Below are 260,625 nucleotides of genomic sequence, written 5' to 3'. Positions count from 1 at the left end.
AGTGTCGAGAAAACCCAGTGAATGTTGCGCCGGAATTATTTTGTGCATAATGGCTCTGTAATTAGTCGCGTAAATCCATGTTACTAAGAAATAAATTGTTGAGTTTAACCCATGTCGATTTTAAATACCCATTTATCGTAATAATATGTATATTAAGCCAATTAATTTAAGTTAATTCTCTGTTTTCGATTCTATTTCTTTTAGACCATTATTTGGATTTTTTGGTTCATAATTATCTGGATCAACTTATTTATACAGGATGCCGGATCCATGGTAGAAGGAGACATGGTATGGGCATCCGATGTACCAATTTAAAAATGGTCTGCGCATCCATTTGTGACGTTAGGTGGCATCAACGACCTTGTGATTCTTATGAGCTTCGCTAGGGAAGTCTAGGGAATTTCAGCTTGAGTTGTCATTGCTCTGTCCAATACGTCAATTAGTTGTCGGATAACGAATTGTATTTTAAATTTCGCGCTAATTTCACCCCACTTGACGTCACACCTGATGCGTATGCCTATACCATGTCTCCTTCTACCATGGCCGGATCCAAGTTGGGGCATGGGAATTATGGAATTAACGTGGCGAATTGGTTTTTATTTTATAATATCTTACCAGATCACTTTAAAGCTATTATTGGGTGATGCATTTATGGAGGTAAAGGAGGGCTAGTGGCCAGTATTTTTTTCAAATCGTTGCACCTCGTCCACTCTCTATAAAAAGGCTTTAAAAATCGTATTTTGAAATTGGCGCTCGGTCCGATTTGTCGCGAAACGTTCCGTCTTATTTCGACGATCGCGTCTTTGGATTAGCCATGGAAAATCGAAATATTAAAGTGAAATTAGAAATTATTCCTCGATTCTCACTCAGAAATCATGATAATTATTGTAGGACAAATTAAACCAGGCCGTATCCTCGAGGCCCGATATGAAGCCCTTCGAGCAGCTCGTCTTCCTCAACATCTCCATCAGCAGCATCATGATACGTCTAGTTAGGGATTTACTCACACTACCTCAGTCAATAATCACGTACTGAATAACTCAAATTGAATTATTTTATTGAGTGTAATGATTTTTGTAGAACAATTTAAACGCAATAAATGCACAAACTGCACAAAATATTTTATGCGGTTATTGACCCTTTTCCTGTAAGCAAAGTGAGTAGACATTATATAAATTCCAATGATACAGAGTGAGATAACATCGCGCAGGCGAAGTCAGATTTTTGGAGCGCCAAGTTAAAATTAACCAATGAGCGATAGATTACGCATGTGTAGCTGGTTGCATTCTGTCAAAGCGGTTTGTTGTCACAGGCCTTTGCTCTGCTGCCGGAGTGCCGGATACGTGGTTTTGAAGATGCGTGCGCATGGAAAGTCACTATGGAAGTTTTACGATCTTACAGGAAAAGGGTCAATTGACGGAACCTCTTCCTATCCCGAACGATTCAGTGATAATGACGCGGGACACAGTTGTATTGAAACCATAAATTTGTTCATTGTTCAAGTTTCTAAATCCACATTTTCTAGCAGTAGTGGTAAAGCATTTCTAAGAAAATGCAAAGGACCAACAATCTGATTAACACCACCGTTATCAGAAAACGTAGTCTCATTGGAGAAAAAGACATTATTATAAGAATAAGAATTCAATTCAAAATTTGTTTTTCTTAAAATAAATTACAAAATTCCAGTCTTTTGGGATAATCTGTTGCATCAAAGTCACAACAAGGCATGGATTGAATTTATTGTCTTTAATTATTCTACGTGCCGAAGATTGACTAATACCGGTTGCGAGCATATTTTATTCTGACTGACATGAGAATTATCGTCAGTCATTTCCACCACAGCAATTTCATATTTTGGGCTCGTAGTTTTCTTTTCAGGGGTGTCCAATTTTCTCTTAAAATACTTTCAAAATCGTATCCATAGGAGCTCGTCTATCAGGAACTTTGTCTGTATAGACGAGTAGTGGCTGAAACATTTTTTTCTGCATTCGCCCTAAATCACTATCCAATCCACTTTCCCGCCATTTCAGTACAATTTGACAAATTTAATTTTACCAAGTCAAATTGAAAGAAAAGGTATTGTGAATTCATAGTATAATCAAACTTCATCAACATCAACTTTAATCAAATAAAAAACTTTTTGAATAAATAGCCTATCATGAATACTGGAAACAACAAACATTATTGACCACATCCCACGCAACACGCAACACAATAAATGTTTTTTTTTTATCGAAGTTAAACAAATAATTTACAAACACTCAAGGCATCAAGGAAGTTCAACGGGTTCTGTATATATTGTTCGTGTCTGTTATAGAACCTCCCAGAGATATAATAGCGGTACATAAAGCGAAAATTGAGAATCAAAATAAAATAAAAAAACTGGTCTAAAGAGTTTAGACAGTACTTCCCTCGCTGTCGGAAATGTGACGACTGCATGCCTATTATGTTTTTTTTTCGCAGTAGATTTCAAAGCATTCGGTTTTGTAGTTCCTGAGTAAACCAATAAACCAAACTTACGCATTCATTTTTTTTTGAGTCACCCGGTATATGCAAATTGAAAAAATATGAATGGAATGATAAATTGCAAGTAGACTCATCATATTTTGTATATTCTAGATAGGATTTATTCGGCAAACTTTTGAGCTGACGTCATCAGTTTTTTGGAGAAGATAACCAAATATATTTTGACTAAAAATTTATTACGCTCTTTATAACCTTAAAACATCTGCAAGATTTCAAAACATTAGGGTCTGTAGTTCCTGATTAAATCAATAAAATACATTTACGCATTTCTTATTTTTTTGGGTTACCCTGTATATTCAAATCCAAAAAATATGAATGGAATGATAAATCACAAGAAGAGACTCATCATATTTTGTGCATTTTAGATACGATTTATTCAGCAAAATTTTGTGGTGACGTCATAAATTTTTTAGGGGGATGAGGAAATACATTTTGATCAAAAACTTACTATGCTTATGATAACTTTAAAACATCTTCAAGATTTCAAAGCATTCGGTTTTATAGTTTCTGAGTAAATCAATAAAATAAATTTAAGCATTCATTAATATTTTTGAGTCACCCTGTATATGCAAATCCCAAAAATATGAATGGAGTGATAAACCACAAGTCCAGACTCATCATTTTTTGTGCAGTTTAGATAGGATTTATTCGGCAAACTTTCGAGCTGACGTCATGAATTTTTTGGAGGGGATAAACAAATATATTTTGACTAAACATTTATTATGCTCTTTATAACCTTAAAATATCTGCAAGATTTCAAAGCATTCGGTTTTGTATTTCCTGATTAATTCAATAAAATAAATTCACGCATTCATTAATTTTTTTGAGTCACCCTGTATATGCAAATCGAAAAAATTTGAATGGAATGATAAATCACAAGAAGAGACTCACCATATTTTGTACATTTTAGATAGAATTTATCCAGCAAAATTTTGTGGTGACGTCATACATTTTTTAGGGGGGACTATTATGTGTAGGACTATGTTCTTTTATACAATTTAAAACCCATTTACATTTACTATGTACAATTTTGAAGTGACGTCATCGCATTAGTGGTGGGGATGACTAGACAAATTTTGGTTAGCGTTTTACCGTCTACATGATATTCCTAATATAAGTACAAAATTTCACAACAATCGGTCCAGTACTTTCGGAGATTATCTGTCTAATAAAAATCCGGGACGGCAGACAGACGGACAGACGGATAGACAGACGGAAATGACAGACCTATTTCTTTTTTTCGTCTTTTTTTTCGTCTTCTAGGGGTCATGAAAGATCGAGAAAACGTAAAAGTAGAGAGTTGGCCGATGGACTCGATTACAATACTTCTTTGCTTACGCTCGGGAAGTAAAAAGGGTTACTTTTTCCTTCAAAACCACGCATATCCAGGGGTAATCATACTACACATTACATATAAACCTCAAAAATCACTGCGTTACAAACACAGTTTTAAGGAGGAAAATATTACGAGAACAGTAATAAATTTTACCCCAAACCTCCCGCCAAAGTGAGATATGTGGAGAATTTTAAAACCCGCGGAAAATTTAAATCTACGTTATATGTTTTTTCTTTCTTTTTTTGACGGAATGTGTTCAGATGCAAAGTGGTGAACCCCAAGGTTGGAAAAATCAAAATGAAAAATTTGGAGGGCACATGTTTTACACTCTATTTGGGAGAAGAAAAAGCTGTAACTCAACGGATTTATTTCTCAGCTGCAAAAATGAAATCAAATGTCACGAATCGATATAAATATTTGAATATCACAAATTTAAACCCACAAATAAAAAGAAATCGTACGTAAAGTACGAGTAGCTGGATGGTGATATAGAAGTTATTTTGATGGTGTGGCGCCTGTGGCAGTAAATTTTAAATATGAATAAAACCCAAGACTGTATCGAGGTCCAAATTATAGTTCACGGTTAAGAGACTGATGGCTCGGATCAAGGCGATCGAGCTCTGCTCAGTTTTTAACGTTACACATACTCATCCTCGCGGGGCACGGGATGTTACATAATTGGCCCGATCATTCGCTTCATCGTAGGCTACCAAAACGAAAGGCTAGCTAAAGTCTCATTTCCAAACAGACTTCCAGTTTAAAGAGGATCTTACTAGGTATACACCACGTGTTTCTTTTATTTGATACAACCCCTGTAACTTTTTTATTTTTCAAATTTGTATCATTTTAAAAGATCACTTATGTGAATAAATGACATGAGTGTCAATTTTCCAAGCTACTAAATTGTGATCAATAAATATGAATTTTTCGTCTATTTTATTGAATAACTTTTTTAGTATTAATTTTAGAATATTGGATGCTTCTGATTTTTTAGAAAAAAATCAATCTTTCCATTTATGAAAAAATATACCGAGTGTTCCATAAAAAATTAAAGTTGACGTCATTTCCCGTTCTAACGGAAGTTATAATAAAAATGTGAGGTTGCCATCACATAGATCTTTTAATATGATACAAATATATTCAAAGAACTACAGGTTTATCTTTAAGAATAAAAAAATTACAAGGGTTGTATCAAATAGAAGAAACATCCTGTATGTATATGAAAAGAACAAGAAAAACGAGTACTTCACATCAGAAGATCTATTTGAGCATGCAAAAAATGAGTTAGAATACACTGCGAGCATGAGAACCCTGAACAGAATTTTTTCCTAAAAGTCCGAAAAAACATCTTACATCCAACAATTTTCCAAAATTTACACTAGAGAGTGGACAGATAGAAACAGCGTGGTTTAAGTTGAGCCTGAACAATTTAGTTTTCTGTCACGTGTTTTAAGGGAAAATTTCCACTATGCTATTATCTTATTTCAGTAAAAGCATTGCAAAAAATTATGTAGGTACATTACCCACGCCAAAGCCGAATAGCATAACGCATAACTCGTTATGCTATTTGGTATTCTTTTTATACATATTTTGTCCATTTTCATTAATTCGAAAGATACTAATTACATAAATTACGTCAATGTTTAGTTTAACTGTTAATGATGTCGGAGAAAAACAGTATACAAATCATCATTAGAGAATGTCATTTTTCCATTATTCAGCGAGAATTATTCATCACAATCCTAGAAAGCCGTAATCATTTCTTTCCCAAGAGACCGAACAGCACATGTTTTATTGCAGACCATTTTTACGATCCACCATTCTTTGGACTGACTTTTTGTTTCAGGATTGAAGTACGGAATTCACGTTTCACTGAATGTTGTTATTCGCTCCCAGAACATTCTCTATATTGATTTAACAGGTTTTTATCTTGATGGCAAATGTCAACTTTATTCACTTTTTGTTCTGATCACAACAACCAAAGCACTCACTCAACGAGTTGACATCTTACCCAGACTTTCATGTACTTATGGTAAACCAATGTCTACAGTTGTTATGTTATAAGTAAATATGTTACGAATTCACATATCTTGAGCTTCTAATTTGTAATTTATCTACAGCGTCGTTAACAGCTTAAATGTTTACTAGGTAGACTGGACTCAAACATTTAAGGCGTTTGTGGCTTCACACCAATTTGACTCCCATTATAATTCAATAGGCCATCAAAATTGGGGTTTATAGGATATAAATGTGGCTTTTAACTTTGTGGAAACCATCTTAAATAATATTGACAATGCTTGCTTCTTAACATTACGAAATTAGTAGAGGAAAAGTTGTGGCTTACTCAGTGACAAATTGTTGCTGACAAAAATCTCATTTTAAAGAAATTGAAATGTTTATTATTTATTCATTATTCATATTTATCAATGACATACAAATAAATGCTGAACCTCATGAAATCCTTTGTCGACAATACCATATAGTCATATAATTTCATTGAAAGAACAAAGTTCATTTATATATTTCATCCTATATATTTTACTGTAAGAATTCAACGACACGTAAATATTTCTTTACAAAATCTCATTTCTTATTTCGCATTTCCCATATCTCATTTCGCACATCTCATTTCTCATTTCGAATTTCTCGTATCTCATTTCTGCCATCTTAACTCTCATTTTGCACAACTCATTTCTAGTTTCTCATATTTCATTTCTCATTTCGCAATTCGCATTTCTTATTCCATACGTATCATTTGTAAATAATTAATTAATATTGCGTGGTACACATCGGTTTTATGGTATGTATTTAATCACCAAAAATTTAATGACATCATCTAAACATTTTTGAGATTAATCTTTTCAAAAATATGCTCTAACATGTGGTACAAACTTTTTTATTAGTGATAGTTTATACTTAAAAAAAATTGTATATGGCATGTACTATCAAAATGTTGAAATGACATTATCAAATTATTGGTGGGGATGATTAGACAAATTTTGGTTAACGTTTTACCATTCACACGATACTCCTCAAATACATGTAAAATTTGACGACAATCGGACTAGTAGTTTTGGAGATTGTCTGTCTAATAAAAATCGACACAGATGACAGAGAGACAGATGGAAACGGGAGACCTATGTTTTCGTGTTCTAAGGATCATGAAACATCGAAAAAACATGAAAGTAACCAGTTGCCCGATAGACTTGATTACAATACAGTTCGCTTACGCTCGGGTAGTAAGAATATATTCATTTTGCTAAAAAGCAGATAATTTAACAAACACAAAAATAACTCCATTAATAATGTACTTTTGTTGAAAAAGTAATTTAGTTTTTTTAACGAAAGCTATTTCAATAAAAAATAATCGCCGTAAAGATTTTTGTATTACTTATCAGTAAGTATGTATGTCGTGTAACTCTTCAGGTGCTATGGTAAAAATAAAATTTGAAATGGCGCCTTGCTTTATTTTGTCGTGTTTGAATAAGTATACCTAAGTTAAATTAAATTTAAACAAATTAAAGGAATTTTTTATAGCAGTAATTTCTATTTCTAAAAGAGAGTTATTTAATGATGTCTATACGTTTTTATAATTTTACCTACATACCTATATGTACATATGTACATATGTACATATGTGTAAGATATTTATTTTGGCGAGGTTAAACAAAGCCTGTACTTTTGTATGATTACTTAAAATAACGCCAAAGATAAAGCAGTCAAAATCTCATTTACATATTTTTTTTATTATATTTATGGCTTCTCTTCAACATAACTACCCTTATTTTTTCATATGCGAAAAAAAAATATTTTTGAACCTGCGTATACAACATTTTTGTATAATAGAGCACACACTACATATGTATATGTAAAAAATAATATTCATGAAATGAAAATCGCGCGATTTAACAAAATATGCGCAATATTAAAAATGTTAGGATATGGAGCAACCACAATAAAAAAACTATTATTCATTTCACGTGCAATAGTATCAATCACTAACTTTGTCATAATTGATTATATTTAGACAATATTCTATTTACCGTTAGGTATTCTGTATCTATGTATATATACTTATCACGTAAAGAGGTGATTAAGAGTACCTATCTTTATTTGTTAAGACAAGTAAAGAGGGGCAACGATATAAATAAAAGAAAATGAAGCGTTTGTTAAACAATGCAACAATGATTGGCTTCGCGATATTCCTAACCGTTGCTTACCAAATCTCATTGGGTACATCCTTCATTGTGCCCCCCCGGGCCTCAGGTACAAACCTCTTTTATTAATAACTACACGTCAGTTAAAATTCTAATTGTTCGCACAGACAATAACAAATAACGTGATTTTTTATTTCTAGGATGTGCCATCAATCTATCCAATCTGGACCCTGAACCCATAGTTGTCTCAACCAGTAACTACGAATTCTTGTATCCCGAGCTAGATACAAGCACGATAGCGATAGCAGCAGATGAAACTGTAGTTATATCGTGTCCTGGAGGTAAACTAACATTAGGGTCAACAGCTGCCGGTACCACGATTACAGCAACTTGTCAGTCCGGTACCACGTTTACAACGGATGGAGACACTTTTAACTTCAATCAAATCACGTGCTCAAGAAACCCATTCCACACAGCCAGATATACGGGAAATTCCTGCGAAGCCGGTGGTCGAGAAATTGAGATCGGATTTATATTGACCGACGACAGTTTTGCCCAACAAATATTGATTTGTTTCGACGAGAAAAACCTAAATCCGCTTTATTCCACATTCGATTTGACGAGGTCAATTGGGGCACACGAGAGCGGTGTTGACAGGCCGAGTTTCATTGAAGATGATTTCTACAACCTCGCGACTAGAGTAAATGACTTGTATGTACGTGGTGGGCAACAAGCAACGATTAATGGTCTTTTGGGGCTTCCTGCCGATTCGACCAAGTATATAGAAGACTCTAGCAATTATTTTCTTGCACGTGGTCATCTTACAGCTAAAGCTGACTTTGTTTATGCTCCTCAACAAACCGCTACTTTCCACTATGTGAACGCGGCTCCACAATGGCAAACTTTCAACGGTTTTAACTGGGAAAATGCTGAGTCTGATGTTAGAGATTATGCCGACAGTAGTGGATTAGATTTGAAGGTGTATACAGGAACTTACGGAGTATCGACGCTACCACATGAAGAAACGGGTGAGGATGTGCCTCTGTATTTGTATGTAGATGACGACGGAAACACCGCATTGCCGGTACCAGAACTCTATTGGAAAGTTGTGTATAATCCTGCAAATGGACAAGGGGTTGCTCTTTTGGGTATCAACAACCCGTATCAAAAAGACGTTGACAAAAGTATTATCTGCAAGGATATTTCTTCGTCTATTAAGTGGCTAAACTGGAAAGCGACGGATCTAGACGCCGGATATTCATATGCGTGTGCTGTTGATGATTTCAGAACGAAGGTTTCTTATCTGCCCGATTTTGAAGTCACAGGGTTGTTGATGTGATTGTCTTAAACAATCTTTTGATTTTATAACTGATAAAATTATGACAAAACAAGAACTCCAGTACAAATAATGATAACATTCAACACTATTGTTTCTACTATATCGAAACTTATAAATCTGATTAAAATACATGTATTGTTTCAACAAGATATTGTCTACTTATTTATATACAGAGGCCTGTTTAGGTGTAAACACTCAGTGTTCAGTTGTATCCACTCAACGCTGCTTTGAGAGTCCATTAAACAGTAAACAAAGGCAAAAATAGAAGAACGAAATCTCTTTTTTTTTCCAAATTTTAACAATGTATAAAATCAACAAAAAAATTTAGTAAACACGATTTTTTCTAACCAGAAAGAAAGCATAATATACAACATATTATCACTTTTTAATATTCTTCTTCAAATACGGTAGCTTTGTGTCCCGTCATTGTTTTAGTAATTACTACCCCGACTTTTTAGGTTCTGGCCACTGTATCTAAAAAAAATAATAGTAACAAAATCGTCTTCAACATAACTGCGCCCACAATTTACTTCGTTTATTATAACTTGTTAATTCAGAATTTTCTTTCTTAGTTGATGAAAATTTTCAAAACAACATCGTGAAGAGTTCGGTATTGTTCCTCGGAATCGCTCAATGTGAATTCTTTTTAAATACAATGTCTGGCAGCGTTTTTCTATGATTTCTTTGTGATAAAAGTGTAACATTTCTAAACGTATTATTGCTTTTTCTAATTTAATCTTAAAGATTGTTAAGGCAGCCCTAGATTCGTATTTTTTTAAACCAGGGAATCTCATAATCATTAATGATTCCATATTCTGACTTTTTGACAAAGCATTAATCTGAAATACAGCAGCATTATAAAAATGTAAAAGGAATGAACATTTTTAACAGTTGATGCAAAAATGATTTAAAGTTGTTAAATTCTGTTACAACCAATTTCTCATACATCTCAAAGTACACTAAGATTTATTTAATAGTTAAAAATGTAAATCGACCAAACTATTTTTTTATGGAATAAATGAATTAATTTTAATACGCAGTACAATTCAGTACATAATACAATTATAACGAACAATAAGATAAGCCATTTCTGAGATAATCGATTAAAAAATCTGTATATACAGTATCTCTAGACATCATGTGTAAGCACTTTTAAAATAATTGCAACTATTATTAATCAGAGTCACAATTTTCATTAATGGATTTTTTCTTGGATAATGTAACGGCGTTAGTGGAATTTTAAGAAAATTAAATGGACACCCAATTAAAAAAGTTAAAACCTAGTGTATTTTAAAAATTTCTAAGATGACACTAATTTTGTCGATGCTCTGCAATCATTAATTAATTCAATGTAAATTTATGCATTTCCAAAAAAAAAAAACTAAAAGAGTGTAGTATGCAATAATTTCTGACCTAAATTATTAAATAAGACAAACTTTATTTTAAGGTAGCTTTTATATGTTAATAAATACGAATGCATTTTTATACTTCTGATATAAAGAAAAAAGACAACGATATTCCCGCCAATATTTCTTCATTTTTCTCAAATTTCGTGATTTCATTGCAATTAATATTTTACTTTTATTAATTGGTTAAGATTCGTTGGGATGGTCCCAGCTTCGCAGAATTGGGCTATTTCCTACACCAACTATGTTATGACCTGATAATCTCGAAAGGGCAAAAAAATCGGTTCATCCGTTTGAGAGCTATAGTGCTACAGAAAGACACGCACAGAGACAAAGTGGTCAAAATTATTATAACACCTCCCTTCTTTGCGTCGGGGGTTAAAAAGAAAAGATTTATTAAAATCATATGTTTAGCTTTGTGATGGGGATAACTATTTTAATTTTATTTATTTCGCAAATCTCATTTCTCATATCTCACTTCGCACATCTCATTTCTTATTTCCCATTTCTCATATGTCATTTCCAATATCTGAATTCTTATTTTGCACAACTCATATCTAGTTTATCATATTTCACTTATCATTTCGCAATCCGCATTTCTTATTCGGCGCGTCTCATTTGTTAATAATTAATTCACACTGTGTGGTGTACATCGATTTTAATATATGTATTTAATTTATCATCACAAAGTTAATGACATCGTCTAAAAAATTTTGAGATTAATGAAAACTGATGAAGTTTGTACTGCATTTTAGAGTCATACTTAGAAAAAATATATGCGGCGTGTACTAAGCAAAATATTGAAATGACATCAACAAATAATTGGTGGGGATGATTAGACACGTTTTGATTAGCGCTTTACACTCTACACGATACTCCTAAAATAATTTTGGAAGCTTCTACGGTCGGAGTCAATATATGATCCTTTTCCAGGTTGGTATGGGGTCAATTCAGTTTTTGGGCACAACTTTTCGCACACTTTCTTCAGAAGCAGGCTTGAGAAATTAACAATAAGGCAAAAGAACACGGTAACTCAATGTGTCAACGATACCCAAGGGGAAACTCTTCTGACGGGAAGAATGTGATTGTAACCCTTTTATAGAGACGTGGTGGGAGAAATCGTCGTGGTCATAGAAATGTGGTGAATTTTCAAACAGAATGCTGTGACCGGTTTCATGTTGATGTTCAGCTACGGCAGAGCGAGACAGAAGACCTGTTTTAAGACAACGTTTGTGCTCTTGAATTCCAATTTTTATGGCCCGAATAGTTTCTCGTATATATTTTACACCACAGGAGCAGGGAATGCTGTAGCTTCCTCTACAGTCTACAGCTTGGCGAGAATCTTTGACGGAAGGGAGAATTTGTGAAACTTTAGTTGTAGGTTTGAAGACTGTTTTAAGAATAGGAGATACGAGATCAGTTGGGCGATTTGGAGTATTGTCAGAGTTGGAATTAAGCCGACGTTCAATGGCAGACTTGATAGTATGGTGCTCGTATCCACTTTGTTGAAGAGATGTTTGGAGATGTTCTAATTCTTTTTGGTGTTTGTCCGGTTGACAAATGGTAGTGGCTGGATGAATTAGGGAGTCAATGTCAGACCGTTTTTAGACGGGATGGTGATAAGACGTGTAGATATCTCAAGCTTAGATATTTCTCCGCGAGATCGCCAAGAAGTGGAGATTGTCCATCACTGGAAAGCAATTCACGGATTAATGTTAAGGACTCGGCTACAGAGACTTTTATGAATAAAGGTGTTACGTCGAAACTGACAATTTTATCTTCGGGGTCAAGAGAGATTTCGGAGATCAGTTGAACAAAATGTGAGGAGTTAAGAATATGTGAGGAGGTTTTCCCGGTATATCCTTTCAGAAGACGGACGAGATATTGGGCTGTATTGTAAGTGGTAGACTCTCAAGTACTGACGAGAGGTCAATTATTTTTGTGAATTTTAGGCAGACCGTATACACGTGGTGGTTTGTAGTTTTGGGGTATTAGACGTTTGAGTACATCGGTTGGGAAATCAAAAGAGTTGTGATCTCACGTTCAATACGGGAAGTTAGGTCGCGAGGAAGAATAGAATAAGAACTGTCTTGTAACAAGGAGTGTATTTTGTCCACGTATTGTGTTTTGTACAGAATGACTGTGGCATTGCCTTTGTCAGCGGGCAAGATGACTAGATCCGTATCAGTTTTAAGAGAAGTGGGAGCGGTCCTTTCTTCTTTGGATAGATTGGGTTTTGCCGTTGCTGAAAAGCAACATGAAACCAGTCACACCATTCTGTTTGAAAATTCTAAAGTTTTGCCCAAAGCACCACATTTTTATGATCGGAAAATCCGTGAAGCTATTGAAATCCACAAATGCCCTCATAATATCAACCGAGACAATGGTTATTATCTGTCAAATATTTGGAAGCCCACACTGGATGCAATTGCTCGTTTATCTAGCCCCACTCCGCCCGGAGTCGGCCAATCACCTTCGACCACGATGGTTTCCCCCACTACTCTCTATAAAAAAGGTCACAACCACATTCTTCCCGCGGGAAGAGTTTCGCATCTGGTATGGTTGACATACTGAGTTACCGTGCTCTTTTGCCTTATTTCTAATTTTTTAACCCTGCTCCTGAAGATGCCACCTACGAAAGTGTGCGAAACATTGAGCCCAAAAACCTAATTGACACCGTCCCAACCCGGAAAACAATCATATACTCCTAAAATACTGTAAAATTTGATAATAATCGGTCTGGTTTGTTCGTCTAATAAAAATCGATACAGATCACAAACAGAAGGACAGCCATACAGGTGCAAATGTGACACTAATGTTTTCGTACTTTAGGGGTCATGAAACGTCAAAAAAACGTTAAAGTAATTTCATCATTTTGCTAAAAAGTAGATAATTTAATAAAAAAATTAAAGTAATTCCATTAATACGTTGTACGTTTGTCGAAAAAGGAATTTAATTCTTTTTTAACGAAAGCTTCTACGAGTATATCAATAAAAAAATATTATCGATAAGTGCCTACGTATTTCGAATAACTCTTCAGGTGTTATGAAAGTTATTTAATGATGTTTATACGTTTTTGTCAAATTTTTGACGAGGTTAAACTAAGTATGTAATTTTGTATGATATTAGAATCCACCACTTACCCGGAAATGACCGACATTCAGGCAAGACTTCCATTATTACGGGTACAAAGTCGAATTAATGATATGCATTGATTAGATTAAGAAAAAACTTTTGATATCCTAAAATTACAGCATACAAATCCGTCTGCTATTATTCTCTAATCTCCATCCCCAACAACCTACTGTAACTACCGATCATTTATCCGCACATAGCTTGAAAGATGACCTACACAACTCTGACCTATTGGTGCTAACCTATTCTGACTGATATGATCAGACTGTTCGAGAAACTTACGAACAATAAGACATGTTCCTAACAAAACAGTTTTTTGCATTTTGACAATTACTGAATCATTTAAGTGTAAATACTACAAATTCTCAACTAAATTATTTGGTACTACTCCTATATGGAGATAAGTAAAGTTAGAATTGAAATTTTGGTGGTGGTATGTCTGTATTATATTATGCGTGTTAGGAAATGCAATGTTAATGAGAATGGCTTCTTTGGCGTATTTCTTTATAAGTCTGATATCTGGTCTGTGTACTGTAATGTTTCTGTCTGCATTCCAGTATGGCTTGTATTCGGTGTTTTCAAGGAATGTAAATATACAAAGGTGTCGTATCTTGGATTAAGTCTAGGTCTCTCAATCGTTTCTTATATTTGGATATTCGATTATATATTTTCTGTAATTAATAGTACTAGTTACTTGGTCTTGAATAGTAAATAAAATCACTTCTGCTTCGTCATATAAACTTAATTTTTTGAATCAAATCAATGACATCTTCTTGTTAACGTGTTTCGTCTAGCTCTTCGAAGAATTTTCCATGCAGTTGTTATTGCTATTATGTTGTTTAGATTGTGGGGTGTGGAGATTTCTTTGGTATTGTGTAGATTTAAGGGTGTGTGCTTCAAGTCCGGCCTTGCTATGGCACGAAATAGTTCGTTTCTTTTTGTGCGTCTCAGGAAATATTTCTTCCATTCCGAAATTTGTCTCTTGTATAAAATCTACAAATTCTGGAATCCCCTTCCTACGCTCTGTCTTGGTAATGAAAATCTCTCAATTGATGACTTCCGATGATGTCTTCTATATTGTGTGAATGATTTTCTTGTTGAGATGTTTAAATTTTCAAAATTAGTTTTTGAGCATTTAATTATTCTCAACGAATATGTTAGGACTAGGGATGAAAGACCGAATGTATTTAGTGCTTTCTTTAAATTCTTTCCGTTTAACTGTGTCTTCAAAATTAATTTTAATTATTATTAGGATCCACCACTAACCCGGAAATGACCGTGATTCAGGTAAGACTTCTATCATTACGGGTACTAAGAAACTAAGACCTAGTAACGACATGCGTTGATTAATTTATAAAAAAAAAACTTTTTAATATTATTATTATTGAAGATATATATTAAAAGGACGCAGTTAAAACCTTATTTACGGGTTTTGATTTTTATTGCTTCTACATATTTAACATAACTGGGCCACGAAAAATAGATGCCCTTATTTTTTGGCATTTTAAAAATTTCAGATCCTGTGCATACGACATTTTTGTATAATTGATACATAACATAAAGGTCAAATCATAAAGAACAAAAAAGCATACAATTATCATTCATGAAATGAAAATCACGCTATTTAGCAAAATATAATACGCAACAGTAAAAATGTTAGTATATGAAGCAATCAAAATAAAAAACCCATTACTCATTTCACATATTTTCAAATGAAAATCACGCGATTTAACAAAATATGTCCAACTTTAAAAATGTTACGATATGGAGCAACCTATTGTTCACCTGCAATAGTATCAATCAACTGCGTCATAATTGATTATATTTACACAATATTCCATTTACCTTTAGGTATTCTGTATCTATGTATATATACTTATCACGTAAACAGGTGATTAAGAGTACCTATCTTTACTTGTTACGACGAATAAAAAGAAGCAATGATATAAATAAAAGAAAACGAAGCTTTTGTTAAACAATGCTACAATGATTGGCTTCGCGACACTTCTAACCGTTGCTTACCAAATCTCATTGGGTACATCGTTCATTGTGCCCCGAAGGGCCTCAGGTACAAACCTCTCTTATTAATAACTACACGTCAGTTAAAAATCTAATTGTTCGCTCCCACAATAACAAATAACGTGATTTTCTATTTGTAGGATGTGCCATCAATCTATCCAGTCTGGACCCTGAACCCATCGTTGTCTCAACCAGTAGCTACGAATTCTTGTATCCCGAGCTAGATACAAGCACGATAGCGATAGCAGCAGATGAAACTGTAGTTATATCGTGTCCTGGAGGTAAACTAACCTTAGGGTCAACAGAGGCGGGTACCACGATTACGGCAACTTGTCAATCCGGTACCACATTCACAGCGGACGGAGACACTTTTAACTTCAATCAAATCACGTGCTCAAGAAACCCATCCCACACAGCCCGATACACGGGAAATTCCTGCGAAGCCGGTGGTCGAGAAATTGAGATCGGATTTATATTAACCGACGACAGTTTTGCCCGACAAATATTGATTTGTTTCGACGAGAAAAACCTAAATCCGCTTTATTCCACATACGATTTGACGAGGTCAATTGGGGCAAGCGAGAGTGACGTTAGCAGACCTAGTTTCATTGAAGATGATTTCTACAACCTTCCGGATAAAGTAAACGACTTGTATGTACGTGGTGGGCAAAAAGAAACCATTAATGGTCTTTTGGGTCTTCCTGCCGATTCGACCAAGTACATAGAAGACTCTAGCAATTATTATTTTGCACGTGGTCATCTTACAGCTAAGGCTGACTTTGTTTATGCTCCTCAACAAACTGCTACTTTCCACTATGTGAACGCGGCTCCACAATGGCAAACTTTCAACGGTGTTAACTGGGAAACTGTTGAGGATGATGTTAGAGATTATGCAGACACTAATGGATTAGATTTGAAGGTGTATACAGGCACCTATGGAGTATCGACTCTACCACATGAAGAAACGGGTGAAGATGTGCCTCTATATTTGTATGTAGATGACGACGGAAACACCGCATTGCCGGTACCGGAACTCTATTGGAAAGTTGTGTACAATCCTGCAAATGGACAAGGGGTTGCTCTTTTGGGTATCAACAACCCGTATCAAGAAGACGTGGACAAGAGTGTTATCTGCAAAGATATTTCTTCGTCTATTAAGTGGCTAACCTGGAAAGCCTCGGATCTAGACGCCGGATATTCATATGCGTGTGCTGTTGATGACTTCAGAACGAAGGTTTCTTATCTGCCTGAGTTCAAAGTCACAGGGTTGTTGGTGTGATTATCTTAAATATTTTGATTCTATAACAGATACAATTGTAACAAAACAAGAATTCCCGTACAAATAATGATAACATTCAACACTATTGTTTCTGCTATATCGAAACTTATAAATCTAATTAAAATACAAGTATTTTTTTCAACATGATTTCATCTATTTCGTTTAGGCCTAAACACTCGGTGTTCAGTTGTATCCACTCTACGCTGCCTTGAGAGACCATTAAACAATGTACAAAGGCAAAAATAGAAGAACGAAATATGTCACTTTTATTAAATATTTTAACACTGTATAAAATCAACAAAAAAAAAATAGTTTAACGAACACGATTTTCACTAACCAAAAAGAAAGTATAATGTACAAAATATTATCACTTTTTAATATTTTTCTTCAAACGCGGCAGCTTTGTATCCCGTCATTGTCTTGGTAATAACTACCCCCACTTTTTGGTTTCTGGGCCCAGTAGAATTATCAACATTAATTGCACAAGTAGTATCTAAAAACAATAGTAATAAGAAAAACGTCTTCAACACAACTACGCCCACAATTTACTTTGTTTATTATATGTTGTTAAGGCAGAATTTTCTTTCTTAAAGTTGATGGACGTTTCTAACACAACGTTACGAAGAGTTGGGTCCTGTTCTTCGGAATCATAACACAGCTCAATGTGAATTTTTTTTAAATACCCTGTTTGACAGCGTTTTTCTATTATTTCTTTGCGATAAAAGTGTGACAGTTCCAAAAGTATTATTGCTTTTTCCAGTTTATTCTTAGACATTGTTAAGGCAGCTCTAGCTTCGTATTTTTTCAAACCAGGGAATCTCATAATTAATGATTCCATGTTCTCACTTCTTCTGGTGTTTGACAAAGCATTAATCTGAAATACAGCAATGTTATTAAAATGTAAAAGGAATGAATACTTTTAACAGTTAATGCAAAACTGATTGTATATAAAAGATAAAAGTCCATGGTTAGTAGATGGTAGATTATCTCACTTTGGTTAAAATTAGTGATTTTTAGGCATATTCTAGATGATCAAATATGCAAAGTTAAATCCGCACGTACAATGTAGTAATATAATTATAACTAACAATAAGATAAGCCATTTCTATTTATAAATGACTCACAGTTAATCTTTTCAGTTTAAAAGTTTATTCGTTGCAAAAACTTGACGCAATTGTCAATCCGTTTCATCCAGTACATTGACATCTTCTCGATTGGCAAAAAAATTACACTGAAAGATTCAGATTTATACGTCCTGTTCTCACTCTCCCCACGATACAAACGAAAGAAAAATGGAGGATAAGACCAACATTCGCACTGAAAACTCTATCATCTTTAAATATTCACAGACCTCAAAAATGGCAAATTTTCTTAGTCATAGTTCCATATTTTCGTTTTTAATCATTTTCATCGAGTCTATAACGATTATTATCAAAACTACATTGTAAGAAAGTTCACTTCCGAGAGCCTAATTTAGAACAATCTATGTGCTCCTTGAACCGAGTGATAATTGATTCTCTTGTCTAATACATTCTTGATTACAATCTTTCGAGTTACTACGGAGGGTCGGTTGCGAAGTGTAAACGATTTCATGCCAAGTTTTCTGAAATTAGTGATTGCAAAAGTGAAGTCTGTTGACTAATAAATTGAGAGTTACCATTATCTGCTAAAAACAATGTTGGAAAGCAATATTGAAAAATGAATTGTAAAAATACTAGCAACTTTCTTGACTGTGTTGAATTTTATTCGTATTAATGTTTTTAATTATCACAAGTGTACTTTTTTTCTAATTTCTTTTTAAACTACATCAAGAGGTCTTCTATGAAAGAAAACAATGGGTTATCCATTGCTCTCGCATAAAGTGCAAATCTTTTAAGTAGCAAGCAAATTCATACATGTCCATTAAATTTTGATAATAATTTCTATAATAAATAGTTACATTATACATCAATATAATGATTTCATTGTTCATCTTAAACATATTTCCTTGCAGAAACCGCTTTACAAAAGGGAATTTTTATTTTTGTTTAATTTTTGTTAGTGACAAAAACCATTAATATTTTATACACGTTTTATAGAAATATTTAGTAAAATTAGTTCATTCTGAATGTTTAACTACATATTTAGGTAATTCGTTTAATATCAATGTTTTTTGTTGATATTTAAGCTGGCAACAATAATTACATTTCTGACACACTTCATAACCTTAAAAGATGACAATCCAAATTTTTTCAAGAAACTGTAGCTTATTATTATAAATGCTGATTACCAACCAAGTTACTAAATTTCCATGCCTTGCTGTGGTTTTAAAAGCTCCCGAATGAATCATAACGGGTGTACAATAAAAATATATTTGAAGCAGGCGATGAAAATCCTATTGTTTATGGCTTCTTACTTCCTGAGCGTAAGCAAAGGAAGTATTGTAATCGAATCCGTCGGCCGACTATCTACTTTTACTTTTTTCGACCTTTCATAACCCTAGAATACGAAGAAATAGGTCTCCCGTTTCCTTCTGTCTGTCCGTTTGTCCGTCTGTCTGCGGACCCCGATTTTTATTAAACAGATAATCTTCGAAAGTACTAGGCCGATGGTCCTACGTCACTTCAAAATTGTACATAGTAAATTGGTTTTAAATAGTATAAAATAATATAGTCCTACACGTGTAGTTTATGATTCCGAATTGACTTTTTACCCGTAACGTCCAGTTTTTTTGGAAAAAAAATCAAGATTATGACACAAAATTTCGCAACTTAATTTTGAATCTGCAAAACCGAATGCTTAGAAATCTTGCAGATGGTTTACAGTTATGATAACCATGATAAGTTTTTATTGAAAATATATTTACTTATCCCCTCCAAAAAATTGATGATGTCAGCTCAAAATTTTGCCCAATAAATCCTATCTAAAATGTACAAAATGTGATGAGTCTGTACTTGTGATTTATTATTCCATTCATATTTTTTGGATTTCCATATACAGGGTGACTCAAAAAAATTAATGAATGCGTCAATGCATTTTATTGATTAAATCAGAAACTACAAAACCCAATGCTTTGAAATCTTGGAGACGTTTTAAAGTTATCATAAGAATGGTAAATTTTTGATCAAAATGTATTTGCTCATCCCCCCTAAAAGGAGCGAGGAAAGTTCTCTCGAAACAACTTTCGACCAATTTTTTACAATGTAGAAAGAGTCACATCAAAACAACTTTCTGTAAAACAATACGAACATATTCTGCATAATTCAGTCGAACATTCTGTAGGATTTGATATCATCTGTTACATTTTGAATTATTGTTAAACAATTATAACATTAAATTTTAACAAATACTAGAAACCCCTTTTTGTACACACAAAATGAAGGGTTATTTTACTAATTTGGCACATTTTCTAAAACACCTTCATTGTTATTATTAATTTCATTAATTTTGTGTGCTATTTTATTCTATTCTATTCCGGATCATTTAAGGGTGTTGCATAAATTTGATTTATAAATGTAGATCTAGGTGACCAGTTTGATGTATTGCGTTGCGACTAATGATATATATATAGTGGTAACATTCTGCCAAAAAAATCTATTGTAGCTCCAGTTATGTGAGCAGTAGCACCATCCTGCTGAAAATAACCATAAACTAACTCATCACCAATTAGTTGATTTTAAAATGGGGTTAAAATTTCGTCTGGGTATCTTGCAACATTTATGTTTCCTGAAAATATCATTTATCTTATTGTTAAAATACTAAGAAACTCTTCACCATAAAAAAAACGGACCAATAATTCTGCGTTGGCTAATCGCAGACTAAACGCCGACTTTCTGGGAATATTGAGATGACTCAATGAAAAGTGTAGCCACTAAGAAGAAAGTATGATTCAGTGAAAAACGTTTTAGCTAGAGTATTTAGAAACCATTGACAGCATTGAACTCTTTGAGGAAAATCAGTTGACACTATTCATGTATGGATATGAGACAATAGAGAAATAGTGAAAATCTTTTTTTTATAATCGTATTACAGATACCAACAGACAAATCAAGTTGTTGTGATAAATAACAGATAAAAGTACTACAGAGAATTTTTCTCGAAACTCTTCCATACATTATCTAATTATTGTCAAGTTCCATCTACTTCTATACCGTTTCATTAGTTAGACATACTAATAAGAGATACTTTGTGTTGTACAGAAAAAGCCATTCTTGGTAAAAATATCGTTAAACAGTAATCACACACTAGTTCTGCAAATACCTGATTTTTATCAGACAAAGAAAACAAAAAAAAAAACACCTGTTATAAATAAACGGCAAATAATAATTCCAAGGGCTGCTCCAAATGTATTTATATTGTACACCCGTTAGTTCGACAAAACTTTGAAATATTAATGGAGATAACATATCAAAGTTTTCAAAAATTTTCTCATCACCAATATATACCAAGTAAAACATGGATACAATGAGTGAATGAAATGCTAACTACTTACAAAACAACCGAAACATAAAGGTGATAACTTCTGTGGTCAACTCCAAACATAAAATTTCTCCTACAAAGAGGAATGACAATATTAGATAAGTCCACACCAGTTGATTCTTATAACGTGTAATCAACCCAAATTCTCTTCTAAATGGCATTAGGTTTTAACTCTCTTTCTCAATCCTCGTTGTAAGTACATAGTAGATAGCGAGAAGTTTGCTTGAGAACCTTATTGGTTAAGACCACCCAACACTCCCAGTAGTAACTAGAGAATGACTTTCGTTGATTATACAAGTAGTGGTATCTAATTATGGCATTTTTTAAGTCCCTTGTAAAACCCATCAATCGCCGCCACTGGTACGAGCAATCGGAAACAAGCTATATTATGAAATTGTACACCCCCCAAATAAACAGCTGCTGATTTTACTTCGTTTTATTTTTTTTCGATGTACCTATATATAAATTTCCAAGTTTCGATTAACGTTAAAATTACCGGCGCGTTAAAACCGTTATCAAGGCGCCAAATTTAAACGCACTTATTACATCTGCGATCTTGGAAATAACCTAACTATTCACAGCAAATTAATATTCCAATCATACTTACCTTAATAATTTTTGGTTGAGTTTTCAACGTGTAGAAATTACCAGAATTTTCATACTTCATTTCTGTTTGTGTCCTCCATGGCACACACAACACTGGATTGAGAAATATTGGTTTTCTAGGATTCTTAATGCCTAACATTCTTGATAGTGTTACGAACGTACTTCACCAGTTATTTTTCTTTAAAATGATAGATCACTAACACAACAACGATCTCAATTTAACAGAATTTTTGCCACTACCGAAATCACTGGATAAACTCCAGATTCTTCCAGCACTGTTGCCTATATCAAACGGACTGTTGTGTGTAGGGTAGGGATAAGAAGAATTCAAATTGAAAATTGTTACAATTCACTAATATTATATTCTGTTATTATATAAAAATGTACAGAAGAATAGTTTGTATTTTTATTTAATGATACTCTGGACTGTTTTCCTTCAGTAACTAATACGTTTTCTATGCAAACATTGCAGACCAACACCCATTGACTCAAAAATACTTGAGACTCGAGTCTGCAGTTTTCGATATCGTGTTATGTAACAGATAACTAGTGATCAAATTCGCAAAGTGTTGATTCCAGTGCATATCGCTGCTACTGATACATATTAACAATAAGGCATGTCTCAGCCATGAAATTGCAATTAATCACTGTGGAACTAAGTACCTATAGAAGTTGGAAAGGACACAGATTTTAACAAAAAACTGTAATGTAATGATGTTAATAATTAATTAATAGAATAACATTTCATTTTAATTTTAGTATTTCCAAAAATGGGTTTAAAGACTTTAAACAGCAGTTCAGTTTCTTAGATAAAGTTAATTTTGCATTTTTTTTTCATGATAACGCCTATAAGTATGATCCAAAATAAAAAATAGCATTGTGTTCACAGCCACAGTTTAATACTTTTTTGCGATAACGTCATTAATTTTATAAAAGGGATGGGTGTATAATTTTTTTTTTTTATAACCGTTAAAATATTGTACTTACTCATTTTGCCAAAATAGGGAAATTAAAATTTGCACTAGAAACTTGAAGCAAGATTTATTTAACACAATTTTGGAAATTTAGAAATAGAGAGATGAATAACTGTCACTAGCGATTTACCTGCCATGTTCAAGATAGTTGTAAGGCATTATACAATTTTTAAAATTGCAAGTATATTTTAGACTTTTGAATGCTATTTACGAAGCAAAATTTTGACATAACGTCATCAGATTTTTGATGGGGATCTTTACAACAAATTTTGGTCTGATGTTTTACCATCTACGTGTATTTGTCGTTTAAACACGTCTAATCAGTTCAGCAGGTTCAAAAATTATTTCTTTAATATAACTTTATAAGTACCAACAAATTCCAACAATCGAGCGACTAGAGGCTGACAGACACGAGAACCCTATTTCAAAGTTTTAAAGAAGTTCATTCTGTTATTTCTAAACCAAATCATTCAATTTTTTCAATAATCACCACTTGTAACGTTATGGGTATTTTTCTAATAATTAATCCATCTCAGGTATGGAAACGCTATTATGTGGATTTAAAGTGAGAGAAGTCATGAAATTTTTGCAGATGGCCAAAAATTTTCTAATTACCGATAACTTTGAAGCGTGTGTAAAATTTTGGAGAAATTGTTTACAGCGTTTTTAAGATCAGTTGTAAAATTTTGTTGTACAATTTTGAGTTTTTTTTTTCTGAAGATCCACATGCGTAATTATAAAAATAAAGATGGGTTAATAGACCACTGATATAGAAACATATGTTAAATAAGATTTACTTAAGAAAACTATGAAATGGCGGCATACAATTTTTGGTGAGGATTAATGGAACCATTTTGATTAGCATTTTATTATCTACACATTAATATACTTAGATGTGTACCTAAAATTTCACAGTAATCTGTTTACTAGAATTCATCAACAAATGAGAGACACAAATGGAAGACCTACTTCTTCATGTTGACAGCTACAGAATGTCGAAAAATGTATTCACCTATTCTCTAGCTTACTCTCTGCCTGTGAAAATAACTCCAGCATCTCTATCTTTAATATTCATTATTGATGATAACGATGATCATGAAATTCTTAGATAGTATTATCAAGATAATTCTATTGAAATAATTGTAAGAATTTCAACAATAAACATATAAATTCGCAACCTAAATCTCCAGATAAGGTAGCAACTTTATGGCTTGAAGTCATCTCTAGATGTAGGTACGACCTACCTCAGATAAATATCAAAATTTTGTAGATGTACTGAAGAACTTATTTTGACCAACAGGAAAAATATATGGGGAATTTACTGTTCGAAAAGATTCCTCCTTTTATTTATTTACTTTTTTACTTCCCGAGCGTAAGCGAAGGAAGTATTGTAATCGAGTCCGTCGGCCGGCTTTCTACATTTACGTTTTCTCTACCTTTCATGACCCATACAGTACGAAGAAATAGGTCTCGCGTTTCCGTCTGTCTGTCCGCGTCTGTCTGTCTGTCCGTCTGCATGTCTGTCTGTACCTCTCTCTGTGTGCCGTCCCGGTTGCCATTAGACAGATAATATCCGAAAGTACTGGGCTGATACTGGGCTGATACTGGGCTGATTGTTGTCAAATTTTGTATGCGTGTTAGAAAGGTCATCTAGATAGTTAAACGCTAACCAAACTTTGTCTAATCATCCCCACCAATAATGTGATGACGTCACTTCAAAATTATACATAGTAAATGTGTTTTAAATTGTATAAAATAACATAGTCCTACACATGTAGTTTATGAATCGGCGTTGAGTTTTTACCTGAAACGTCTAGATTTTTGAAAAAAAAATCAAAATTATAAAACAACATTTTGCAGTTTAATTTTGAATCTGCCAAACCGAATGTTTTGAAATCTTGCAGATGTTTTAAAATTATGAAGAGCATAATAAATTTTTAGTCAAAATATATCTGCTTATTCCCTCCAAAAAATTGATGACGCCAACTTAAAATTTTGCCATATAAATCCTAACTAAAATGTGCAAAATATGATGAGTTTTTACTTATGATTTATGGTTCCATTAATATTTTTTGGATTTGCTTTTACAGAGTGACTCAAAAAAAATATTGAAGCGTCAATTTATTTTACTGATTTAATCAGAAACTGCCAAACCGAAATCTTGGAGATGTTTTAAAGTTATCATAAGCGTGGTAACTTTTTAATTAAAATGTATTTGTTTATCAACTCCAAAAAAATTGATGATGTTATCTCAAAATTTTGCCGGATAAATCCTATCTTAAATGTGCTATATATGATGAGTTTATACTGATTTGTGATTTATCACTGCATTACTATTTTTACTGCCCGAGCGTAAGCTAAGGAAGTAAAGTAATCGAGTCCATCGGCCGAATTGCCACTTTTCTTGACTTGTCATTACCTCTAGAATACGAAAAAAGTGATCTCCTGTTTCCGTCTGTCTGTCTGTCTGTCTATCTGTCTATATCTATCTATATTTTTATTAGACAAGTAATCTCCGAAACTACTGGACCCATTGTTGTCATATTTTGTATGTATATTAGGAATATCATGTAGATGGTTAAGTACTAACTAAAATTTTCTAATCATCCCCACCTCCAATGGAATGACGTCATTTCCAAAATTTATAATAAAAAGTTTTTTTTATATCTTAAAATAAGATATTAAAAATAAGAAACAGATCATGACGATGATCTAGATAATGAATTCGATTCCTCCAGTGAAATAATGGCGACGGAAAATAATGAACTAAGTTTGTCAAAGTTATGTTAGGTTTAAGGTTAGGTAAATACTTATTATGTTAACATTTAATAATGCTAATTTGTAAAGTGATTACACTGAAAGATTAAGCTCCGTCATAAATTTACTCTCCGTTGTATAACAAACATAACTAAAAAAGAATGTGTTAAAAAGAAGAACATAATTAGACGTTATACATCAAACAATCAAATTTGTAATAGATATTTTTAAGGCTCCAAAATTATGGTAAAATTATTAAATAAAATTGGAAGAAGCAAGTTTTCGAACTATAACTCTAAAAATTCTAATTATTTGTTTTGTAAATTGTATCTATGATCTTAAGTAATAATAACACATCAAATAAATTAGCATCTAAAATGATATAAAAATTTATTAACAGCGAAGTTTATCGTACCATCCGATAAAGGAAATCTAACTTTGCCAACGCAGCTTCTACGTTTGTCACATTCAATTATTGAATTAACAAATTCATTTCTAAGCTGTTTTTAAACTAAAACTGTCAAATATCCATAGTCGACCTTTATCCAGAACATCGAGAATAGCATACATATACCTAGAAGGCAAATTATCAATAAATAAAATGTACGATCTTTAAAAGCAACAAATTGAGTAGTCAAATAAAAAATACAGAAGATATTGTTACGAAATACACCCTTACACCGCCACGGTACGACGCCTATGGTCCTCGAGAACTCTCTGGTCTTCCCCTGATGATGATTCATCCTCAATGCGACTGATCGACGTAGCGCTAAAAAACGCCTGGAAACGGAAGTCGCGAATGGGGGTTCCGGAGGAGTCTAGAAGTGGTGACGTAGGGTTTCGAGAAGGACCGCGTGCTGTTTAAATAGAGTCCACCTTTGGGGAACGGATTATTCAGCTAGTTGAGTCAAGAGCGTCCAGTGAAATTCGCCGGAATAATTTCTGTACATAATCGTTGCAATACTTATTAGTCGTGTAAATTCGAGTAAGGAATAAATTGTTGAGTTTTACCCACGCCAATTTTTATTCGCCCGTACATCGTAACAATATTCAATGAGAAATTTAGCGTAGCATTTCATATACCCAAAAAAGATGTCTGTGGACGTTGTACAGAATATTTAATATGACTGGAAAGCCTGTCTGAATAGAATTATTGGAAAAGTATCCTGAACATGTCAAAAGCAACGAAGAAGCTAGACAGGAAAGATAACCAGATTGAGAAATAAAAGTAAATCTCAACGGCAGTAGTCGTTTCGTGTGATTTAGAAACTGTCTTCACCAAAAACTAATGTTAGCAACTTTTTTTATCGAACTAAATTAAAAGTACATATATAATTTGATCCTTTACTCCAACATTAATAAGAAGGCCTACAATAATTGTATTTGGCATGAATTTACTACTGGAAGAAGAATGCTTGGTCGTAGCTAAAACTTTGAAAAAAATATTTATAACCCTACAACATCGTGTCTTTATCTTTGAAATGTGCCTTTTACAAAAGACAAATATTTATTCTTCCAGAAAAATGCAAATAAAGAGTACTTATCTGAGTAGTGTGGTACATTTTCAAAAAAATTTAATAGTTTGTTGAAATTTATACCACACAGAGACCAAAATTTTCTTTGTAATATTTTTAGAAATTTGAAATTTACTTATTACTTGCATTAGTTATGATTGTTATGAACAACAAATAAATGTGGAACATTATTTCCTGCTTAAAACATAATATCTTAAATTGCTTCCAGCATAATTTAATTTGCGAATATTTCAAATTACATAGCTGATGACACAACAAAATATTAATTTGGAAAAGTGGGTTTTAACTGGTGTTTTTAAATGGTATTTTAAGACTGTTAACATTGTTCGACTTTATTTGTCTAAGAAGCTATGAATATAAATTGTTTATTGTTTTATTGAATAACAGTGTTCCGAATATATGCAGTTTGCAATTCGATTATGACAGCCAAATTCTTTATGGTGGGCACGAACTGAGGTAGTTAATGCGAATGACGTAAATTCTTTTATATATAGTCAGTTTTTGAAAAACACTTGCATTGCGTGGTCACATTTTATTTATTTATAAAACTAGTTTTTGATCAGTTATGTGAGTAAAGTACATATTTAGAAAACATTGTACATTCCTCACTTTTATTTTATGTATACTTTGAACAATTCGTGGATGTTCCAATATTTTAAGTCGTTTCTATTTTATAATATTTCTTTTTAAGTTTCTTCCAACATCGTGAATTCACAATTGTCTGCATTTAACACAATCATAAATCGCCACGCTACCTTTTATTATTAAGTATTTCTAGGTTTTCTAAGTTCTATAGCAATTTACAATCTCTTCAACTATTATTAACGTAACTAATAATATAAACTATCATTTTCACTACATTAAAAAATATTGTTTAGCTCATCCATCTATTGCCTGAGTATTTTCTATACGGTTTTAAATCATTATTCTTCTTAAATTAATTCATAAATTACATTAATTGTTTGTAATTATTTGAAAGAATAAATAAAGTAGTTATTGTTCTACTATTTACATAATTAGTCGATAAAATCTTGAGATGACGCAATCAACCCATAAATTTACCATCTACATTATATTCTTAAATCACCTACATGTTTTAGATTTCAAAGCTTTGTCCCCAACAGTTCTGTAATTATAGTGGAGGAAGGGGCTGACTTTAAAATGGCACTGTATATGATACTGTTGCACAAATAATGAAAGAAAACTATGCATGAGATTCATGATTAAATGTAATTTACTTTCTGGGTAACCCTGGTATATTAAGACGCACCTACGTCGTAACAATAGTCAACAAGTGGTTTTGATTTATTAGATCAAACAAGTATTTGTAAATAGTTATCTGATTGAGATAATTAAAAGTGTACGTTTTTTAAGTCAATAGAAGATGCTGGGAAATTGTATGAATAAAAAGTGAAAACTATTATCATCACGACAATGGTTCAATTAGCCCTTTTCTTGATTATTGCTTACCAAATTTCACTAATAGCACCATCTCCTAGACGTCCAGGTATGATTCCTCCATAATTCTTGTCTTAATATACTATAAACACTCATATTGCAGGTTGCAGTTTCGATTTATCCAATTTAGACCCTGAACCAATTATTATATCTGCCAGTGATCATCAATTTCTATACCCTGATCCAGACGCAAGTGAAGTGTTTTTGGCAAAAGGTCAATCTATCATCATATCATGTCCCGGTGGACAATTAACCCTAAACTCAACATCAATCGGAACAACAATTTCAGCGACATGCAAACAGGGTAATAAATTTATAGCAAATGGTACCACCTTTAAATTAAATAAAATCACGTGTTCGACAAATCCATATCACAGAGCGTCCTCACTCAAGCAATCCTGCGAATCTGGCGGACAAGAAATCGAAATTGGATTCATTGTAGGCAACGATAGTTTTGTTCGAGAGATAGCAATTTGCTTTGATTCGAAATATCGAAATCCCTTTTATTCCACATTTAATCTCACCCGATCTATAGCTCATCGTGAAAGCGACGTTATAAGACCTACTTTCGTGGAGGAACTAGTATATACTCAACTTCCCGTTAGGATGACGGACTTGTACCTTCTTAGTAACCAAAGATCAGTTATTAATTGTCTTTTGGGACTTCCTGCAAACTCTACAAGATACATTAAAGATTCGACCGATTATTTCCTCGTTCGTGGTCATCTCACTGCTAAGGACGATTTTGTCTACACTTATCAACAAATTGCTACATTTCACTACGTGAACACCGCACCACAGTGGCAATCTTTTAATAGCTTAAATTGGGATGCAGTTGAATCTGATGTAAGAAACTACGCCGCTAGTAATAAATTGGATTTGAAAGTGTATACAGGAATTTATGGAGTGACAACCTTGCCTCACGCGGAAACGGGAGAAGACGTGCCTCTTTTTTTGTTTTCAAGGTATCTAAACGCAATAGCAGTACCGGAATTGTTTTGGAAGGTTGTCTACGATCCTGTAAGTAAAAAAGGAATAGCTCTGTTGGGTATCAATAATCCATATCAAAAAGACGTTGTAAAAAGTATTATTTGTGAAGACATTTCTTCATTTATCACCTGGTTGCATTGGAAGCCCGCTGATGTACAAGCTGGATATTCATATGCGTGTACTGTTGATGAGTTCAGAAGAAAGGTCTCTTACTTACCGGAGTTTGAAGTTTCAGGTTTACTCTTGTGATTGTTCTGAGTATTGTTTGCACTCTGAATCTTTATGGAACGTTATTTTTTATTTCACCGAAATGTAACCTTGAAAAATTGTATATTCTTATTTACTATATAAACTTTAAAAAATAAAATTCAAACAATTAACGTATTTTGAGTTTTTTAAACATCAACATGTAGTATTATTTAAAATAAATAATAATACATTAATCAGAGAGAACTTCCTTTACCCTTGAAGCACAATTAATGAAACAAGTCTAGATGCTAAGGTAATTGTTACAATAGTAGAAGAGAAATATTAAACTTCAGACAAAACCACATGCTATGCTGTTTGGTGATGACGTCATCAACTTTTTAGGTTGGTACAGATGTAGCAGTACTGATACATACAATATATTAATAAATAATAACTATTTTGCTACATTTTGCAAATAGATAGGGAGTTTTTAACTTAATGAATCACACTTATTATTTCTTCCTCTAAGATAATATGGATACATTAGTAAAACACAAATAAAACTATCAAAGGGTAAATTTTAAGCAAGACTTACTTGACAAAATTACAAAAATCAAGCTTTTACAGGTGACGAACGAATGAATTCTGGTTAGCAACTTAATATGAAAATTATTCTAATCTTAGACACTCTTCAAGAAATGTAAGCTTATGCAATCATGTTGAAAAAGTGGATCTTATTCAGATAGAGACTCTACATATATGTTCTTCTTATAACATCAACTGTTCTTTGCCAAACCTTATTTATTTATCTCGAACAGATAAAAATTTCGATATCAGATTCGGATGAGAAGCGTCCTTGCTTTTGAAAAGTTCAAGGTTTATAACTCGTTAGTTCAAAAATGTAACGTCCTAATGCACATTGCAATACCTAAATTTTGCTTTAAGTTTTCAAGAAATGAATTCCACTGATTGTTCAACGAGAAGAAATTTCTCATTGAATTTTAAATTTTAGTACCACTATTTGTACAATTTCAAAAAAGCTGACCACCAATATTGGCTACCAAATATTGTATTGTGGTAACCCAAACTTCCCGCCAAAATCGAGGGGATTTTAAAACCCACGAAAATTCATATTTTGGCTTTGAACTGTGATCGTCAACAAAATGGAACCCTATAGGTACGTCCATTTTTTTTATTTGTCGGAATGGTCGTTAAAGTGGATCATATGATCATGGTTCTGATCAAAGTGGTCGAGCTCTCGCGTAGCATAGGTTGTTGCATAATTAACGTCATCATCCGCTTCCTCGCTCCTCGCAGATTGCGATGCCAAAGAACAAGCGCACTCCATGAGAAAGTAGGTACCCCAGGAATTTAGAAATAAAAAGCTTTACGACAAAGCTTGCGTTAAAATCTCCCCCGTTATTGTTGGAAAAAGTTCGACATGTGCTAATTTTTATAGTTTTATACAGTTGTATACAGGTGACCGCATTAGGTAAATGAATTTTGTACTCCAGAAATCCTGATGATGATTAATTACTGAAACTACAAAGCTAATAAATCTTTAATAAATAACAAAAAAATATACAAAATGTTAAATTATGCTACACTCTATCAAGAGTGATTAAATAATAAAAATAAAGAGGGCTTGGTGCGCACTCCACGTAGCAAGAATATCTCAACAATAAAATCTCCAAATTCAGGTTGTCGACCAATAACAGTATTAAAAAAATTAATCGAAAGTTATTTCGATAGAACTTCCCTCACCCTCGAAGTGTAGTGTCACAAATCCCGCTTCCTTGCAAAATTAAAGAATTTGATTTTGCGAATTTGTATTCTATAAAACAAATACAAGAGTATGCTAAATATTTTATAAAATTTATTATAAACATTTTTGAGATGTCATGACATTGCTAGGGAGATTGGGCTCCATAGTTTTGGAGATTATCTACCTAATGACAATCTTAACAGACTCTATGGGTCATGAACTGTCAAAACATAACCCGCCCCCAAAAAACTCGATTACAATACTTTGTTTGCTTACGTAATAATACAATTCGCAAAATTAAATTTTATGATTTTTCGAACACTTTTTATATTATACCGGGTGTCTGGAAAAGGCGGATTAACTCTTCAGTACGTTACTTATATACGGGTGTTTCGGGAGTCCCAAAAAAATGATAAAAAAATTCTTTATGATGTAGATTACGAAAAAAATGTAGTTTTATAAAAGTAAAATTGGCAACACTGCACACACCTAATGCGTGAATACCTCCGGATTACATAAAACGTTCATAAGCATAAGAATTACGTTCGTCCACTGTGAACAGGGGTACACGTTTTCCATCGTTTCAACTTTATGTATTTATGTAAGCTTTATGTACTTGTTATGCCTTATGTCCATTGTGAATGGGCAGTTAGTAACGATGGTGACCGAAATCCACCTTCGCGTTATATCAAGCAAACATTGTTCTTTATTACAGTGTAATAATAACAGTTATCTATACTACTATTGTATTCTCATATTATGAAATTGGGATGTGCTGTTTCTGATTTGAAGGGAAACACGAGTACGGGATAGCCTGCTTTCCACATGAACGGTTGCGGGAATACGGGAAGCAGACTTAACTGCAAACTTAGCAATTTGACGTTTCTGGGCTCTTTTAAGGTTACCATGGCAACGGAAAGCAAAAAACACGTGTGCGAGAACTTCGACCTCCCGCATCTTGATGAATGCGCGAAAGTCATCAGTGATCTCATGAGTGCAAAAAATATGTATATGTATTTACAGCACATTGTCAACGAGAATTAAGCTCTCTGAGCAATATGCGTAGCATTAAAAATATTAATGTCACCAAGACATTTGTTTGATTTGAATGAGTTTATCAGATGACTAAAATTATTCATAAGCCACAATTGAACAAAATATTCTGGATGTTATTATTATAATTCTTACCTTATCATTATTTTATTCTTATAAAGACAAGCGTATTCTCACATTTTCGAGAAAACGGGGTGGCTTGTTCGTAATTTGATCAACAATAAATTGATTGATTCATTTTTTTTTTGAGTCACCCTGTATAAAGCAAATATAAAAAATATGAATGCAATGATAAGTTAGAAGTATAATCCGATCATATTTTGCACATTTTCAAAAGAATTTATTCGGCAAAATTTTGAGATGACGTGATCAATTTTTTGGGGTTGATAAACAGATACATTTTGCTTAAAAAGTTACCATGCTTACAATAACTTCAAAACGTAAAGATTTCAAAGTATTCAGTTTTGCAATTCTTGATTTAAGCAATAAAATAAATTGAGTCAGTCATTTTTTTTCAGACACCCCGATCTAAAAAATATTAATGCAGTGATAAATCACAAGCATATATATAGACTCATCATATTTTACGCATTTAAGATTGGATGTTTTCAGCAAAATTTTGGGCTGGCGTCATCAATTTTTTAGGTGGGGATGAGTAAATATATTTTGATTAAAAATGTATCATGCTTATCATAACTTTAAAACATCTTGACGTCATCAGCGTTTTGCCATCTACATGATATTCCTAATGTAAATACAAAATTTGACAACAATCAGTTAAGTACTTTCGGAGATTATCTATCTAATAAAAATCCGGGACGAATAGACGGACAGACAGACAGATAGACGGAAACGGGAGACCTATTTCTACGTCCTCTAGGGGTCATGAAAGGTCGAGAAAACGTAAGAGTAGAGAGTCGACCGACGGACTCGATTACAATACTTCCTTTGTTTACGCTCAGGAAGTAAAAAACATAAATTAAACCCTACATTCCTGTCCACAATGTTATTAATTTGACTCATAAAAATTTCTAAGATTCATTCTCCCAAAATGGATAAACCTTTAAAATTAGTATAAATTCCATAAATTATAAACTATTATAAAATAAATCTCTATTGAGAAGTTTATGAAGTGTGAATAATGTACTAACTTAAGTAAAAGTATCCAGAACTTTTAGATAAATAATTAATTTAAAATAAGTTGAACCTGAACAAGTGAGTTTCTTCCACATGTTTTACAGGAAAATTTTCCATGAATGTTTTAGAATTGTTAAAGTTAAAAATCTTAACAAACAAGCAATTAAAATAAAAATGATTAATAAACTGATATTGCAATATTTACACTCACAAAATTCGAGATGTTGGAGAATCAGGTATCATTTAATTTTAAGAACGCCGACTTATTAGGCTTATACAGTGCAATTAATTCCTGGAATTGGACTGAGTTAATGGATAATCAAAATGTTGATGATGCATGTGCTTGTCTTAACAGTATAATTATGAAATTGTTTGAGCAATATGTACCTAAAAAACCAAAACCACGAGAGAACTACCCACCCTGGTTTGCAAGAGAGGTAGTTAAACTGATAAAAATTAAACAACATCACTGGAAGATGTTCAAAAAGCATACTCTTTTTTCACATAAAGAGAAGGCACGTGAATTAACTTTAAAATATCTGGTTGACCGAGTTTCACTCGGCTCGTTTGGTAGTATTAGATCAGATTAGGACAGATAAATATGCGTATAGTATGCATTTTGAAGTACACGCGCTACTTAAAAATACACATTAAAAAAGAAATTCCATAAGCAGTCTTTGTTTTAAACACTGATAAGTGACATGTAGAGATTAAAGAACAGAAAACTGGAATTATTGTTTGACATCTCATTTGTTACCCAAGTTTTCTCTCTGTCGTTTTTTTTTTCCTAGTTCTCTCTCTCGACTCTAGAAAAAGGTCACAACCACATTCTTACTGCCAGAAGAGTTTCGCCTCTGGTGTGGTTAACATACTGAGTTACCGTGCTCTTTTGTGTTATTCCTAATTTCTCAATCTCAACCCTGCTCCCGAAGATGCCATTTACGAAAGTGTGCGAAACGTTGAGCCCAAAAACTCAAATAACACGGTCCCATCCCCGAAAACGATCACATGTTGACACTCACCGTGGAACCTCTGAAATGAATGCTTGACAAAATAATCTCAATTCAACACACTTTCGTGTGCCTTTTATCCGCTCACTGTTTAGTTTTTGGTAAATTTTCTCACCTCAGGAGGTGAATTTCAACGTCCTCTATACAGTGGAGTATGTTTCGGTACGTACAATTGAAGATAAAAAGGTACGTCAAACGTACTGTCAGACTGTCACCCAAACTTCTCATATAAAACAATCTCGTGTTCGTGTAGTGTCATCTGATGTTGCCTAGCAACAAATATAATTCACTGCCTGAAAATTGCTGAAAATGCATGAAGCTGTAATTTTCAGAAGTTAAAACTATGATCAATCGATTTCTTGACCCAAAAAATCCCTAACCTGTAAATTTCATCAAAATCGTTAGAGCCGTTTTCGAGAAACCCATTACATATATATATACAAACTTTGCTCGTTTAATAGTATTAGATATCAAAAGGAAAATTAGGACTGGTTTTGATAATTTCGTGAAGTTGGCTGAAAATAAAATTAAATCAGATCCGTCACAGTTGTGGTCGTACATCAACACTAAAAAAGGAACATCTAGAATCCCGGGTACAATGGAAAACGGCAACAACGGGGAAAAATTAAAAGACCCACTTGCAATTGTCAATGGTTTTGCTTCACATTTTAGTAGTGTCTTCAGGAAGGACGATACAACCAACCCAAACTTTGGTACTGAGGAACCTGTCTGTGATAAGGTGGACCGTGATAATAAAATCTGTGATAACCTGCAATATCAAATCTGTGATTCTATCTGTGATACGACGACCAACGTACCTGTTCTACACAATTTTTCAATTGACGTCGATGATATTTTGAAGGCAGCACGCAAGATAAAAGCCAACTATACAATGGGCATTGATCACATACCCGGGTTTTTTGTGAGGGATTGTATTTCGTGTCTTAGCACTCCACTATGTTATTTGTTTAATTTAATAATGCAGACATTTACATTCCCCGAATGCTGGAAAATTGCAAGAGTTTGCGCGATACATAAGTCGGGATCTAAATCAGACATAAAAAATTACCGGCCGGTTGCGATTATCCCTAATTTTGCCAAGCTATTTCAAATTATATTGTCTAACAATGTTTATAGTCACATTATGCCTGTCATATCAAATTCTCAGCATGGCTTTATGAAAGGCAGACCCACCTGCACTAACTTAGCTGAATTTACACAGTTGGTCTCCAATGCATTGAATTTAAAGAAACAAATTGATGTGATATACACGGATCTTTCAAAAGCCTTTGACACTGTAAACCATAAACTTATGTTAGAAAAGTTACGATTAGCTGGTATGTGTGATAGTTTAGTCTCACTATTTAAATCAATTTTAATTGGTCAAAAACAGTTTGTTGAGTATTAGGGCTATAGATCTTATGCTTATGAATGTTCCTCTGGTGTTTGTCAAGGTTCAAATCTAGGGCCGCTTTTATTTCTAATTTTTATGAATAATGTTGTTGCGCATTTTAATAAGGATTGTTATCTATTTATGTATGCCGACGACCTGAAAATAGTGAGAATTATTAAAGATGTAAAGGACTGTGTAATGTTACAAAACGACATTCAAACATTAGAATTATGGTGTCTTAATAATAAGTTGCTCTTGAACGATACCAAATGTTGCGTTATGTCATTCTTTAGAACATTAAATCCTATTTTATACGATTATAAAACTCATAATCAGGTTCTAAAGAGATGTACAATCTTTAAAGATCTAGGAGTAGTAATGGATCCATCCTTAAATTGTATACCACATTATGCATATATATACTCAAAGGCATTAAGTATGTTAGGTTTTATAATAAGAAACACCAGGGAATTCAAAAATACTGAATGTTTGATGTTGTTATATAATACATATGTAAGATCAATACTTGAATACTGCACAATTGTCTGGTGTCCTTACTATAAGGTGCACATTAAGCTCTTAGAAAGCATTCAGCGTAAGTTTTGCAAATATCTGTATAACAAGCAACAAAGGCACTATCCAGAACGCAATTATCCACATCCTAGATTACTGGAAGATTGTAAAGTATTAGAATTAAGATCAAGACGTGAATATCTGTCACTTATGTTTCTTTATAAATTATGGAATGGTTTGATTGTTAGCAGTAATTTGTTAAGTGAATTTAATGTGCACGTACCTCGTACTAATGCCCGTCACCCTACATTTTTCCACAACTATTGCCAAAAGTAACCAGCATAATCATTCTCCTGTTTTCGATATGTCTCACGTGTACAATAAGTATAGGCAGGCTTTGGACTTATTTTCTGGTTCGTTGTCTCAATTCCGATATTCTTGCACCGACATAGTATTTAAGTAAATGATTGTGTTATAAGACTGTAATATATTGTTGTTCTACGGGTCCTTTAAAGAGCCTTGTGCTCGCTGGGCAAATATACTTTATTATTATTATTATTATTATTATTAATATGGCATCGACTGCGATTCATTTTTGTTTAAACCTTTTTTTTTCCTTAAAAGGACAAAATATTGTTTGTGAAAATTCAAGTAAATATTCGTTTCTAAAAAAAAAATGCGACATCTGGTGTAAATACATAAAAAATAATTTTAATATCATTATTTATTGGAAATGAACTTTTAAACCCCACGTCGATTATTGTTCGTTTCGAGCTAATATAAAATATAACAAAGGTTTTTATCAAAAGCAATCTGAGGAATTTGAGAATATGGACGCTGTGATCGGATCACCTTATTTTGGTATATGTATCAGATTGAAAAAGTAACAAAACATGTTCGTTAAATTAGTCTGTTTTCAGAGTAATATATGTATTTTAGAATAAAGATAGATAGAAATTTGAAGATACTTAAGTTTATCTATATTATCTGTTACAAGAGAAAGTTTCCATGTCTTTTACGTTTCGATTATATCTTACTAATTGTAATTCAATTTATATATATCTACGTTCTTTTTGGCTACATGTTTCCGACTCTTCTGTAACAAGTTCTGTACATTAGAGTTGTCTATTAGATAGATAAAATTGATTTTATGGGTGTCCCACGTGTCGCGTTCAGGCCGCAATGTAAACGGATCCTTAACATTCTAGACATTTGATTAAGTTCTTTGAGTTGTCAGTGATTGATCTGCAGATTAACATATACAGTACACAAAATTTAAAATATCCCTTTTTAAACCAAAATGCAATAAACAAAAAGTTTCTCTTAATTATTGAAGCAAATGTTTAAAATTTATGCTTCTGTTAAGTAAATAAATAAATTATGTTTTCCCAAAAGTGCAGATTAAAGACATGCAAAACAAAAAATTTCAAGCACAAACAGTTATCTAAAATGTTACAAGCTTTTCTTTGAAAATTTGAAAGTATTTATCGATAACAGGTGACACGTTGTTTTCGCCTGTCAATTTTGTCCTCTTCAGACTTCAGACGATATTTTTAGAGCCAGACGTCGATTTATCTTCGAGAATTAAATAAACCAAGAAACAATTAGTTTTCAGGAATTGCGTCTCAAGAGTGATCACCTCTGCATTTGGTGGATTGTCAGTCCCTTTATCAATCATCACCACGTCTGCGAATTCTGGATTGATTTGTGATATTTCTTTTAAGTTGCTTTTTAATTGTTAAAGATGTTTACTGCTTCGATAGACTAAAAAACTTAGTCTGAAGTTATTAGACAGACCTCCTTCGCCCCTGAAGTGCAGTGCAAAATTTAAAATTATTTTCAAATACACAGGTTGTTTCGCTTGAAAGCTACATACCACGGTAGCGTATCTATTTTATAAGCTTAACTTTTTATGTAAAAAAAGTTCTCAAATTAAACATTTCTCAACTGGGTCATATTTAAAGAAAGATCTAGGATTTTGTAATTTGACTTTGAAACTACAAAACCGAATACTCTGAAATCTTGGAAAAGTTTTAAGGTTAACGTAATGGTAAATCTCATCATTTCAAAATTTTGCCTAATACTTAAATCTTTTCTGAAATATGCAAAAGATTATGACTGTAGACTTGTGATTTATTAATTCACTCACAGTTTTTAGAATTACTTATACAGAGCGGTTGTGTTGATTAAATCAAAAACGACTAATTCAATTTTCCCTAAAATTTAAATTATTTAAATCTATCCAAATTGATATACGTGTCCTTGCAAAAATGTTAATGGCGTCATCACAATGACAATTAATGGAAAAACTCACCTAAAACATTTATCGATGGGGATGATCAGACAGACTTTAGTTGGCATCTTTCCCTCTACACAATGCCTGTAAAATACGTGATAGACGTTCATAACAAGCAGTCCAGTAGTTTTGGAGAACATCTGTCTAATAAAATCGCCAACAGAGTACAGACGGAAACAGCAAACCTATTTTTCGTACTCTAGGAGTAATGAAACGTAGAAAAAACAAACAAACCCTAGTTTACGCTCGGGAAATCAAACGGAATTTCACAGCGACGTAACACTACGATGGATTTTCATTATATTACTTCACGTACTTAGCAAAAACAAGAAAAAAATCTGGTAGTGCTAAGTATGGGGCGAATTTATATTCTCCGCACTTGAAGTTCAACCAGGAAACATGCTCTGAATTTCGTTCGTTCAAACGCGAGTCGTATTACAGATGTGTCCGTCGCGTCGTGCTAAAACCACAGCTCATTTTATTGTTATAATTGGTCCGCATGGTATATTAAATAAGTATTAAATTTGAAACATTTTTCAAAATCTCAAGTTTACAAAGCCTGCAATCTGATTCTGTCAGATGTTTGAGAGTTTTCAAAGACAGATTGCCGCAATTGTTCAACATTCTGTTGGGTGAACATCGAAATGATCCTTTCCTTTGGTTTGTTGTTACACATGAATCAATCCCACCCACACTTTGCAAACCTACTTACTACCGTTCGCTTTGGTCTTTGAATGAAAATACTAGACAAATCGCATTTACATTGTTAACACTAAGTAGTCTAACTATTGTTACGAAAAGTATAAAGGTTAATCTTATGCTTTATAATTATTGTGAAGTATTAAGGTCGTTTTTATGTATCACGCATCATAGACCAGACAGAGAATAAATAAATTCAAGCAACGAGTATGCTTTCAGCAACTGGAAGTTGCTTGTTTTTATCGCCAAAATTCAAAATACATATGGTAGGATAATTTTAAATTTGGTCAGTGGTAGCTGGCTTATTTGCAATGTTAACATCAGTGATTTTTTTTGCCAACATTGTACTCATAATAGTGTATCTGGACACACCCACTACAAAAAGTTTAACAGTCAAAGCTTAATAGAAAAAATTGGTCGAAGGTTATTTAAATTTTTTAGTTTTTCAGCAAATTTTTCAATTTTTTATTTTTGAGTTTGAGTTTCTCGAGTTTTCAATCTAATTTTTCAATTTTTCGATTTGCAAATTTTCGTTTCGGTTTTTATTTACTTTGTTTTTTCGATTATTCAATTTTTCAATGTGTCGATGTTATAATTGTTTGTTTTTCCAATTTCAATTTTTTTCAATTTTTCGTTTTTTCAATTTTTCCATTTAATTTTTTTGTTTCTTCAATTTTACACTAAGCACTTCTTCGAGGTTTCATTTATAAATTTTCCAATTTTCCAACTTTCGGATGTTTCAATTTTTAGATTTTGCAATTTTTTGATTCGCAGTTTCACGTGCTTTTAACTTTTCAGATTTTTTGATTTTTCATTTCTTCAATTTTTCGATTTGGAATTTTTCGTTTTTGTATTTTTACAATTTTTCTACGTTTCAATGTTCCGATTTTATAATTTATTGTTTTCCAAATTCATTTTTTCAATTTTTCGTTTCTTCACTTGTTCGATTTGCAATTTTTCAATTTTTTTTTGTTGCTTCAATTTTACAATATGCATCTTTAGGTAGTCATTTTTTAATTTTTCAGTTTTCCGATTTTCCAACTTTGGATGTTTCAATTTTTATATTATATAATATTGTACTGCCTTGTCAGTAAGAACCCTTCGTGCTTGATGTGACATTAAACATCCAATAAAAAAATGATTTTGCAATTTTTCGATTTGCAGATTTCAAAAGCTCACAATTTAATGTTTTGATTTTCTATTTTTTCTTATTTCCATGTGAACGTTTTTAATTTTTGGAAGTTGCGGTTTTTCGCTTTTTTACTTTTTCGTTTTTTTAATTTTAGCTTTTTCAGTTTCTTGATTTTCCAGTTTTTCGTTTCTTCAACCTTTTTAGTTTTCATTTTTTTTTCATGTGTCTAATAATAATTATTAAGAAAAAAACACTTTTTCAATTTTCCAACTTCTAAATTTTTCAGGGTTCAGACTTTGCAATTTTTGGATTTGAGTTTCTCGAGTCTTCAATTTTTAATTTTGCAATTTCCCGATTTGCAATTTTTCCTTTCTTTGTTGCTTCAATTTTCGTTTCTTCAATTTTTCGATTTGCAATTTTCCTATTTTATAACTTTTTGGTTTTCATTTAGAATTTTTTCAATTTTTTATTTCGTAATTTTTCAATGTTTCATTCTTATGTTCCACGTGCCTAATATAACTAACATCTTGTTTGTTTCTTCAATTTTATGATATGCAACTTTTCGAGTTTTTTTTTTTAATTTGTGCAGTTTTTCGATTTCCAACTTCTGGATGTTTCAGTTTTTAGGGTTCATAATTTTTCGATTTGCAGTTTCACAAGTGTTCAATTTTTCGACTCTTCAATTTTTCATGCCTTCAATTTTACGACTTGCAATTTTTCGTTTCGGTTTTTATTTACCTTATTTTTTCAATTTTTTAGTTTTTCAATGGTCTAATTATATGATTTTTCTTTTCTTCAATGTGAAATTTTTCAATTTTTTGATCTTTCAGTGTTACAGGTTTTCGATTTTACAATTTTTGGATTTTTCAATTTTCGATTCAGTTCGTTTTTTCTTTTTATCAATTTTTCGATTTTCCATTTCCTCGTCTTTTTAGTTTTTCGATTTTTCAATTTTTAAATTATACAGTATTGTACCGTTCTGTTACTAATAGCACTTCTTAGTTGATGTGACATTAAACATTCAACAAAAAAAAAATAGATTTTGCAATTTTTGGTTTCGGTTTTTTTATTTTCTTTTTTTTTTAATTTTTCGGTTTTTTTAATGTTGTTATTTCCCAATTTTTCTTATTTTTAATGTGAATTTTTTTAATTTTTGGATTTTGCAATGTTTCGGTTTTCAATTTTGCGATTTTTTAATTTTTCGTTTTTTTTTTATTGTAGATTTTTCAGTTTCTTGATGTTTCAGTTTTTCGTATCTTCAATTTTTTAATTACGATGTTTCTAGTGTTCTTTTTTTCCATGTATCCAATAATAATTATAAGCAAAAAAATCGCTTTTTCAATTTTCCAACTTCGGAATTTTTCAGGTTCTTGACTTTGCAATTTTTCGATTTGAGTGTCTCGAGTTTTCAATTTTTAATTTTTCAGTTTTTTGTTTTGCAATTTTTCGTTTCCATTTTTTTATTTTCTTTGTTGCTTCAAAAATCCTGTTTTTTAGTGCTTCGATTTTATAATTGTTTTGTTTCTCAATTTTCTGTTTCTTCAATTTTTCGATCTGCGATTTTTCAATTTTTCATTTTGCTGTTTCTTCAAAGTTTAGATTTTTCAATTTTCCGATTTTATAAATTTTTGTTTTTTTTTAGAATTTCTTCAATTTTTCGTTGTGTAATTTTTCAATTTTGCAGTTTCTCGATTTGCGGTTTCATGAGTTTATCGATTTTTCAATTTTTCATGTCTTCAATTTTAGGATTTGCAATTTTTCGTTTTGGTTTTTATTTACTTTATTTTTTCAATTTTTCAGTTTTTCAATGTTCTAATTTTATAATTTTTCTTTTTTTCAAAGTGAAATTTTTCAATGTTTTGATCTTTTATTGTTAAAGTTATTCGATTTTACAATTTTTGGATTTTTCAATTTTTCAATTCAATTCGCTTTTTCTTTTTTCCAATTTTTCGATTTTCCATTTCTTCGTTCCTTCAGTTTTTCACTTTTTTGAAAAAACCTAAAAATTGGAAATCAAGAACTTGAAAAATTGAAGAACGGAAAAATTGAAAAATCGAAAAACTGCAAAATCGAAAAAACGAAATATTGTAAAATCCAAACCTTGAAAATGAAAAAAATCGGAAAATCGGATAATTGAAAAATGCAAAAATTGGGAAATCGATAAATTGAAAATTCAAAGATTGGAAATTTGAAAGATTTAATAAAAAAAATCGAAATAACATAGAAAAAATAAAGGAAAAGGAAAAACGAAAAATTATGAAAGTGAAATCTTCAAAAATGGAATAGAATGGAAAAATTGAACAATTAAAGAAACTGAAAAAACGAAACATCGTGATAAACCGCCAAGTATAAAATCATAATATTTTGCACATTTCAGAGACGTTTTATTCGGCAAAATTTTTAAATTACGTAAAAAATTTTTTGGGAAGGGATAAACGAATAAATTTTGATTAGTGATTTACCATGATTACGATAACCTTAAAATGTTTTGATTTTCGAGCATTCGGTTTATGCAGTTTCAAAGTTAAATTACAAAATGTGAAATCTGAAAATGAAAAAATCTGAATGTGTAGTGTGAAACTCAACATGGATTTATAGACCACAAATGCAAGAGTATTTTATTTTATAAAATTAAAAAATAAATAAAATTTGAAGATGACGTCATCAATTTGTTGGTGGGGACGATTAGCTAAAATAAAGTTTGACAACAATCGGTCGGCTAATTCAATTCAGAATTACTAAACTGATGAAAATTAATAAACTCATTAACAAATTCTTGAAGAACAGCTAACGATGACCGATGGCAACAAAATTAATAGTTAAAAAAACATGAGACACCAGGTACTCTGCTGCAAAGAAAGAGACGATGTTTGAAACGATAACAAAATAAAAAAAACTACAGCAAACAGGCTTAATACTTTATAAAAACATAGACCTGAAAGTCCTGCAACATCAGTCGTAACAACAGCATACATCTTCATTCTTGTCGTCCTATTTTGGTTAAAAGTCGTCAATTCGCCAGGTGTTTAGAGTACACCTGTACGACAAAAATGAGTTCTGTACGTGTTAGAACAATGAAGTACAAGTTCCATGTATACAACAAATACTTTACTTATTTTTAAACTGATTAGAAGAAAAAGCACACAAGAAGATGTAAACAGAAAGATAATGATAACATTCATGTCGATTATTTTCATTATATTGTAATTAAAATCTGATATAGGTTTTAGAGAATTATCAAGTGTACACCAAATTTACTTTCTGTTGAATTATACTTGCCCAGAATTTAAAATTATAACTGACAGAATTGAAATTATAACAAGGACAAGTATAAATACCGAAATACATATAACTCTTAAATCTTTCTGTACTTAACAAAATTTTTAGTAAATATTGTTGTGCAGTTTTTTAATTTGTCCAAGAATCTACATACTACATAATAAATTTATTTAGCAAAATTTTGGGACGACGTCATCAAATTGTTAGTGGGGATGTCTACAATCCAACAAAAATCAATTCAGTAGTTTCAAGATTGTGTTTAATCAAAATGCCAACAAACCACAGACAAAAAGACATGGAAACGGTAGATCTGCTTTTTCATGTTATTATATTACAGTAATTAAGTGAAATAGGCGTAAAAGCGACGCTCAAAATAGTGGTCTTTTACACTGAAACAGCCATGCAAAATCTTTTATTATTGTTTTAATTGATAACAACCAAAATGTAAACCTTAAACCTTGAATCATCAAGCCTTGAAATATTTAATTTTAGTCCTCTGTTCCACCACGTATGTGGAAATTCTAAACATAATTAAAATCTCAGTAAACAATATAGCTAGGTACAGTTTTATGTGTATAAAATCTCCGTTTATTTTTTGTAAGAAACATAAAAATTCCGTCTTTCTTTATCTAGGTTTATGTGAAGTATATAGTGTCAAACTAATCAGATATTTTCGTTTAGTTTGTGGCCATCCAAAAATAAATAAAGACTTTATTGCCATTCGTTTATTTACCGTAAAATTGTTTTCATAATCTGTCTTGTCTACTCAGAAAGCTGTAAAAGTCGAAATACTAAGAATTCATTACCATGAAAGTGATGTTAAAAACAATATTTAAATTGTTTAATACAATACAATATTGTATACAGGATAAAATGATAGCTAATAATAGTTAGTTTCAAAATTTTAAAGTCCACTAGTTTCTAGTTCATCCCGTAGTGCTAGGTATAATCACGTATCAGAAGTGAGTGTCTGTCGAAACCAGATGTTGAGTTTTGATCAGTACGCTTATAAATTGAGATTTTACACTCCAGAGCGAGTTGTATTATTGCTAAAGCCAGACAGACGTTTGATAAAAGAGATTTTAAAAACTCTTTCTTATGAACAGCACGTATCTTTCCGGAATTACGGAACTTAAGAGGATTTGTATTAAATGAAGTTTGATGGAAGATTGTTGTCTCGTACAACTAAGTGAAAGCTAAGATCAATTCGACTGCCATTTACAAAAAAAATATTGATTACGATTAATGGAAGTCTATTTTGTGTTAGTCAACAGCGGCTCTTGTTGTCACCTTGCAACATCATAACAACACGCACTCAGAATAAGAAATTTTATAGACGTGCATTCAAGATTTAAGTTTATTCATTTAAGGATCAACATTAAAATCAGATTTTGATGCTATATACAGGGTGAGTCACACATTAGAAATATAAAAAAATCAAAGATTAAAGTTGTACGGTTCTTTGAGTAACATATTCGGTGAAATAAATTATTTTCGACTTTTGTTTTCAAGGCAGGTAACTTGTAAGAAGAAGTCAATCAAAATATGTAAAAATGTATAGGGTATTCTATTGGAAGAACTAAGTTGTGTGTTATGCCTTAAAAATAGAACCCTCTATATGTTCGCAAAGAACCAACCAACTCTGATCTTCGCCTTGATTTCTAATTCTAATGTATAATTAATGAGATATCAAGAACCGTGAACCTCGGCCTGTATATTTGAATCTAATTCGTAGAATATTTTATATAAATTCTACAAGTTCCAAGAAAAATTAATACACACTTCGTCACTCAAGCACCCAGATGTTTGTTTATTTCCCCGCTAACAATACCCAAGTTGTTAGTGCAATAAACATAAGAATTTCTGTTTGAAGCCAGTTACAACAACACTTAACGAACATGTCAAAAAAGATATCGTTAAGCTACATAATTAAATAAAATTAATAAACGAAAGTTGAGTACATGCAGTATAATTTATTTGGTAGTATTTAAAGTAAACCAAAAAATGTTACAAATTAAACACCAACATCAACATTAATATTGTGCTGAGCTAAATATCAAAATTTAGTCTTAAGTCGTGATTGTCAACAAAATGAAACTCTACACTGTGTTTTTTTAATGGCGGAATGGGTTCAAGTGCTAAGTAGTGAACCTCATCGTTGGAGAAATATCCAGCTTTTAAAACTCAAATCAAATGTTACAAGTCGTTACAAATATTTAAACATCCCAAATTTAAACACACAGAAAGAAAGAGAATTGCATATAAACATTCACATGAACAGTGATAATGAGAAAAAAGTATACAGTTCGGTGCGGACCCGTCAGTTCCTAGCGCCACGCGATCACATTTATTTATTTCAATTAATATTAAAATCTCCTGAATTTTGACAACAACGCAATGAGTACCTATTATAATTATAAAAATTATGCCACTTTCTATCAAGCACTTCGAACAATTTATTCAAAAAAAAAAATCAAAATGAGTTTATAAAAATAACATCGTGAACCGAAAAAAACTCCATTCAATACGGTCAAACAAAAAATTATTGTAAACAATTCGAGAATAAATGTTCAAAATCAAGCTGTAAGAAATTATTAAGCCTGCAAGAATTTTTTGAAGCTTGATCGATGTTTTAAGATTAGTTTGAAATGTGGATAGTGTAATAACTTAAGCAAAAAAATATCCAGAACTTTAATTTTATGGTTACGAAAATAAGTCGAGCCTGAATAAGTCAATTTCTTGCCACGTGCTTTACGGCAACTTTTTCGTTATTCAAGTTAAATTGTATGGGAACCATGAACAGTTAAAAATTTTAATAAAATGAACTGTGGGTTTACAAACAATAGAACAAAATTTGGTCGAAGTTTATTACGACAAAACTTCAATCGCTCCTCGGGTGCAAGTCCAACAAATCCCACTTCTTTGAAAAATTATAAAATTAGATTTTGCGATGTTTGTTTTGTAATAACCTCTATAAAGTAAAACCAAGCGGCATAATTAACACCCCCGCAGCCCCCGCGCTGTGGGGGGCGCAAATTATAACGGACTATGTAATTTGCACAAGTACGGACAATGTAAAATATATTTAAAGTAAGTATATAACCAACGAAAAAAAATCCCTCTCAGCAATAAAAACAAGTTTAATAAACTCCCAGTGTGTGTTTATACCTCGAAAGAATGTTACGTAGAAATTTGTTTGTTGTTGAACAGAATCTTCTGAATAATTTTTATTAAATAAAGACGTGCGTATTTTCAACTTTTCGAGAAAATGGGGTAACTCGTTCTTAATTTGATCATTAAAAATTTGTTATGGCTTAATAAGCATACGCAGCACGAGAGAAACAGAAAAAAAAGAAACGGCGAAGTTTGGCATCGAACGGGCGACCGCCGGTCCACGTGTCAAGGCAAACCCACTGATGTATCTTAAGTTAGTGGTAAAAATCTATAACACTATTTTTATAGTGTTATAGATTTTTTGTGGACATTTGTACATTTTGGAAAAACTCAAAAGCAGATTCGAGCACCACAAGCATAGGAGTATATTTTTGTATAACATTTAAATCATTTTAAAATAGAATTCTCTGAAATGACGTCATCAGATTGTTGCTGGGGATTAATAGCCGAATTTGAGTCACCGTTTAACCATCTACGTGATATTCCTAATCCACGTACAAAATTTGGCAACAATGGGTCCAGTAGTTTTGGACATTAGGTGTCTAATAAAAGTCGATACATAGAATTGTAACTCTACTTGAGCTATTTTGACGATAATAAGTACCGTCTTCAAGTTACGCCATATACAGCCTGTTATTGAAAGGTACGTACAAAATAAAATCGGAAATTGGTCTCGCAATATGAGTGCTAAAAGTAAAAAAAAGTTCAGGTAAAAGTGTTCTCCTTTTTGAGATAAAAATTATTAAAATTTATATGCAAATTCGTTGTACGCCTCTGTAAATAAAATAATTTCAAGCACCAGTTCATTGTTATTAATTAATTAAATATCACTTACTAGATTTGAAGTAAAGGTAAACAATATGGGAGAATAATTTCAAGTAAATTTCATGTGCAATGTACAATAAATATCCTATGATTTTTTCTATATTTTTTTAATTTTGTCAATATACCTAGTTCCTAAAAACACTTTTTATTAGTTTTTTTGACACTTATGTTAGATTTCTCTTTGTTTCATTTACCAATAGTTAATACACATATTATTTACTAATGTTTTATCTCACTATTGTATCTCTAAAGAAAGTATTCAAAAAACTAATCATATGGACAGGTTAATTAAAGGTGGACTTTAATATTATCGTTCTTTGATCTGCTCAACTTTAGGTAAACAGATCGAAGGATCTGTTTAGTTAAATAAAAATTTGTAAAGCACTCTTTGTGCATCTTTTCAAACTACATTAAAAGCAGCAACCACCACAAAAGCATTCATCAAATGAATTTTCAGTGAATATTTTGCAGTAGGTAATCTATTTTCAACAAAGTAAAATTACATTTATTCATTAAGCTTATTAGGGTGAATTCTATCTGTCGTAATTGTTCTTCGTTGCGGCGTTACACTGCCGGTATAAGAAGCGATGAAACGAATAAAGGGACTAGGTTTGAATAGTCAATAAAATAGAACTAATTCAGTTAAAAAAGTAACTAAATCAATTATTGCTTGTACCAGATGAATACACAAAGTGAATAAATTATAGTAAATCAAAAGTAAATAGTCTGTATTTGCCTTCATCAAGTTACTACTCCTACTCGTTGTATCCCTAATGTGAAAAAAGAAAAGTGGGTGTTACTAGTTTCAGATGGTTGACATTTAAGTCACAAATGAAAAATAATTCGCTCTATTACTTACGTTACTGCTTCAAAATTAATCTTTTTTTTTCATAAAATAAATGAAAATTATTGCAGTTACGAAATTTACAACAAAATCTAACTGTAAACTTCCAAAGAATTAAGCTTTCAGAAAAGAAAATTACAATTCTAAAGCCTTCCAGTTTACAAACACGTAGTAATTAAATTTCTGTCAATGATGAGCACGTTAAACATATTTGCATAGTAAGAGTAAATGCTGTTCAACTAGAGCTTAATAGTTTTAGACGCGTAGTTGTTTTCACAACGACTTGAATCATGTAAATTTAATAAAGAACCTTCCAGTTTATACGCTAACATACTCGTCCTTTATTGAATTTTTAAGATAAGCAACTTGTAAATAATCATTTACTGATTAAATCGATTACATTGAAATTCATAGAATGCAACTGCATGGAAATAACGTCACTGACAACGCCAGAATTGGGTCAGTTTAAATAAAGAAGTTGATTGAAGCTTCAATACTAAAAAAATTAATTCTATGTCAGTCAATAAAATTTAAACGAGAAATTTAAATCATACGTACTTTTAGTATTAACAGCTGTTCCACTACAGTGCGAAGACCGACCTTTCGATTCATGCATGATTAAAATTTAAAGACTTTTGAAACTAAAGATAAAGACCACAATAACAATGGCAGATAGGTAAAGCCTTAGATCATATAATAAATAGATACCAATACTCAAACTGAAAGCTGTGACTAGACATGAAGCTATCTGTTGTCGTTTTCTACGTCAAGGAGAGTAGTATAATGCTATCCTTGTGCGATCACCACATCTTCATCTTTGTTATATGCATTTCATCTGTATATGTCTATTTCACTTCCATCCTTGTACTGCACCAGCGCAACAAATCGCTTTTGACAGATGTTTCTTCTAACCTCTCTTTCGAGTTGTTGTACAAAAAACAATTTTAGAATTTAGAACAAAGATCCTATTTTAAGTGATGTAGTCATAAAGGATCACAATTGCTGCCCAACAATTTACTATTCCTTTCGTTATCTACTGTGAATTATTTATAAAATGAAGCTGTCAACATCTTTCTTCCGAAGTTAGTTCAGACATACTTCCTAAAATTTAGGCGCGCAAAATTCAAATAGTGATCAAGCAAGGATAGCTTCATTGTAATCCCTCCATGCACGAGAGAGATGTGTGACAGGAGGATGTCGTCACAGGCTGTCCTAGGGAAAGAACAAAGCATGGTGGTATCTATTTATTATATGATCTAAGGGTAAAGCAAGCTATCTTACCGATCAGGTGAAAAATGCTATTTTGATATACCTCCATCTAAGATAAAACACAATCTAACTTACACAGTAAAACATTAAACTTAACACAGTACACAAAAATAATCATTGTACAGTAGCCTGCATAGATATTGTAGCCGTCCATAGAGTCGAAATTTGCGAATAAAAATAAAATAAAACCGGTTCAAACGGAGCCGACGGTGGCTTGCAACTTCTGACGTCACTCTGGCACACGTTGCACAGAGACGTATTTAATATTAAATGTCATCTTTTCCGTTATGATATAATCTGTTTCATTTCTTAGCTCAATCTCCTCAATAAAAACGAAGCTCTGTTCACTGTACACAAGTTGTGGTATGGTATATTCATGGTTGCGGAGGTAGATGGAGCGAAAAACCTGGTCATCTTAGCAGCAAACACGGCTATAAACTAGTCCACGTGGACTGTTTGTTTCCTGTCATATTTGACTTTGCTTGAACCAATTGCGTTGCACCAAACGGTTATTACACTTGTTGAAATACATTTTCAAACTTCCATCTTTCTCTAGATCGTCCGTTTCGTAGCTGTGTGACAAATCGTTTGTCGTAGACAGAAAATAGTAAGATTACAGTGACCCTAAGATTTTGTGCAATCGGCTTTAAATACACCCCTGTGTGATGCGACGTGTGCCGTAGTGACAGAACTTGCAAGCCGTCGTCGGCTCCGTTTGAGCCGGTTTTATTTTATTTTTATTCGCAAATTTCGACTCTATGGACGGCTACAATATCTATGCAGGCTACTATACCTAGCGGAGTAGGTATTCACAATCATACATGCTTACCTATAACGTTGGCTTTAAGTATAGAATATACTTATATGATATTTTATTTTATTTTAACTTAACATAGGTACTGTAAACGAATAACCAATATGTTCAGTTATAATTAAGTATGTAGTACAATACAAGAGCTCAATGCTGTTTTGATGAATCTTAATACTTAAAAACTAATAAAGCTCTAGATTTACGATTAGTTAAGAGATTCTGTTATGTTTTAATAATAATAATATGTTTATTTATGCTATCAACATAAACGTTTTGCACAAATCAAGAAAAAACAGATTACAGTGGATAAATCAACACTTTTTACAAATAAAAATTACACAAATATTAAAAAATACCTACAGATAGCGACATTTTCAATATATGTTTATTCTAAATAAATTCACCGATAGAATAGTAAGGAATAGTTACAACATGTTTCCAAATATACAGGTCGCTAGAATGTATGGAAACGGTTAAATACTGTTACGAAATAAGTCCATACGATGAATCAAGGCAGTATTGAATCCAAGCCTGTTAGATTGATCTCCTACCAGAATGTGAAAGCTGAGGGAATGCAAAGACGATTGTTCCAGTTAGAGCAGAAATCAAACACGAATTTGCTCTCGCCATTATTCAACCACCGCACACCCCCAAGAAGAACCTCATGATTTAATTAATACTGATTGTGACATACCTGTACGCGTCGCAAATGTTTTCCCCAAAGCCATAAACATCAAGTGGGGAGGTTCTTGCCATCTGTGAACCAGTCACGAAGATAATCCATCACAACGAAGACCTTTCTGGTAACAGTCATGAAGGAATAAAAAGAAACTTAGAAATTCCTGCCCTAGAGCTTGGTCATCTAACCGAACATCAGCGGAAAGCAGCAGGAGAGTTTCTACAGAAACACAATGGAATATTTGTATCTCGCAGTCCTCTGGGCGCACAAACATAGTGCAACATCGGATAAACGCTGGAGACGCGCAACCGATCCGTCAAGCTCCGGGAAGAAGAAACCGAGGAACTGGTACGAAAAATGTTAGACGAAAGCATCATAGAGGAGTCAAATAGTCCATGGTCTTCGCCTGTAGTGCTAGTCACCAAAAAAGACGGATCGACGAGATTCTGCGTAGACTACAGAAAATTAAACGATGTAACCAAGAAGAACAGTTACCCGCTTCCACGAATTGACGACACGCTCACAACCCTATCAGGATCCGCCAGGTTTTCCACGTTAGACCTAAAAAGCGGCTACTGGCAAGTTGGTATTCATCCTGAAGATAAGGAAAAGACCGCTTTTTCTGCCGGCAGCGGCTTGTATCAATTTATGCTAATGCCTTTTGGACTGTGTAACGCTCCGGTTACTTTTGAAAGGCTGATGGAGATGGTATTACGAGGGTTAACATGGAAAACATATTTGGTTTATTTAGACGACATCATGGTAATGGGAAAGACATTTGAGGAGCAGTTGACCAACTTGGAAGAGGTCTTTAGCCGAATGAAGGAGGCAAATTTGAAGTTGAACCCGAAGAAGTGCCTCCTCTTCCAAAAAGAAGTAGAATTTCTGGGGCATACTGTTTCGGCAAATGGGATCAAGACTACGGGAACAAAGATCAATGCGATTCGCGATTGGCCAAGACCAAGAGATCCGTAGAAGTCCGTAGTTTCCTGGGATTGTGCACGTACTACAGAAGGTTTGTCAACGGGTTTGCTGATATTGCTGCTCCTCTGCACAGGCTGACGGATTTGAAGTCTCAGTTTAATTGGACTGCTGAATGTGAAGCAGTCTTTAAAAGATTGCAGAGCGCACTATGCTCTAGTCCTATTCTGTTCTATCCTCAATCATCGGGAATGTTCATCTTGAACACGAACGCTAGCAACATCGGAATAGGTGCTGTATTGTCACAGGTGCAGGACAAAGAAGAAAAAGTCATCGAGTACTTCAGCAGAGTACTTTCGAAACCCGAGAAGAACTACTGTGCTACGAGGAAGGAGTTGCTGGCGATTGTCAGGGCTGTTGAACACTTCCATAAGTATCTCTACGGACGCGAATTCCTGCTTAGAACTGATCAGGCAGCCCTCACATGGCTCCTTCAGATGAAGAATCCCGAAGGACAAGTGGCTAGATGGCTTGAACAACTCCAACAGTATCACTTCAAAATTCGACACAGGGCTGGTAAGCTCCACAATAACACGGACTCTTTGTCGAGAAGACCATGTAAGAACTGCAAACACTGCGACAAGATCGAGCAGCGTGAAACGTCAGTCAACTGTGGAAGGACAGCAGTCACCGAAGACGAAGAATGGACTACAGCCCAGCTTAAAAAAGACCATGAAGAGGACGTGGATATCGGGCCGTTGCTCAAATGGAAAGAAGATGGGGCAGAACGGCCAGCTTGGTCGGAAATATCAGACGAGTCACCCTCTTTCAAGGCGTTATGGCCTCAGTGGGACTCCCTGCGTATCGAGAATCGATTGCTTAAGCGAGCTTGGGAGAGTCTGAATGGGAAACATACCATCATGCAGTTGGTTGTTCCGGCGAGGGAGAGATTTTACTGGTTCCGTTGCCGAGAAGACGTTGAGAGCTGGTGCAAGAGATGTAGACCTGTGCGGCGGTCAAGGTACCGCGAACTAGAGCGAGACGGCCGATGCAATAATATAATATTGGTTCGCCTTTCGAAAGAATTGCAGTGGACATAGCAGATCCTTTCCCGGTGCCCGAGGACGGGAATAAGTACAAAATGGTCGTCAGCGATTACTTCAGCAAGTGGCTCGAAGCTTATGCCATACGAAACCAAGAAGCCACGACGGTTGCAACAACGCTGATCGACGACAACTGGATCAGCAGGTTTGGGGTTCCAATGGAACTCCATTTGGACCAAGGCAGAAACTTCGAGTCAAATCTATTGCAAAGTGTTACTGAAGTACTAGGGATACAGAAGACACGGACTACCCCGTTGCACCTGCAGTCGGATGGAATGGTAGAACGGTCCAGTCGTACCATGGAAGAACTTGCGCAGGTGGTGGCTGAAAATCAGAAAGATTGGGATCGACATCTTCCACTGTTCTGGCTTATCGATCAGCTGTCCATGACACGACGGGTCAGACACCGACGCGGATAGTTTTCGGAAGAAAACTTCGTCTGCCTTGTGACATCTTGTTCGGTTCACCGAGTGAAGAACCAAAGGAGGTCATAGATTACGTCGATGACTTGAAGGAGAAGCTGTTGAGCGTTCACGAAACGGTGCGCCACAAGATCCGGGTGTCGAGTGACAGAATGAAAACACGCTACGACCTTAAGGATAACTCAGTAGGATTCCAGGCATGGGATTTGGTATGGCTTTATAATCCCCGAAGAAAGAAAGGTCGTTGCCCGAAATTATCACCAGACTGGGAAGATCCATATACTGTCGTGACGAGAATCAACGGTGTCGTTTACAGAATTCGACGAGGGCCAAAGACGAAAATGAAGATCGTCCATTTAGACTGCCTCATGGGGTACAACAGGCACACCGTTGACGTTTTTGATCGGGTCGATCAGAACTAAGGAGGGGGCAATGTTACGAAATAAGCCCATACGCCGCCCCGGTACGACGCCTATGCGTCTTCTAGTATATACGTGTTGCTTCTCGCATGTAGTCTGACTCATCGGCCACGTGGATACAAGCGGATGTCGGGACGGGCCCAGAAGAAGTCTCGAAGCGGCGCTCGAAAAGCCTGGAAGCGGAAGTCGCGAATACCTAATTCGAGAAAGAGCTGGATCGCCGAAATATGGATTTAAATAGAGGCCACCGTCGGGGATGATTTATTCATTATTCAGTCAAGAGTGGAGTGCATTTAAGTTGCGAAGTTGTTTTGTACGTAATCGCAGTTAGTCGTGTAAATAACAGTTAAAAAAATAAATTGTTGAGTTTTTACCTACGCCCGACTAATTATTCGCCCGTCAAACGTAACAATACCTTGAGAACCCATTGTACAAATCAACTGAAATTAGGTATATAGGAGTATAGTAGCTTGCATAGATATTGTAGCCGTCCATAGAGTCGAGATTTGCGAATAAAAATAAAATAAAACCGGCTCAAACGGAGCCGACGGCGGCTTGCAAGTTCTGTCACTACGGCACGCGTCACATCACATAGGGGTGTATTTAAGGCTGTTTGCACAAAATTTTAGGGTCACTGTAATCTTACTATTTTCTATCTACGACAAACGATTTGTCACACAGCTACGAAACCGATGATCTAGAGAAAGATGGAAGTTTGAAAATTTATTTCAACAAGTGTAATAACCGTTTGGTGCAACACAATTGGTTCAAGCAAACTAAAATATGACAGGAAACAAACAGTCCACGTGGACTAGTTTATAGGCGGTTTGCTGCTAAGATGACTAGGTTTTTCGCTCCACCTGCCTCCGCAACGATGAATATACCATACCACAACTTGTGTACAGTGAACAGAGCTTCGATTTTATTGACGAGATTCAACTCATAACGGAAAAAATGACATTTAATATTAAATACGTCTCTGTGCAACGTGTGCCAGAGGGACATCAGACTTTGCAAGCCACCGTCGGCTCCGTTTGAACCGGTTTTATTTTATTTTTATTCGCAAATTTCGACTCTATGGACGGCTACAATATCTATGCAGGCTACTATACAAGAGATTGTGGTCTAATTATTCGTGACAAACAAATTTTTTGCTTCATTTGTTTTCAAGATGCAAGGCCAACTTGATTTTTTTTAATGGCACTACCATATAATTAATGCATTTTTTAATAGGGCTAGAGAGAACAGAGCACAACTTCTTGTACCTCTGTATCTAATTTCAGTTGATTTGTACAATTGGTTCTCAGGACATTTAACCGTTTCCATTCATTCTAGCCACCCTGTATAGGTAAAGCCAATGGATTAAGAACCATGGATAGCTTCAAAAATATCACTGGGTCAACGGATCGTCTACGGACATTTTGGTCGAAGCAGACTAATTGTGATGAATAATTGTGTGCTTCGTGGTTTAAAGAAACAATTTTCAAAATATTGTTTATGTACCGAATTTTAATTTTAAGGTATATATCGAGGTTTTTAATTTGCTCATACAGTTGTGTTTTTAGATGTTTCAAGTAACTGATTTGTTTGGAGTAAAGAGTCCGTAGGAATTCTCGAACGTGTACTGAAATAGAGTTAACCTGTCTTGATATAATAATTTTCCTGATATCGACATCGTTGGTGTCAAAATTGTTAACAACAGTGAGCAAAAACGGCTAATATTTGTCATATATGTACCGCCTCAAATACATATGTGCCCAGAACTTATTTGGAGCTTTTTTGACGAACTCAACTGTTGTATAGTTGATAAAAATTATGAATCACTCATTAAGGAAGATGTTTATCAGTTATCACGCTGCCCTTTATACGCACTTCGAAAGATTAGACAGAAAACTCCCTCGTTCAGTTGATTTTAGTACAGAGCATATTTCATCCTATAATTTTAGAAAAGCCAACTTTCCCCTCCTTTGTCAATCAATAGCTTCAATTGATTGAACTTTTTTGGCGTCTCTGAAAGATATTGGTCAAACTTGCTCAATGTTTTACGAATAGCTGAATGATATTTTTGATTTATCAGTTCCTAAATACTTAAGACAAACACTATCCACCTTGGTTTTTTCCAAAGGTCATTAACTGCTTACAAAAAAAAAGTCCATGCGTCGACAATTTAAGGAATATAAAACTCGTTCATAAATACCTGGATCTATTTAAGGTGTATCGTTCTTCCAGTAGAAGACTAATTGACGAAGCATGTAAGCAATATAAGACTAAAATGGAGCTTACATGTTCTAAAGACCCAAAAAAATGTTGGGACTTTGTGCAAAGCAAAACATGCACCCCACGTATTCCAGCTCTTATAACCTTTAATAATACTGAACTGTCTTTTCACCTCGAAATAGTTAATGTGTTTGGCGAAGCTTATTCATCAAAACATCTCCGTTTGACGAGGAAAATATATCACTTTCGCAAAACTTTTGCCACTCTATTTCCGTAACCAGTTTTAATGAAAATGACATCTTAAGACAATTACAATACGCTAAAGACTCTCTTACTGCAGGTGTTGATAACATCCCCTGTTTGATCTTAAAATATTGATCAGTTTGAAAGCAAGCACATATTTGTCCAATCTTAGAAAAGGAAATAAGAACGACATAAAGAACTATAGACCCATCTCGTTAATAAGTAACTTTCTTATAGTATTTGAAAGTCTTTTGTATAAGAAAATCTTTAACACAACAAAAGATTTAATCACGCGATTTCAACACGGGTTTGTGCCTAAACGCTCTATTATTACAAATCTGGCGGTCTTCTCTCAATTTGTAAGCGAGGCTATCGATGCTAAAGAACAAGTGGAGTAATTTTCACTGATTTTCAAAAGGCTTTTCCAAATATTTGTTGAATAGACAATTTTTTGTTAGATATCGAAACTTCGTTTCGATTAGTTTTACCCCCACATCTGGCGTTTTAAATCTTGGCTCTTTGCTATTCCTACTCTTTATCAACGACCTTGCGAGTGTCGTTACGTCACATAAATTAGTGTTTCCAGATAATTTGAATTTATATTGTAAAATTTGTTCCACGGAAGACTGCTTAATTCTTCAACATGATATTGAGTTCCTGATTGTTTGGTGGAAGCAAATGCTGTTTTATTGCACTATAATTTGTACTTTTGTATGTATGTTGTATTATTAATTAAGAGATCTGCTATGTATAATGAAATAATGTCCTGGGAATTTTATTTGACTTACGACTCATTGTCACGATATGGAATCTGAATCAAAGGAAATTTCTTAAATTTTAACTTTTATTCAAGATGGTATTTATCCCCCTCGAAGATATAGACACTCGATTTTGTTAGACAGATGTAGCTTTGTTTCTTTGAGTAAATATCGTTATATGTTATGCGATAAATTTGTTTACAACATTGTACACAAAAATCAAATTTTATAATTTTTTAAAGAGTTGGATTTGTCGGATTACACTTATAGCCTTCGGCCAATTTTTTATTGACCAAATTAAGAACCTCATTTTTTGATTTGCTCATTCAAAAAAATTAATGAATCAATCAATTTATTTTATTGAATAAATCAAGAATTGCAAAACTGAATATGTACCTTGAAATCTTGCAGACGTTTTAAAGTTATTGTAAGCATGGTAAATATTCCGCAAAAAATTGATGACATCATCTCAAAATTTTGCCGAATAAATTCTACCCAAAATGTGTAAAATATGATAAGTTTTACTTGGGATTTATCATTGCATTCATATTTTTTAGATTTGCTTAAACAGGTGGCTAAAAAAAATTAACGAATGAGCCAATTTATTTTATGAATTAAATTAGGGACTTTTTTCAATAGATAAGATAAATTTAATAAAATTAATCTTTTTCTAATTTTTTATTGATAAAATTCAGTCACCCGGTTTTCTGGAAAATGTGAGAATAGACACGTGTTTATTCACTAATAATAATTAAATAAGAATACTAATGATATTCGCGAAAATTTCGTTTGATTGTAGCTTAATTAATAATTTTAATCCTCTGTTTTGAGGCCATAAATTCATTTAAATCAAACTAATTTATACGTGAGATTCTTCCGATGTAGACGCATAAACACTTTAAGTTGTTATTATTGCCGAGGGGCCATTTTTACTATTGACCGTAAGCTAAGAAAATATAGTATCGAGTTCATCGGGCCACTTTGTACTTTCATATTTCTCGTCGTTTCATGATCCGTAAATAAAATGCAATGTTTTATTTAATAAACGGAAGTCGAACCAATAAAAAAGTCTGGACCATCGCATCCTTGTTGATATTATTAATCTCAGGATGCTGCTTTTCTCAATTCGTCTAATAGATCAAGATGTTCCCGCATACCACTTAACTCATAATTAAACCACTTGAAATTTTTTTGTAGAATTTTTATAATAAAATACCTAGTTATTTTTAATGAAAACTAAATCTATTTCATGCATATATTATATAATTATATATATTTAATAGACCTATTTGAGTTAATGGTCTAAATTACATAGAACAAGTATGGTTTCCTATTTGTCATTTAGATTATTATTATAGGCACTAATTTGTGATTCGAAAGATGAGTTTCAGTGACCTTTATCGTCAGTGATGCAAGATCAGGGCTTGTTAATATCTCATCTAGACAATTTTGATTACGAGTTAGTTTAGAAATAAGAATTTAGATCGAACGATGTTATAAAGTCTCTGGAGTACAAGCTCTGACTTCGTACGTTTTGTTTTCTATTTTTAGATAAGTAAAAAGTCTATTTAGGATTTCTAGAAGGATATTAAAGTCTTCGTTGTGGAGTGGAGGAGATATGCTGCTATTATGTAGAAATTGCTGCTAATTCACAATACATTTCTGTTGAATATTTTACCACAACAAAGAGATTAATAAATTCAAAATTAAACTCGAACTAATAATATAAGCACCTCCAGGTGTATTTATTGTACGAAAAAAACTAGTAGCTAGCTATTTTATAGTTACATATTCAGTTTTTGTAAAAGTAGTTATAAATAAGCTACTGAAAACAGCCATCACATGCTCTGTAAAAGACAATAATTCTTCCCTCACTATAGCTTGTTTGCACCAATTTATGACATTGCTCGTGCTTGTTTTACAGTATACTTAGTGCATGCTGTAGCAGAAACAAAACGGCGAACATCTGAAATTTATCCATCATGTTTACGACCACCTTCAATGAGTACTCAACGCTCAACATGAAAACTTCAATAGCTTTTTCACAGAACTGCAATCGCGAGTATAAAATATGTTTGACGTCTCCCTTGAGGCGGTACACGACAATATTTTCTCTATAATGGTTCTCTAGAATTAACAACATAATAATCCTCAAGAGAAAGCGTATCGAATCCATCTACAAGGTACATACCAACAGCACAGTTACAGTACACCCACGAAGGTAAACAGGGGCTAAACATTAAATTTGCATTCACCTTTGGTAATTCGATTACGAGCTATTATCTCACGTATTCGAATACTTCCTCCAGTTTAAGGTTTCGTCACGTATCTTCATAATAAAATTATCTCGATATTAAGAAAGTTCAGCGACAAACCGGAATTAAGTGTCAATTACAACGATTTTGTGCGTGGGTGCCCGAGACCGCAGCACGAGGGAATTTTTCCTCGATATCGTGTAACCGACGAATAAACAAGATAAAGCTGTCCCGTCTACTCCAAATAATTATTTCAATAAGGAGAGTAAGTGTAAAAGCACTTATAAATTTTGTTATAAATAGCGAAGAAACGCAAGCGCGTGCTTTTATTCGCTTTCAATTCCACTAACCCACATTTCGTATCAAACAGTTTGGCATCGCTATTTGATAAAGGAAGGCGTGCAGAGCTTTGAGAATCCGCGGCATCTGTTCGGACGAACTTTCGTAAACAATCAAATCCGAAGACATTCCATGGAACGAATTTGATTTTTATTGCGACGATGCGATCCGCTATTATTATCTCATAGACAAGTAAACTTCACAAACAGGTGCGTGTTTTCCCGCTTTTGGTGTTTCATTATTGTGATCTTGACACGTGTGATTGATGTAGCTTTGTTATGATTTCCCTCTTTATTTCTGAGTGTTGTTTGGTCTTCGAATGCACGTGGAAGGTGTAAACACTTTTCATTTTCTTAAGCGTAAGTCGATAAAATTTTATTCCGTCAACTTTATTACTTTTGTCCAGAGTTGGAACGGGTAAACAAAACGTTTCGAACAAGCCGTGATTCGACAAGTGGTTTTCGGATTTAATTAAATACGAGTTATTTGACGCAAATTGCATAGCAGATCATTTTTCGCAGGAATTTCAGAATTTAAAAAATCAGTTAACAACATTTTCATTTAGTCATTATACGCTTTAATCTGCTTTTTCAGAAAACGCGTAATGAAAAACCACTTCGAAATCTATGACTTTCTAAAATAACTTTGTAGAAACAAATTTTTCACTAAATACTGGTGATTTCAGTTCATATTGCTGTTAAATCTGAAGTATCCATAAACATCCCTTGCAATTTGACGTGGACACGTATAAAATACCAATGAAATATGGAACGTTTACAACTTCCTTTGACATTTCAAAATTATAAAAAGAGCATGGCATAAATCAAGCTGATTTACACTCATTTTATATCTTACATAATCAGACACAAATCAAACGACTGGCAATAAATGTTGAAATGAAAGAGAAATGGCAAATCCGTATTCATCAAAAATTTACCAGCGTATTAGATTTATTGTATGTTATAGCAAATCAGGTTCACGGTTTAAATATTATTTCTGCTTGTTTCGCTTTCCCGCAGTTTGTAATAATAACAGCACATATTTTTAATTATGTATATATATATATTTTATGCGAAATTTTAGCATTGTTTAAAGTATCGGTTTTTAAATATTTACGTGTTTACGATGAATTCGCCAAAATCAAAATGCCATTTTCTTATAACTGTGAGTTAAACATATAAATTTATAGGCAAACGAACAATTTATAATAACATTGCATATAAATATCAGTAATAATCTGCAAATTACAGCATAGTGCGCAAATAAAACTTTTTAATTTTATTAGCATATTTTTATATTTGTATACCTAAGTGGTGCCCCTAGTATTTTTTCTATTATCTAAATAATGTAATGCATGATTTCTATCAGATTTTTGTTATAACCACAACAACAAAAAATTTCTTTTTGGGTCTGGAATTCCTTTTTTTTTGTGCAGTCCTAATTTGAATCAAAACACTAACAAAATAGTATGTTACTTGTCAGGTGTTCAATGTCATGACCACTGCATGATTTCAAGGTTAAATTTAAATGATTGTGTCTAAAATAAATGGCTTTAAATATAATTTAATTTTAGTCCTGGTAAAGTCGGAAGTGTTGCATTAGCAATTTCTGTCCGAAAATCGTACTTAAAGACAAGGTGATTATGGATTAAAAAATTCACCATATCGAACCGCATACAACTGGTGGTAGATAAGACCCTTCGTGATGCTCTTGTTCTTAAAACTTTTAATTTTTTGTGACTTAAAAGTAATATTCTACACTTGTATTAGCAAATAAATGTAAAACTTATCTATTTATAAATAGTAGCTCTTACTTAAAAAATATTCATCTTCCTAAAGACTACTTTTATAAATATGCTTGATGTGGTTAAAGCATTTTTTTTCTTCAGTTCGTCGTCAAACAGAATAGAAAGACCGGATCTTTTACACCCAGGGCAAAATTGGTGTAAGTGACATTAAAGGATCAAACATTTCAGAGTAATATGGAGTCTATATTGCGTTCTACATTGAGTTGGTAAATTACAAAACTCATAAAGTCATAACTCATAACTAATCATAAGCAATCCGTTAACTAATGAAAGGATTCTTGGCGGTGTTATCAGTTCTTAAAAATTTACCGATTTTCTGAAGAAGTCGATACATGATTTTGCCTAAGCTAAGGAAGTATTTATTGTCATGCTTTCTCAACGTTTCATGACAACTAGAGTACGATAAGTAGGTCTCCCTGTTCCGTCTATTTCTCTATTGTCTGTCTGTGTCGATTTTTATTAGACAATTAATTACTTGACCAATTGTCAAATTTTAAAAATGTATGTTAGGAATATCGTGTAGATGATAAAACCAGCGATTCAACATTTTGCGTAGTAAATACCACTAAATTTTATAAAGTAACATACACCTGTACTTGTGGTTTATAAATCTGCTTTGATTTTTTACAGCTACTATAAAAAATGATTTTGCAATATTTGTCACATGTTTCGTAGCCGATAGCTGGCCTACGCAGGAAACAAATAGTCGTAGCCGAGTGTTTAAAGCATTGATATAATAAAGGAGTGGATGGAGCCTTGTATACGTTTCCATACGCAGGCGAGTGTAATCAACATAAGAGAGAAATAGCTAGACCGGTTATGCGTCAGTGGGGAAAGGACGGCTGACTGGGTGTCACGTGCTGAGTGGCAAGAAACGCTTCATTTGCACGGGAATTAATACGTTTTCTTCCGAATTTGTTCAAACAAATTATTATAACAAACGTTTATTAATGAAAACTATATTTTCACAGCTTACATTATAATTATATATAATCTAAAATAACAGAAATCGTGTTAAGCGATGGAAATCCTCTTTTAATAAAATGAAATGTGTGCAGAATCTACAATACATTACGAATTCAGTTAATACAACAATCTTCTACAAGTTACCGAAATCTAATAGTGTACAATAATTGTTTTTTCAAGCTAACATTTGGAAATCTGAATTTTTAGGATAAAAGTAATTAAACTTTCGGAATAACTAACAGTTTGACTAATTTAATTAAACATATTAAATTGTGTGAATTCTCTACCAAGATCAATTTTTTAAATTCACGTACAATTAACTAACACAATAACCAAAAATGAGTTAAAAAATAATAATATTGATTAATGAGTAAAGTGTGTTTAGGTACCTTGTTGGAAATGAACGCCTTCGCTTAAGTATTCTTCTGTTTTTTTTATTTTTGCATAAATGTTCAGGAAAATTAAAGACGCTGGGAATAACATCTTTCTTCAATTGTCTTTTACCAAAATGGATTATGAAATCTGATCCTAGAAAATGTTTTCCACAAATACGAGTATTTTCAGTAGGTATAAAATCCTCCCTTTTTGTAGCTATAATCCATTTTTTCGTAATTCGGGATGTTTAGGGAATCTAACAAAATTTTTATATTATGCGAAATCCTTCGTTTGTATACAACATGTAATTACTACCTGTGAAATGAAATAAAATTGCTTCCGTTTGCACGTTCCGTGCAGTTATATGCACAACACGATTTCACCATACTTAACAAATAGTTCGATAAAATGCAACCTAAGAACACTACTAATTTGAATAATCGTAACTTGAGTTCACTAAACGTAATTTTGCAAACAAAACACCTTCACACACCATGCGAGAGCACGAAAGAAACCTCCCAGAAACACATTGCCGGGCAATTTCGCGCCAATGTGTTGCCACCCAAAGAAACCCATCTCTGTCCGACTGTGTTGACAACGCGCATCTCTCTCTAAGTTACTTCCATATAATATTATTTCTATGGTTTAAAGCGTTGAAATTGAGCTCAGTTCTTGTGACCGCTGCCCACGAACAAGTCCAGTTCCTTTAAAAATTCATAAACTTTGATTTTGGAAAATTTTGCTTATTTTATGAAAACCTGTACAATTAAAAAATATAGATAATACCAGTCACAGTATAGAAAAAAAAAAGATTCGATAACCATAAGATATTTGACATATGAACAAAATATCGGCTACATGAAACATGCGGAAAATATTCCGTTTTGTACAATAATTGTGTTAAAAATCAAGGCGGATTTATAAACCACAAGTACAGGAGTATGTTATTTTATAAAATTTACTAAGCAAAATGATGAGGAGAGTCATCAAATTGTTGTACAATCTGTACAATAGAGTCGGATACTATCTATCTAATAAATATCAACACAAACAGATGAAAACGGAAGACCTATCTTTTCATACTCTGAGGATTATGAAACGAAGAGAAAATATGAAAGTAAAAAATTGTTCAAGATGAATGTGATAACAGTGACTATTTTTCACGGTTTTTGATTTATCTATCTAAATCGATATTTTGTTTTTGTAAGTGAACATAAATTTGATGTAAGGATTTTTTTTTTATCATTTTTCCCGAACTTAGACTTGTGAACTGCATAATGTACAGTTGCGCCATTTTTTGAGCGCCCTGCATATCTATATGTTGTTTTAGAATCGCGTCGATAATACAGGAAAATGTAATATGTATTCTAATATCAAAAATAGCAAAAAATGCTAAGCTAGCTAAGTTAGAACAAAACTTTAATATCGCGCAATCGCATTTATTCACAATCGTAAAATATCCGAAATATACAAATCATGTATCAAAAATTTGGAACTACCCTTCTTTTTACGAAATGCAAAAAAATATGGCATACAAATTTTTTTTCAAAAATAAAACATTACACTAGCAAAAAATGAAAAAAAAATCACCACATATATATTTATATAGGTGGGTCACTAACCACGCGGTGTTCAGGATCTCTTTTAATTACTAGAGATACAACAAAAAGTCAAAAATCAAAGTTGTATGGTTATTTAAGGGCTGTACTCTAAAGTTATTTTTAACTGTACAGGGTATTCTATTTTTAAGGTGTAACACAATTTTTTTAATGAAACACCCTATATATCTTTACTTATTTTCGTTAGCCTCTTCCCAGGCTACTACGGTTTATTTGACTTTGCCACATTATTTCAATTTGCTTGAAAATGTTTGACAACACAAGGGTTCACAAAAAAAATCGCAAGAGTTATTTTTTAAAGTATGTCCTACAATATGTTGTGGATGGAAAAAAAGTACACGCTTTGTTATAGTATACCTTAAATGAAATTGTGATATACAGTGTTTATATATATATATTTTTTTTATTATCACAGTTTTCAAATGTCGATATTTCAGTTTTTTCAAATAGAACACCCTATATTTTATTACTGCATTTTAATCTATTTTTTGTTCTCTTTCGTTTTGTTCTATTTTTATTTGTTCATATTAGAAGAATAAGAACAAAAAGTAGGGTGTTCTATTTGAAAAGCTGAAATGTCGATATTTCAAAATTGAAAAGTTTAAAAATTTTTTTATGTTGACAATATTTCAAAAATAAACTGTAGTTCTAAAAGCTGAAAAGAGGCCGATCAAAATATGTAAAAATATATAGTTCGGCGTTACGTCTTAAAAACAGAACATTTTCTATTAGTTAAAAATAATTTTAGAATATATTCCTCAAAAAATTTCTATATTTCTAATAATAATTAATGTGATGTGGAGGAACGCACGGTTAGTGACTCACCCTGTATAATAAAATGTAACGTACATTTCAGGTAAGATTTGTATGATAATGATGTGTTTAACGTGTAGGGCACATAGATAAACTGAGACATGTCATATCACGACCACCACATATTTTTTAAACCTATAGTGACTCTGAATGAATTAAGCATTTTGATCATGTAGGAATATTTTTTGACTCTTCTTAATAACAGTTTTTCTACAAAAAGCACTGAAATAATTTTATTTGTCCGTCTCGGCTTTATTTCTAAGTAAACTTAGGAGATGCGCCACATTCTGAACATGACTATAACAAAATAAATATTCCCAAAATAGCTAAATTCTAATGCTGGTTAAACATCAACAAATACCTCGTCAAAGACGTTAATGTATTAGAGAAGGATTTTAATGAAATATGTATTTTAAGAATGTTTTCAAATATGTGTTTAATATTTTTGAAGCTGTTCATAAATATTTTTTGCAAAAAATGATTTTCTTCCTATCCTCAAAATTACAAACGGTACAATTTACAAGTCTGATGTATTTTGCATATTTAAATTTAATTCTGATGGTACGGTACTAAATGATACCCGAGAGAATGAGAATGAATTTTTTTAACGAGACACACATTTTGTGATTTTTGTCCAATAACTTTTTAACAATAATATAACGTTATCGAGTGAATTTACATTGATTTATTAAGAACGATTATATTTCTTTGTCGTATTTTGTGGTTTTTCCTTTTTTAAATAAAGTATTATTAGTATCCTATTTTTTTTATATGTAAAAAAAACATTTTCAAAATGTTAGCGACACAAACTCCCGGGCTTTTAGATATTGACAGTTTCGATAAAGTAGCGACAATTGTATACAAGTATGTTTAATTACAACACTTCATCTACAAGTTGTGCCATTAAACTTTAGCATGACCAATAAATGTTAATTAATGGAAATATTGATTCTAGAAGTTGCTTGATTATTATTTTTCGGTCTCTGTTGATTACAAAAGTTAATGTAAAATATATTAAACTACATAAAAGCAATGATGTAACTAACAATTTAAATTTTAATTTCACATTTATACGTAGTTCTTGATCCTGTAACCTTTTATAAATATTCTAAATTTTTTAAAATCGATTAACTTTTCGAACAACAGTTCTGACATTCAAAAGTAAGACTGTGATGATTTTTTACATTTTGAAATCAGTTACTAGCTAGGTTATACATCATTTTTTTTTTTTTTAAGAATTTCTTGTAGGAAATGCATTATGCTCGAGGAACAAAATCTACACCTATGCGAGAAAAAAAACTCAGGAAAAATGGTAATTAATTTGGTCCAAAACACAAAAACTCGAAAAAAATTATTTCTTTCCCATTTTATAAAACTAGTATAGTAGATGATGTTGTTGGTTTCAATTTATATACGTTTTCTCTAATTGTTTCAGTTATAAAAAATTTCCGGGTATTTTTAGTCCACCCGAAGCACAATTTATGTTGTATCATGGCAGAAGCCACAAGCCAAGGAATTGTCAGTTTCTTACCAGCATATAACATCTTATAGCTAAGAAAGTAACATGTACTCGTATTATATTTTCCTTTTTCTTTGTGTTACTTTGTCGTGGTGAAATTGAATCGTTGTTTTACTTAAAATCGTCTTTGGTGGAGGCGCCGGGTAAATACTTATATTTACAATTAAATTTGTTTAAAGTTATTTTCTCTTTAATGCTACATGAATTGGCATACATTTATTTCAAAGTAGAGTTAATTAAGTACATCACCAAGTTTAATTATAACTAATATATACAACAACCAAGATGAAAGAAAACTAAATTACATGACGCCTATTTGACAGACTAATTCCATGTTTCTAGGAAAGAGAGTAAATTTTTGACCTTATAGTTATTTGATAGTCACTATACGGATTATTGCAACTTATTTTTTCATAACTTGCGTATTATTGTGCTTAACGTTCTGTATCTACTACGAGCAATCAATAGCCATTGTAGGCCATATCAAGGTCACAAATTTAATGATATTGGAGAAAAATAATTCTTTCGAGGGATTTAACTTACAGCGTACTTTTGCCTGAAAGTGAGTGAAATTTATTGGTGCCTAGATCTACAGGATTTTTTGTTCGAATATTTCAGTTAATTCTTTTTTTATTATACAGTAATTGCATACGAACAATAAATATTTGGGAAAATATAGTGCTTTTATTATTCATTATAAATCGAGGTTTTTGAAATTGTAAATATTTGATAGTGTGATTCATTCCAAACTAGTACATTATCCACTCCTTTTTTTTAATGTAGTTATTTACTGTTACTTTTTGTTTGTTATTTCCGTTGATTGTTTGATCAAGAATGAAAAAAATTTACATTTGTATTAAATTACAGTAAAATTAGGTCACCAAACAACAAAATAATAGCAACATACACTTATTAATGACAAAAAGTGGAACACTTTGATATAATATAGGCTATAAAAACTTTTGTGCGTCATGTCATTTACATATTTAATTAGAAAATGATACTAGTCTAAAAAAACTAACTTGTGACGTAGCGTGTTTTCAATTATTTACTTTTCGAGCTTTAGCTAAGGAAATATTATTGTAACATGGTTTATTCCGAGCTTGCCTACTTCCATGTTTTCTTGATGTTTAGTGACCCCTAGAGTACGAAAAAAAATCTTCCGTTTCCGTATGCCTGTCGTCTGTCTGTCGTATGTCGTTTATCTATCTGTGTCGATATTTAGTAGACAGATAATCGCCGAAACTACTGGACCGATTGTTGTCATTTTTATATGTTGTATCTCAGCATAGTCGAGAACGCCCCGAAATTTTCATGGGAGCCTGTACTGAAAAATTTTGCTTTTCAAAAATTCTCCAAAAAAGTCCTAAAAAATTCTGGGATATAGATTTCAAAAGTACAGCGTATTTTATGGTCCTGGGGTAAGATTTTAGAAATATTCGATTAGTAAATATTTTTTTATTAAAAATAAAAGCAATATTTTAATGCAGAAATACGGTGGGCAAGTTTTCATACATTTAGTGAAATATGTATGAGAAAATTAGTATCTTAAAAAACTCAACGAAATATCACTACATTGATTAACCCAAATAGACTCACAGGATTTTGAATATTTCATATGAATTTGGTAGGCAAATAACCTTAAATCGTTTGCAAGATTTTTTTGTTTTAAACTTACATTGTAATCTTTTTTTTCCAAAAATCTGGGCATGCAGGGCAAAAAATCAAGACGAATTCGCAAATACATATGTAGTAGGTATTATTTTATAAAATTTAAAAAACTACAACTATAGAAGTATGTTCATTTATAAAGTTTAAATAACATTTACTATGAAAATTTTGAGTTGGCCCCACCACATTGTTGGTGGGGACGATTAGACACGTTTTGATAGCATTTTACCATCTAGACGATATTCCTAAAATACATATAAAATTTGACAATCTATCTAGTAGTTTCGGACATTATTTGTCTATAAAATATCACACGATAAACAGAGTGTTGGACGACAGACGTATGACAGACAGACGACAGACGGAAGCGGGAGATCTATTTTTTTATATTCTAGTGATCAATCGGTCTGGTGGTTTCGGTGATTATCTGTCTAATAAAAATCGATACAGATAAACAACACAAGATACACAGACGGAAACGGAGGAAGTAAGCTGAAGTTCGATTGAAGGGGCGTTCTATAATAATAAAGAAGCGATGAAAGCATGGAAAAAATGAAAGAAAATTTTGAAAACTTTTAGTTGCTAAAAAATTTTAATGAACTCCTGAATAAATGTTTACAGCATGTCATTAAAGGGGTCAACAATTTTGTCTAGACAAACTTTTTTAAAAATTTTCAAAAAATGAGATACTGTTCTTAATTGACGGATCGAAATTTTATGAAATGAAAATGAAAATATTGTGCCAAAACTGCTTTTGTATAAATTAATTTAAGAATGAGAGTTCAGCAAGTTTCTATTTATTAATAAGGTAGAAAAACATGATAAAGGTTATTCACAGCACTTCGATGTTCTCCATTCTGACTTCAATTAGAGATGTGGAGTTATTTTGAAAATATATAGTTAAATTTTGGACCTTCTTTCAAGTACAAACGGAAAAATCTAAAATCGCAAGAAAAATTGGTGTAAAGAGTTTAGATAGTACTTCCCTCGCTGTCGGAAACGTGACGACTGCATGCCTATTATGTTTTTTTTTCGCAATAGATTTCAAAGCATTCGGTTTTGGAGCTCCTGAGTAAATCAGTAAAATAAATGTACACATTCATTAATTTTTTTGAGTCACCTTGTATATGCAAATCCAAAAAATATGAATGGAGTGATATATCACAAGTACAAACTCATCATATTTTGTACATTTTAGGATTTATTCGGCAAACTTTTAAGGTGACGTCATCAAGTTTATGGAGGGGATAACCAAATATATTTTGATTAAAGATTTATGATGCTCTTTATAGCCTTAAAACATCTGCAACATTTCAAAACATTCGGGTTAGCAGATTCAAAATTAAATTACAAAATGTTGTTTTATAATTTTGATTTTTTTCCCAAAAACCTGGACGTTTCGGGTAAACACTCAATTCGAAGTCGTAAACTACATGTATAGGACTATGTTATTTTATACAATTTAAAACCCATTTACTATCTACAATTTTGAAGTGACGTCAAATTTTGGTTAGCGTTTTTCATCTACACGATATTCCTAATATAAGTACAAAATTTCACAACAATCGGTTCAGTACTTTCGGAGATTATCTGTCTAATAAAAATCCGGGACTGCAGACAGACGGACAGACAGACGGAAATTTCTTCATCTTCTAGGGGTCATGAAAAATCGAGAAAACGTAAAAGTAGAGAGTCGGCCGAGGGACTCGATTACAATACTTCCTTTGCTTACGCTCGGGAAGTAAAAATTGAGAAAAGTAACAAAAAACTGAAGAATTTAAAGGCAGATAGTTATAATACAGAAAGTAATAAAAAACACGATGAAAGACAACCATGCATTTTTGAAGAATTGTCTCTGATAAAATTTTCAACTTGTCAGATTAAAGACAAATTTTCAGAAATTCATGGCTCTCTCTAATTGTGTTTTTAATGCTCTGTTGGTACTTTCATCAATATAAATTTAGTTGATTTAATGTTGTTAACAAAAAAAAAACTGGACATTCGTAGACTAGTATAAATGCACCAAATTCATCCTTTTCATTAGCATAATTTTGAAAATAATATATGTACTCGTCCAATAGAAAAATCTGTTCTTGTGGAGAATTCATTAGATAATTTTATAAAAGCATGCCCCAAGGTGTCTTGTTTATGCCAAAATCTTTCACGTCATTAATTTGAGGTAAGTAGAAATAAAGAAAATACGAAAATGTCCACTGCTCCTTTCTCCGTTGCTCATGAAGTCATGAAAAAGGTATAGATTTTCAGGAGAGTGGTGAATAATTTTCGTCCTAAAAAAGTGGCGGCGGACCAAAAAAGTTTGAGAATCTTTCAATCTTTTGAGACTGAGTTACACAATTTTACTAGTAACTGGATTTCACCTTGCTGTGGCACAAAATGGCTGTCTGACAAAAGTTTAGTGTAATTCAGTTCTTCACAAACAGAAGAAAGATATAAAAAAAATAGAGGAGAAAGTCAGTAACTAATTAAAAATGCGCGTTAAAATTACTCACACATCCAACAAAACAATATAACTTTTTTAATGCGCTTATTTTCCAGTACTGATTTACATTAACCATAATTTTAAAACCTCTAAACTTCGGCTTTAAACGTTGCCCCGATTAACTTAATGCACAGCGAACTTTCAAAATTCAAAGTAAATCTTTTTGAAACAGCGACGTGAAATAACAAGATAAATGAATTTCACGTCCTGAGACAAGCTAAACCATGCGAATAAATCGCGAAGGTAATCAAATAGGTCACCCGCGAAACAAAGTAGAGGCAAATCCGATAAAGAAACAGTTTCCTCTAACCGTTTTGAAATGTTCCATTTTGTAGGGATTATTTTATTTGAAAATAATCGTGAAGTGAATGGGTGTAAATTTCTTTTCATCTTCAAACGCAGATTCCAATAAATCTTGTTGGAGCTGATGTTAAAAATAGTCACTGAACGATGCACACTGCAGAGGTAAATATAGTTCTCGCTATACTATGGGCCACAAAGAGCGGTGGCTCATAATTTCGTTGATTTAATGAAGTACTTATCTTCTCGGTACTTCATCAAGATTACTCATAAAATAGTTCTCAGTTATTTACTTATTTTCCTTTTTTTCTATAAGTTATCCATTGAACTAAAGCAAGGATTTTTTTTTGAAATGTGGTAAAACTGTTCATTGTGTACTTCGCAATTATAGAATATTTTACTTTGCAATGGCGTTGGAAGTGCTAAAAAGATATATTTTATGTGTCCCTACATAAAACTGACTATAATAGAAAATGTTTACACTAGAAATAAACTTATATAAAAACTTTAATTTATATCAAAAAGCAACACGTGTGTATGTTATTTATGTCGCTGCATGACCTTACCACATACTAGACAAACAATAATTCATAATATCAAATTTAAGAAAAATGTCACCATTAAATCACGTCCTACGACCGTTTGACCACTATTGATCCAATTATTCCAATAATAAACTCCAGATTTTTTTCCTACCTAATAACAAGTCCATAAAATACAAAATTAGCATTAGATTCCACCAACATTCATTCTTTTCTCACATTATCGTAAATAAACATTCGGCCCTCTCTCGACTTATGATTCACGAATAATTCGCCGTTGTATACGTATTTATGTGCCAATTCAGTTTTATGGTATTTGTACGTCATGAATAAATGCTCGTAAAGTTCGTACTGCACAATTATTAGTGGCGCAGATTTTTATTTTATTATTACTTGAATTCTTCAGGTGACAGCTCCAAAGAGGGTTTCATCCACTTGGTATGTAGACTACTCGATGCCGCTGAAATGTGTACCCAGCAAAATAGGTCGACATGCTTGCTTCTGACACTCTCAAAGAGGTTTTTGCTGTGTTGTTTTAGAAAAAGACCTCTGCTTAGAACTTTGTTTAATTCGCGTTTTTTGTCTGCGGGCGAATGTGACGCAGTTGTCTGTAATAAGCAAAATTCTCTTTTTAATAAATAATTAATAACAAATATAATAAACAACAATATTACGAGTGAATTCCCTACAATCCGGTATATGAGAATATGTTAGTATAGTACATTACGATGAAAATGCATTCAAAAACAATGTGTAACGTTATAACTAAATCGGATCAAGTGATTACACCACTTCGTTAAGCGTATAATCGCCTATTAATTAATACCTGGTAACTAGGGACTTTTTTTGTCACTGTCATTATTTGATCTACTAATGAGTTGTATAATCAGTAATAAATACCACAACTGGATTCATTATTATTCAGTACTCTACTGGACCCGAAACTAATAATGTAAAAATATGTAATATGCTTTTGCGTAATACATGAAGAATGTTTCAATGCCATTCGCCAGGTTTTACTGAATTATATAATCGAATTTATACAAAAACGCTGCATTACTTCTTAAATAAGAACCAACTCTCCATTTTATCTTTCTTATTTTTAATTTACCATCAGTACACCTCGCCTATATAAATTTTTCGGTTCTGTATTTTTCAGTTTTTTAATATTTTAATTTTAGATTTTTCGATTTATCGATCTTTTGATGTTTCGATTTCTGGGCGTTTCAATTTTTCGATGTTTCGGTTTCTCAATTTCGCGATATTTTGATTTTTCGACTTTTCGGCCTTTCGATATAACAAATTTTCAATTTTCGAAATTTCGAATTTTCGATTTTTCCATTTATCGAGTTTTTGGTCCTTCGATATTCGAATTTTGTTAATTTCGACCTGACCTGACCTGCTTGTTGAATTTTCAATTTTTTAATATTCAAATTTTCAATTTATTTCCTTTTCCATTTTTCGACTTTCAGTTTTTCAAATTTTCGAATTTTCGCATTCTCGATTTTACAGTTTTTCCATTCTTCCCTTCTTAGACTTTTCAATTTCTTTACTTTTCGATTTTTATTTGTTCCGTTCTTTAATTTTTAAGTCAGAAAATTGAAAAATCGAGAAATCTAAAAACCGGAACATCGAAATTGAAGAGTCATAATAACTGAAAAATCTTAAAATTCGATCTCCAAGGATTGATCAATCCATAAATCGAAAAGTTGAAAAATCCCAAAACCGAAAAAGAAAAACTGAGATATAGAAAAATTGCAAAATCGGGAAATCGAAAAGTCGAAGAAGAATCGAAAATATTTATGAAAATGGAAAAATCGAGAAATCGCGAAACAGAAAAGCCGAAATATCGAAAAATTGAGCAAAAGAGAAATAAGAAAATCAAAATATCCAAGAATCGAAAAATCTAATAGTCAAAAGGTCGAAAAGTCATAAAATCGAAAAGCCGAAAAACTGAGCATCGAGAAATGAGAAGATCAAAATATCGAAAAATCTAAAAGTCGAGAAGTTGGAAAGTCAGAAATCGAAAGGTCGAAAAATCACAAAATCTGATTTTTCAAAAAAAAATCGAGAAATGAAAAATTGGAAATATCGAGAAATTTAATAATAAAAAAATTGAAAAATCCCAGAACACAAAAATTGAAAAATTGATCAATCGATGAATCAAAAAATTGGTTGAAAGTTGTACATATTGACTAAGAAGTTACCATGCGTACAGTAAATTCAAAACGTGTGCAAGATTTCAAAGTACATATTCAGCTTTGCAATTCTTCACTTAATCAATAAAATAAATTGATTCAGTCATTAATTTTTTTGAGTCACCTTGTATATGCAAATCCAAAAAATTTGAATGGAATGATAAATCACAAGTACAGACTCATGATATTTTGTACAGTTTAGATAGAATTTATTCGGCAAACTTTTGAGCTGACGTCATCAATTTTTTGGATTAAAAATTCATCATGCTTATCATAACTGTAAACGATCTACAAGATTTCAAAGCATTCGGTTTTGCAGATTCAAAATTAAATTGCAAAATATTGTTACATAATTTTGATTTTTTTTTCCAAAAATCTGGGCGTTTCGGGTAAAAATTCAATTCAGAGTCGTAAACTACATGTGTAGGACTATGTTATTTTATACATTTTAAAACCCATTTACTATGTACAATTTTGAAGTGACGTCATCACATTAGTGGTGGGGGTGATTAGATAAATTTTGGTTACCGTTTTAGCATCTACATGATATTCCTAATATAAATATAAAATTTGACAACAATCGGCCCGGTACTTTCGGAGATTATCTGTTTAATAAAAATCCGGGACGGCAGACAGACGGACAGACGGACACACAGACAGACGGAAACGGGAGCCCTATTTCTTCGTAGTGTAGGTCATGAAAGGTCGAGAAAACGTAAAAGTAGATAGTCGGCCGACGATTACAATACTTGCTTCGCTTACACTCGGAAAGTAAAAATAAAAACTGGAGAATGGAAAACTCTTGTATTTTCGGTTTTACAAAAAAAGACTGGTTTATTATTCGATTACATAGTTGTGTTTGTAAATCGGTTTGAGAAGGTGGAACAATAGTTAAGAAAAAAAAAGCAATAAATTAACTAAAGTTCATTTAGGAAGTGGGAGAAAACGGAAGATTTATGGAGTGTGGAAATAAGACAAGAAGTAAGACGCCTAATGGGCAAATTATGGTTGATTCCGTAAGAGCGAACAGAGCACACATATAAAAAAAATACGATACAAGAGATCTTTCTTTATTTTTCGGCTAATGAAGTGGTCAATTTACTTAATGCTACTTGATCATGTTACTTCGTCCAAAACAGTGTACAATCATATTCCTCAGAACTACTCTTTTAAATTTGAGGGACTGTACAGTTCTAAGAGATTCAAAACATGTTTTTTATATTATTTTTTTATCAGTATGGTAATTAGTATTATTAAAACGTTCAAGATTTTGAAACACTTCGAATCTTTAATTTTGAAAAATGAAAGATGTATAACATTATTACTGTGTAAAATTTCATACACTCTTTCATTACATTTTATTTTATTTGATCTTATTCTGTTGTGAGTATTACTTGACAGAATATTTTACTTGAAAATTTGGAGTTTGAAATTGGGCTTTGCACAAAATGGGTTTAATTTGTTTCAAATTTTAGACTTCTATATTTTTTTTCGGAAAATTATAAGGTATCAAATTTAGCAGATCTGGATTTTGTAGAAAGAAAGTAAACCTTGTCCTTCTATAACGTGAATACATTTTTGATATTTTTTTTGAATATTTCACATTTTTTATTAACTTTAGATTTGTTTATCCTTTAGCCCAACAACATCTCCTAATAAACCTATTTACGTCAAGTGCAAGTGAAGGAAGTATTGTAATAGCCTATTTCCGTCTGCCTGTCTGTCGCCTGTCGACTGTCTGTCTTTCAAACTACTAAACCGATTATTTTTTTAGTAAAAGGCATTTCAATTTTATGAAATGACATATTTCTATACTTCATCATCTCATTTTATACCAGTGTGGTGAACTCCGTAGCCTTGCCATAAAAATGTTCAATAACCAACGCGAAGGTCGCTGGTTCGATTGACTCGTAGATCACAATTTTGCTCGAAAATTTAACAATACAGTAATGTTGTAGCTGCTTATATTTAATTATAATAAAATAAGAATTATATAATCGTTACTACTCTAAATAATATTAAGAACGTTTTCCTCCATTGTGGCTTAAATAGTGACTTTCGTCCCTTCCTCTGTTTTGAGGAGGCAGCTTTCTACGTGCCTAATCGTTGCATTCTTTCAATGTATGAACATACACTATCGAAGTTAAGCATGTACTGATAATAATATCTTTTTGCCGTTGGTTATCTGTTTTAAATATATACACTACAAGAATTTTTTGCCTGAGAGTTTTTCATGTCTGTTGTTTGTTAATGTTACGACGAGAGGTTATTAACCATATAGATATTTATAGGTTTTACCTACAAATATGTTCTGACAAAATTTTGACCACACTGACGGGTACAGGGACAAATTTAAAAAATGAGTGCTTGCCCGACACGTATAGTTCGTTACTTTTTACCACCGAATTGGTTGGTTTTAAGATTTTATAAATAACCTTCATAAAATTGCTGAGACCAGGTGCCATAACTGAAACTACCAAAAATATCCGTGTTTTTTCTATACCTAATATTATATCTAGTTATTGAAACGGAAAGTTTGCTACTGGAAATAGTCCAATAAAAGCAGATTTCATTTCCACAAAGGTCCCAAGAAAATGAAGTCGAAATGTCAGAGGTGTAATGAAAGAGCGATACCTGAGTTTAATTCAGCCCAGGAAATAAGCTTTGCTCGGACCTCTCATGACTGTATTCATTCACTAAAAGCAGAATGAATTTAACAAGAATTCAAACAAGATGAAAGTAATAAAGTGTTCAATTTTCAAGACATCCTAACTAGTTTTGCGTCATAGTTTTACAGTGTCTTTATGTAGCATATGTAAGTATGACATGAATCAACGTCAACGGATACGATACTTTTCAAAACTACAAAATCTGATCTTAAAAAATTGTTAGTTTTTCCAGGATGTAAAATATAACAAAAGAATTTTATGCGGTGTTCTCATACCTAAACATAATTTAAGCTATTATAAGGCTGAATTCGTAAGTCATATACTAAGTACTTCTAACATTAGCAAGTGTAACATATAATGCAAATCATTCGTGAAGTAAAATTTCATGATCTTATTTAAAATAGTTAAGAACATCATATAATGAAAAATAAATCATTTTCAAAAAACAAAACAAAAACAAAAATTCATTGCATCTCAGAAAACGTAAGGCTAATTAAGACTTAGGACAAAAGTTCATTGATTAATTACAAATTTCGTTAAAATAAAAAAGAATTTGACGAACACGTGAATTGTGAAGCAAATTATGTACAATCGTGATGTAATCACAACTTCATTAAACTTCGCAGTTATTTTAAGTTTTGCGGTCTGCGTCATTTTTTTGACAAACGTAATTTCAATTCAACATCTTTGTTCAAGGTCGTTTAGCCACTTAAAATATGTCTATACTGTACACAAAAATAACAATTTTAGCAACAATACTTGTTATTTTGTCTGGGTGTTGTTTAAATCAGATGTGTCGTGTCCGCGTGATAAAAGCGTTTTCTGTATTATTATTAGAAATAAAAGCCTCTAATATTCCGGATAATGCGGATTTAATTCTCCTTAATGTGTTTATCTCTTGTCGTTTCCTCGGTATTATTTTATTTACTATCTCATTTTATGTGGAGATGATCGTCCGGCCTTTCTAACTGACATAAACATTAAACATCACGTCCGCTCCTTACGAGTTCAAACCAAAACCAGCTTTAATTTTAGAAAAGGGAATTTTGTTCATTTATATGACAGTTTATTAAAAACGAGCCGGAGCTTCATTGCAAATTTTCAAATTTGCTCTGAATGATATTTATTAATGTACTCTTTGTACACCATCAATCTTCTATAAAGAAATACTGCTACTGAATTGATGCAGAAATAATTAAAAATCTTAAATTAAAGCCTAGCGTAGCGTGGAACTGATACACAGTAACCAAATATAATATTAATAATTGAAAGTAAAATTAAAAACGACATTCGTGGATCCCAACAATTTTACGGACAATATGCCTACGGTCCATACGGTTCACAAGTTTTAGAATTTTTTCAATTCTGTAAGAAAAGTCAGTGATATGCATTCCTATTTAATTAAAACATCTATTGGACTAACAGGTCTCACTAATTTTTACTTCTGAGCGTAAGCGAAGGAAGTATTGAAATCGACTCCGTCGGCCGACCCTCTACTTTTATGTTTTCTCGACCTTTTATGACTTATAGAGTACGTCTGTCTGCCTGTCCGTCTGTCCGTCTGGCATTCCGATTTTCATTAGCCAGATAATCTCCGAAAGTACTGGGCCGATAGTTGTCAAATTTTGTATTTATGTTAGGAATGTCATGTAGATGGTAGAACGCTAACCAAAATTTGTGTAATCATCCCCACCAATAATGTGATGACGTCACTTCAAATTGTACATAGTAAATGGGTTTTAAATTATATGAAATAACATAGTCCTACACATGTAGTTTATGATTCCATATTGAGTTTTTACCCGAAACGTCCAATTTTTTGGAAAAAAATCAAAATTATGAAACAACATTTTGCAATTTAATTTAGAATCTGAAAAACCGAATGCTTTAAAATTTCGCAGATGTTTTAAAGTTAATAAGCATGATAAATGTTTAATCAAAATATATTTACCTATCCCCTCCAAAAAATTCATGACGTCAGTTCAAAATTTTGCCGCATATATCCTGCCTAAAATGAACAAACTATGATCAGTCTGTACTTGTAATTTATCATTGTATTGATATTTTTTAGATTTGCTTATGCAGAGTGACTGAAAAAAATTAAGAATTCAAACTGAATACTTTGAAATCTTACAGACTCTCAAAATTTTGCCGAATAAATTCTACCCAAATGTGCAAAATATGATGGGTTTTTACTTGTGGTTTATCATTGCAATTATATTTTTTAGATTTGGTTATACAGATGACTAAAAAAAATTAATGAACAAGTCAATTTATTTTATTGATTAAATTAGGAACACGGATTCATAAATTACATATGCAGGACTACGTTATTTTATAAAATTTAAGTGACATTTATTTAGCAAAATTGTAAGATGACGTCATCATTTGAGGGGAGGGGGTTATAAGAGATACATTTTTAACTATTTGCTATCACCTTAAAATGTTTGAAAGATTTCAAATACTCGGTTTTGCAATTTGAAAATTAAACAGTAGAATGTTGTTTTCAGTTTTTTTTTTTTTTTTTTTCTAAAAATCTGGGTGTCTAGGGTAAAAGCTCAACATAGATTCATAAACCACAAGTGCAGGAGTACAAAAATTAAATTATATTTACTATTGTATTTTGACATCATCCCATTGTTGGTGGGGGAGATTTGACAATTTTTGGTTGTAGCGTTTACCATTTCTAACATAAAAATGACGGACAGAAGACGAACAGAGGAAAACAAAAGACCTACTTTTTTCATACTCTAAGGGTTATGAAACGTCGAGAAAACGTAAAAATACCGATTCGTCGGACGGACTCTATTACAATATGTACTTCTTTAACTTACGCTCAAGAAGTAAAAATGTGTATACATATTATATCAATAAGAATTCAGCAGATTAAAAGGAAATTAGAAAATATATTAACAGCATTCGGTGATAAACTGATAAAGTCGAATGTACATAATACATTTCTAATATAACTTCTCCATTCATAAATCCATGCTTAAGTACTCAGAGATCATCTTTGGGTTGTAACGGAGATGAGAAATTCCCACATTCCGCACCATGGCAATGAATCAATAATTGATTATTAATACTCCTCTTGGCTAAATACCAGAATAAATGAACAGTGTTAGATTATACATGTATTATATACAGAGGTTTAATAAAAATAGAAACACACTCTGTGAAAAATGCTACTGACATTAATGGTCATTGTAAGCTTTAATAGTTTACTTTTCAATGTAGTAAGCAACTAAACATTAATTATATGTAGGATCGTTAATATTACTAAAAACTGAAGCAAAACTAATAACCATAACTTAACATATTTCTTTTTTTTAATTATACGCCACTCCTCACTCTTACAGCTTCCGAAAATTCAGTAAGATCAGAACAATCATACATAGTTACAGACTTTCCTTACCCTTGAAGTACAATTAACAAACCCCGCTTCTTTGAAAAATTGTAAAAACTATAGATATTCCATTGTTAGCACGTACCGATAACCAGCATCTGCTATAAAAGAAAATAAAACTTGATTGATTTTGTCTCGTCAAAACAGAGTATGTAGTGGCTTTATTTAAACAATTAAGCTACAATGGAGCAAAACGGACCGAATATTATTTTAGACGAGCTGTATTATGATCATTATTATTCTATTATAATTAAATATAAGCGAGTGTGGCATTACTGTATCTGTGAGGCCAGTGCGTTACCAATGAATCACCCTAGCTGTTATGCTACTTCGTACTATGTGCCCAAAGAACAAGACGAATTAAACAATAAAGAAAAACAAGGTAGATTCGTAAACCACAAGTACAGGAGTATATTATTTCATAAACTAAACAATATTAATTACACAATATAATGATCGGGTATCATCCAATTGTTGATGGGGATGATTAGCAACTTTTGGTTAGCGTTTTACAATCTCCATGATATTCCTAATATACTTACATACAAAATTTGACAACGATCGGTCTAGTAGTTTCGGAATTATTTGTCTATTAGAAAACGACACAGACGATCGACTGCTTTCTGTATCACGAATTAAAATTTATCTGTTTATCGTTGTCAAAAACTTCGTGACGTGTATAATGTGTATCTACTTTTGATTTTTGAATAAGCTTGATGTTTTATCTTAAACAATTTAGAAGATATCGAAAAACGTCGTAACGTTGACTCATCACGTTTATTTAAAGGAGTCTAAGTGATTTATAACTTCCCATTCTGCCAAACGATATGTTGTAGTAATTTTGCTCGTTTTATGTAATTTGCTTTTAACATTGGTACGTACGTCCTGCATATATTCATTTGAGTTTAATATGCTCTTCAAGACTAAAAATTAAATTATTTTTTATTCAGCTTCAAAATGCATAGTATTGGTTCATTGTAACTTTTTATTCACTACTACGTTATTTAAGTTTACATTTATCATCATTTACGTATCACGCAAACTTATAAAACAGCTAACGTAAAATATTAAAGGATAACTGGGAAAATATGAGCAGAGATTATTTTTCTTAATATACAGGGTGACTGGGGTATATTGTGCCAGATTTTAAAGGGTTACAATATGCATTATTTTGATTCTAAAAGTCTAATAACATTTTGGTCTAAAACGTATGGTTAAGTCAGAACTTTATGTGTCTCCACCGTTTGAGAACCACTGTACTATGTAATATTAAATTTTACTAAGTAGAAAAAATTAAATACTACTGTTAGTAATTTTATTTATTTTTAAACACCTTATTAAAGCAAATGCTCAAAATGAGCTCCATTCATTCTCACACAAGCATTGGCACGACGAATCTATTGCTCCTGCACTCGTTGGAGCATTTCCGGGTCCCCGCGAATAATATTGGTGGCTTCATGGATTCGTTGTCTGAGGTGATCTTCTGTTCTGATCTCTTCTGTATAAACCAACGACTTCATGTGGCCCCAAAAGAAAAAATCTAGCGGATTCAAATCGGGAGATCTGGCAGGCCAATGCTGAGCCCCGCCTCGCCCGATCCATTTTTCAGGGAATTGAACATTTAAAAACTGTCGTACCAGATGGCTAAAATGAGGTGGCGCCCCATCATGTAGAAACCACATACTTTCCCGGATATGTAGCGGCACTTCTTCCAACAATTCCTGTAAATTTCTTCTTAAAAATCGCCAATAAATGGCACCCGTTAACCGCGGGGGTAGTTCAAAAGGTCCTATAAGATAATTGTTTACAATACCGGCCCATAGATTAATTGAAAACTCCTGCTGAAAACGGGTTTGTCTTATGGCATGCGGATTTTCATCTGCCCAAACGTGAACGTTGTGATAATTAAAAATTCCCCGACGCGTAAATCCTGCCTCGTCTGATGCCAAAATAATACGAGGAAAGTCTGGATTTTCTTCTACCTTTCGTAGAAACCAACTACAAAATGCAAAACGGGGTTGATAATCAGCTGGAGATAAAGCTTGTACACGCTGAACATGGTATGGATATAACAACTGTTCTCGTAGTGTTCTCCAGATGGTCCATTGAGACACATTAAATCGTTTGGCAAGGCATCTTGTACTAATTCCAGGATCATCATGTACAACATCCAACACCTCTTCTTCAATGTTGACAATTCGCTGAGGGCGTTGTGGACCTCGTTCGACTCTTCTAGGTAACAAGGATCCCGTTTCTTGGAGTCGCTGGTGCAGATCTTGAAACATTCTTCTTGAGGGTAACCGTCGGTGAGGGAAACGAGTGCCATACAAACGCACTGCCACACGGGCTACTCCGCGTGCCTCTCCATAAATTAAATGAATGTCCGCTAATTCTCTAAGTGAATACCCATTGACATCCATCTTAAATTTATTAAAACATGTTCAGAGATACTTTGACAAATTGTCAAACAGAAGTATTATTTTATTATTGAATTTATTGTCATGGTTTCTAATAAAACAACTGTAAAAATTTCAATATATCAGGTGAATTCCAGCGGTTTTCAACCGGTGGGCTATGAAATTTGTGTATTCTATAATTCTTTTGGAATAAGTCTGAGCTGTAAATGTTATTAAGGTTTTTTACTCAAAATAATGCAAACTATCACCCCTTAAAATCTGTCACAATAAACCCCAGTCAGGCTGTATACAGGGTGAACCAATAAGCACGAGCAATAACTTTGTTGCAATATTTAACAATACTTTATTGTTTATTTTCTTTCTTTGAATATTTTGATGTCTGTTAAAAAAGTGGCAAATCACAAAAACTATTAGCAGAGAAAGATTCACTCTATAACTATAAAGTTGCATTAGTATTTTCTTTTAGCAGCCAACATAATAACTATTTTTTTGTTTATGTAGTAAGTTACCATTTCTATTAATATACTTACTACACATATATAATTATAATTAATATATAATGGAAACACTTTTTCTAGAAATTTTAGTAATACTTCACCGACTAAGACGCAAACAACCTACATTTTATATTATTGTATTATCAAAAGTTAAGTCTACGTAGGAGATTCTTACAGTGTGGGTTTTACATAGTTCCATTATAACTTCAACTAAATTTGAAATTTTCGTGACCTAGTTGAGCGGTGGAACGCAAACTTGCTCATCCTTTAAAGTTTAAAACTTGTATTCCGGATTGGCTTTCATACATGCGTTGCAAAGATGAAAGCAATGAAGCTAATTATTTCCTCTTCACCAACCAAAAAACAGCCAGTCGAATACGGAAAGCCTATGCCGGTCTACCATATCAATTAATTCCGCCATCCCATACATCACTTTTGACATCCACTGTTTAGTTAAATGGTGTTGATCCATCACATTATTCTTTCTCAAACAATTAATTTAATGTTTGGACTACGACGCTGTAACGAATAAGCCAACGTCTTTCCCTCGACTTTCTTTCGTTGACAAAACTTGAATTAACGTCGACAAATAATATCATAACTTACCCAACAAGTTTGATTAAAATTTCCCGAACCCATTTTTATTTTCGTCTCGTGTTGATGAAACGTATCCTGTTAGGATTTTCACTTGGAATAAATCAGAGAAGTTTTATTTAAATAAACAGTGGAGCATAAATAAATGACACAATGAAAACTCGGTTCCTGTGCATAATATTTATTAAGAAATTTTTCAGATGTCTGGAAAATGAACGCAACTTCTCCCAAATCGTCGCTAGCCAAGTTGGGTTTGTATCCCAGGCAAAAGACTTTGAAGGTTATGGTGCTGGGTCAAAGCGGAGTAGGAAAATCAGGTAAGATAATTACATTTTATCATAAATAAATAAACACACTAAATTAAAAAATAACACCTAGTTATTTTATTCTACAGCTTGGATGAAAGTTGGCATTTTCGCCTGGTATCAGTTGCTATCACATTTCTTCTCGTGGGGCTAAAATAATTGTTTCCCTTTAAATATGTTTTTGAGTCTCGTGAAACTGAACTTTTGCAGTAGTTCTATATTTGTTTATTTTGATGATACTGAAATGCAGATGTAGTTTCCGGTTCGGGTCGACTATGTGGGATTTGATTTTTCACAATTCTGATAAATATTTAAATGGCTGTTGTTAATGAACACGTTTATTCGCTCACGTAAGCTAAGAAAGTACTGTAACCTCATTTGACATACACCTTGTAAAACTTTTATGACTTAAGCGGCTTAAGCCAAAGCACGGTTATAAGTCAAACTGGCTATTTTATTACTTAACTCAGTTCACAGCTCCATTATGTCAACAATGGACAGTAATAATCCTTACGGGTCGGGTCCATAAAGCTTACAATAGCCAGTTTGACTTATAAGGGTGGTTTGGCTTAAGTCTTTACAAATACCTTCATTTTTTTTTTACGTTTCATATTTCCTAAAGTATGAAAAGTAGGTCTACCATTTCTCTCTTTCTCTCGCCTATCTTTTGTTGTCTCTTGTCGCTAATTTATTAGTAATTGTGTGTATTTTAAGAATATCATGTAGATGGTAAAACACTAACTAACATTTCTCTGACCATCCCCACCAATAATTTGATGACGTCATCTCAAAATTTTGCTGAATAAATCGTTTCTAAAATGTATTGTGGTTTATCAACGCGTTAATGTTTTTTTTAGAATTGTTTATATGCTTATTTTGTTGATCGAAATTTTGAAATACCAAGTACTACACTCAGGTATCCAAATTCTCCATTTGGCGCCATTGCAACATTTTGTTATGAAAATTCAGTTAAAACATATGCATAAAAAGTTGGATTTGTTTTATTGTACTTCAGAGGCAAGGGATGTTCTGTCTAAATAACCTTAGACTATCTTTTTTACATATTTTTTATTATAACGACGGTTACTAAAAGTAAACTATACAAATTACTTTCTCTGGATCTGTTTTAAGGTTTCTATTAAAATCGAAATCTCTTCAGATTCATTAAATTTTCCTTTTAATGGACACAACTTCTAATAATCTGGTCTCAAATTAGATAACACTTGTTGATGAGTCCAAATTATCTACTGCTGTGTTAACTATTCTCATCCATTTTTTTTTCAGAACAAAATGAATTTGCACCAATAACCTACGCTTGATTTGCCAAAATTTTAGGGTTTGAGGATTTGAGCCTCAGCATTTAAGTGTCAAAATAGAATGACACAAGTGACAGATATAGTGTGAATTTGAACCTAAATTTTTTATGTATTTAATTAATTAATCCAGAAAATTATTACTGTTATTTCAAAATTCACGTTGACGAATTTTATTAATGTTTTTTATAATGAGTTATATTATATTATAGAAAAAATATTGCTATACAGGAGTAACAAGTTACTTTAAGTACTGTCTCCCCCCCCCCCCTTCCCACTGCATGTTATTGTTTTCATTTGTGCAGTAAATGAATATTTTTCTACCACCGTCAAGCAAACTACCATTTTCGATGTAACGGGTATTCAATTGAAAAATTACTTAGAGAAGCGGTTGGAATTTCATTTGACACAAACGGCATGTATGTTCTTATAACATCCATTTGGCAGAAACATAACCTGTTATATGCTATATGTTATAAGAACAAACATGTGTCAAATGATATTCCAATGCCTACTCTGAGTGATTTTTCAATTGAACACCCGTTACTTAACTAATAATAACTTTAGAAAATTCTAATATTGTCGACGACTAGAGTGCAATAACAGTCAGTGTTAGGCTTCTGAACAGTGGTGGTTCAAAAATTATTTTCTGTAATAATGAAGTACCAATCAATAACAAAATTAATTCATTCAGTCTGAATTAATTCATGTGTTAATTGAGATAAATGAATAGACCAAGGTAATATTACTTAGGTAACACTATTGATGTATAACAATGTGTGTTATGTGAGAACTAATTAATTGTGTTACACCTAACGTTAAAAATCGATCTACGGTTATTTAGAGAGAACTTGCCTCGCCCCTAAAGTACAATACAACATATCCGACTTTTTCGAAAAATTATAAAACTTGAATTTGCGAATTTTGTTTTTTATGATAACCCCTATAAGTTAAAATGAAGATGTGTGTAAGTAACAGGAAAGAAGCTTGCTATGCGCGTGTTTTAAGTGAGTTTTCCATGACAAAATTTTGTGATGACAGCATCAACATTTTAACAGGGTGGGCATATTTTATGCATTAATTTGGATAGCTATTAATAATAACTAATAATAACAGTACTGTATTCCTGAATTTTCGAGAAAGTGGCGTGGTAGTTCTTGATTAGGTCGATAAAATAAATTGCCTCATTTTTTTTGAGTCACCCGATGTATAAATCATTCTAAAAAATATGAAGGCATTGATAAACAAAAACGTATACACATAATAATTTCCACATTTTAAACAGAATTATAAATGGGGGGGCTGATAAATTTTGATTAACGCTTACGATAACCTTAAAACGTTTATTAAATTTCACAGGATTCGGGTTTGTAGTTTCAAAGTTAAATTGTAAAATGTTGTTATACAATTTTAATTTTTTTTTCCAAAAAATCTGGATATCTATAGTTAGGAGTATGTTATTTTATAAAGCTTAAATCAAATTTACGAGTACGATGCAATATTTTGAGATGACATAATCCCATTGTTTGTGGGGCTGATTAAACAAATTTTGGTTAGCGCTTTATCATCTACACGATATTCCTATTTATTAACAAACATACAGCCTGTTATTGAAAGGTACGTACAAAATAAAATCGGCAATTGGTCTCGAATTATGGGTGCTAAAAGTTAAAAAAAGTTCAGGTAAAAGTGTTCTCCTTTTAGAGATAAAAATTATTAAAATTTATGTCCAAATTCGTTGTACGCCTCTGATAGAAAGATCATCTTTCGTTTCTATAGCAACATTTAGTCTTGGTAAAAGTTTTACTGTTACAGTTGCTAGGATTTACTAAAATACATTAATTTTACCTATTTATCCTTCAGTAGCGCCTAAAAAGGTTGGATAAGGGTTAATTTTCCCCTTATAATTTTGATAACACAAAATAAGTTTTTCCGGTTTCTTAGACTTCGCGAAGAACTGTCCATTTTGTTATACGTACCTTTCAATAACACCCTGTATATAATTTGACAACAATTTGTCCAGTAGTCGGAGTCCATTAAAAATCGACACAAACAGACAGATGGCAGGAAGACGGAAATATTATTTCGTACTGAAGGGGTCATGAAACGTAGCAAAAATATGAAAGTAAAGTAAAAACATTTGGACTAAGTAGAGTCCCTAATTATTACATATATAGTATAATCTATTAATTTTTTGGATCACCCTGTCTAAGCAATTCTAAAAAATATGAATCCAATGATAAATCACATGCATAAACTCATTATATTTTGTACATTTTAGACAGTATTTATTCAGCAAAATTTTGAGATGACATCATCAATTTGGGGGGGGGGGGGTAAAAATATTATTTATTAAAAATTTACCATGCTTACGATAACTTTAAAACGTCTGCAAGATTCTAAAAGAACCTTTAAATATTTGTTTAGATTTTGGGAACGCAAATTATGCAGAAATTAACAACTATTTTGTTTAACTTCAATGGGTCATTGATAATCATGCCCACATAAAAATAGTTGGTCTAAATGGGTTAGTGATTCTAATTTGCAAAAACTTCTTATTAAGCAAACATAAGCGCCTCACATTGAAAGCTTCAGTCTACAGTAGGAATATAGAATGACAGAAAACTTTATATTAGTTGTAACAGATGGTAAAATTTTTTGGAACTTTGTTGACGAGCTTAAAAATGATAACTTACCATTTCATGCTACTGATGGTCAAAGCATCTCTCTGCTAAATTTTTTCACTCAAATTGTTCTAATTTATCTGTTATCTCGGTTCAGATATGAGAAATCAAAAATAGCATATTAGATGTTTACAACTTTGATATTTCAATTGGAAGACATTACAAGTAGAATACGTAGTATGATTGATAAAGAAGTGCTGAACCCAATAGGATTCCAGTAACTTTTTTGAAGGTGTGTTTAGAATTTTTAGCATATCGTCTCTACCTTATTATTTAATAAATCTTTGCAATTAGCTAAATTTCCAAAGCTCTAGAAACAGTAATATGTGGTTCCAAGACAGAAGAGTGACTGTAACTCTGACATCAAAAATTATAGGGAAGCCTATTATTTCGATCATACCAAAATTGTTGATCATATATGATAGAAATGAATTGTAAAAGATCACAAAACATTTTATAGTAGAGGAAAAACATGATTTCTACAAGGGCAAATCGACTTGTTCCGATTCAAAAATAAAAGAGGTAGTTAGCAAAATTACTGGTTACAAGTTTCTAGGAAACATCAGTTTAATTTTAAGTGGCGAATCATTAATATAAATTAGGTTCGGACATTATTACTGCGTTAAAGTACACACCGATTACATCTGTTGATGTAGAAAGAAGTTTTTCGTCTTACAAAATGTTACTGACAAATAGGAAACAGAATTTTATAATGGAAAATTTGGAAGAACATCTAATTGTTCATTGTAACAACAAAAAAAAATCTATAGGGTATTTATGTTTTATCTAAAAATATGTTATAGGTAATAAATGTAATTATAGATATTTCTCGAGTTTTTTGTTTGTAGTTTATTGTTCTTTCCCGATCGTCGGATATAAATTGCATATGTGCATAAAACTGTGCATTTTTATAAAAATTATGCATATTTCGAAAAAATCCGCTCTTTAAATTAAGCACGTAATATATAAACAAAACGATGTGTGACTTTTTTTATCTTGTTGTTTAATACCTGTGTATTCTTTCGGCGTTATTATTTTTAACAAGCGTAACTTATTTTACAGTATGTTTATTTTTTTTATAAAGCAAATATTAATTTTATCAAGCATTCACCCATTTCAAAGTATATTTATTATTTTTATCTAGCAGTTATTATTTTCATCAGCCATTAAATCATTTTTATACCGCGCGAATATTTTTTTTAAACGAGTATTTTTATCGTATAGACCATACTACCACACTGTAGACAATACTTGCTGTATTTATCTATCACTTCTTATTTTTAACTGTCATTTATTATATTTACCATACGTTATTTTTTGTATCCAGCACTTTTTATTCTTGTTGACTGATTAATGGCATATTCAATAAAATAGCCAACGGCTTCAGTTTCCAGTTGGACGAATCGTGCATAGATGCTAATTATTAAATACCACATTTAATGTGCAACGTTTTCGCATTAATATGTGTTAGTCAACACACAATCTTTTTAATGTGGATTTTTTTTGGCAGCAATACTAAAAAATTTAGTGCTTATATAAAAATAACTAACAAACCACAACGAAGAAATAAACCGTAGTTAAATGAGATCTATCTATTTTATAGTTAAAATCCAAAGTGATTCTAATGTACGAATACTAATTTAAAGAAAGCTGCAACCGTTGTTGGCTATTTGTTACTGTAAACAAATATCTACATCAGTTCTACAAGCAGAAAATTCATTAATTCCATTAAATTGGTGAATAAATACTACACAAAATTCTCCCACAATAAGTTAAATAAAAACTTTTGTCATTATCATGTCAAAGAGGCACAAACAAATTTCAAGCTTTATTACGTTGTACCCTTATTGATTATTGACCAATGTGTGTTTGAGTACACAAGTAGTACAGGACGTAAACAAAACCTTTGAGCTCTTTCGAACTAAACTATCTATTTCGAGAGTATTTACTTAAGAACTTGACCGAGAAAAACATTAGATGTCAAATATGTACTTCTTTTTCAGCAATGGTAGTTCGATTTATTACGAAAAGGTATATTGGAGAATATGATCCTACTTTAGAAAAAGTTTACACTTTCCACACTGTGATCGACAACGAAATGGTGTATTTTGATATTCTAGACACAGCAGGGCAGCATCATGTAAGTAGAGTAAATATTTTTCCTTTTTATTATGTTTTCATTAGCAAAATAGCTCCGGAACACGTTTTAATTGCTAAAATTTGAAAACATATCTACATTTTCTGACATTACATTTTTTCTTTTTCCACCGCTTCTTAATTAATTTTTAATTACAATCAAATTACACGGTTTCAAAGCACAAAGCTTTATATTTACCTTTGTTCTTATCGTTAGTACATCAGGTAACAGTTAATTACTTTTAATATCCTGACGAATAATTTACCCGTTTTCCCAAGGTCTCACTTATCAGCATGAACAGGTATTGTTGGCAGAAGTGTTTTACTAATATTTACAATCATTTCAAAATTGTATTTTTTATGCAAATGTTAATTACATTTTTTTGGTGCGATAGTGAGAAAGTAATTAACAGAAAAAATTAATTCGAGTCTATTTTGTATGCGTGGTATCAGTAATAATAAACATAACTGCTCAATTTATTTTGCTTCATTTCAATCACTCTAAGTAATCGATTTCACAGTACAAAATAATTGGTGCTAATCGCCTCAAAGCATAAAAATTTTTATTACGATCATACATCAAAACGTCTGAACCTGATATTACAGATAAACAACCGTTATAGATTAAGTATCAGGGGATAAGAAGACGAAATAACGAAGATTTATGGGTATACTAAAAGAAATTACAGAATTCAAGTCGGGCAGGATAAGGAAAATCAAAGAGCATTTTACTCTCGTTATTGAAAATAGATAAGTTGAATTTTTCCTTTTTGATTTTTTCCAGGAGAGCGAATGTTTAGCGTTAGAAGCAAATATCAGGTGGGCAGAAGCATTCATCCTTATGTATTCCGTCACAGACAAGTGTTCCTTTGATGAATGTTATCGATTAAAATTCTTAATTAACTACAATAAACGTAGACGTAGATTAGGAAGTACGAGTAAAGACGGAATTGGCGATGTACCGGTAGTTTTAGTAGGAAATAAAATCGATCAAGTGGAAGACCGGATGGTAACGTTGGAAGAAGGACAAAGGAGGAGCAAGGAAATTGGATGCGTTTGTTTCCACGAAATATCCGTCAGGGAAAGTATAGAACAGGTATGTCAATTAAATACCTATTATAGATTTACGTCACAAAAATAAAAAGAGCTTTGTAACCTTCAACCATTAAGTACATTTTAAGTTCTTAAGGTTTTGTAGTATTTGCCATAAAAAAACATCAAACGTTGTAGCACCTACTATTGGGTTAGATTTGTATTTTATTCATATTTTGCATGACAGAGGTAAATTCAAGTCAAAAACATCGACAACGTTGTGGAAAACACAGCATGGGTTTTCTCTTGAGTTTTTAAAATCTTATATATTTCCGTAAAAAAAATTAATACGAATTTCATAAAAACATGAAACCTACAGACGCCGACACATCGAACAACCTCAAAGAAGTAGCTAAATTCGTTTTCTCAATTTTCTTTCTCCCGTCGGTCGAATCGTTTTTACGTTTCTTATAAATAATGTGGTTAAAATAATATGAGGTACAAAGTCACATAAAATAAAAGAGTCTGAAAAGTTACTTAATCAGAACTTTCTTCATTTCTACAGCACAATAAATGCCACGCATTACTTGCATTTTCCGGGAAAGATTTATTGAGAAGTCATATTTTTAGTGAAGACAAACTTATCACTTATCAGTCTGGATGCCTATAATGTCTAATATGATAACGTTGTTGTATTCCCAAAGTTTCACGAAAATTGCAAATGTTAGAGTTTCACAAAATTCTGTCAAAAAATTACACTTGAAGAAGAAAAAAATCACATTCAAAACGTCGGCGATGAGTAATAATTAATATTTCTAAGTCATTCAGTGCAAACAAAAGGATATTGAGACAAATATTACATCTCGTTGATATTGTTGGATACAGATTTTAAAAAATGATTTCTAAGCTGACGTCATCAGCTACCTAGAAAGGAAAGATATGTAAATAGTCCCTAAATCAGTGTTAGTGTCTTACTAAAATTTCAAGGAAAGTGCATCCTTATGTAAACTTATTACATTTCCATACAATTTTTTTAAGAAAATCCGTATACTCATGTAGAACTAAAAATAAGGGTGGATTATCAAATTATAGGTGCCTTTCAAATGAGACAACTTTACAAAATTTTAAATGACAATTTTGTTTTTTGCCCAAAAAACAATATTGCAAAACAATCTCATGAAGTTTTTCGTAACTCTGTTTTAAAGACAAACATCTGGTCTTTCTAATGGCTAATTCAGTTTCTTTAAGTGTAATATAGTTCGGTGGAAAATTTGATTCAAAGTCAGATGTGAATAGTGGCTCGATTTGTGTGGCCCGATTTGAATGCTCGCAAGTGTAATTGATATTTAAAAAAAAAATTGCACCGCAGTTCCGATATGCCCCATTTTAAACGGTTTTATATAACAACAACATAACCAACAAACATATTCATTGTAATTTTATTTGAAGAGTACAATTACTGCTTGATAGTAAATTCATTGAAATATTTGTAAAATTAAATAAATATAGTAGATATCCCTTAAGATATTCTATATTTTTTTCAAAATTGTCATTCAAGTTTAGAAAAACAAATGCATGGATTTCCATATCTCATATGGGTGCAGCCAAAATAAAGTAAGGATTTTTTCAAGAAATTTAGTTATGTAAACTGGACTCAATTGAATAGGTATTCTTTGAAAATGATATTTAAACGTGGTTCGTTGTCGGGAGTCCAAATTATAGCTCACGATCACGAGATCAATGGGTCTGTTCGACGCAATCGAGCCCTCCTCAGTTTTCAACATTACGTTATGCTCCAAAATTCACAATCTACATATACATATATTTTGCCATTTTTTCCTTAATAAACATGGCCATATTTTCACAACAAGAAACTTAAAACATGGTTAAAACGGTACATTTTTGCAAGGAAAAGGAAATCGATATTTTTGTATACAAATTTTCCATTTTAAACATGTTTTAAGTTTCATGTTTTGAAAAGAAGTCTACACATAAAAAAAACAAAAATACAAAATGTAAGCCCGCCCACCCGCCCTGTCTCAATTGTGATGATTTTTTTTATTCGCAGTGAACCAAGCTTAACTGCAAAATACTTATTTCTTTACAAGAAATTAAAAACATGTTTCTGAGCATCGTGTTGTTCAAAGAATTGTATGTATATTAAGAAAAAAGGGCAAAATATAAAAATATAAACTTAAACACGTTTAAAATGGTAAATATGGATTTTGCAATTAAGCTCCATCCCTAGGTCTGCCAGCGAATGAAAACTTCATTACTATATAGATCAAGAGCTATGGGTGGGGCTTAATCTTTGGCTTTAATTTTTTCTTAATATATACAGTATTCTTTGAAGAACACGATACTCAAAAACATGTTTTTAATTTCTCGTGGAGAAATCAGGATTTTGCAGTTAAGCTCCGCCCCCTTGGCTCACGACGAATAAAAAAAAATCATTACAATTGAGACAGGGCGGGTGGGCGGGCTTTCATTTTGCCTTTTTTTTCTTAACATGTGTAAGGCTGTTACATAATTAACCCTATCATCCATTTCTTGCGCTAAAATCCTCCCTGCTAACATTGCCTCAATTGACCGATGAACTGTTCATTCTGTTGTTGATTAAAAAAAAAGGTGGGAAGTTAAGAACAAATCAGAAAACTGTCCACGTTGACATTCCTTCTATACATCTGACCGTATTAATCTGAAATTTATGCTCCCGACGTTGAGCTGGTGATTAAGTAAATTAACCGACTGCAAAGGGAACATAATTTCGTTACGCCACACTGTAAATAGATCTCTAAAGAGCAAAGAATTTACATAATGGTAAATTATGCATGTATTCAAGTTACTGGTTACTCCAAAATTTAATTCGACAAATTTACAACGTGCATGCAGCAGAAATCAAAATAAGGTGTTGCGAGAATTATCTCAGCAAAAAAATCTCCAAATTCAGTCGAACAGAGGAAAATTTGTTAGACTGAATTTGTTGTCATGGTTTAAGACAAATTTCAATGCTCAAAGTAAATTATTAAAAACCTCGGGTGAGAAATTATGGAGTGTGGATAACAAAATAATAACTTAAGTAAAAACATCAGACACTTTAGATACTGATGTGATCTACAAAAGAGTGAAGCCTGAACAAATGAATTTGCGTCGCTTGTTTTGTATGAACACTTTCATGATTGCTGTTAAATTGTCTTAGAATTATGAACAGTTAAAAAAGTCTCAACATGAACTAAGAATTTACAAACATTAAAACCAGAATTAGACGTGTTGACGAATTTTTGAAGTTTTACACACATCAAATTAGAAAAAACATTAATAACCTGGTGTTACACTATTACTATTACACTCGTTCAAGCGGACTGTGGCGTCGACTGAGATCCACTTTCCTTTAAACAATTGCCCTTATATGAAGTTACAAACTAAATTTAATCTGCTCTTGTTTTCAACACGTGTTCAAACTAACACTGTTGCGCAAGAAATGACTGGGACTGAGTCAAGCGACTCTCAAATGTTTATGTGTGGCTTTACTTTCCTAAGTCGAGGGTTAATTAAATTCTTAAGCATGGTTGCCTACGTTATAGGATTATTTTCTTATTTTTAAATTTCAAATTTTAATTTCCAAACTATGCAATTTCGAAAAAAATTACATTCAATTCTTCAAAGAAATCCCATTAAAATATTCAACGTAAACAAGAATGTCGACAACATCATCAAAAACTAAGCTAATGAAACTCATCTTTAACTCACAAACAGGTCTTTAAGTTAAGCTCCTTCAAGGTGGCTTTCAAAATCTTGTTTTGTTAAAAAATGTAGATATATTGTTTTTTCCATAATTCCCATTATCTCATTCTATTTATATCAGTGAAATATCCGCTAAAGATCCATTCAAAAACGTAATAAATGTTGCCTTTAAAAAAAAAACCTAAACATCAATCTAAATATATATAATTCATCAAATTCGACCTTTTAGCGCGTCGTCTTTTGCTCTATTTTTTATATATTACGTGTTATGTACATAAAGACTTTCTTTGATCATCCTTACACGTCGTTCTTCTTTGTTAGTTTCAAATCCACGGCAAGGTCTCATGTGGCGCCTTTTTTCTTTTCATTAAAAACACAATATTGTTGCTAAACGTTGCTAAAATGTTTCATACGTAAAGGTATGTGTTTTGTACTGTTGTTTCTAAACATTTCTTAACGATTCAATTTTTTTTTAAATACACAAAACTGGTCTATAGTTTTTCCAAAAAATGTATGATGTGTTTCAAATCTGCATTACTTATTACACATACATTCCGGTTCCTACATCTGTAGTAGTAGAAAGTAATCCAGCCAGTTGTTCTAAAAAATCCATTTTGGACAAACCTTATACTTAAATTAACGAAATATATTTATCCGTTCTCTCCGGAAAGCTGATGGCGTCATCTTAAAAACCTATGACAAATCTAATATTAAAAAATATCTCTTCATATCCTTCACTAATATATTATTATTTTTAAAAATCAATTCGGACAAACTATGTTAAAACGCAGTATACTTTGTTAGTGCTACATTGGATAAGTACTTATGTCAAAATTACCTAATAGTTTTTCTCCGTTGAAAGTATTAAATTAAATCTTCTGAAACATACACCCGAACACGCATGCAATATTTAGATAGCGTTCCAAATGCGACAGTTTGAATGTTGAAAGAAAACAAAAAACCACTGAAAGACTTAAGGTTTAAGCAAAAATTGTGTTAAAGTTGTTAATTGTATCACTGTACCATTATAGGTTTGGTCAGTTTTTCGAGACGTTTGCCGTTTCTGGCGCGTCCAAAACAAAAATCCCAAAATTCGAAGATCTGGTAGCGAAAAAGAGCCCACTTCTCCCGACACCGTCCGACTTCTCTGCTCAGCCACTGTATCACCCAGTAGTCTGATCCCCAGTTGTAGACCAACAGTTATGTTCAGCAGAAGATGGACCGAAGTCGAACTGGAAGAAGAAGAGGAAGAAACTGAAAGCAAAGAAAGCAACGCTTCCAGTCCCAGCGACAGTGTACCATTCCGAGAACGAGCTTCTACAGACGGACATCTGCAACAAAGACCCTGGAGATGGAGATATCCTCCAATCGCTGCTGCAAGTTCAGCAGGAAGCCAAGATTTACCCAGCGCCAAGGCCGAGAGGAGGATGAGCATTTCGATGAGAGGGAATAACGCGAGCTACTGAATTTTTGTTGATATTAATTTTACAGGGGAAATGAGAACAAATGCGTCTTCGCAGGACAATAAATTTGTAATGACAACGTTATTTTCTGTTTCTATTTCGAAGATCGTTACTAAGAAAAATGTATCAGACTGCGGGCTTTAAAATTCCAGTCAATTTTTTATTGTAGAAGTTATTACACGAATTATTTGATACATTTTTACACAAACGTTGACAAATAAATCAAAAAGTCTGAACTAAAAAATATATATACATATATATGCTTATATACACACATTCTTCTATAAATATACCGTGCGATTAAAAAAAAGGGGAATACACGTGGCCATGTTTTTTAGAAAATCAGCTGTCAGTGTCATAAATATTATGCGCCAGCGTGTGTTAAATTAAAATTAATCAATTTTCTTTTCAACCTGACAGTTAATTTTAAACTTAATGGACGTTGATAGCTTTATATGACATGATTACTAAATGAAGTTTAAAAAACAGAATCAATCCTGATTCTCTTTTTTTAATGGTACGTTATATCTTTGCTGTACTTGTTGTATCCCTGTTTTATCAAACATCGACCACTCTAACTGTGATTTAATGTTTTACGGTGTGGGATGATTTTGAAAAATACTTCAATTTCTACTTTATTTAAAATTAACACAAAGCGACTAATACTTATTTTTCCTGTCATTGACATTTGTAAAAGATCTTGTTTGTCAAAAAAAAACGACAAAAGAATTTCAAAATCATTCTTGACGCAATCTCGTTTTAGACTTTCGGACCGGTAGTGATATTCTATATTTCCACAATTTCGTACTTTCCTTTTTATTATAACTAATGTTACATTTATTGGTATTTATTAATACCGAATCACCTGTTGATTGAAAAGTCTTACAACTGAAATAAGAAAATTGCAAACTTGGTCAAAAGGTTTTAAAACGAGCTTTATGTGTATACCATACATATGTATACTGAAAAATTATAGCTGTTATATTATTCATATAACCAAAAATTTTATAAATAAATATTCATTCCAATGTAAAATTAAATGTGCAAATAAAAAAATTCGAAATCCTTATTTTGTTAATTTAATTAATAATAATAATAATAATAAGTTGCATTTCAGTTTTAAGAATTGCAAAAACTGTTTTACACAAGTGCACAATACAAATTATAATATTTAATAAAAATACCAAATTAAAAAATCATAATATGCGTGTAACAAGGACCTTTAAGAGTGAAATAAATAACAAACACGTAATGGACTTTCACGAAATTTTGAAATGTAAGGTTGAAAATGCGCCGTTAAATCAAAATGTAAAATATGAAGGGAAAATCGTTTATTCTCCAGCTTTCAGAAATGAAATCAAGTGTTACAAATCGATACAAAATGTTTAACAGATATTACAAAATTTATAACATAAAGAAATAAGGAGAAATCGACATTAAAGTAAGCAAAATTTTATTTACATTTGGTTTATTTGGTTACATTGAAAAGTGGTTATTACCTGTATATGAGAGGCGTTTTTCCACATTTGGATTAAGTTTAGCAAGCCGCATCAAAATAGCTTCCCGAAGTACCCCTCGAGCTCCATTCCGACGCCCCATTTAGTAAAAAATTCACTTAAATGTAAAATAAACTAACACACTTTGGCAATGTGTCAATAAATATTTTTCAAATTCTAGGACCCTAGAATCGGTTTTCAATTTTATAATTTTTCCAATTTTTCGATTTTTTCGTTTTCCGATTTTTCAATTTTAAATTTTTCAACTTTTCGACTGCTCAATTTTTAATTTCTCATCTTCTCATGTTTTAATTTTTAAATAAAAGGGAGACATTTGTTAATATTTTGCCTTTTTTTCTTAATATAAGTACATAGTACGCTTTGAACAACACAAAACAAATTTCTTGTAAAAAAATAAGTACATATTTTCCAGTTAAACTCCGCCCCCTTGATTCACGGCGAATAAAAAAAATCATCACAATTGAGACAGAGCGGGTGGGCGGGCTTGCATGTTGCCTTTTTGTTTTAATATGTGTAGACTTTTTTTACAACATGAAACTTAAACCATTTTAATCATGTTCTAAGTTTCTTGTTGTGGAAAGATGGCTATGTATGGGGTATTCCATACCAAATCAACCACTTTTTAACCCGACCCCTTTTGATATGCCTGAAAGTTTTTCTTCCTTTTCTATCCTATAAAAGACGTTTCTCAGAATTTTTTCAATTTTTTTTACCCGACTCAAAAAAAGTTATGAATTTTTGAAAAAAACCGCTCATTTTTTTTTGAACTGCTAGAACTTTTTCAAAAATTGACCGTTTGGGACCGTTTTTTTTTCAAAATTTTTGTTTTTAAATGTACTTTTCGGAAAAAAATATACCAAAATTTGTAAAGTTCATCTTATAAGAAATTTTTCAGTTTTTTGAGAAAAACCATCAAATTTTCGAAGTTCGCCATTTTTTATTTTTTATTTTTTTTTCTCATAAAAAACTTCAATCAATTCTCCAATTATCCCCACTAATCCCGGAGTGGGCCGATTCTTTTTTCTATTTTTTTTATTTAATTGAAAAAAAAATTTGTTTATTTTCAAAAGAAAAAAAATTTTTTTTTTATCTATATTATTTATATTACAAAAGAAACATAATTAAATGATTTTCAGGTAATATATTTTTTATTTATAATCTTAATCTACGATTAATATGACTGAGATTCAAATCTTAATACGTCAATCGGATCGATAAACTAGGGTATGACAATTACAGACTTACCTATAGCCAGTTTATTCGATACACGCAAGTATGTTCTAATCCATAAATCTATACGGTTGTCTTAAATTGAGAGTTAGAACATAACCCATAAATCTTCAGTGCGTTTTAGTACTGAATTAAAGATTATTGTCATTATATTTGATTAATAAAAAGAACAATTTTCTCTAGTTTATGAACATTCTTCTGATTCATTGTTTTAGAAGCGATAATTATTTTGATTATACTTATCCACATTTATCAGAATAATTTCATCGAAACATTATGGCATCAAATAAGCAATTCGATCGATGTTGTAATCCTTATTATATTATATATATTAGGGTGATTCAAAAAAAAAAATAATTTTTTTTTTCGTGTCAAAGAGGTTCAAAAGTTTCTTTTCAACGTAAAAAAATACCAGTTAAAAGTTGAGCTCTTAATGTTAATATTAAGACCGTCCGCATCGCGTTTTTCTATTTCCCATAAGAATAACATGGGAAAATTTTTGTTTGCACCTTCTGATTTTTATTGCTAGCCCGTCGTGTGTCGTGAAAAAAATTCAATCACATATTTTTATAGAGAATTGAACGCTCTACAAAAAGTGTCTCCTATGATTTTGCGAGAAACCTGACTATGATTTTTTAACCCACTGATGCTGAAAATGTTCGGAAAGAGTTTTACTGGCCTTATTATAGCATAAAATTATAAACAATTACTGTTTAAAAAACTAAATTTAAAATGTGTATAAATTTTTGTGGTGATTTATTCCAATAAGACCATCAAATTTATTGTAATGCATCAAAAACGTCAAAATTTGGATAAATTTAACTTTAGCCTAAAATAACTCTTCAACTATCAGGTTTCTCGCACAATCATAGGAGACACTTTTCTTCTGCAGAGCTCCCTACAAGATCTAGAAGACTGGTCAGCAACGACAGGCCTCAGATTTTCCACCACTAAATCCAAGTGTATGTTGTTCACTAAACGACAAGTTCAAAAAAAACCAACTCTAAAACTGGGAAAAAAAAAATTGTTTACTATTGAAAATGAAAAGATTTTTTTTTCAATTAAATAAAAAAATAGAAAAAAGAATCGGCCCACTCCGGGATTAGTGGGGATAATTGGAGAATTGATTGAAGTTTTTTATGAGAAAAAAAAATAAAAAATAAAAAATGGCGAACTTCGAAAATTTGATGGTTTTTCTCAAAAAACTGAAAAATTTCTTATAAGATGAACTTTAAAAATGTTGGTATATTTTTTTCCGAAAAGTACATTTAAAAACAAAAATTTTGAAAAAAAAACGGTCCCAAACGGTCAATTTTTGAAAAAGTTCTAGCAGTTCAAAAAAAAATGAGCGGTTTTTTTCAAAAATTCATAACTTTTTTTGAGTCGGGTAAAAAAAAATTGAAAAAATTCTGAGAAACGTCTTTTATAGGATAGAAAAGGAAGAAAAACTTTCAGGCATATCAAAAGGGGTCGGGTTAAAAAGTGGTCGATTTGGTATGGAATACCCCGTATATTAACAAAAAAAGGCAAAATGTAAGCCCCGCCCACCCGCCCTGTCTCAATTGTGATGATTTTTTTTTATTCGCCGTGAACCAAGAGGGCGGAATTTTATTGCAAAGTCCTTATTGTTTCATATTACCATGTAAGAGATGTCTTTGAGTATCGTGTTATTCAAAGAATATTAAGTATATTAAGAAAAAACTAAAGCCAAATATTAAGCGCCACCCATACCTGCTTTGATCTAAATAGTAATAAAGTTTTCATTTGTTAGTAGACCGAGGGGCGGAGCCTAATTGCAAAATCCATATTTCCTTACAAAAATGTACCATTTTAAACTGGTTTTAGGTTTCTAAGAATTAAAAAAATCATCACAATTGAGATGGGGAGGGTGGGCGGGGTTAATATTTTATCTTTTTTTCTCAATATGCACAGTATTCTTTCAAACTAGTAATCGTAAATTTTTTGTTACACTATTTGCTACTGGAAGGGGAAGAAGGGTAGAAATTTTCGAAGAATCGAAGACGAAAATGACTCCTGGATGTCGAAATTTACAAGAAAATATGTAGCTTATTTTCAAAAATGGTTGAAAATAGTCGAACATGCCTAAAGTGCCAAAATCAGTCTTGTCTTATCAAATACTAGGCCCGCCCACCCACCCTCTAGTTTCTTACAGGATATATCATTTGCCAAAATCAGTCTTATCTTATCAAATACTAGCCCCACCCACCCGCCCTCTATTTTCTTGGAAGATATGTTATTTGCCAAAAAGAGTCTAATCTTAACAAGTCTATCCCCGCCCACCCACCCTCTAGTGTCTTATAGGATATGTCATAGTTGAAAAAAGGGTCGAAAATCTCAAAAGTGCCAAATTCAGTCTTATCTTATCAAATACTAGCCCGGCCCACCTACCCTCTAGGTTTTGGGGATGTCATACAAAAATTTTATACCGAGTGTTTTTGACGCAACTTTAAAAATAGCTGTTTTTGATTTGGTAATTTTGGAAAAACGATAGGAATTTTCGAAGAAATGAAGCCGAAAATGACTTCTGGTTGAAAAATGGTCGAAAATGTCAAAAGTGCCAAAATCAGTGTTATCTTACCAAGTACTAGCCCCGCCCTCTATTCTCTTGGAAGGTATGTCATCTGCCAAAATCAGTCTCATCCTAGTACTACTTTAAAAATTTGACGAAAATATAGCCAGAAATGAAAAATTGAAAAAAAAAGAATTTTAAAAGTCTAAAAAATTCATAAATCTATTTTTTTTTATTCGCCATGAACCAAGAGGGCGGAATTTAATTGCAAAGTCCTTATTATTTCTCTATAAGAAACTACCATGTAAGAGATGTTTTTGAGTATCGTGTTATTCAAAGAATACTAAGTATATTAAGAAAAAACTAAAGCCAAATATTAAACGCCACCCATACCTGCTTTGATCTAAATAGTAATAAAGTTTTCATTCGTTGGCAGACCGAGGGGCGGAGCCTAATTGCAAAATCCATATTTCTTTACAAAAATGTACCATTTTGAACTGGTTTTAAGTTTGTAAGAATTAAAAAGATCATCACAATTGAGATGGGGTGGGTGGGTGGGGTTAATATTTTGCCAGTTTTTCTTAATATGTATAGTATTCTTTGAACAACACGATACTCAAAAACATGTTTTTAATTTCTTGTAAAGAAATCAATATTTTGCAGTTAAGCTCCGCCCTCTTGGTTCACGACGAATAAAAAAAATCATCCCAATTGAGATAGGGTGGGTGGGCGGGCTGACATTTTATATTTTTGTTTTAATATGTGTAGACTTCTTTTCGCAACATGAATCTTAAAACATGTTGAAAATGGAAACTTTGTATAAAGAAATATGGATTTTGCAATTGGGCTCCGCCTCATAATTGCAAAATCCATATTTTCTTGCAAAAATGTACCATTTTAACCATGTTCTAAGTTTCTTGTTGTGAAAAGGTGGCTACGTATGTTAAGGAAAAAAGGCAAAATATAATTATGTTCTTCTGTCGAGTGGGAAAAATTTGAATTTACTTACCTTCCACCAATTTTTTGATATCACAATTTTTTGTTTTTTCGCTTTCTTTCATTTGTCACTTTTTCAATTTTGGAATGCTTCGGTTTCATAATTTTTCGTTTTTTCAACTTTAATTTTTTCTATCTTTTAATTTCCCGTTCAAATTTTTCAGTTTTTCGCCTCTTCAATTTTTCGATTCAGTTTTTCAATTTTGCAATTTTTGATAAGACAGTTTTTTATGTTTCGAGTTTTCAGTTCCCCAGTAGTTAATTTTTCGATTTTTCAAATTTTCCAATTTCTTTAATTTTCAATAGATACTTCGATTTTTTATTTTCTCAGCTTTTAATCTTTGGATTTTTAATTTTTTCGTTTCTTCAATATTTCAAGTTCTTAATTTCCAATTTTTAAATTTTCCAAAGTGTTCATTTAATACTTTTAATTAACACACTTACCACATCTCTACGCCCAAAAAGTGAACTCGGGTATCCCATGAAGTTTACGATTTAAATAATATTTAATTGAATGAGTACCAGAATTACCAAGATGGAAGCAAGCAACGTTTAATTGGTGGTCACACTCTATCAAGAATTTTAAACAACGAAGAATTTATATAATGTTAAATTGTGTGTTAATTAAAATTATTGATTACATCAAAAATGTGTTCACAGATTACAGCATCGTGGACGGAAAGTAAACCCCTCATCACATAAATAAACCACATATGAAATAAATACAACAAGCGCAAATTAAAACGGGCATAATCAAAATAAGATGATCTTGAAAACGCTTCGCTCTAAACCGGTGACTTCGAAAAAAAATGTTCAAATTTCAAGCCGTAAGAACTTATTAAACTTGTACAAAAATCTTAAAGCCGTCTTGTTTTTGAGTCTACGATGACATTAATTTAATTGATGAAAATGTTCAAGGTCCTTTCTCTCAAAGTGGATCAACGTTTAAGATTTATTAATTATATCTCTAAACAGAAGTTGTAAAATAAATACATATGTTAATAATATAATATAATGACTCTAGACACAATCGTTAAAAAGAGTTATAAAAACAAAAATGACACGTGTTGATTGAATACACAAAATTTTATATTACATTTCATATTTTAGAAAATCATTAATTACCCGATACTGCACTAACTACACTCGTTCAGGTGCACAACTTTCTCTGTATAACTTACAATCAGTTTTTTTTAATAATTTATCATGGTTAAACAAAGCCCATGTGTATGCCGAAGAAGCTGCTTTTACCGTATCTTATTTCCGACGAAAAAGTCAACAATCTTAATAAATTGTAATATTTATAGAGTTTTATAAGCTGAAAAGACTGGTGATAACTGCGTACCAAAATTTCCATAAATAATTGAAATATTGAAATTTTATGATAGTTTAACACCGACGAAAAAGTCAACAATCTTAATAAATTGTAGTATTTATAGAGTTGTATAAGCTGAAAACACTGGTGATAACTGCATACCAAAATTTCCATAAACAATTGAAATATTGAAATTTTATGATGGTTTAAGGGAGTTAACTTCACAGCGGTTCATACCCACCATAAATTGCAATTTTAAAACCGGACAAATAGAAGACCAGTAAATCCGAGCGGTTCTTAGCTTCTCTTTTTCTGGTTAAACAACAGCGACGCATGCCAAGCCGGTGGGACACTCAGTGAGTGAACAGCTTAGTCAACCCCTCGTAATGGCATTGTAAAATTTTATTGTATACAAATGGACCGTTTTTAGTATACATAAAATTTGCAGAAATATTTCAGAGGACAGGTAAAGTAGTTTAAGAGCTATAAGGTTATATGACCATCATAAAAGTATTTGACCGTAAATAAACATCGCCTGTGTCGTTCGCACTAAGCTTACCAGTTGGCAATAAATCGTCTTCTAAACATTTCTTGCTTAGATTTAGGTATTTAGTGAAAGCTGCCCGTGAACGAAACGACAACAGCCGATCGCGCTGCAGTGGACACGATATTTACGACCCTAAAATCTTTTCTATTTTAAACAACATAACCTCGACACAATGAGATAATTTTATGATGGCCATATAACCTTATAGCTCGTGGACTACTGTAAATGTGATATACTTCTGGGAAACTAGTTTTCATGAGTTGGGTTGCAAAGATCAGGTTTGCCTTTGTGGGTACGTAGGTACTTTACAGTAGGGACGCACAAAGAGTGAACAATGGGTTTTCTGTTTATTACTATTCAGTAATCACAATCAGCAATAAACAGGTTTACGATTTGGTAATGATAATTTACAGGCCTGACCTCCTCTAGGATTCCTTGTCGGAAAGGAACAAAGGTTCTGTGGATCAAATGTGCACGAACAGATTTTAGATTATACACAATGGTCAACGACATCCGATTTGCAAAACAGTTGGTGATTTCGAACAAGTAACTCAAAGGCAGACAAGGGTCGTAAATCTTTAATTAGAATTCTAAGCAGTTTATATAACTTATTCCACTAAGCACAGTTGGAACCAGAAAGTCATTGTTCACTATGGAGGAGTCCCGACTATATAATTTAATTATACAACCTTCAAAAAAAGTACATTTTCAGTTTTGCTTCAGCCTTATATCGTTCGTGCTATTATTACTTAGTCATTTGTGTTTTACGTCGACAACAGAACTGTTCTTAAAAATAATCGTGTTCGCATAAAAACAAAGTAAGTAAGCATTACTTTTAATAAAAATAATAAAATACAGCAATGTTTTTCTTTGATAATCGTATACTTATATATTTCTACTTCGCTATAACCTCTTACGTTTCAGTTTAAAATGGGACGAATACAAAAAAATACGGATATAGAAAAATGAAACGCAATTTTAAGCGTTGCAAAACTATTTGCTAAAGGTAACCAAGTGGATTATTTATAAATTAACTTCGAAGTATTCAATAATATTAATGTTAGAAAAGTAAGTAGTAAATATTAATTCAAAGGCACACAACATTGCTGACGTAGTTGGTGCTGAACAGGAGGAAATGAGTGCTACATCAAGTCACAACGTTGGCAATACACCAATGTTTTTCAATGGTAAGTTTATAAAAACTTATTTAACAATCGATTCTACAAGATAACATTCTTAGATAGACGGAAACCGTGTGATAGACAAAATATTTTTTTGAAAGTCTGGTCACAATATGTGGTTATAGTACTTTGCAAAATCTAATAATAAAAAAAGAAATAAGAAAACAACTGGTTTCAAAATTGTCAGATGTGCCACGAAGAGCTGACCATTTACATACAAAAACCAGAGAGTGATTCAGATTTAAATGTTGAGAATTTTATAACATGGAAGAGACTTTTTCTGGTTTAAACATTTCGTCTATCGTCTGTGGCGTCTGGAACATACCAAAAATGGGATCAGGAAGTAGCTAAGAGATAGGAACAAATTTCAGCAAAAAAGCTACAGACAAGGAACCTAAGCAGGTTTGCTTTTAGCATAAAGTCTGTGGACGAACATGTTTATCCACTCTTTCCTATTGTGGTAAACGGATGTTGGCCTAAAAAAGTAGTACTAAAGTACTGTATATCGGTGTACGAAATAAATTTTGCTCATACTGCTACAGGGCCAAATCATACCAAGACAAATCACATATTTGTACAACAAATTTTGTTGGTAGTTCTAGTAGCATGGAATAATATATTAGTGCATGCAGTGTGGAATTACGCGGGATTAAATATTTTCAAATGGTAGGTAACGCTGCCAGTAGCACATACAAAAAAATTTTGGAATCACGTCCTTACAACACACGGTTGAAAAGGTGGAATGTCGTAACCACCTATTAAGAAATTTTTACACTAGATTAAAAAGCCTTGTCACAAATACTTGTTATACTCGTAATGAGAGAAAATTATTACAGGGGAAAAAGTTCGCTTATGCGCACTGATATTAACTGTACCCTCCATTACAGGAATGCAGATAAAAAACAAAACATGTTGTTTGTGATTATTAGAATTGCTTCGAAGGACCAAAGTGATAACAGTGCGACCGTTTTGGTTGGGATTTATTCCAGAACTTGTAACTACAAAATTCTTTACCGGTACCGACTAAATGGGGTGGGTGGGACACACCCCCACCTCTCACAACCCCAGGTACCTGCTAAAGATGATTGGATATGGAATTTCCAACACATATGCTACACTGTCTTTAAGAAAAGATATTTTAAATGTAGTGTACCATGTTTTTGGACAACCTGATAACTGTGGCAAATATTTTTGTAACCGTGAGCATGACTTAAATGAGATTAAATGAAATATCAGAACAGTTTTTAAACAATATAATGGACGTTTTTTATAATACTGCTAACCATTCCAGAAGTTTAATTTTTGATAGAGATAGCAGTGTGGTCGAACACTTTAATTCCGTTATTGCAAAGTTCGTCGGAGGAAAACGTATATAACTCGTATAAAGCAAGATCTGCAGCCACTGTTATGTCATATAGGTAACATCAAAATACCACATACAGCTTTCAGAAGTATAATACCAAGTGTACTAACTCTAAAATTGTCAGACGGATGGAAATCCGACGAATTAGGAAAGTCAGAAAAGATCGTTTGCGAAGACAAGTAGTTTTTCGCAACAATAATCATAATGATAAAACAGACAAAAAGGAGATGCCGATTATGATGAAAGTTGCCAAAATCCAGATTTGTCAGAAGAAATTTATAAGTTGAGGAAGGCCGAGTTCCTTAAAAATTTGACAAAAGTTGATAAAACAGAGAATGAAACACGTTTCCAGAGTAGTAGCGGTAAATGGTTGGAGGAGAGGAGAAAACTGCTAACGGCTTCAAATTTTGCAAGAGTATGTAAGAGAAAACAAAATTCCAATAGTGCCAAGTTCGTGGAAACATGGAAAAAATTATGAAGAAATAGCGAAAAGAGAAATGGTAACATTAAAGAATCTCAATGTTTGTATTAGACGAAGATAAAACAGTTGAAATAAAATGCCTCTATGCTGCTGATCATCTTGGATTGACGCCCGAACAAGTTCTTAATCGAAAAAAATTACATTCTGGAAAAGAAAAGAAGATGGTAAGTACTTACGCAATTAACGAAAGTCATGATTGGTACTACAAGGGCTACTTCATATAGCGGACAAAAAATAGTCTCTGCTAGGGGTTTGGATACAACCAAACAAATTAAAGGTAGAATCAATTTTTTGAAAAACATTCAATTTTGGGTAACAAAAATACAAAGTAGATTAAAAGACTTTTACCTGAAGTATTTATTACCAGAAATAATTGATTCTCGGCGGGACATTTATTTACAATATTTTTTTAAGCGACCTTACAAATTAGTGCTTTGATAACGTGTTTCTTCTTTTAAATTTTTTCTTCTTCCCTTGGTTGTAATTTTTGGAGAAATCATTTTTTCTCAGATTATATAACTGCGTTGAGAGATCTGGCTTTTGACAATTCTAATATATATTTCATTATGTTTACCCAAATAGAAACAAAATTAAAAGTACTTTTATATATTGACCCAAAATATAGAAAGTTACATTGAATATAATATAAAATCTTTTCTTATATTTAGTTGATAGAAGTTACAGTATATACACGCATCTGTATTTTTTGTCTCAATTTGTGATATGAATTTTGATAAATATTAAATTGAAAAAGAGAGAAGTAGGTAGGGTAAGCCAAATTGTCAAATATTTGATGTATAGAACGTATTGGTGTATTGGTCGCATTTGAAGGACAGTCTAAATCCTTTATACCAACTTTTATTATCTAATGCATTCAATTTATTAAGAGAATCGATACCATATATCCGGATCTTTAACGTTAACGGTGTTAAATCTATTTTATTTTTATTAGCAAGCAATGTTGTAAATTATCCTAATTATTATTATAACAGCCAGGGTTGGACGGTCAACAATCCTGACAGCTCTTCCGAGCCAAAGAATTTTACCGTTGCTTTTGCTGACGATCTTTTTACCGGTGTAATACTGGTTACCGATACCGGAATCTTAGATGCAATCGTATTTGTTGGTTGCATAACATTGATTTCCTCTTGTCAGCTGTCAAAAGATCCATTAATTTTTGACAAATGACAAACAGATGACCACTGACACGTCGTTGACATTTAATCACAAAAAAAAATAAAAATAAAAATTAGTGTTGTTTTAATTGAAATTGTGTATTTTTCGCTGAACTGGTACGTACATACAGCAATATATACAAAGTTTACTTCTTTTCTGTACCCAGAAATCTCAGTCGACGTCTGTTGGCATTTTAAAATTCTAACCAACGTGCACCCACGTAGCCGATTTTCTCAGCCAACAAACTAACGAAACTTTAAAATTATAGGTCAACTCCTCCACAATGACCACCATAGAACAGCCGTGTTACACCCTCATCAATGTTCCTACAGACACGGAACCATATAATGAAATGCAACTTAAAATGGATTTAGGTGAGTCAATTTACACTAAAATTCAACGTAACACCGTAATTCCAGAAAAAGGCGACGTCAAACAAAAAGTGGAAGCCCTTAAGAAAACAATCCATATGATACTTGCCGGAGAACGTCTACCACCAGGCCTCCTCATGACGATCATTCGATACGTGCTCCCTTTGCAGGATCACACCGCCAAAAAACTTCTTCTTATCTTCTGGGAAATAGTCCCTAAAACTTCTCCTGATGGCAAACTTCTCCAAGAAATGATCCTTGTTTGTGATGCATATCGCAAAGACTTGCAACACCCCAATGAGTTTTTAAGAGGATCAACGTTGCGATTTCTTTGTAAATTAAAAGAGCCAGAACTTCTAGAACCTCTAATGCCGTCAATTAGGGCTTGTTTGGAGCACAGACACTCGTACGTTAGACGCAACGCTGTACTTGCAATTTTTACAATTTATCGGAACTTTGAATTTTTGATACCTGATGCACCTGAACTAATTTCGAATTACTTGGATGGCGAACAGGACATGTCTTGCAAGCGAAACGCGTTTTTGATGTTATTACACGCCGATCAAGAAAGGGCGTTGTCATATCTAGCTAACTGTTTAGATCAGGTTAACACTTTTGGAGATATTCTTCAGTTGGTTATTGTTGAACTCATTTATAAAGTTTGCCACACTAACCCTTCAGAACGCTCAAGATTTATTCGCTGTATTTATAATTTATTGAATTCTAGTAGCCCTGCAGTAAGATATGAAGCTGCTGGTACTTTGGTGACACTTTCAAGTGCCCCAACAGCTATTAAAGCGGCTGCAAGCTGCTACATTGAACTTATAATAAAAGAGAGCGACAATAACGTTAAACTTATTGTTTTGGACCGGCTGATTGCTTTACGTGAACATCCCGCTCATGAAAGAGTCCTACAAGATCTAGTGATGGATATTTTGAGGGTTTTGACAAGCCCAGATTTGGAAGTACGCAAGAAAACGCTGGCTTTAGCTATGGACTTGGTGTCATCGCGAAATATCGAAGAGATGGTTCTAGTTTTAAAGAAAGAAGTGGCTAAAACTCACGATGTTGAGCACGAGGATACTGGAAAATACAGACAATTGTTAGTACGCACTTTACATTCTTGTTGCATCAAGTTTCCAGATGTCGCTGCTACTGTTATTCCTGTCTTGGTGGAGTTCTTATCAGATACGAATGAATTGGCGGCAGCAGATGTTCTTATTTTTGTTAGAGAGGCCATACAGAAATTTGATCACTTGCAACCACTCATAATTGAAGTAAATAATGTTGTATTTAATTTTTGATATTTATTTTTTGTGTGTCTTGCAGAAATTGTTGGAAGCGTTTTCCAACATAAAGTCAGTTAAGATTCACAGAGCAGCGCTCTGGATTTTGGGCGAATATGCAACCACAATCTCGGATGTACAGGCCGTTCTTAAAGAAATTAATTCAACGTTGGGGGAGGGGCCGTTATTAGAAGCTGAACAACGTCTTGTGGCTGGAGAAACTGATGACAGTACACAAAATAATCCTACACAACAACCGTCAAGCACTTTGGTTACTTCTGATGGTACTTATGCGACGCAGTCGGCTTTCAATACAGTGCAGTAAGTCACGTTTTCTTAAGTAAACTTAATCTTGTTATGATTTACACATCATAAAATTATGGAAAGAATATAAGATTTTCAGATTTGAATTTTTGATACTTTCAAGATATTAAGTCGTTATTTATTATCATATTTGCCATAGAACTTAAATATGACGCCAAATATATTTTTTCCAAAATACTTAATGCGAACTAAAATTAAAATTAAGATGTTGTTGGTAATTACTTTAAGGTTTGCAAGATTTTGATGAGTTTTTATTCAGATGTCATTGGTCTGCAAAAGACAATTTTTTTGAAAATTATAACTAAAAAATATAATAAGCATATTGAGTATTAAATTTTCTTTCCAAATGAATTGCAGTAGCTTCCATTTAGATAAAAACGTAAAATTTAAAAACTTATTTTAAAAAATCCTGCTTTAGGTAGGATTTTGCTTGTTTGTAATGTGGAAATAAAAAGATCAAGCGATTAGATATAGAAAGTTCGTATACCACAGTATTATCAATCAATCAACCAATAATTCTTTTTATCAGAAAATACTATTTGCGGAGGAATTTCAACAAAGCTGTTTTCTCCATTTTTCCTTGTCTAGAATCTTTTTTACTTCCCGAGTGTAAGCAAAGGAAGTATTGTAATCGAGTCCGTCGGCCGACTCTCTACTTTTACGTTTTCTCGATCTTTCATGACCCCTAGAATACGAAGAAATAGGTCTCCCATTTCCGTCTGTCTGTTCGTCTCAAATTTGCAATTTAATTTTGAATCTGCTAACCTGAATGTTTTGAAATGTTGCAGATGTTTTAAGGCTATAAAGAGCATCATAAATCTTTAGTCAAAATATATTTGGTTATCCCCTCCAAAAACTTGATGACGTCAGCTCAAAAGTTTGCCGAATAAATCATATCTAAAATGTACAAAATATGATGCATCTGTACTTATGATATATCACTCCATTCATATTTTTTGGATTTCCATATACAGGGTGACTCAAAAAAATTAATGAATGTGCAAAATTTATTTTACCGATTTACTCAGGAACTACAAAACCGAATGCTTTGAAATCTTGAAGATGTTTTAAAATTATCATAAGCATGGTAAATTTTTGATCAAAATGTATTTGGTCGTCCCTCCTAAAAAATTTATGACGTCACCACAAAATTTTGCTGAATAAATCCTATCTAAAATGTACAAAATATGGTGAGTCTCTTCTTGTGATTTATCATTCCATTCAATTTATTTTATTGATTTAATCAGGAATTACAGAACCGAATGCTGTGAAATTTTGGAGATATTTTAAAGTTATCATAAACATGGTAGATTTTTTATCAAAATTTATTTGCTCATCCCCCCCTAAAAAAATTGATGACGTCACCCTAAAATTTGGTAAATAAATCCTATCTAAAATGTGAAAAATATGATGAGTCTGTACTTGTGATTTATCATTCCATTAATATTTTTTCGATTTGCATATACAGGGTGACTGAAAAAAATTAATGAATGCGTGAATATATTTTAATTATTTTTTTATAGAAAAAAGGTTTCACCTTCTTAAAAAAAGACAGTTGGAAGCCCCAAGAAGATTTAATATTCTTATTATTAAAAAAAAAGATTGGGGCCCCCGAGAAGGTTTTACATTCGAAAAAACGTTTGGCGCCCCCGAGAAAGTTTTATATTTTTAAAAAAGACAATTGGGACCCCCGAGAAGGTTTCACGTTCTTAAAAAATACATTTGAGGCCCCCGAGAAGGTTTAATATAATGAGGACCCGGGTGGGTTAGGTAGCTTCGTGCTTGCCTACTACACCTTGGGTCGTGGGTTCGATTCCCGCCTGGCTCTGGGTGTTGTGTATGTCCCCCGTTCCCCTGTAATTGGGCCAGCGGGCCTGTAGGGGAACGTAATTCAATAAAATAAAAAATAAAAAAAATAAAAAATAAAAAAAAAAATATTAAAAAAAAAACAATTCGGACCCCCCGAGAAGGTTTCACATTCTTAAAAAAAATCACTTGGGGTCCTCGAGAAGCTTATACATTTTTAAGAAGACAGTTAGGACCCCCGAAAAGATTTCACATTCTTAAGAGACATTTGGCGCCCCCAAGAAGGTTTAACATTCTTGAAAAAATGCATTTGGGGCCCCCGAGAAGGTTTTATATTTTTAAAAAAGACAATTGGGACCCCCGAGAAGGTTTCACATTCTTGAAAAAATACATTTGGGGCCCCCAAGAAGGTTTAACATTCTTAAAAAAAAAAAAGATTGGCGCCCCCGAGAAGGTTTTATATTCGAAAAAACGTTTGGCGCCCCCGAGAAAGTTTTATATTTTTAAAAAAGACAATTGGGACCACCGAGAAGGTTTTACGTTCTTAAAAAATACATTTGAGGCCCCCGAGAAGGTTTTATATTAAAAAAAAAAACAATTCGGACCCCCCGAGAAGGTTTCACATTCTTAAAAAAAATCGCTTGGGGTCCTCGAGAAGCTTTTACATTTTTAAGAAGACAGTTAGGACCCTCGAAAAGATTTCACATTCTTAAAAAGAGACATTTGGCGCCCCCAAGAAGGTTTAACATTCTTGAAAAAATGAATTTGGGGCCCCCGAGAAGGTTTTACATTTTTAAAAAAGACAATTGGGACCCCCGAGAAGGTTTCACATTCTTGAAAAAATACATTTAGGGCCCCCGAGAAGCTTTTACATTTTTAAGAAGACAGTTATGACCCCCGAGAAGATTTCACATTCTTAAAAAGAGACATTTGGCGCTCCCAAGAAGGTTTAACATTCTTAAAAAAGAGATTCGCGCCCACGAGAAGGTTTTACATTTTTCAAAAAAAAGGCAGTTGGGGCCTCCAAGAAGGTTTCATATTCGAAAAAAAAATTTGGCGCCCCCGAGAACGTTTTACATTTTTAAAAAAGACAGTTGGAACCCCCGAGAAGGTTTTACATTTTTAAAAAAGATAACTGCGACCCCCGAGACGCTTTCACACTCTTAAAAAATACATTTGAGGCCCCCGAGAAGGTTTTATATTAAAAAAAAAACCAATTCGGACCCCCCGAGGTTTCACATTCTTAAAAAAAATTCACTTGGGGTCCCCGAGAACTTTTACATTTTTAAGAAGACAGTTAGGACCCCCGAAAACATTTCACATTCTTAAAAGGAGACATTTGGCGCCCCCAAGAAGGTTTAACATTCTTGAAAAAATACATTTAGGGCCCCCGAGAAGGTTTTACATTTTTAAAAAAGACAATTGGGACCCCCGAGAAGGTTTCACATGCTTAAAAAAATACATTTGAGGCCCCCGAGAAGGTTTTATATTAAAAAAGAAAAAAAACAATTCGGACCCCCCCCCCCCGGAGAAGGTTTCACATTCTTAAAAAAATTCATTTGGGATCGCCGAGAAGCTTTTACATTTTTAAGAAGACAGGACCCCCAAGAAGATTTCACATTCTTAAAAAGAGACATTTGGCGCCCCCGAGAAGGTTTAACATTCTTAAAAAAGAGATTGGCGCTCCCGGGAAAGTTTTACATTTTTAAATAAAGAAGGGCGTATTCTTACCTTTTCGAGAAAGTGGGTAATTTCATCAATAAAAAGAATGTTAGGACGTCATAAGAATAGATAATACACAATGCGAGAGAATAAATAATAGTTTAAAAAACTAAAAAAACACGCTTTTATTGCTAATCGAACTAAAAACTAGAAAATAATTTTTAATGACAGAGTTTAATATTACAGTAGTAGAAGATCAAACAATCAATCATAATAAATCACCTCAAATTAAAATTATAATAAAATTTAAGTTATTAACAGAATAATTCAATTCAGAGTAAAAAGCGTGGGGTGCTTGATATTTTAAATATTACAATCATTCTATTGGCAACTATCTATGAGAGGATAGTTATGAACCGCAGTAAAATGCACCCCACGCTTTTTACTCTGAATTGAATTATTCTGTTAATAACTTAAATTTTATTATAATTTTAATTTGAGGTGATTTATTATGATTGATTGTTTGATCTTCTACTACTGTAATATTAAACTCTGTCATTAAAAATTATTTTCTAGTTTTTAGTTCGATTAGCAATAAAAGCGTGTTTTTTTAGTTTTTTAAAGTATTATTTATTTTTCATTTTTTAGTCTGCGACAAATTCATAAATTGGGGAATTAATTACTTATTTAGATTTTTCTAGAAAGAACCACTGAGTGGTCTCCGTATGATCGATCAACGGGAATTAGTTCGAAATCAATCGCCCTCACGGACCAACGGGACACAATTCATCATTGTGGTTAGTTTTACGCCCCAAATAGTTAATTTTCCTCCATGTTTGTATTTCTGAATCAAAATTTGTTATCTTTATTTAAGTTGGTGAGAATTCATGATTAGATATGTTTTAATTATAATTAATTCCTTCTTTACCGACTGTAAAACCAAAGCTATGCAGAAATTGTCCTTGAAACAGAAATAATCGGTATAGATCGGTATAATCGACACGGAGAGAGATAACCGTGGTATATACTGACACAATTAAGATGCGATCAGCCATTTTATTTGCACACGTTTAGTTAATTAAAAGTCCGTTCTTGTTTTTTTCATTTAATATCCGTTATTTGTATTTTAATCAAGACTATAATTATTACAACGAAGAGTAAACCAGATACTACAGGCATGCGCAGATCGCGCGCTAGCTTTATCTCTTTTACTCCACTGCACAGGATCCATAAAAGAATTTATAAATCCTGGCGGTCCTAATAAGGATAATGGGAAACTGTTATCAAATTATTGCATTGTCATCGATCCTTGAGACGTGTGCAAAGTTTCAAGATGATCAGACTTTTAGAAACCGATGAAAATTAAGCTCAAAGATTCCGTTACATACATACATAGATACATACAACCCAAGCTAATAAAAGCGTGATAAAAAGAGAAAAAAAAAACGGAAAAAATAACGATATAATAATGCCAAGTTAGGAATCGAATGCGCGACGTCCGGTCCGCATTCCTGACTCGTAACCACTAGACCACGACCGGGATGCCTTACGCTAATGATGAACTGTTATTGTACCCTGCATTATGCTTTTGCAAAAATTTTGACGGTTAGAGAAAAACTCAAAGCGGATTCGTACACCACACTTATACATTGTAAATGCTTCTAATATACATACAAAATTTGACAAAATGGGTCCAGCAGTTTCGGAGATTACGTGTCTAATAAAAATGGATACAGACACCAGGCAGACAAACAGATAGACAGACGGAAACGGGAGACTACTTTTTTCGTACTCTTGGAGTTATGAAACGTCGAGAAAATATAAAAGTGGCCATTCGTCCGATGGACTTAATTACAATACTTTCTTAGCTTACGCTTGGAAAGTAAAAATCATAAAATAACTCAAGGACTAACCCCCTGAATTTTTGCCGCATATTTGATAAACAGCTTGTATTATTTATTATTATTATGTAGGAACTTTAAATTTCTTATCTAGGTAGGCTGCTATTGTAAAAACGTATGCGAAAATTGGTGTTATGAAGTTTTTTATTCCAAAGCCGACCTAGATTCGAGATTTAAAGAATCACACATTAGTTTATGTACATCACTTTCCCAGAATTCATTTACGTTTATGAAAATATATATTTGTCAGTCTGAACGTCAGAACATAGTTTATTTAAATTTATTTGAGATTCTAAATAATCTCATATCTTTCAAGTATGAGTTAAAAACAGTCATTTGCATAGAAGGAAGTGTTATGATAAAAAATTCGTGAAATTTTTCGCTAACATTAATATTATTAAGTTCCAGTTTGTATCTGGAATGATATTAGACAGATCAAAGGCATTTATTTTGTTTCTAAAATTACTCATTCAAGTATATGTGTTTACTTTTTACTGCATTAGTCCATTTGACGATGACTAATTTCATGTTTCTTCGACGTTTTATAACCCGTTGATCCGTAGAATGTGAAAAAGTAGATATCAATTTTTCTGACATCTAGTATACTGTTGTGAAATTTTAGATGTTGTTTAAGAATATCGTATAGATGGTAAAACTCAAACTAAAATTTGTCTATCCATCACCATTTTTTAACTTTAGACCAATTTTTACTTCCCGATCATAAACTAAGAAAGTGTTGTAATAGGGTTTTGTTGTCAAATTTTATAAGGAATATCGTGTAGATGCTAAAACGCTAACCAAAATTTAGCTTGGCAAACACTATTTAAATTTTATAAAATAATGTTATTTTTGTTGTTGTGGTTTATAAATCCGCCTTAAATTTTTATCCAAGGCTTCTAAATTCCCTAATTTAACATTTCTGGAGAATGTTTTATGTAACGAGTTGAAAAAATTTATAAACCATGTATAATCACCTCGGAAATGTTCTGATCACTGATGTATGTAGAATCAGCGTACAAAAATTAATATATGTAGTTTGTATAGTAGCCAAAAAAGAACAAATGTCAAAAATAAATTGCAACAAATGGAGTAACTAATTTTCAGAATTTTTACATTCTTCCAATGATTAAACATTCTGAAAACTAAAAATCTTCAGCTGAACACGATATATGAACTACTGAGAATTCCCAAAAACGTACAAATCTCTTTTTTTTCAGAAAAAGTAAAAAAGAAAAGCGACCACCACTACGGCAGTATTTAATCGATGGCGACTTCTTCATTGGGGCATCAATCGCGTCGACTTTAACAAAACTCGCCCTACGATATGGAAAATTGGTAAAACCCACTGAACAAAATCGCTTTGATGCAGAAGTTATGTTAATCATGGCTGGAATAATTCACTTGGGAAAATCCGGTATGTATATCTTTGAAGGATAATTTACTCGCTCTAGAGCAAAGATCGTTTTGAGCGAAAAACACACTCAGAACGCTGCTTATTAATTTTAGTCTTGTAACATTTCCTAAAGCTTTCACCACCACCGTAACTCCAAAATCGACTATATGTGTCTTTGACACGATCTACTTGGCATCAGTTGGCGGATATCTCGTATTTTTAGTTTTTGAGATATTTCCACTCAAATATGTGACAAAAAATAAAATATACCACAAAACAATCTAAAATTAATCATGAAATGTACCTTGTTTTTTTCGAACTAGCGTCATTTTCGAGAAAAAAAATCCAGCAAGAGTTAAAATGTACGTGTAGGAAAAATAGAATTTGGAAATTGTTGCGAGATGATTTTAATACATTAAAATCTGAAATGTCCAAGAAACAAACTTCTTATTTGTGATTCTTATCCTTTAAAAAATGGTATAGTGTAGCATTTGCTTTTTTAATATTTTAATGTAATAATATATTGAATAGTGTCCAGCAGTTAATATAAATCACTGTTCGCGATGATATATTATTATTCTTTTAACGAAATTATTGCAACAAATTTAGTGACAATAAATTCAGAAGGCATTATTTAAAACTACATCAGATAATAAAGATAAATTCTCATAGTAAAACTAAAATGAACAGCTCACCTTAAGTGTAACATTAATAGTCAGGTAGGTAGTTTGACCTCTTTGAAGAGTTTTAAAAATAAACAGTTAAATGAAGTTGTTTACAATGAGTTCTCAAATAGTAGTTTTGTTCCAATAATTTAGGTCTGACTAAGCGTTGTTTCTATTGTTTCTCATAGACCCACATATTTGACTACATTTTTCGAAACATTTAAAAAAACAATTTGAGGTTATATTTTTAAGTTAAAAAAAACACCAAGTAATCTGCTCTAGGCAACTCGGTTGCGAACCAACTAACATTCTTTACTAAATAATGGAAACGTGTTCTAAATTTTAGTGGTCTATCTTCTTTAAATGTAAATACCTCAAAAAATATTAAGGTAATTTATATTAAATGTTTGTAGGATTACGAAAACATGTTTGTTGGCAAGTACTGCTCAAAAATGTAAAAAAATGTCACGAACAAATGAAGGACGTCAATAGCACAGTTAAGATATTAGTTTATACTCAGAACACTATTTTTATATCCAATAAAATTTTATAACTTGATTATGAGGGGTTGGACACCAGAATAGCTGAGTTTGTAACGATTGTAAACTTTTGCCGGTTACGCTTTTCTTGTACATGATACGGGTTCTAGATGTGTGTTGCTGGGACGGGGTTCCACCTGCTACTGGTCTGCTGTCATTTAGGGTCTTTGCACAGTTGTTGGCGTTTTTAATTTCACTGAGTAATTAACAACATTGTAGGCGACAAAAATAACGTTCTGACTATATACTTAGTTCAGTATGCAGTTTTTACAGCTACTACATTCTAGGCGTTTTAAACTCTTTAAACTCAATTGTTCATTCTGCAATTTTTTTTTGTTTGATAAAACATACTTACTAAAATAAGCAATTGAAGTGGAGTCCAACAAATCCCGTAGAACCAACGGGAAATAATGTTTTCCGGAAAATTGAAAATCTGAAAATCGAAATATCGGAGAAATCAAACAATCAAAAAATTGAAAATCGAAAAGTCCAAACATTTTAAAAATCAAACGACGATCGAATAAAAAAAATTGATAAATCGAGAAATCAAAAAATCCAAAATTCGAAAAATTGAAAAAAAATACGGAAACATCGAAGAATTGAATTGAAAATCTGAAAAATCGAGAAATCTAGAAGTTCGAGAAATCGAAACATTGAAAAGTCGCAAAATCGAGACATGGGAAAATCAAAAGATGGAAAATCCGAATTGCCTAAAAAACTAAAAATCCAATAATCGAAAAATCAAGACATCTAAAATTGAATTGATAATCGAAAAATGAAGAATAAAAAAACTGAAAAATCCCAAAACTGAAATATCGAAAAATTGAGAAATGCAAAAACTGAAAAATCGAAAATTTAAAAATTGAAAAATTCCGAAACCGAAATAATGAAAATTGGGAAATCGAAAAATTGAAAAATCGGAACATCCAAAAATTGACTAAAACATCGAGAATTGGAAAAATCGAAAAGTTTAAAATTTAAAAATGGAAAAATGGAACATTAAAAAGAAAACCGAAGTCTCAAGGAATCGAAAAATTGAACAATTGAAAAATTTAAAAACTGTAAAATAGAAAAATCGGAAATTAAAACTCTTTAAACATTTGAAAAACAAAAATATCGAAGAACTGAAAATTCGACAAATCTAAAATTCTAAAAATTGGAAAATTGAAGAATCGAAAAATTGAATGAATTAAAAAATCTGAAATTCAAAAATCAAAAAATTGAAAAAATTGAAAAAACCCGAAAACTGAAACATCGAAGAATTGAATTGAAAATCTGAAAAATCGGGAAACGGAAACATTGAAAAGTCGCGAAATCGAAAAATAAGAAAATCAAAAGGTGGAAAATCCGAATTGCCTAAAAATCTAAAAATCCAATAGTCGAGAAATCAAGAAATCTAAAATTTGAAGAATCGAAAAATGAAGAATAAAAAAACTGAAAAATCCCAAAACTGAAATATGGAAAAATTGAGAAATGGAAAAACTGAAAAATCCAAAATTTAAAAATTGAAAAATCGGAACATCGAAAAACTAAAACATCGAGAATTGGAAAAATCGAAAAATTGAGAAATCCAAAATTTAAAAATTTAAAAATGGAAAAATTTAAAATTAAAAAGAAAACCGAAATCTCAAGAAATCGAAAAATCGAACAATTGAAAAATTTAAAAACTGGAAAATAGAAAAACCGGAAATTAAAAATTTTTAAAAATTTGAAAAACAAAAATACCGAAGAACTCAAATTTCTCCAAATCGACAATTCTAAAATTTAAAAAATTGGAAAATTAAAATATCGTAAAATTCAAGATTCGAAAAATTGAAAAAAACCCGAAAACTGAAACATCGAAGAATTGAATTGAAAATCTGAAAAATCGGGAAACCGAAACATTGAAAAGTCGCAAAATCGAGAAATAGGAAAATCAAAAGGTGGAAAATCCGAATTGCCTAAAAATCTAAAAATCCAATAATCGAGAATGAAATAAAAAAATCTAAAATTTGAAGAATCGAAAAATGAAGAATAAAAAAACTGAAAAATCCCAAAACTGAAATATCGAAAAATTGGGAAATCGAAAAATTGAAAAATCGGAACATCGAAAAATTTAAAAACTAAAACATCGAGAATTGACAGAACCAAAATCTCAAGAAATCGAAAAATTGAACAATAATAAAAAATTAAGACTGGAAAATAGAAAAATCGGAAATTAAATTTTTTTAAAAATTTGAAAAACGAAAATACCGAAGAACTCAAAATTCTACAAATGGACAAATCTAAAATTTAAAAAACTGAAAAATTAAAATATCGTAAAATTGAAGAATCGAAAAATTGGAAAATGGAGATATTGAAACAAAAATCAAAAATTGGAGAATCGGAAAAACCCAAAACTGAAACATCGAAAAATTGAATTGAAAATCTGAAAAATCGAAAAATCTAGAAGTTCGAGCAATCGAAACATTGAAAAGTCGCGAAGTCGAGAAATGGGAAAATCAAAAGATCGAAAATCCGAATTGTCTCAAAATCGAAAAATCTGAAATTTGAGAAATCAAAAAACGGAAAAATCAAGAAATCGAAAATCAATTTCTAGGATAAAAATGCAGCAAGGTTTTATAATACCACATGTTCAGAACTACGTTGATATTTAACATTTATTCGACAAAATTGTAAGATGATATCATCAATTGGGAGGTGGGGGGGGGTCATGAACAGATAAATTTTGATTAACTATTTACTATGCTTCCGATAACCTTAAAATATTTGTTAAACTGCAAAATGTTGTCATATAATTTTGATTTTTTTTCCAAAAATCTGAATGCCGCAGATAAAACGCAACACGGAATCATAAAACACAAATGGAGAAGTAAGTTATTTTATAGAATTGAAATAACAGTTACTATTGTTGTAAAATTTGACAACAATCGGTCCGGAGTTTCGGAAATTATTTGTCTGTTAAAAATTCGGAGAGACGGCAGGCGGAAGCGGGAGGCCACTTTTTTCGTAGGGGTCATGACACATCGAGAAATTATGAAAGAAGTTAAGCTAAGTTTAACTTTTTCCTAGAGAGTCTTTTATAGACAAGCAGTAGGCCCGCCCACCCACCCCCTCTTCATTCGGTGACTACTCTCAATACTGTTAATTAAAAACAAATCAATTGTTATTTTCCTTCTATAAATTATTCGATCTACACATTATATTTCAAAGGTTTTTTCTTTGTTTATAGTGATAGTGATGTTTTATTCGCTATATTATAATTATATAAAACGTAGAGTAATAGCACATCAGATAAAAATACAGAAAATAGAATGTGTAGTAAGGAAAATATAAAATATGAACGTAAATAATCTAAACCAACCAACATTTTGGACAGTTTGTTATTAATTTTTAAATTCTTTAAATTTAAACTGTAAATTTTTTCTTTTAAAAAATACATTTCGTCTTCTTTCAGTAGCAATAAATTTTGGTAGGACTTTCCTAAATACTCGATTTATAAATTGTTTATCAGTGCATACCGAATTTTGAATCTTGATATTTTTTCAGTAGTTGTGTTTTCTGGATTGATAATTTTAAATGGAGCTTTATGTTTGAAATCTTGAGCTTTAAAATGTTTAGGTACAGCGTTCTCTTTCAACTTTAAATCGTAGAGGAAGTCTTCTTGATCAAAATGTACGTTAAAGTATAATTTTAAAGATACATAAAAAATGATTTTACAAAATAAGTACTTCACAAATTTTGAAAGTAGAACCGATTTTGCAATACACTTCCAATGGACTCGATTACAATACTTCCTTAACTTACGCTCGGGAAGTAAAAAAAGTGAAATATAAAAATGTAGTGTTAAAATGTAAACAACATTTTATTTAACATCTTATTAAAAAGAACTGAGACGGCGTCATTAACTTTCTAAAGGGAATGAATAAATACATTTCAAACTATTAAGTTAGTGTCAGTATCTTATTAAAAAAATTGCTTGATACATCATTTTTTTACGATAACCCGTATCTTTAAAAATGTGGATGTCTTATTAAAAGACAAGTACAAAAACAAATGAAGATTTACTTATAGAATTGTGAGGTAACGTCATCAAGTTTTTGAAGCGAATAAGTTGTTATTAGTGATTCCTGATAATCTTAAAACTTGTGTAAAATTGCAAATTCTAATGAAGTAATAAATTTTAAATTCTACATCAAAAATATGATATGCAAAGGGTTGAAAATAGGGGTGTATTAATAAATCACAAATGTACAAGTGTATTAACTTTACAAATTTTAAATAGCAAATTTTTGATATGAGGTGATAGTTTCGGAAATTATCTGCCCAATAAAATCACCAATAGGCAGAGGGAAACGGGAGGTATACTTTTTCATATTCTAGAGGTTATGACATGTCGAGAAAACATGAAGTTTGGCTATTCACTAAATGAACCTTATAACAAACTTCCCCAGGTTATAACCTTTAGAACTAAAAATGATAACATCTTCATTACACTTCAATTTTTGCTTCAAAGGTATCCCAACTAAAGCCATCACCAACGACGACAAGGACCACATCCTCTTCTGCCTCCGCGTCCTCTCCGACCGCTCTCCTTCCATCATAAAAATCTTCATGGACTTGTGCAGACTAGCCCTAAGCGACATGCTAGTAGCGAAAGAACTCGAAGAAGCCCTCAACCAAAAAGCAAAAGAGAAAGCAGGAAACGTCATCCAAGCCGACGACCCCATCAACTTCATGCAACTACAAGCCGACAAATCGGGCGAACTCGGCGAAAACGTCTTCGAAACGTCCCTATCCCAAGCCTTGGTGGGTGGCAGAACTGGCGGCACCGACACCAGCACCAGCGTGAACAAACTTAATAAAGTCACCCAGTTGACTGGCTTTTCGGATCCGGTGTACGCCGAAGCGTACGTCCACGTCAACCAATACGATATAGTTTTGGACGTTTTGATTGTTAATCAGACGAACGACACTTTGCAGAATTGCACTCTGGAGTTGGCCACGTTGGGTGACTTGAAGTTGGTGGAGAAGCCACAACCAGTGGTTTTAGCTCCGAAGGATTTCTGCAACATTAAGGCGAATGTGAAGGTCGCATCGACGGAAAACGGGATCATTTTCGGGAATATCGTGTACGACGTGACGGGGGCGGCGTCTGATAGGAATGTGGTGGTCTTGGATGACATCCACATTGATATTATGGATTATATAGTGCCTGCGACTTGCAGCGACACGGAGTTCAGGCAGATGTGGGCCGAGTTTGAGTGGGAGAATAAGGTTTCGGTCAATACTACGTTGACAGATTTATCTGACTATTTGAAACATTTAGTTAAAAGTACGAATATGAAGTGTCTGACTCCGGAGAAAGCTCTGTCGGGGCAGTGTGGCTTCATGGCTGCCAATATGTACGCGAAGTCTATATTTGGAGAGGATGCTCTTGCCAATTTGAGTATTGAGAAGCCTTTTAACAAGCCAGAGGCTCCGGTTACAGGACATATACGGATCAGAGCAAAGAGTCAGGTAAGTTTCCACTCATTTGTGCGAAAGTGGGTCCTACTTTGACCGTTTTAGGGAATGGCACTCAGTTTGGGCGACAAAATCAACATGACCCAAAAAGGACAACATAATAAAGTAATTGCTGCGTAAGTTTTAATTAGTATTCCTAACTTTGTATAATCAGAGGTTATTAAAGAAAATCTTCTAAGTACCAGCTTTTATTTCTCCTCGCGCCTGAATAAAAGACGACCGTCTTGTAATGATATTTATATGATTACAAATACAGTTTTATTATTATTATAATTAAAAATTAAGACGATGGAAATGAAAATAAAATAAGATTTAAACAATACCATCACGGAAACAGTTTTGGCAAAGCGAATGATGGTAACATTATGTTATAACATGTTGGTAGTCTAATCCAGGAAGTTCTCAATTTATTCCTCTTCCTCCTCATCTTCTTCCTCTTCCTCTTCTACCTCAACTTCCTCCTCTTCCTCTTCTTCCTCTGGTTCAGGTTCGAATGTAGGCTCCTTGATATCTTCATCGTCATCAGCAGTTGGTTTGCCTTCTTCCTCACCTTCAGGGGTTTCAGGTTCTCCCTTCTTCTTGCCTGGTCGTTCGCCGAACCATTTAGGAAGCTTGGCTGTAAAACACAAAATAAGTATCTGCTTACACTTGTTCACGCGGTGGAATAGGGAGTTCGGGCGTTTACCCGTACATGCACGAAACTGCAGTGTTCCACCGTGTGAACAGAACCGTCAGACAAGAGCGCGGAAGCTACGAAGGTTAGGTACATAGAGTGTATGCTTACATTTTTGTCTAGAATCGAATTGGCCAATTTTGTCTTTCCAGAGTTTTTCATTCAGATCCTTGATATTTTCTTCAATACCCTGTTAAAACGTAGACAATGAACAGCACAACAAACATGAGACAATAGACAAGTTTGATTAGAAAAAGGACACGTTACACGTTACAGTACGCAGGAGGGCAACGTGCACAGAACACGTACATTGCCCACTTACTTTTTGACCTACTCGAGTACTCTTCATACTTTTCTTTCCAGACTTTTTCACTATGTTCCAGTAAAAGGTGATCAAAACCCTAAATAGAACGCAAATTTAATCGCTAATGAAATAGTGAAACCGGTCCTTTTTAACATTTGCTCTTAATATCGTTTTTACTTACACCTTCAAACAGTTTCTTCTTGTCATCGTACGATCTGGTGTCCACGCGACGTTCATATTTTGAGGCTACTTGGATCTTGGGCTGCAAAAACCCGCAATGAAAAGAAATTCGTAAATTTTGAACAACAACTTACAGGGTATTTGCCAGTGAGGGCTTCAGGGTCCAGACCCTTCTTCAAGGCTTTGTGTCTGAGTTGTTGCTTCTGTCTTTCTTTCAATTCTTTAAGCTGTTAAGGAAACGAAATCAGTTTGTTTTTCAACTTAGAAACAGTGTCCTTACATCGTAATCCTGGCGTTTCTGCCTTTCTTCTAAATCGTACTTTTCTGTCTCCAACTTAACGATGCACTCCCAGAGCTCCTGAGCCTTGTCACGCAGTTTATCTACGCTGAGACCATCGAGAACCAAAGGCTTGATACGAATAGACAAAGAAATCTTCTTTTCTTCCTCCAGCTGCTCTTTGGTCTTGTTCCTCTCCAGTTGCGCTGCGGTGAGGTTTTGCTGCAAAACTCCCCGTAATCTTTTCTCCTTCTCAAAACCCGTGTCTTACCGAAGGATCCCTCTTGGTGATGGTGAAGTTGGGTCCTTTGTTCTTGTTCTGGTCTTTCAAAGCCTGCATCATGGCCTGGCGTTTCTTCTCAGCTTCCTCAAGACGTTGCCTCTTTTCTTCAATGTCGCGCTGTTTCTTCTCTTCAATTTCACGGACACGACGTTCCTCTTCTTGCTTCTTGCGCTCAGCCATTTTCCTTTCTTCATCGGCACGGGTGACTTTGCGCTTGGCTTGTTTCTCCTTCAACTTTTTGAGTTCGTCTTCTTCCTTGGCACGCTGTTTGCGCCATTCTGTGATGTATTCACGAAGCTGTTCATCCAAGTCGGATCTTTTTTGATCTTGACGTTTGATGAATTCTGGATCGCCGGCTCCTTCCCTAGTAGCCGAAATAAGTCAGTTTTTGGTTTTGGGACTGAGAAAAAGGCTTAGCCCATTTGCTGAGCGGCGAAAATAAGAGATTATGAAATATTACGTACATTGTGTACCATTAACAAAAAGTGGAGTCAGTGTTGTATTAGTCTGATACAACCGGGTGCAAAATTTCCTTCAAAAAGTATATTCGTTTGTCTGGATTCAAAACTTGTAAACTAGTGGTAAGAATTAAAAATTGTAACGAGAAAAATCTAAAAAAATTATACTTTGTTTATAAAGCTTTTTTATGTGTGCAGTTTTAGATTTACTAGGGTAAACAATTGAAATTAGCCCACCACAAATAAAAACTTTCTATGAAAATTTAAGTATATTAAAGACAAAAAAAACTGATGATCTTAGAACAGAAAGGGTAATCTAGACATGTATCAAAATCATGATGGATTGATAATAAATGTTATTTCGGCTGATTTCCTTCACCCAGACTAGTTACAAAACTGACCATTGTTTTTGCTCGTTTGTAAACACATTATTGGAAGCTCAGTAAGTAATAGGCTAAAGTTTCTGGCTAGTCTAGATGTGTAAGTACATACACAAAAAAGTTAAAAAGTAAAAAATATAAGAAAAAGGCTCGTATTAACTCTTAGCGCATCAGAAATAAGCTGAAAAAAAAAATAAGAATTGTTAAGTTGCCTATTGGTTCCTCCGTTGAGTGGTCTTCGTAACCTAATAGTAGTATTGCATCAGAAAAATACGAACACAATGCGAAGTTTGACGAAGCCAATCCAAGCTTAAAACGAGTTAATCCTGTTGTTGCACTTTACTTTTTGTACATAAACAATCGAGTCGTGGTTTTGAGTCCTAGAGGCGTACTCTAGTTTATGTATAAAAAGTAAGCTGAGCTGGAAAGCCATGTTGCCACTGTTACGGAATATGGACTTACTCGACTTTGGTGGTTGTAGTTGTAGTTGTCCTGTGGGGTACACATCACAAAGGCAGGGGCGTGAGTGGAAAGGAAAGAAAAATTACAAAATAAAAACTGTTTTAAACTAAATACTGTAAAAATAACAATTTGGAAAACTCTCTAATACTACTTCTCAGAAAGGAAATACTGGAGACTATTTTCTACCAAACATTACGATTTTCTACCAGGAAGGGTTACTTACTTTCTGCAAAAAAAGAAGGTTTATTATTAGAATGGTAATAGGTAACTACGACTATTAGACTAATACGAAATTAGACTAACAATTCCTACAACGCACGGTTTTGAATGTGCGTTTTTTTTTTCAAGTTAAACAAAAGTACTTACGTTTCAACGACTTCCTCCTCCTCTTCCTCTTCGCTAAAATTTTTAATAAAAAATTATAACCCGATTCGAATATTTGCGCCTCTAATAGCCACAAAGCCCAACGAGAAAAGAAAAAAAGAAAAAGAAAATAAAGAGCAAAAGCACCTAATTTGCGTTGAGTTCCTAATTAGTACTTACGAATAAACTTCTTCGTCGTCAGACATGGTTAAAGGCGGTTAGGAAAAAACTCTGAAAAAAAAAATTGCGCCTTACTATGGCGATGACTAGATGATCTGTGGTGAAAGCCAACCACGGCAAGTAAAAATATCGAGTATTGCTTAATGTTCTCGAAACTTGGACAGAAAACAATTGGTTATATTTAGACATCGAACGAAGATCTGTGCATAGTTCCAAGAATTTTTGTGAACTGGTGTAACTGTTATTTAATTTCGGCACCTACTACGAGTGGCTTTGTAAAGTTAATTTTGTATCAAGTATTAAACAAGCTAATTAAAAATTTTAAATTCATCTCATTCTTTATAAACTTATTTGCGAATATTAATAAAAAGTCACTAAACCTAAACCTAAATTCGATCATTTTATTTATGATTTAAGTGATCGGAATTTGATAATAATCGATCACTGATGTAATGTGTGTGGATTTTATAACCCTGTAATCCTGTGATGAACTGAAAAGTACACCACGCTTAGCGTGGCTGTATTTGGCATCGGGAGTTGCCAGAGTTATTCTTGGATCAAACGTCTGTTACAGCTCCCAAAATAATCTTAACATAAATTGAAAAACTCAAAAAAATTTAAACAAAATAACTTCCCCGCAAAATATGTTTGCATAATTTTTGCAATAACTCAAATGTTACAACTATTTCAAAAATCTGAAAATAGAATATGTTATACATGACCTACTTCATGGCCAGTGCACGTAACTTATAATTAGAACTGGCCGATTTCTGCTATATTTCGCATGTAATTAATTTGCTACGAGTAAAAAAATTACACACTATTAAAAAAGGCTATAAAAAAATTAATGCTACCGCAAAGCTTTTTTTAATTTTTTTTTTTTTTAATTAAGGGTAAGTTTTTGCGATTAGTATGATTTTTGGAAAACTACTGGCCATAATGAGGTTCATGGTCTTTCAGCAACAGGTTGCCGATAGCAAAAGGATGACACTTACACCAAGTAGATGACAAAAACCGGTCCAGGAGCACCACACAACTCAGGGAGCCCGCAGTGACTGTCTTGTCCCCAGGTCAGCTCTACGGAGAAGATTTTCCCTTTGCGCGCGCACTACACCCACACTAAAGCGACTTTTTATTTAGAAAAGACACATTTTAAGTTCTCAATGAAAATATTCAGTCAGTTTACATGTAACTGATATCGCTTTTGTTAATCTTTATTTACCACTGTTGTGGGATGCAGTGTCGACTTTTTAAAAAAAGTCCACTTTTCGCACAAAAAATAAGGAACGTTATTTTAAGTTAAGTTTAGACGTTTTGAAATAAACATCGGGTGAAATATTTCCAGCTTATGTTACCCGACAGACGGATTAAAGAAAATTCGATTCCCTCCAAAAACTTGGCTGCTTTTATTTTTGTCATACATCACCGTATTTAAGCGAGCTGTTTCAAAATTAGTAGCTGCACCTAAACATTAATTTGGCGTAACGTAATCAAGCAATTTATATTGGATTTCATAATCTTTGAAAAACATTCCCAGTTGTTTTTTCTAGTGCCAAGTAATCAAAGAATTTTTGGACGCTACGCTGCATTTCGTGTTAATAATGTTCTTCATTTTTGGAACTTCACACGTGATTTTTTTTCACCCTCTTCGTTGCAAGTTCCTTCGTTTTCCTGCATCCTCCGTCTCTGCGCTCCCCTTATAAGGACCGGGCTTACACCACGCAACAGCGAGTAGGGCAGCGCGCAGTCTATTCTTGTTACTCTCCCACCATCAGGAAATCCGAATATAAATGAGAAAACACATCCTTCGTAATTTTTCCCTTTAACGACCGTTTTATTGATATTTGCAAATTCGCCAGGGGGTAGTGTACAATAAAAAAACATCATAACAACTATATTTTATTAAAAATGTACATTTATAGTAGTAGGTACAGCGTTAATAGAAAAATAAATATTTTAAAACAACTACTTATTACAAGTAACGGTCATGGCGTAGGTCCGAGCTACTGTCCATAGATTTGTTATGTAATATGCAACAGTGGGATTTGTCTCTAATGATAAAATTTACATTTTAACCAAACTTAACTAGAAATATTCTTAGACACTAGGAAATCCAGTTAGGCGTCATTTTTGTGCTCGAAGAATCATTATTGCACGTGATTTAAGTAAGTACTTAAGTGATTTTTGTCTTTCGTTTAGTCCTAAGTACGAAGGCGAAACAGGATTGCTCTACTTTAGTGTTTTAGTAGCATATAACAAAATTTAGCTTCCTAATGTACAAAAATAGTATTTAAATTCAACCTAATTTTTTAAATTTTCTACTAGCCTGTGGTAAGGAGGGCTTCTATTCCCATTGACCATACCAGCGTGTTATCAGTACAAATCGTAACTTTAGACGATACTTCATCATAAGTATTAGATGTACTAACTAATCCACCGAACTCCAATTTTGATTGATCTGAAAACGAGAAAAATACGCGTGAATGTGACAAAAAAAACAAGAATATTTATTATTCCATAGAACTGTCGCAGTGATCTACTATCGGAAGATTATGCAACTTTAGTTAATAGCAGTTTTATAAATTAGTCTAAAACTTAAACAGTACTTCTCTCATCTTGTGAATACCCTATGCATGTTAGGGAGTATTTTTTTATGAAGATTTATCCGAACAATATTTTTTAAAACTTTATATTATGGAATTCATCAACTTTTTTGTTTAAAGTTTAATGTAATTTTCACGTCCATAACAGGAAATATAAAGAGTTTCACAACTTTTTTTTTATTTTTCTGAGATTCCACAATGTTTTCAAAAAGTGACGTACTAGTAACAATCAGATCTCTTGATACACTACACGAACACAACACCCCCACAATACCGAAAATATTTCACCAATTATACAGTTGAATGTTGAAAACAATATTATTATTATTGCTGAATTTACATTTAATTACCTGCTTCAACTCATTGTGCTAAAACTTGGTAAGCTTCTGATGACTCATTTTCAGGCGAACTTTATCAATAAATCAAGTTTTACATCAAAAATTCAATAGTTTTCATTACTCGAACCAAAAAAATTGGTCTAAAGCTATTTAATTTTTTTGATGAACAATAAAATAAAAAAAGTGGATACCAGTCACGTTGCGAACTGGATACGTTAATCGTTACGCCACCGGAGATTGGTAAGCCGTCCGGTTATATTGGTATAAAAGGTTGTTATTCACTTTTGATTTTTTTAGCGAAAATGTGGATGCCTGGGGTGATAATCAAGGAGGATCCATAAACACCAAGTTTGTTATTTTATGAAATTTAAATAACATTTACCATGCAAAATTTTGAAGTGGCGTCATCAAATTGTTGGTAGGGATGATCAGACAAATTTTGGTTAACGTTCTACTATCTACACGATACTCCTGCAGTACCTGCAAAATTTGACGCCAATCACTAGGTTTTTCACCCACATTCTATTTTTGAAATTCCTATGCGACGTTGCCACGTTGCTCCAATTTTCTTGAAATTTTTAGCAATGGAAGGTTCACGAAAAAAATCACTTTAGGGTTATTTTAAAAACTATTACAGTTTACAAATATCAATATTTCAGTATTTTCAAATGGAACACTCGTATTTTATTATGAACCTTACTCTGGTTGTTCTTTCTTTTTTGTTACGTGTTGTCTATATTTAAAGTTGATAGTTACTGCGATTTTTACTTTTTAAGTGACACATCAACATATTGGATAAATGAGAATAAAAAAATTGAGTAAGATAATAAAATACCGAGTGTTCTATTTGAAAAAAGTGAAATATCGATATTTGAAAATTGAAAGTTTTAGAATTTTTTTATCTCATTTGGACTCTGTTTACACATTGATTAGAATATTTAACTTCAGGACCAATAAAATTTTACTGGCGACAAAAAAAATGAAGAATACAAGGTCCAACAGACAGCGTGTCCTTTGACGTGTTTTTTTCAAGGCGCGAAATTTGATTTTTAAATCGGGATACCATAACATTTTGTATCTTTTGTAATACCCATACACAGGGTGATTCAGTTGTTCTTGCAGTAAAATACGAGTTTTAAATGTTTGACGGCATACTGGTAACAAGCAGAACACATACAAGCAGAACATATACTACTTTATTCAGAAAAACTGAACTGACAAGATGAGAAAATCTGATTCTCATAAATCAATAAAAAGCAATGGGAATAAGGCGTTCATATCCCTGTCATTTTTCTATTTTTTTTTTTATATATATATATAAAATCTTACCAGGGGCGTACTTTTAAAATTTCACTGTGCTGGCAAAGATTCAAAACAATATGGTGAATAAAAAATGGTTTGTTTTAATTGTATTAAAACACGAGACGTGCTTTTTTAATTACCTTCTTCAGATGTTTGATGTAACTGATGTTAGTTTGTGTTAGAAAGAGCAGAAATTTTGAAATTTTAAAGTATAGTTAATTTTTTTAAGGGTGTAAAAGTATTCACTCAACCCAAAATGCACATTTCACAGTTAACTCGACAATTTTCATACATTTTGAATTTTGAATCAATGTGTTTTCCAAAAAAAAATAAAATAAAATGAACGTGAGCATTGACATTTCGCCCAAAACATTGTTTTCTTAAAATGTCACATTATTGTTAATGTATTTTTTTCTTCATTTAACATGTAATTTTGGATCACATCGCCCAGTTAGTTTGTGAATATGTATTTTGTTCACACCTTTAAAAAATCAACTATAGTATATACTCGTATTATAGATGCTTGTTTGCTTGCGGTCTGTTAATTCTTTTTTATAATTTTTATCATAGATCTATACATTTTTGCAAAAAAAAAACAAAATTTTTCAAAAAAAAAATTGAAAAATTATCTTAGAAAATGACTATGTGCTTTCAAATCTTGCAAACGTTTTGAAGTTAACGAAATAGTGGCGAATCGAAAATCAAAATTTATCTACCTCCCCTTCCAAAAATTAGATCTCAAAATTTTACCAAATAAATTATGCTTCAATTTTACAAAATAATATCGACTTGTGGTTTATTAATTTGTTTTTATGATATACATACATCGGATTTTGGATTTTTAGAAAGGAATTCAAAATTAAAAAAATATTTTACCTTAGCACCTCTTAAGGTAAGACTGATTTCGGATGAGATACTCTCTAAGAAACGAGAGAGTGGGCGGGCGGGGCTAGTATTTGCTAAGATAAAACTGATTTTAGCAGGTACTAGCCCCGCCCGCCCACCCTCTCTTTTCTTAGAGGATATCTCATTTGCCAAAATCACTCTTATCCTAACAGGTATTAGCCCCGCCCCCCCGCCCTCTCTTTTCTTAGAGGGTATCTCATTTGCCAAAATCAGTCTTATCCTATCTAGTAGCTGCTAAGATAAAACTGATTTTGGCAAATGCCATACCCTCTAAGAAAATAGAGGACGGGTGGGCGGGGCTAGTTCTTGCTAAGATAAGACTAATTTTGGTAAATGGCATATCCTCTGAGAAAATAGGGGTCAAATCTAAAAAATATTAATGTAATGATAAATCACAAGTAAAAACTCATCATATTGTGCACATTTTGGGTATCTCATTTGCCAAAATCAGTTTTATCTTAGAAGATACTAACCCCATCCACCCGCCCTCTCTTTTCTTAGCGGGTATGTCATTTGCCAAAACCAGTTTTATCTTAGGTAGTACTGATGACTAACTTTTGCAAAAAATGATCAAAATTTAGAAACATTACGAGCTTACAAAATTTTCAACATCTTCTCTAGTGTTTAATTGGTTATGCTTTAATGTATTTTTCTTTTGTTGATTTTGTTTGTGTTTATAATTTATAAAAGTCTTATTAAATGTTTTTTTTTGGTTTATTTATTAATGAAAAATAACAGCTTGTTTTATTAATAATAATGACAACGGTTAATGGCTACTGGTTGTTATGGTTATTGTTTTAAAAAAGGTGGATTTTAGTCACCATCGTTACTAAGAAATCAGAAAGCAATCCGGTATTCACGCATTAGGTGCGTGCAGTGTTGCCAATTTTACTTTTTGAAAACTATGTTTTTTTCGTAATCTACACCATAAAGAACTGTTTTATTTATTTATTTTTTTTTGGGACTCCCGAAACCCCCGTACATAACGTATTGAAGAGTTAATCCGCCAATTTCCAGACACTCGGTATTGAATCAAATTTCATAATATATCTAAGAGACTGATTTTGTTTGGTTGTACTTCAGTGGTTAAGAAAGTTCTAATATATGTATAATAAAAAAATTATTTTTGATAAATTTCTTTAATGAATAATATTACCAACAACTGCAGCATAAAATATAAATGTAAAACCGTACCATAAAACTTATCAACAAAATTATTTGTTCTAATCTGTATTCAAAATTTTGTTGAAGTCTTCGTTGTCGTGGATGGCGTCCAGTAGTTCAAATTTAAACCTAAAGATGACGCTACCGCAAATTTTAAAATTTTTGAGATTCTTAAGGAAACCTTGACTCTATTAAATAACAAATACTCCTACTTGCTAGTTTACGGAAAAAAGTATATTTTAAGCGCTTATTTAAGTAAAACTACTAAATGTTTATAACAACAAAAAACAGCAAAAAACAAAGAAAAACGAACCCATTGAATGAAAAACGGTTTTGTAGCACTCTAAAAAACAGTATATAAATATATGGGTACTAAAAGAATCAAAGTATTGTGGTGTTCTGATTTACAAATTAAATTTCGCACCGCGAACCCGCTTGAAAAATAAAAATTAATTCCAATAATAATATAGGTTGGTTTTATTGTTTTGGTGGTGATTCTAAACACGTGTAATTTCACCAAAGGGCAATTGTTGGAACAAAAATAAATCGCAGTTAAAGCCACGGTTCCCTCCATGAGTGGAATTAGTGAATGATCAGTTTATTAACGATTTTCTAATGTGAAACTGTTAACGAATCCATCAACATATGAATTTTTATTCCAATATGTGTAAATTCACGGTTTATGTCAAAATATTTTAATCGTTCGTGGTTTTATCGAAATGCGTTTCCCCACTTTATTTTGAATTTGACTGTATTTAATATGCGTCTGTTGTATTTATTTGGATTGTGTTTTGTTTTATCTGTACGATGTAATCTTGAAGTCTGAGTTTAATCAATAACTTGAATTAATACATGTAAATCTCTTATTTTTACTGTTCATGTGCATGTTTATCTACAATACCAGATTTCGCCGCTGTGAATCAGGGCGCCTAGCTGGCTGTCTCCTTTTCAAAGAATGAAGGTGAGCCTTAGTAATGCGAGTGTTAATCGCACCTCGCATGTTGGATCTGCGGTTTCTGCAAATGTTTTGCCCTCGCCACACCATCGTAATAACTTCACCATCATGATCCAGTTGGTTTAATTAAGATTTCTCTTTTTCTTTGTGTGTTTAACTTTATTTTTGAAAGCTAAGGAGAGTTGGTTGTATTTGATTTAAGATCTCTTTTCGTCCTTTGGGGTTCATCAGTTTACGTATGAACACATCCCACAAAAAACACACAACGTAACATTCCATTTTGCTGACGATCACAGGAAAACAAGAATTTTTGTAAGTTGTGTTGTAGTTATTGTATCATTATAGTAAAAGCTATAGCTATTTGACGCTCTATTGACTATGACATAAGCAGTAGTACAAATAATGTCAATATTAGTTTAGATTAGTGATTAGTGGTCAGATTAATTCTTTTTTAATAATTTGTTATGTGTATTCTATATAAAGATATAAATAAATTTTTGCCATTTTTTTTGTGGACGTCAATTCTCTCAATTACAACCCCTATGTTTTCTTCACCAACAACTAAGCAGCACAAGTCATTTTATAATAATTGTCACTAACCTACTATTGTGCTGTCCAACCCCTTACAATCAGTCACGATATTTCAGTGGATATAAAAATAGTATTCTGAGGATGCAGTCAATACCTGCTATGTACGACGACTTAACTGTATAGCACATACCTATTTATGGTGTCAATTTGTAGATTTTGCTATGTTTCATCCACATTTTAATAATCGACCCACATGTTAATTAATGTTGGTAACAATGAAATCACTACCAACTTACAATGTAAACAGCAGCAATACGAAAATTGGACACTGCTAAAAATAAGTAAATTTACTACTTTACCTGTAATAGCGAGTTTGCGGTGTTTTATTATAGGAAAGATTACATTATCACCTGTTAACTCTAAGCAGTGTTTTATAAAAAATATACCCTCGCGTAACCCTATAGTCTTGACAGGTATCATCTTTTTTTTGATAAATTGTGATTCTAGTGGATCTTTAATAAATGTGGCAATAATATAGCTACCCTAAACTCAGGACGCGATCTCCTGTTGTGCGCAGGGACACACTTTGTATGAATATATTCCAGAGTGAAACATGTATTTTAAATCACAATACAAAAGTTGTACTAAACTTTAAAATTTCCTAATTAATCATTACTGAATTTATTTATAATATAGATTATTCTCAAAAAATGATAAAAGATTTCATTATGATGAACAGACTTAACGATTTTGATTAAATCAGTGTATTTTGTATGTAAATCATAATTATTAACTTAACCTAAGTTTGTAGTAATGTATTTAAATAATTTGTTACCACTACTAATTTACTGTGTTACTCCCACCACATATGAACCATGCACCTCTTTCTGTTGTTGAAAACATACCTAAATTCCATTTTAACCCTGATGAACTAGCATATGTGGGCGATTTTAAAGGGATCAAAGCACACCACTCATGACTCTGCCTTAAAGCTAATGGAATATGAATAGTATGTGTCCCATCCAACAACAACCACGTAATTGATTTGGAAGCCACTTGAAACACCTTCACTTTCTTCAAAATCTTTGTGGCTTTACAAAGAGTATTAATATTCCCTAATATCTGATCCAGTCTTCCACAAGTATCTGCAATAACATAAACTGCATCTAACTAAAACTTAATATTTAATCTTAATCAAAATAAAAAATCTATCATGTACTTCTAAATCCTGCGAGGCACAAACTTTCCCGACCTCCATTAGAGCCTTGGTGAAATCAGTTTCATTCTGATCAGGCGTTCTCACAACCTTGCAGATATTATTGTTGATAAAATAATCTAAAACGTCCTTTGATAACGAATCCATATCGCCTGTAATGAGATCTGGAGGACTAACTTTATCACTTTCTAAATTATGTAATTTCAGCCATGTAAGCCATTTTTCGGTGCCTCCATCAACTGTGACCCTTAATTTAGCTACAAGAGTGTTTATAATTGATGAAATGATGATTTTTGCGCATACCTTGACTCCATAAGTTTTTTAGAAATGTCACAGGAAGATTGAAATTTGTATTTAAGATAACTACCGCGTAATTTTGATTTTTGCATTTGGAAAACAAGTCTTGACAGGGGTCCCATGTCTCGTTCCTTTCTTGCCGATACATTTTCTGGAAACCGACAAGTTATTATAAAATATTGAGAAATGTGTGGCTTACTAATAAACTATTACACATAGTGGTGATTTTCTTTAAACATTTTCGAATTGTTGAGTAAATATAACCTAAAAAAACGGGAAACATTTGACAGTTGACGGATTAACACGTGGTGCACTCAACGTGACAATAAAAATCAAACTTAAAAAATTAAAGATAACTAACTAAAAATCGACGTGTTTTAAGCGAAATATGAAAAAATATGCAAAACGCTGGACTCACCTGTTGCGCTAATGAAAAGTGAAAATGGTATTATTTTGTATTGGAGTAAACTGATTAGATAAATTGGAAGAGACTAATTAAGTCCCACTTTTATCAGCCAAATAAATAACATGGACGAAATATCAAAAAAATGATCGTAAAAATTCGATAAGTTATTAAACAATTTCCGTTAATCTTAAACGTACTTGAAAGTGACGACAATGATTACTGAACCATTTTTTCTTCGAGTTTAATCGGCCGATGTAATTAAAATGTACACTGGCATTATACAATCTATTCATGATTATACACACTACATGATAAGTATATTACCTTTTAAAAACAATAACCTTGTGATAACCCAAACTTCCCGCCTTAAAGATTGACCTTGAAACAGTTTGAAAGGCCCGCGAAAAATTCAAAAATTCAAAGTTTGGCCTTGGCTGTGATCGTCTAACAAATGAGAACCTACGTTGTGTGTTTTTTTTTTTGTTTTGAAAAATGGCGGGAAGAAGTTCTTTCATACAAGTGCATACACTGTCGAGAGCGCAAGAAATAATTAACAGAAATTGTTTTGGAGGGGGGGAAACGGCACCACCCTCACAGGGGGAAATACGCTGCGAAGATTTACCCCTCAGCGCAAAAACCCCCTTGGTTTTATTCCCGGACGACATTTTATTACTTTTCAAAACCCTTAAGATATGTGAAAGAAAAACACTCGCGAATTGACAGACCTACACATATGAAAACCGAACAAACACAAGACCTACACATATGTAAATTGGATGGCAGAAACCGAATCATTATGAGAGTGTGGCGATCGAACAAACATAGAACAAAATATATCAATTTCATTTACGAGCACAGCAAAATACCCAGAGGGGGCGTTGTAGCGCAAGTGGAGGTTGGGACTCCTGATCGTCACTGTTCTCCCTCACGACGGTGATTCTATCTACACCAAAGCCTGCTCACACGCACATCTCCATTACGAACGTGCCCTGCGAAACGAGGCGGTTACGATCGCAGATCCGTAGTGGGGTCCCGGCTATCACGAAACCGGCAGCGTTAAAAACCCGCGACCGCCCCCTGAAGCTATACAAAACCCGCGGACTTGTGCAGGTGACGCGATTAATCCCGTCAGTTTGAGAAGAAGTCGCGCGCCCCACGTACACTACGAGTTATGTGTTATTTACCTTCAATTTCATTTAAATGTTCAATCTCTATGACTCTAATATTAAATGACAACCGAACAAGTGTTAAAATTTCAACAAAGAACAATACACAACATTTAAATTCGCCACACACTCTTACGAAAATTCAACAACAAATAATTCTTAATTGAGATTAAATTTGGACATCAGATAATTTATATGAGAGAAACATTCATCAACAAAACATTTACATGATCAAAACTTAGCAAAGATTTATAAACAAAGATCTGGTGTGAAATAAACTTGTGCAAATAAAATACCATGTTAGGTCAAAACTGTAGAGCATGGAAATTTACGTTCAATTCAAATGATACAGCAAAGAAAATTACTGAAGCTAAAATTGTGAGACAAAGACAAATTGCATGAGGTGAAAGATTGTAAAGTTAACAGATTTACATGTGATTAATATTAATTCGTGTCCAGTCAAGTTATTGGTTAAAATTCAAACGTGAAATTATTTAGCTGCATTGTGGGCCATTATTACACATACATTTCCCCCAAACAAAACACATAAACAAACATGGCAGACAATCTGCAGTTGCAAAATGGCGTTGGACGAATTCGTCATTCCAAATAATAGGCGTCGAAAATATGCGATGCAAAAATACGATGAATCCTGTGGCGTTGTATAAACGATGTGCTAAATAAAAGGAATAAAAGGCACGTCCCCCCATGACCCACAATGTTTGTTAATTTGTGCAATAGGTTCAGTTAAAACATGTGCTCGGTTAAAAGAAAGAAAATGGACGCTTCAAAATGGCTGCTGCCTGAACAAAGAACGGTGAAAATAACAACTCGTTTGCCGCCATCCAAAATACAGATTTCACAAATATAGCTAAATAAAGCATGGCCCGAACTAGAAATCACTTCCTGTAAAGCCCTACTGCGATGGATTTTAAATGAAAGATAAAAAAACGAGATTAGTGGAAAAAACAAGCGCACGCGTCGCTGTGACACGAGGTCAGAAGTATCGTCGGGACTTGAAACTCGCCGCAAACAGGTGTTCAAAACATACCTCTCCAAAGATGCGAAGATTTAGACACGGCTTACCGCCAACAGGAACACAAAAACCTCGTCGTAAGAACGATGAGAAGTCAGGAACACCCAATGGCTCAACGGTGGCTGCTAGGTTTTCCAATGGAACTGGATCAACACTGGAAAAACAAAACACAACAGCAAAAGGCACAGAATAATTCACAATCAAAAATACAACCTGTTGCTCGAAGCGCTCGAAAAGAAATCGACCGTTTGTTCCAAGCGGTCAGAGAGAAGTGGGTGATCTGACACGAGACAAAAACACCCTAACATTTGCGCATGTCTGTTTCTTTGGGGTTGGTTGCCAACCTTCTTTTCTTCTTCTCACCAACTGTTTCTTGCGCGCGCGAAATTCATTTGAAATTTAAAATTCGAATTGGATCCTTACAACCTAGAATTTGGATTACGTACAACGAATGAGCGCTTTCTGAGTTTTTACATGAACTTGGAACTTCAATTAAACTGATGTTATTAGTGTGGTCACAGAAATAATTTGCCACAACCATCATGCGAATATATAAATGCGGGTAATTCCATCTTTTGACCAAGATTTTGGATTTTCCTACAATTTTGCACAAGCATAAGCTACAATCAGAGACGATCCTAGATATTTAACATATTATAAAACCTTCATTTTATTATCTTCGTAATAATTTTATACACTAGTATTCTGTATTACTATAGGGCTATAAATAAATTCAAACTGGTATTTAAAAAAAAACAGTAATTCTTGCTACGTCGTAGATAAATGCACATGCATTAACATATAATGTGAATAAAACTGTAGACTTAGGTTTTGCTCTTCTTCCTTTTAAAATGGTAAAATATTGTTCCTAAAAAATCAGTGTAATTCATGGTAGGTAGGTATTTTATATTCAGAAGAAAAAATTTTTAAATTATATAGTCGTTCCTCAACCATATAGTCTTATAGTCTATCTCAGGTAGTTTTTTATTTATTTTAATTTAGTTAATACACTGAACGCTCAAAGTAAAGGAACATCAAGAAGGAATCAAGACTTTGTAATGAAATTTTAACTACAGGTTAAGAGTTGTCAAACGAAGAACTGATTAGATTTTCAATTTTACCTAGCGGTCTAGTATTTGTAAGAAAACGAATTTTTTGCTTGTACGTTGAAGAAGTACATCCCCTGGCACATCGTAACACTGACCTCATACAGTCATCAATAATGTCTTCCTGATATCGAGGTAATATGATTATAACATTATTCTAAGGTATCTCCTTGCTTCCTGGGTCTTTAGATAGCTAACCCTGTGTCATCTCTACACTTCGTCCAGAAGTCCTTCCCTTTATTTGGGCAACGATAACAGCACTAACAAAAGTAATAAGTTGATAACGTAAGAATTCTTATAAAGATATAACAAGAGCTGAAAATTTTCTTCTAGATTATTTTCAAAAATACTTTTTACTTCCCGAGCGTAAGCGAAGGAAGTATTTTACAATACTTCCGACGGACTCGATTACTCAAGTCCCGACCCTCTACTTTTACGTTTTGTCGACCTTTCATGACACCTACAGTACGAACAAATAAGTCTTCCGCTTCCGTCTGTCTGTCCGTCTGTCTGTCTGCCGTCCCGGATTTTTATTAGACAGATATAATCTCCGAAAGTAGTGAGCCGATTGCTGTCAAATTTTATATTTATATTAGGACACATGTAGTTCTAAACTCCGAAAAGAGTTTTTACCCGAAACGTCCAGATTTTTGGAAAAAAAGTCAAAATTATACAACATTTTGCAATTTAATTTTGAATCTGCAAAACCGAATGCTTTGAGATCTTGGAGATGCTTTAAAGTTATCATAAGGATGGTAAATTTTTGATCAAAATGTATTTGCTCATCCCCCCTAAAACTTTAATGACGTCGCCTCAAATTTTTTCTGAAAAAATCCTGTCTTAAATGTGCAAAGTATGATGATTGATGAGTCAATATTTGTGTTTTATCACTGCATTAATATTTTTTAGATTTGCTTATACGGGGCCCCCAAAAAAAAAATAATGACTGAGTCAATTTATTTTATTGTTTAGGCACATCAAAAATTGCAAAACTGAATACTTTTAAATCCTGTAGCCGTTTTGAAGTTATTGTAAGCATGGTAACTTTTTAATCAAAATATATCCCTGTATCAACCCCAAAAAATTGATGACGTCGTCTAAAATTTTACCGAATAAATCCTACCTAAAATTGCAAAATATGATCAATCTATACTTGTAATTTATCATTGCAACTTATTTTATTGAATAAATCAATACTTTGAAATCTTGCAGACGTGTTAAAATTATCGAAAGCCTGATAAATTGTTAATCAAAATATATCTGTTTATTCCCCCAAAAAAATTGATGTCGCTGTTGTTGTAAACAGTATTTTTCATCATTTGATTATAATCTTGGCAATTAATAAAAGTTTTCACACGAAAACAATGCCGTTAACTCTTAACAGACGTTTCTCAAATTGTTGCTCTAATCGAGGATGGTCGTCGTCAGCGCTATGTATATTTCCAGGGCGGCCGGTTTTTTTTTGCCGGTCAGTGTATAAACATAAATAAACACTTGTCCATCAGGTTGTTATTACCTGGTGCTGAAGGACAAGGGTTGTTAGAAATTGATTATTTGAAGTTTAACATGGTAAATCATCAGAATCTAACAACGGACCGTCAGTCAGTAGCGTAACATGCACACTTCAGAAGGGGCTAGTTTTTAAATTAATTTTTTTTTAATCGCAACAATAACACACGGAAACATAACCTTAAGTGAACTGGTCAACACGCTACCACGAATGCGGATGAATCTATTAGGCACTAATCTAAACAGGTACACATACCCATCGCAGGTAGAAAAGTTCTCTATGACAGAGAAAGATGACGGAGACGGATGCCTCTGAGGGTGCACCCATTCGAAAATGCTGGATATGTTTCTTTGTACTTCATTTTCATTGTCAAATATGTGAGCTAAATTTTTTAAATCCTCGAAAAATTCAAAATTTGGTCTTGAACTGTGCACCGTCAACTAATTCCCTAGACAAGCTCCCCCAACTGAAATTGAACTGTTTAACGATTTTTCAAATTCAAATTATTTAAATGTGGTTTCAAGACATTTTTTTTTAGCGAGAAATTTTGAATTCAGATTGGAATACCACACTAGCTATGGTTGATAATAATAATTATATATATAAAAAAAAAAAAACAATACAACTCAGGTTTATGTTTTCCGAGACAATTCGAAAGTTACTGCTGATCATTAAAACCTTATAATCATTAGCTAATTTTTTCGTCTTTGCCAAACAGAAGTTTTATAAACAACAACGAAATATAAAGTTATATGTGTTACGACTGATCATCAGGACTTTTTTATTTGCACTGTCCTATTTTCCACACTAATGCGACAATATCTTATTAATACTGCTTTCGTATGTTTCCAACAAGCAGGTTGTAAACTTGTAAACTTTCCGATCTCGTTATCCAGATGATTTGTTTCTTCTTTTTACATTTATCTGGTTCTGGTATTTACAGATATTATTTCCGGGATACGGATGAGGTATTAGCAATAGCAAGGGAAATCAAACTCATTTATTTAAAGTAGTCTTACGTGTGAAATTGGATAATTGATGAGTTTTCTTGATTTTTGCTTTTCGAAGCATATGCGAAAAGGCTGCTGTCATCTCTTTTGTGTGTTTTTTTTCAGTTTTTTTTTTAATTCTCTTTCCCCGTGTTATGACTATGAACCGATCAGAGTTCGTGTTTCTCTCTTGTAGAGATTTTCATAAAAATGATATAAAAAATTAATAACTATAGGTGAGAGATTCCTAATATTCTAATAGTAAATCGTAAAATAGTTAGATATATCTATTATTTTGTATTTTAATTTTACGTGTTGTTTAAATTATTACTTTACCAGCCCTAGATCGGCGATATTTAAACATTCACTCACTACCTACCGATTTTGTATTATTATTTTTAGATTAACTGGTTCAGTTTGTTGTAACCAAAGAGAGTTGAAACCACATATTTTTATATTATTATACCAATCTACGTTTTGTCACCAAAAATTATGTTACTACAAAAATTTTAATTGGTGAAGTAAATCCTACACGTATAATTTAGCATTTTGTAAAAGCAAACCGAATTTTATAAGCAAAAGTTGTGATTAAAAAAATCTACCTACCTATTGTTAACACCGACACGGTAATTAGTTGCATTCACAACGTCACCTACTTTACTCCTATAGAGTAAAGATAGATATATACCTATAAATTCTGCAAATACCATTGTTTTTAGCTTGAAAGTAGAAGCTTAATTTAGTACAGTGCAAATACGGCACATAGGTATGCGGCGTCGATATAAAATGCAACGTATATTTTTTAACGGATTTTGATAAGCCATTAAAATGCGATGCCCATGATATACGATACTTAGGTAATTATTTCATTTTCAGGTGATAAAAAAATGATAGTTAAGTGAAATAAAGAACTACCACCATTTTACGACAGTTCGAAAATATGTTAAAATAACTGCTTATAAAAGAGATAAAAGAAACCCTGTTGATTATAAAATAAAGTCTGAGTCTGAGTGCTTTATATCAGTAAACATTCATTTTTTTATCAAATGAAAGTGAAATATATATCTATGTAAGTGTAGTATATCATTATAATCGTAATTTAATGGTCTAGCAAAATGCATTAAAAAAATATCGCTACATAGCAATTTAAAAAATTGATCGAAGGTAATTTCAAGAGAACTTACCTCGTCACTAAAGTACAATAAATCATATCAACTTTTTTCGAAAAATGACAAAATTTGATTTTGCGAATTTTATATTTTTTTGAGAACCCCTATAACTTAAAATAAAGATATGTATGGTATGTTAAAATAAATATAAAAAGCGTTAAAGCGTCGTGCTACGCTTAGTTTCAAATGAGTTTTTCCTTTACAAAGTTTTGTGATGACAATTTTTCGAGGACGCAGATATCAGTTGAGATAGTTGCAGTGTAATATTAATACTACAATCTTGAATTCCCCAATTTTCGGGAAAATGGAGTAAGCCATTTCTGATTTATCAATAAAATAAATTGACTCATTCATTAATTTTTTGAGTCATCCTGTAATTCTAAAACATATAAATAACTAACTGGAGACTCATCATATTTTACACATTTTCGATAGAAATTATTCGGCAAAATTATGAGATGATCAATTTTTGGGGGGATTTAACAGATATATTTTGTTTATACCATGCTTACGATAACTTGAAAACGTCTGCAAGATTTCAAAGCATTCGGTTTTGCAGATTCAAAAATAAACTGCAAAATATGCTTATACAATTTTGATTTTTTTTTTCCAAAAATTTGGGTGTCTGGGTAAAAACCCAACAGGGATTTATAAAGTACACGTGTAGAACTATGTTATTTTATACAAGTTAAAACCCATTTAGCCAAATTTTGGTGAGCGTTTTACCATCTGCATGATATGCCTAATATACCTACTCGTACATACACAATTTGACAATAATCAATCCAGTAGTTTTGGAAATTATATGTCTAATAGAAATCGACAGACGTATAGACAGACGACAGGCAGACGGAAACAGGGGATTACTTTTTTCGTATTCTAGAGGTCATGAAATGTTTGAAAAACATGAAACTGGTAAGTGCGTCATATTTGCAGTCTACTAATTTAAGCTTTCCCTTTCAAGTTAAAAATAATGGCGTTTACAGAATTTCAGTATCTCTATCCGTTCTCAAGACATAAGGCTGCGGAGTTTTAACTGGAACACCTGTAGGTATATGCGTCGTATTTACAATAATCCAAATAACATATTGAAATAAGCTCTCTTCAAGCTAAAAGCAACGGCATTTACAGAATTCCTTCTGTCAGTTTTCACGATATAAGGCGGCGCAGTTTTATCAGGGACACCTGTATATTAATAGCCATTATATGTAGTAATTAATTTTACGAAGGTTTTCTTTTGTTGTAAAATTTAATTAAAATCCCATTGTGCAGAACACGGCATTTTTCAAAATGTAAACAATTACATTTGATAGTTTCACAAAAGTATTCACGATAGGTAATAATATTAAATTAAAGTTGTTTTTTTCACGAAGGTGGAATCTTTATTGATGTAAATACTTCCAAGCTGAATTATATTATAATTTATGTTATAATTTATTAGTTATTATTGACTTGATTTAAAAAAACTCAGAACACAAAATTGAAGAGATTTAACATCTCAAAATGGAGTTTTTGTCCATTGTAGACCTTTTGTTTCGAACCAGTTCACACACTGCCACTTTAATTAGTAAGCACAAAAAGTGAAGTCATAAAAACATTCATAATTGCTGTTTTAAGCATTAACAGAAATGTTGTGACGTTAGTACTTAAAGAGAAATAATTTTCAATAAATAATTCTGACAGAAAAATGTGAATTGTCAGAAAACCCGAAAATAAAATTGCCCTGTTTCAGAATTTTTACAAAAACTATTTGTAATGTAGGTATAGTTAAATATAAAAATGTTCTGTAAATTTTAAAATGTTGTTATAAGTACTTACAATTTTAATTTTTTCGAAAAATCTGGATGTCTAAGGTAAAAATTTAACACGAATCCATAAACCACAAATCCAGGAGAAGAGTATTTGTTGATCACACTGTATTAGTAAATACAATTAAAGAAAAATATGTAAGGGGAAACTTTTTATTTTAAGGTTAATTTTGAATTCCCGATATAAGTGTTTTGTCAAATTTGGGAGCTAATGTTGTACCTATTTTTAATAAAGATGCTAATTAAATTAATTTGGCAAACTAAACTCGGAGTTTGTGTACACTATACGTTATCAAACCCTGAAATAGTGTAATGTGTTTGTCGACAACTTTTGCATGAAGTCTTTAAGTCTATTCAATTAATAAACATAAATATGAGTAAGTTTTCTAGCGATTTAACAAGTTTATGTGTACAGCTGCGCGATATTGTTTTGAAATAGCATATACCTCACCTACTCAGCGATAACACCTTCGCTATCACATTCATGTTTTTTTTTTGTTATTTGCTTACCTTCATTTTTAGATTACAATAGTGAAATAAACTACCTACGTGTTTAGCGTGTGTGGATCCATGTAATAAAATCATTTTACATTCAATCATTGTTAATAAACAAAAATATTTTTTGTTGAACTGACAGCATATATCCTAATTATTAAATATGATTTAGCCGACGCAACTCTAAAAAAGGCTCTTTTTCCAAAATTAGATCTTTCGTTTTTAAATAACCGATCAAATACGCAATTTTATAGATAAAAGAATAACACTGAAGTGTAATAATAAATCTCCCAAGATATATTTTGTGACGTCATCAGCGTTTTGAAAGGGATATACAGTTGCCGGAAAATATCCGGTTAGGGGGAAGTTGGTGAATCGTGCGCGTCTGCTAATGGTGCGCACCCCGCTAACTGCAAATCAAATAATTTAAATTTTAAAATAAGTACATAGTGCTATCAATTAGAATCACTTGTAACGGCTAAAACAGTTTTTAATCATTTTCTGAAATATCCACATTCAATATGGCGCCATTAGCGATTCCCGGGTTTTTTAAGTAATTGTCGTATAGTTGAAAATAAGCTGTAAGTACTGTATTTTACGATTTATTTTAATCATTTTTATCTCAATCGAAAGCTAGTCTTTCATACTACAAATTTTAATTATTGATAGTATTGAGTTAATTATTGGTTTATTCTTATAAATTTTTAATATCAAAAGAAATTTATCGGCAAATAGTGCGCAGTGCGCACATTTTGCCGACACCCTTTTACAGAATTTAATTTTACTGGTTAACAATTTTAGATGTTCAAGTATATTCGTAAAACAAACAAGGCAGGGTGTTGTAATGAAAAATGCGATTTGTACGAAATGGAAACAGTATTAGAGGGGTGGGTCGAAAATGTGGAATACCAGAATCATCTGTACGCAAAGCATTAAAAGCTTTAAATGAAGGGCTTGATATAAAAGACCCTTGTTTAGGAAGGTGTCATATTTTTCCTCAAAATGAAGAAAAGGAATTGACGAAACATGTTTTAAAATTTGCCTATACTGTGGAGATAGGAGTAAAAAAACAGAACATTGGTTGTAGTGCCAAACCTATACAAAGTGGGCACATGCTCTTTGCAGTGGATGGGACACTGCAGAGGGGTATATTTGTGACTTTTGTGACAAGTGACCTTTCTGTTGTTTATTGTTCTGTTTTTGATTATATTTTTTTTATATATAAATTTTTCATAATGTTGTAATACTTCATGATTTTATTTTAAGTATTAATAAACATTTTTCATAGTTAAGAAACAAATATTTTCTTTGTCGGGTTAAGGCCTCGCCACATAGGCTGTGCTATGCTATGCTCATATTAAAACGTTATGTCTATGCTATGTAAAAAATACATTCACATAGCATGAACATGACATACAGTCACAGGTGGTGTTCACAACAGCCATGCCATAGAATAGTAGCAATTGGTAGCATAGCATAGTAGATGTGTGTTTATAAATAGTTATTAGTAAAAGCAGTGGTGAGTAAAAGTGGTCGTTCATTTTGAAACTTGTTGGTGTAGCTGACAATCTTAAATAAAAAAATTCACGAAGAGAACCTGATCGAATTACTTAAACTTTATTATTATTATGTGCAATATGCAGTGCAATATAGAAATACAATTTATAAAAGAAGAAAATTGAGAAGGCTTAGGTTAGAAGTTTGAATTTTCTCTAGACGCGCATGAGCCAAAAACCAAACATTACACAGAAGTAGGATTCCATTCTACTTTCATGCTATGTCGGATTATTTCGAGCTGTGTAATGTCTATGCTAGTTCTGTGTAAAAAGTACATAAAGCATAACATAATGGCTATGTGAACACTCTCATTTAAATGTATTGTGTCTACTTCTATGTTTTTCATTAACATAGCATAGCACAGCCTATGTGGCGAGGCCTTTATAAGAATGGTAGTCAAATGTTTGCGCACCATTAACAGACGCTTGCGCACCATTACCAATCTGGGTCTGATAATCATGCGCAACGCAACCTTTTACATTTTAAATAATAACTACGGACTGTTTAATAAGAATTTATTGAATATTAGGTATGTTGTAAAGAACATATATGGCTATGCTCATACTTAATTTTATAACTTAATCTTTAATAATTCACAAATTACAAGCAAATTGGCTTAGGTGCGCACAATTCACCAACTTCCCCCTAAATATGCAGCTATTCAGGTTATTTTTGAAAATAGCCCGCTATTTAACAACACCACCTGAACTTCAGAAAACTTATAAGCAGTATGCAAAAATACTCATACGTCAACTTTTTTCCATATAAACAAATAATTGTTAATAAGTCACTATGTTTCAAAGAAATAAACTGTAAACTTTAAACATGAGACGTGTTTTAATTTGTTGTAATTTTTTTTTTTGAGATACCTTTTTCAAATGTTTGATATGTGACTGATGTTAATTTTAGAACAGTATACAAATGAATAAAAAAAATATTTTCTATAAATTTCTTTAATGAATAATATTATCAATCCAAGTAGCACAAAATATAAATGTAAAACCAAACTACTATAAAACATATCAACAAAATTATTTGTTCTGAACTGTATTCAAAATTGTATGACAGCATGTTGTTCATAGAATTAATGTTGTTGAAGAGTTCGTTCTATCGTTGTCGCTCAAAAATGGCACTACCGTGAATTTTAAAATTTTTGAGATTTTTTAGGAAAAATAAAACTTTGACCATTATTCAATAACAAATACTTGCTAATTTATGGGGAAAACATACTTTAACTGTTATTTAATTAAAACCGTTAAATGTTCATAACAACAAAAAAAAAACACCAAAAAACGTTTTAAAACAAAAAAACGAACCCATTTAATAAAAAACGGTTTTTTAACACCTCTAAGTTCCACGTGAAGACCAGCAGTGCTTGTTCTCAATATAGATTTGAAACTGACTATATTTTAAAATTGGCGCGAAACACCGGCGTCATCTTCACAGAAAATTTCAAAACTACTTCAAAATTTGTACACAAAAAATTTACGAAAAATTCACAGCGTTGTGAATTAAATTATTTGATGTTGCAGGTAATCACCAAAAACATAGCATACATAACATAAATAATATATTGAATTGGAAGTTTGTTTCAGAAACATGGGTCAAAAATGTCATGTAAATTTTTGAATGATTTAAAATAGCTCATTATGAATTTCCATAAAACTAAAGACCTACTTATTACAGCTACTAGTTCAGTTTATTAACGAAATGGAGAAATATTCCCACCTTTGTCACAGTAGACCTTTGTTCTGTCAAATAAAAATGCATCTATTAATCAAGTAGGAAAGTATTTATTTATATTATGAAATGAACACAAAGTTACAATGACCTATATTATAAATGTAGTTACGTACTAAACATATTACCTCTAAATACATTAAACAAAAAAAAATTTAAAGGACAAGGCACATTAAAAGAAAACTATGATATTACTTAAAATTGAAGACAAAAGTGAAAAACCGCCCCATTTCGGCAGTACCCAAACTTCAAATTTCAATAACAAATCATTTAGAATTTCAAGACGGCTGCAAACGCCTGAACGCATTTGCATCAAACATGTGCCCAACAATATTAAAACACATCATCGACACATAAGTCTTTTCTACAACTACGATAACACTTTAAGCTGGCTGCGAGTGGGCGCCTTTCTTTCCGATCAGCGACTTGTGGATGTGCGGTATGACACCACCTCCTGCGATTGTGGCCTTGATCAGGCTGTCCAGCTCTTCGTCTCCTCTGATGGCCAACTGCAAGTGGCGCGGGGTGATTCTCTTCACCTTCAAGTCCTTACTGGCGTTCCCGGCCAACTCCAACACCTGTGTTAAAAAAAAATGACACTTGGAATAGCTAACCTACAAACGCACTTACCTCCGCTGTCAAATACTCTAAAATCGCCGCCGAATACACGGCCGCCGTGGCCCCCACGCGTCCGTGGCTAGTGGTGCGGTTCTTCAGGTGTCTGTGGATCCTGCCGACGGGGAACTGCCACAAAACAACAACGACAGGTTAACCTAACCTAACTAATCCCGGTGCGCGACCTCCGAACGACTATTGCAAAAAGTGACGAAAGTGCTGACATTACCTGCAATCCGGCCCTGGCCGAGCGGGATACCGCTTTGGCTTTGGCTTTGCCTGAATCCTTGCCTGCTTTGCCGCCAGCCTGAAAAAAATAAAAATACACTTTGTGGGCAGGTTATTGCACCGATATTTTCATTACCGGGTTCGTGGGTGCGGCATTTTGTGGTATGCAACGTGTTGGAGTGTTTTGTGAACGGTAACAGGCTAAAATTACTCACCATTTTCTATAGACGCCACTAACGCTTTCACTGCACGACTATTACAACGGCTTCTCTCAACGTAGCCCGCCAAATGATAAATTTTAACCTATTAGAGGGTGTTTGTATGTCACGTGACCCGAACTGGCCAATCGGAAAAGCATAATGATGCGGCTAGAAGTGATGACTATCGATTGGGTGACTGGTACGCTTGGCTTGGGTTTTTCAACCTTGAAAAATTAAAATTTGGAGGGAAATACCGATCGAGGGATTAATTAGTAATTAATTAATTATGATCGAGTAAAGTGGAACGATGCACTTCGATACACCGAAGCGTAATTACTTTAATATGTACTTTGAATAACGGAATGTATTACTTGGAAATATTTATTATTCTGAGATATTTAAAAAAAAACACCGTTTTCTTACAATAACGTTACAAGATTCTAATTAGATTAAGTACAAAATGTTACGAAGGCGTTGGCGTCCGCAGACCATAACCATATGGTAACACGTTTACGTGTGTTTATCGTTGTTTTAACTCGAACGATCACAATTTAAACTGTCGGTTACTAAAGACAAAACCACACGTCTTCCTTTCCTTTATGGAATATTACAGGCATGAGTTGCTGCTTCGTCGTAAACGAAAAACCTTATTAGCCAAACATCGATAACAGTATAACGGTCATTACCATGGTGATTGCAAGCACCTTCATTCAGGGATGTTAAAAAACAGGGTCGCTAAAATAAAATCCACTCATTATTATGTATACCTATATTATTATTATAACTTTTTATTTTCTGTTGTCTAAAAGAATAGTTTCATGCTGCAGTAAAACTTGAAATGTTTCCGTTTAGGAATTTGAAGAATCAAAAAACTGCATTTTTCTTTCGTACTAATAAGGTTTGCCCTCCCACGCAAATCACTAATAAGTTTAATATTCATCATTCATATTTCAAAGACTGTTTTAAAGTTGTTGGAATTAACTGATTCTTGAGAAAACGGGACGGAACACTTCCACTTGTTGACAATATTTTTACATATCGAAATACTTATTTCTCGTAAATGCACTTTACGGTCATAGATTCGCAGGTGTCACAGTAAAACCACTATCTCTTACCATCTAAATTGTTGAATTATATACATAAAAAGGTGTATAGACTGAAACTTTCACTGTATTTTACATTAAAATATACAGGGAGATATGAATAAGCGCGCATATCTCGATATCTCATTAACTTTGAGACACAGTAGCAATGAGGACATGGGATCCGCCGCGAAATTCACAAAATGGGGTCCTTTTGTATTGTATACAGATGTTATTTAAGTATTATTAGTATTATTTATTATTTTCAGTTTTTCCGGCGACATTGGCGTAGTGGAACGTTATTTTTACATGACTTCCCTCGCCAATGCCCCGCCCTTGAAGTATAGTCCGACAAATTCCGCTTCTTCTGGTTTTTCCAATTTCATTTTAAATTGTAGGAGTAAAATATTGTTATACAATGTTGCTTTTTTTTCCAAAAATCTGGATGCTAAGGGCAAAAAGTCAACACGGACTCATAAATCATACATGCAGGACTATGTTATTTTTTTAAATTTAAAGAACATTTGTTCGGTAGAATTCTAAATTGACGTCATAATTTTTTGGAAAAGCCTTAATTGAACAAATTTTGATTAATGATTTATTATCTTTCCTCTAACATTAAAACGTTTGGAATATTTCAATACCTACATTCGGTTTTGCAATTTTAAAATTAAATTGTAAAATTCGATTTTGGATTTTTTACCTAAAATCTCGATGTCTAGGAGAAAACCCAACACAGATTCTAAATTACACATACATGGAGTATGTAATTCTATAAAACTTAAAAAACATTTGTTCTGTAAAATTATAAAATGACGTCATCATTTTTTAGGAGGCCATAAATGAAAAAATGTTATTAACGGTTTACCATGCTTACAATAATCTTAAAAAGCAAGCTTTCAAGATATTAGGTACATGTTGTTATACAATTTTGATTTTTTTTTTCTCAAAAATCTGGATATCTAGGGTGAAAACTCGACACGGATTAATGAATCACACATGCAGGAGTATGCAATCCTAAGTAAGTAAAATGGTACGTTTCACCCCATATTTTGTACTTTAATGTGTTGCAAGGTGCTTTATCTTTTTTTTTTTAAGAAAATCGGCCAATTTTGACGTTGAAAAGGTTTTTTATTTTTTTGTAAAAATCTCAAAGTCAGCGGCTTCTATATGGATCCGCTAGAAATATGGTCAAAACCTTTAGAAATCCACAACTTTTGAAAAAATAACTTTAAAAATGGGGTGAAATGTTAAAAATGCATTTATAAAAAAACTTCACGATAAAAATGATCTCTTTTTATTTTATAAAAAACAATAAAAAACTTCAACGTCACAACTGATCAGTTTGCGTAAAAGAGAATGATACAGTACCTTAAAATAGATGAAAAAAAATGTGGGGTGAAACGTACCATTTTAGTTTCTACTGGTTTCAATTTAGAAATTTCATCTAGAACGTCCGAACCTTAAACCCGAGTCATTTAGATGAGAATGAAATTTGAAATACAAATAATGCTTTTGGAATCACCAAAATTTATATTTGGTGAATATAAATATTAAAGAATATTTATTCGGCAAAATTCTAAAATGATGTCAGGGGGCCATAAACGAAAACAAATTTGTTAACGGTTTACCATGCTTACGATAACTTAAAACGTTTGCAAAATTTCAAAGCATTCGATTTTTCTGGAAAAATCTGGATGTTTAGAATAAAATTTTAACAGGGGTTCATAAACCACATGTGTAGGAGTATCTTATTTTATAAAATTTAAATAAAATTTACTATTGTAAATTTTGGAGATAACGTCAACCAATTGTTGGTAGGGATGATTAGCCAAATTTTGATTAATATCTAAAAAATTTGACAATCTCTTTATAATAAAAATCCGAACAGACGGCAGACATTCAGACAGACAGACAGCCAGACAGACGGAAACGGAAGACCTCTTGCTTCATACTAAGTTAACACTGTAAAAAGATGCTCTTATTTAATATTTACATATAATAGTTTTTATGCGTCTGTTATACTGTCAGGAATAATTGCACTTGTAATTGTAACATCCTGGATATGTGAAAAATGTAAATAATTGTTTCATAAAAAAATGTAGACTGAAATTTCCCGGTGCCCTGGCGGCACAATCCGACACTGCACAGTAGTAACATAGAGCCTAGTTTTTTTTTTATATAAAATACCGACACAGCACTGCCAGGTTACAGGTTGAAAAACCGAAATATGACTATCTAAAAATTATAATACTCTACCAGACAAAAAAACCCGGTCAACTGAATTTTTTGTGATTACCTGCAATTGGTAGAACTTTTGTAAAAAATATTCCAAAAAGCAAAACATTAATAAATTCATTAACAAAAAACATAACTTTGTACTAAAACATGTGGAAAAAGAAAAAAAAAAAAGTTATAACACTAAATATTAGCGTAAAGTTACAAACATCACTAAGGCAAAACTTTATTGTTAATACAACAAAGTGCATAGCTTCGTTTATCTATCCATAAAGTATTACAGCACAAATAATCTCCTTACGATTTTTTCATGAAGTCTTGCATTGGTAGAAACATTCAATAAAGTTGGGATAAGTTCACAACATTGCATGAGAATTTCCCCTAAGAAGGGATCAATCAGAGCATGAGGGAATATATACCTCCCTAAGTTGTTTCAAAAAGTAATATTGCACCACAAAAACAGAACATCTGCAGAATTTTAAAACTGTAACAAGATTTGAAAAAAATCTAAACTGCTTCCAAAAATGGTTTTAAGTAATGCAGTCAGTACATAAACAAACTGTTCAACTTGATTTTTTCGAAAAATTAATGTGGTTAATCAACAATCAATTTTGACAATAATTGACAATACATACAAAAAATTTACTTTAAATAGTTATTTTTTATCGGCAATATATAGGTTCATTTTCTTCTTCAGATTCAAAATTCATTTCTTTTTGGTTCTATCCATAGAACGGCTAATTTCATGTTTTCTAGACGTTTTGTCACCTCTGTCTCCGTCTGTCTGTCGTCTGTCGTCTTTCGTCTATCTATTTACTGACAATTTTATTATACAAATAATCTCCGACACCACTAGATTGATTGTTATGAAATTTTACATGTATTTTATTAATATGGTGTTAGACCATAAACACTGACCAAAATTTGTCTGATCATCCCGGTCAACAATTTAATGACTTCATTTCAAAATTCTGCAAAATAAATCCCACTTAAATTTTATACATAGTGTACTCCCATATACATATATCTGTGATTTATGCAGTAGCCTTTGTTTTTGCCTTAGGGATCCAGATTTTTACAGAAAAAAAAAGTATATTATTTGATAATTTATCTTAAAAACGGTAAAACCAAATTTTCTGAAATCTTGCAAACATTTTAAAGTTATCGTAAGCATGGTGTTTATCATGCCATATCATTATTTTGGAGGAAATAAACACAAAAATTTTGATTAGCTATTTCCGTAATCAAAGTTTATGTATTTATTTTCTACAAAAACTTGATGACGTCATTTCAAAATTTTGCTGGATAAATCCAATGTAAGCTTTACATTTATAGTTTACTATTGTATACATATTTTTAGTTATAGTTTTAGTCATACAGTTATAAAGGGTAACTCAAAATAAATAAATGAATAAATGAATAAATGAATAAATGAATAAATGAATAAATGAATAAATGAATAAATGAATAAATGAATAAATGAATAAATGAATAAATGAATAAATGAATAAATGAATAAATGAATAAATGAATAAATGAATAAATGAATAAATGAATAAATGTATAAATGTATAAATGAATAAATGAATAAATGAATAAATGCATAAATGAATAAATGAATAATTGAATAAATGAATAAATGAATGAATGAATAAATGAATAAATAAATGAATAAATGAATAAACGAATAAATTAATAAATTGATGAGACCCTCGAGTTTGAAACGAATTATTGAAACTGTAAAACTATTGGCAAGAGATTTTAATCAGTATCCGTTACATTCTTTTTCTTACTTACTAAAAAGGGTAATTACATTACCGACATCTAAAATACGAATAAATATAAAAATGTATATACAAATTTGCATGAATTAATTATGTTAATATTATGGCACGTTGAAATAAATAAAAATGCAAAGTAAAAAGAAGAAAAATATTATTAAACATAAATTATTATCAATTAAATTAACGTTTCTAACAATGTCCCAAAGTTACATGGAAGAGATATTGGTCGATAATTTTTAATATATGTAATAAATGTAAATATGTGTCTCCTTTTTACTTCCTGAGCGTAAGCTAAAAGGAAGTAAAGTAGTAATCGAGTCCATCGGACGAATGGCCAATTTTATTTTTAAATAGGACATGCATTATTAATGAATGAAACACTCTGAAACACTCGATTTTATTGATTAATAAATCAAAAGAGACTGACCGCATTTTCCAGAAAATTTATACGGTGTTTTTTTAACACTGCCCATAAACATAGGTATGTAAATGTTAAAAAGTTTACGTCGTGTTAATAAGTTTTGTGGCTCGAATTTACAAGTGGAACTCGACAGAGTAAGGCTAGTATTTTCAGGGACGGCTGATGCCAAAATTACAACATACTGAACATAGAAAAATAGTAACTTTCAACATTTAAGAAATCATCCGGAAGTGTGTGCCAAAATTATCAAAACTAATTTTTTTTATCTCGCTCCATTCGTATCAAATGTATCAAAACTTTATCTAAAGATATTATTGTATCGTTAGTAAGGTCTCAATAAAAACGAAGACGCAATCATGACTCATTTAGACATTTTGTTTACACCGTTGCCATGAAAACCGCGCCTCTAGTCCCTGTATTTGGCCGGAATCGGGTCACATTTGAAACAGTGACCGCCAGCAGTAATTCAACTACGGAAGTTCATTTTCATTTTGGGTGTGTAAGTTGTTTGATTTTAAATAAAAACAATGAATTCGGTTAAATACCTATTTAATAAAAAATCGTCCTCCGTCTTACGACGATAAAATTGTAGTGAAAAATTTAAGGGGAGCCATCCCAGATTTATTAATAATTGAAAAATGTTCATGGCAAAACGAGATACTCATAAATATTTTAATAGAAAACACGTATGATAGGTACATTTTTTTGGATGTGAGGTTGTGAAAAAAATAAATTGTTTTGTTGAGCGTGTCTACTCAGCAATAATATGTGGACAAATACTTTTTCACTTTTATTGAATGTATTTTTTGTATTTATACACAATTTCGTCTATTAATTGGTACTAAGAGCTTGTTTTATATCTTCATATTTAACTCAGCAATCAAATTTCGCCCATTTCAGAAGGTCACGAGCCACTGCTTAGTATTTTGTGAATCAATTTCAGTTCATTTTATCGTACAAATCAAAATAATTATGGAATCATAACAAAAAGATCCAAGAAATTCGTTACATGTTACTTATCTAGCAGGCCATGACTAACTGTCAAAATAATTATTTGCAAAGAATATGTAATAAATTTATTAATGTTCTTTTTTATTGTAATTACGTAATTATTTTGTTCGGTACGATAAAACTTATTAACACGGTCCAAAGTTTTTAGCAAGTAAATCCCAATGGCCAGTATAAAATGTCAATGACGTCATCAGAGTATTATATTGAAACATACGCATAGTGGAAACCGGATTTGTTTAAGTGTACTTCAGGGGCGATACAAATTCTGTCTAAATAACTTTAAATATATTTTTTTTGTACTAATGATATTTGTATCAACTTAAAAATCTCAATTTGTGTCAATCTCTTCACTAGTCTTCTTAAACCTAACTAAAATTGATTGATCAGAGAACCAATTTTGTATATATTTTTTACAAGAACTTTGATATTTGATTCCTCACTTTGTACTACTTGCTGATCATATTAACTTTTATAAGTTTCGCACCACATCACCACAATGCAAGCGAAGTTGAAATTTTGTCTTTTTGGCTAAAGTTACTTTGGCTAGTATAAGAGTGTCACTAATTTCTTTGAGGATATGATTTCTTCTTCATGTACCAACAGGCCTTATCCCATCACGTATGGCTCAAATATTTTAATGCTAGACCATTAACTTATTTTTAAATTATGTTCTAATGCCAGGTATGTAGGTAGAAGAAGAAAAATAATTATATATTGAGTGCGGCATCACTGCCAGTTAGCGTGGAAAAACGTAGAATTTTGGCCCAAAATTAATTTTTGTAAAACAATATTTTTCTTTGTATATTCCAACAATTGTTTTAAAATTACTGTCGCATATTTTTTAATTCTAAACTCTCTAATGGTCTCAATATAAATAAATTCGTTTTTTCAGATCTGCCTATTATGTTCAGTTTCGCCTGTATCACGAATACAGTTACTCTGTAGTATATTAATTTCAAATTTCTTTGACAATGTTATCTTCAGTTGACTCTCAACATTTCGACTGAACACTATGTAAAGTCGAATGCAGAACGAAAGAGGCTAGGGGCGGGGCTTGTGATGCGTAGCTTCTAGATCACAATGGTGCAACGATAGATACAGTAAATATTATGTATCTTCAAAAAATCATTGCGATTTTCAAATATTAAAAAAATCTAAATTTTATAGTCACATTACTAAAACCATTACTATTATTTAGTAAATGTGGCAGTAATAATATATTCTAAGTCTGGGTACACACCACTGCAGAGACGTTCTTCCTTTCGGAGGAACAATATTCTTCAACATGTTTACAGGATTCAAATAATTTTTGAAGTATTACTTCCATTAATATTAATAGTTTATTTTGTTAAACTGTGAACATATTCCGTCTATGTTATAATTTTGAAATTGAGTAACCCTAATTTCGTATTTTTTGAAATTAGGCAATTCAAAAGATGCCGCCACTTGTTAAAATCTTCACTAACAAATTTAAAATTTATTAATGATCTTTATCGAATAAATTACGACAAAACCAGAATGAAGAAGAATTTTTTTAATATAAAACTATAACTTTTATATTTTTCATTATTTTTTAAAACTCTACCATGTATCTACTTCGTAAGTAGTATTAGAGGGTTCCACAAAGCAAAATCCTTGAAAATGTTCAGACAGTGGTCCCTAATCGTTTCTTCTTATTCACATTTGTCTTTATTTCTAGCTGTACCACTATGATGTAGATAACAATGCAAATTCAGGTTAATCGCTGACTCTTATGAAGCTGAATCATTTATGACTTGTCTGAATTTTTTTCATTTCAAAAGTTTTGGAAGTAATCTGATTATATGTATTTTTAATTGCTTTTGAAAATTCTACTTCTAACAACGAATGTAAGATTAACCCTATTGAAAGTTATATGTCGACAAATTTTTAATTTTATTTGTTAGCAAAATACCTATCTATACATATGTAATACGTGAGCGAAATTAAAAAGACTGATACAACTATAAAATGTTTTCAGGATTGCAACTGGAAGAAATAAGAATAACATCTAAAGTTGTCGGAGATTTATTTAGTAATTTTTCATACTTAATTAAATCCACTGTTTTTATCACGCTTTTATTAGCTTGGGTTGTATGTATCTATGTATGTATGTATGTAACGGAATCTTTGAGCTTAATTTTCATCGGTTTCTAAAAGTCTGATCATCTTGAAACTTTGCACACGTCTCAAGGATCGATGACAATGCAATAATTTGATAACAGTTTCCCATTATCCTTATTAGGACCGCCAGGATCCTCGATCCTACGGAGACCACTGAGTGGTTCTTTCTAGAAAAATCTAAATAAGTAATTAATTCCCCAATTTATGAATTTGTCGCAGACTAAAAAATGAAAAATAAATAATAGTTTAAAAAACTAAAAAAACACGCTTTTATTGGTAATCGAACTAAAAACTAGAAAATAATTTTTAATGACAGAGTTTAATATTACAGTAGTAGAAGATCAAACAATCAATCATAATAAATCACCTCAAATTAAAATTATAATAAAATTTAAGTTATTAACAGAATAATTCAATTCAGAGTAAAAAGCGTGGGGTGCATTTTACTGCGGTTCATAACTATCCTCTCATAGATAGTTGCCAATAGAATGATTGTACCTAATATTTAAAATATCAAGCACCCCACGCTTTTTACTCTGAATTGAATTATTCTGTTAATAACTTAAATTTTATTATAATTTTAATTTGAGGTGATTTATTATGATTGATTGTTTGATCTTCTACTACTGTAATATTAAACTTTGTCATTAAAAATTATTTTCTAGTTTTTAGTTCGATTAGCAATAAAAGCGTGTTTTTTTATTTTTTTAAACTATTATTTATTAAAATACTGGGAGAAGTCACATGGATTTTTCTTAGAAAATCAAAAATATTGATCGGTTTATACGGTTGATTTTAAAAATCCATGGCCTACTAAGATATCAAACATTAATGAAAGCCCTGTATGGAGATGGTTCCCTGTATATAACTAGCTCTAGAATTCCACAAGGAATATGGTTCTTTATTATTTTAAATTTCTATTCCTCTGTAATCGGATCTAGCCGTCATTTCTCATTTGGTTCCTCATTTTCAAGTTATATTGGGACCAACTTGAAATAGTCCACAGGAAATTCTTGAAATTTCTGTTTTTTGTACCTAATTAATGGAAACTTTTCGACCAGAAGATCTAACCGTGAATTCTTGTTGAACATGTTTAATACAATTCTTTGCGTGCTTGTCAGGTATTAAATTTTTATATACATGGGTTAATGTCAATATGGATTGTTCGTGGGTGTTGGCGCAGCTAAATTTGTCCTTTCGGGATCGGTGTTGTTTTTACCTGTTTAAATTAATATTATTTCCTGTGATTAGATCTGTTGAAAATCATTGGTTATTATCATTATTATGATTATTACGTGTTTTGTTTTGTTTAATTTTTACTTTAGACCTTTCATCAAAATTATTACAGTGCAAAAGTCTTGTAGGGGCTGTCAAGTCCCACAAAATTGTATAGCTTTTGTATATTTGTACATATATATAATCTGTATTTAATTATTTCCCAGTATCACCCCGAAACTTTCTCTTCGTCCACCTGCATGTCGTAAAACCTATCTTTTGTTCACCCTTCTCAGTAATACTTATCCTTTCCCAGATTTCAAAATCCCTTTTTTTTCATTTCAATTTCACAAACTCCAAGACTCTTCCTTCAACCGCCGTACCGACAACATCAAAATAAAAACGCCAAAACGCAAGTACTGTTTCAATCACCTGATCACCCCACAGTCTATTGCAATTGAACCTTAATTTTCCGTACAATACTCAAATTGTTTTTTTGATCAATAAAATCGAAAGCCTCATTCATTTGTATGAGTAATTCTAAAAAATATTAATGTCCTAATAAACAACAAGTATAAATTCATAATATTTTACATATTTTAGATCACATTTATTCGTCAAAATTTTGAGATGACGTCATCAGTTTTTTGGGAGGTGATAAATGGATACATTTTGATTAACAACTACGCTTGCGATGACCTTAAAACGTTTGCGAGATTTCAGAGCAGTAAGTTTTCCAGTTCCAAAGTTAAATTGCAAAATGTTAGTCTTGATTTTTTTTCTCCAAAAATCTGGATCTTTAGAGTAAAAGAGTCAACACGGATTTATAAAAGTTTAAGAATATCTTATTTTATAAAATTTAAATAAGATTTACAATTATAAATTTAATCGATCCGATAGTTTCGAAGATTAATCTGTCTAATAAAAATCGACATAGGCGAGAGACGACAAACGGAAACGGGAGATCCATTTTTTCCTACTCTAGGGACCATAATTATAATACTTCCTTAGTTTACGCTCGGTAAAAATCAAGTGTTTTATTCAAAAACAACACTAAATTAACAATTTTTTTTTTTAAATTTAATAACAATTCAATTTAATTTGACGAATTATTACGAGTATGTACTTTTTATTTCACTCCACTTATCCTCTTATGCTAATTATTGATAAATCATCTCCAACATAATTTGAACTGTATTGCTAAAATTTTGCAGTTTTCAACTGAACTTATTTATTTTATTAATAGTAAAAATGAACGATCCGTTAATGAAGAAAAGAAAAACAAAAGTACAAAACTTTTATTTCATATTGTATCTATACATTATACAAATGTTACGGAAAAAATAAAAATACGGCAGTGTTAAGTTGTCACGTTAATCTGAAATTACGTTATAAATCTATAAGTAGATACAATAAATTTACAAAAATAAATCACACATCTATCATACAATCAATAACCTAGTTAATCTATTTATAGCACCATTTTATTCTGCAATATACGCTCCAATTTACTTATAAGTATTTTTAGAAAACAATTACATCTAACTGTAAACCTTATTCGTCATCCTGATCTGCAATCTCTTCGCACCTATCCTCAATTTCATCTTCATCCAACTCCAGACATTGAGCCCACTCTTTAATATTGATTCTGTGATCATCGTTGGCGTCGCACGAGTCCAAGAACGGTGCAATACAATGTTCCAAAGCCATCAACGGGGCACGAATTGGGAACAGTTCGTGACGAGATACAGATCTAGACTCAACAACAATTCAAATAGAATACAATTACCACAAAATACTAGTACAGCAAACCTGTCTGGAGGGAAGCCATCCAAATCGCAGAATTTCCAAATAGCTGCGTTGGTCCAGCGCCGGGTCATATTGGATTCGGCTTCGCGTTCCATTTTCAAATAATGAGGAGTCAGTTCTGACCTATCGGCCAAATCTCTCATTATGTTGAAAAGCCAATCACGCATCCTGCGCGGGAAGTCGGCCATTTCGTCTTTCGTGCATTCCTAAGTTCAATATTACTTTTGGGGAAAATTTTGGGAATTGGAGAAACTTACTCGCATCTCTCTACATTCTCCGTAGTATTCGATGTGGATGTGTTTGTATTGTTCACCTTTGCACTCAGAGTCCCCTTTGTTGCACAAGCAACGTTGTTGGTATACGGCACAGTCAGAAGTCCAGGTTTCGTTGTGGTTGGAGCATACTTTCCGGCGAGATTCTGTTTCTATGGGGCATGTGGGGATGCAGACGCATTGGGGTTCGCCCTCTTCGTCTACCTCGCACACTCTACCAGCGCCGCAGTGGACTTTAATGCAAGGATCTAGAACAGAACGAGCAATATGAAATTTAATGCAGTTTGTTTGTTGTAAATATTCAAGTTTCTTTTTCTTATTAGAACAGTTGAAGTAGCAAGCGACCGTGCATTTTGGGGTTTCGTAGAGAGCTTGTGCGTGAGTACAAAACTGACTTTTTTGGAATCTTGAAAATCAAGATGCAATATTTATTTATTTATTTCCGCAATCTTGAGTTTGACAAAAAAATTGTAAGAAGCATTTTTGTAGATGATACCTATATAATTACTTTTATTCACAACCTTTGGCATAACAGTAATACAAAATTAGTCGAAAGCTATTGCGACAGAACATCCCTAGCCCCTGAAGTATCGTCCAAGAAATCCTGCTTCTTTGAAAAATGATAAAATTTGATTTTGCGAAATTTTGCTTTTTGTGACAAGCTCGATGGACTAAAAACAATATAGAAGTACTAGACATGTGTAAGAGAAAAAAGATTTGACATTCTTAAAAAAAGGCAGTTGGGGCCGCGAGAAAGTTTCCCATTCTTTAAATTTGCGGTCCCCAAGAAGGTCTTCTTTAATAAAAGACAGTTGGAACCCCTGAGAAGGTTTCACATTCTTCCTTAAAAAAAGACAGTTAGGAGTCCCGAGAAGGTTTCATATTCTTAAAAAAGATACTTGGGCTCCCCGAGAAGGTTTCGCAATTAAAAAAAAAAAAAAAAAAACAGTTGGGGCTCCGGAGAAGGTTCCACATTCTTTAAAAAAAAAGACAGTTGGGGGCTCCGAGAATAATTCTTAAAAAAAGACACTTGGCTCCCCCGAGAACGTTTCACATTATTAAAAATAAAACAGTTGGGGCCCCCGACTAGGTTTTAGCTTCTTCAAAAAAAAGACAATTGAGGCCCCCGACAGGGTTACACATTCTTAAAAAACCCATTGTTGCCTCCAAGAAGGTTTCAGATTTTTAAAAAAAGATGATTGGAACGCCCGAGAAGGTTTCAAAAAAAGTACTCATTCGTCCGATGGATTCGGTTACTATACTTCCTTAGCTTACGCTCGGGCAGTAAAAAGACAGTTGGGGCCCCCAAGATTAAAAAAAACCAGATGGAACCCTCGAGAAGATTTCGTAAAAAAAAAGGCAATTGAGGCTCCCAAAAAGGTTTCATATTCTTAATAAAAAACACAGTTGGGGCCCCCGAGAATGTTTCACATTCTTAAAAAAAATACGGGACGAAAGCCAAACTGACAGACGGACAGACAGACGGAAACGGGAGACCTATTTCTTCGTACTGTAGAGGTCGAGAAAACGTAAAAGTAGAGAATCGGTCGGCAGATGCTCAGGAAGTAAACAGTTGGGACTCCCGAGAAAAGAAAAAGCCTCTGAGAAGGTTTCACTTTCTTAAGTTGGGACTCCTCTGGAAAAGGTTTCACCATCTTCAAGAAAAGACAGTTGGGACCTCCGAGGTGGTTTCACAAAAAAAAACCGTTCGAGCCTCTGAGACGGCTTCACATTCTTAAAAAAAAAGTTAAAGCCCCGAGATTTCATGTTCTAAAAAAATTTTGGAATTTTTTTCGACAGACATTTCTTCGCTCTTGAAGTGTAGTCCGACAAAACCCGTTTGTTTAAAATATCGTAAAATTTGATTTTGTGATTTTCGTTTTGTGAAGTAAAAACTAGTGGCCTAATTAACACCCCGCGGTTCGCACAACTGTGGACAACATTAAATATACCTATTTAAAGCAGATAACCAAAGAGAAAAAATGTAGATATATTCAATTTCTCAGTACATGCTTAATTTCGTGTTTATGTTTATACTTAAATTCAACTATTAGCACGTTCAGATTACAAGCATCGGCGGCTAAAATGCAATGAAATTGAGAGAACTGATTAATCATACTCAGTTTTTTTTTCCCAAAAACACTCATAAATTTCAAATGTCGTTATAAAATTTTATAAAATATAGAAACGGATTGATAAACCATATGTAGAGTATCTTGTTTTATAAAACTAAAATCATATTTATTAATGTACATTTTGGAGATGATATCGTCATATTGTTGGTAAGGACATTTATCCAAAATTTTCATTAGCATTTTACCATCTACATGATACTCCTAATACACATATAAAATTTGACAATAAATCGGTTTATTATCAGTTTAATAAAAATCACAGACAGACGAAAACGAAAGACCTATTTTTTTCGTACTCTAGGTCATGAAACGTCGAGAAAACTTAGCCTACGCTCAGGAACTAAAAAGTTAAGAAAAATTGGGAAACAGGGGACGAAAAACTAAGAGATAAGATGACTCTGGTATTTTCAATTCTGCAAAAAGGGGGATTTATTTTAGATTCCATATTTATTGGGGAATGAAAATGGAACTGAAAGTAACGCTCTTAATGAGCGAATTATAATTACCCACCTGTATAAGAGTGCATAAAGCACAAACATCAGCTGTACTTAATGCTGTTTTAAAAGTTGTTACACGTTTTTCAGAATTTTTAGAAATTTGAAATTTTTAGGTTTTGTTTTAACATATTTGATTTAATTTTGTCATATTGTGAATATTAACCTTGAAAATATATTCAGGGGTTCAGGATTTGAAATTAGACTTTGTACAAAACAGATATGACTTCTAGAGGTTTTCTAAGAATGTTATTTTTTTTTTTTAATTTACAATTGTATAAAAAGGAAAAAAGTCAAGGTTTTTAACATTTTTTTTTTATACATATACCATATATATTAATTTTTTTCAAAATTTTATTGTAGGAGCTTTAGACAGTTTTCACCGACGCTGCATTTTCCAAAAACACTGTTCTAAAGTACAGGATTCATAAAACTCACCTCTATTGGCAAACACTGACAAATCATAAGACATAGTAAGTAATCTTCGTTTATGAGGAAATGCATAACTTTCTTATTATTTATGTTACTCTGAAAAGTTATTATGAAAAGTTGTAGATAACTGTATTAACCACAAAAATCCTCCTCATAAAATATAATGATAGCACCCCCAGTCGCGAAAACTCAGTTTTACACTTACGTCTGACCCCCTACTTAACCCACTGTTGCCTATTTAACGCCGGATTGCGTGGAATTATTCGCTTAGCATCCTTGAACTATAATGACCGGAAAATGAACGGAGCGGCAAAATCTGGCACACGAATATAAATCTAAAATAAAACTATGCTTACAAAATCAGTTGTTATGTAAAACGAGGTATGTATGTTTCCTGTGTTATGGCTCAGTTAAAATTTAAAAATTGAGAGATTCCAATTTAAAATTTCGTTTTTATTTCCAGAGCGTAGGCTAGAAAAGTACTGAACAGGGTCGTGCATCTAGCGAGAAGTTAATTTCATGTTTTCTCGACGTTGCACAACTCCTAGAGTATGAAAAAGTAGGTTTCCTGTTTCCGTTTGTCTGGTGTCTATCTACCTGTTTGTTCTCTGTCGTCTGTTGGCGGTTTTAGTAAACAGATAATCTTCGAAACTCCTTTGTTTTTCTTTCGTATCAGTACATTATATTACTGTTAGCAGAATTGTTTTAAGGTATTTGTATTATAACTATGTATTTTTTTTTTAAGTAAGAATGGATAATTTACTTCAAAAGCAATTTACAAAGGTAAGTTCTGCAGCAGTTAATGGATACGTTTACATTTTTCGACTAGAAGTAGCACTGCTCTTTCAAGTTAGGTGATAAAAAAGTTTCAAATTAGGGTAGTTATGGATTTATTTTTAATTTCTTGGATTAAAACTTACACGTAGAAATTTAAACTTTTGTCTACAATAAATAAATGGGCGAAAATTGCGAAAGATAATTTCATGGTGTTACTTTAAATTCGCTGTTCCAACAGTAAATCATTTGAATCGTCCATTTTGATTTTAACATATCCAATTTGCTGACATTGACATTTGTAAGATTTACCGGTTTAATCAAAGAAATGAAAAACACTTTCGCCGCGTACCCAAATTTAAAAACTTTTTGATAATCCATTATATGATGAATTGATTCATGAGTCATGAAAGACAGCCAAAGATGTTGAAAAACAAATGTGAATAACGCAACAACGGAAAATTAGTCTGAGCTGTTTAAATAGAACTTTTTTCTCTTCTGAATTATAGTGAAGCTAAACTATACAAATTTCTACATGACATTCTTTCGATGTATAAACATAAACACTCGAAGTTAAGCATGTTATTATTTCTTTCTATGAAATTTCGATCAATTCGATTTTTTTGTTACGATAACCCCTATAAATTAAAATAAAAATGGAGGCAGATTATTGAAGCAAACGTAAAATAATATGGTACGCACATGTTTCAAAGGGATTTCCTACTGTATTACTAGAATTTCAGAAATTGATATAAGAATTTTTGATTTGTTCACTAAAATAAATTGCTTCATTTTATATTTTTTCAAGACACCTTTATAAACAATACAAAAAACAGGAACAGACGAAGAAAATATTTCTTCAAAAGTATGTTTTTCTGAACATTACAAGTCAGACTGGCTTTGCAAAATTTTGAGATTATGTCATCAAGTTTTTGGAAGGGAGGGACAGATCCATTACTATCATCAACTTACTATTGTGTTTCCAATAACCAAAGTCCATACAAAATTTCTAGGTAATCAGGTTTGTAGTTTCTAAGATAATTCATAAAATTTAGTTTTATTATTTTGATTTGTTTTCCAAAAACTTACATGTATAAATAATGTTAAGGATAAGCCTGAATTAATAAACCATAGCTATAAGAACACGTTGTTTTACATATTTTAGGTATTAATTACTTAGCAAAATTTTCAAGTCATCATTTTGACGAGCAGACAGATAGACGGAAATGGAAAACCTGCTTTTTCATATTCTAGGAGTTCTAAAACGTCGAGGAAAAATGAAATAAGCCATTTGTTGAATGAATCTATTATAACACTTCAATGAAACAGGGTATGGTAAGGGAAGAAGGAAAACTGGGAAGAATGTAGGCAAATAACTTATATACATTTATTTTTACACTCTACATATTTTGCATATTCTCATTAGCCTCTTAAAAATATTTTAACAAGCTTATTTAACAAGCTTAACTACAGTTTACTTTTGAAATTCCGATGCAACGTTGTCACGTTATTCCAATTTTCGTGAAAATTTTTGGCAATAGAAGGGTTAAAAAATCGCAATAGGCTTATTTTTAAAATCTGTCTTACAATATTTTGTGGAAAGATAAATAGAGGTACACATCTTACGGTGGTGTCAATTAAATTAAATTTTAATATAAGTACTGAGTGTTTATAACGAAAATCTAAACTTTACAACTATCAGATATCACTATTTCAGTTTTTTCAAATAGAACACCTGTATTTTATTATTTTACTCTATTTTTTGTTCTCATTCTTTTAATATGTCGATGTGTTTTGAAAAAGTAAAAAAAAATGTCTTAACCATCAACTTTAAACATAGAAAACAGTTCACTAACACCAAATTTGTTTCATTTTAAAAACAAACCTACTGCGATTTTTTGTGAACCCTTCCATTGCTAAAAAATTACAATCGTACAACTGTGGTCTTTATTGCTAATAATTAATCAGATATCGAAGAACGCGCGCTTAATGACTCACCCTGTATATTTTCTAAGTGGCACTAATACTTTTCTGTTAAATAATATTTAATTGAGTACACATGTTCTATAAAGGCAGCAATATGTAGAATTTGCATACATTTATTTGGATCTTGAAAATACAAAAGTGCACAGCATTGTACATATATCTAATAAATTTTGCTCCAATTTATCGATTATTATGATTGGTAGCAGTTTTAAATTAAGATAAAAATTAATCATGATTCATCGAATGAAAATAAACTACATCCAATGAAGACAAATCTGAAGTTAATTATTGGCAAGTACTTACCTATTAAAGGTACTCTATTGTCAAGAATTTCCTCAGCTTCCGGTGGAACTTCTACTTCGGCTTTTTTCTCGAGTTCTACGGTTTTACTAACATCTGCCGAACCGTCAGTTTCCTCGGACAATGGCTTGCGATGTTTTCTGAATTTCTTATGCTTTCTCTACCGAAAATCGTCAAAAATATAATTGTTGTACATATAAATAGCTACCTACAACCTTTGATTGATCTGAAGATCCCTCAGCAATGAGAAGAACAACAAAAATGAAGAGAGACAAGTAAAGGAACTTCATTTTTCACTGGTAAATAATTTACCTGAAAAATAAGAGAAATATGTCAGTCATTTTAAACGATTTTATTACTTTTTGGCAACGATTTTAATAGGCAATACATCAGCAAATAACAATGAAATGTCACGTACACCAGGAACCTATTTTTATCGACTTTATGAACACATGGTTTAATGTTTAAAGACAGTGTTCGTTCCTGGAATGACATCATAGTTTACATTACATCCTACGCAAAAAGCTATCAAACTTATTCCAAGCATAAAACGAAAATTGCGAAAAACACTCCCCAGGAAGCCTGGCACAATCTATTTTCGATCTTGAGTCGCGAAGCTTGTACCTGAAGGTGGTGTTCTTGCCCTAATTAAACGGTTAGAAATGTTTACTTTTGTGGGACGTGTTAACTGGGTGCAATACCAATTTTGAAATATTTTCATTTACACGTTTAAAAAACGGTATTTTTTTTAATGTCGTTATATATAGTTATAAAACAATATTTTTTAACTGAATGAACAATCAAATTAAAATGAGTGATGATGCAGGAGGAAAGAGTTATCACTGCCGTTTCATCCGTTACGTTATCAGCAGGAAATGAAGATTGTGCGATCTAAATTGTGCTAAAATTATTCTTAGAAACAATTTCACTGAATAAATGATCTCAAGGGTATCGGCCTTCTGGTAACCACGTATCAAATACATATACTATATTCCAGTTCATAAATACTTCCAGCATCCTCAGCAAGAGAAAAATGGAGTGTTGAATTCATTGAACTTCTTAGAACGAAACTAAATACGCTTCGTGCTGACGTACATAAATCAGATTTTCTTATGCCGCTACTCTGTAATTTGTTGTATTTGAGAACCTAACTGGAAAAGTAAAAATTTGTGGTGTTATTGCACTGTACAGCTTTCTCATTGTTGGACAAAATACTAAGAATTTTTTAACGATTACTACGTTGTATACATTGTGGTTTTTGCATTGTTAGTTGAATTCTGCAATACACGCATTTATTTAACATGACATTCTGCTAATAATAGAAGCATTAACATTTCCTCTATCAGTGGAATATTTGTTATCTAAAAATAATAGTTATAGTGGTCACTTTCACTAAGAAGTACGCAATTTTGGTTATATTGAGAATTTAAGAGATAACATTATCGAGGTTTCTTGAAACGCGGTCGAATGATAACCTCTGACATTAATATTAAAAATGTCTGCTTCATTTCCGAATATTAGAAGACGACACACATGATATAAAAAAATCGAAATTTCGAGAGCACGTTAAATCTCTAAACCTCGTAAACAATCACTGCAATGTACAGCTTTGATTTGAAACTAAAATGCACACTTATGTTAAGCTAAACTTAAAAATTACTCGCCAGTTAGTCATTTGACTCGTTTAGAAGCTCACTGCCAGATGTGGTAATCATATACTTCACATATACTGCATTTACATGTTTGTATTTTTAATAATGAACTCATGTAATCGCATTCGGGACAGTTGATTTAAAATGTCATTCGTCTTGCCAACAATTATTTAACGAGTATCAAGTGAAAAAGTATTGACTTTGTGATTACGTCAATGTTATTTTCTCAAGGATAAATTGCTAGATCGAATAGTTCAATATAACATTAATAAGCTTCCATAGTTTAGTCTGTATGAATTAGGTTCTAACTCATAAAATATAACTGAACCGTGTTTACTTTTATTCTAACTTTAAGTTCATGGGTGATTCAACTCGCACCTTAGTCTAGAATAATAACAATAAGATATGTCACGAGCTTCACTCGCTTCACCTGCCTCACAATAAGTAATAATTGCTTTTACTTTTGAGGCAGATATTCGTAACTGAATTACTTAAAAAATACATGTTTCCAATTAATAAAAATTTTGATACCGATGCGATCTTTTTGAGCTACTTTTGGAAAGACTGCATTTGTAATTTATAATTACGTACCTAATTAATGAACACTCAAACAAAACTACAACTACAACAAAGTATTAAAACATTATACCACTGCATTATTTATATATGAGTCTGTTTTTCTAATTTCAGCAAAAAAATGCTGCATTAAATTAGTAATGTCAAAGTCCGAATTTGACTGGTTCGACACAAGAAATTCCGATATCCACTTATATAAGCAAATCTTTTATTTCAAGAGGTATACTGTAAATACATGTACTAGGTGTGTTGTATTCCAATAACAATAATCTTATCTTTTAAGAAACGTAAATACACTGTGTCATATTACACATAATTCTCATAAAGCTTACGCTAAAATAAACATCTGTGTGTGAAACTGAATATCTGTATTATTGTGCTGTTTTAGATTTTCTATTTGTAAAACACAAAAACAACAATATATAGATCTGAACTTACATGGTGCTGTTAAAAATAAAACAAAAAAATATATTTTGAGATAATGAAGAGCTTGGTATTCAAACAAAACCGAAGTCATAAACACACAGGTAAATATGTAACCTAAAAATAATAAAATAAACAATTATTGCGATGCTAAGTTTACAAAACAAATAAAAGAACAGCTTTGAGTGGATATGCAACAGGAAACAATGATCCCTAGAGTACTGAAAAATAGGTACCCTGTTTAACATACTCCTACACTTGTGGTTTATGAATCCGTGTTGCGTATTAGACAACCAGGTTTTTGAAGAAAAAAAAATTATAGGAAAACATTACAATTTAATTTTTGAAGCGGAAAACCGAATGGTACGAAATTAAGCAAACGTTTTTTGTGTAAGTAGCTGCCGTAATATTTCAGATTCTTGTTCTTTACCAAAAACTAGAACAGAAAAAATACATCTGTATACATTTAGTCTATTGCATACATTTTTAAAATTCCTGGTGAATAACAAGAAACTGCTAAATGCTGTCAAATTGTCAATGTCACTTTACTGTAGTACCACTACTTGAAGACTAGTTACTTATAATAAGTAGTATTACGTCTAATGATGCGGAAAAAGTTAAACGTCCGTGTAAATAAAACTGAAGATGATTATTTACAAATGAAACATTACCTAGATGTAAACGTTCCCGAAATAGCTATAAATCTCCCAGAAAGTGACGATTATAGGTAGTAGCAACGAGTTAATTTCATTTATTGTGTGTTCCAGGGAAAAATCTGATTTTTTACTTGTTATTTTCCGACAAAGTAATTTTGCAACAGTTAACAGAAAATACCTACATCTTTCAAAATACGTAGCAATTAAACGTTAAGTATCACTGCGAGAATTAACCCTTGAGAAATAATTAAAAAAAAAAACAAATACTTCTGTTTTGACTGACAGTTAAAATTAAAACAGATATATCTATCAGATGTGTATCTTTTGCTTGCCACATTCGTGTTCTGCAAAAAAAGAACGGTCAGATGAACAAACAAAAATAAATAGCAGCTTACGTTTACAACGACCACCAAAAATTTTTGTCTTTATACAAAAATGATTATTATTTGAGGTCAGTGGTGTATTTTTGAAATATGTTAAAGTTTTGTTAGTAAACTGTAGCTAGTGAGTGGCAAATTACAAAAATTCTTGTTAAAGATACAAAAATAAAGACATTTGTGTTACAAAACTTTTAAACTATTCTCTTTTGTATTGCAATAATGTCACTTCAATGTCAATAAAAGTGTCTTTACTCAAAATATTCGACGTGTTGCTAACAAAACTGTGTTTCCACACACAGTTTTCTACGTAGATGATACTATCATTGACAAAAACATAACAACAATCGGTCGCTCCTTGTTTAAAATATATACATACTGAAGTTGAACTCTGGTTTTCTGATTTTAGAGAAATAGTTTGGATATAGATAGTGAAAATAAAAGTAAAGTCGCAGAAATTATCTTATATTCGAAGTTAACATGACAACATCATAGCAAAATGTGTCTACTAAAATCTCGAAAAACACATAGGTACATTAAAAATGTAATATATACACAATTTTCTCTATGTATACATATGTCATAGGAGTAGTTTCTTTTTAATAAATCATCATCATCTTTAATACATTTTGGTGGATTTTTTATCAGATATAAAAAAAATTAAAAATCAATTATATCTAAATCATTATTATTTACGGAAATTTCGGAACGCGGTTATGTTTTCAGCTTACGAAACTATAAATTGTAATAAAAAATTGTTGACTTTTTTTGTTGGAAATGAAGTACACTAAAGGCAGTTTCTATTTTTAAAAAACTGCTCGTACACTTTTTGAGGTAACAGAAGATATATATTTTTTTAATTTAAAGAAATTAGCAGCATCGGATTGAGGACATGGAGGTCCACCGGGAAATTTACAAAGTGGGGCCCTGTGATATTGTATACAGATGTTGTTTGGGTATTATTACTATTATTATTTTCAGTTTTGCCGGCGACATTGGCATTTTGAAAAAATTATGTTGTTTTTGGAATTTTGATGACGCTACCAAAAAAAACAAAGCTAGTACATTCTCGTAACACCTGCGTCTTCAAATATGAAATATATTTTAAACAGATAACCGGAAAAAATATAGATATTCTCAATTTCTCAGTATATGCTTAACTTCGACTGTTTATGTTTGTGCTTCGATCGAATTCGATTTTTAACACGTTCAGATTACAAGCATCGGGGGTTAAAAGAAAATGGAATTTGGTTGATTTTGTGTCCTCAAAGCAGAGGAAAGGACACAAAACAATCTTAAAATATCTTCACGATTTTACAGCATTCGGTTTTTACAATACCAAAGTTAAATTGTAAAAAATTGTTATACAGTGTTGATTATTTTTCCAACAATCTAGATGCTAAGGGCAAAAAGTCAACACCGATTCATAAATCAGACACGCAGGACTATGTTATTTTACAAAATTTAAAGAACATTTGTTCGGTTGAATTCTAAGATGACGTCATAATTTTTTGGGAAGGCCTTAGTCGAACAAATTTTGATTAACGATTTATCATCTTTCCTACAACCTTGAAAAGTACATGGAGTATGTAATTCTATAAAATTTAAATGGAGTATATAATTCTATAAAATTTAAGGAACATTTGTTCTACAAAATTATAAAATGACGTCATCATTTTTAGAGGCCATAAATGAAAAAAAAATTATTAATGGTTTACCATGCTTACGATAATCTTAAAAGTTTGCAAGTTTTCAAATTTAGTAATTGTTATACAATTTTGATTTTTTTCTCAAAAATCTGGAGGTCTAGGGTGAAAACTCGACACGGATTCATGAATCACATATGCAGGTGCATACGTCCTATAAAAATAAATATATGTATATATGTGACCAAAAAAGGGGCAAATTAGTAGTAGTAAGTAAAATGGTATGTTTCACTCCACATTTTATTTTTTTTTATTGATTGTAAGGTGTTCAATGTCAACGGTTTCTTTATGGATCCGCTGGAATCATGGTCAAAATCTTAAAATGGGGTAAAAAATGTATTAAAAAAAACATTTTTTTTATAAAAACGGAATAAAAAACGTCAACGTCAAAATAGGTCTGTTTGCTTAAAATAAATGAAAAAATAGGTAAAAAATAGCTTAATAAATAAATAAAAAAAAAATGTGGGGTGAAACGTACCATTTTACTTTCCACTGACTTCAATTTAGAAATTTCATCTAAAACGTCCAATAATCCAATCCGACTCGATTCAGATGAGAACTGAATTTGAAATAACAAACAGTGCTTTTGGAATCACCAAAATTTATCTTTGGTAAATATAAATTAAAGAACATTTATTCGGTAAAATTCTAAAATGATGTCATTATTCTTTTAGAGGGCAATAAAAGAAAAAACGATTTACCACGGTAACGATAGCCTTAAAACGTTTGCAAAATTTTAGAGCATTCGGTTTTGCAGTTTCAAAGTTAAATTGCAAGATGTTGCAACTTTGATTTTTTCTTCAAAAATCTGGATGTCTATGATAAAAACTTAACACGGGTTCATAAACCACATGCATGTGGAGGTGTATCCTATTTTATAAAATTTAAATAATATTTACTATTGTAAATTTTGGAGATGACGTGAACAAATTGTTGGTACGGATGATTAGCCAAATTTTAATTAGCGTTTTACCATCTTCACGATATTCGTAATCCACACATAATAAAAATCCGAACAAATGGCAGTCAGACAGACGGAAACGGGAATGCAATTCTAAAATTATGAAAATTCAAGAAATACTTAATGTGATTTATTACGAAATTATCGATTTTCAGGACAAAACCTTTACGACAAATTTTTCAAAACTTTTTCAAAAATCGGTAGATTTTTGACAATTGACAATATAGCCGCAAATTTTCCCATATATAATGCATTGCTTATGGTTTTTTACCCAAAGTGGAGTGTGCTCTAGTTAAATATTTATTACTTCCTGAAATATGTTTTTGGCAAAATTAGTTTCCTGCAAACTATGTACTAGATCCACCGAATTTCAATTCAAAATTTAAGAATTTTACACTGTACACGTGCTACTAATTATTATTATGTCATTTTACTTTTTAATAAACTACCAACAATAAGTGAAGGTAAATCACATGTCATTTTACACATATTTCACATTTGTCGCTTATTGTGGTTACACGGTTTTCTCTTGAAACTGAAACAGGGTATCGCAAATCTCTGCTAATGATTTAACCGGTAATATTTAAGTACACATACACATGGTAACCAAAATTTAGCTCGCTGCCCGAAAACGTATAAACTGAAACATGCACATGTGTTCCGACATCAAAACGTGACCTATTGTTCCACAAAAAATTTTAAAACAAGTAAAAAACATAAACTTTGCTTTCTAAAAAAAGTAGTTACGATTTTCAAAACCAAAAAAACATCAAAGAAAAAAATCTCATTTTAATAACTTACCAGCCTCGACCCCGGCTCGACGAACCACTCCGATTCCACGCACCAACTGGAATGAAATAATATTCGAATTTCCACCAGCAGCCAAGGAAAGAGATTGAACAAGCAACGATACAGCGCCCACAGATCATTCGCTAAGAAAACATAAACCGCCGAATTGTTCACTCCAGCTGCCGTCTTCCATCTCGCTTCCAGCTTCCTACATGGCCATGTACGAGCGGTACTGTACAAATAAACGACGTGTGTAAAATTAGGACTTGTGATGTTTATACGCAACACCATAACCGCTTTGCTTATACATTACTGAGTTTAACATATGGGCGACCCATATGTGGTTTTTTAATTTAATATCATTTTATGACATCAGTTTAATTGATCGCTTAAGAGACGAGAGAAGCAAATGTTAAGTAATTGCTTTGGATTTTAATCAGGAGGGGTTTTATTAATGGAAAATATTTTGTAATTATGGCTAATAATACGGAACAACGATTTTATTAGTAGAAAATGTGCCACCATGCTGCGAAGGTGTGGAGTACAATAAACATTTTTTAATTTTATTTAGTTTTTATTGGAGTCGTGTCACAGTATAGTCGTGTTTTCGGGCAGATTTAGGTTCTCATTGTTTATTTACCACAATAAATCTTAATAACAAATATGTTGTTTTTCTTATCAATATTTTCTACACGAATTCTGCATGAACTATTCATGTAGGTATGCGATAAATTGACTTGACAAGTTTCCTATGTAACCGAATTTTTATATTTTTCAAAAATCCTGAATTACTTAATTGACACTTAAATAATTTTTTTCCAGTGAAGCAAAAATTTGATAATATGTAATAATAAAACACAGTTGTCTTGAATTTTGCACATTTTAAATTTGAATTGTGTAGAAAAAATAAATTCTTGAAGAGAGAACATATATACATATATGGTGCAACTCAGTCAGTTCAAATTCTTCAGAGGAATACTATGGGGCAGAAGGAAAATCAGGCACATATGAAATCAATTAAGCAGACTGCCATAAAATATATTAGACAACACAGAGACTAAGCAGCACGTATTCTTTGCGTACTATTTTTGTATACTAATAAAATTATATAATTTACAAGTGTCATTTAGGTCAACAATGCTCGAATGACTTCCTTAGTAAAGATCGAGAAAATTTATGACAGATGTGCCGCCTTGAAATTGAAATTTATGTCAAGTTCAATGGTGTTTTCAGGAAGACAATGTGAAGAGTAGATACTCCCCCTAATTGTTCTGCTTTTAGTAATCGCAAGACTGCGGCACATAATTAATTTATGGTTTTACGTGTTACGGACATACGGTTTTTAACTTCTAGGTTGTAAAATTTTATTAGTGTGTAAAAATAGTGTGCTTACAATACATTATTCACCTAAAGTTTGGTAGATTGAAAGTTCAAGTGTTGTCTAACATATTTTCAAATTCAGTTTTTCTGAATTTGTCAGGACTAATTCTATAAACTACAACTTTACCAACATCTGCATATACGTATATGTATCATCATTTATCAATCATCATGCATCGTGATCAGCTATTCTTTTCAGTATTCAAAAAAATTGGTCGAACTTTCCTTTTATGAATTTAAATTTGTTGATTATTTTGGTTTTTTCAGAATCTCATGTTTTTCTTTTTCCTCTTTTAATCTTTCTTCTTGTTATTATTAGTATTCAAACTTTTGATTCAAACTTGGACACCACAGTACTAATAATAATGTAATATCCCCTCTAAGACATTTCTGTATCTCACGGTCGAATCGAAAACTTTGATTCCATTTTTTTCTTCCATTTGTAAAACATTTTTTGTTATTATTTGATTATTGGACGGAATTTCGTGAAAATAATTTGTCACTTCAGTTGTTATTATTATTACTGTTAATAGCCCTTTTCTTGGTTGGCCTGGCGAATTTCAGTTTCCTCCTATTCAACATCTACAAATAATTCAACAGATATATATCCGCCGTTTTAAATATTTAGTAGGTATAATTTCGAAACGAGTCATTTTTCCCTAATGAAATTTCAACGAACTTTTCAAATTTAATCTACTACGAGCCCTAACAACTAAATATTGAGACACAGACAACTTCTCAAAAAAATCCGGTAGATATTTTTGATATCATTTAATTCGTTTGGACTAAATGCAAATTTTGCATGGGCATCTATTTTGGCAGAGAGTGAGGTATTTTGCAAATTAATAAGTTTTCTTAGAGCGCAAGAATTGTCACCTAACTAAAAAATGTGCAATTTTTGCTGACATTTAAATGTTAGGACACCCGAGAAAATTTGCTAAGTATACCATCGAAATACAAACGTAGTAGCTGGTAAATGCTGCCATTATTATAGGGATCGTAGCATTTCATGCTAGTGTTGGTTTTATTTAGAAAAAAATAGTTAGCGGCGGGCTAGTTTTAGTAAAAGTTCTGAAAATAATAATTTCGCAGTACCTCAAGGGAAAATCGCTAAGAAAAAGTGAAGATTTGTTCCAAATAGCTTAGTCGTCGATGGTAAATGTCGTAAAATATTACGCAGACAGAGGTACCATCGGAATAAAAGGTAAAATTCCCGGTAGGCCACCACTTGTGAAGCCGCGTGATCAACAACAAGTGATGAAAATTTATAAAAGTGGACGACAGAGTACTTCAAGAGAAATTACTACTTGCTGGAATAGCGATAACCAACTAAATTTTTCAAGACAATATTGTCGCGAATGCATACACAAATCAGGCCTTGGTTTTTACATGGTAAATCTTAAATAAAGCTACCTTTGATGGACTTTATTATTTATTTATAAAAGTAAAACCACAATTAAAAACTGCCCACAAGAAAAATCGGTTAATATGACCAAAATAAAAATCGGAGAAAAGTGATATATAACGCTGAGTCCAAATTTGATGTCTGGGTGAGATAATAGTCGAAAAAGAGTTTTTGAAATAAAAAAGGAATTTTAATATGGATTATCTCAAACAAAGAGTCAAGTTTGCAAGCGGAAAATGGTTTGGGGGTGCATGTCTATTAACGGAATTTAAAGACCAGTTAACAACGTTCATGGAAAGGAAATTACAAATTCAAACAAATATCAAGAGACTTTGTAAAAAAATATTAACAACTACTGAAGCAGTCTATCCTGTTGATATTTATATTTTTCAACAGGATGATGCTTCAAGTTACACACCTACAACACTTTATTACAAAGAATAATAATATAAATGTTTGCCCTGATTATCGAATAGCCCAGATCCTAATCTAATAGAGATGGTATGGCGTGAAATAAAAAAATATTTAGGAAATCATCCGTGACAAGCGATTATCAATCTTCAACAGCAAATTTAGCGAGTCTAGGATACGGTAACAACTCCTGTGTATTGTAGAAAATTAGTTGAAAGTATGATGGCAAGAATTCCTGCTGTTATTAAGGCAAAAGGAGATATGACCAGTTACTGAATTTGCTGTGTCCCAATATTTATGTGTCACAAAATGTTACGTTGTTTTAGAGTTTTATGTCACTGTTTGAGTTAGAAATCAGTTTTTGTTGTGCTGTAAACATTAACAGTTTTGCAAAACGAATTAATTTTAAAATTTTAATTATCTAAAATAAATTACATTTTTGTTAAAAAGTTTGGTGATTTTTTTATAAACATTTTTTGGTGTCCCAATATTTAGTTGTTAGGGCTCGTACTTAAAACGAAATTTTGAATCATAATTGCTACAGTAAACAAAACGATGAGAAAATTCTGTAATCAAAAATTAACTTCGTGATAGTAGACAAAACTTTGTTCTGAAGTAAAATCAAGCAAAAAAAATTTTAGAAAGAATAGATAATACCAATGTAACAAAAAAAAAACAGGAGGCTAAAAGGAGATCGAATTCGTAACATTCGTGTTAGTATCCCGTGCTCTGATCTACTAAGCTGTGAACAGTAGGAGGACATAGCTCTTAGATTCGTAGAATTGTGATTTTTTTGCGAAAATTTAAATAGCATTGAGTACATAAATTTTGTGGGCGGGAATGATTAGACAAATTTTAGTTAGAGTTTTACTATCTATACGATATTTCTTCCCACTCCCAGCATCCCACATCTAAATTTTGACACCAATCGATTCAATACTTTGTAAATTATCTGGCTAATAAAAGTCGACGCAGACGATAAACACACGGTAACGTGGATCTGTTTTTTCCTACTCTGGGGGTCACAAAACATCGAGAAATCATTAAACCAGTCGTTCGCCGAATGAACCCTATTACAATACTTTATTGCATTCATACGTTGATCGATAATTAAAATCGGCATATTTAAACCCATACGTTCCTCTGGATGGCTCGTGAACGCCGCTTCGAGGTTTTTCTGGACCCCGCAATCGGGACTTCCGGCAATCCGCTCCAGGGTTTTCTTTATGCGAACGTCGCGCGGCCGCCGTCATCGATGATGAGTCACTCATCATCGCCGTACTTACTAGAACGTCCTCAAGAAAACCCATAGGGGTCGCACCGGGGCGGCGTATGGGTTTATTTCGTAACAATACAATACTTAAGTAACGATATGGGTGATGAAATTGTTAACAAATTTAACTAAAGATGTGAGGGGAAGAAAGAAGGGACAAGAAGAGTACAGCACAAAAGGAAGTGCTCAGAGCCGAACATGGAAAAAATGGGATCACTACATAAAAGGCGAACGTAATTTGTTATGAACGGAAATTAGACAAAAAAAAATGTAAACCATAATATGTATTTATTATAGAACGGAATAAAACAAAATCTGAATTAGTTAAACTGGAAAATAGGTCGAAAATATATTGGTAGAATGAGAGAGAAACATAAATACGTTCATTTCGTATAATCACTTTCTCCTATGTATGTTGTTGGTTGCATCTAAAAAAAAAAAAAACAAAAATTATGTATTATACATACCATACTTGCATAGTGCATATACAAATATGTATATACCGTATGATTTTTTAAACTGAACATAAGAGGTGGCTCTGGAAAAAAATGTGAAAAACTTAGGGCGTAGTTTAATTAGTTTAACTACAATTTGGGCAATGACATTGACATTTAAATAAAAAATGTCAAATTTTAAAAATTATACGGTACAATCACAAGACAGTATATATTTTGAAAGCAATTTTCTTGTTTGAAATAACGTCAAAATGTAAAGAAATACTTCAAAGTTAAGAATTGAAAATTACTCAACTGTATTTTATAACTCGTATTCTTTGTGCTTTGAACAAAATATATAAATATATAAATAAATAAGTAAATAAAAAATAATAAATAAATAAATAAATAAATAAATAAATAAATAAATAAATAAATAAATAAATAAATAAATAAATAAATAAATAAATAAATAAATAAATAAATAAATAAATAAAATGCTTAACGTCTTCAGTATACAGGTGTCTTACCTAAATTCCGAAGCCTAATATCATGAGAACGAATAGAACAGTAGTGTTTTTATGCGTTTTCAGAGCATAAAAGGCTCGTTTTGGTGATGATTTTGCTCGATTTTTAAGTTTATGGTGTGAAAAAATATATGCTTTTTATTTTAAAATATATTGTGTGAGAGATGAGACTTTCCTTAGTTTTTCTGTCATTTTTGGGGTCATTTGGTAGAATTTTTGATGGTTGTAAAGGGATTTTCTTTGCCCCACACAATCTGGTCTCGTATTGCAATGGTAAAAACTATAGCATTTTCAAAGTAAAACTAGTGTTTTTACAGAGTGTAAGTTAAGGTTTAAAATCTTCTTTTTTTTTTAAATTTGCTTAATATTAACTTTTTAGGAGATGAGTTTTCCTTTATTTTTTGCGAATTTTGAGGTAAGTGCTGTAGTAAGCCGTTTCGAACCAAATTTCCGCGCGCCAAACTTTTGGTAAGAAAAGGGATGGAAATGGAAAGAAACGAAAACCACTAAGAGAGAGATGCGCAGAAGGGTGTGTTTGAGCGGGGTGAGTCGCGGTCAGTTCGACTTGGTCTTTCTTTCGAGTAAGACGTCAGGTTGGTGCTCTCTGTGTTTTTTTCAAATGTCTGTGCGCTGTTTGTTTCCTGTTCTAGTGCTGGTTTCTTCTAACGGAGTTCCACCCCCCTGACGAACCAGCGAACGTAAGAATTCTCTGCTACGTTCGAACACAGAGAGGTTATTTCGGTGGTGAGCACGTATTTGGTTTGAAGATCCGAGAGGTATGTTTTCCACGTGATTCCGTGTGTGCTGGTGGAAGAAGCGGCGTTGCTTCTCGATGATTACGGAGTAGGTGAGACGCGGGAACCACACCTGTGAGCTTCGCGGGCGTCACATACGCGAACGGACGCTACCAAAAATGGCGGCACTTCCGGATGACGCCATGGCCGATAATTTTCGTACTAATCTTTTCAACATAATTTCAATCCGTTTTAGTAGGGCCTTTCAGGGAATTACGTTAGCTAGGGCAGTTTTATTTAGCGAATGTTATGCGGAAAGTTGGATGGCGATTTTCGAGTTATTATTTTGCGTTGCATAATTTGAGCACGTGTGAGTAAAGTAAATTCAAACATGATCTGAACAAGCGAATCTTTAACTAAAATTAACGCTGAGAAAGGCATTAGAAAATTAATAATATTAGAGTCTGGGGGACGGGGGATTTTTTTTCCTTTGTGTTAATAACATGGATTAATTAGGCACATCAATTTGGCTGACATTATAAGATCTAAGATATTTGAATGGCTTTTCCTCGATTTATTATCCGGTTGTTGTAAACTCTAATGCTGGAAAATTTCATGTAGTTTTTCAAATATTCAGCCGTTCAAAATAGAAAGAGAAAGTGGTAGGGTGCAGGTACGGGGTGTTGACCGGGGAATTTCAAGGGCAACCTTTGTGAATTTTTGTATTAGTCATTGGGGATTTGTTGTTGACCGAAAACTGTTGATGAATTTGAAAATGAATGTTATTGAAAGGAAGGTACAATTCAAAACGAATGTGCACCCACGATTACCTATATTTTATTTATTTTGCATATTTTATGTGTCGCATTTTTATGTGTTGTTCTGTTTATTTCGTATGTGTTTTTATTTATGTGTCTTTTGTTTGGGGATGTGTTGAAGGGAGGGGGGTTTGTTTGTTTAATTCGGTCAACAACGTAACTTTGCCCAGATCATTTTAATGCAGTCGTAACTTCGTTGTTTAATGTCAGATAAATATTTCATTAAAATCATTGCCAAAATGTGAATAATTTAATCTCTTTCAAAAATTCTTGTTCTTTAAAGTTATTGATAAAAACATGAATAATTTCTCACTTCATTTTCTTTATTGCATAAGATTGTTGATCACACGTGCATAATTTAATCTCATTTCAATTTCTTTGTTATTTAAAACAAGTGTTGATGGAGTGTGGCCAATTAAATTACGCTTATTGCTTGTCTGAAATCCAAATACTCATTCTGATAACGCTAGTTAACTCGGGGGTCGTGTGGCGTGGACGCGGTGGCGTCGGCGTCTCCGTGCGAGTGTCTGCGGGTCTTGCTAGACTTCCGGCCCTAGCGGACTCGGAGTTTACACAGCTACTTGGACGCGGGAAACAGGAAGGTCAACCTATGTCAGGTGGGTGCGTAAGACCACGCACGTGAAGTGGTGAGGTAGGACTATGTGGACCTTCACGGGGAGTGTGGCCGTCGCCCTGCCCCCGCTGTGCGCCCCCCATTTTGTTTGTAGAGGCCACACTGCCATAATATCTGGAACGTTGCCATCCATTTACTTTCTGAGAGTTCCGCGACTTTTTATTTTGCTTTTTTTTTGTTGTACTTGTAAGGTTGCTAATATTTATTCTATGTTCTCAGGTTCGAGTGAAAATAAAGGTTTTTTTTTCTCTGAGGAATAAATTCTTTAAGCTCTTCTGGGGCCCTTGGCCAAGGTCTCTTGAGCTCTTATTGGATTTATTTTTCATAGTTTTTTTTTTTTTTCCAAATATAAGTTTTTTAAATCCGTCACTCTTCCCGCTCCGCAGTGCGCCAATTTGTATGAACGAACGCCTCCCGCCAGTTTTCAAAACACAATGTAGGGTCCCACTTTTGTAGACGATCACAGCCAAGGTCAAATTTTAAATTTTAGCGGGCTTTTTCAAATTTTGTTCAATGTCAAAAAAAAAGGCGGGAGGTTTGGGTTATTACAGAATTGGTGCCGCGTGACCAGCATGCAATGTCGATGCACTGCCCCGGAAGAGTGTATTTTCTGTTGTATATGTACTTATTTGTTTTTTTTTTCTCATCCAATAGGTGGTAACCAGCTAGCCACCAGTGGCACTGCCGCTTCCTACCAACAGGTACACAAGAAACGGGGGGACGCATCCAAATCTCAACGGCCTACCATTTAAGTAAGCGTCTCCGCTCGTTGCGCTGACACTCCACTCCGAAGACGCTGGGGGACGTCTGTAGTAAGCCGTTTCGAACCAAATTTCCGCGCGCCAAACTTTTGGTAAGAAAAGGGATGGAAATGGAAAGAAACGAAAACCACTAAGAGAGAGATGCGCAGAAGGGTGTGTTTGAGCGGGGTGAGTCGCGGTCAGTTCGACTTGGTCTTTCTTTCGAGTAAGACGTCAGGTTGGTGCTCTCTGTGTTTTTTTCAAATGTCTGTGCGCTGTTTGTTTCCTGTTCTAGTGCTGGTTTCTTCTAACGGAGTTCCACCCCCCTGACGAACCAGCGAACGTAAGAATTCTCTGCTACGTTCGAACACAGAGAGGTTATTTCGGTGGTGAGCACGTATTTGGTTTGAAGATCCGAGAGGTATGTTTTCCACGTGATTCCGTGTGTGCTGGTGGAAGAAGCGGCGTTGCTTCTCGATGATTACGGAGTAGGTGAGACGCGGGAACCACACCTGTGAGCTTCGCGGGCGTCACATACGCGAACGGACGCTACCAAAAATGGCGGCACTTCCGGATGACGCCATGGCCGATAATTTTCGTACTAATCTTTTCAACATAATTTCAATCCGTTTTAGTAGGGCCTTTCAGGGAATTACGTTAGCTAGGGCAGTTTTATTTAGCGAATGTTATGCGGAAAGTTGGATGGCGATTTTCGAGTTATTATTTTGCGTTGCATAATTTGAGCACGTGTGAGTAAAGTAAATTCAAACATGATCTGAACAAGCGAATCTTTAACTAAAATTAACGCTGAGAAAGGCATTAGAAAATTAATAATATTAGAGTCTGGGGGACGGGGGATTTTTTTTCCTTTGTGTTAATAACATGGATTAATTAGGCACATCAATTTGGCTGACATTATAAGATCTAAGATATTTGAATGGCTTTTCCTCGATTTATTATCCGGTTGTTGTAAACTCTAATGCTGGAAAATTTCATGTAGTTTTTCAAATATTCAGCCGTTCAAAATAGAAAGAGAAAGTGGTAGGGTGCAGGTACGGGGTGTTGACCGGGGAATTTCAAGGGCAACCTTTGTGAATTTTTGTATTAGTCATTGGGGATTTGTTGTTGACCGAAAACTGTTGATGAATTTGAAAATGAATGTTATTGAAAGGAAGGTACAATTCAAAACGAATGTGCACCCACGATTACCTATATTTTATTTATTTTGCATATTTTATGTGTCGCATTTTTATGTGTTGTTCTGTTTATTTCGTATGTGTTTTTATTTATGTGTCTTTTGTTTGGGGATGTGTTGAAGGGAGGGGGGTTTGTTTGTTTAATTCGGTCAACAACGTAACTTTGCCCAGATCATTTTAATGCAGTCGTAACTTCGTTGTTTAATGTCAGATAAATATTTCATTAAAATCATTGCCAAAATGTGAATAATTTAATCTCTTTCAAAAATTCTTGTTCTTTAAAGTTATTGATAAAAACATGAATAATTTCTCACTTCATTTTCTTTATTGCATAAGATTGTTGATCACACGTGCATAATTTAATCTCATTTCAATTTCTTTGTTATTTAAAACAAGTGTTGATGGAGTGTGGCCAATTAAATTACGCTTATTGCTTGTCTGAAATCCAAATACTCATTCTGATAACGCTAGTTAACTCGGGGGTCGTGTGGCGTGGACGCGGTGGCGTCGGCGTCTCCGTGCGAGTGTCTGCGGGTCTTGCTAGACTTCCGGCCCTAGCGGACTCGGAGTTTACACAGCTACTTGGACGCGGGAAACAGGAAGGTCAACCTATGTCAGGTGGGTGCGTAAGACCACGCACGTGAAGTGGTGAGGTAGGACTATGTGGACCTTCACGGGGAGTGTGGCCGTCGCCCTGCCCCCGCTGTGCGCCCCCCATTTTGTTTGTAGAGGCCACACTGCCATAATATCTGGAACGTTGCCATCCATTTACTTTCTGAGAGTTCCGCGACTTTTTATTTTGCTTTTTTTTTGTTGTACTTGTAAGGTTGCTAATATTTATTCTATGTTCTCAGGTTCGAGTGAAAATAAAGGTTTTTTTTTCTCTGAGGAATAAATTCTTTAAGCTCTTCTGGGGCCCTTGGCCAAGGTCTCTTGAGCTCTTATTGGATTTATTTTTCATAGTTTTTTTTTTTTTTCCAAATATAAGTTTTTTAAATCCGTCACTCTTCCCGCTCCGCAGTGCGCCAATTTGTATGAACGAACGCCTCCCGCCAGTTTTCAAAACACAATGTAGGGTCCCACTTTTGTAGACGATCACAGCCAAGGTCAAATTTTAAATTTTAGCGGGCTTTTTCAAATTTTGTTCAATGTCAAAAAAAAAGGCGGGAGGTTTGGGTTATTACAGTGCTCTTAAATTTTTATGGTTTTACCTGATCCAGAAGTAAAGAGTCGTTTTGGGGTGTCAAAAAAATTGTTTTTATAAGGCTTTCGTGTGCTCAATTTTTTGGGTCTATAGATATTTGTGTACTTTTGGGGTGCACTACTATCAAGATTTCTCGACGTTTCATGGCCCCTAGTGTACGAAAAAGGAAGTCTCGTGTTTCCATCTGCCGTTCGTTTGTCTGCATGAAAGTGTGCCAATTTTTGTTACACAGATAATCTCCGAAATTACCGGATCGATTGTCGTCGAATTTTATATATGTGAGGACTATCGTGTTGATGGTAAGCGCTAGCCAAAATTTATCTAATCATCCCCACCAACATTGGGATGTTGTCATCTTGAAACTTTATAACAGTAAATGATATTTAAATTTCATAGAATAAGATTTTCCTGCACTTGTGATTTATGAATTCGTCTTGAGTTTTTATTCTAGACATCCAGATTTTTGGAAAAAGAAAGCTGAATAAACATTGTTAGGTAAACGTAATATCATCTGCATAAATTGCACAGGCTGAAAGATGAAACAATGTATTTAGGAATATCGGCATTGTACAGAAACAGAAGAAACATAGTGGGCTCTAAAACAGATCCTTGTGGCACTCCACTTAATGCATCGAAAACATTGCGTAAACTGTTCCCAACTCTTACAGAAAATTTCCATCTCATACCTAAAAAAACTAAACTAAACACAAATATCTCCGATCCCTTCGAAAAAGTAGGTATTTTGGGTTGCCTTTCCAATTTAGTTAGGCGGACTGTTTGTGACTCGTAGGCCATTCTGTGTCAATGATGCCATGCGCTCTGCAGAAGAGAAATGCATTAAAAAAAATAAGAAAAAAGGCAAATGAGGAGAAGACACGAAGAAATTTTATTAAGATAGGATTCCAATAAGTAATAAAAGAGCGACAGATCAGGATGTCCATTAAAAGTCTTTAAAGTTTTGAAGAAACAAAAAAGAAAATGCTGAATGTAGAAAAACTAATAAATAAAAAGACAGAAACAACGAAAGAGTAACTGAAGAGTATTAAAAAAATTATAGGCACATGAAATGTTAAGGAGAGTATTTATGAAACTGGGAAGCGTGGGAAGTTAAGAAGACTAATAAGAAACGAATCAGCTAGGAATGAAAATTATTTAAGAGAAACTCTGCGCCTAAAAATTTCCAAACGCAACCAGAAATACAATTGTAAATTCATATTTCGTACCATTTTTGGTCTGTGCATGGTTTGTGGTAAGTGCAGAAAAAGTGCCGCTTGTAAAGACAACATTATCCGCATAGGAGACATTCAGACCAGCTCTTGTTTGGAATTCATTTGATTTTGCTATCAACTGAGCTTATTTCCAAATTATCAAAACCAAACAGTTATCAAGACAATACGTTTGTATTGTTGGTTGCGTTTTGAGGTTTTTAGGCGTAGAACGTCCACTGAATAAATCTATACAAGGCACGTTATATAAAAGTGTAGAAGATAACAAAGAAACAACCTGCATGTTGCAAAAAAATAGAAGGATAATATTCAATCCGATATCATAAGAATAACGAATTAGGAAAATTTGGATTAAGAATAAACCAGTAAAGGAATAGCATATACTATGATGGAAGACGACTTACGGAAAATGGGCACAGAGAAATGAAAAGACAAAGGCATCGGCGGAAACATGGAAACAAGTAGGTAGTTAGGAAATTGATGTTTATAGTTACAATTATAGAATATGCATATATTGATATAAGTGTATTGTAATAAACATATTCTGAAAAAGTATTGTAAAAGTTAGGACGATAAATTTTTTTTATTAGATATTAAACCTACACGGTCTGCAGAGCGTTGTGAACAAAATTTTGAATTAACCGGAAGTTTGTAGGCCAACATACCTATAATATCTATGTACATAAGGTTGCATTACCATTTAAAAATTGCACAAATTCTACCACACGTATTTTCTAACTTGCATTCGCTATGATATTCTACCTACCCTGTTTCAACTATTTCTTCCAAATTCAGTTTTAATAACACGTTTTTTAAATTTACCACACTCATCTAGCTAGCATGAAAGAAACGAAGCTTTGCTGTAACAATTTCCTTTAATCTTACTAATAACAATTTGACAATATTACAGGAACGACAAACTGAAAAAACCTGAAACTTTATTGTGACTAGTGGAACCTGCACAAGTCTTAGTTTTGAGAAGGAAGAACTTTGGTAAAATGCGACGGTGAGTTTTGGAGAAGAAATTCAATTATCACAGGGAAAAAGGAACAAATACTGCTAACAAAAAATGAGGGAAATAAAGTGAAACTAAGCCTGTAAATAACATTCCACTTTTTCACCAAGACATTTTTATAAAAATTAACAAAACACTTTCACATCATTCTACTTTAAATAAAACTGGACCTCGGTCCTCTATTTATTTACATGTAACTTGAAATTATCGTGGACTAACATCTTGTTTAGGGATGTAACAAAGTATGAAAATGGCCGTTATTGGGGAGAGCTAACTAGAAACAAACTAGTTAAAAATGTATACTACTGGATAAAATCAAAAACGCGATGTCAAAATGTTTAAGACAAACATAGCTGCAATAAAATAAACGTTCTCTATTGTATACATAAACGGCGTTGTGTATTTTGCGTTAAGAATACACAACTGTTGATAAAATATGGGGGAAGTACCTAAATGAGACTTAAAAAAGATAAATACTTAAAGTACTATGTAAAACTGAAAATACAATTGAAAAATCTTAAAGGTAATTTAAATTATGTTTAGAACCATATGAATAGGTGACCTTAGAAGCTAATACACTAAATTTTCTACTATTGTTAATATCATAATATTCACATAAAAAGACTATTTGCTATTATATTTATTTTTATTTATGTACATTTGGGGTGTAATGTACATTTGGCATTAAAAAAGAATAAAACAAAACAAATCTAGTAGAAAATTTAGTTACGAGTTAGCAGCTACTAACATCAACATGCATACAGCTGTTAGGTTATGAATGTAAAATAATAGTTTGAAAAACGTATGACCCGTGGTGACCTGCTGTTGAATATATTTAAGTTCAAACCATGAAACTTGTCATGAGACACTACACTATGCCCAAAAGACACCGCTTTGTGTTGCTCGACATTCAACCAATACCAATTTTTGACCAATCGCATTATACAACACAGCCAATAAGTACTTGAAAAAGAGAACTATTAGTTGATTGGCGGGCATTCGATTCGAATGTTCAAGCAACAACTCTAAACAAATGGTTTGATGTAAATACACTGCAGCTAATGAACCACTATTGGCACTAACGTCATAATTATTCCGTTCCTCAGACTCGAACACTGTACACGTCCCATACACTATTCGTTCGCGCGAAATGAGTTTGTTTGAAGAAATACGTGAAAGGAGTGGTGAAGCTAGCGGCGGTTGTACGTGTTGGGACCGCGGTTTGGAGGTCCTCCGCCTCGGTTGTAGTTGTTAGTCCGATTGGGCACCATGCCGGTCGAGCCGCCGCCACTGCCCCCAGTGACGTTCCTGTTGGGCCCGCCCAGGCCCGGCCCGCTGCGCCTCGGTCCGTTGTCTCGGGAGCGGTTGTCGTTGCTGCTGGGGCGACCGCTGCCGTACGACTGACGGTCCTTCGTCTTCTTCTCTTCCACGTTCAGTTGAGTACCGTTCTTGTCATCCTTAGGATAAAATATCGGCTGCAAAAAAAAACAACTGTCAATACTTTTCCTTGCAAAAAAAAAGTGTTCTGCAAAAACAACTGAAGACATTTCGATCATGTACAAGGAAATTATTAATATGTAAGTTTACTAACCAAATGATGTTCTTTCCAGTTTATATAGAATTTCATTATGGTAACGAAAAACATTTTTTGCACTCATGACCTTTTTTGATAGCTTTCGCGCATTCACCAGAGTGCGGGAGGTCGAATTTCCCGCACACGTGCATTTAACTTCCCGTTGCCATGGTAACCTTAAAATACTCGGGTAGTGTCAACATTGTGACGTGTTGACGGCGCTGTCAATGGCGTTGTTTATAAATAACTCACAGTTAATCTCTTCAGTTTAAAGGTTTATTCGTCGCAAAAAATATTGTACACAACACGTTCGTGAGCCTGCTTCCCGCATTCACGCAAATGCGGCACTCCCTTCGGTCGTGCCGCAAACAAGCGTTCATGCGGGAAGCAGGCTATCCCGAACTAGTTGCGTAAATTACTATTTTGTTATCTCTAGATTTTTTTCTAAATTATTAACCGACTATTAGTACAGTCCACATAGCGGACTTCTTTGACATCGTAGCAAAACAATAAAATTGGTTTATTAAATTTATTTATACCCTCGAGAAAGCTTATGTCATCATATCAAGTAACAATTGACTCATGTTTATTATATGGTATGGTATAAGTCGGCGGTATTTTAGTAATATACTTTTCTTTTTTAATGTCCCTCAAGCAGATTTATTTCAAAAATGGCTTATTTATTTTTCCTAAAATTCTAAGTACTGTTACCATTAGTGTTACATTGTACGCATCAAATCAATTGCCAAATCACGTTTACACCATACAGGCAATTCCAGAAAAAAGAAAAAGAAAACTTACACTACTTAATTAAAATATAATCTTGTACAAAAATTACTTGAAGATATAATAAAAGCTCATTTCAAACTTTTTAAGAAAAAATACTCTAAATGGTTCATTAGGGGCCAATAAGATTTTTCTTGGAGTGAGCATATTTTGCGTGTCACCAAGAGAGCTAACTCGATGCTTTATCTGTTAAGTAAAGTCTTTGCTAAAGCTAGTCCATCCATATTTGGAAAACTTTTTAAAACATTCGTGAGACCGTTACTGGAATTTGCCAACACTGCCTGGGTTCCTGTTTTAAAACGAGATATCGCACGCTTGGAGCTGGTACAGCGTAGGGCAACCAGAATTCCTTTTGGTAGAAACCGACCTTCGTATTGTGGTAGGCTTAATGTAATGAAACTTTGCCCTCTTTCTGACAGACGCAAACGTGGGGATTTAATAATCACTTATCAAGCTCTAAGTAATGCTCATTCTCCAATTAAACAATTATTTACTCTTAATCTTTCGAAACGCACTAGAGGACATCCCCTTAAATTACTTAAGGAAAACTTTCATACCACGGTGAGGCAAACATTTTTGTCAAACAGAGTTTTTCATGATTGGAATGCACTACCCCAAGAAGTTGTATTAGCGGAGTCTACCTTAATATTTAAATCCAAATATGATACTTATTGTACTAACTAAAGAGTAATACTGTCACCCCATCACTTGATGCTAGCGCGGGCACAACAGGCCACGCCTCTGCCCGGTCGCTTCTTTAATAATAATAAAGATTTATTTATGATTTCCGTTTGGCGAAAATTTAAGAACATCTGGACATCTATTTAGGTTTTTTAAGTAAATGTATCTGAAAATTTGTTTGTTGTAGTTTACATTAGCCACTTTGATTTATAAGGGTGCTTTGTTAAGACTTAAGAGTCATAAAAGTTTAAGTAGATTCATGTCAACTGAGCATACAGTATTTCGTACCTTATATTGGCAAGTAAACATAAGGAGAATAATTTGACAAAATATTTCTAATTCATTAATAATAACTAGACATTAGAGATAATAAATTTTGTGAAAAATGTCCAAAGTGGAAACAACTTTAATAAATTCATTGATAAAAGGTTCTCTCGAACTTTTTCACTGATGTGAACAGCAAGTATTTAATTCAGACTTATGTAATGCAATGCTTAGTGCCGACATTCCCCTTAAAGAGTTGCAAAACTTCCGTTTTAAAGCGTTTTTAGAAAAATATTGTAAAAATGTTACTCTGGACGAAAGTACACTGAGAAAAAAATATGTACCAGATATTTACAATGAGACTATTTCTAGTATTAGAGAAATTGTAAAAAACCAATTTATATATTTTGCAGAGGACGAAACTTCTGATGTTTGCGGGCGTTATATTGCCAATCTACTGTTGGGTTATTTAAGTAATAAAAAGTCTGGTAAATCTTATTTAATTGTCTGCAGACAATTAGAAAAAATCAAACATCTGACCGTATTAAGATTTATTAATGAATCTTTCATGAATTTCTTTCTTCTTGAGATTTTTGTTATGTTGTCCTATGCAGCCGCATATATATGGTTAAGCCTGGCCAACAACTTAAACTTTTATATCCTAATTTGATTCATGTTACATGTTTGGTGCACGATTAAATAGTTACTGAGAAAATTGAACAACAATTTCCAACTGTAAATTCTTTAGTAAATAATGTTAAAAAAATATTTGTAAAGTCACCTTTGAGAATGCAAATATATAAAGAAAAGTTATCAAATATTGTTTGATTTTTATGCGGAACATTTCGAAAAAAATTTAGAATTTTCAAGACACTCGTTTTTCTTCATACAAAATATTACTGACAGAAGAATCTGACTGTTAATTGTAATAGCAAAAAAAAGTAGTTATAGCGTATTTATGCTTTTTAGTTTGTGGTTTATTGTTCTTTCTTTCGGGTTGTCGGAGGTCAATTGCATATGTGCATAAAACTGTATACATTTAGTAAAAATTGTATTTTGAAATAATTTTGTGCATATATATGCGCATATTTTGAAAGATTTTTTTTGCGCTCTTTAGGTATTATCATATATGAGAAAATTTTATTAACATTTAACATACTCAGTTGAAATATATGATTTCTCAAAACATTAATGTATTAACAAATTTATTTTTTGATCATTTTAGAAATTGTACATTTAATTTTTGCGGATTTTTTATTACCATTATCATGTAGCGGTTTTGAAGTAGGTTTTTTCAAAGACGCCAAGTGAATCATTTATTTTTAAAAAAGAATGTCTCAAATTGCGGAAATTTCGGAATGCGGTTTTCACTATTGTTTTCTGTTTACAAAACACTATAAATCGTACCAAAAACATTGTCCACTTTTTTTCGAAAACGAGATACAGTAAAACAGGTCGTTCCGAAAAACTGATTTTTATTGTATCTCATTTTCGACAAAAAAAGTCGACAGGGTTGAACAGTATATGTGCAGTCCCCAAATTTTTTATGTTAGTTGTAAATAAAAAATAGATCAAGTATTTTTTTAAAAAGGGAACCAATATTTTCAAAAGTTGTGGGTATTTTGAAAAACAAGAAAATTTTTCGAATGAGGGTTTACTTGGCTTTTCTTAAAAGACCTAGAAATTCATAATTTATAATCTACTCATTCCTTTTTTTAAGTCGTCTATTTAAACTCTAACAAATTTGACAGAAAAAAGTAAATTCATCATATAACCTAATTGCTAATAGTTAATGTCATGTATCTACTTCTAATTATTAATGTTATAGTTTAGTTGTCATTTAATGTAAAACAAATAAACGTTTCTTTTTGGTCGATGATATAACATCTTAATAATGTTGTATAAATTAGCATAACTTGTATAGAAAGGGCGACATATTAATATGTTTTGACCATACTGAACTATAGTAAAAACGTAACTATGTAATTATTTAATGTATTTTTTTAAAATTAATAATACTAATGGTGGTAACACTTTAAATGTCTTCCCAATACTCCGTGTCTGCCAGGATTATTCCATCTTTATTTTATTATTATTTAAGAAGTGAAATTGATATTTTTAACATTAAAATAATTTTTCTGAGGAGCAAATTATCTGCTATCATTAAGTTTAGAAGTAGTAATTAGTTTCATTTTATTTCTATATTCACTTTTGTCCTTTAAATGGGTTACATATGTATCTGTTGGGCAAATATACGTATTATTTTTATTATTATTATTATTTCGAATAAAGTATTTTGGCAACAAATTTCTGCATTTAAAATTTTTGGGTTGAGAAGGAACCTACCAGTAATAAGTTTCAGTAAAATTTTCGGATATAATATTCAACAAAGGTCAGTTTACTGTTAGGTAATTTAGGTACTTCACTAATTACAGCGCAGTCATCAACCCAGCGAGAAGAATAAATGGTCTTACATTTGAAAAAATTACGTTAATTTGTTTTGTTTTCTTTTACTGCAGTTTAAAATTTTTTTAGATGATTTTTCTTACAATGAAACACGATTAGTTTTCATTTAAATAAATTTCCTACTATGACCGTTTACAATATTTTGATACCTTTAATTATTGTTATGTTTATGGCTCTTAAATGTGTACAACTTAGTTGTTTTTTTCAGGAGCCCATGGGAATACCTCTTGGCTCGTTACCAAAACTAAACAATTACCCCAAACGAAATTTTGCACAAATGTGAACACCATTTACCTAATGACCTCATACTGCGACACTTTCCCATTAGTGGACAGGTCCGCAGCTGTATCATTCTCGTTTTTTCATGTACAAATAGTTACCTTTGCTGCAAGACAATTCTGCACGCCCGTCTGAGACTCGTATGTTATGAAGCCGTAATTCGGAGGAGCGCGTCCGCTAGGGACTGCCGTCTTGTTGGTGGGTTTACTATGCACCCTCAAGTCCAAAATGGCGCCAAACTCCGAAAAGATCTCACGAAGCTCATCTTCGGTCGCGTTGTGAGGAAGATTTCCCAAAAAGAGCTGGTTTTGATCACCGAAGTTGTTGCCTTGAGGCCGCTTCCTATCATCTGCAACAAAAAAATCAATAAACATTGTTTTCATTTGCGTTTTATTTTATAATTTCGAAAAATTAACTCTGTCGTAAACAAATGGTAAATTACCTTCTTCATTGAACGAATTTCGTCCAGGCGCTCCCCTTCCCGAATCCTGTTTCTGAAGTCTCTGTTGGTTAACTCGAGGACCACGATTCATGTTATTGCGGTTGCCTAACCCTCCTTGATCTCCTCGAGGACCCATGTTCTGCTACACAGAAATTAACTTTATTAATAAGACTTTTTTATCCAACACAATTTAAAAAACATGTTATACATAGTCATGTCTTTTCCTTTACAGTACAGTAAAATATAATCAACTTACTGGAGACACCGATCTTGGTTGTTGTATTGGTGCCGAAGTTGCCAGCGGTGGACTATTGAACGGTAAGTTATTTCCAGACTTCAGCAAATTAGCATACGTTTTGGGTTCATTTGATGCAACTGAAAATACGTAGATTAACAACGAGTTACACGCAACATTTTGTTAACCTACCGGGTTCAGTGTTTATATCCTGGGGCTCTGGTTCCTGTTCAGTCGAATCATTGTAGCTAACTTCTTGATGTTCTTCAATTGGAGCTTCAGCGGGTTGGGTTTCTTCAATCGGAGCGGTAGGATTCAGGGGTTGGACCAAGTTTGCTGGTTGGATGTTGGTTATTGGTGCCGGCATGACTTGGCCTTGACCGGCATTGACATGAGGAACGGGACCTAACAAAAACGTACCATTATAGTGTTGTATATTGGGACAAAATGGAACAATTAAATGCTGCGCCTACTGCATTATTATTATTTACATAATGACAATGAGTATGCAAAACTAATGTAATCAAATGTATGCATAATACGATGTATTTTAAAAGAAAAATGAAAGTAAACAAGAACTAATCTGATAGTTGGAAAATTTTCTATTTTAAGCACGAACAAATTTTATGTTATTAGGTGCACCAGATTATATATTTTTACCACCATAGAGACCAATGAAGCATGTAAAATCTACTAGCGTGGAAATGCTATGAAATAAACATGTTGAATAATCACGACCTATCTTTCAGGTTTTGATCATTGGTGTCTATTTTCATGTACATATATCAAGTCAAAAATTTTAGAAGGGGTGGATAGGTTTAAACATAGTTACTTTACTTCTCCTTCAAATTGTACTACACGTACGAAGTTTCATTTTATTTGTAAACATAAAGTATATTAGTAATAAGACACCCTTCTCCTTTTGTAACTTTTGAATGGTTGTATACTTGGGACGTGATTTATGAAAAATAGTATGTATTGGAACTTTACAATTTTTATATAAACATTTTTTTTATTTGAATCATTCTATAATCAATCATGAATCAACGGTAATAGTTTGCCAACATTTTAAAAAAGTTATATTCTTGTAGATTCTTAAGATTGTTGCTTTATAAAATTTAAATAGTATTTCATTTACTATGCAAAATGCATTTAAAAAGGCCGTACTTTGCATGTTTGCGTAATTTTGAACGAAACGCCAACCTGACCAGATCCATAATAAAACTTTTAGTATTTTGAATTATAGATTGTTTTCCAACAATGAATAGGTACAGTTCAGTTCAATTCAGGTCAGGTCAGGTCACGTTTCAATGCCCATTTTAAAAATCAATAAAACAAAAGGCAGTTCTATCTAATAATCAAAACCTAGTTATAATTTCCAGCGAAACCAAAAATTCTAAATCAAGTTCGTGCTTACGAGGTTTACGATGCGCAAGTATGATATAATTAAAAGTGACATTGAAATAAATATGCATGAAAAAGACAAGTTAGTGATGTTTCGTTTTGTATATAGTTAGTAGACTTCAAACAATTTGATCAACTGTGTTACTATACCTATAAAATTTCAATGAGGCTATTTCTAGTATTAGACAAATTGTAAAAAAATAATTTAGATATTTTGCAGAGAACGAAACTTCTGATGCTTGCGGGCGTTATATTGCCTATCTACTGAAAGATATTTAAGTGATAAAGGGTCTAGTAAATCTTATCTAACTGCCTGCAGACAATTAGAAAGAACCAAACATCCGACTGCATTACGATTTATTAATGAATCTTTCATGAATTTCATTCTTCCTGATGTTGTTCCGACAGAAATTTTAGTTATGTTGTCCGAAGTAGCGGCATATATGATTAAGGCCGGTCAACAACTTAAACTTTTATAACCTAATTTGATTCATGTTACATGATGAGACAATTTCCAATTGTAAATTCCTTAATAAGTAATGTTAAAAAATATCTGTAAAGTCACTTTTGAGAGGCTAAATATATAAAGAAGAGTTGCCAAATATTCCACATTTCGAAAAATAATTAGATTTTAGAATTTTCAAAAAACACCCTTGGTAGACGAATTAGCATTTATTACAAACAATTATTATCAATTTGTTTCGGCGACGATTATAAAATTAGAGATTGAGTGTATGCCCGTATTTGAGTCGGTGCAGTTAATTAAAAATTTTCAAACCAATATTTTGAATATTTCAGGACAAATCGGCGATTCTATAAATAAAAAAGTAAAAGAGGTAGTTAGTAAAAATACTAGTTACAAGCTCATAGAAAACATCAGTTTAATTTTAAATGGCGAATCATTAGAGAATAATGTAAAATTAAGACCGGATATTGTTAGTGCGTTGAAGTACCCACCAATTACATCTGTTGATGTAGAAAGAAGTTTTTCTTTATACAAAATGTTATTGGCAGATGAAAGACAGAATTTTACAATGGAAAATTTAGAAAAACGTCTGATTGTTAATTGTAAGGTGTAAAAATATGTAATTGGTAATAAATGTAATTATAGACATTTGTCATGTTTTTGTTGTAGTTTACTGTTCCTTCTTGCCGGGTCATTACAGGTAAATTGAATCTATACATACAACTGTGAATATTCACCATATTGTGCATATTCGAAGAAATTTTGTGCATATAAACCCGTTCTTTATTTATACCCAAAGTGTATCATTTTCCAAAATTAACAAAAATGAAGAAATGGGGCCGCCAACTTCAGCGTGTGAAACATCAGTTATGCTGAATAATTGTAATAGTGTTCCTTTAAATTTTCATAATTATTATAGAACAAAAAATATCTCATTCAAGTTTCGTTAATTTGTAATTTGTAAGTCACAACAAAGTTGATTATTTTAAATATTTATCAAATACCTGGTATCACGGCGATGTCGTCCGGATGCACAGCCCCGTTGACCGTCGGAACGGCTGGAGGAGGCATAACATGCGGTGGTTGGTGGTGTGGTACCGGCGGCATGTTGGGTTGCATCGGAGTAGTGTTGGGGTTGTAGTAAGGAATCGGAGCCGGGGTGATTGGCTGATGGTCTCCCAAAGTATGGCAATCCTGAGAAGCGTCATCTTCCGGTTCGGATCGATTCTCCGGTTCGCATTCCTCGTCCGAAATGATTTCGTCCTGGTATCTAAAGATGTCGTTATGCACGTAGTACTTCTTGGGACTTTGAGCGGCCAAAACGAAAGTCTGAGTGAAACGTCTCATCGGTTGTCCTGCGTTGGAGAGCTCGCCGGTTACTTGCACCACAACGCCCTTCCCCAGGGTGGCTTGGGAATCCACCTGGGTGATCTTGGCATGACAATCATGGAAATTTAATTGCTGGATCTTCTGGTGAATTTGCTTCTGGCCGATAACGGGGCTGGTTTCACGATTAGGTGGGTCCAAGCCGCCATGAACGAAAGACGAGTTTTGGTTGTAAAAGCTGGAAGAGGGATAAAATTCAAGCATGCAAGTAAATTTTCATCGATGTGGGTTTAATACTGCATAACTGAGGTATTACTACGTTTTACGACTTTGTTACAAATGCACCAAGCCGTAAAAATTCCACACATATAATAATTTGAATCGTGTTGATTTCACATTTTTGTTTTCTCAATAAACGTTCGCCAACAACTTTTTTATCAGTCCACTGTTACGCGAACAGCGATAATAAATGCGAAATCGAGATATTAACATCTGTAACTATTTATGGAAAACTTTCCCCTTTAAGAGATTTATTTAATTGTTTAATATTTTCTTACATGACGTAATATTTTTTTTGGAAGATTAGTATGGTTACGAAATAAACTCATATGCCGCCCCGGTACGACGCCTATGGGCCCTCGAGAACTTTCCGGTCTGTACGTCGATGATGACTCATCGTCGATGACAGAGATCGAGTGGCGGATCGCTAAAGGAAAAGCCTGGAAGTGGAAGTCGCGAACGGCAAGAAGGATGGAAATTGCATAATAATCGTTCCCGTAGGTAAGGGAACGATTATTATTCAGTTAACGAATCGAGTTGAGCGAAGACAGAGTCCAGCTAAGTTGCGCCGGAATTATTTTGTACATAATCGCTGTGTAATCAGTCGTGTAAATTTGAGTTATCGGGAAATAAAATGTTTAGTTTAACCCACGCCGATTTTATTCACCGATCAACGTAACATCATTTTATGCATGAAGATGATCGAATTGGCATTATTCCTATAACTACCGGACTAGTAGAAAAAAACAATAGAGTCTGAGGCGGTGCAAAATTAATTTAAAACAATATCGGCTTTAAATCAGATTAGGAATTCAGAATATGTACTCGTAGTAAAAAAAAGCACACATTTGCGAATATCAGTGTAACATATCACATATTATACTTCCCTTCGTTTGTCCTTTAAAGGTGAAAAGAATTTCGTCACTTTTACTACAATTTTGAAATTTTAAATACGATAGAATTATGGAAATTTTTAAGTTCTATAGTCATCAACAATGCTTTGGCGCAATTAAAGAAAAAAAAAAAAAAAATGGTAATTAATCTTCGCATATTATACGGTTGCAGTTACAAATTACAAGTTGGTTTTTACTTTCCAAATACTAAGTTAATTTAATTAATAATTATGTTAACAAATTTATGTCCTGTGTTAAATATAAAAAACGACATTTCCAAATTTTCTATTTTTTGTTCTGTTAATTGGATTGCATTATTTGCAGTTGAATTAATTAAAAAAGCGTAATACTCGTAGAACAGGAACAGGTTTTACAAAGCTGTGTATATATGTATTTCATCCAATTATTTTAAAATATGCCTGCTCATTAACTGTAACTGTATGAACAGTATAATGCAAACACAACTATGGAGTGATTAGAATTGAAAAGTATACGAGAAAATATAAAAATTAGCATACGCATTTCCACTGACTAGCAATGGAAATGTATAAGAATTTACAAGTTTTAATGGCCACTTCAACTGACAAATATCAAACATAATCTCAGATGTTAAGGTTTAGTTAACACAATATCTTACAAGATCAGATTTATCAATACCGAAAACAGAAAAACAAATAATACGGTTGCAGATTTCCATCAAAATTTCATATTTTTTACTGAATGTGAAATAATGGTTGGCTTGCATTGTGAAAGTATTTCAGTGAAATAAATATTACACAATTTATCGTTTGAAAATTAATAATTATAAAATATGATAATTTTAATGTTACCCGAAAAATAGTATCAATAACGGTATTATTAGTGGCTATTCAACATCAAACTCTTTTTCTATATATTGTAAGTTTCTGGGACTGTGACCACGCCAATTTCGTAAATGTAGTTGTTATTTGACAGCTTGTTTGGACCGGTTATTATTTTCTCATCTCATTATTACTCAGGTATGTACTTTTTAATATTTGTTATTTATATAGATGAATGGCTCTTTGTTATAAAAATATGGAAAAAATTTAATTTAGTGTGACAGGTAATATCTACCCTAATTAAGTTCATTGTAATTGAACCTACATAACAGGGTTCATTTAATAATTATGAAACCTATAAAATTAAATTCATAATAAAAAAATATTGGGTTTTTCACAGCGAACTTCCATTAAGACGGTAAAAACTTTATATTATACGAAAAGATCTGAACTACAAAGGTTGAACACAGTAATTTCCAAGCTTTGAATTAATGAAACGCCATAATAAAAAACTGTATGTAAATGAAAATTGCGCCGCTCTCACTATTTTTTTTTAAGCAATATTCAGAAAACTTTTAGTTTTATGGAAATCAACGGCTTAAACAGTATTAAACACTCTGCAGTGCAATACTAATAATAACAGTATTGTATTCCTAAATTTTTAGGAAAATGGAGTAAGCCGTTCCTGATTTAATCAATAACATAAATTGACTTATTATTTTTTTAGTCACCCTCTATAAACAATTTAAAAAAAATATTAATGTAATGATAGATCACAATTTTCGATAGGTTTTATCTGATAAAATTTTGAGATGACCTATCAATTTTTGGGCGGACAAACAGATATATTTTTAATAAAAATTCACCACGCTTACGATAGAATAAAAAGCTTTCAAAATTCGATTTCACAGATTCAAAATTAAATTGCAAAATGTTACATATATTTTTTTTTTAACCACAAGTGTAGGAATATGTTTTTTCACACAATTTAAAACCTATTTACTATGTACAATTCTGAGGTTGGTGGGGATGATTACTCAAAGATTGGTTAGACAAACAGACACACAGACAGAGACGGATGGACAAACAGACATACAGACAGACACACCAACCGGAGACCGATGTTTTTGTACTCCAGGGGTCATGACACATCGAGAAAATGTGAAAGTAGTCAGTCGCCCAATCGCCTTCATTACAATACTTTCTTAGCTTAGAGCCAGTATAAACGTTTAACATGACTTAAAAATTTGAAGTATTCATCCATGCAGTTATCAAAACATTCATGAAGTAAAAGTCACATTCAGTTAAGCCCCTAGCATAGAGCAGTATTAAGAGACGAAAATGAATGTCTAGAGGTAATAGTAACGACGAAAGAAAATTAGTTGAAACAAGTTGAGGATTTATGAAAAATTGTAAAGTTTGTAGAGTTATAACTTGTTAATCGAATTCGTGAATTTTTCCGAATTTGGTGCAGGCAAGGTTTTTAAATATAGTAATTATGTATGTATATGAAAAAAACCTATTTAATACTTAACACATCATTAGAATTGTAGTAGCCTTCAATGTAAAAACATAGAATAAAATGATGTTATGCTAAACCATTAATTTTAAAAACATTTTACATATTGACTGCTTTAGAAAACTTGAATCCATAATTTAGTTTTATTGTGAGAACAGTTACAATAAATACATCTTGCACGGTAGAAATTTAAGTTGAGTGTTTAGTAGTTTCTATTAATATATTGAACAATTAAGAAAGGGAATCTATTCTCACCAAAATTTCTGTAATAGCATTTGCGTTTTTTTTTAAATATAATTCAGTTTCTAAGACGTCAATGAATTACTCCGAAAATTACCACTAAAATTTAAATTTTGCAACATCAATATTCTATACATGGTGTTTTTGAAAAATATGTGAAAAAAAGATACGGTAAATTGGACATATTATAAACTTATAATTTATAATGCGCTACAATAACCTTAAAATGTTTGCAACATTTCAGTGCATTCGGTCTTACAGTTACAAAGTTAAATTGAAAAATTTTGTTATATAATTTTGATTTTGTTTTATTCATTGTTTACGGAGGATAAGGATTTACATTAAAACTCGAAAAACAAATATCTGGGAGGTTTACAAAAGATGCCATTTCCATCCGTACCGATTTCTCAAAACGTTTATTCAGTCCAAAAACATGTCAAATATTACGACAATCAAACGATTACATTACGGATTTTAATAAGGATACGAACACCGAGTTAGAGACTACTAACAATGGCTAAAATTACTTTGTTGATGATATTCGGAGATGTGTCATTCGTTATTGTAAAAGCATTTTTATTTTCCAAGTTCTACTTTCTAGCACGAACCAATTTATTTTATCGATTATCTTAGAAACTTGATTCCGGTTTCTTAAAGCTATGTAAAAAATAATTAGTTATTACAATCAAAATGTCGAGTGAGTCATTGGAAAAAATTATCTAGTAAAACTGTTGTCACTTTAGTTTCAACTGAATATTACCATTATTCTCGATTTTCCAAATTAGAAAAAAATCAATTTTATGGTAAACTTGTTCAAATCTTGTAATATAACTTATAGTTTTAAAATTTTATAAACCTTACATACTGCTACAATGTATCTCGTGCAAAAAAGCATTCACTTGTCCGACTATCTCTATTTACATCTGAAATTTCATTAAGTTCAAGGTCAAGTTCACGGTTATTGTTGTCTTTTAACAATGTATAACCTTTGGAATTGTATTAATATAATGTTTCTAGTTTTCAGTTGTGTCTTGACAAATGATAACAAAAATGCAATTTATTAAAGCAGTTTGTCAAAAAAATATTTTGTCTGCAATTTGACTGTTTTGCTTTTATTTGGCAATTCTGTTCTAAAAAATCTTAACATGCGGTCAATGTGTTTCCAAATTAAAACTTGCCCCTTATGTCTCTATGTCTAAAAACACCAATCAACAGATGGAAATAGATTTCCATGTTCGTATCATATAAGCTGGAAAATGTCGGAGAAACATCAAATTTAATACCAGAATTATGCTCTGGAAGTAAAAATAAACAATGCACGATGTGTCTAAAGCAGAGTAAATAATCAGAGTTCTCATAGAATAGCCAACTCTAATTTCTTTTTTTCCTTCGATGGCATAACATTTTCAACAATAATAATTATTATAAATGCCAGTTATTTTTACTCTTCCAACGATGTAAAAACAAACAAATCGATACATTCATGATGGAAAAGCAATAAAACAAAATAATAAATTTAAACATTCGAGTACATTACACGTTCATGTAAAATTTAAAAATTTCATTAGATCGACTAACCTCAGCATTTTTCTTTTATTTTAAAATAAACAGTTATTTTCTAAATAGAATAACAATATTACATACGCTTTAAAGTACTTTTCTATTAACACGTAAACACAATCAGTGACTTTATATAGTTTGGTAGTGTCTTTATGGATAAGTAATTTCCCATACTTCTCATTATTATAGGTCCTCTTTTTGTACCAAATAGTACACGTTCATTTGATATAATGTACATTCACAAAACTTTCCAGCACAATGTTCAACATCTATTTTAAAAAACGCACCTTTAAATCCCAATGGTTAAATTAATTTACAAACCCTAACCTTAAAATATATATAATTCAACAAGTTCAAAAGCGTTTTAAAAATAATTAACAGAATAACGGTGTTTACACTGTTAATTCTCAGTTTGTTGCCTCATCCAACTACCAAAATTTCCTTTGAATAATAAAAAAAAGATCTGTTTGAATTTTTCAATTTCATTTCAATGTGATTAATTCAAACTTTTAACGCCTATTTTTTCTAGGGGTCATAAAAAAGAATTAATACCTTCTCTTTTTAAGTAAAAGAATAGGCGGGAAAGGTGTAAAAATCAATTACGAAATTTTAATTGTCAATGACACAGAAGACACTGCATCTATTATTATTATTTTTTATTTTAACGTGTGATTCACATTTGCAATCTTTACAATCTTTGTTGTTTGGCAACTTCATATTAATAACTTTCTATTTCTTTTTCTTCGATTCTGAGTCACGTATGAAATATCGATAACACCCATATTTATACATAAACTCAACAGTCATTTTCCAGTAAACGATTACAATACGTTATTTAACAACACTACGAAAACCATTACACAATCTGTGAAAAGACTGCACTGCATTAGTTCTGTATGCACGAGCATCTTCCTCAAGGCTACAAGGTATTTACTGGCTGACGAAAAATCCTTTATTTACTCTCGCATATAAATCGACATAAAAAATTCTCCACGTGGAATTGTAATTGGATAACGAAGCGATGACTACAAAGGAAATCGCAATTTCAAATTCACATAAAATTATTTTTATTATGTCAATAAGAACCGTCGTTGCAATTTTTTATTTTTTCTTAGTGTGATAAATCTTCCAGCAGAAAAACATCTAAAAAAATTCAATTTCATCTGTCCGATAAATTGCCAAGTTCGAACAACAATAACTTATGATCCGATTGAGTTCTAGCGTTTTACTCTAATCAATGAAGTTTTGTAATACTAAATGACTGAAAATTGTTGACTGCACATAAAACGAATTTTGCACTAAGACCCTTCTTTTAATAGCTTACTTACCGGAGTTGACCCACTCAAAGACAATAATAGACAGTAACTGCTGCTGATATTCATTAAACTACGTTGACAGCGGATTCATTACATGAATGCAGCAAACAAAATAAATAACGTCACTAAAATATTACGAAAGTATGAAAAATTCAAAGTATGTTGAGCAACGCAAGAATGATATCAGTAATATTTGCATTCTAACCATAGTATGGTGTAGTACGCACAACGAAATAGACAAGAGATCACGTCACGACGAAACATTGCCAAAAAGTACCAAAATTATGCATGAAAATAAACGACGTTCATTATTTCCAGTTATTACTTGAATATACGTCAAATAGACTACACTTTGAAAACAAAGTTGCGTTTCATTTAAATTACAAGTGCATCATCATCCTCTAAACCGTAGTTCAAAAATAAATCAACAAAAAAGTAGCGTGAAAATATTACTGAAGAATTGTAGAGCACAAATGTGTTCATTATTTTTATTTTTTTACAAATCTTGGGACAAGTTTTTACAAGAAAATAGTTTGTAAAAATTAAAAACTACTTATCTTCGGAATGTCGAAAAGTCTCGTGTGCTTAGATTTAATGGCAGTGTTTAAACGACTAAAAAAATTAGGATCGAGTTTTCCACAAACGGAACTTCAAGGCGCCGCTACTACCTTGTGTAGAGATAAATTTTTACGTCATTTCGCATCACCTTATCATTAAACTTTCATTCAATGATACACCAAACAATCGGAACGTTTGATAAACTATGACTAATAATAAAACAATGAGTTTGTAAATTTTTGCTTCTTAATGGTTTTAATTTTCTGATAAACGCCAATTATTTATGCAAGTTCAATGTGTTTACATTAAATACTTTGTTATGACTAATCACAATTCAACAAAATAGATGTTCAGAAACAACTTGTTCAAGCACGCAAAACTAACTGTTACATAATCGGTTTACCACTATTTGATAAAAAAAGACAGTGTGTAATAGCAAGTCGAACAAAATCAGTTTTATGCAGCTGAGATAATTATAAAACAAATCTCGTCTGTGGGTCACATAACTCATTAACAATTATTATTAATTTCAACAATTTGAATAAACAGTGAATAAATCCACAAAATTAAAATGTACCCTTTTATATTTTAATGTCAAAATTCGATAAACAAAAATATGTAATAAAATCAAAAAACCCATATATTTTATATCCAAAGATAACAATCTCGAGTGCTCCTATTACATAATCCCAATTTCAGTTACTTTAATAATGCTATTAAATCATTATTGGTGACGCTATTTTACGACATGTCATATAAAATTAGAGCAAGATGGCGACCAAGTCAAATGGTCACATCACCTACTTTACAGAAAAACGAACACCTCATTTTATACAACTTCTAATTTGCAAAACCAGATTCAAACCTCTGAGAGCACTTTCACCGCTTGCTTAAATTTAACAAATTTATTTATTTTGGTACTGGTAGAATGTACCAAGCTCCCGTGGTGCAAAAATATTAATGAAAAAAGTTCAAATGGTAACTACGTCGTGTGAATAAAACAATAAACACTCCAATATTTAGGGGCACAGATAACATTTCTTACCACAAAAACATAAATCAGAAGTCACTTAAATAACTACTGCGTTTCATTTTTGTCACTAAACGATTTTTATAAAAAATACCAATAATCTTATTAAACTATAATGAATGGCCAATATTTTGCATTATTTATATCTAGAAATATTGTCTACAGATTTATAGCCTTTTAAAACCACGCTAAACAAAAAATTGCGTTACAATAAAAGTGCAACCTGTGCGGCGCAATTTCAAAGTCAATGGCAATCGAGTAATCACAATGATTAATTTGCTATATACTACTAAAGCAAAGTTCTCAGATCTGAAATCTATATGACAAGAGAGAGGGTATGCTCTCAATGTACTTCATGTAATCACATATTTAGATGATAGGACATTCTGATTAAAATATAGTTAGTACAATGCGTTCTCAGTTTATTACGAATTGTTTAAGCCTTAAGAAACTGTTGCCAAGCAGTGCAAAGTAAACATTCAATAAACATTATTTCCGTAAAACAAACAGGTGATCAGAAATTATGAATCTATTACTCATTTGCGAATCTTACCATTATCAACATTAATAGTAGCAATTACTTTAAAACACTTAAAAATAAATACGGTGTTACATCAGCTCCTTCGTTTCGCTTAGGGGGTTTACATAACTCAATAATGTATTTTCATGTGTTGGCCTGTGCATTTACAAACACTGGGGATGCAGAAGCGCATGTACTAGACCTTGGGAGTTGTGGGACATCAATGGTTGCACATGGCATGAAAACTGAAAATTGTGTAGACTTACCGATGGAGATGAGCTGGGGCTTTGTTCAGCAAAGTGTAGTACTGTCGAACAAATTCCCTTCCTACACTTTGGGGAGATGGGGGGGCCTCCATTACCATTCCTGAAGAGTTATTTACAACTTGAAAAAACGTGCACCAGCAGAAAATATCCTGCAAAATTCGAATGTAACACGTTTGTGAAAACTCTCTCATCAAATAAATTCAACACAATGTGATTAATCACTCCCAACACTATTTATTCAATGCGAAAAATTTTAGCAGACAAAGGGATTCCATAATTATGCACACATGGAGTGTAGATAACAAAATATTCTTATGGTCAGTACTTGTAAATCGCTTTGAAGATACGCTTTGAGCAATCGTAGTGTTAGAATCTGGATAAAAGCGAAAACGAGCCCGCAAATATTCAGCATTGTGTTGAATAACCGCAAATTCTGCAGGCCTCGAAAATGGATCATTGTCCATGTCGAATCCAGGAAAACCCGGTATGTAATAATAAATCACAGTATGCAAAATTGAGCTGTCTTATTTATGCTTACCTCTAAGGAGTCTGCGAAGCGATGTAAGGAAGTATTTTCGGTTAAATTCAATTATTAACACGATGAAAATGTAATTGAATTGCACAAACGCCGCAAAGCACGGGTGTAAACTTCATAAATTGGCAACTAGTTTTAGGTTCGACCACTTGGCTGACAGCGCCACTCAAGGCTATTATTATAATCTAGGACCCAAAGAACATGGACGAAATGCGCATGCGGAAACGGAAATCCATGGTTTATTGATTAGGCGGGAGGTTTGACTGTCAAAAAATTGGAGGGAACCGATGCTCAATTCGTTTTCGGAGACGGTATTTTAGAATAAATAATAATAATAATACTTAGACGTTGTTTCAATTAGGAAACATTATTTATAACTATTAACGAGTCAATGTATAACATATAACTACATAATGGAACGGTTTAGTCATTATTAAATTTTTGTGAATGAGGCAAAGGGAACATAGAAATATAAATATACGTACCTGAATTTACTTTTTTCCTTTACGTTATTGAAAGGTGTCATCTGCAATACCTATAGGTATAAAGTAAAAACATCTTATTCAAATCTTTGAAAAAAAAAATGGTTCCCAAAATTTCTTCAAAGATGGTAAGTCTAATATTCTGTCTACTCTGGTTTTTCCTTCTGTTTTTCTTACGTCTCATTTTGATGCTTTCTATCTGTTTTCTTGTTGTGGCCCGTATTTCTGATCGGCATATTAAAATCAATGTCCAATACTTCCGTTTTGGCTTACTTGGAGATCTCAATCTTATTTAGGAATGTTTTTTTGATGACATAACAGCGTTATCTGTTTTCATTGAAATTTTAGACACCGTGTTTTAGATACACAATTATATTAATTGTCTCGTAAAAAAATCTATGAACTCATTTATACCGAATTTCCTGGCCACGACAGTACGATTGTATAGCGTGATATTGAGCATTCTCTAAGACTGACTGACAAAAATTGTAGTAAATATAACAAAATGTATAACTAATAATTATAATCCTTGAAACTTTAAAGACTTTTTGTTAAACTCTGACTTCTTATATTTTTTGTACCTACCTATTTTAAGAATAGGCATGCCATAGAAAATAAGTTTTGTACTCCCAAACTACTACCTGTAGAGGGATCAAAACGAAATAACATCTTGCAAAAGGTGTATTTGTATCTTGCATGTCTGATTTTTCTCGATCTAAATCGATCGATGATTTCAGATAGAATATTTCTGTGTTTATCGATGACAAAGTCACCAGATTATCTAAATTCTTTCAAAATGTGTTCTTAAACTGCAGGTTGTGCGAAAAACATCTCACCTACTGAACGTTTTTGTCAGAATTTTGTTATCAATAGATCGGTCATACTTTCAGATACCTATCATTTTTCACACAATTTCAGTGAGCAAACTAATCAATTTCTAAATTAGTATTTATTAATTTGCTCTAAAAGTTATTTCGATAGAATATTTGTAGTTAAAGCACAATTGAAAAGTTTCCAATTTTGTTTAAGCAATAAATAACTGAAGACTTGGATGGGTCACTGACAAGGTTCGGATCGCCAACCACCAATACAGCTCAGTGTCACTTCCCTAAACACTTAATAACATTTCTTATCCAAAATTTAGAAATGATGTCATGAAATTGTTAGAGGGGATGACTAGACAAATTTTGGTTAGCGTTTTATTACCTACATTATAATTTATAAAATACATGTAACTGTTACAACAATCAGAGCAATAGTTTCGGAAATTATCTGTCCAATTGAATCGCGCCCAGACTACAGACAGACTGAAACGGAAGACCTATTTTTTCATTAAACAACTAGTAAACTTTAAACTAGCCGTTCGCTGAGGGACCCTGTTACAATATACGTACTTTCCTACTACAAAAGAATCTGTTCGATTTATTCCATGTCAATTTTCCTTACGAACAGAATTTTCAACATCAAGAATTGGCTTTCTGCTTAGGTAAATCCTAACATAACTCTTCGTGCCTCATAATTAAGTTGCAAATTAATTTTGACACCCACATTAATGAGCCCAACCACTTCATATTCTTAAAATCATTGAAGCGTAACGATTTTACATTTCACATATGGAAATCTCAAGTTTAATTCGAGACCTTGCGATAAAGAAATGTCCTTGATTATTTATTTTATCGAAATCTCATCATCGGCTTATCTAGTTACCTTAAAATTCGGCAAAATTGAGATGATGTCATCAATTTTTTTGGAGAGGATAAATATTTTGGACGGCATTCGGCTTTAAAATTAAATTGCTAAATGTTGTTATACACTTTTGATTTTTTTCCAGAAATTTGAATGTTACGGGTAAAAAATTAGCACGGATTCACAAACCACAGTGCAAGAGTATGTTATTTTATAAAATTTAAATAATATAATATACTCTCGAGATCGTGAAATGTCGTAAAAACATGGAACTAGCCATACGTCGGATGGAGCTTATTACAATACATACTTGCTTAACTTATACGCGGGAAGTCAAATTCAAAGTCTTTGGGAAAAAAAGTCCACGAGGATGGAACTCGAACCTACAAGCACCGAGTTCAAGTTGCTCAGTTTCAAGCTTTTGCACAAACATTATTTGTAGATTGTCATTAAAAATCAAGATAGATTCATAAACCACAAATATGAGTATGTTATATGCATTTAAAATTTGACAACAATCGGTAACAGGAAAGACAAACAGACGGAAACGGAGTACCTAGTTTTTCATACTCTCGGGGTAATGAAACGTCGAGCAAACATGAAAGTAGTTGTGCGCAACGGGCCTTATTACTGCTTATTTTTGCGAATGTTTAAAATCAATTAAAATTTACTAGGTTTTAGTTAATTTTTACAAAATTTAAGATGATTAAATTGAGTAAAATACAGACATTATTTTAAATTTTAGTTTTAAAAAGGTTGTCAGTGGTATTTTTTTTTTTTAGTTAAAATTCATTTCACTGACAAATTTTCATACTGATAAGGTGTACTGATTTTACATGTAAAAATCATTTTGTATCGCAGGTATCCAGACACTAATTTTTGAGATTAATTTAAACATTCTAGTTATTTTTAGAAATGTTGGGATCAAGATTAACGTTGTAAAATTTTTGTATATTTTATTTTAAAAAAGATTAGTATTTTTTTGCAAGCTCATCTTTTAAGTTGGCTTTAAAATCATAGAAATCCCATAAATTCAAGTAAATTTATTAGTGAACAATAAAAGGTTATTAAGATAAAAAAAAAACTGCTTTGGTGAGCTAGAAGTGATTTATTCACAAAAAACTCAATTGTTTATTAGAGTGAGTCTGTTTAAACAATTTACAACTTTCTTTTTAAAATTGTGATTGAATTTGTTATCCCTTATCTTTAAAAATCAGTATTTCAATTATTTATGAGAATATACGAATCCGGTTATCACCAGCATTTTCATCTTACAAAACTCAAATCAGAAAAACATTGTCGATTTTTTTTGTCGGAAATAAAATTCAGTAAAAGCAGGTTCTTCAAAACAAGAATTTTTATTTAGACGAACTGTTTATCATCTTCGTAGAAACTATAAACGTCATCCAAAGATGAAACATGTACACATTTTGTTAAATTAAAAAACTGCTCTTTCAAAATGATCAAATGTAATAAATGTGCTGTAATACTTACGATTTTTTCAACTAACATGGCAGACATCACTTCTTTTAATTAGGTGTTATCCTTCAATTGACCATCAGGGGGATTTTTCGGGTTTTTATTGAAAAATATTTTTTCGTATAAATGTTTTTATTTCTGCATTTATAAACCGTAATACGGAGGCGTAAAACTAAATTTCATATCTTAAATATAAATTAATCAGGGCATATTATACATGTAAAGACAATTTTCCTGAATGATAAAAATTATTTACACAAAGTATTTATTATTAAATTGTCATACAGTAGAGGAAGTACATAATGCCCTCTACACAATTACATAAACTTATTCTACAATTACATTACTACTAAATAAAAACATAATTAATACAGGAAGGTATATCTCTGCTTATTGTTTTGATGTGATGACAATTTTTACGATTTTTGTTAAACAAAATAAAAATGTTATTCATGCAGAAAAAAACCTTTGTACATCTTCATTTTTCCAAAACCGCGATGGAATGATTGCAATAAATTCATGTAAAAAAGAAAAAAATGAGAAACATTGTAAAAGGTGACAGACAATCAAACGGCTTTTCAGTCAGACTCACATACCTAATAAGACTTTTTTTACAAATATAATTAGTAAGGTTGATGCCTTTGGTTTCGGCCGCCACCGCCACCACCACGCTGTTTACCTCCCTGATAACCCGAGCCACCTGAAAAGAACGAGCAGTATAAAAATTTAATTATGGTAAATCCTACTCACTAATAAAACTCAAAATATTCTCGCCACCTGCGTTGTTTGCCAGTATTGTTCTTCGAAAGTCTTATTTATACTTTTTTTTTTTGTTAAACATACATAAAAATCACAATTTTTATTATGACGCTGCAACCCTACAATGGTCATTTACTAATACATTTTTATTAGTACGTGACGCAGTGAAAACAAACTAGACAGTTTTACTGATTTTTCGAGTAAACGCAGGTTACGACTACAGGTAAAATAAAAACAAACAAGAGTCACTAAGAATCTAATGAAAGAATAGAACATCACAGTAACAATATAACATTATTCAGTATGTACCTTTTCCGCGCGCACCACTGCGACCACCACCATATCCTCCGTCATAGTTACCATATCCATAGTCTGCATTCACGTAAACAAAGAAAAAATCAGTAACTGCTTTCTACTCTAAGTACTACCAAAAATTTGTTCTTCACTACATCATTAGTAAATTTTGTGTGTTGCAGCCTCAATTTTGTGTAGGTATAACAGGTCAAATGGAAAGCACATTATGAAATTTGTTTCAACAAATGCTTTATTCAAGCTTCAGGTATTTCACAATGTATTTCCATAAAAGGTCAACATGCAATAAAGTATAGGAACAAAACAGTTGTTGATATCGGTAAATATATTATAGAATATTCCGTAGACCTCTGTGAATATCACAGCTCCATCTACTATATATTATATAAACATGTATTGGTATGTAGCATTAGTGCAAAAAGGCACTTTTTTAACCAACTAAAAACTAACTAATGCCTGGAGTATTTACCATAGTTGCCATAATTGGAGTAATCGTAGCCACCATAGCCTCCATAACCGCCGCCGTAATAGTCATACCCACCCCCGTATCCATCGTAACCGCCCCCATATCCTTGGCCGTATCCGCCGTACGCTCCATAGCCTTGATTCCAGTTCTGGCCTCCATATCCACCTCGCCCTCGGCCTCTGGTTCCGCCTCGGCTGCTCATCATTCTGCCGCCGCGCATCCCGCCCATGGCGTCGGGTTTAGGAGTGGCTTTCTTAACATCAACCTGACAAAATAAAAAATTGTTACTGCAAATCCCAACTCTTCAGACACCGAACAATGTGTAAAAATTTAAGGAATAAATTAACGATAGTTTTTGAAACTTTACCTCTTTATCTTTGATGGTCTGTTTAGGGGTCTTCAGTAATTCGTTAACCACCTGCTCTGACTCAAATGTAATAAAACAGAATCCTTTCCTTTGATTTTTAGTTTTGTCAAAAGGCATCTCAACTTCGATGATCTGTAACAAACCAAATGCTTATTTTTGAACGGTATATACGACCTCGTGAACTTACAGTGCCGTATTGGCCAAAATAATTCTTGATGTCATCATCAGAAAGTTCATTGGTAAGTCCACCAACGAATATTTTTCCATGTCGCGCTTTCGCCTTTTTGGGATCGACTTTTTTGTTGTTGATAACGTGTTCACCGGCAGCGACAACCTTGTCAATGGCTTCCGCGTTGTTGAAGACGATAAAAGCAAATCCTCTTGATCTTCCAGTATTCGGGTCCGTTTTTACATTTATACTTTCGATCTCACCGTATTGTCCGAAATGATCACGTAGTTCCTCTGAAATACGATAATAAATGTGAAATAACCATCTACTAACGGTCGACTTTAGTCAGAATTACTGAATTTTCAGGGTAGACCATTGTCTTCAAATACTCTCAGTAGCAGAACTGACTTTGAATCATCATTGAAAATTTAAACACCGTTAGTGGTTTCACGAATGAATTAAATAAAATTCAGTTCCGAGTGCTATTTCGTTATCAGAACGAAACTACTTCCGTTGTAGATTATAATTACAGAGTTGCTAAGTTGATCAAATGTAGACTTTGCGGGAATATTAAAAAATTAATGAAGATAACCATTTAACTCCCGATTATTACATTTTTGTTAATTACGAAGTTTAAATATTTTTTAAACAACCACCTACACGACAGGAACACCAAATCAAATTTTCCTTTTTAAAGATATACTTGTGTAAAAAAAAATCGCACGGAAATACATTTCAACTTTTGAAATCAATTTTAAAATATTTCAGCGAACGCTTTTACTTATTCAAATTCTAAATTTATCCTTAATAGTTTATACATTCTATTGATTTATGAATCTGACGTGGCAAAGTGTTGAAACTTGTGATGCTCCAAATAGTTGTACATATTATAGAAATGAAATTTTAGTAACAAAAATGTACTAGCTGTTCCGTCTAAAGTGTTTCTTGTACCCTTTGGCTACCAAAGCAACCCGATGTGAGCAAAAATTTGTGCAGTGAAAAGATCAATGAAAACGCATTAATTATTAATTAACTACGTATTAGACAGTGCAAAACACCCAAGTTTATCCTCTTAACATCTGAAAGGCTAATTCTTTAGTTTCACCGTTCTGCTAAACAAACTTTAATTTACGGACTGATGCCATTATAAATAAAAAGCCAAAAATTTAAAATGTTGATTTAAATAAATGTTCCATTGTTAATATATCAATTTGCGGGATTAATTCAAACAAATTTTTGTAAAAGTTGGTGAAAATTTTTGGTAATTTCCACTGTGTTTAAATTTGAAAAATCAACAATAAAATAACACCAGAAATATTTCAAAGAAATGTCAATTTAGATATACAAAATCAACAAACAGTTTAACTGGTTACTGCTTAGTCAGTGATCAAACAATCAAATGAGAAAGTAGATATGAGTCATACAATGAACAACACTTTACTAATAAGTAATTATCAGTAATTTACCAATTAAATGATTAGCAATTTTTCTCGTTTGTGTGTATTGTAATTAGAAGTTTTACCGATTTAACGAAATAATTCGGACGATATCTGTAAAATGTTGATAACCTTAAACTTGCAATGAACTCAAGCTTGCAAACCTTGACCTTGAAGAGTTCTGTGACTTATGCAAAAATATTTTTTGAAGTTTTAACGCGTTCAAATTATAATTAGAAAAATAAATAAAAAGTACTTACTGTCAGTTGTTTCCCAACTCAGTCCACCAACAAACAATTTTCTGTAAATAATAAAACTTGCATTAGTATGAGTGCAGACCGAGATCAATCCTAAGCATTACTGAGTATGTTTGGAATAATGCTTATTAATAAAGTTACTACTTTAATTATACAACAAATGGAATAGTAAACAGCAATCAAGTAATTATTCCTAGTTCAATCAAATGGATCTGCAATCTCAAAAGTAATCTGGAAATTTACATTTAGGCAGAGAAAAAAAATGATAGCAAAGTTTTGTAAAAACATTAAAAATTTAATAGGGACATGATTCAAATTCCCAAACTTAAATATTAACGTTGAATTACTAAGTGTCTGGCAGAAGATGTGCCCAAGGATAAATACCATGGGTCCCAGCGATCCAAGTCCTCTCGCCCCATCATCCATATAGCGGACGAAGCCACCTGGAGAAAAGGAAGCATGTTTAAGTGGGTAAACTTGGCTTGCTAAACCTGGCATCCTACACCGGTCCCGAATTAATTTTTTTGTTAACAATTTTTTCGGAAAAATTTTTGAGACCAAACTTTAAATCCACTGAAAAACAAAATTTACACAACACTGACCGAGTGAATTATGCTGAAAATAAAGAAACAGGACTTTTCAAATAAACAAATCAGTAATGCGTAATAGGATGAAGATTCAAAAATCGCGCCAATTTCACAGACGCCATTTTCTTCGGTTTGGGTGTTACAAGGCCGCCTTAAGCCAAATCGGAACATCGGAACTTTACGTTGAAAAAATGGAAAAATACAAGTTACACGCTTTCACTTACTGCTAAAAAACAAGATTTATAAGAGAAAATTCGCTTATATTTACAGGATGACCACAGTTAAACTAAGTAAGACGTATAGCCGGCATCAACTAGGAACTACCAACTCTGGACTAACGACAACTACCGTAAACAAATTTCGAAAAAAAGGTACGTACCTATCATCATCTCGACCTGGGGCGTCTGCACTACCACTATCTGCTGGGGGAGCGTCTCCTGAGCCGTTTTGCCCATTTACTTGATCCCCTTGGTTTTGGCTGAAATTTTGGTCACCGGTTACGTCTTGTGAGAAGTCTTCACCGTTTTCCATGGGACAATCTTGATTATTTGCCATATTTACTAGTGTTTATATACAAATTCAGTCAAAAATGTTCAAATAGACACAACACGTCCACCTCCACTGAACTCAAGAACAGAAGAGAATGAGGATGATGACGCCAACGCCGACACGCTCGAATACGCCGCCGACACTCGCCGATCGTTATTTCTGTCGGGAGAAAGCGTCACTTTTGCCGGTCTCCACCAATCAAGAGCTTGCATTTAGCTAGCGTGGATCTACTTTTTGGTGTGGAGTAAACAAGCTTGGGCGGTAGACCAATGAACGATATGGGATACGGAAACTAGGGTGGGGCGTGAAACCCGCTATTTTCAAAAGATCCTTGGGGTCGTTGTGCTGTCTGTAGGGACAAATCTGGGCTTTGTTTTGTCGTATTTATTTTAATTGTATTTTAAAATAAGTTCTTTAGTATTTTTAATATTAAAAGTGGGTTGTACGATACGCGACTTTTATGAGAATATTGCTGATTGCTGTATGTTTTTTGGAAAGCCCATTTCTGCAGCCATTTTGGGCCGTCCTGTAGTGATAGAATAGACTGATATTTACACGTGAAATTCGATATCGTCTTCGACATAATAAAACATGTTTTTAATAAAAAACGATGTATTCAAGTATTTGTAGCAATAATAATAAAACATTTTATAATGTTTAAAATATAGTGGTTAAATATATACCGAAGCACCACGAGCTCCGTTAACTCTCGTTTTAAGTTCTATAATTATTTATTAGGTTAAAAATTGAAATCGGGTGTTTGCAAATATTGTAACTGTTTTTTTTTTCTTCAGCAACTAACAAGTTTGTCATTGCCGATTTCGTCCTAATGCAATCAATGTTTTCTTGTTATTTAAAATGAAAACGGTAAATTATATTTTGGACTTTTAGATTCACCTGAAAAACTAGAACCTTCTGGTCTGACTAATACTGTAATAAAAAAGATCAGTTTCGACAAAAAAAATATTTATTCTGAAATTAAATAATGAAAATATGTCATTAGGTAATTTGCAAATTTAAGAGTACGAAAAACTATATATTTTTTAACTTTTTTATTGCAAGTGCAGTGCAGAAATTGGTGTAGGTATTGCCATTTTTAACAAATCGGTTCCGGTTTCTGTGTGCTGAATGGTCATCTGTGTCTCTGTGTGGCACATTTTCTGTGAAAAATTGATTTTAAATATTTGTTTTCTGTGTTCAATCCTATTTATATATTTTTTAATAATTGAGAATTGTGAAAACGTACAGTCGTCTGTCTTCGGATCGTCATCATCCTGTGCTACGGCAACCATGATGGTACTGGCAATGGCAATCCAAAGGGCGACAAAAGTGGCAACCTTTACAAAAGTTAAACATGAGCCAAATATATGCACTAATAATAAACTCACCTTTAAATGTGTAATGTAAACCCATTAGTTTTAAGAATCATCCTGTTATCATCCACCCCTCATTGGTCATCTTTCATTATCACCAAACCATCCAAGTATATATAAGCGCATATCATCTTTTAGAGGATACCAATTCTGTACTGTCTTCGTTCACATTAATAAACATTGTGAAGCTGCCGATATATTATTTCCATAAAAGAACCCACAACATTTTGGTGACAGCGGTGCTACTAAGTTTTACAAGTGACCATCAGTAGAAGAAATGCTGAGGTGAGTACCGAATTTCCGTACGCATTTTGTAGTTTTTGTGATTTTACTTACTTTTCGTACCATACCGTGTTAAATAATAAACTTATATAAATCACCATCGCTTCACAATGGCCAAAGAAATTAAAGATATCATAGCATATATTAATTTAATACCACCTTTTGATGGTGATAAATCGTCTCTTCCTCAATTTATTTTTCAAGTTGAAGGTATGTCAGCACTAGTTGACGCAACCTTACAGACTACATTTTTAAAATTACTCGTTAACACAAAAATTACAGGTAAAGCCTTAGAGTCAGTACGAAATAAAATAATTAATAGTTGGTTAGAACTTAAAACGATTTTGTCGGAGCAGTGCAACGTTAAAAGTACCAACTGGCATATGCGCCTCATGAACGAGAATCAAAGATTAAATGAATCGGTTTCCGAATTTGGCAAACGTTTAAATAACATTTTCGAGGAATGTATTAACCCAGGTTCTACATTGGCACCCGATGATATCGTGGCAGTAAGAGCTAGCAATGAAGAATTTCTTTTACTATGTTACCGTCGTGGATTAGTTTCTGACGAAATTCGCGATTGCTTAACGAAATCAAGCATTACCACAATAACTAAAGCTATCGAACTTGCACAGACAATTGAAAATAACCTAAACTCGAATAAATTATTATCTCAGTCGTCCCTATTACATATTAATAGCCGTAATCCTAAACATTGTGCCATATGTAACAAAAACAACCATAGTACAAAAGAATGTCATTACAATTATTACGAAACTCGTACAAATTTCTGCCGAAAACAAAACTATACACAACCCACTAATAATCAAGGGCCAAATTCTTCAAACACGTTTCCTTTTTCGCAACATACCAATTTTTCAAATAATCCAAATAGGTCAAATAATTCAAATAGGTTCCACCAAAATCAGCCTAGATCAACTAATTCTCGATTCCCTGAAAATCAGCCCATGTCAAATTCTCGATCTTACCAAAACCAACCCATGTCGTCAAATTCTCGATTTCATCAAAATCAATCTAATATGTCGTCAAATTCTCGATCTTATCAAAACCAACCTAATATCTCGTCAAATTCTCGATTCCATCAAAACCAGCCTATGCCATCAAATTCCTCTTTTCGATCGAATCCTAGATCATGGAACCGTACTACTGATAATACGACCAATCACTCAAACGTTTTTTATGCTTCAACTCAGCCCGGGAATTTATATTTCCCATATCCATACCCATATCAATGGCATAATTTTTCTGACAATATTCCACAACCGCCAACATCATCCGAAACCCAAATTAATAATAATCAGAATCAGGAAAACTAATAATGTCTCATGCGACGCCGCCAAACATGGGACAACAAACTTTAATCTCGTCTTCATCAAATTTAAAATCAACAAATTCACAAACATTTACTATGAGCGGCATGTCTTTAACTTCAGATCATGTCGATAGTAGCAAAGACAATATTATAATAGATATTGTACACAACCCTTTGGATAATTTCAATAGTAATTATAGCCCACAAATAATTATAGACAGAAATAAGTTCAACTTAAACCCTATTCACCAAACAAATAATTTAGATAACTCACTAAACAATTTTAAACCAATTACGAATACAAATATGCAAACCAAACTAATCGTTAAAGATAATTTAATGTCCGTGATAAAAGAAACTAGAATATCTCACAATAACACAAATATATTAATTTTATTAGTTTTAACATTTCTTTTAGATATTATGTCTCTAATCTTATCAGTAGATGTAGTAAACTTAGTTAAAAGTTATATTCCTAAAAAGAAAAATAGATTTAGAATAAATAATTTTAACATTAGAAATTATTATAAAATAATAGGTAGTAAAAATCAAAGTAACTTGATAAATAATAATAATTTAATTAATAACAATAATAAAAACAATTTTGTACTTTTAAGCACTGTAGAAAGTAACCTAAATATAGTTACATTTAAGTTTAATTTTCCGTCTAACATTCACAATAAAATTAGTGACATCATTATTTTTGCGAACCTTATTGTAGATACAGGTGCAGAAATTTCACTAATAAAACGTAGTAAAATTCCATCTAGTTGTCACGTAGAGAGCTACAATATCAAAGAACTTAGAGGTATTAGCAATAACTCAGTTTTTACTATGGGAACATGCATTTTGTTCATAGAAAAAAACGACACTGTAATAAAACATGAGTTTCATATCATTCCCGATACTTTTCCAATTAAAAATGATGGTATTTTGGGTAACGATTTTATTAAAATAAATAAAACACTAATTAATTTTACGTCAAACATCTTATCAATTGATCAATTAGAATGGGAAATGCATCCTTCTAATACTAATTTAGTCATTCTACCAAAAAATTCGGAAGTTTTCACAATAGTAAAAAACAATCTTCAATTTGGTGACGGCATGTATGAAAATACTAACTTACAAGACAATGTATTGATTAGTTCCTGCATTACTACATCAAACAATTATAAATGTTTAGTGTCTATTTTAAATATGTCCGACAAAGATGTAATCATGGAACAACCAACAATTCATCTCATGTCAATCAGTTCAGATAATATTTTATACGTAAATACTAACAGTAATTTGCAAGATACTTTAAACGCAGTTAGCAGTGTTGACAGACACAACATCATTCTTTCAAAATTGGATTTAGAACATCTCAATGGTGAAGAGCTAGCGTCAATTTCAAAAATTTGCGATGAATACTCTGACCTGTTTTTGTTAGAAAATGATAAATTGACCCATACGAACACCGTAATGTATACTATTCCCACAAATTCCGAAGCAGCCATCCCTAACATCAAACCGTATCGCCTTCCCTATACTCAAAGACAAATTATTCGCGAACATACGGCAAAAATGTTAAAAGAAGGAATTATCGAAGAAAGCAACAGCCCCTACAATGCGCCACTTTTGGTAGTTCCAAAAAAATCAGATACTCACGAAAAACAGTATCGAGTAGTAGTCGATTATCGAGCTCTCAATAATATCACTAAAGATATGGTATACCCCTTACCTAATATAACAGACATTTTGGATCAATTAGGCAGATCAAAGTATTTCACAGTTCTCGATCTTGCCAGTAGTTTTCACCAAATATTAATGGACCCAAATGATCGTGAAAAAACAGCCTTTAGTACGCCATTTGGACATTATCACTTTAAACGTATGCCCTTTGGTCTTAAAGGAGCACCCTTAACTTGTCAACGACTTATGAACTCTGTACTTGCTGGACTTCAAGGAATTAGATGTTTTATCTATATCGATGATTTAGTCATTTATGCATCCACTTTAAAAGAACATGACGAAAAATTATATGAAATTTTTGCTAAACTCCGCGCACACAATTTAAAATTACAGCCCAGTAAATGTCATTTTTTGCGTAAAGAAGTCACATATTTAGGACATCTCATAACAGAATCTGGTATTAAACCTAATCCAGACAATGTTAAAGCCGTAATTAACTGCATAATACCAAAAAACGTTAAACAAGTTCGAGCTTTCTTAGGCTTAGCTGGCTATTATCGTAAGTTTATCCCTAATTTTGCAAAAGTCGCCTTGCCACTTTATAATTTGTTAAAACAAAATGTCCCTTTCAACTGGACACAAGATTGCCAATCCGCATTCCAAGAATTAAAAACAAAAATAACTTCTCCACCAATTTTACAATTTCCGGACTTCACACAGCCATTTATTCTAACAACAGATTCCAGTGGTTCTGCAATTGGCGCTGTACTATCACAAGGCAAAATTGGTAATGATTTACCTATCGCATTTGCATCCCGAACCTTAAATTCTGCAGAAAAAAATTACTCTACAACGGAAAGAGAACTTTTAGCTATCACGTGGGGAGTTACATATTTTCGTCCATATCTTTTAGGAAATCTATTTACGATAGTTACAGATCACAAACCTTTAGTTTACGTATTTAATATAAAAGATCCAGGCACAAGACTTACTCATTTGCGACTTAAACTGGAAAATTACTCATACAAAGTCATTTATAAATCAGGTAAAACTAATACAAATGCAGACGGTTTAAGTCGACTTTTTCTCACTAATGATAACCCAACTAGCTCATACGATCAATTTTTAGAACATTGCCAAACAAGCATAATTATCAACGACAAAGTCATTGATAAAAACATTCCAGTTTCGTCAGTGCCCCGGGACCATACTTTATTCTGTTTTGTACCAAAACTATTGACTGATCTTCAAAAAACAACATTGAGATCACTGGAAAACCAATTTAAAATTTGCGAAATCCTAAAATCTAAACCTAACTTAACAATAGGAGATCATATCTTATTGAGCCATAATAACCAGAATTTATATTGTTTTATAGTCAGTGAAACTGCTAACGATAATGTAAATTATGAAACTATTTGGAACCAAATTGAATTTCTCCGAAATGTCGCGATTTCCAACCAAATAAACAAACTAACATTTCTTAAAATTTGCCCTAAATTACACTTAAAACAAGATAAAATTCGCGCAATGCTTAGATACACTTTTAAAAATCTAAATACAAATATTTATATCAATGATAGTTCAAACTATGACGAAATCAGTAAGGAGCAAAAGCTAAGTATTATCAGAGAATATCATGACACCCCATTAGGCGGCCATCAAGGAGCCAATAGAACGTACAAACGCATCAGAGAACGTTTTAGCTGGCATAATATGCGGAAAGATATCAAGAAATATATTAAAACTTGTGACAGTTGTCAACGCAATAAAATCCTAGGCAGAAAAACTAAATTCCCGTTAGAAATAACAACTACCGCTAAAAGTCCTTTTGAAAGAATTGCTTTGGACATTGTTGGCCCACTTAGTGTCACAGAAGCCGGGAATAAATATATATTAACCGTACAAGATGATCTAACAAAATTTTCCGAAGCAATCCCTCTTCCGAATCAGGAATCTAGTACTATTAGTTCAGCATTTGTTGATCATATTGTTTGCAAACATGGCACCCCACAAACAGTTCTAACAGATCAAGGAACCAACTTTTTGAGTGAACTTTTTAAAAATGTATGTAAATTACTAAAAATAAAAAAAATCAATTCTACAGCTTATCATCCTCAAACCAACGGAGCGCTGGAACGCAGCCACCGTACTCTTGCTGAATATTTACGTCACTTTATTAATAACGATCAAACAAATTGGGATACCCTTATTCCAAAAGCAATGTTTACATATAATACCACTCCACATACTACAACCGGTTACACTCCATTTGAATTATTATACGGCTATAAAGCTAACATACCATCAGCCATATCACAGGTATCAACCCCTAATTACAACTATGACGATTACCTAATGGACTTAAAATATAAATTCCAATATAGTCATCACATCGCCCGTGAAAATATTATTAACAAAAAAGCCGCAAGTAAAATAATCTACGATCAAAATACCGTTACTCATAACTTTAACATCGGTGATAAAGTATTACTTTTTGATGAAACACCTAGACGCGGTCGTTCGAAGAAACTAGACCCTATTTGGTTAGGCCCTTACACCATAATATCAAAAGACACACCAGTCAATTATACTATAAAAATGGGTAGACGTACATTACAAATCCATGCTAATCGGATAAAACCCTTCTTTATCTAACGTCAAATTAACTTTCTCTAAATTACTTTCTTCCAAAAACTCTCCACCTTGTTTCAGGTACCTGTGCTTGCTCGCCCTTTGTGGTGTACTCTCTATTACCAATTGTTCTCCTCCGCCGGTAAACGTGACCCAATTTTCTAATAACCCAGGCATTCATTTCGAAACTATAGGACAAGTAAAATTATATAATAAGGAATGGCAAATATTAACTTATGTCAATTACAACGAATTCAGAGAACAATTATCTGCATTACAAAAATATAGGGAAGTTACTCTCAACTCTTGCCTATCCGTGAATGTTATATCAAATACCACCTGTCGTATATTTAATAAAACATCAGAATTATCACTTTTAAAACTACAACATCAGTTGCAACAAATTGATGGTCTATTAGGTCATACTACACGTATTCGTAGAGGTTGGTTCGACATCATAGGTAAGGGAGCTAAAGTATTATTTGGAACAATGGATTCTGATGATGCCGAACACTACGACACCCTAATAAAACAATCAGAAGAAAGTTCGCGCGTGGTCACAACCTTAGTAAAAGACCAAATAAACATAGTAAGAACAACAATTTTGACCGTAAACAACACGTTAAAAGCCGTTACTGACAACCAAAAAATTTTATTTCAAAGCTTAGGGAATATTACAAATGCCATAAATAATAACAAAGAGCATATTGAACGAATCTTTCAAGAAGTAAGTGCAGATGAGCACATCTCACTTTTTAATACCTATCTTAGCCAATACAGTTTTGATGTTTTAACACTCTTTCAATCGATTCTTGACGCTCGCCGTGGTAGCCTACATCCTTCTATACTATCACCAACAGAGGTCGTCGCCCAATTAAAAATCGCTCAACAAAACTTACCAACAGGTTTAGAACTCCCGACAACGCCTGATGAGGAACACTCTCATCTAATCTTTGATGTCGCATCTATAGTGTCATTTTTTAATAATAATAATTTCGTTTTCGTAGTCAAAATTCCACTTTTAGATGTAACGCAATACTATATCTATGAATTGCAACCCTTGCCTGCTCACGTTTTAAACAACAATTTTATAACAATTTTGCCAAATGACAGATACATAGCAGTAGATGACTCCAAACAACTTTATTTTTATCTAAATGAAGCCGAAATTTCACATTGTCACAAGTTTGAAACTTCCACTTTACCTAAATTTATTTGCAAACAAAACTCATTTGTAAAAATTGCTCACGTAGAACAAAGCTGTGAAATAGCTCTAATTGTTAATAATAATATTCAAACTATTCCAAATTCTTGCAACAAAAAGTTGATACATCTAAACAATACACTCTTTATTAAACTTCACTCACTTAACTCTTGGGCCTTTGTGACGACGATGGTGGACACAGTTATCATCTCATGTATACACATGACGCCATTTGACGTGAAAATTAATGGTACAGGGAGTGTAACAATTGCGAATAACTGCGGGGGGTACGCAAAGTCCGGTACTCTCAATACACAAGCCAGCATCCAGAACCAGACGAGTCCAGCTTCATTTGTACCCACATTAAACATCTCAACGATTTGTTGTAGCCAAATACTGCTGAAAAAATTGAATTCGACAAAGCTACGACATCCGTCTATTGGGATGAAGGCATATGACAACTTTATCCAAGATATAGGTGCTGCCAACCATAACCTCGACCACCTAGAAATGGAAGTCCTCAAGGAAGAGGAAGCCCAGAGACACGCGACGACCCTAAGACATACTTCTATCATTGGCTATGTCGTTGCTTCTACCGTAATCTTCGTTGGTGTACTCATTCTAGTACATCGTGTCGTGCGAAGAAGAAGACGCTTGCCGCCCCCCACAAGGCCGAGGCAATTTCTAGCATTGGCCCCGCTAGAGGCATCAAGTCCAGAGGAGGAGGCGGAAGCACACTACATGGCATCTACATCTCAGGATGTTCTGGAAGACGCACCACCGGCCGAAAACGTACCACCGGCCGAACACGGCAACATTTTCGCACCTCGACGATCCGCACGCGTTGCGCAGAGGAGGACGAATGCGGTCGTTTAAAAAAAAAAAAAAAATATTACAATAACACCTACATAATAAAAATAATATGTAATCATAACTGTAAGATTCAACTTTTCAACTTCTTAAGTTGAATCCTTTTTTAGGGATAGAGGTGTAATGTAAACCCATTAGTTTTAAGAATCATCCTGTTATCATCCACCCCTCATTGGTCATCTTTCATTATCACCAAACCATCCAAGTATATATAAGCGCATATCATCTTTTAGAGGATACCAATTCTGTACTGTCTTCGTTCACATTAATAAACATTGTGAAGCTGCCGATATATTATTTCCATAAAAGAACCCACAACAAATGTTTAAACATCTTGTACAAAATGGTCAAAGAAGACTGTGGTGAAGAAGATTTTTTGGTGACTTTTATACCTCGCCAGTTAAATGACGACAGTAGATTTTATTTGTTTATTTTTTCGTTTGGTGGAAAAATTTGAAATTTAATAACCTTTTCATGTTTTTTTTTTATCGAGGTAATATTTAAAATAGTAACATTATATGCAACAAACAAATTAGTGGTGGATATAGGTCTAATTGAAATTCACATAAATTGCAAAGTGCACTTTTATTTATAAGACTTTTCAAGGTAGTATTTTTTAGGTATTATTTTTTCTATCCTTATCACTGAACACATGCGGTTGGGAAGTTAACTTGGTTAATTATAAAGTACTTGGGTACATCTTATTTTTGTAAAGAAAGTCACAAATATGATAAGATTATAGCCTGCTATAAAAAATATACTATCTTAAAATTTAATGAATTAAGTCCTGAATTAGGTATACCGGACTTTAATTTTCTTGATTTCGTGATTTTTGTATTGATCATGACTCATGATATTAGTTTTTGAATGTGTGGGTATAATGTGGTGGATTTAAAATTACAGTATGCTTAAAAATTCGTTTAAGTATAACAGCAAAGTTGGAAATAGTAATAAAATACACATTAGTAAAAGCCAGTCTTTAAACGTATGCCTCATTTGTGTAGGTAGAGAACACGTGCTGTCTAGAAAATGGAAACCTTGTAACCTCGTGGTCAGTTTGAAAGCATTTTTGAGTAAGTTAAAATTTTCAAATCTCAGATAAAACTGACGTATGAATATTTTTTTTACATATATTTTGACATCATTGCAAAAAAAAAGTTTATGAAAATTGTTTCAAACACGTGTATAAGTCTGTAGGTACAGTTTATTGGTTTTCAAATAATAATTTCTTTATGTGGAACCCCCTGTTCTTTGGAATGATATATAACAAGTTTTCTTGTGCTGGTATTACCACCAGGTAAAAACAGGTAGATAAATGCGGGGACCTAGGGGCAAGACCGCTTTTCCCGCTATTATTATCCCAAGCTGTAATCCCTCCACAAGTCCAGGTAAACGTTTAAAACGACCCTTCTACTAAGAATTACCTATTTATATCTCCCTACCTGTTATTAGAAAGCTAGCTAACAGTAGGCAAATTGAAGTAGAGATAAGTGTACCAAATCCTATGGTGGTTTTACGAGTTTGACTCGTCCACTGTCTGTGTCAACGAATAATGCAGACTATTAGATGCATCATCAGAGACTGTATGCAAAAACAACATACGACTGCGAGCAACATGTGCATCATGAGTTTTTCTTTCCATCTCCTTGTACAGCATGATATGCAAGTCGGGTCTTATTTCGTGTACAATGTGTCGTACAAGTCAAATTCTTTTATAACTTTGACTACTTTGAGTCTTATCGCTTTTTTGACAATGGGCTAGAGTTGTGTGTCGTATGCAAAGAACCATCTCATAATTCTATATAACTTTTCAACAGTAAATATTTATGAAACTTCTAGTTTGTACTAAATATAATAAAAAAATCAACACAGTATACAAAGATCGTGAACACATCTATTGGTTACAAATAATATGTAATATAAAAATAAATAATAATATAAAAACAAAGGGGAGCCGAAAGTCAAATATATCCTAAAAGGTTATTAAGAAATCTCTGTGTTTGACCCAGGATCTGTTTATCTGTTCGCCGGCATTAGTTTAAGATTCTCTTTGTTCGCAAACGAGGGACTTGGAAAAGCCAGAATCATAATATAATAATATATTCCTGGCTGCATTATAAGTAAATAATTTACTAAAATATTCTAAAAGTGCATATAGCAAACGGTAAATACACAAATAGTTCAGATATATGATTTTTTTTTTCTTAAAATAGTACTAGATAATCGCGGATACACAGTTTATTTTTGTGTTATAACCGCTATATATTTGCACGTAAATTATATTCCTTGTCTATGTTTTATTACTGTTTTCAACTATTTTAAAGCTTTCAACTTATTTATTATAGGTACTTTTCAATTTTTACACATGTTTGGGAACTAATAATGGTATGAGTAGGACTGACTCAAAAATCGAAAATTAATTATACTTTTGTGACTTATTTTTCTTTAAATTCTTTTTGCGTTATAAAATTCCCAATTTAATAATCAAAACGTTCAAAATTTTGATTATTAAAAATATGAACACTTTCACCTCTTAGAAACAAATTCGAATATTTGCTGAATATGATCAAATTCTAGATGATATATTTCTAAAGACAACCTGTTTTCGCCCCAATTAAAACAACGATAAAAAATAAAGGTTGTCAGATATTTTCGAAATAATATAAAATATGTGAGTGAAGTATAAACACAGTAGAACCAAAATTTCAGCAAAATGTTCTAATACATCGTATGAATTACGTACTTTGTAGAATTTTTATAGTAATATTGTTAATGTTGTAACATGAACGGTGTGCATAACCATTTTTACCACTACAAACACATTCAAAACACTCAAAAAATCAGCTGGTATTAAAAGCAATAAAATTGTGTTAAATATCAACCCCAATTGTGTGGGCATTTTTTTTTCATGATTTTGTTTTGGTTTTTGACAATTAACGTTAACGTTTAAAAATAGTTTACAATTTATTTGCATTTCAATCCGTACAAATATTCATCAAAATGTTCCGTCTTTAGTTTTTATGTTATATTTTTGCAGGTATTTTGTACTATTTTTATTATTTCAACTTTACCTTGATAAAAAAATCATTAATTTTTTAATTTTTGTGATAAAGCAAACTAAACAAATAAAAGCCTGTTGTCGATATTAATAGTAAAATTATACAACTTGCAAGATATAAAAAGAAGCAAGCAGTTTTCTTTAGCATAGTCTTCTTATCCCATTTTATATAAAATGTTTAGTTATTTAAAGGTGATTTATTATTATTTTTATATACAAATAATATTATTATGTTTACTTTTTTATGTAAAGGTTGGCAGTTTTTTTGCCCTTTGGGAGTTTTTGGTTATCAGTCTCATCATGGGTTCAGCAGCTGGCGACGATGGTTATGACGAAGAAGATAAATGTAAGTTTCTTACCTGTATTGCGAACTGGATGGTTGGAAATGTTGGAATAGACAGAGATAAGAAAATATTTTTTCAGAGGGACCGTGCCGCATGGACAACCACTCAGCACTTAGGAACCAGCAACTATTAGATAAAAATGATAAAACAGTGACTTTTGCACTGTACTTGCAATAAAAATGTTAAGAAATGTAGTAGCTTTTCGTACCCCTAAACCTCATCATTAAAATATTCATATCGAGAAATCACAAACAATAATTTATACCTATATCGTATAAAAATGTAAATTTTATATTTAAAACATACGCATAGCATGCTTCTTTACCTCTTTAAACAAGATTATGATTCAAAAATAGAATAAAAAATAAAATTCACAACATTCATTAATTTTATAAGTTTTCGTAGAAAGTGTATTTCTTCGCCTGTACTTCAGGGGCGGGAGAAGTGCTGTCGAAATAACATTAAACCAATTTTTTAGAAATAAATTATAATATTTTCGGATTATAGTTTAAAAATTCTGATGTGATGTATTTTTTAAAGATAACTCAGCTTTCATCGTCACTAAAATTGGTCGAAGGTTATGTCGACACAACTTCCCTCGTCTCCGAAGTACAGTACCACAAATCCCTCTTCTTTGAGAAATTATAAAAATTTATTTTGCGATTTTTGTTTTTGTGATAACATCTATAAAGAAAAAAATCACTGGCATAATACTTAAATAACACTCCTGCAGCCTCTACGCCGAGTCTCGGGAGCGCAAATTCTAAGGGGGCCCGGTCGGCACAAGTGCGGACAATATGAAATTTATTTAAAGTAGATTATTCGACTATTAGCATGTTCATAGCCACTATCAACAGCGGTTGATCAATGTATGTGTTTGTGTTAAATGAAAATGAAATTTGATTGATTTTGTTTAATCAACTTAGAGAAGAGGACTAATTAATTAAGCACAGTTTATTTTTTCCAAACAACTGCATTTTTGGGTGGGAGGCCGACATGAATGGACAAATTTTGACTAACGATTTACCATGCTTTTGATAACCGTTTACAATATTTCAGAGCATTCGGTTCTGTAGTTTCAAAGTTAAATTGTAAATTGTAAACATTGTCGGGGATAATCAGCCACATTTTAGTTAGCGTTTTACCATCTACATGATATTCCTAACATACTAAGAAAATTTTACATCAAAATAATCTATCTAATAAAAATCGACAGATAGACAGACGGAAAAGGGAAACCTATTGTTTTGTATCATGGGGGTCATTACATATAAAACATGAAGCTAGCCAGTCGTCGGCTGGACCCCATTACAATGCTTCCTTAGCTTACGCTCCGGAAGTAACAAATATTTGGACGCAATTTCAATATATTATGAAATGTGTGGATTATATGTATACGAAGAAACAAACAGTAGAATTAAAATTTCAGAAAAAGTTGTAACGTAGCGTGCTTATAACTTTTAAGTGATAGTCTTATTTAAGTATGTGCATCATTTAAAAATATTAATGATTTTATAGCTTGAAAATGGAAACCGATTTCTCACACGATAATTTTCAAAACTAAACTAACAACTGACATTGACAGCAATAAAATTGTTTAAAATATCAATTTACATTATTTATTTTTTCAAAATTTTGTTTTTGTTTTTTAGATTTACTTATTTTCTTCAAAATTATGTTGAAACTTTAAAATTAAAAAAAATAACTTGTAGTCCCTATTTAAATAATACGAAAAATTATTAAACTGAATAGGTTTGTCGATAAAAAAACTTTGTACAATTTATTTGAATTTCAAAACGGACAAATATTTATATACATTTTCTGTAATTAAATTGTTTTTTGCATTTTCGCAGGTATTTTGCATATATTTTTATTATTTTAGACTAACCTCGATAAAAAAATATCAAAAGACCATTAAATGTTTAATTTTTCTGATAAACAAAAAATAAATATATAAAATTTGTTGTCATTAGAAAAGAATTAATTTTGTTTGGTATAAAAGGAAGCAAGTAGTTTTTTTGGCCACAGTCTCCTTCAGCCATCTCATAAAAGATGTTTAAATACTTAAAGGTGATTTTTTTATTTTTGCATTAGCTCAGAATGAGGATGATGAGGACTAAGATCAACGTAAGTTTCCTGGTTACCTGTATTACGAACTGGATAGTTGGAAACGTTGGACTAAATAGAGATAAGAAAGAAGTACTTAATAAAATATTTTTTCAGAAGAACCGTGTCGGATGGAACACCACTTAGGAACCAGCAACTCTTAAATAGAAATAAAACACGGACTTTTGCACTGCATTCGCAATAAAAAAAAAATGTTTTTCGTACCGTTAAACCGCATTATAAAAATATTCATATCGGGAAATCACAAACATAACCATTTATTGTTCCATACCCTCTTTGGGCACTTTTTGGTTTAAATAAAAATGTATTTAACAATTTTTGACCTGAGGGGAACGCTTAAAGAAATTAATTTATGTAATGTTTAGTAAGCTCAAAGAAACGTACTTAATCGCCAATATTTTTATGCAAACATATTGTTTTTTGTTAAGTATATACTAAAAAATAAAAATAAAAAAATGGTCAAAGATTATTTTGGCAGAACTTCCCTCGCCCCGAAGTACAATAAAACAAATACAGCTTTTTCGAATAATTATAAAATTTGGTTATGCGAATTTTATTTTATTTTTTTATGTAATGTTAAACTAAATGTAAAGAAGCGTGCTGCTCGTATGTTTCAAATGAGTTTTTCTTTAACAAAATTTTCTGATGACGTCATGAATATTTTTCCAAAGACACTCATAAATTTAAAGAAAATTTATTCAGCACAATTATAATAATAATAATAACATCTTTATTTCCGACAGGCGTATGCTCAATTACAGGAAGTATTACAAATACCAATAAAAAATTAATAAAAGAAACGTACTTCAATAGTGACAATTATGTAAATTCAGAAGTCAAAATAAGCAAAAATAAAACAAATATAATAAATTCTGGCCCTTTACCGAAATGGAGAAAAAAAAAGAAGAAAACAAAAAAAAATGAAAAAAACCCAGGATAGAGTTATTCTTACTAAATTACTACAACATCTATATATTAAACATTTGCAAATTATTTGGAATGAATCAACATTAATGTCACATTTTCTAGAAATTAATAGTTAATCAACTAGTTGGGTAATAACATTAAACAACTAAATATACTTGAAATGTCTAAGTTTGCTTTGACATTTTATTAAATTGGTATGCAACCAACAATACATTGACATTTCTGTCGACTTTAGTTTAATCGTTGAATATTAAGACTCATTATTGATCAATTTTGAACACCAAATTTGTTCGTAATTTTCACATTAATTAACGATCGTCGGAAAATTAAATTTATTACACATGTTTTGGATAGGGGCTTTAAATAAATACATTTGTTCTGCTAGTCGACACATAAAAGGTTAAAGAGAATCGTGCATTTATTCTAGGAACTAAAAAATATTTTTCTTAAAAGATGTGGCGAATCAATTACACCTTTCAATAAATTAAATAGAAACCATAAAAACTATTTTTGGAATTTTTCAAGAATAAGATGATGTCATCATTTTTTGAAAGGGGACCGGCATGAAAATCTTAATAAACATCAACACAGACGACAAACGGTGGGTGGGAGGCGGTAGACAGACAGATAGACAGACAGACAGTCGGACGGACAGACAGATAGACAGACGGGCAGGCAGACGGAAAAGGAAGACCCATTGTTTTGTAAAATTGTTCCAAATGTCAAACTAAATTATGTGTGCAATTTTTTCATAATTTTGCTTTGGTTTTTTAGATTCACTTACTTCCTTCAAAATTATGCTGTATTTAAAATTTTAGAAACAGAGACTAAATAGGTTTATCACTGGTACATACTGTACAGTTTATTTGAATTTCAAAAGGGACAAATATTCATATACGTTTTCTGTGTTTAATTTGGGTTTTTTTTTAAATTCTCTCATATATTTTTATTACTTCAGTGTAACTTTGATAAAAAAATCATCAAAAGACCATTAAATGTTTAATTATTCTAACAAATAAAAAATAAATGTATAAAATTTATTGTCACTAAAAAATAATTCATTTGCCAGGGTATAAAAGGAAGCAAGCATTTTTTTTTACCATAGCCTTGTGCAGCCATTTTATAAAAGATGTTTAAATACATACTTAAAGGTTAAAGTTTTGATTTTTACTATTACTTTAAATACAAGTTAAACATGTACGCTTACTTTTTTATGTAAAGGTTAGCATTGTTGTTGGCAGTGTTGGGCAGTATCTAGATACTTGTATCTAAATAAAGTATCTAGATACATTTTTGGGTATCTAGTATCTGTATCTAGATACAATCGAATTTAAGCACGAAATATCTGTATCTAGATACAAATTAATAACGCAGATACAGATACATTTTTTATTTCGCTTTTTTTCAGTACTTGAGTTATAGATACTAGTAGTAATGTTTGATGCTTTATGTTGGTGATTTTGGTCACATAAACAAAAATAAAGGTAAGAGGTCCACTAACAGTGTTCTGTCGCGGAAAATTTCATGTTTTAAATACCATCTTTAAATATAATCCTGAGGGGTAATAAATCTAAGCCATGGAAAGATGGTATTTTAAAAACCATAAACCACAATTCACTATTCATTGCGTTTTACGCTTGTCGGGATAATGCATTTTATCTGTGTACCTGAGCAACCCGGGTCCGGTAGGCCTGCTCTTAGTTTTTACTTTACAAAATTTTGTGATGACGTCATCAATTTTTTGGGTGTAATAAACAGAAATATTTTGATTACCAATAAATTTACATCTTTATAATAAACTTTAAACCAATCAGCCGTTTTCATCCGATCAATTTTTATTCAAACCGGTAGGCATTGCAACAGTTATTGAGACCTTTGTCTTAAACTTGAAACGTAACTGTGCACGTGCAGATGGCAGCTTCTATTTGGTTTAGGGAACCACTTATTCTTATTATCAACCTCGCTTTCGAACAGGAACGAGTCCCTAAATTCTGGAACTTCTCTTTGGTAAAACCGATCCCTAAAAAAACCTCTGTATCTTTAGATGATTTTAGGCCAATGAGTCTAATTTGTAATACGCTAAAAGTGGCTGATGAAGAAAATATTTTTCCGCCGGGAACAATCCAGATTTCGAAAAAATTTCGGTACATCTACACTTCTCATTTCCTTGGTTGATAATATTTTTAATGGCTTCTCCAATGGCAAAGTCACTTCGCTAACTCTGCTTAACATATCTAAGGCATTTGATAGACTCAATATATCTCTGTTTGTTGCCAAACTTATGTATTATGGTGTGTATGGGGCTACCTTGGCTGGTTCCAGAATAACTTATTTAACCGAGCTCAATTAGTCGACTGAAATGGTCATAAATCAAAAACGATTGCCTTGAATTTCTGGGTTTTCCAGGGATCGGTACTTGAAACTTTTCTCTTCTCTTTGTATACTGCTGACTTAATGAAAGTTATTAAACATTGTGTACACATGTATGTAGATGATGTACAACCTTATCTTACTTTTAATCCAGAAAACTGAAACTTGTGTTGACTTTATAGAGATCTAGAACTTGTACAGCAATAGTGTGTAAACAATTGCATGCGACTCAATCACAGTAAATGTGAAACGATTCTGTTTGGTATACCTACAAAGCATCTTCAGTGTAGAAATCGTATTCAATTAAAACTAGATAATAATCAAGTCTTGTAAAGTTCCTCTGTGGTTAAGAGTCTGGGAGTTGTGAATGATAGCCAACAGATGTTTATGGAACATGTAAATCACATTTTCAAAAAAAACCTTTTTATCCTTTAAGCAAATAAGTCCTTCCAGATTTTATCTGAATACTAAATCTAAAAAGCGTCATGATTATGATAACTTTAAACATCTGCAAAATTTCAAAGCAATCGGTTTTGCACATTCAAAATTAAATTGCAAATTGTTGTTATATATTTTTTTTTTCCAAAAATCTAGACATTTCGGGTAACAACTCCACACGGATTCATAAACTACACGTGAAAGACTATAATATTTTACACAATTTAAAACCCATTTACTATGTACAATTTTGAGGTGACGTCATCATATTAATCGTGGGGATGATTAGACAAAACCCTTCGGGTGGTTTTTGTTTTAAATAAAAGTGTAGGTATTTCATAATTTTTTACTTTTGAAGCAGCGGTCATTCAGCGTTTTGAAATAGTTTTACCGTCGTTTTATAAATCCGTTGTGAAGCAACGTAAAAATTAAGACAGTTTTGACAAACTGCAATTGGTTTGAATGAAATTATCTGTAGATTATCATTCGATATAATTGTTAAAAATGCATTGCAAGGTACTTTCTAGTAGATTTTCCATTGATGAAAAACACTAATTTTGTTCTAATCTTTTCAGGAAATAAAATTAACCGACATATGGCGCACCTGCAACAAAATAAGGGCTGCCGTCTTTCGTACAAATTTAAACCTTTGGGAATATTTCTGCCCACTTGACCCCAATAAAAATTCCATCATTTCGGGTATTACGGTGACAAATATTTAAGTGTGCACACAGTAAAATACTGCTTCCAGAATCCCAATTTATTTCCGTATTTTCTGGACACTTGCAAGCAATCATTGGTTTATCGGATCAAGAAATTTCAGAATTAGCTGACTACTTCCGGATACAAGATGGCCGAATTTTTTATACTCAACTGTGTGAAGTTATTTACGACAGCGGTATTTAGACTCTATTGTTTTTAAAAATGTAAACACCTGTTTTGCAGTTCCGGATTTTTCGCAAAATGCCCCCTTGATAAGTGGTCTTGAATGGGCTGATCCTATGCACGTCAACAGATTAAGTTTGAGCGAAGAACGGAGGCTGAATCTTTTGTTAACTAAGATTGCGTGTGTCGTGAATATGAGAAATTTGTTGTTGATGCCGTATTTCCAAGATTATGAACTCGTAACAATACTTAGATACTTTGTTTCAACAATAACACTTTTTTCTAGATTTCAAAAAATAATGGAACTGTGACAATAGGGCATTTTGCCAGAGTTTTAAATTATTTAAAAATTTTAGTTTCTCCTGATGATTTTAACTTGTTGTTGAAGAAGTATTTGAAGGACAGTTATACTGTTAACTACATCGCATTTATTGCAGCTATAGACGAGATAGTTAAGTATCTCGATAAGCATGGAGTCATGGATTTAAGCGGCGTAAGACGTTTTGATAGATACCCGAAAACATTAAAATTTATTTTAAAATATTTAATTAATTTAGGACGTCCTAAGCCTCTTTCCTGGACGGATAATTAACGCTGAACTACCGAAACTGCCAAGGCCCGAAATGGGCAAACTTTTGGCTTCTAGTATCTTCGGCAAACAAAGCATATTTCATTCTTCTTTGACCGAACCGAAACAAACTCAAGACCTTCTAACCACTATTAAACGTATTCAGCGACACGTTTTAGAAAACAGATTACGAGTTGAAGAATTTTTTAAGGTATTGTTATGTGATGAAAATTTGCAAAAATAATATTTTTTCGAAGGATTTTGATGCGCTAAACAGCGGACGTTTAACAGTGTCTCAGTTTCACCGTGGGCTCGATATTCTTGGTATCAGTGGTATCCAAAGATTGTATCTTTCATTACCAGAAATAGAAGCTATTATGATTCAATATCAAGATCCATGCGATCCTACTAGAGTTTGTTGGAAGACTTTTGAGGATGACATTAATCAAGTATTCACCACAAAGGAGCTAGAAAAATATCCTTGCTTGGAATTGGATGTTCCTCCTTTAGATGTTATTGAATTGCCACGAATGGGTGGTAAAGACTGGCAAAAAGTTAATACAGTTCAGAGAGAGCTGTGTGAAGAAGCTGTTGATAAAGTGAAGAAAAGAGTTACGAATAGACGCATCGTGTTAAAACCTTCATTTAGAGATTACGACAAGTATACAAATTTTACCGATTTTTCTGGACACATTGTTTCTTTTTAGGCATAATAATGGATACGTGTCAAGAGCTCAAATGCGTCAGTCTTTATTATCAAACGGAATTTTGTTGTCAGATGAAGAACTTTATGCTTTGGAAGAAAGATTTAACAACGAAGTTGGATTCAACTATTTCTGGTTCTTGAAAGAAGTAGAACCTAGTAGTTGTGAGCAGAGGGTAAATTTTGTAGTTGTTTATCTTCAGTTTTGTACTGCGATTTTTATTAGTGTCCTGGTGCCATTCACCATGAAGTGTGTGGTAAAGAATATATAAAGAAACCAATTCCGAGAGCTGAACAAGATATTGTTAGAATTCTGGCAAAAATAAAGGGTAAAGTGGTAAAAGAAAGAATCCGAGTGATGGAGTTCTTGAGAGATTTCGACAAATGCAACCAACAAGTAATATCTCGTGAAGACTTCGCAAGAGGATTGTCGGTTTGTAGATTTGATCTTACAGAAAACGAGATGAAAACTTTGATGGAAGTGTAAGAACACGTATTCTGCAGCAACATTAAATTAGTAAAAAGTATCTGAATCCATAGATTCGCGTCACCACTTAGACGAGAATGCGTCGACTACAGACGATTCTCGGACGTAGTAGAAGAAGCCTTCACCCAGTTAAGTCTAGAAAGAGCACCTCTGATCGTGCCACTCCAGCATCTACCCATCAAAGACGGCGAAAGAAACTTCCTCAACTTCGACGAGAGGAGAACTCTTTCTTGTGCCATGAGAAAATTGTCAAAGAAACCCGAGATGGAACTAAACCTGATGTCGATATTCCAGGTTTATTTTAAATTTGTACTTTTTATTTTAGTTGCAAATTTTAAAATGGCTGCCTTTGTCCGAAGTTTCCGCTTCGTGTAGCCGTAGGTGTAAACATCGCCTAAGATAATGATGCTTCTTCGAATCTATGCCTTATTAAAAGTTACGACCTAAGCGTAAACAAAATAAACCCGAAACAACGAACCTGGACAAGTCTCATTATCTTACGGATCATCCATAAAATATCTTTTTCATCGATGCTATAAAACTTTAATTGTTTCAATATAGGTGCTGTTTTAATAGAGTTTTTTTTTTTAGGATTATGACAAGACGAACTGTGGAACGGTTTCTGCTGAACATTTCGAAAGGGCTTTGTCGCTTAGAGGACTCTTGAGCATTATTTCAAGAGAAGAATTCGATGCAGTTTGCAAATGTTTCAGTTACGAGAGGGGAATGAGGGATGAAGTTGATTACAGGGCGTTCGTTAAAGGCCTTAATATAATGAATAACATCAACAAGTATAAACCATTCTAAAAATTGTCAACATGATGTGTTAAATATATGTGTTTGTTAAAAGAGAAATTCTGTTCATATATTAAAAAATCTCCTATGTTACAACCACAGACACATGTGAGGACGAAACATAGGCGCTTTAATCATGTACTGGTTAAGTAGTATACAGTATATATTTCAATTTTCGCTGTACTTACTGTTTTATTTCATTCATAATGGAACGGTATTCATAAATATTTCATTTGAAATTTCAGTGCAATACGGCAGCTTATATCCTTAATAAATATTTACAAATTCTGTTTCTCTTTTATTAAACATCAACCAGCAGTGCACTGATTCGCGAAATATACACAGGAAAGCTGTGTAACAAAGTTGTAATTGTGTATATTTATAGCAGGATAAACTTCTAGACAAATAGGAAAGCAACTTTGTTGTTTTGTATTGAATTTTTACGTTTAAAAAAATGGACTAAAAGCCTGATCTACTTATAGTTTATAGTTTTAACAGTTTTCTTATTTACACGATTTCTTTTATAGGAGTATTAATTTTTGTATTAAATTAAATTGTTTATCTTATTTTACATGATAAGAGAAAAGATAAAACTATAAATTTACGTGATTCCTACTTTTGCAAACGTCAGGGACAAGAAAACCGATGCAATTGTTATGGAAAATTTTGTTTTACAATGACGAAATATTTATAAAACGTAAACTTGTTCATAAGCCAGCACAAAAAAATTTCTGGCTCAAGGATGGCACTTGTTTGTTTTTAGTCACATCTTATGGCATTTTTGCCAAAAAAAATCGATCTAGAAAAATTATAACATTGGCTGTCATAAGTTCAGCTGTACATACTCATTAGATGAAAGAAACTGTTGTCAACGAGATTTCACTTTTAGTGCTTTGCCCACTGTACGTAAGCGCAGAGGTGTTTTTAAAATATTTTTCATGTATCAATAGTTCTTAAAATATTCACCGAGAAATAACAAAGTTTGGTGCCAAAAAAGAAATTTATTGGAAAGTATTAAAGCGTATTTATTTTTAATATAACTATTTTTACTTTTTGAGTTACTTTAAAATTAAACGTATCATGAATTATTATTGTTCAAATTGGGGCAATTACTGGTACTGTCAGACAACATTAACATTAATTATTACAATATCAACAGAAGATAAATAGATTTGAGTACACAAATAAAATTACCGAACTCTACAGATAACAAAGTTTTAGGAAAAAGTATACAGGGTATTAAAAAAAAAACGTGAATTTCTAATATTTTCAGTTTTTATTTCGTATTGTTATTAATGACACAACTAAAATTTATTAGCAGATTTAAATTAATTAGGTAAATTCGTTCTTACAGTTTCAAAACAAATTTAAGCCCCATAAAAATGTAAATAAATGTAAAATACCAGAGTCACCCTTGACATCAGAATCATTTATGGAGACATTTATAATGCTTTTTAAGAAAACGTATGGTCTTTAGACAATTAAAGTGTTATAGGATGATTTATCTGCAAAGATATTGTTAAAGGAAATTCTGTGTTGCACAATACGACATTTTTTTTCAAATTAAAGCCACTTCGTCTTCGTCTCATTATACTGAATTGACGACAACAGACGGATCTAGTTAAATGAACAGAAATTGGTGTAGAACTTTATGTGGGTTGTACTTAAACTGTTATTAGAAGGACAATCAAGAACTTCTTGCTATGTGCAACCTGCGATTTGTTTTGAAAGATCGTAATGTTCAAACCAAATGATGCTTTTTACATTTTACCATAGTTCTTTATAAATATAGGGGGGATTGTAAGTATTACATATACAAACACATGTACCAAACTCAGCTTTTTTTCCCTTTCTTCGTAACACAGCTTATCAGAATGAATATTATAGAGAATTTTAAAATGTACATTTTTTCTTAACTCATCATTTATTAGGATATCTGAAAATGAAATGGGGTCCTTTCCTTTGTCGTTTAGGGGGAAGTTCCAGCACTCAACGGTTTTAAGTCACATCAAAATTTTATTTCGTAAAGCTTCCTCGATATTTACGGCGTGATCTGTTCTTTTATATGTGGTTTTAAACGTGCCCACACTTTTAACTTCAAGCATACATGTTATCGTTAAAAAAAACATTTACCTTAACTTCCTTTTGAAATTTCAAAATACCAACGCTGATTAATGATAACAGAAAATATTAAGATTTATTTAATCATCCCCTCCAGAAAGGTGATGATGTAATCTCAGCAAATTATTATTAGACAAATATGTCTAGTAAAATAACATGCTTTGAGATCTAGTGTTTGAAGGGTTTGAAGAAACAAATTTTAAAATGTGAATGAACCGAGTTGTATCTTTAGTTTAATCAGAAATGGTCTTGTTAAGACACTAATTAACGTTTAATTAGTAGATACAGATCATCACGTACATTTTGCTTATTCATTCCTTCCAAAAATCTGAAGACGGTATCTTAAAAAATTATTATATCAAGGTTTATTAGAGTGGAATCCGGGAAATAGTGAATACTGAATAGCTGTTTCCACAAATGTTTATTGAAGCCCTCAATAAACTGCCCAGGATTATAATAGCGATTTACAACGCTTACATGCTTTAGGGTTGCCTGTTCAAAAGGATCAAGGGTTTTGTGAACCAGACGTCTTTAACCGTTATAATAACAATAGCTAATGAGTTTATGAAAAGAGCTTTATAGGAAACTCTAAATATCGAGTAACGAAATTTAAAATTACGGACTAACTTTTAAAAAGCCACGTAGGATTATCATTAAAGCATTAACTTTTGTCAAATAATGTTTATTACCTACTCGTCTGTTTAGGGATAAATATCTGGACTAGAGCGCGATGAAGACGAGTCAAGCGAAGTGGCACTGCGAAAATTTTGACGGAAATTAAAACTTTTATGGTAGTCCTATAGAGACTCTAAAAGCTAGATCTGTCACTTTAAATTTCCCCAAATATACCTCTTAAAACGAATCAATTCCAAGTGAACTTTCGTTGTGAAAAGTCTTTAATGAACAATCAAATAGTAAGTAAAAATATACACAGTGAGTCATGGAGCGCGCGGTGCTCGAAATCTCATTAATTATATTAGAGATAAAAAAAAATAGAAGACCAAGGTTGTATAGTGTAGTTTTTTCCTTAATGAAACACCCTATATATTTTTACACACTCTGATCTCGTAGTAGGCTTTATAACCAGGTTTATTTTTGGAATTGTAGCGTTGCCACGTTATTTCCTTTTTCTCGAATATACTTAGCAATGGAAGGGTACCTTACACAAAAATCACAGTAGGATTACTTTTATAATCTGTGTTACTCTATGTTGTGGTTAAATTAAATTAAATTTTATTATACAGGGTGTTTATAAAAAAATCTAAAACATACTATACCCTAGAGTACGAAACTGCCTGTTTGTCTCGTCTGTCTGTGTCAAATTTTATTAGATAAGATTTAAGATGACTGATTTTTGTGAAATTGTAATGTATTTTGAGAATATCGTGTAAGTGGTATGTTTCCCTAGTTCTAATTCGCTTTTATGATGGTACCCCATTTTGTTAAAGTTAACTTTCTTAACAATAAATTACTACTTCCTGTGATGGGACAGTCATAAATAAGGATTTAACCATGCCGTTATAGCTGCTTTCAAAATAAGAAAGTAAAACTACCTGGAAAACTGACTTGACTTTTAGGGTAATCCATAAATAGAAGGGTAATAAACAATATTTGACAGAAGTCCATACTTTTATAGTAATCCTATGGGCGGCTTTAAAAGTTAGGTCTGCCGACTACAGTTTCCAGTACTATGCTCTCTTATTTTGAAAGCAGCTATAACGGCATGGTTAATTCCTTATTTATGACTGTTCCATCATACAGGACGGTATTTACTGGTTAAGATAAGATTAGGTGAACTAAAATATTCAATTATTCAAAATATTCCCCTTTTAAATAAAATCATTACTAATTACGACATTACGGTGTCCTAGTAAAACTTATTTATTAGAGGTAATTATGATAATAATTATCTCTTTTGGAATTTAAAAGAAGATGGGTTAAGAGATTTTAATTCTGTTCTTACTTGACTCCGTATCCGTGAGTGGTGAAAAGTTTATATAGATGTAGGTTCAATTTACATTAATAATAATAATAATATACCATAATATTTAAGTATAAAATATTTCGTCCTTGAGAAAATTTGGAATTAAACCAAAACATCGACGAATCTGGTATAGTAAATGCAGAAAATGTTGAACCAAATCAAGATAACAACGAACCGGTTGCAGTTAACGCGAGAAGTCCACCCGTGTTCTTAACATCATCTTTCACCTGACGTACCAAATCATACCTTATGGCCTAGTTGGTTAAGTGGCAGATTATCGGACTTGCGCTGTCCCCGTGATGGTTCGAATCTCATCTTTGTCGAGTTTTTTTTTTTACTGTGATTGATATTTATATCTTTTATTTATATGGATTACCATAAAATAAATAAAATTTTATAATTTTTCGAAAAAATTGGATTTGGTTGTATTTATGGGACAGGGGAAGTTCTGTCTAAATTACTTTCGACCAATTTTTTGTTCTCCTTCTTTTGTGTGTCTTTAAAAAAAAATACAAAATTGCAGCGACTGTCCACTTTAGATATAGAAAATACCCATCAAAAAAGAAAGGGAATGAAAAACAGAGTAAGATGCAGGAATAAAATATATTAAAAAATTAAATATCAATATTTGAAAATTGTAATATTTTAAATTGTTTTTATAAACAATATAAATAACCAATTATTCGCTTCTTTATGACCTCCTTTTGAACGCTGATTGGACGGTTTTGAAAAATATAGACGATGTTAACGTGGTTTGTTCTGAATTCTACAATAATTTATATGCTTTAGTCGATCTTTCCGTACCTAAATTTTCTCCTAATAATCGACATCATTACCCGGTTTGATTTACTCCTGAAGTAATTACCACTTTGCATCTTAAATCATAAGCTTAAAAACAATTTAAAAAGACAAGGAGTCAGGACTATTACAACTTATTTAAGTCCCACCGTGTCAATTCCAAACAGCTTATCAGAGATGCATACAAAACTTATTTGAACTCGATTGAGATGTCGTTGTCAACTGACCCTGGAAAATTTTGGGGCTTCGTACGTAAGAAAGGATCAACTCGTATTTCAGGATTGGTCTGTTACAATCATTCTGAAATCTCTGATCCTAGTACTACAATCAATGCCTTCGGCGATTATTTTATAATGTTTTTATTAAGTCTTCGCATCTTATTGATAATACTATGTCTAGAAACTATACCTACGAAACAATGATTTCCATGAAACATATTTCTCGACTTGACATTACAAAACACCTTCCAAACTCCAATAATTCATTAACTAATAGAATTGATGATGTTCCCAGTTTTATACGTAGGGACTGTGCCCAGGTTCTTGCTGATCCTCTTTATATAATTTTCAATTTCATTTTACAACATTCAGTATTTCCTGATATTTGGAAGAGAGCTATCATCTGTCAAATTTTTAAAAAAGGTAAAATTAATGAAGTTGTGGCGATTTTTGACGTTCTCCGGCTTTTTTTTATATTGGGGGGGTCCTTTGGGCGCCAGCTGGGTAGTTAACCCAACAAGGAAGGGGACGAACGGACAACAGACTAATTTTCAGTAACTTTATATTAACAAACGCCCTTCGCGAAATGGTACCACCTCTACGATCTTACATGCTAAGTACTTTCCGCAACTTTACGTAAGCTCTTTCCTGGTGAAGCACTTCGGAGCGATTTTCTTATGTTCAAAGCTCCCCTAGGAGATGTTACCATAGTATGGGACAGCAACGATGGAGACGGCAACGAACCACGAATCGACGAATATGGGACAGTGACGACGGAGACGACAACGAACCACGAATCGATGGGTATGGGACAGTGACGACGGAGACGGCAACCAACCACGAATCGATGGCACCCGTACAAAGAACCTAGTTCCTCCTTCTATTTAAATATTCTAGGCCAAATAGGGACTCACCTAGCTGTTCTTGGTTCCTTATTTTGCCAAAATCTCGATTTTCACAGCAATTCACTTCGCTCAAAAAACGCTCTTCACCTCCTCTTTTTCTCGCCGCCCGTAAAAACCGACCCCACTCTTCCGCGACCTTGCTCACCGAGCGCGCTTAGATTTAAAAATCGTTACAAAGTATCGAATTATAGATCTATATCTTTGCTCTGCAATTTTGCCAAAACTTTTGAGTCTATATTATATCAAGATATTTATAATTCAGTCAAGCATGTTATGTCAACATGGGTTTACGAGTAAACGTTCGACAATTTGTTTCGGAAAAGCTTGATTCTAAAGGGCAGGTGGACTGTATTTTAATAAGGTCTTCGATCAGATCGACCATTTCATTCTATTAGACAATTTACATTTTATTGGTTTCTCAGAACCATTAGTGAAGTTATTAGAATTCTACTTAATTAATCGTGAATTTAGAGTTAATCTGGTGTCCGCCAGGGCTCAAATCTTGGGCCACTACTATTTCTTCTATTTATTAACGATCTTGCTGAAATTTAGAAAATAAACTATGGTTACTACGAAAAAACCTATAAAATATACGGGTGTTTTATTTAAAAAAAGTAAATTCGTACACAAAGCTTTGCAGAGGAGATTCGTGTATTATAAGCTATACACAGACCTGGGTTTGGCCACATCTCAATGTCGTAAAAATGTGAACACCATGGTTTTACTAACATGTCAAATGAATGTGCCCGGACTCTACTCTAACTAACTATGTTATGTGAAGTGGCGTGTGTAGTGTGCCAGGGAATATAGTGATTGTCTGCACTACTCTTGTCAATGGATAAAGCAGCTTATTAGATGCAAATTTATGACATCATCCCAAACTTTAATACCACTTTTTGTTGCTTGCCTTGAGCGGTATTGGTTTAAGATAATTTTTGTCCCAAATTAGGGGCTTGGAAAAGTCAAAATTATAAAACCACTGTATTCTTGGTCACACTATATCTTCAATTTAATTACAAGTGGTCCACTTAATTTCATTAAAAGTCAAATAATACAGTGATGTTGTGATTACACTGTACCTAACAAAATAAATTATGAATGTCTATACCTATTAAACAGATGATGACATCCTATTGTGGTATTTGTTGTGTTCCGCAATCAAAGCAATTTCTGTATAAAAAAACTTAACATATTTTTAACTGTCAAAGCCTTAGATATTTTTTACTTTAAGGAAAATCATCTTACGAATAAAAACAAGCTTAGTGCTAAATTAAATATTTTATAATATAGAAAAGTAAAATATTGTATGTCTATTATTCACACTATTTAAATATGTATTATTACAGATTTACTAATTGCCGGTGCTACTTAAAATACAAAACGTGTGTATTCTATTTGCTAATAATATTGTGGCCGTTTTGTTTAATAAATACAAGTATTCTTCCTTTATTATTATTCTATCTGCTGGTGGGCAGATTATTCCGAGCCGTTGTTTTCCGATGTCGTCATTGTAACTGATTTGTCCCGTGAGGAATGGGTAAGCTATAGGTAGACCAATTGTTTGGAATTCAGTGCAATAAATGAATCGAATTGGACTTCCAGTTCCAGATAAAATTCAGACACCTACAAAACTTGTGACGAAATAATCTCATAGGTCAAAAAGCCCATTACCATAAAAAAATCATCGAACATAATATTACCAATCGAAAATGAGGACCCAATCTTTAATTTCTGTAAACGCGTAAATGCATCTACGAAATAATAAATATACATCTATAAAAATCTAACGTTTGTAGATAAGCAGGACACTACTAAACCCACTTACAAAGCATGCCGTGTTCTGAAATTGGAACACAATAAATTTCCCGAATAGCAATAAATATGTGATTACAAGTGTCAACAATCAAGCAGAATTTTCAGGTAAGAGATTCGACGAAGCCGTAAAAAAGCCTCCGCAGAATTTATAGCATCAATTGAAAACCACTGTTTGTTATTCAATCTATAAGAAGTAATTCTGGTAAGACAGAGTTTGTTAAAGTTTGGCGATTGCGCATTCTTCACTATATACAAATGGTGGAGGCGCCGGGTAGTTCTTTACTTCTTTATCAGTCCGTCGATGTCCATCAATTTGGCTTATTTTTCATCATAGTCCCCGTGTCGTAGAAACTTCGGTTAGTGTATAAGCTCTTTTTGAACTTTGTTAATTTTTATGTCCTTAGATGTGGTTTCCGGTTTCAACAATAGCCGCTCTTTGCGTTCTTCTCGATGTCTCCGACACTACGCGACCCGAAAACGACTTGGAGCTGGTCTTCAGAGATAGGTAATTTTTGTAATAATTAAATTTTTGTGTATTGATACTTGCGTTAAATTTTTTAATAAAATGCAATTTGAGTTAAGAACGCCTCGACGCCCACCTCTTTGTGTAACAGATCATAAAATCTAGGAGCATTATTTAAGACGATTTAATAGTGCATCAAAATAGAAAAATTGCGCGCATAACACTAAAACTTTATTAATTTTGAACTTAATTTTGTTGTTTATTTCGGCGGGGTTTATAGTCAGAATAACTTTAATTCGTTCAAAGAACGTCATATTTTAAACTTGTAAGTTTCGTTAATAATGAGTTATGAAACTTAATTATGATTATTTTTGAATCGGCAAAAACAGAAACCGTTTAATTTTACACATTTCTCTCTTATTTAAAACCTAATTTTCGGTCACGCTAAGTAAACGGTTTTCTAATTTCCTTCTATGCAGTTTCTTAATTAATATAGTTCAATGACATTCTGTACTTTGGTGGTAAGGATTCTTGGTAATTTCATATCCATCACACCGCGACAAATTAAAAAGAAATTTTGTTGTTACGTAATTGCTTGTAAGTTCATTCGGAATTCTGAAGTAACTTGAGATTTTTAGAGTCGACTCCCACATCAAGAAACATGAAGAGTCTAGAAATTTGGTTTGTAATCATTCTTTATTAAAATATCCATAAAGCAATTCAAACTATTATATGGGGTATTAACAATTATTTTATTTTTAAACATAATATAAGTTAAATTTGAAAATTTTAGTATAACGTTTATAGCAGATATAATATGTACATGCAAGGCAGATTTAGTTAGGGGAAAATTATATTCTTTTGTGCTGAAGAAAAGGTAGTTTTCTGATTTTAGAGAACATTAAAAAAAAAACAGAAGTAGCTGATTTAAAATCAGGCCTTTTTATCATTATGTTGAAATTATCAGAATTTATCTAAAATGAAAAAAAAAAGGTTCATTCTTACTGGATTCAGTATGCCATTCTCATACAAACAGCAAAATCACTGTAAGAATTATAACAATTTAGGCAGGTATTTAAAAGGTTTAAATATTATCAACAACGTGAAAAAATGTCACTTTAGTCTGAAAAACTGTTTACAAAACACACATTCGAAAAAAACATGTAACATTTTGGAAAATTTTTTTGTTGCTACTCTGATAAAAATGGCAAAATTATTTCAGTAACATAAATTCATGGGAAACAATTGTTTGAAACAGCAACTGCTCCTATTAATTATTGCTTCACCCGAATAAATTTGTAAAGAACAATTTATAAGTGAGATACATACATACCTATTCATAATTAAACCCTTGTTACATAATAGACAAAGCACCAACACCAAAGAATGGTTTGATATTTAAAAAAAAATCTTAAATAGTGTGTGTAGAATTAATTCTGTGAAAGAATACATTTTATACTTAGCCATGTGTCAGCATCTTCAAAGTACACTTGTTTTGAACAATCCTCCCCCTTTAAAATTTCGTACACATTTTTAACAAAAAAAAAGGACACCAATTTGTTAGATTTCATCAAAATTTCACAAATAATTTCAAAATTAAATAAAAAAAAGCATGAAATTAGCAATTCGTCAAATAGATTCTTTTACAGTACTTCTTGAAGCAAACAGCAAAATAAAAAAAATGTGATAAATATACGAAAGCGGATTGATAAATTATGTTTCGGTATCAAGAATAAAAAAAATGGTCTAAATACATTTTGATTTATTTTCTTGCATGAGCTGTGCAACGCCAAGAAAGTATTTGTCAAAAGTCCAAATGATCCTTTCACAAAATTTCTCTTTTACTATAAAAATGTAAAAATGCACATTTTTTTGTGTTTATCTTCTGCCTTTGTACGTTTTAATATTTTACATAATGTATATAATCAACGTGAAAGCACTCAATTTCAATGACAGAACTTTTATTTTTATTTGGAATACTTTACCTACATAATTTTATTTATTTGTTTTAAACTTCTCGTACATAAGGTAGAAAAATCGTGTCTACTTTATTTTTCTCATTTAAAATTCACTTCATTCAAGAGGATATAAAATTTTCCATAAATTTTTTTGTAAACAGCAAATATATATATTTAATTAATTTAAATACTTTTAGACGTTTCTGTTTCTTACGCAGACAATCTTTAGAAATATGGACTTGATCATTATAAAATTTCTACATGTACTTTAAGATCATTGCGCTGAACAAATTTGTCAATTCATCTCTTCTAAAAACTGGTGACGTCATTTCAAATTATCGTAAAGAAAAGGTATCGTTAGCAAATTTTATTAAAAATAAGTATAATTAATTAAAATTCTCCACTAAAATTCTGGCAATGTAAAATATAACAATATTCATCACATTACGTTTTAATATTACTCGCGGAAAAACAGAGGCGGGTTCACAGAAGAAGCAAGAAAACCTTTGCATTCTTTTTTTAGATTTATATAATTATGATTTATCTCATTAAATAATTCAATTAAATTTAAAGTAAAAATCACTGTACTCTAAGTTTTTTTCAATCATTGCGATGTTTGCATTTTAAATTAGAGACCATCAAATAGTGAACAAGCCACCAATAAATTGCTTAGGATTATGGTACTGATCATAATTTACCGCTTTGACCTTCTCTTCCATTGATTGTCTGAAGAGAACAAAGATTCTACGAATTAGATGTGCATGGACGCACCATTATAATCGTAACACTTTTGGAAATAGAAAGTCAAGGTTCACTATTTCGCGGACTCTACTTTAACTTTTCTTTTAAGTAAGTCTCTTAATTTTATCAGAGTTCAGAATATTATTATCCTATTTAAATAGTGTTTTTTTCCAAATCCTAAGAGATTAGTTAATTTAAATGAAATGCGGGTACTGAGACTACTTATATTAGTTTATAAAATTTTCCAAGTTGTTTTTAGAAAATATACGTCTTTACTTACCTGTTCAGTTACAACTTTAATACAATGAGACAAACAGTAAGACTAATTTTCGGATTTACGTCTTTACCGTCGTTAAGATATTATTTTTGTTTTGAACCGCATATTAAGTATGTAAAAATATACGAAGTACATTTTTCGAAAAATAACATGAAAACATTTTACACAAAACTAGTTGTATTTATCAATCTATTTTGTAGATCTCAATCTGACTGGGAAGAAGCATGGCATAAAGAAAAATATACCAGATGCCGGGAAACTCTAATCCGTCATTTGTATTGGGCTTGCGAAAAAGACATCTACCGTTTGACTCGAAGAAGCGATCAAAACAGTTACAACAATTATGTTAAAAATAATGACTACGACGAAGGTAAGTTTAACTATTTTTCAACACGAAAAAACTCCTCTGTTAAAGATTTTCCCTGGCTGGCACCCAAAAAAGCTAAAAGGTTCTTGCGTTTTAAGCGCGGTCTGAACCGACGCGCCGGATCTTCAATAACTTCAGAATGTTGCAAATCATCTGGCTGTACTTGGGAGGAATACGCTGAATATTGTCCGACTAATAAAAGATACACGTCGTATGTTTAATGCAGCAGCCTGTATTTATTGCTTTTTTATTTGAGTTTAAAAATATTTTAATATTTTTTCCAGAACTTTTAGTATGTATCTACTTATGTAAAGAATGTCTGAAATATAGTGGAATGCAACAGTTTTCAGAATGCTTTCTTAGAGTAGATTCAAATACGAAAATAAAAATCATACAATTACTTAACTTTTTTATTTGATTTTGTTATTACATAGTTTGTTTGTCTCATAAAATTAACGCCAAATTGAATTCAGGAATATAAAGTTCCTGCAGAACAATATAAAGAGTTAAGTATGGTAACTTGTGAGGGTGATCATCAACTCCGGTCCAAGATAATATCTCGTTACAGTGGTACCTGGAGTGCCTTAATCCCTCGCCTTAACTCCTGTCCAAACTGACAAGAGCACAGATTGCGAACTTGGCATAAATTTTAGTCGTCTTTAATAAAACTAAACTTTAGTTTAGTTTTTGTCTATTAATGCCAACGTGGTTGGTGAAACTCGTCGTCAAATATTTTGTGTGGTTTCGGTGTTTGAGGAATAAACATTATAGTGTTATACCAAAAAATGAAGGTTAATTTAGCAGTCCACACACTGAGCAGATCAGTTGCAAAATCATTGGAATTCGTAAAAGACACATTAAAGTTGCCCGAGTTCCAAAATGCAAGTTCAATCGTCAAATTTTTAGAAATTGTGGACAAAGACGGCACATTTGTATATATCGTAGGTACATCGAGGAGAAAAACACCTACAGTGGGTGTAATGGCTCCAGAAAAAACAGGAACTGTCAAAGTTAGTATGACAGATTACTGTATGAATGTTTCTAGTTTAAATGGGACTATTTTGAAAACGGTGTTAGAACAATAATGATATTGCAAAAATTGTGTGTCAAAATAGTGACAAATATTTAATGATACTAATATCCAACATGAAGAATTGTCTGACTTCTCATCCTATGTCATTGAATACATTGCAGGAAATTAAAAACGAAAGTTGATTGCGATATTTGTCTAAGCATTTCACCTATTTCGAAAAATGAGTTCGAAAAGGTAATAATAGTTTTAAAAAATGTAAATAATGCATTACCTTCCGAATTTCTTTTTGGTTTATGTTTCCATGCAGAGAGGGTTATACGTGCTTTATCGTCTTTTACAAATAATGAGAAAAATAATTATATGGTATATTTTTTAACTATAAAGAATATTGAATACAGTTTTTTTTTAATATGAACATCTTTGTGCAAATACATTAGAAATGCAGTATGAGGATTCACATTTCAATACACTATTAAAAATTGTGTTGCAACATTATTTAAGACTGAGAACTAAGCATCTATGTGAAATGTTAACGCAAAAAAAAGAGGTGTCGACAAAACAAAAATTTAATAAATTAGTTTTATTTGCAGAACATTAATAAAGTTGGAGGACTTTTAGAATACCATAGTTTTATTTATTTTTTTTCAAATTTTTCGGGCTTAAAATTGTTCTAACATCTCTTTTAGTTCCAGTTTTGTAATTTAGCAGGGACTTTAACCTTAGATCATATAATAAATAGATACCACCATGCCAAGTTCTTTCCCTAGCAGAGCCTGTGACGACATCCTCCTGTCACACATCTCTCTCGTGCATGAAGGGATTACAATGAAGCTATCCTTGCCTGATCACTATTTGAATTTTGCGCGCCTAAATTTTAGGAAGTATGTCTGAACTAACTTCGTACGAAAGATGTTCACAGCTTGATTTTATACATAATTCACAGTAGATAATGAAAGGAATAGTAAATTATTGGGCAGCAATTGTAATCCTTTATGATTACATCACTTAAAATAGCATCTTTGTTCTAAATTCTAAAATTGTTTCTCGTACAAGAACTCGAAAGAGAGGTTAGAAGAAACATCTGTCAAAAGCGATTTGTTGCGCTGGTGCGGTACAAGAATGGAAGTGAAATAGACATATACAGATGAAATGCATATAACAAAGATGAAGATGTGGTGATCACACAAGGATAGCATTATACTACTCCCCTTGACGTAGAAAACGACAACAGATAGCTTCATGTCTAGTCACACCTTTCAGTTTGAGTATTGGTATCTATTTATTATATGATCTAAGACTTTAACATATTTTAGATGGATTTAGTATTTTTAAGTCTCTGGATACTAGGTTTTATGAGATTCATTTGGAGAAATTCGCGGAGTGGCTGACACCTAGCGGCCACTTTGCACAGTAGATTAAGAGGGAAAATATTTCAAAATTTACATAAGGTCGTGTACTATTGTTTGTTGTAAAATTGTGACTTTTCCATAAAGTTAAACTTTTAATAAATGTTAGGAAGTTTTGTGTGACATTAAAGATGACGAGCAAATCGAAACATTATTGTTCTGTGCCCCTAGTACAACAATTATACGTCCCTAATAGTAAGCATGTACAATTTTCCCAAAGACAAAAGGCAAATTGCTAAGAAAATTGGAAAACCGATATCGGCATATATGTGTTTGTAGTGAACACTTTCTTCCACAAGATTTTACTTCAGGTACATATAGGTATATATAAAAATATTTAAAAAAGTATCAAAAAAATAAGGTCTGGTCTTTTTCAAGATGCGTCAAATTCTAATAAAAAGTATCTGAAGAAGGGTTCTATTCCATCGCAAAAAATGCCTATTGTTAGCCATTCAAAAGCATTGCGTAAAAGGAAAAGACAAACAAGAAAGCTGTAACATAAACCTCCTTAAAGTTGTTTTTGTTTTGATGATTTTGATTACTAGAAGATAACATAGATCACTTATCAAATGAGCTAAATGAATAACAGCATTCCGGTGGAGATTTTGATGAACAACTTCATCCCAAGAATAGAACATTTTTATATGGAGTTCATAAAGAACCTTTACTGAATACTATGTTTGAGAACATAGAACAAATGCGAAAAAAATTTGAAGATAAAGGTGTACCAACTGATCGGCAAAATTTTCAGCTAACACATGTTTTGGACACTGATAGTAAGCTAAATAGCCGACTGTTAAAAACGATAATCAGGTGTTTTACAGAATTTTTGATTACAATAAAAAAATTCTGGACACATGCTTTCAAATGAATTTGCTTATAGTTTTTATAAAATTGAAGTTAAATATTTTCTTTGTTTGTTTAGCAGTTTTATTTCGTATATCATCATCAAAGTGCTCAAGGATTTTTTAGAACGCTCTCGAATTAGTACCTAACCACTGCAATAAACCCTGTGATATATTGGCCACCACGAGAAGAAATTAGAGTAAATCTTTCCAAGTGTTTTGAAAAATTCAAAACTATTAGAATAATATTAGACTCCACTGAAATTGCCCTGCAAAAGTGGTGATGTGTAAATTGTCGAATTAAGTCTTATTCAAATTATCAGAAAACTCTTAAGTAGTTACGCCATCAGGATTAATATCTCATGTAAGCTACGGATTATGGTGGATGTTCTTCTGATAAATCTATTATTAAGGCTGAAAATTTTGGTGTTTTAATAGCAAGAGAATGTGAAGAATTATTTCTCAATTTAGTTCGGTCCCCATTTTTACGAAAACGAAACAGCTTCCAATAGCAGATGCGGAGGGAATAGCAAATATAGCTAGCGCCAGAGTTCATATAGAAAGAACAATTCAGAGATTGAAAGGTTTTAAAATATTGTTTGATAAAATTGAATTCTTCACATTAATGCAATTATGCATGTGATTACAGCAATTGTAAATTTGTCTAGCCCTATCTCAGCTGATGATAAATTTGGTAAATCATGCCGTGAATAAGATTGTATGCCAAGCACAGAAGAAGTGGAAGAAGTTAAGTTACGTTAAGTAAAAGCTGTCAGAGAGATGGTTGTCAGTTTATTTGTTTTCAGACTATTTGTCTTTTTTGCGACATTTAAATTTCCCGCGACAAAGTTATAAGCAAGATAGCAAACGGTTCACACTCGGCGAAAATTAAAGGCATTGACAAAATAGTTGTTATGTTTATGTTGAAACACGGTTGAAATTAACTTGGTAAAGTGATAGACTTTTATTAATAAATAAAATGAATATGTATAAGCACAATTCTTTTTTTATATTTCAAAATGGTATTTTCTTCGTGACCTTCATACCACACTTCAAATATTGGTTTCAGTTTCTTAATATTCATCCGAAGTTTATATCAGTTCCTTTCACGTTGTCTTACGGACGAGCTGTATTTGTAATTTAGGCAACCAATATTCCACTTAGTTTTAAAAATCCCGCCTAATAAAAACGGTTGGGTAAGGACATATTGTTCCAATATTTGACGAGCTGTCGCTACTGTCTGCTATACTGTGCTGTAAACTGAAAACCACTCTCAAGAAATGAAATCCCTATAGTAGTAAACACTAGAAACAAAGCGAAGTTGGCGGTTCCCCGTGACGTCGTAGCAAACCAACGATTTCGCGTTACATTTAAATTTAACATAGGCCGGAAATTTAAACCTCTCCAATACATTTTTTCCAAGTTAAGTAGTGATTATGGTTTAAACTGAAACAACTCAATCTTACTTTGTCAAATATACGCTTATTTGACAACGCAAGATCAAGTTGATTCAGTTTAAATCATATGTTTTTCTATATTAAAATTTTCCAAGTGATAGAAAAAAATTGGGTTTAATGCAGATTTATTACTAAAATAAAATATATTGTGGTGGCCGAATTTAAATCAAATTTTCGCATTGAATTTAATTAACAGTGGCGCGAAATCACATTTGAATAATTTTAATTTGAATTTGAAAGAAAATTCAATCACAAAAAAATCGTTAAACATAGGCAACCATATGCACGTAGCGCTTGGGGGTAGTTCTGCATGTTTAGTTAGAGGGCGGTAGTCGGCTTGGAAGAGACAGAGGGCAGCATGGCGAAGCGTCAGTCTAGATGTGTTTTTGTGAGTGCAACCAAGTGTTAAGGTAGTTTTGGTTAGTTTAGTTAGTTTGGTAGTTAATAAAAGGGGAGGGAGCCTTTGTTTAATAACGATTAATCGTAACCCCAACACGAGCGGCTAATTTTTGCGGCCTTTTAATCGGAAAAAAGTGCGGACTTTCGTTCAACGCGGACCACATGGTCTAGATTTGTTTTGTTGTTTGTAAATTCACCCATCAAGTTAGTTTTTTTTTAATCGCCAGTAGTGCTAACACAATTTAATAATCAGGATTATTTAAATAAACCACTTGCTAGCTAGATTTCATGAAATTCACTTAGTCAGGATAACAACTTTGTTTAATCACGAATAAGTTTCTGGATGCATATACGTAAGTGTTACATTATAACTCTTCCTAATTTTTCATACAAGATTGCTAATAGTTCATTTACGGCAGTTAACTTAACAAAATTCTTTATACTATGAATTGGCGGGGGGTTATAATAATTTCTTCCCTTAGGCAGTATTATTGTCATTAGCATCGTTATTATCATTACATCATCAAGACATGTCCTCGCAACGCTAAAGATTGATTACATCATTGAGGCATGTCCTCGCAACGCTAAAGATTGATCCATCGCTGAGGGATGTCCTCACAACGCTAAAGATTGATTACACCACTGACGCATGTCCTCACAACGCTAAAGATTGATTACACCACTGAGGCATGTCCTCACAACGCTAAAGATTGATTACATCATCGAGGCGTTTCCTCGCAACGTTAAAATTTACGTCATCGAGGTATTTCCTCGCAACGTCAAAATGTACATCACCGAAGCATTTCCTCGCAACGATAAAATTTACATCACCGAGACGCTTTTTCCTCGCAACGATGAATGGATATGTTTTATGTTTATTTATTTATTATTATCACTTGGATCATGACAATTAAACATAATGTAAACTCTTTGTTTGAATCGTTGATAAAGTGTGGGAAGTATTAATCTCATGTAAATTTTGTTAATTTTGCAATTTTTCACCTCATATAGTATTTCTTTATCTGCCCATTCACAATGGACATAAGACATAAGAACAAGCGCATAACATAATTTACGTTTTTGGTCTGTGTCTGGCTTATGCTTATCTACGTTCACAGTGGACACAGTGAACTCTGTAAGAATTGTTAAACTGCGCAAACGCAGAACGGAATAACTCCCGGCCAAACATAGAAACGGCTAACCTCAAACTGAGTCAAAAAAAATATCTAACCTACAATTTCATACGATATTCGAACTTAACAACTCGCAGTACAGAACAGACTCGCAGTGTGAAGCTTTGATTATAATTTATATAATATAATCAAAGGTGTGAAGTGCCAAGTACCAACTGTCAAAGGGAATTCAATAGCAGCATTCAAAAGTCCCTAGATTTTAACATAATTTTGACATAATTCGTGCACAAAGTTGAACTTATTTCAACTTTGTGTACGCACACAAGGATTACATAAAACGTTCATAAGCATAAGAATTACGTTCGTCCACTGTGAACAGGGGTACACGTTTTCCATCGTTTCAACTTTACGTATTTATGTAAGCTTTATGTACTTGTTATGCCTTATGTCCATTGTGAATGGGCAGTAACTCACAATTTTAACCTCACTAATTTTCTTTCTTGTATAATTTTCATTGTACGTAAATTTCATGCTCTACAGTTTTAACTTCACATAATATTTTATTTGCACAAGTTTATTTCACTCCAGATCTTTTGTTTTTATAAATCTTTGCTAGTTTTTGTTTTGTAAATATTTTGTTAATGAAAGTTTCCATCGTATAAATTATTTGATGTCCCATTTTTATCTTACATAAGAATTATTTGTTGTTTAAAATTTCAAAAGATTGTATGACGAATTTAAATGTTATTTATTGCTCTTTGAAACTTTAACACTTGTTCAGTTGTTAATATCAGAGTTATAAAGAATTGAACATTAAAATGGAATTGAGGTTAAATAACACAGAAAACGTGGCAGAAGCGAAGTGCGGTTCCTAGTCGAGCTGGCCTGCACAAGGGGTACAGGTTTGGATAACTGCGGAACTGCGATCGAAATGGCCTAGTTTCGGACGGCATGTTCGTCTTAGAGATGTGTAATGTGCTGTGCGGGTAGGTTTGCGATAGATAGAATCACCGTCGTGGGGGGAGAACAGCCCGGACCTGTAGCCCCAAACTCCGCTTGTGCTAAAACGCCCTAGGGGTATTTTTGTTGCGCTCCTGTTAACTGCCGTAACTTTAAAATTTGACGCCACACGCCCGTAATAACTTGTGTATTTGCATCCAGTTACTTTAATTCAGATTTTGCTTTGTTTTTATTAAATTTGTGATATTCAAATATTTGCATCGATTCAAAACATATGTATAGGATTTTGTGTTTGTTCGTTTTTCATATGTGCATGTCTGTTAATTCGCGAGTGTCTTTTCTTTCATAGTTTTAAGGTGTTTCATTTGAAATGTAATATGTCCGTGAATATACGATAGGGGATTTTTGGGGCTGAGGAGTGGATGCGAGATGGCAAGTTCGTGTTGCCTTCACTCGCAGCTTCTTTCCTCCTGAGGGGGGTGCCATTTTAGCCCCTCCGAAAAATTGTGTCTATTATTTCTTGCGCTCTCGACTCACATGCAGTATATGCTCACTTGTATGAAAGAACGTCTTCCTGCCACTTTTCAAAAAAAAAAAAAAACAACGTAGGTTTCCATTTTGTTAGACGATCACAGCCAAATCCAAATTTTGAATTTTTCGCGGGCCTTTCAAACTTTTTCAAGATCAATTAAAGGCGGGAAGTTTGGGTTATCACAGTATCTTGGCAAAAATGTTGATGACATCACAAAATTGCGTAAAGAAAAAACTCGACTTGAAAATGCTGGACATGTTTCATTGTCGGTATTTTAGGAGCGAGGAAAGTTCTGTCGAAAGGACTTTGGACCAAATTTTTTAAATATACCTTAAAAACCAGGTAAAATCCTTAAAAAGTGTTGTGTGCTGAAGGGGCCTTCCTAATAGTGACATTTAACAGAGCTGTTGAAAAGCGTTAATTTTATTATACGAAAAAGTGATGTTAAGTTGTAGCCCCTGTATTGTCAAGATCATTGTCAAGGCTAACTTGATGATTTTTTTCAGTTGAACATCCGTTATGCCTTCTGCCGTTTGGCCGCAATTTAACAGAATAGATAAGTAAAAGGTAAAACGTTAACCCAAATTTGCCTGAGCCTCATCATCCTACTTAGCATTTGACGATGTTATCTTAAAATATGCAAAAAAAAAAGGTTTCAGTAGGTACAACGTTAAAGTATGCGTGTAGATACTGTTACGATGTACGGGTGATTAAAATTGGTGTGAGTAAAACTCAACAATTTATTTCTTAATAACTCGAATTACACGACTAACTATTACAGCGATTACGTACAAAATAATGTTACGAAATACACCCTTACGCCGCCCCGGTACGACGCATATGGCCGTCGAGAACTCTCTGGTCTTACGCCGGTAATAATGATTCATCTTCAATACGACTGAGCGACGGAGCGCTAAAGAAACGCCTGGAAACTGAAGTCGCGA

The 260,625-nt window shown here is 32.5% G+C and overlaps 13 protein-coding genes, 3 long non-coding RNA genes and 1 other non-coding gene across 27 annotated transcripts; 8 read left to right on the top strand and 9 right to left on the bottom strand.

Moving 5' to 3' along the window:
* The first annotated feature begins 8,007 nt into the window (after window positions 1-8,007).
* On the top strand, window positions 8,008-9,505 carry LOC135128950 (uncharacterized). The gene is made up of 2 exons (XM_064056031.1): window positions 8,008-8,128; window positions 8,220-9,505. Exons 1-2 carry the CDS (start codon window positions 8,020-8,022, stop codon window positions 9,356-9,358), a joined length of 1,248 nt encoding a protein of 415 aa, XP_063912101.1. The 5' UTR covers window positions 8,008-8,019; the 3' UTR covers window positions 9,359-9,505.
* Window positions 9,506-15,804: 6,299 nt separating this feature from the next.
* On the top strand, window positions 15,805-17,344 carry LOC135128949 (uncharacterized). Its single transcript, XM_064056030.1, has 2 exons — window positions 15,805-15,967; window positions 16,059-17,344. The coding sequence occupies exons 1-2, from the start codon at window positions 15,886-15,888 to the stop codon at window positions 17,195-17,197; spliced, it is 1,221 nt and encodes a 406-aa protein (XP_063912100.1). The 5' UTR covers window positions 15,805-15,885; the 3' UTR covers window positions 17,198-17,344.
* Window positions 17,345-17,606: 262 nt separating this feature from the next.
* LOC135128569 (uncharacterized) lies at window positions 17,607-18,263 on the bottom strand. Its single transcript, XR_010280440.1, has 3 exons — window positions 18,190-18,263; window positions 17,747-18,071; window positions 17,607-17,690 (listed from the first exon to the last, which is right to left on the bottom strand). It is a non-coding gene; the product is annotated as an uncharacterized LOC135128569 (long non-coding RNA).
* Window positions 18,264-28,879: 10,616 nt separating this feature from the next.
* Window positions 28,880-30,359, top strand: LOC135128948 (uncharacterized). The gene is made up of 2 exons (XM_064056029.1): window positions 28,880-29,034; window positions 29,089-30,359. The coding sequence occupies exons 1-2, from the start codon at window positions 28,962-28,964 to the stop codon at window positions 30,222-30,224; spliced, it is 1,209 nt and encodes a 402-aa protein (XP_063912099.1). The 5' UTR covers window positions 28,880-28,961; the 3' UTR covers window positions 30,225-30,359.
* Window positions 30,360-60,769: 30,410 nt separating this feature from the next.
* Window positions 60,770-98,306, top strand: LOC135128947 (uncharacterized). Of its 2 annotated transcripts, none has more exons than XM_064056028.1 (5): window positions 60,770-60,929; window positions 84,814-84,930; window positions 90,919-91,055; window positions 91,836-92,147; window positions 96,859-98,306. In XM_064056028.1, exons 2-5 carry the CDS (start codon window positions 84,825-84,827, stop codon window positions 97,291-97,293), a joined length of 990 nt encoding a protein of 329 aa, XP_063912098.1. In that variant the 5' UTR covers window positions 60,770-60,929; window positions 84,814-84,824; the 3' UTR covers window positions 97,294-98,306. The 2 variants fall into 2 exon arrangements, with proteins under 2 accessions (XP_063912098.1, XP_063912097.1); XM_064056027.1 differs by lacking the exon at window positions 60,770-60,929 and adding an exon at window positions 61,012-61,079.
* An 11,336-nt stretch (window positions 98,307-109,642) lies between these two features.
* On the top strand, window positions 109,643-125,256 carry LOC135129234 (coatomer subunit beta). The gene is made up of 7 exons (XM_064056374.1): window positions 109,643-109,742; window positions 109,895-110,000; window positions 110,046-111,274; window positions 111,327-111,604; window positions 118,194-118,390; window positions 124,069-125,072; window positions 125,124-125,256. Exons 2-7 carry the CDS (start codon window positions 109,910-109,912, stop codon window positions 125,196-125,198), a joined length of 2,874 nt encoding a protein of 957 aa, XP_063912444.1. The 5' UTR covers window positions 109,643-109,742; window positions 109,895-109,909; the 3' UTR covers window positions 125,199-125,256.
* Window positions 125,257-125,300: 44 nt separating this feature from the next.
* LOC135129235 (troponin T) lies at window positions 125,301-214,583 on the bottom strand. Of its 3 annotated transcripts, none has more exons than XM_064056377.1 (10): window positions 129,634-129,739; window positions 128,639-128,689; window positions 128,462-128,494; window positions 128,096-128,125; window positions 126,784-127,159; window positions 126,516-126,734; window positions 126,370-126,462; window positions 126,237-126,317; window positions 126,074-126,152; window positions 125,301-125,694 (listed from the first exon to the last, which is right to left on the bottom strand). In XM_064056377.1, exons 2-10 carry the CDS (start codon window positions 128,662-128,664, stop codon window positions 125,486-125,488), a joined length of 1,146 nt encoding a protein of 381 aa, XP_063912447.1. In that variant the 5' UTR covers window positions 128,665-128,689; window positions 129,634-129,739; the 3' UTR covers window positions 125,301-125,485. The 3 variants fall into 3 exon arrangements, with proteins under 3 accessions (XP_063912447.1, XP_063912446.1, XP_063912448.1); XM_064056376.1 differs by lacking the exon at window positions 126,074-126,152 and adding an exon at window positions 125,863-125,941 and having other exon boundaries at window positions 129,634-129,738; XM_064056378.1 differs by lacking the exons at window positions 126,074-126,152; window positions 128,462-128,494; window positions 128,639-128,689; window positions 129,634-129,739 and adding exons at window positions 125,863-125,941; window positions 214,578-214,583.
* Window positions 130,525-140,458, bottom strand: LOC135129237 (thiamin pyrophosphokinase 1). Of its 4 annotated transcripts, none has more exons than XM_064056381.1 (6): window positions 138,554-140,458; window positions 137,957-138,101; window positions 137,657-137,910; window positions 137,343-137,607; window positions 130,961-131,096; window positions 130,525-130,904 (listed from the first exon to the last, which is right to left on the bottom strand). In XM_064056381.1, the coding sequence occupies exons 1-6, from the start codon at window positions 138,647-138,649 to the stop codon at window positions 130,901-130,903; spliced, it is 900 nt and encodes a 299-aa protein (XP_063912451.1). In that variant the 5' UTR covers window positions 138,650-140,458; the 3' UTR covers window positions 130,525-130,900. The 4 variants fall into 4 exon arrangements, with proteins under 4 accessions (XP_063912451.1, XP_063912453.1, XP_063912452.1 ...); XM_064056383.1 differs by lacking the exon at window positions 138,554-140,458 and adding an exon at window positions 138,369-138,542; XM_064056382.1 differs by lacking the exon at window positions 138,554-140,458 and adding an exon at window positions 138,150-138,357.
* On the bottom strand, window positions 150,966-152,101 carry LOC135129233 (histone H2A.V). The gene is made up of 4 exons (XM_064056373.1): window positions 151,991-152,101; window positions 151,777-151,854; window positions 151,563-151,676; window positions 150,966-151,510 (listed from the first exon to the last, which is right to left on the bottom strand). The coding sequence occupies exons 1-4, from the start codon at window positions 151,991-151,993 to the stop codon at window positions 151,316-151,318; spliced, it is 390 nt and encodes a 129-aa protein (XP_063912443.1). The 5' UTR covers window positions 151,994-152,101; the 3' UTR covers window positions 150,966-151,315.
* On the bottom strand, window positions 163,153-177,327 carry LOC135129232 (SPARC). Its single transcript, XM_064056372.1, has 6 exons — window positions 177,223-177,327; window positions 170,286-170,382; window positions 170,074-170,230; window positions 163,935-164,197; window positions 163,681-163,883; window positions 163,153-163,621 (listed from the first exon to the last, which is right to left on the bottom strand). Exons 2-6 carry the CDS (start codon window positions 170,358-170,360, stop codon window positions 163,423-163,425), a joined length of 897 nt encoding a protein of 298 aa, XP_063912442.1. The 5' UTR covers window positions 170,361-170,382; window positions 177,223-177,327; the 3' UTR covers window positions 163,153-163,422.
* LOC135129230 (ras GTPase-activating protein-binding protein 2) lies at window positions 190,049-209,779 on the bottom strand. Of its 3 annotated transcripts, none has more exons than XM_064056369.1 (8): window positions 209,649-209,779; window positions 209,111-209,259; window positions 199,808-200,367; window positions 197,126-197,338; window positions 196,955-197,073; window positions 196,699-196,840; window positions 196,358-196,605; window positions 190,049-191,682 (listed from the first exon to the last, which is right to left on the bottom strand). In XM_064056369.1, the coding sequence occupies exons 2-8, from the start codon at window positions 209,206-209,208 to the stop codon at window positions 191,398-191,400; spliced, it is 1,665 nt and encodes a 554-aa protein (XP_063912439.1). In that variant the 5' UTR covers window positions 209,209-209,259; window positions 209,649-209,779; the 3' UTR covers window positions 190,049-191,397. The 3 variants fall into 3 exon arrangements, with proteins under 3 accessions (XP_063912439.1, XP_063912441.1, XP_063912440.1); XM_064056371.1 differs by having other exon boundaries at window positions 196,699-196,837; XM_064056370.1 differs by having other exon boundaries at window positions 209,111-209,210.
* Window positions 213,541-218,318, bottom strand: Sqd (squid). 2 transcript variants are annotated; one of them, XM_064056379.1, is made up of 7 exons: window positions 218,025-218,318; window positions 217,062-217,102; window positions 215,384-215,658; window positions 215,197-215,328; window positions 214,833-215,094; window positions 214,361-214,423; window positions 213,541-213,992 (listed from the first exon to the last, which is right to left on the bottom strand). In XM_064056379.1, exons 1-7 carry the CDS (start codon window positions 218,198-218,200, stop codon window positions 213,916-213,918), a joined length of 1,026 nt encoding a protein of 341 aa, XP_063912449.1. In that variant the 5' UTR covers window positions 218,201-218,318; the 3' UTR covers window positions 213,541-213,915. The 2 variants fall into 2 exon arrangements, with proteins under 2 accessions (XP_063912449.1, XP_063912450.1); XM_064056380.1 differs by lacking the exon at window positions 214,361-214,423 and having other exon boundaries at window positions 218,025-218,316.
* On the bottom strand, window positions 215,708-215,791 carry LOC135129314 (small nucleolar RNA snR61/Z1/Z11). The gene has a single exon (XR_010280553.1). It is a non-coding gene; the product is annotated as a small nucleolar RNA snR61/Z1/Z11 (small nucleolar RNA).
* Window positions 218,319-219,231: 913 nt separating the features above from the next.
* Window positions 219,232-219,536, bottom strand: LOC135129228 (uncharacterized). The gene is made up of 2 exons (XR_010280532.1): window positions 219,441-219,536; window positions 219,232-219,354 (listed from the first exon to the last, which is right to left on the bottom strand). It is a non-coding gene; the product is annotated as an uncharacterized LOC135129228 (long non-coding RNA).
* Window positions 219,537-230,756: 11,220 nt separating this feature from the next.
* Window positions 230,757-231,122, top strand: LOC135129229 (uncharacterized). Its single transcript, XR_010280533.1, has 3 exons — window positions 230,757-230,817; window positions 230,878-230,971; window positions 231,049-231,122. It is a non-coding gene; the product is annotated as an uncharacterized LOC135129229 (long non-coding RNA).
* A 6,141-nt stretch (window positions 231,123-237,263) lies between these two features.
* Window positions 237,264-240,329, top strand: LOC135128946 (uncharacterized). The gene is made up of 11 exons (XM_064056026.1): window positions 237,264-237,347; window positions 237,407-237,530; window positions 237,583-237,729; window positions 237,777-237,955; window positions 238,003-238,209; window positions 238,274-238,495; window positions 238,542-238,945; window positions 238,992-239,163; window positions 239,214-239,470; window positions 239,528-239,768; window positions 240,066-240,329. The coding sequence occupies exons 1-11, from the start codon at window positions 237,336-237,338 to the stop codon at window positions 240,279-240,281; spliced, it is 2,181 nt and encodes a 726-aa protein (XP_063912096.1). The 5' UTR covers window positions 237,264-237,335; the 3' UTR covers window positions 240,282-240,329.
* An 8,185-nt stretch (window positions 240,330-248,514) lies between these two features.
* Window positions 248,515-252,137, top strand: LOC135129091 (probable insulin-like peptide 7). 2 transcript variants are annotated; one of them, XM_064056173.1, is made up of 3 exons: window positions 248,515-248,615; window positions 251,750-251,919; window positions 251,965-252,137. In XM_064056173.1, exons 1-3 carry the CDS (start codon window positions 248,515-248,517, stop codon window positions 252,135-252,137), a joined length of 444 nt encoding a protein of 147 aa, XP_063912243.1. The 2 variants fall into 2 exon arrangements, with proteins under 2 accessions (XP_063912243.1, XP_063912242.1); XM_064056172.1 differs by having other exon boundaries at window positions 251,750-252,137.
* The last annotated feature ends 8,488 nt before the right edge of the window (window positions 252,138-260,625 follow it).

This window comes from Zophobas morio, unplaced genomic scaffold, assembly GCF_036711695.1.
Source record: "Zophobas morio isolate AGI-343-1 ecotype UQ-CSIRO unplaced genomic scaffold, CSIRO_AGI_Zmor_V1 ptg000014l, whole genome shotgun sequence".
Classification (NCBI taxonomy): Eukaryota; Metazoa; Arthropoda; class Insecta; order Coleoptera; family Tenebrionidae; genus Zophobas; species Zophobas morio.
Note: the sequence above shows the minus strand (reverse complement) of the source record. Positions and strands in the feature narration are given on the sequence as shown.

Coding starts and splice junctions, on each gene's coding strand:
- LOC135128950 (XM_064056031.1), top strand. CDS start 8,020: ATGAAGCGTTTGTTAAACAATGCAACAATGATTGGCTTCGCGATATTC. Junction 8,129..8,219: donor TGTGCCCCCCCGGGCCTCAG/GTACAAACCTCT, acceptor TTTTATTTCTAG/GATGTGCCATCAATCTATCC.
- LOC135128949 (XM_064056030.1), top strand. CDS start 15,886: ATGATTGGCTTCGCGACACTTCTAACCGTTGCTTACCAAATCTCATTG. Junction 15,968..16,058: donor TGTGCCCCGAAGGGCCTCAG/GTACAAACCTCT, acceptor TTCTATTTGTAG/GATGTGCCATCAATCTATCC.
- LOC135128948 (XM_064056029.1), top strand. CDS start 28,962: ATGGTTCAATTAGCCCTTTTCTTGATTATTGCTTACCAAATTTCACTA. Junction 29,035..29,088: donor ACCATCTCCTAGACGTCCAG/GTATGATTCCTC, acceptor CTCATATTGCAG/GTTGCAGTTTCGATTTATCC.
- LOC135128947 (XM_064056027.1), top strand. CDS start 61,040: ATGCACGTGGAAGGTGTAAACACTTTTCATTTTCTTAAGC. Junction 61,080..84,813: donor CACTTTTCATTTTCTTAAGC/GTAAGTCGATAA, acceptor GAAATTTTTCAG/ATGTCTGGAAAATGAACGCA. Junction 91,056..91,835: donor ACACAGCAGGGCAGCATCAT/GTAAGTAGAGTA, acceptor GATTTTTTCCAG/GAGAGCGAATGTTTAGCGTT.
- LOC135129234 (XM_064056374.1), top strand. CDS start 109,910: ATGACCACCATAGAACAGCCGTGTTACACCCTCATCAATGTTCCTACA. Junction 110,001..110,045: donor GCAACTTAAAATGGATTTAG/GTGAGTCAATTT, acceptor CCGTAATTCCAG/AAAAAGGCGACGTCAAACAA. Junction 111,275..111,326: donor TGCAACCACTCATAATTGAA/GTAAATAATGTT, acceptor TGTGTCTTGCAG/AAATTGTTGGAAGCGTTTTC.
- LOC135129235 (XM_064056377.1), bottom strand. CDS start 128,664: ATGTCTGACGACGAAGAAGTTTATTC. Junction 126,318..126,369: donor CCCTCACTGGCAAATACCCT/GTAAGTTGTTGT, acceptor GGGTTTTTGCAG/CCCAAGATCCAAGTAGCCTC. Junction 125,695..126,073: donor GTACTCGAGTAGGTCAAAAA/GTAAGTGGGCAA, acceptor TGTGTTTTACAG/CCAAGCTTCCTAAATGGTTC.
- LOC135129237 (XM_064056381.1), bottom strand. CDS start 138,649: ATGAATAGATTGTATAATGCCAGTGTACATTTTAATTACATCGGCCGA. Junction 138,102..138,553: donor ATCATTGTCGTCACTTTCAA/GTACGTTTAAGA, acceptor GTCGGTTTCCAG/AAAATGTATCGGCAAGAAAG. Junction 137,608..137,656: donor GTGCCTCGCAGGATTTAGAA/GTACATGATAGA, acceptor ATTAAGTTTTAG/TTAGATGCAGTTTATGTTAT.
- LOC135129233 (XM_064056373.1), bottom strand. Junction 151,677..151,776: donor CGGCCAGGGCCGGATTGCAG/GTAATGTCAGCA, acceptor GTTTTGTGGCAG/TTCCCCGTCGGCAGGATCCA. Junction 151,511..151,562: donor TAGAGTATTTGACAGCGGAG/GTAAGTGCGTTT, acceptor TTTTTAACACAG/GTGTTGGAGTTGGCCGGGAA.
- LOC135129232 (XM_064056372.1), bottom strand. CDS start 170,360: ATGAAGTTCCTTTACTTGTCTCTCTTCATTTTTGTTGTTCTTCTCATT. Junction 164,198..170,073: donor CAATAGAGTACCTTTAATAG/GTAAGTACTTGC, acceptor GTTCTGTTCTAG/ATCCTTGCATTAAAGTCCAC. Junction 163,622..163,680: donor GATGGCTTCCCTCCAGACAG/GTTTGCTGTACT, acceptor TGTTGAGTCTAG/ATCTGTATCTCGTCACGAAC.
- LOC135129230 (XM_064056369.1), bottom strand. CDS start 209,208: ATGGTAATGGAGGCCCCCCCATCTCCCCAAAGTGTAGGAAGGGAATTT. Junction 196,841..196,954: donor AACCAAGATCGGTGTCTCCA/GTAAGTTGATTA, acceptor ATTTCTGTGTAG/CAGAACATGGGTCCTCGAGG. Junction 191,683..196,357: donor AGAATTGTCTTGCAGCAAAG/GTAACTATTTGT, acceptor TTTTTTTTGCAG/CCGATATTTTATCCTAAGGA.
- Sqd (XM_064056379.1), bottom strand. CDS start 218,200: ATGGCAAATAATCAAGATTGTCCCATGGAAAACGGTGAAGACTTCTCA. Junction 215,659..217,061: donor GAGTTGGGAAACAACTGACA/GTAAGTACTTTT, acceptor ATCGTATTTCAG/AGGAACTACGTGATCATTTC. Junction 215,329..215,383: donor ATTTTGGCCAATACGGCACT/GTAAGTTCACGA, acceptor GGTTTGTTACAG/ATCATCGAAGTTGAGATGCC.
- LOC135128946 (XM_064056026.1), top strand. Junction 237,531..237,582: donor TAAAAATTCCATCATTTCGG/GTATTACGGTGA, acceptor TACTGCTTCCAG/AATCCCAATTTATTTCCGTA. Junction 239,769..240,065: donor ACCTGATGTCGATATTCCAG/GTTTATTTTAAA, acceptor TTTTTTTTTTAG/GATTATGACAAGACGAACTG.
- LOC135129091 (XM_064056172.1), top strand. CDS start 248,515: ATGTGGTTTCCGGTTTCAACAATAGCCGCTCTTTGCGTTCTTCTCGAT. Junction 248,616..251,749: donor GAGCTGGTCTTCAGAGATAG/GTAATTTTTGTA, acceptor TCTATTTTGTAG/ATCTCAATCTGACTGGGAAG.